The 226,891-nt window shown below is 43.0% G+C and overlaps 8 protein-coding genes, 2 non-coding genes and 6 pseudogenes across 27 annotated transcripts; 9 read left to right on the forward strand and 7 right to left on the reverse strand.

The window, feature by feature from the left end:
* Window positions 1–2,592: 2,592 nt before the first annotated feature.
* LOC118677841 lies at window positions 2,593–2,696 on the forward strand. Its single transcript, XR_004974567.1, has one exon. It is a non-coding gene; the product is annotated as a U6 spliceosomal RNA (small nuclear RNA).
* Window positions 2,697–29,018: 26,322 nt separating this feature from the next.
* PRDX1 (peroxiredoxin 1) lies at window positions 29,019–42,837 on the forward strand. The gene is made up of 6 exons (XM_036351603.1): window positions 29,019–29,116; window positions 31,478–31,594; window positions 33,337–33,490; window positions 33,857–33,979; window positions 35,707–35,837; window positions 42,524–42,837. The coding sequence occupies exons 2-6, from the start codon at window positions 31,489–31,491 to the stop codon at window positions 42,607–42,609; spliced, it is 600 nt and encodes a 199-aa protein (XP_036207496.1). The 5' UTR covers window positions 29,019–29,116; window positions 31,478–31,488; the 3' UTR covers window positions 42,610–42,837.
* Window positions 42,838–43,667: 830 nt separating this feature from the next.
* Window positions 43,668–50,259, reverse strand: MMACHC (metabolism of cobalamin associated C). Its single transcript, XM_036352978.1, has 4 exons — window positions 50,099–50,259; window positions 47,162–47,356; window positions 46,343–46,495; window positions 43,668–45,468 (listed from the first exon to the last, which is right to left on the reverse strand). Exons 1-4 carry the CDS (start codon window positions 50,177–50,179, stop codon window positions 45,052–45,054), a joined length of 846 nt encoding a protein of 281 aa, XP_036208871.1. The 5' UTR covers window positions 50,180–50,259; the 3' UTR covers window positions 43,668–45,051.
* On the reverse strand, window positions 46,124–46,263 carry LOC118678086 (annotated as a pseudogene).
* A 611-nt stretch (window positions 50,260–50,870) lies between the features above and the next one.
* Window positions 50,871–54,034, forward strand: CCDC163 (coiled-coil domain containing 163). The gene is given in 8 exon segments (XM_036352980.1): window positions 50,871–50,957; window positions 51,063–51,096; window positions 51,320–51,510; window positions 51,614–51,695; window positions 51,860–52,046; window positions 52,158–52,225; window positions 52,665–52,732; window positions 53,704–54,034. Coding segments are annotated over 8 exon segments (810 nt in total). The 5' UTR covers window positions 50,871–50,885; the 3' UTR covers window positions 53,812–54,034.
* Window positions 53,731–170,634, forward strand: TESK2 (testis associated actin remodelling kinase 2). Of its 7 annotated transcripts, XM_036352974.1 has the most exons (13): window positions 69,220–69,358; window positions 77,740–77,830; window positions 91,545–91,630; window positions 93,229–93,472; window positions 96,085–96,206; window positions 123,800–123,848; window positions 158,835–158,981; window positions 166,945–167,027; window positions 167,276–167,360; window positions 167,593–167,676; window positions 167,898–167,984; window positions 168,681–168,780; window positions 168,977–170,634. In XM_036352974.1, exons 5-13 carry the CDS (start codon window positions 96,112–96,114, stop codon window positions 169,693–169,695), a joined length of 1,449 nt encoding a protein of 482 aa, XP_036208867.1. In that variant the 5' UTR covers window positions 69,220–69,358; window positions 77,740–77,830; window positions 91,545–91,630; window positions 93,229–93,472; window positions 96,085–96,111; the 3' UTR covers window positions 169,696–170,634. The 7 variants fall into 7 exon arrangements, with proteins under 7 accessions (XP_036208863.1, XP_036208864.1, XP_036208865.1 ...); XM_036352975.1 differs by lacking the exon at window positions 93,229–93,472 and having other exon boundaries at window positions 77,740–77,832; XM_036352970.1 differs by lacking the exons at window positions 77,740–77,830; window positions 91,545–91,630; window positions 93,229–93,472 and adding an exon at window positions 53,731–53,828 and having other exon boundaries at window positions 69,049–69,358.
* Window positions 80,161–80,751, reverse strand: LOC118677676 (annotated as a pseudogene).
* On the forward strand, window positions 88,654–88,768 carry LOC118677970. The gene has a single exon (XR_004974669.1). It is a non-coding gene; the product is annotated as a small nucleolar RNA SNORA24 (small nucleolar RNA).
* Window positions 101,182–101,337, forward strand: LOC118677772 (annotated as a pseudogene).
* LOC118677678 (prefoldin subunit 3-like) lies at window positions 153,148–153,760 on the reverse strand. The gene has a single exon (XM_036352981.1). The coding sequence runs from the start codon at window positions 153,699–153,701 to the stop codon at window positions 153,222–153,224; it is 480 nt and encodes a 159-aa protein (XP_036208874.1). The 5' UTR covers window positions 153,702–153,760; the 3' UTR covers window positions 153,148–153,221.
* LOC118678060 lies at window positions 164,841–164,928 on the forward strand (annotated as a pseudogene).
* TOE1 (target of EGR1, exonuclease) lies at window positions 170,537–174,294 on the reverse strand. Its single transcript, XM_036352977.1, has 8 exons — window positions 174,168–174,294; window positions 173,252–173,394; window positions 173,124–173,164; window positions 172,878–172,974; window positions 172,404–172,562; window positions 171,889–172,148; window positions 171,544–171,703; window positions 170,537–171,462 (listed from the first exon to the last, which is right to left on the reverse strand). Exons 1-8 carry the CDS (start codon window positions 174,211–174,213, stop codon window positions 170,842–170,844), a joined length of 1,527 nt encoding a protein of 508 aa, XP_036208870.1. The 5' UTR covers window positions 174,214–174,294; the 3' UTR covers window positions 170,537–170,841.
* MUTYH (mutY DNA glycosylase) lies at window positions 174,181–183,199 on the forward strand. Of its 12 annotated transcripts, none has more exons than XM_036352956.1 (16): window positions 174,181–174,568; window positions 178,381–178,501; window positions 179,054–179,202; window positions 179,290–179,329; window positions 179,448–179,521; window positions 179,658–179,699; window positions 179,783–179,854; window positions 179,933–180,046; window positions 180,126–180,223; window positions 180,305–180,449; window positions 180,528–180,591; window positions 181,232–181,423; window positions 181,527–181,663; window positions 181,747–181,899; window positions 182,052–182,093; window positions 183,009–183,199. In XM_036352956.1, the coding sequence occupies exons 1-16, from the start codon at window positions 174,212–174,214 to the stop codon at window positions 183,138–183,140; spliced, it is 1,932 nt and encodes a 643-aa protein (XP_036208849.1). In that variant the 5' UTR covers window positions 174,181–174,211; the 3' UTR covers window positions 183,141–183,199. The 12 variants fall into 12 exon arrangements, with proteins under 12 accessions (XP_036208849.1, XP_036208850.1, XP_036208856.1 ...); XM_036352960.1 differs by having other exon boundaries at window positions 174,365–174,497; XM_036352958.1 differs by having other exon boundaries at window positions 174,380–174,509.
* An 847-nt stretch (window positions 183,200–184,046) lies between these two features.
* On the reverse strand, window positions 184,047–185,782 carry HPDL (4-hydroxyphenylpyruvate dioxygenase like). The gene is made up of 2 exons (XM_036352858.1): window positions 184,587–185,782; window positions 184,047–184,531 (listed from the first exon to the last, which is right to left on the reverse strand). Exons 1-2 carry the CDS (start codon window positions 185,452–185,454, stop codon window positions 184,284–184,286), a joined length of 1,116 nt encoding a protein of 371 aa, XP_036208751.1. The 5' UTR covers window positions 185,455–185,782; the 3' UTR covers window positions 184,047–184,283.
* Window positions 185,783–199,437: 13,655 nt separating this feature from the next.
* On the reverse strand, window positions 199,438–199,822 carry LOC118675104 (annotated as a pseudogene).
* An 11,613-nt stretch (window positions 199,823–211,435) lies between these two features.
* Window positions 211,436–218,094, forward strand: LOC118675105 (annotated as a pseudogene).
* Window positions 218,095–226,891: the final 8,797 nt, after the last annotated feature.

Consider the following 226,891-nt stretch of genomic DNA (forward strand, 5'->3'; position numbering starts at 1 on the left):
AACATTGATGAGGGAGAAACCTCGATTCAGCTGCCTCCTGCACACCCTCCACTAGGGATGTGCTTGCAACCAAGGTACATGCCCTTGACCGGAATCGAACCTGGGACCCTTCAGTCCGCAGGCCGACGCTCTATCCACTGAGCCAAACCGGTCAGGGCAAAAAAAAAAAAATACATTTTTTAATGATTTCAGAGAGGAAGGGAGAGGGAGAGAGACAGATAGAAACATCAATGATGAGAGGGAATCATTGATTGGCTGCCTCCTGCACACTCCTTACTGGGGATTGAGCTTGCAACCTGGGCATATGCCCTTGACTGGAATCGAACCTGGGACCCTTCAGTCCGCAGACTGACGCTCTATCCACTGAGCCAAACCAGCTAGGGCTAAAAGAAGCATTTTTATTTTTTTTTTATTTTTTTAATTAAATCTTTATTGTTCAGATTATTACATTTGTTCCTCTTTTTCCCCCCCCATAACTCCCCTCCTCCCAGTTCCCGCCCCACCCTCCGCCCTCACTCTCCATCCACTGTCCTCATCCATAGGTGCACGATTTTTGTCCAGTCTCTTCCCGCATCTCCCACACCCCTTTCCCCCCCAAGAATAGTCAGTCCATTCCCTTTCTATGTCCCTGATTCTATTATAATCACCAGTTCATTCTGTTCATCAGATTATTTATTCACTTGATTCTTAGATTCACTTGTTGATAGATGCATATTTGTTGTTCATAATTTGTATCTTTACCTTTTTCTTCTTCTTCCTCTTCTTAAAGGATACCTTTCAGCATTTCATATAATCCTGGTTTGGTGGTGATGAACTCCTTTAGCTTTTCCTTATCTGTGAAGCTCTTTATCTGACCTTCAATTCTGAATGATAGCTTTGCTGGATAAAGTAATCTTGGTTGTAGGTTCTTGGTATTCATCACTTTGAATATTTCTTGCCATTCCCTTCTGGCCTGCAAAGTTTCTGTTGAGAAATCAGCTGACAGTCGTATGGGTATTCCCTTGTAGGTAACTGAGTTTCTTTCTCTTGCTGTTTTTAAGATTCTCTCTTTATCTTTTGCTCTTGGCATTTTAATTATGATGTGTCTTGGTGTGGTCCTCTTTGGATTCCTTTTGTTTGGGGTTCTCCGCGCTTCTTGGACCTGTAAGTCCATTTCTTTCACCAAGTGGGGGAAGTTTTCTGTCATTATTTCTTCAAATAGGTTTTCAATATCTTGCTCTCTCTCATCTTCTGGCACCCCTATAATTCTGATGTTGGTACGCTTGAAGCTGTCCCAGAGGCTCCTTACACTATCCTCGCATTTTTGGATTCTTTTTTCATTTTGTTTTTCCGGTTGGGTGTTTTTTGCTTCCTCGCATTTCAAATCATTGACTTGATTCTTGCGCTCCTCTGGTCTGCTGTCGGGAGTCTGTATAATATTCGTTATTTCAGTCAGTGTATGCTTAATTTCTAGTTGGTTCCCCAATATAACATCGAGGGTCTCATTAGTTTTCTTGTAGATCTCATTAAGTTTATCGGCGGCGTCTAAACAATTCTTGAGAGACCTTAAAAGTGTGGTTCTGAACTCTATATCTTCCATTGACAATTTTGTCCTGTTTCTTTGTCTCCGCATTTTGTTATGCTTCCTTGGTGCACCCCCTAGTGGTCTTTGTGCGCAGTCCAATAAACCTTGATTGTTGTAGCTAATACCAGGGAGGGTTTGACCTCCAGGCCAAGTGGCTATGAGAATCAGCTGTGTCTGCAGTGAGAGAACTTCTGTCCTCTAGGGAGGTGCTAATCTGGCTATCCGGCAAATGCCTCTGTGCAGGGCTTGGGCGGGGCGGGTCGCACAGGTTCAACAGGGTGGGCCAGAGAGAGCAGTTATGGCGGCTCTCAGTCCTGTCCCCAGGGGCTCTGCCTCTCCGAGTCCCAGCACCCGCTGCAAACCTCGGAGAGAAAGCTGCACTCGCTCTGACCGAAGCCAGACAGTACCGCTTCTCCCCTTTGAGTCTGGGTCCCTAAAGACTCGCCTGTATCTGGAGCTCAGAGTCTGCGACTCCCTCCTGATTGAAAACGCCAACCGCGCCCTCCACCGCCAGCCCACTCCGCACCTCAGAATTTGACTTCAGCACTGCACCTCCTCTGAGTGTCCGTATGCGTTTCTCTTTCCTCCTAGTTGTAGGACTTCCACTCAGCCAGCGTTCCTGTGGTTCGGGGTGATGTCCGTTCCGTCTTTTAGTTTCACTTTTGAAGTAGTTGTTCAAGGCAGCAAACTCCGGCGTTAACCTATGCCGCCATCTTGGTTCTCCCCAAGAAGCATTTTTTTACAAATATATTTTTATTGATTTAAGAGAAGAAGGGAGAGGGAGAGAGAGATAGAAACATTAATGATGAGAGGTAGTTATTGACTGGCTGCATCCTGCAAGTCCCCCGGGATTGATCCCACAACCGGGCCATGTGCCCTTGACCGGAATTGAACCTGGGACCTTTCAGTTCGCAGGCCAACACTCTATCCACTGAGCCAAACCGGCTAGGGCTAAAGGAAGCATTTTAAGGAGAGAATGCGCAACCAACATAAATGCTGCTGAGAGGTCATTTAAGATGATGACTGAAGTGCTCCCTTCGGCAGCACATAGACTAAAATTGGAACAATACAGAGATTAGCATGGCCCCTGTGCAAGAATGACACACAAATTTGTGAAGCGTTCCATATTTTATTTTTTTTTAAAAAGATAATGGCTGAGGCTTGCTATGGATTTGGCATAATGGCAGCCATTAATGATCTTGACAATAGAGACTTCAGTAAAATGGTATAGATAAAAAATTATTAGAGTGGCCAAAACCGGTTTGGCTCAGTGGATAGAGCGTCGGCCTGCAGACTGAAAGGTCCCAGGTTCGATTCCAGTCAAGGGCATGTACCTGGGTTGCGGGCATATCCCCAGTAGGAGATGTGCAGGAGGCAGCTGATCGATGTTTCTCTCTCATCGATGTTTCTGACTCTCTATCTCTCTCCCTTCCTCTCTGTAAAAAATCAATAAAATATATTTTAAAAAAAATGATTAGAGTGAACTGAGAAAAGAATTGGATGTAAGGAAGTAGACAAAATGCATATAGGCAATCCTATTAAGAATTCTGCTATAGCAAAATGGGTGATAGTTGGAGGAGTAATTAAGGGATTTCCTGCTCCGTGAATTGGAATATACACGATTACAGTGGGTCATGTGCTGATCCAGCATAGTGAGAAAAATGGAAAATTTAGTAGAAAGAGAAATTAATTACAGGAGCAGTATCCTTGAGTAGGCAAGAGAATTCGTATATTTCAGACCTTAGAAGAGCAAACTAATAAATACTTTTTAAAGTCATTTGAGTCCTGATCTCAACAGTAACCCAGCACATTGGTATTTAATCCCCACAGTAACCCAGCACATTGGTATTTTCATCCTTATCTTAAAGTGGGGTAAATTGAGTATCAAAGAGGTTTAGTGACTTCCTTAAGATGACATAGTGGTAACCCTAGCCAGTTTGGCTCAGTGGATAGAGTGCTGACCTGTGGACTGAAAGGTCCCAGGTTTGATTCCCTTTAAGGGCACATGCCTGGGATGCGGGCTTGATCCCCAGTAGGGGGCATGCAGGAGGCAACCAATCATTGATTCTCTCTCATCGATGTTTCATGTTTCTCTCTCTCTTCCTCTCTGAAATCAATAAAAAATACAGATTTTTAAAAAAATGTTGCCACAGAAGTCCAAAATGGCCCCTTCCAACTTCCTCTTTTTGTCTATAAAAGCAAACCCAGCTTCTTTGTTCTTGGGACTTGCCTATGGTTCCACCATAGTTTGCCTGCCCGCAGTTGAAATTCCTCCGCTATTTCAGAAAAAAAAACACACACATTTTGCTGGTAAAATAACTGGCTCTTTGTCTTTTTTAAGGTCAACAGATTAAATGAAACAATGGGTGTAAAGTGCCTGGCAGTACATAGTAGGACTTGGTGAATGGCAGTGATTATTATCTGTATTCAGAATAAACTGTTGCAAGCTTGGCTGGGGGAGGGAGAACTATCCCCTCCTCACCCAGTGAAGCTGCTGAAACTCTTCCCCAGATTCAGGAGAGATAGCCGGACTTCTGAATGGAGGAGGATTCTGCAGAAGGATTGCCCCTCTCTCTCACACTCGCACATGTGTGTGCACACACATTTATGTAGCACTCCAGGTGTTGGTATAGAAACTAATGATATTAGGGCAGGAATCACAGTCACACAGAACAATGCTGCAGTGAAGTAGAGGAAAGGAGGCTGCAGCCAAATGAAACCATTAGTCTGGGGCTGGAAAGGGGAGGTGAAGAGGATGGAATGGTACGGGTGGGGCTGGCAAGGCAAGGCAAGGCAGAACCACAGCAGGAAGCTGACAGATTGTCATGTGGCAGTGTGGATTTCTCCTGTGTACTTCCCAGTTTTACATCTTTCCATTGCACATCACCCACAGAGGCCACTCTGTGCTAAAAGTGGGTAGAAATGATTGGTTTATTTATTTAATTGACAAACATTTAATCCTACCTACCATACGCCAGGAACTTTCTGGAAGGATAAACAGTTGTTGGATTTAATGGTAGCTGGGAGGGGTGGTGTGGGCAGAGGAACTAAACATGTCCCAAGCTGTGGTGGAATGAAGCCGGCAGGATGTTACTGTTATGCCCAGAATTCAAGATCCCCAAGAAACCATGCCAGGGAGTCAGTCCGATGCAAAAGCAGAGGGTCCTTTATTGAGTTAGCTAACCCGACCCGGACCTCCAGTCGACGCAGCAACCGGAAACCGAGTGCCCCCCGTGAGAATAGTGAGGGGAGAGGAGCCAGCTGTGGGCCCTGCCGATTGGCCAGGCGCAAGTCGGGTCTTGTTAAATCCTGGGCGTGGCCAGCAGGGGCCTGGGCTCGGGAAGAAGGCACTTTTCTGAGCAAATGGCCTCTGCCCCATCATTCCCCCCTTGTCTTGGAACTTCCGGCTAAATCATGAGACGGACTGCACTTCTATTTCACTGTTGCTAGGGGCCCGTAGTGAGTTCACAGAACTATCAACTGAACTATTTTATACACTTAACAAATGGTCCGGTGGAAGGGAAAGAAACCATTTTAGCTTTAACAACTTCTATTGAAATAGGATTTTTCTTCTTAAAATTCCTCCATGGCTATTAAAAAGCCAAATAAAGATTAATTTATTTACTGTCCTGATGTTTGCATAAACACAACAAGAATGGTAACTGACTACCTTTGCTGGAATTTCATGGTTGAACCTTAATGTGCCCCGTAGGGCCAGGAAGCCAAGCCATCCAGCTGCCATCAGGCCTGCCTGCAGTATCTGCTGAGTTAGGTGAATCTCTCACCTGTAGCAACTCCACCTGAGCCCATGCTCCAGGCTTTAAGGCCCATCTCAGTAGCCCTCCTACTCGTTGCGGCCCAGAGTGTGAGGGGGTTCTGCAGGGATGCAGAGGCATCTTTACTGCTCCCCTTCTACTCTTACCAACCGCCAGTGATGGTAGGGCATGGGCCTGACGCTCCAGCGCCAGCTGTCTTCAGGGCTCCCAGGCAGGATACCAGGCTTTCTTCGTGGCATTCTTAGTGGCTTCAAGTCTTTAGAGCTCAGATAGGGCTCTTTAAAACATGATACTCCAGTCAAAGTTTTCCGTTAATAAAACCACTACTAGGCACCAGTCTTACTGAATCTATGCAAAGAAACGTACTTACTTAGCATTGCCAGATTTTGGAGGAATTACATAAGGAGAAAAACATACTGATTTACTCTAAGATTTTCTGACTTTCCTTGCTAATTTCTTTTCATGGATTTAAAACAAAACAGTAATTGTTGGTCCATGCCTCGGACTTTCTAGTCTAAACAGGCTTCTTCCAGCTTTACTACCCCTGACATGGGCATGGTGACTCAGGCCTACAAGACAGTATTACAGGCTGTCAACTGTTAGCTGTCTCTCAACAGAGACCAAAACCTGATGGGCACCCTTCCCTGCCCAGTTGGGCACTTGTCCTCTTGGCAGCTAGACACCCTTTACTTTTGGGGGTCACCCCACACAGCTCCCTTCCAGGACAGCCAACATACATTCAAACCTGCCAAAGGTCAATATAACATATCAATACAATAAAACATGATACTAGACATGTGATCCTATGAATTGTCCTTGTCATTTTGGAGCCGTGTCCATGAAGGCGCAGGCATTATCTAAATCTATTTAATGTTACCAGCATCACGCAGGTCGAGAACGCCGTAGCTTGAGCTTGAGCGGGTTGCGTGGATCTCGATCGACGCTCTATTTGGTGATGAAGTCTTTCCGGATGGACCCAGGTCGTGACGCCGTCTACCTTGAGAGCGGTGGGGGTCTTCAGCACCACACCCTTCCAACGTGGCTCTAGGGTCTCCCAGCAGTACCTTCTGATGTAGACCCAATCTCCTGGTCTGTGCTGATGAGGAGTTGGGGTTGGGCTGGTCCCATAGATGGCGCGGAGGCGCGACCAAATGTCCTCGTGCGCCCTCTGGAGCCCTCTCAAGGAAAGAGTCCTCCTCTCTTGGAGAACTTCAAAGTCCTGATGGAACCCTGTTTATCAGTTACAGGGCTCTGCTTTCTTGTCTTTCTACCAGTTCCCTTTTTGGCAGAGCAGCAACCAGGCCTCTTTCAAGGGAGTGTGCTGGAAGTGGGTATCAGCCCCTCCTTTGCTAGCAGCAACAGGTACCAAACCCTTTCAGTACATTAGACCAGCTTCATTCCCGCCCACCTTTACAGATTCTAAGGCCCATTGTTTTCCTTTAACCAGCAAGCTAAATGACACTGGCCTGCATTATTTAATTCAGCACAGGCAGGGGGAAGGGCCCATGGAATCTCTGCCCTGAGGAACTGTGAGCCCCACCCTTAAATGTCCCAATCAGATTAGAAAAGCCACAAATACCTTTTAAATCTACCCCAGAATTCCAAAATCCCAACCTAGCACAGAATATACTTCCACATTTATATGAACAAATAATTATACCCAAGTAGACATACAAACATCAAATAAACATTTACACCCTTTTAGTGAACAAGTACCTTTACAGTCTTGGGATCTTGAGCAGACAGGAACAGATGTGGAGGCCTCCCTTTCTCACATCCTAGGACAGGACTTTTGACCTATGTCTCATCCAGATAGAAACCGTCCACATTTATACCACAAAATACCAACAAATCAGTTTCAGTTGTGTAGCCAGTTCGAGTTTTGACTTCTCTCTGGAAGTCTCAGAGATGGTGAATGCCATCTAGAAGCCATTAATCCATTCACACAATCCCCCAAAAGTTAAAGAGGAAGGAAAGAATCATTCAATGTCATTCAAGAGGATTTCGGCTAAACAACAAAATTGACAGATTAAACACATTGGAAAACCAAGGCCAGAAGTACCCTCTGACGTTTCAGGGGTACCAAGGAAAGAGAAGTTAGGCCACGTTCAGCCCTTCTCACAATTCACCATTAGTGACCAGTCCCAGCTCACTGGTCTACCATCCATTTAACATTTCTTTTTCCTCCTATCACACCAAGGCCATGCTTTCCAGGTAGCTAGAACTTTTAGCCTTAATTTTTAGGTGATTAGCACTAGTTAAACAATTTTAAACAACAAAGATACATATTTAAGTAAACACATTATCTAGAACCTAGGTTAAACTTAGGCATATCCTGGGTCTCCCAAACACTGAGTTGGCAAGGTAACTGGAGCCCTTTAAGATCAGTATGAAACCACAGTTTCTACCTGAAATCCTTTTAAAGACTTTGACATAACCTTTAATTGTCCTTAGTTTAAGGAAAGCAGGGTTTTCTAGATTTTTCATGAGGCAAATTACTTTTTACTTTCAAGCGGCTCTGGAGAACCACATTCGAGCCTTGCAAGACAGGTTTTTGGCCTCCCTGGTCTTTTCAGATGTAAATTGACGACATTCTTTAAGATTTTCCTGCAGGCAGGAGGCGACTATCTCCTCCCTCCATTAAGAAAAGCTTTCTTAATTAACAAAGGACCAGTTTTTGTGTTGTTTTTTTTTTCCCTCTTTGGAAAAACTGTTCTTTATTATGGGTTAGGCTTGGGATTTATCCTGCACATTTGAAAGGAGACGCTAGCCCAAAACCCTATCCAAAATCGGACGGTGCGCACATTAGTTTTAAGCCAGCTTTTCTCCTTACACGTGCATAGAAATCCCAGACGCATTTACTTGGGGAGGGGGTGACCTGTTTACACAGACCCTCACTCAGGCGGCCGCCCTACCGCCACACAAAGGAGGGGGGAGGGCAGTCCCCCTCCCTCCACACTCACACACTTTCACCAGACATTTATTCAGAGTTTAAACAATCCATTCAATTCCTAACAACTTCCCCATTCCTGAGGGAGCTCTAAAGCCTCCCCCAATCTCCTTGAAATTATTAATCCAGCAAGTCCACAAAATAAAACGTAAACACAAACAACTAAAGGGCCCCAAAAAGTACAGCCTTCCAACTCCATGGAAGCAAAAACCGAAAGCTAGACGATGGCTGCGCGCCAACCAGCAGGAGCGACCCGCCTTTTCTCAGATTGAGGGGTTCCTACAGACCTTCCGACTCCGCAGAAGCAAATTTTCCCCTCTTCAGATGGAGGATGGGGGGGCGCCCCCCGACTCTCCTCCTGCCTGTCTCAGATTAAGGGGTTTCCTACAGACCTTCCGACTCCGCGGAAGCAAAGCTATACCCCTTCAGATGGAGGACCAGGGCGTCCCCCGGCTCCTCCCGCCTATTGATCCTGTGCATCCACTCAGATCATTATTACAGGCATTTACAGGCATTTACAGATTTCAGAAGTGAGCTCACACCGGATAGATACAAAACAAAACACACGACACAAACAAAAGACCTACCGCGGTCAGTCAGGCCCTCCGGACTGGGGGTCCCTCATGGTGTTGGGGATCCCGGCGAGCCCCCAAAATGTTATGCCCAGAATTCAAGATCCCCAAGAAACCATGCCAGGGAGTCAGTCCGATGCAAAAGCAGAGGGTCCTTTATTGAGTTAGCTAACCCGACCCGGACCTCCAGTCGACGCAGCAACCGGAAACTGAGTGCCCCCCGTGAGAATAGTGAGGGGAGAGGAGCCAGCTGTGGGCCCTGCCGATTGGCCAGGCGCAAGTCGGGTCTTGTTAAATCCTGGGCGTGGCCAGCAGGGGCCTGGGCTCGGGAAGAAGGCACTTTTCTGAGCAAATGGCCTCTGCCCCATCAGTTACCTTCCAGGAACTATATGTGGTTTGTGTTAGGTTAGGTGGCTCAGGAGGCGGCGAAGGAAATGAAGAGAGAGTTGATCAGAAAAGGAAGGAAGAAAGGAAGGAAGGAAGGGAGGGAGGGAGGGAGGAGGGAGGGAGGGAGGGAGGGAGGGAGGGAAGGAAAGTTTATTCTGCGTCCCCGTCCCCGGGAGTACCCAAGGACAGGGCACGTGGATTCACACCAACAGGGAAGGGGGTGCTTTTTTTATACTGTGGTTGGGTGAGGGGCGGGGACATGAGGTATTCAGTTGAGGAAGTTTCAGCTGCAGGGGGTCAGCCAGGTATTCAGGAATGAGTCAGTATCTGTGTGGGGGTCGTTGTGGATTCAGGGAGAAGCCTGTATCTGTGTCTGGCACGCTAATCTGTTAGAAATGCCAGGGGGAGTCCATTATTTCGTCACATGTCTGCATGTATCCGATCCTGGGCTCTCTCTGACCTAACAGTTTGATAAGAAGGGAGCATAGGATTCCTGGGAGGAAAGTAGGAGATGAAACTGGAGAGGTAGGATGAGGGCCAGTTCATAAAGATCTGAGATGGCACATTAAATGTCTAGATAATTGACTAACCATTTTGGGCGGGGGGAGGGGGCAGGGGATTAAACTATTTCATACTAAACACAAAAGTAAATTTCAGAAAGTTTAAAGGTTTGATTATTAAAATACTAAAAGAAGAAATAGAGACTGTATAATCTTGGGGTGAAGAAGGCCTTTTTAAAAATTTATTTATTGATTTTATTGATTTATTTTTTAATACAAGGAAATAGGACTTTATTAGCAGTGTTAGAGGTGTTGCATTACATAGGAACTGATCCTTAGCATGTACAAAACCAGTTGAGCTTTGAGGAGATAAATCATAGGAGAAATAAAATCAACATCGAATTTCAAATAAAAGTTGCAAGTTCACCTTACAAAAAGATAAAAAGAAAACCCCTTTTTACATCTTAAGCAGCAGAACATTTCAAATATGAAAGTTTGCCCAATCACCTTCCCATCATGCTTGAGTCCTTGAGTACACTAGAGATTACTTGATGGGTTTTTTTTTAAAGCTTTAAGATTTGTGTAAGAAGCCGCTATAGGGTCAAGCCTCGGACTGACCTGTGGCAGGGCCACAAACAAGTCCCAGCTTGGAGGGCAGAGCCCTCCTAGCATAATTAAGCTTGATCTTAGAGTCTTCCCTAGTTCCTTCCTAGGTAGCTAATGGGCTGTGGGAGGTGCAGCAAGTGCTGCCAAAACAAGGTGAAATTCACAAGAACATTGTAAACATGTTGACCACTTCCCTTGTTTTACTTTGTGTGCTCTGACTATAAAATAAAGCTTCAGCTTGCAGGCTGGGTCTCTCTGTGTCAGAGATCCACCTAGCCCCAGCTGTATTCTCTTTGTCTTTTTTAATCCTTTACCGCCCCTTCTCTGGCTCACCAAACCTGGCTGTGCTGAGGTGGCACAATTTGTGTCTATCTTTTGTGGCGCTTTATGTTATAATTTTTTATTCTCTTGAATTTTGAGTTCTGTAAAGTGTTAGCAAAATAATTGTAAAAGCTAGTGCCTTACACACATAGAGATCGAGTGAGGCAGGACCCAGCTTCTATCCCACTGTCCTCTTGGAGCTGAGGATGGACTGTGTGACTGCAGCATTCACTTTGCCTCAGCCCTGTGGGGTCTTTATGAATTGGGCTGGCTCTGGTGAGGCGGGAAGTCTGGTCCAGCCTGGAGCCCCTTCTCACAGACATCCTGTAGAAGACACTCCCTGGCTGTTCCTCCCACCCAGAGAGGATGGCAGTAGCTCTGTTTTTTGGCTGTGGTTACAGATAGAATGGACAAGACAAGACTGACATAGGACTGAGGGCACCTCCCAAGTTGCAGACTCATGATGGTCTCTACCAGCTTAAGAGCCTTTCAAGGAAAGGTGGTGAGTGTGGGAGTGGGAGGGTGCCATGTGGGAGAGCTCTGGAGTCCTGGAGATGGCCTCTCAGTCCTCGCTCTGCTCCCCCTTTGCTCTTGAGTATAATGAAGGCCAGCGAGGGGGCAGCCTATCTTTGCTGGGGACCTGTGGCCAGTTAATGGTAGAGTTGGGACCGAGCCCAGGCCTCCTATTCCAACACACTGCTCTTCCTGTTTCATCAGGGATAGTTGGCCCAGTTCTTCCTGGTGCTGGGAGACCTGGGATCTGGGGAAACGTGGCTGCCCCAGTCTTCTGGGCAGGTCTCTGACCCCTAGGTCACACTAGCTGTCGTCACTAAACTGGTCCTTGTGGGCAGACATTTCCTCCCCATTTTCTTCTCATCACCTTCCACAGGGGTTTGTGATTCTAGGTTTCAGATGCAGGGTGGGGCTTCCCCCTCAGATGGAAGAGGTAGACCCTGGGGTGTGAGCTCCAGAGGCAAGGTCTCACTGTTTTATTCACAGTTCTAGCCCTTGTCCCTAGAATGTGGCCTGGCTACAGGACACTCACTACATTTAAAAAGTATTTTTATTGATTTTTAGAGAGAAAAGAAAGGATGGGGAGAGAGAGAGAGAGAGATATGGATGTTTCCCTCTCACATCTATTGGTTGCCTCCTACATACCCCCTTACTAGGGATTATACCTGAAACCGGGGCTTGTGCCCCAACCAGGAATCACACTAGCAACCCTTCAGTGAAGGGGGCAGTGAACACCCAACCAACTGAGCCACTCCAGCCAGGACAGACACTCACTACACTTTCAAAAAGTGAGTGAAGAAATGAGTAAATGACCGTCGCATTAGGGGCTGGCTCTGAGCAAAATTGCAAAGTGGACCAAGTTTGCTCTGAGGGGACTTCAAGTCCAATGTTGTTGTGTCTGTCCCTCCCAGGGTCACTTTCCTGCCCTGAGGCACCTGGTCACACAGGCTACATGTGACCCCCCCCCCCCCCCCATCTTAAGTTACTACCTCTGACTTAGATGATGACACTCAGAGAAAGAAAAAGGTATCTCAGGAGGGAGGGTCAGATGATGGTGAAGTCCTGTCAACATTTTTGGGTAGCAAAGAAGTCTGATTTCCCCTGAGTTTTAGGAAAGGGTGGCCTTGGTCTGAATGCATCAAATACTAAAGGTAAGAGAGTCCAGAGGGTGAGCTGTGAGGGGCCCTCAGGAACCTTGAGCTGTGTGGCCTGTGAGGAGGAAGATGGAGCAGCCAGCAGCAGTGGCTGCTGCTTCCTGCTTGGGGAGCAAAGGTCCCCCTTCTGATGGATGCAGGAGTCGTTTCTCTCCCTCCCCCGAGTTGGGCCTGGACTCACCTGGCACAGCTTTGACTCCTTATCAGAAGTGGGGATCCTCGACACGCTGGAGAGGACTGAACCTGGTCACACACACACCCCCTCCCCCAGGGCTTTGCAGACGGTGCCCGCATCCCAGCCCCTGGACATCAGGCTCTGCAGCTGCACCGAGTGTTTGTTATATTAGAAATCAGCGAGCTGAACAGAAGATGCCTTAGTAAGCCAAATTTGGAGTCTTTATTACGCCAGCAGTCTCAGAGGAGTAGCCTCCAGAGTCTGAGGCAAAGCAACATGGAGGAAGCTTTCCCTTTATACCCCTCCCCCCCATTTCTTTGTCTCCTAAATATGGGACTTCCGGACCTTTTGCAGGCTTTACAAAGAGCCCTATGTACTGGGAGATATTTTGCAGGAAGCTTGTAGGCTTGAGCACAGCATAACTCAGTAACCTTGAGCACAACACAATTCAGATAACTAAAAGACACCTGGCGCCAAAACCGGTTTGGCTCAGCGGATAGAGCGTTGGCCTGCGGACTGGGGGGTCCCGGGTTCGATTCCGGTCAAGGGCATGTATCTGGGTTGCGGGCACATCTCCAGTGGGGGATGTGCAGGAGGCGGCTGATCGATGTTTCTCTCTCATCGATGTTTCTAACTCTCTATATCTCTCCCTTCCTCTCTGTGAAAAATCAATAAAATATATTAAAAAAAAAAAAAAAGACACCTGGCATGGGAGTAACCAGGGACGGACCAGACCCTTATGTCAGCAGAACAGCTTGCAAGGCCAGATAATTGAGCTTATTTTCCCTATTATTCAAGCAAGCATGTTTACAGAAGCCAAGAATAGTAGAGTTAATTCACAGAACAAAGGGCCATCTATGTTTAGTGGAAAATTTCAAACAGTTTTTACAACATAGAGGTTACGGGAACAAGATGGAGTGCCTATGCTTCATGTTGTTCCATAAACGGCTCATGCTTTTGCTTGTCCAGCCTGAAGCTGAGGCAGGCCTGGTGCATTGCCTGTGGCACAGCCTGCTCACTTCTGTTCCCTGCCTGGGTGGTCATGAACACACAGACATGGCACGTGGGAGTCTTGAGGTAGCCATTCTCCAGGCAGGGACCCCAGAGCCATGAGGCCTAGACTAGAAACAGTTAAGTTCTCCCCGCAGAGGTGTTCAGTTCCTGGCCTCTCTGGACCAGTGCCATCCTCCCGGGAGCACCAAGGACAAGGCTGCAGACCAGCTGGGGCAGCTCTCGTGGGGCAATAACATGTCCAACAGCATGACAGTGTATCACTTGGCCCTATTGATTTGAGGGAGAGAGAAAGATCAATTCGTTGTTCCCCTTATTTATGCATTCATTAATTGATTCTTGTATGTGTCCTGTCTGGGGATCGAATCTGCAACCCTGGTGTATGGGGATGAGACTCTAACCAGTTGAGCTACCCGGTCAGGGCAAGAAAGCCTTTCTTAACTTTACAACCAAAGTTAGAAATTATAAAGGAAGATATTGACAGTTTTCACTAACTAAAAGTGAAAGTTGGTCAGCAAAAGTCAGCATAAGCAAGATTAAAAGACAAATGACAGCCGAAGCCGGTTTGGCTCAGTGGATAGAGCGTCGGCCTGCGGACTGAAGGGTCCCGGGTTCGGTTCCGGTCGAGGGCATGTGCCTGGGTTGCGGGCACATCCCCAGTAGGAGATGTGCGGGGGGCAGCTGATCGATGTTTCTCTCTCATCGATGTTTCTAACTCTCTGTCTCTCTCCCTTCCTCTCTGTAAAAAATCAATAAAATATATTTAAAAAAAAAAAAAAAAGACAAATGACAAAGTAGGAAAAGATTGCAATATTTAATGGTTGAAGTGTTCAAATCTTACTTTATAAAGAACTGATACAGCCCTAGCTGGTTTGGCTCCGTGGATAGAGCGTCGGCCTGTGGACTGAAGGGTCCCAGGTTCAATTCAGGTAAAGGGCACATGCTTCGGTTGCAGGCTTGATCCCCAGTAGGGGGCGTGCAGGAGGCAGCCAATCAAAGATTCTCTCTCATCATTGATGTTTCTATCTCTCTCTCCCTTCCTATCTGAAATCAATAAAAATATATTTTAAAAAATAAATGATATAAAATCAATAAGAGAAAGACAAATATTTTGGTAAAAAATAGTTTTTAACAGGTATTTCTCAAGAGAAGAAAAATGGCTATAAAAAGATTCTTGAAACACTAATGATGAAAGAATCATTACAAATCACTTTTCCCATTAGATTGATAAAATTAAAATATCAAACCCCAGTGTTTGGGACAGTATGAAAAAAAGGATCTATACACTGTTGATGGGAGTGCAAATGGTATATATTGTTGCATGTGTTTTTTTTCAAACTATAAGATAAAGTTTAGAAAATCACAGAGGTAGAAGAAATTTGGCTCAGGAAACAAGTTACAGAGGCAACAGAAGGGCCCTTGAAAAAAAAAAAAAAAAAAAAAAAAGAAGGGCCCTTGGAGCTTAGGAAAGAGAGAAGCAAGGAAAACATACCTGGGGGAAGGGAATAGAAAAAGGAGATGAGGGAAGGGAATGGGGGAGGGAGTGGAGAAAAGCCAGGGTGTGCTCCATAGAGAGAACTGCCTATAGTATATAATTTTTATAGGGTAATTGGGTAATATATATTAAAATTTTAAGTGTGTATTCCTTTTGATTCAGCAATTTAAAGGAATTTAGCCAAAGGAAATAATAAAATTGTGACAAGGATAGTTACTGTATTGTTTATAGGAAAGAAAAATTACCCAAATGCTCATAATAAATTAATTATTGTGCTTCTGTATCATAAAAACTATACAGTCACAAGGATAAAGTAGACATATAAGTGTTAGTGTCCATGATATGTTGTTAAATGGGAAAATTCAAAAAACAAGAAAGGTTACAAAAAGCAGGTTTGGTATTAGCTGTGTTCAGCTAATTCAGTTTCAAAGACCAAAGTCCTAAGGCTTCAGAAGGCCAGGGTGCCAGTTCCTGCCCCTGGACCTAGGTTGTGCAATCTGAGGGAGGAGGCTGGCCATGAGCCCACAGTAGGGGTGGGGATTGCTTCTCCAACGTCTGCAATCATTACAGAGCCCAAGAGCCAGATCCCTGCAACTGGAGCCTGGATTTCCTTCTCTGGGCAGAATGTGGGTGAGGGTTAAAGTCCTGTGTAGGTATTGGTGCCCTTCCCATTTCATTAGGGTAAGAAGGTGACATCCCTGAGTTCTGCTAGTGTTGGGCTTTGGGAATCCGATTTCCTTTTACTAGGAAATCTAGCAGATAAGCCTTTGCCATAAAGCTGCTCTTTCAGTCATACACCAACTATAGACAAGCGACTTGTCTTGATCATGTTCTAGTAGAGAAGAGACATTTGAGCCCATTTCTGAAAGGCAAGAGGATCATTAGATTTCAGAAGAAATTTGGCTCAGGAAACAAGTTACAGAGGCAAAAGAAGGGCCCTTGGAGCTTAGGAGAAAGAGAGAAGCAAGGAAAACATACCTGGGGGAAGGGAATTAGGAAAGGGAGATGAGGGAAGGGAGTGGGGGAAGAGGGTGGAGGAAAGCCAGGGTGTGCTCCATAGAACTGCCCAGGAATAAAATAGTAGGCTCTTGATAAAGACTGATTAAGCTTCACATAAGCCTGAGCTTCCGTGGAGATTCTAGGAAGCAAAATAGTTTCTTCATTATATGAAATATTTAGAAATCTGAACATTAGAAAGACCAAGCTATTATTACTTAAGTGGCCACTTAGTAACAAATTAGAGCTCTGGGACTCCCTGGCCAGGCCCTGTCTGGAAATATTCTTGGGACTGAGGTAGTAAATGCAGTTTATAACACTTACTGATCAAAAACATTCTCCAGCCCTAACCAGTTTTGCTCAGTGGAAAGAACTGTCAGCCTGTGGACTGAAGGGTCCCACGTTCGATTCTGGTCAAGGACATGTACCTCAGTTGCAGGCTCGATCCCCGGCCCTGGGTTGGCCTTGGTAGAGGTGCATGAGGGAGGCAAACAATCAATGTGTCCCTCTCACATCGAAGTTTCTATCTCTCCCTCTGCCTTTCACTCTCTCTAAAAATCAATGGAAAAATATCCTTGGCTGAGGATTAACAACAAAAAATACATTTTCCAGCTGGTTGGAGCAACGTCCCTTACAGCAAAGGTTGCAGGCTCAATTTACAGTTGGGGCGCATATCTAGGTTTTGGGTTTGATCCTGGTGGGGCACACATGGGAGGCAACTGATTGATGTTTCTCTCTCACATCAATGATTCTCTCCCCTTCCTCTCTCTAAAAAATTTAATAAAAAAATAATAATGATTTAAAAAAATATTCTCCAGTGAAAATCCTCATGCTGGTTTTTCCCACCTAAGGTACTAATGGCCCAATTCTTAAACACTGAAATAATGCCTGCAGCCCACTGGAGTGGCTCAGTTGGTTGGAGCGTCATCTCATGCTCTGAAAGGTTGCCAGTTAGATTTCAGGTCAAAGCACATACCTGGATTGTGGATTCGATCCTTGCTTGGGGTGTGTTAAGGAAGGCAACTAATCAATGTCTCTCTCTCTCTCTCTCTTTCTCTCCCTCCCTCTCTCTCTAAAAATCAATAAAACATATCTTTCGGTGAGGAATAAAAATATGATCACCAAAAGCGTGGCTAGTCCCCTGAGATCAATGCCTGACTCATTCATGTATTTATTCCACATTCATTGAGCACCAACTGCTTGCAGGCCAAATGCTGGAGATGTGGTGGTGAAGATGTGGCACTGTCCTCAAGGAATGTACAGTCTAACGCAATTGTTCTCAGTCTTTTTTCTCTTCAATGCTATGAAGTACTTACTACCGCCATAACTTGTTCTATCAAGGGTTCTTCTAGGAGGCAGAAAAAGAATCAGTAATTACAGAATGAAATGATACATGCTATCGTTGATAGAAATAAGCGTAAAGTATAGTGGGAATACAGAGGAAGGACTACTGAAAGTCAGATTGGGAATGGGGAGATTGTCAAGAAAGTTATTCCAGAATGGTGACAATTGAGCCCAGTTTTGAGAGATAAGCAAGAGTTAGGCAAAAGAGAGTAAGCAAATAGGATGTGGGAGATCTGTAGTATCATGATACACCCAGGGATAGTATGCAATGCTATATTGTTAGAGCAACATAAGGTATACGTGAGGGAATAAAGACAAGGCATCAGTTAATGGAAGGCCTGCGTGTCAAGATTATGCTGAACATTATGCTAAGCTAAATGCTATGGAGGTATATATCAGCAAAGGGTTTGGAAATCATGTCACATAAGGAACAGTTGTAGAAATGGAGCTATTTAAACAGTTGAAGAAGAGCCTTGGCCGGGTAGCTCAGTTGGCTAGAGCATTGTCCTATTACACCAAGGTTGCAGGTTTGAACCCCAGTCAGGCCACATACAAGAATCAACCAATGAGTGCATAAATAAGTGGAACAACAAATCAGTGTTTCTCTTTCTTTCCCTCCCTTTCTCTCTCTTTAAAATCAATCAATAAAAAAATTTAAAAAATGTTAAACAGTTAAAGAAAAGACTTAGAGGAGAAAAACCTTCTGGTTTATAACATTGCAGAGTTTTTTTATTTTGTGTTACTTCAGGATTAGAAAGGGCCAACTTTTCTCCTGGCTTGGCAAACCAAATATGATGAGCAGGTTAGGGGCAGGTACCAGACCTCTACCAACCTCTTTGATCAGGTGCCCAAACTGCAATCATATGGGATGGCCCCGGCCCCTATCCCACTCTGGTCAGAGTTTTCAAATGAGGGTCCACTTTTCAGCGGATGTTCCTCTGGAGAAGGTGAAATGAGAGAATGTAGAGAAGCCTCTAGTTGAAGAACTATGGCTTGCAGAGGGGCAAGGCAATATGACTAAGGGCACCATTTACAGGCATGTTCCCAGCTTGTGGTTATAGGTGTGGTTGAGGCTAGGAATGAATCAGTGAGGCCTTCTTGCACAGAGGTAAAGCTCTCTTTTTCCATCTGTAAGCTTTCTCAGAGCCTTTTGTCCTTTGTCTCCCATTCTCTCCCATCTGTCAGTGTCAGAAGAACAAGCCAGAGAGTCATTACAATGGGTGTGATTCTTTCTAGTTCCAACATCATCATTCTCCTAATTGCCATGGTTCTGACAAGCAAGGCACTCTTTTCTGGAAGCTTTGGCCAAAATGTCTAGTAATAAAGTATGAATTATGAGAGAATGAAATGAATCACCCCCCCAACCCCACCCCCGCTTCCAGGCAGAGAAGACCCTACCAACCAGGACAAATGAAATGGCAAATGGGCCAGAAGGTTAGACAGGCTAGAAGTCCTCAAGTCATTTATTTGACTTTCTCTAACTCAGAGGTTCTCAACCTGGGGCAATTTTGTCCTCCCAGGGGACATTTGGCCCTGTATGTGTGGGGTGCTACTGGCATCTAGAAGGCAGGATATTGCTAAACATCTTATTATGATCAATATAGCCCCCCTCCACACACCACATACACACACACACACACACACACACACACACACACACACACACACGCAGAATTATTAGATTCAAGATGTTCATAGGAGTGAGGTTGAGAAATAACTGATAAATTCTTATGTTTATAAGGATTTGGTTGTAGGAAGGGATTTGAGCATTAGTCCCTGAGGCATCAGGTGGCTATAAGTAAAAACCAACTTTAATTCTATAAACATAGACTGCAAGTCCCCTGAGAGTCTGGCTTATACCTATGCTATGATTGATCCAGTTTGGGCACTTCCCCTTTACTGCTCTGGTCTGGATTGTATATGTGCATTCATTCCAGCTCTCCTAAAATTGGAGGGGAAGGAAGATGAAGTAAAAGAAGAGAAATCAACACTTTTATTATATTTCTAGTTAGGTATGGGAGCATGTAAACTTGAGCCTAAAATCAAGAATTCAGTGTCCTAAATGCATGCCTCATTTAATTATGAACAGCAGCTCAGTATAAAACAGGACAGCTGGGCTGGGTATGGCTCAGCAATTGAACATCCACCCAGGAACCAAGAGGTCACTGGTTCGATTCCCAGTCGGGGCATATACCCGGGTTGTGGGCTCGATCTCCAGTGTGGGGCGTGCAGAAGGCAGCTGATCGATGATTCTCTCTCATCATTGATGTTTTTTATCTCTTTCTCCTTCACCCTTCCTCTCTGAAATAATTTTAAAAAATTAAAAATCTATATTAATAAAAGGGAAATATGCCAATTAGACAGGACATCTTCCAGATGTCCTTCCAGACAAAGCCATGGTAGCGGGGCAGAGGCCGAGGTGGTTAGAGGCGATCAGGTGATCAGGCTGGCAGGGGAGGGCATTTAGGGGTGATCAGGCCAGCAGGGGAGGGCAGTTATGGGCAATCAGGCTGGCAGGCAGAGGCAGTTAGGGGTGATCAGGCAAGCAGGCAAACGGTTAAGAGCCAGCGATCCCAAATTGCGAGAGGGATGTCCGAGGAGTCCTGGATTGGAGAGGGTGCAGGCCGGGCTGAGGGACCCTTCTCCTCTCCCCGCCACCCCTGTGCACAAATTTTGTGCACCAGTCCTCTAGTAAATAAATAAAACAGAACAATGACAGAAGATAACAGATACCAAATCATGCTTGAATTTAAGGTAAAAATTTGATTAAAAATGTAGAAATTGAGATGTTAGATTTGTAAAAATACAAACCATAAATAAGAAATAAGTTCAAGTAATGATTAAAAAGCTATGTTAAATACATTTCTTTTTTTTTCTTTTTATGATTTGAGGGAGAGAGAGAGAGAGAGAGAGAGAGAAAGATTGAGAAACATCAATTTGTTGTTCCACTTATTTATGTATTCACTGGTTGCTTCTTGCATGTGCCTTGACCAGGGATTGAACCTGCCATCAATTGAGCTACCTGACCAGGACCTAAATACATTTATCTGTTGATGGACTCAAATGATGGGGTGAAGTCAAACCAAAACAACAAACATTTTTAAAAGAATACTTTATTGATTTTTAGAGAGAGAGGAAGGGAGAGGGAGAGAGAAAAAAATGTTGATGTCAGAGCCCCCTGTACCTTCCCTACCCAGGATAGAGCATGCAACCCAGGCATCTGACCTTGACCAGAAATCGAACTAGCAACCTTTTGGTATATGGGATGATCCCCAACCAACTGAGCCTCACCAGCTAGGGCTCAAACCAACAAATTTTAACACAGATAATAACCATAAAAATGATGATGAAAATGATCATGTCTTAAGCACTTATAGTGTGTTTAAGATATAACTCTCATATCTTAAGATATGAGATAACTTAAGTGCTAGAGATAACTCTCATACTGTTTTTTCAAAATATTATTAGTGTTATTTTTTTCTTACTATTATTACTTTTTTAAAAATATAATTTTATTGATTTCAGAGAGGAAGGGGGGGGAGAGAGAGAGAGAGAGAGAGAGAGAGAGAGAGAGACATCAATGATGAGAGAGGATCATTGATTGGCTGCCTTTTGCATGCCCCCCACTGAGGATTGAGCCCACAACCTGGGCATGTACCGTTGAGTGGAATTGAACCTGGGACCCTTCAGTCCGCAGGCTGAATCTCTATCCACTGAGCCAAACCAGCCAGGGCTGTCATACTGTTTTAATGAGGAGAAAACTGAGGCTGAAGGGAACTACATGGGGTCTCAGTTATCCATGTTTGTGTAACAAATTACTTCAGAACTTGGTGGGCAGATCAAGGCAGGGGGTCAGTTCCACTGTGTTCTACATGGGCAGTACCGTAGTCTATTCCTTCCTTCCTTCCTTCCTTCCTTCCTTCCTTCCTTCCTTCCTTCCTTCCTTCCTTCCTTCCTTCTCTCTCTCTCTCTCTCTTCTCTTTCTTTTCTTATTTATTATAAAGAGAGAGAGGAAAGGAGAGAGAAGTATTGATTTGTTTTTCACCATTGGTTGATTCTGTATGTGCCCTAAGAATCAAACTGCAACCTTGGTGCATTGGGATGACACTCTAACCACCTGAGCTACTTGCCAAGGGCTAACACTGTAATCTTATACAACTGAATTGCTGCCCACTTTTATGAACACTTGGAGGAAGGTGATCCAGACAGAAAGGAGTTATCACTGAAGTGTTCAAACCAAGGCCCAGGGATTGTTAGGTCTATTAAAGAAGGGATTCTTGTAATGGGTAGAAAGTTGGATGTTAAGCTCTCTGTTCAGTGCAATGCACAAAGGGCAGGAGCTAGGATAGTACATAGCACATAGTGGGAACTTAATTGTTAAATTAGTTAACTGTGATTCTTTCCAACTCTGAGGGTCTAGGTCTTGATTTAAAAAAATTTTTTTTGGGGGGGGGCTTGATATTTTTTGAAGAGATAACAGTTCAATAAGAAAATATTTAATTGTTCAAGTAGCCAAGAGTTATATATCATTTCATGAAAGGTCTAAAGACCAAAAACATCACTACAAATAGGGTTGCTGTTACCTAATTATAGGGGCACTATTCACATAGAATATAATGTATAGATAACCCCCTGAAGTTGTGCAACACAGAGGCCCTTATTATAAATATAAAGCAATCTTTTTTTAAAATATATTTTATTGATTTTTCACAGAGAGGAAGGGAGAGAGATAGAGAGTTAGAAACATCGATGAGAGAGAAACATCGATCAGCTGCCTCCTGCACATCTGCCACTGGAGATGTGCCCGCAACCCAGGTACATGCCCTTGACCGGAATCGAACCTGGGACCTTTCAGTCCTCAGGCCGACGCTCTAGCCACTGAGCAAAACTGGTTTCGGCAAGCAATCTTTTTAAAAATATATTTTATTGCCGAAACCGGTTTGGCTCAGTGGATAGAGCGTCGGCCTGCGGACTGAAGGGTCCCAGGTTCGATTCCGGTCAAGGGCATGTACCTGGGTTGCGGGCACATCCCCAGTGGGAGATGTGCAGGAGGCGGCTGATCGATGTTTCTCTCTCATCGATGTTTCTAACTCTCTATCTCTCTCCCTTCCTCTCTGTGAAAAATCAATAAAATATATTTAAAAAAATATATATATTTTATTGATTTTTTTACAGAGAGGAAGGGAGAGGAATAGAGAGTTAGAAACATAGATGAGAAAGAAACATCGATCAGCTCCCTCCTGCACACCCCCTACTGGGCATGTGCCCACAACCAAGGTACATGCCCTTGACCGGAATCGAACCTGGGACGCTTCAGTCCGCAGGCAAACGCTCTATCCACTGAGCCAAACTGGTTAGGGCTAAAGCAATCTTAATAAAACAAACTACCACCTAGCAAGTTTAGAAAACACACACAAAACCATTAGAGTCTTTTAATATGCTTAGATGCTCCCAATCAGAATTCTAAGTTTCTCCTTTCAAATTTCATCAAGGTTAATCACTCTACTTGCCTATCCAATATCCTTCTCCCTTCCTAATGAAATCTTAATTATATTAGGAGTGGACGTATGCTGAACTAATAAAAACAATTCCCAGCCAGCACCGGTTTGGCTCAGTGGATAGAGCGTCGGCCTGTGGACTGAAGGGTCCCGGGTTCAATTCCGGTCAAGGGCATGTACTTTGGTTGCAGGCACATCCCCAGTGGGACATGTGCAGGAGGCAGCTGATTGATGTTTCTAACTCTCTATCCCTCTCCCTTCCTCTCTGTAAAAAATCAATAAAATATATTTAAAAAAAACAAAAAACAATTCCCAGCCTCCCTTACAGCTAGGAGAGGCCATGTGACATGGTTCTGGCATATGGTATGCAATCAGAGGGTTTCTGGGAATGCTTTGCTTCATCATTATAGTACCTAGTCACTTCTGGCTGCCTTTTACTGTCTCCCTGCCTGGAATATAGGTATAAATGGGAAGTAGAACAGACATTACCCTATATAATAAAAGCCCAGTGACCATAATGGTGTAACAACCAGAATGACCACTTGACCAGTCACTATGAGGTGCATTGACCACCTCTCGGTCCCTCCCCCTGCCAGCCCACAGCTTCGATTGCAGGATGGTGAATGGGGAACTGGGGTGGGTGGCAGTGGGGTGAGACTGGGGACTGGTGAGCGGGAGGAAGATGGCCCTGATTGCAGGCTAGACCTACGGACCCTACCCACGCATGATTTTGTGCGCTGGACTTCTAGTATAAGTTAATTATAAGAATGAAAGTGCATATGCTAGGGTTTTAGAACAGCCGGCAAAAGAAGTCTGAATCACTGACAGCAGCATGGAATCCCCATACCAGTCTTGGACTGCCCACTTGTTAAATAGGACAAAATTAATCCCTTATTTGGTTAAGCTTGTTATTTGAGTTTAATCTGTTTTTTGCAGCTGTATTAAACTCTAACAACCATATTATCCTTGATAATAGTATTTCTCAAAATGGTATCTGTTGTGTCCCAAATGTAATTTTATAAATTAAATTACTGTAGCCAAAACCGGTTTGGCTCAGTGGATGGAGCGTCGGCCTGCGGACTGAGGGGTCCCAGGTTCGATTCCGGTCGGGGGCATGTGCCTGGGTTGCGGGCATATCCCCAGTAGGAGATGTGCAGGAGGCAGATGATCGATGTTTCTCTCTCATCGATGTTTCTAACTCTCTGTCTCTCTCCCTTCCTCTCTGTAAAAAAATCAATAAAATATATTTAAAAAAAAAAATAAATAAATAAATAAATTACTGTAAATGTAAGGACTCAAGTGTTCTTTGAGAATTGTTAAATGTAATATTTTCTTTCTGTAATAATTTAAAAAATTAGCTTGGTCAGTGTGGCTCAGTGGTTGAGCTCGAGCCATGCACCAAGAGGTCACATCGCCCTATCTCAGCCGTGGGCAAACTATGGCCCTCGGGCCGGATCCGGCCCGTTTGAAATCAATAAAACTAAAAAAAAAAAAAGACCGTACCCTTTTATGTAATGATGTTTACTTTGAATTTATATTAGTTCACACAAACACTCCATCCATGCTTTTGTTCCGGCCCTCCGGTCCAGTTTAAGAACCCATTGTGGCCCTTGAGTCAAAAAGTTTGCCCACCCCTGCCCTAGCTGGTTTGGCTCAGTGGATAGAGTGTCAGCCTACTGACTGAAGGGTCCCAGGTTCAATTCCAGTCAAGGGCACATGCCCGGGTTGGGATTGCAGGATCGATCCTCAGCAGGAGGCATGCAAGAGGCAGCTGATGGATGTTGATGTTTCTCTCTCATTGATGTTTCTATCTCTCTTTCCCTCTCCCTTCTTCTCTCTAAAAATCAATTAAAAATATATTTAAAAAATTTAACATAAACATATTCTGAATCATCTGGATGTTCTCATACTGACTTCTGTCCTGTAATTTTGTTGTTACAATTATAGGAAAGCATTTAGCTTTAATGGTTTATAGGTTTAACTTTAACGGTTTACAGGTTTAACTCTAATGGTTTATAAGTATACACAAGTTGTGGTTAGCAAGTCCTAATGTTAAAATGATTACTGTTTTAGGACTTCTGCTTTAAACTCATATTGAATTGCCTTACCTGTTGTATCTAGTTAGCTATCAAGAGGGGAAATGGCTGTTGATGAGTCAGTTAACTGTCTACTACAGCAACTCAGTGCAGTGATTTAACTACTGCTTTGTTAAGTGAAGGCCAGATTCCAGGTCAGTAAACATGCTGGGGTTGTGGGTTCTCCCCCCAGTGGGGGGCTTGTGGGAGGTAGTGGAATGATTTTCATCATTCATATTTCTACCTCTCTCCTCTCTCCCTCCCTCCCCTTCCTTTACCTGAAATTAAAAAAAAAAAAAAAATTTAAGAAAAGGGGGTGTTGGGGACAGGTTCAGAGGGTTTGCCTGGGACCAACTGCTGCTGCCCATTGCTGCCCTAGTTGCAAGCCTCATGGGGTCCCTTAGAGTTTAGGAGATGCATGCCTGTGAGGGAAGAAGGGGGTGGGGTGGGAGGTGTAGGCATGCCCCCTGGAGGGAGAGAAGTAGGTGGGTCCTTTGTCTTGAGGCTTTTATCTCTCTCTTGCAGGCAGGCGGGAATCTTTGGGGAAGTCTCAGGGAAGGGTTTTAGCAGAATATTAGTCAGTTTTCTAAGTATGCTCCGTCAAGATCCTGGTCTCCACTGATTGGTCAGTGTCAGGGCACGGGGTACTTAGTCATTTCAGCTGGTCCTGGTGCTGCCCACCTGGTTTTGCTGCTTTTCTGGATCTGGAGCTGAAATACAACTGAGGCCTGGATGTTATTTCTAGGGAGGTGACCTGTGTGTGCTGTGAATTGCTCTGTCCGTTTGTTCAGCTATCTGTCTCAGTTTCCCTATTCCACTTGTCCTGGCTTTCTGGCCTGTCTCAATATCATGATGAACAAGGCAGATATCCCAAAGGCTTACCCTCAAGTTTACACATTTCCAGCTTCCTCTTAGCCATCTTCCCCTGGAATCCCAAATTCGACATGCCTCAAAGTGGGCTCTTAATAATCTGCTCCAAAACCTGTTTCACTGCATTTCTGTGAATTTCACCACTCTTCATCCAACTCACCCATTTAATGATTATTCAAAACACCTCAATAGATGGTGTCTCATTTGTCTTGCATGTCTGGTACCTAGCAGAGTATAGGACTCCGGTAAATGTAATTAAACCTCTGTGCTGCTGATTCTAAATGTACATCTCCAGCAGTGACCTCTGAACATCTCCACCGGGATGTCTTGAGGGTATTTCAATGTTGTTTGCCTCAAACCAAACTGATTATCTTCTCCTTTAAAAGAGAAATCAATAATAGGGTGGACTCCAGAGTTATACAACCTGGCCATAACACTGTAAGGCACAACTCCACTCCATGGGGCACCATTCATATTATAATCTCTATAATATCACATTACATATTGTCCAACATGATGGCTCTGCTGCCTGGGCTGGCAACAGGCTCCAATACCTGTTAGCTCTGACCTGGGACAACTTATTTAAATTCTTTGGTCATCAGATGCCTCAGCTATAAAATACATAGTATTCAATAAATGTTTGTTATTATCTTTAACCTCAAACCTGCTTCTCCTCCAGTTTCCTATGCCTCTGGTTAGCGACATCACTCTGTCACCAAGAATAAGACACCAAAAAATTAAACTAAACTTCCTCTTTCTTCTTACCCTAAATCCAATGAATCCCAAGGCCTATAGAAATATTCTTTCTTTCCTTCTTCCCATCCTGCTGTCAATGTCATATGATAGTCCTGAGACTTCTCTTGTCTGGACTATTGAAGTAGCCTTCCAATTGTTTTCTTTAGGTTCTGGTACTATAAAGATAAATAAAAGAGGTAAAATCCTTCCTAGACTACTGCTGAACAAATGAGGATAAAACAATGGCATTTTTGTAAAAATGGAGATAGAGATTTATACCAAGCCCTACAGAAGAATAAAGGAAGAAACCCCTCATTTCTGAAATTGTTACTGCTTTCTGAGGAAAGACTCCACAATCACTTAATTAAACAATAAATATTTAACAGATTTCTCTTTTTAGAACTCTGTTCTGCTGTTTAATTTTTTTTTATATTCCCATGGGGATAGGTTGTTGCCATTTTCCTGGGCCATGGTAACTCTTTTGGTTCTTAAATGAAGCAAGCCCAAGTGCCCAGTCCAGGACCTGGCACATGGGAGATACAATAAATGGTAATTTTCTTTTGGTTGAAGTAGGACAGTGTGTTGTTGGCTTAATCTGCTCAGACCATTAATCATCCATAGTTAAGCTCTGAAATCTAGGTCTCTCCTGCCTCCTCAAGAAGGAAATGAATAATGGCCGAATAACTGTTCAACCTCAGGCAGGGAAGGAAAAACAAATAAAAAAATCACTACTATTGCAAGGTAGGATGATAAATACTTAAAAAGAATTGAGATGCTCAGTCAGCATGACATAGCACTTCTCCATTTCCTACCCTGCTGTAAGGTCCAAAGGAATTGGGGGGGGTGGAGGCAGAGCTGGGGACATAACACTATGTATTAAATGCTCCTATTTTAACATCAGGTGCTCTATTGTCACCTGGGGGCATAGAGATGACAGGAAAATCAGCCTAGCAAGGAGAGGCAGACATGTAAACAAGTAAAATAGCTTAATTTTTTTTTTGGCTTTACAGGCTATTGTTTGGATACAAAGGCAAGAATGGTCAATACTGGGGATGAGCAAAATTCAGAACAACTTTAGAGGAATTCTGGGGATGAGCCAAGGCCAAGAACGGTTTCAAGTAAGCAATGCTTCAGCTGCATCTTTAAAGACTTTAGGCCAACTAGGAGGGAGCAGTTTCTGTGATAGCACAGGGACCAGGATCCCAAGGACACCGGGTAAGAAAAACCACAGAGCTGATGCTACTCCTGTCCCTGGCAGGGGATCCCAGAGTCAAAAGGCCAGAAAACACACACCTGGTAAGCCTACCACAAAAATGAAACCACTCCTCTTCCTAGGAAAAAAGTCTTATCTTCCTTCTAAGAACTTGCTCCTCATACACTGACAAGCAAAATTCCACAAGCCCGGTCTCCTGCCCCACCCCCGAAAAAAAGCTCACCTTTCACACAAGTCCGCTTTGCCTCCAGCTTATAAAAACAGCCAAGCAGAGCCAGTCCCCTAGCAGCTAGCTAGCTAGTTCAGAGGATCTTCTCCTCTATGCTGCCTCCCTTGTGCTCTTTTTAAGTTTAATAAAAATCTGTCTGGAAATTTCTCTGGGGGTTCCCCTTGATTTCTATCATAGGGAACCCAAGAACCCTAACAGTGGTAACATTTCTTCATGCTTGAACAAAAACCTGAAGGCTTGAAACAGCCACACACTGTTCTGGGTGTTACAATCGAGACGCAAAAGTTATAGTAATAATAGATAACATTTCTAATGTGTAGTAAGAACTGGGTACTGTGCTAAAAAAACTACATAGATGATCTCAATAAAGAATAGAGTTCCCATTTTACAAGTAAGAAAAGTAAAGCTAAAGGATTAAGACTCGTGCCTAAAGACCACACATAAAATGGCAGTGAGATGCTTGAATTCAGGAAATTGCCTCAGTTTTTTAAACCACAAATCAGAGGAGTGATACGGTCAGATTTCAAAAATATTCCCTCCAGACGTGGTGGAAGGGATGGATGGAGATGGAAGCAGCAATCTTGTAATTAGAACAACGAAGGGGGCTAAGCACTGAGGGGTACCGAGGATCAACACTAAGGCAGAGGATGTGGGGGCCCGAGGGGAACATTTGGATAGTTCGCAGGGCTCGTAGCGGTTAAATGTGGTGCAGCTTCGAGACCCTCTACCCAGGTTTGGGTTTTGAGCGCAAGGCACGCTCCCCCTTACCTCCCCTCCCCCCACCCCCCACCCCCGTTCCCGAAGAAATCCCGGGTAACGGAGGCGTCTGGAGTCGATCCGGAGTGTGTGTGCGCCTCACTCCGACCCCAACCACGGGCGGCAGGTACGGGGGATTGGTACTTTGGGCACCGAGCCCGCCCCTAGGGAAAGCGCTGAGTCATTCCGGCTGGGAGCGTTGGATCCGGACTGGGCTCCGGCCAGATCCCCCTCCCCTCTCCCCCTCCCGCACCCCGACCCGCTCTGACTCTCGCGAGAACCATACCGGCTATAAAAGCAGCGCAGCGAGGCCGCGCCCGCTTTTCGTGCGTCTCCTTCCTGCTTGGCTGGTTTTGCCATTTTTGCTTCAGTGCTGGTGAGTACGTGGGCCGCGCGGCCTCTGCAGGTGAAGCGCCCCGCATTCCGCAGGTCGCCTTTTATCCTCCTCCCAGCCGCCCCCCACCCCCCGGGCTCCACTGGGGGTGCTGTGACCGGGGAGGCGTCCGGGCGCGGCCTGCCGCCCGAGAGTGGCCAGGCGGTTTGCGCAGCTTCTCGTGGACACACCTGTGGGTCCTGTGGGTTGGGTGAACCCCGAGGCTAACGCAGGCTCGAGTCCCCTCCCATCCACCAGGGCACAGGGCACGGATTGGCTCGGAGGGGCGGGCTGGTGGTCGTGGCCCCTCGATTAGGGCGGTTCGAGAAGCTTCTGGAATGGACTCGGAAGCTGACCTGAGGGCACCCCTCTTTCAGGTGGTAGGTGTAAAATAGCTGTCCCCTGGCCTGGGCCGTTACTAGCTGTGAAGCTTCGGATATTACGGTTCCCTTCCCCGCCTTTCTTTTTCCATCTGCAGAATGGGGGTGGTGGTGATCCCCGATGCCTCGGTGAAGACTTTTTTCTGCGGGCGCTTCCCGAAGTGCTGGGGTGGGAGTGATGGCGGGAGGGTACCTTCGGTGCGGTTTGAGGGTGTGGTTTTTGGCTGGGAAGTTCTTGGGCTGATCTGACGAGTCCCACCCCGGCTGGAAGTCCAACGGGCTTTTCCCGATTGGTCCGGCTTTAGGGGGAGCCGCCTGGAAAAGCAGGCTCGGACGAGGCCACTTACGTTAGGGTCACACTCTGTATTTGGTCGCCAAGCTGCAACGTCCCTTACCGTTTTTTGTTTTTTAAATTGTTGTTATTAAAGGTATTAGGCAGTAAAAAGTTTGAGATAATCAATGCTCACAACGTTTCTTTCGGTTGTGGTAGTATGACCCCAAACCGTTGGTCCTAGAAAATGAGCTTCTTGAGGCTTTCAAACCCATGGCTTACCTGCATCTCATTCTTAACTCCTTGGAGTTGACCTGGGTGAGTCCAGTGCAGCATTCCTGTTTAGCAATAGATTGGCTCTTGTACTTACTGCCCCAGGATCTTGAACCTGAGGTCAGAAACCCATTTTGGAAAGGACTTGTAGGGCTTAAACACAAATACCTAAAGTTTTGAGATTGAGCAGATGCCAGAATTCTGGGCTTGCCTCTTAAAAGGCTGGATGGGCTTTAGGGTATGTGTTCTTGGCAAACTACCACGTGTGCTTGAATATCAAGTGTGCTTCCCACGCTATGAATACAGTGGAGGCGCAGCCCAGGGAAAGGGCAGTATTGCCCGCTTTTGGGAGTCAGGCACTCTGGCATTGTGCGTTTGGGTTCAGGTTTGAGAGTCTCCAATCCCCCACCCCTCTCTGCTCCTGTATGATGAAATTATAGAGGAAAATGCCATTGCACAAATGATGGTTCAGAAAAAGTAATGGAGGTTACTTCAATTATTAAAGAAATTGCTGTTTTTAAATGAAAACAAAAGTTGATATTCAGAGATGTGTAATATCTGGTTTTCTTTCAAAAACTGGAAAGCTTCTTACTAATCTATGGAAGTTAATGTAGGTGACAGGGGAAGATTTAACTTGTGGGCACACGGTGCAATATATAAAGATTTTGTAACAGAAACCCACACCTGAAACCTATGTGACCATGTTGACCAATGTCACCCCAGTAAAATTAATTTGTTTTTCTTTTTTTAATCTTTTTTTTTTTTTTTGCGACCTCCCGACTCCCCGCCCGCCCCCTAATTTTTAAAAAAGTTAATGTAGCCCTAGCTCAGTGATGGCGAACCTTTTGAGCTCGAGTGTCAGCATTTTGAAAAACCCTAACTTAACTCTGGTGCCGTGTCACATATAGAAATTTTTTGATATTGGCAACCATAGTAAAACAAAGACTTATATTTTTGATATTTATTTTATACATTTAAATGCCATTTAACAAGGAAAAATCAATCAAAAAAAGAGTTCACGTGTCACCTCTGACACGCGTGTCATAGGTTCGCCATCACTGCCCTAGCTGGTCTGGCTCAGTGGATAGAGCGTCGGCCTGCAGACTCAAGGGTCCTGGATTCGATTCCGGTCAAGGGCATGTACCTTGGTTGCAGGCACATCCCCAGTAGGGAGTGTGCAGGAGGCAGCTGATTGATGTTTCTAAATCTCTATCCCTCTCCCTTCCTCTCTGTAAAAAATCAATAAAGTACGTTTTAAAAAAAAGTTAATGTAAAAACAAAACAAAAAATAAAATAAAAAACTTAATGTATATATTCAGGGCCACCAGGTAAATCCTTTATTGTACTACAGTTAAGTCTACAGTTAAGTTGATGGAGGGTACTGGTTATCTAGAAAAAGAAGACTTGTTTCAAGTTCATTTCCTCTTTTATCCTTTCCAGCTGATAGCAAGATGTCTTCAGGAAATGCTAAAATCGGCCACCCTGCCCCCAACTTCAAAGCCACAGCTGTTATGCCTGATGGTCAGTTCAAAGATATCAGCCTATCTGACTACAAAGGTAAGCCTATTACATTAGGTTCATTGAAATGCAATTATTCTGCTATCTAGAGATGGCTTGTTCGATTTTTGTATTTCTGTATTTTTGATTGTAAAATAATTTATGTCTCCTAGATCAAGGTGTTCAGGGTGGTAGGCTGTTGCCTTTAGGTTGAAATGACATGGTGATTATCGATAGCTATCCTAGGTCCAGACTATTTTGGAGAAAGCACATGCTTCATTTTGCCTAAACTAATATATTAGCTCATTTATCTTCTCGGCACTCCTCAGTTGTATTATTGGAGACAATCTGATTATCTCAGTCTTACTATTTCATTATAAGAAGTCTTCAACAATTTAAAATCTCAGAGCTCATATTTGGAGCTGTGACACTGCTTGTTCAGTTTATGAAATATGTGTCATAGCTACTGTATTAGTAGAGGGTTTAGGCACATTCACTTGACTGTTTTGCCCCCAAGGGAGAGTTGATGTCATGGTTGGAATAGCTCTTTTCTGTTAGAGGTTCATGCAGACACTGGTCAAGTTCTAATAAGGTTCTCTTTTACCTCACAGTTGGGAGCAGCTGGGACAATTGAACGCAAATCTCAAACTCCTCTGGGAAGTATAGGTGTGAGAGGCTACCTGGCCTTTGAAGAGCTATTCAGTTGGTAATCTGAGTGACTTCAGTAAAAGTCCAACTGGAAGTCCTGTTAACTACCAGGATTTTTGGAATGTTTGCCATATAACATTTTTCTTGTCGGGCTGATTAGGAACATATTTGTGATTCAGGCGATCACTTAAACCTTACCCACTCCATTACTATGGTTCCTTGTCAAAGAAGTGCAAAGGCTCTGACTTCTTGTTGGTCTCTTACTACCCTGCAGCAGAGAATTCAGCATTTCAGCTTCTTATTGGGCACTGAGTGTAAGCATTGGCACTGGACTATCCAGTAGATAACTGCATTCTTGTTTTTGCTTTTCTTCACTGGAAAACTTGTTATCTGTGCTAATTTTTTTAAAAATATATTTTGTTGATTTTTTACAGAGAGGAAGGGAGAGGGATAGAGAGTTAGAAACACCAGTGAGAGAGAAACATCGATCAGCTGCCTCCTGTACACCTCCTACTGGGGATGTGCCCGCAACCAAGGTACATGCCCTTGACCGGAATTGAACTTGGGACCTTTCAGTCTGCAGGCTGATGCTCTAGCCACCGAGCCAAACCGGTTAGGGCCTGTGCTAATTTTAACTATCCAGAGAAGATAAAAATTAGACTGAACAGCCTGGCCGGTATGGCTCAATGGTTGAGTGTCCACCTAAGAAAAGGTTCGATTCCTGGTCAGGGCACATGCCCAGTTTGTGAACTTGATTCCCAGGAGGGTGGTACGTGCAGGAGGTAACCAATCAGTGATTCTCTCTCTCCATCATTGATGCTTTTGTCTCTCTCTTCCTCTCCCTTCCTCTCTGAAATCAATAAAAATATATTTTAAAAAAATTTAGTTCTGTATTTGGCAGCTAATATGGAGACAGAAAAATAAAGCATGGACTGGGAAGGAACTTTTCCATGCAAGTCCTCCTGCAAGAGGTTCTGAAAGTGGCTGCCAGGAGACATTTATGTTTGAGCACCTTGACATCTAGCAATTGTGTCTGGCATCAACTTAAAAAGGCCTCTTTTTCTGTTGGAATATGTGTTTTCTTGTCTATTCTCTATAAAGCATGGATGTCTGTTTCAAAGGCTAACTTGGGGTTCTTTTTTTCTTTTTTCCAGGAAAATATGTGGTGTTCTTTTTTTACCCTCTTGACTTTACCTTTGTGTGCCCCACGGAGATCATTGCTTTCAGTGATAGGGCAGAAGAATTTAAGAAAATCAACTGCCAAGTGATTGGTGCTTCTGTGGATTCTCACTTCTGTCACCTGGCATGGTAAATCTGTTGGTCCATTTGACATATGGACTTTTTAACTAAGCAGGAACTGAGATTAGGAGGCTTTGGCAATAGACTTTCTCAAGTATTGGCTTCTGGCTCCTCATGGAAGGAGTGCAAAGGCCCTGGCTTCCTCTTGTTGCTTTCTTATTACTTGGCAGCAGAGGAGAAGCAACTTGGGTTGCAGCTGAGTATACCCTGGTGACCTTAACTATCCTTAGCCATTCAGTTTACTGCTGGAAAAGTTTGAAATTTCTGGGAAGTAGGTTAGAAATGTTGGAAAGGGGGTGTGTGTAGATACAGTTAATGTATTTGCTACACAAGAGTTTGCGTGAATGTGATTTATATGTGTGCCCTTTGCTGTAGGATCAACACACCCAAGAAACAAGGAGGACTGGGTCCCATGAACATTCCTTTGGTGTCAGACCCCAAGCGCACCATTGCTCAGGACTACGGAGTCTTAAAGGCTGATGAAGGCATCTCATTCAGGTATATACTTGGGGGCGGGGAGGGTGTTGCTGACATTTATTGTAATAGATATGATTGACTGAGGCCCTTTTATTTGGAGAAAGGTAGAGCCCTGATCTGTACAGACTCCTTTCTCATTTCATTTTTTTAATCAGTTTTATTAAGAAACAATTGATATATCACCCTAGCTAGTTTGGCTCAGTGGATAGAATGTCAGTCTGCAGACTTAAGGGTCCCAGATTTGATTTCCAGTCAAGGGCACCTACCTTGGTTGCAGGCTCAATCCCTGGCCCTGGTCGGGGCATATATGTTAGGCAACCAACCCATGTCACTTTGATGTTTCTCTTTGTCTTTTCCTCTCCCTTCCACTCTAAAATCAGTGGAAAGATAGCCTCAGATGAGGATCAACAAAAAAATAAAATGAAATAATTGATATACATCACTGTATTAAATTTAAGGTGTACAGTGTGATGGTCTCATTTAAAAAATATATTTATTTTTATTGATTTCAGAGAGGAAGAGAGAGATTGAAACATCAATGATGAGAATCACTGATGGGCTGCCTTCTGCATGCCCCCCACAGGGAATTGAGCCCAAACCCGGGCATGTGCCCTGACTGGGAATTGAACTGTGACCTCATGGTTCATAGGTCGGCACTCAACCACTGAGCCATGCTGGCCAGGGATTGGTCTCATTCTTTTTTTTTTTTTTTTTTTAAATATATTTTATTGATTTTTTACAGAGAGGAAGGGAGAGAGATAGAGAGTTAGAAACATCGATGAGAGAGAAACATCAATCAGCTGCCTCCTGCACACCCCCCACTGGGGATGTGCCTGCAACCAAGGTACATGCCCTTGACCAGAATCGAACCTGGGACCTTTCAGTCCGCAGGCTGACGCTCTATCCACCAAGCCAAACCGGCTTGGGCTGGTCTCATTCTTTATGCAAGAGCATCCTCAATAAGGGCAAGGCCTATGCATGTCTGGGAGACCAGCCCATTTCCATTGCTTCTCTATTCTTGTTTTTTTTTTTTTAAATATATTTTATTGATTTTTTACAGAGAGAAAGGGAGAGAGATAGAGAGTTAGAAACATTGATCAGCTGCCTCCTGCACATCTCCCACTAGGGATGTGCTTGCAACCCAGGTACATGCCCTTGACCGGAATCGAACCTGGGACCTTTCAGTCCGCAGGCTGACGCTCTATCCACTGAGCCAAACTGGTTTCGGCCTGCTTCTCTATTCTAATAAACCAGTTTTTAATTCTTTTTTAAAATATATTTTATTGATTTTTTTTTTTTTTTACAGAGAGGAAGGGAGAGGGATAGAGAGTTAGAAACATCGATGAGAGAAACATCGATGAGCTGCCTCCTGCACACCCCCTACTGGGGGTGTGCCCGCAACCAAGGTACATGCCCTTTACCGGAATCGAACCTGGGACCTTTAAGTCGGCAGGCCAAGGCTCTATCCACTGAGCCAAACCGGTTAGGGCAAACCAGTTTTTAATTTTTAGAAATTTATTGATTAATTTTAGAGAGAGAGGAAGGAGAGAGAAACATCAATTTATTGTTCCGCTTATTTATGCATTTATTGGTTGCTTTTTGTATGTGCCCTGACCAGGAATCAAACCCGTAATTTTGGCGTATCAGGACAACACTAAGCTACTGAGTTACCCAGCCAGGGCTGCCTAACAAACCAGTTGTTAAATCTGTACTGCCTCTTTCTCAAACCTTCAATCTTTTCTTCCCAGGGGCCTCTTTATCATTGATGACAAAGGTATCCTTCGCCAGATCACTGTGAATGACCTTCCTGTTGGCCGCTCTGTGGATGAGACTCTGAGACTAGTTCAGGCTTTCCAGTTCACTGACAAACATGGGGAAGGTAATTCAGTCTGTTTGGTGACAAGACAACAAAATGGTGGATGGGTGGGAAAGATGTGGTAGGAACAAAGTCTACCAAACAAGGAGAGTGATTATGTTTCTTTAGGAAATTGAAGTTTCTGGATTATAGTGCGTTGTGGGGGTGGGGTAATAGAAAAGCTTGGGGAGAAGACTATAAAGCAGAAGTTCTCAACCTGTGGGTCGCGACCTCTTTGGGGATCGAACGACCCTTTCACAGGGGTCGTCTAAGACCATCGGCAAACACATATAATTACATGTTGTTTTTGTGATTAATCACTATGCTTTAATTATGTTCAATTTGTAACAATGAAAATACATCCTGCATATCAGATATTTATATTACAATTCATAACAGTAGCAAAATTACAGTTATGAAGTAGCAACGAAAATAATTTTATGGTTGGGGATCACCACAACATGAGGAACTGTATTAAAGGGTTGCAGCATTAGGAAGGTTGAGAACCACTGCTATAAAAAAATTTTTTTATTGATTTCAGAGAGGAATGGAGGGAGATAGACATAGAAACATCAATGATGAGAGAGAATCATTGATTGGCTGCCTTCTGCATGCCCCCTACTGTGGATTGAGCCTGCAACCGAGGCATGTGCCCTTGACCCTTCACAGCCCATAGTCCGATGCTCTATCCACTGAGCTAAACTGGCTAGGGCTACATAGGCTTTTTATTTTTTATTTTTTTATTTTAAATATATTTTATTGATTTTTTACAGAGAGGAAGGGAGAGAGAGAGTTAGAAACATTGATGAAAGAGAAACATCGATCAGCTGCCTCCAGCACATCTCCTACTGGCAATGTGCCCGCAACCCAGGTACATGTCCTTGATCGGAATTGAACCAGGGACCTCTCAGTCCGCAGGCCGACGCTCTATCCACTGAGCCAAACCGGTTTTGGCATATATAGGCTTTTTAAAAAAAAAAAAAAAAAAAAAAAAAAAAAAAATATATATATATATATATATATATATATACACATTTTATTGTTTTGTTTTTGTTTTGTTTTTTTACAGAGAGGAAGGGAGAGGGATAGAGAGTCAGAAACATCGATGAGAGAGAAACATCAATCAGCTGCCTCCTGCACACTCCCTACTGGGGATGTGCCCGCAACCAAGGTACATGCCCTTGACTGGAATTGAACCTGGGACCCTTCAGTCTGCAGGCTGACCTGACCCTCTATCCACTGAGCCAAACCGGTTAGGGTTATAAAGGGTTTTTATTCCAACTGTATAGGAATAACCAGCTAAGGCTTATTGTTATTATTTTAAAAATATATTATTATTGATTTTAGAGAGAGGAAGGGGGAGAGAGAAACATCAGTGAAGGAGAAACATCTATTGGCTGCCTCCTGTACAACCCCTACTGGGGATAGAGCCTGCAATGTGGGCATGTGCCCTGACGGAACCCAACCAGCATCCTCTTGGTGCATGGGATAATGCTCAACCAGTTGAGCCATACTGGTTAGGGCTGTTTTATTCGGGTTTTAAAAATAAAGGTAATAGCTCAGCTGGTGTGTCTCAGTGGTTGAGCATGGACCTAGGAACCAGGGGCTGAAGTTTGATTCCCGGTCAGGCATATGCCTGGGGTTGAGGGCTCCATTCCCAGTGTGGGGCATGCAGGAGGCAGCCAGTCAATGATTCTCTCTCATCATTGATGTTTCTATCTTTCCCCCTCTCCTTTCCTCTCTGAAATCAATTAAAAATAAATAAATAAAAGTACTATATGAACAGTTTTGACATTTGGAAAATAAAATAGGACTAAGACAACTTAACCAAAAACAATAGGCAGATACAACTAATACATTTTTATGATTTAAGAATATATTTGAGCCCAACTGGTATGGCTCAGTGGTTGAGTGTTGACCTTTGAGCCAGAAGGTCACAGTTTGATTTCTGGTCAGGGCAAGTTCCCAAGTTGCAATCCCAACTTGCTGTTCCATCCCCAGTGGAAGGCATGCAGAATGCAGTCAGTCAATGTTTCTCTTTTATCATTGATATTTCTGTCTCTCTCCTTGTCCAGTCTTCTCTGAAATCAATAAAAATATATTCTAAAATATATATTTTTTCAAACTTCCTTGTTTTATTTTTAGCATTTAAAAAATATGTGGTAAAATATACATAGCAAATTTAAAAAAAAATATATATATATTATTGATTTTTTACAGAGAGGAAGGGAGAGGGATAGAGATTTAGAAACATCGATCGCTGCCTCCTACCCACCTCCTACTAGGGATGTGCCCGCAATCAAGGTACATGCCCTTGACCAGAATTGAACCTGGGACCTTTCAGTCTGCAGGCCGACACTCTATCCACTGAGCCAAACCGGTTAGGGCAGTGATGGCGAACCTATGACATGTGTGTCAGACGTGACACGCGAACTCATTTTTTTGGTTGATTTTTCTTTGTTAAATGGCATTTAAATATATAAAATATCAAAAATATAAGTGTTTTACTATGGTTGCAAATATCAAAAAATTTCTGTATGTGACACGGCACCAGAGTTAAGCTAGGGTTTTTCAAAATGCTGACACGCCGAGCTCAAAAGGTTTGCCATCACTGGGTTAGGGCATACATAGCAAATTTACCATCTTAACCATCTTCAAGTGTACAATCCAGTGACATTTAAAAAATGAGCAGATTCAACATAAGGTTTTTAATCCAACATTTGCCAAGAGTGTAGGCCTTTTTTTATGGCTCCAGCACTAGTACTTCTCTCCTTAAATATTCTGATTGGAAGTACTGAACTACTTGATCCCATCTTTTGAGTTTGTAAGGCTATAGCTTTTTTTACTCCCAACCCAACTCTTCCTCCCCTCCCCCATGCAGTTGTTGCTGGAATGAAACAACCATATCCCAACTAAGAGTTAGTTAGTTTTGCCCTGAGTACTTTGGCTCAGTGGATAGAGCATCGGCCTGTGGACTCTAGGGTCCCAGGTTCGATTCCAGTCAAGGGCACCAAAAAAAAAAAAAAAAAAAAAGAGTTAGTTTTAAGGACTCAGTTCCTGAGGCTGCAGATAGAAGAGGATCTTGACCGCCCCCCCCCCCCCAACTTAATGTAATTGAGACCAAAATAGTTGTGATTAAGTGCTACTGATAGCAGATCAAGTGCACAGGTGGGCTTGGACAAATTTCTTGTCTTATTTCATTTTCCCTAGAAGTTAAGTATTTCAAACTAGCTTTCTAAGGCCAATTCAACTCTGATATTGTGACTTAAAGAAGACGGAAGTTGTTAGTCTGGATTAATGTCCTCATTTTGGGGGACCTATGACATGTGTGTCAGAGGTGACACGCAAACTCATTTTTTTGAAACTTGGCTGTAGTGGAAGGCTAATAGGGATCAGTGAACACTAATACCAGAAGGCACCATTTACAGAAGCTCCCTTGGGAGTTGATTGAAAGAGCAGACAGCTCCTGATACTGCCTCCTGGTGTGTGGTATGAGGTTCAGCACAAAGACTGGAGTGGCAAAATTAGCTGCAGAGAACAAAGCAGTATGAAAGCAAAGACCAGGCTATAGGCAGACAAAAGTTTGGCAGTAGGTGCTAATAAGCAACCAAAAAGATTGTTTTGTCTAGAAGAAAACATAAAGCTTTAGAACAACCCAATTATAACACAGAGAGGAAGAATAATGAACCAGGATAAAGAGACCTTGCCAACTTAATCTCCTTGGCCCTAATGTCATGGCACTTAAGACCATACCAGTAATTAGAAAGATCCACACTTAGATGTTTCACTCAAATTCAAGTGTTGGTTTTTAAAAAATATATTTTTATTGATTTCAGAGAGGAAGGGAAGAGTGTGATAGAAACATCAAGGATGAGAGAGAATCATTGATCGGCTGTCTCTTGCACGCCCCCTACTGGGGACCAAGCCTGCAACCTGGGCATGTGCCCTTGACTGGAATCGAACCTGGGACTCTTCAGTCCGTAGGCTGACACTCTATCCACTGAGCCAAACCAGCTGGGGCTGTTTTTACAATATTATTAACTATACTAGAGGCCCGGTGCACAGATTTGTGCACTGGTGGGGTTCCTCAGCCTGGCCTGCGGGGATCAGGCCTGAAGTTGGTTGATTCTTTTTTTTTTAAATATATTTTATTGATTTTTTACAGAGAGGAAGGGAGAGAGATAGAGAGTTGGAAACATCGATGAGAGAGAAACATTGATCAGCTGCCTCCTGCACATCCCCCGCTGGGGATGTGCCCGCAACCCAGGTACATGCCCTTGACCGGAATCGAACCTGGGACCCTTCAGTCCGCAGGCCGACGCTCTATCCACTGAGCCAAACCGGTTTCGGCGTTGGTTGATTCTTATATGTGCCCTGACGGGGGATGGAAAACAGGGACTCGAACCCACAACCGTGGCATATCAGGGAGATATGCCGCTCATGCTCTCACAAGTGGCAAGATTTCATTCTTTTTATGGCCAATATTCCATTGTAGATATGTATCTCAACTTTTTTTATCCACTCATGTATTGATGTTTTGCTCATTTTTGAATTTTTTTTGTGTGTGGTTGAATTGCAGGAATTCTTTTTGCATTTTGGATATTAATCCCTTATCAGATATATAATTCATAAATATTTTCTCCCATTCTTTGGGTTGCCTTCACTCTCTTTATAATGTTCTAAAAGTTGTTAATTTGGATCAAGTCCAACTTACCTGTTTTTTTATTGTTGCTTGTGCTTTTAGCAACATATCTAAGAATACATTTCCAAATCCAAGGTCATGAAGTTTATGCAGAAAGCATAGCCTTCAACATTTCCCTGCCATCCTGAACTAGCAGTGCTCCTTACACTAATCTGAGGAACGTGAGGCAAGGGATTAATCCTCATTTTCCACTTTGAAGAGTTTATGATTTTAGCCCTTATATTTACTTCATTAATCCATTTTTTAAAAATTGATTTCTAGACAGGGGAGAGAGAGAAATGTTGATCTGTAATCCCACTTATTTATGAATTCATTGGTTGGTTCTTTAAAAAAAGTTTTTACTTTTTTATATATATACTAGAGGCGCGGTGCACAAAAATTCATGCACTCGGGGGAGGGGGGTCCCTCAGCCCTGCCTATGCCCTCTTGCAGTCTGGGACCCCTCAGAGGATGTCCACTTGCTGGCTTAGGCCCGCTCCCTGGGGGATTGGGCCCAAGCTGGCAGTCAGACATCCCTCTGGCAGCCCGGCAGCCCTCGGGGGATGTCCAGTTACCAGTGGGGAGCAGACCTAAGCTGCAGTCGGACATCCTTAGTGCTGCTGAGGAGGTGGGAGAGGCTCCCACCACCACTGCTGTGCTGGCAGCCATCAGCCTGGCTTGTGGCTGAGCAGAGCTCCTCCTGTGGGAGTACACTGACCACCAGGGGACAGCTCCTGCATTGAGCGTCTGCCCCCTGGTGGTCAATGTGTGTCATAGTGACCAGTCATTCTGCTGTTAGGGTCAATTTGCATATTACCCTTTTATTATATAGGATTTAAATATATATTTTTATTTCAGAGGGGAAGGAAGTAATATGTTTTTATTTCAAGGGAGGAAGGGATAGGAAGATAGAAACATCAATGAAAATCATCCATTGGCTGTCTCCTGCACGCCCCCTACTGGGGATAAAGCCCACAACCTGCACATGTACTCTGGCAGTGGAACTGTGACCTGGCTCATAGGTTGACACTGAACCACTGAGCCACACCGGCCGGGCCATTGATCCATTTTTGAGTTATTTTTTTTTTTAAATTTGGAGTCTAGTGTTACTCTTTTGCACGTGGAAATCAGCTGTCCCAGCACCTTTTTTTTTTTTTAAATATATCTTTATTGATTTCAGAGAGGAAGGGAGAGGGAAAGAGCGATAGAAACATCAATGATGAGAGAGAATCACTGATTGGCTGCCTCCTGCACATTCCCTACTGGGGATCAAGGGATCAAGCCTGAAACCCAGGTATGTGCCCTTGACCAGAATCAAACCTGGGACCCTTCAGTCTGCAGGCTGATGCTCTTTCCACTTAGCCAAAGCAGTTAGGGCAGCACCACTTTTTTAAGAGCAGCATTTAAGCTTATTTTTTAAAAGATGCATTTGAAGCATACATAAAATTATAGAGAACATGAGTACCCCTTTATCTACTATCTACTGTTAACAAATCTTGCCTCATATGTTTTAGGTTTTTTTGAACAAAGCCTACAGTTGAAGCTATTGCTTTTTTAAAAATAAATGTCAGGTGCTGAATGAATAAACTAGGTATAATAGTAATGGGGCTATAGAGAGGATTAAATTGCATGTTTGTTGTTAGCCTTGCACTAAAAGGCTTTTATACTCATGATCTTAGACCAGCCGTGGGCAAACTACGGCCCGCGGCCGGATCCGGCCCGTTTGAAATGAATAAAACTAAAAAAAAAAAAGACCGTACCCTTTTATGTAATGATGTTTACTTTGAATTTATATTAGTTCACACAAACACTCCATCCATGCTTTTGTCCCGGCCCTCCGGTCCAGTTTAAGAACCCATTGTGGGCCTCGAGTCAAAAAGTTTGCCCACCCCTGATTTAGACTGTAGGTTAGGCTTCCTGGTGCTTATTACAGGCTCTTTAGGGCTCAGATTTAGTTTTGAGGAATCCATTTGTTCATGAGAGCTCACCACTGAGCAAATTACTAATTAGTGGTAACTTTGTCTTGCAGTGTGCCCAGCTGGCTGGAAACCTGGCAGTGATACCATCAAGCCTGATGTCCAGAAGAGCAAAGAATATTTCTCTAAGCAGAAGTGAGCACTGGGTCATTATAGGGTCATGCGGCAATGTACAGCCATGAGAACAGAACCTCTCTTTTACTATTGTCATACTTAAAACAAGATCTTAGACTTAGCCCAGATGTGGCCTTTCCTGTAGGGTTTGGGGAGGGTCAGCCATACTTCCTCTGGAGGAAATTGTCTAATGTAAACAGTAGTGGGACATCACCTTTGATCTTTTGTGGTTTCTATTAAACTTGAACTGACACCTGTTGTTTCTTCATTTTATTTTATTATTTTTTAAAATTTTGTTTTATTGCTTAAAGTATTACAAAGAGTAGTACATATGTCTCCTTTTTTTTTTTTCCCCACTTGACCTTCCCCCGGCCTCCCCTACCCCCGTTTCTCCATTGTAGGGGCATTAGCCTTTCATTCATTCTTTGCTTTCCTTATGGGGAAGTAAGTGAGAGCTGCTTCAGAAACAGGAAATTATAGCGGGGAAATGCAAGACACAGGGAATGGAACTGAACCAAGGTGTTAACTTTATTTATTTATTTTAATATATTTTATTGATTTTTTTACAGAGAGGAAGGGAGAGGGATAGAGAGTTAAAAACACTGACCAGCTGCCCCCTGCACACCTCCCACTGGGGATGTGCCCGCAACCAAGGCACATGCCCTGACCGGAATCGAACCTGGGACCCCTCAGTCCGCAGGCCGACACTCCATCCACTGAACTAAACTGGTCAGGGCAACTTTATATTTTTTTAAATTTTTTTATTGATTTCAGAGAGAGAGGTATAGAAACATTGATTGGCTGCTTCCTGCACGCTCCCTCTGGGGATTGCACTGGCAACCTGGGCTTGTGCCCACTGGGAATTGAACTGTGACCTTTTGCTTCATGGGTAAATGCTCAATCACTGAGCCACACCCACACCAGTTGAGCAAGGTGTTAACTTGTTTTTTTTTTTTTTTTTTTTTTTTTAAATATATTTTATTGATTTTTTACAGAGAGGAAGGGAGAGAGACAGAGAGCTAGAAACATCGATGAGAGAGAAACATCGATCAGCTGCCTCCTGCACATCTCCCACTGGGGATATGCCCGCAACCCAGGTACATGCCCTTGACCGGAATCGAACCTGGGACCTTTCAGTCCGCAGGCCGACGCTCTATCCACTGAGCCAAACCGGTTTTGGCTGTTAACTTGTTTTTTGTTATATCTGGGAAGAAGAGCAAGACCTGCTCTGGTGTTATCCAAGGTACTTAACGTTTATATTATAGGCTGCATTGTAAGTTAAGGCACCAATGATATTACTCGGGCATTTGTTCTTTATAGTTTAGGGAGGGCTGCATGAGAACCTGAAGATTGACTTCCTTTTTTTTTGTAAGTGTTTTTGTTTTTAAACCTTTACTCGATATGATTTCATTGGTTTTTAGAGAGAGGGGAATGGAGAGAGAGAATCATCAATGTGAGAAACATTGATCAGTTGTCTTCCACGTGTGCCCTGAATGGGCATTGAACCTGCAATCTCTATGTGCCCTGACTGGGAATGAAACCTGCAACCTTTTGGTGTACAGGACAGTTGTTCAACCAACTGAACCACCCGGCCCAGGGAAGATTAGCTTCTGATGAAAATCTGCTACTGGCTTTGTAAAAGATTAGAATTAGAGGCTCTGTAACTTTATAACTGAACAGGGGGAGAAGATAAGCACAGTGTTGGTATTTGTAGGATAGAACCTTGCAAATCAAAAGCATAAGGTTGAACACCTTTCACCTTCCCTGGGTTCTAACCTTGATTTGCGGTAGTCCTTTTTTTTGCCCTCATTCATATCATTGTCCTGAGGGAGGTATTGGTGGGGGTTGGGCTACCTCCTGGGCCCTTAAAGCTAGGGCAGATTCAGAACTGAGGATATATTATATGGTGACCTTCCATACACTTGTTTTTATCAGCTACCCCAGCCTACCAGACATCAAGACATAAGAACAGCTGATAATACTGCAGTAAGCTAGGCTGTTTCAGAAATGCTTTACATGTATTCAGTCCACACAACAACACTATGATATATTATTTATTTATATTATTGCTTAGAGGATTAGTTGTCCCTTAGGCCCTATATCAAGTAACATCTTGGAGCATGGCAGATAAATGGTAACAGGCAATAAATACCCCTTTGTCCTTGTAACATGTAGCACTGCAGACTAATGGTAACAGGCAATAATTCCATATGACAAGGCAGGTGGGAATTCAGAGTCTGCCTTCGTCTTTTTCCCTATTGAAATATTAACTAATATTGATTAGTCTTTGATTTCTGTCTTGACCAGACTTCTGAGCCTCATTATCTTCATTGAAGATTTCTACTATAATTCTTTTATCAAAAGTAATCATCTTTTAGCCAAAATAAAACCTTTGCCTTGCCAAAGCCAGGTTAAGTCTTAGCAAGTACCATTGGTATAAATAGGGATCCTACAGGGGAGGAGGGTATCAAGGGCCAGGGGATGCAGGTGGTGAGACCCTGGGGCTGAGCCACCCCCTGGTTCTGCTGAGATTCTGAGATTTGGGTATCAGTGTGGTAAAGAGAAGCTCGGGGGATGCAGAACTAGGCTCCTCTGAGGGTTGGGCCAAGCCCAGCAAGGCCAAGCGCTGGGCAGGTGGTGTGGAAAAGTAGGCCTTCTGCTCTTCTGAGTAGCGCTCCTGGGGTGTCACAGCATCCCGGTAAGCCCAGTCACGCCAATGAAAATTGAAGCTTTCAAGCAGGGCGATTCGGTCAGTTCTTGTTGGTACACAGTCGAGGGGTTTAGTGGGTGGCAGATCAGGCACTTCTATTCCTGGCAGCAGCAATACCCCTCGGATGGCGAACCAGCCCCCAAATCGGGGATGTATGCACACACCTGATATATGCTGGGGAGAGGGTCAAGAAAAGCAAGGTCATGGACATCCCCTTAACACAAAGTTCAACTGCTATCACTGCAACTAGGCGTTTTCACTTATTCACACTCAATGGACACTGATTCCACCTGTGAGCCTCATCTACTCTTGTAGATGAGCTCACCCTGGCCATGAGGAAGGGTTTCTAAGCTGAGCCTCAATTTCAAAGTCTCACCACTGACCCAATCACTGCTCTGCCCCCTCTATTTTGTAACAGTTTTATGAATAGACTAGGTCTACGGTCGCCAAACTGTGGCTCTTGAGCCACATGCGGCTTTTTGGCCCCTTGAGTGTGGCTTTTCCACAAAATACCACGTGCGGGTGCACGTACAGTGTGATTGAAACTTTGTGGCCCATGCGCAGAAGTCAGTTTTCGGCCTGGGCGAGTCTATTTTGAAGTACTGTTGATATTTGGCTCTGTTGACTAATGAGTTTGCCGACCTGGGTAGGGAATATCTTTATCCTGGATTGTGTCTACAAACTCCTTTACCCACGGGAGGTGGAAGAATGTGAGACCTGATATCTTGATGGCCTTCACCATTTTTTCAGTCTCTAGTCTAGTGGTTCTCAACCTTCCCTAATGCCGCGACCCTTTAATACAGTTCCTCATGCTGTGGTGACCCAACCATAAAATTATTTTCGTTGCTACTTCATAACTGTAATTTTGCTACTGTTATGAATCATAATGTAAATATCTGGTATGCTATATGTGTTTTCTGATAAGAACAGATACTACACTTGATCTTAGCCAAAAGGCCGAGAAGCGATTATATATATATGTGTTTTCTGATGGTCGCGACCCACAGGTTGAGAACTGCTGCCTAGTCATTCATACTTGCCCTCTGACCTGGGTTCCCCAGGGGTCAGCCTCTACATCCTGTCGTTGGTAGTAGTAAGCAGCCCCTGCCACATGGGCTGCTGTCTGGGCCAGAATCTTGGGACGCCGGTTGGGGTGTACCTCGTAGTCAGCGATAACTTCAATCTGCAGCTCTGGGAGGCTCTGGGATGGAGGACAAGATGGAGGCTTCTTTCAGCATGACAGGAATCATGACCTCTTCCTAGAGAGCCCTAATTTGTGTTTAAGGTCCTGTCCTCAGAAGTCATATTTGAAAGGAAAACCACCTCAAACGGGGTAAGGGAGGTCCAGTGTGAAGAAAATGATATTCTGTCCAGGAGGGCCCACGTCTGAAGGTCTTGCTCAAAAACCTCCATTATGAGAGGTAAGCTGGCTCTGCCCTCCAGAGTCCCAGTGTATGCATATATATGTAAATATGTACATGTGAGTGTGTGGTGGGGAAATACTATTTTGTCCTTAAAAGGCCCCAAAGACAGCATAAAACTTCCAGGTCTAGGGCAAAGACAGGTGAGAGATGCCTGGGAAATGTTACTCCTATTTCACTTGGAGGTCAAGGGAAATCTGGTCTGAGGTTCATTTAGTTGCCCATCAGTGTAGGGTGAGTGAGACTGATTTCAGGCCTGGGGGGCTGCTAGAAGAAGGTGGCCTGCCTTGGATTGAGAATGGAGAATGGGGAGAGATCACAACGTCAAGGCGGTATTTCATCCTATGGAAGTGGCTCCTAACCTTAGGTCTAGTCCTGCATTGAGCTTGGAGTAGCTATAAGCAGTTGCAGGTTTGAAGCTGGGAGAGGATATGAATGTTGCTCACCTTTCTAACACGGCCTAGGTGGTAGGCCACACATTGGTCCACAGGGTCAGTCAGTGGTTGGAGGTGGGCACTTTGCAGGAAGGGCTTGAGGGCCCGGTCAAACATGGCAGGTGTGCTGAGTACCAGGAAGGCCAGGGTAGGTCCTGGCAGGGGCAGGTGGAAGGCTGAAGGCAGGACTGCATTGTACCATGCCACCTGGAACAGAAAATACATATACATACCTTAATCTGGCATTCAAGGTCTCATATATCATGCCCCAGCCTCCATCTCATTCATTCAATCATTGAATTTCTAATGATGCTCTGTGATGAGTGTTTATGGGGGATTTGTCTGAATTTGACAGGAAGTTTAGAATAGAGAGGGAATTAATGAACAACTGAGAACAAAAAAGTTGCCCTAACCGTTTTGGCTCAGTGGATAGAGCGTCGGCCTGTAGACTGAAGGGTCCTGGGTTTGATTCCGATCAAGGGCATGTACCTTGGTTGCGGGCACACCCCCAGTAGGGGGTGTGCAGGAGGCAGCTGATCGATGTTTCTCTCTCATTGATATTTCTAACACTCTATCCCTCTCCCTTCCTCTCTGTAAAAAAAATCAATAAAATATATTTTTTAAAAAAGTTGACTGGTGCAACGACAGGGCCAGGTGACAGTCCTCTGAAATTAGAAAAGGCTTCTTGGAAACTGAGTCTTTAAGGCTGGGAGGGAAGTTAACAGGCTGATGTGGGGAGGGAGAAAGAATCTGGTATATATTCTAAAAGATGACAGCATAAACAATGTCAGGCAAAAAGTACAGGGCACATTTGGAGAACTGCAAATTGTTTAGTTTGATAGAAGTGGAGTTGAAGGGTCTGCAGAAGGGAGCAGAGGGAGAGAAGGCTGGAGATCAGTAGGAGTGAGATTGTGACTGGCCTTGGATACCAATTTAGGAATATGGATCTAATCTGGTAATAATGCAGGTCATTAAAGATTTAAGGAGTAAACTGACATGATCAGTTTTGGGAAAGATTAACGTAGCTGCAGTGTGCAGGATGGGTTAGACTCGAACTGTTAGAGGCAAAATGACAGCAAGGTTATTGCAGTAAATCCCAATGTGAAATGGCTTGGACTAGAGCATATATTGGATGGAAGAGAATGGATTTGGGAGATTCAGGAGACAGATTCCTAAAGGTCCTGGTGGCTGATTGGATGTGGGGTGGGGAAGTGAGAGTCGGAGCCTAGAATGACTGGCAGAGCTTCAGTGCAATAGCTCCAACTATCCAAGTCCACTTGACCCACCAGATAGGCATCCTTACTGTCCCCCCATATCTGCTACCCACCAACTCCTTTACTCAAGCTGTTCCTGATATTTGGCATGTGCATAACCCTCCTTCCTTCCAATCTATCTTTTAAAAATGTTTTTATTAACTTTTAGAGAAAGAGAGAGAGAAACATCGATCAGCCCCCTTTGGGGTTTGAGCCTGCAACCTGGGCATGTGCCTTGACTGGGAACTGAACTGATGACTTCTTGGTGCATGGGACGATGCTCAACCAACTCACCCACACTGGCTGGGACCAATCTATCTTTTCATATAAAGCTCAACTCCATTTTTTTTTTCTGGAAAGTCCTCTCTTTCAAACTAGACCCAACCTATCCCCTCTCTCTATACCCTCTCCCAGCACTGCTGTGGGCCACTCAGCGGAAGGGGTGAGAGTGGGCTGTCTCTTAAGTGTTGTAAAATGTTTCCCTTCCACGTCCCGCGTGGTTCAGGGTTCAGGATCTGAAAGAGGAGCCGCACACAAATGAAAGAGAAAAGACACGAGACATGAGATAATTTGGAAATATTGGGGAGCCAGGCGGGCAAAGTCCAACTCAAGGAGAAGGACTTCCACTGGTGCTCAGGCAGCACCAACCTTTTATTTGGTTTGGGATCCACCCATAGGATAGCCCTTAGGCAGGGAGGTTCCAGTGACACACAGACTATTCTTATCAATAAGGATTTACATGATTAAAGGTGGGGAGGTTGCTTCAGCTACCATTGTCTGGACTGACTGGGTGCACAGCTCTGACCTTTGCTAGGGCTTCAAGGGTACCCAGCCTTGGGGGGGGGGGGGGCGCTGTTTCTCTGTCTAGGCTTATCAGCTAGTGAAGACAATAGGTGGTCTTCCACATTTAAGCAACAAGCAAAGGGTTCAAGCTGAGCTGATTTAGCTTTCTGTCCAAGTATATAGGTCAATGGAGGGGGCACCGGATAAGGAGAAAATGAACTTATATAAACAAGGGAAGGTGGTGGTGCAAGACTTGTGTATCAGTCGGGGGCAGTTGCTATACCCAACCCAGTGGCTGGTTATTGGCAACACTATGACTTATTCTTCTGTTGGAAGGAACAAACCAGCCAGTTGTTTGCTTGTTCAACAGCAGGAATGCCCTTTCCTTTTCAAATGACCTAAATCCTAGCCATGCAAACCTTCCAAGACTTGCCCTCTTCTAATTCCTTCAGAAAGCTTCCAAAATGGGCCCTGACCGGTTTGGCTCAGTGGATAGGGCGTCGGCCTGCGGACTTGAAGAGTCCTGGGTTCGATCCCGGTCAAGGGCATGCACCTTGGTTGCGGCAGGAGGCAGCTGATCGATATTTCTAACTCTCTATCCCTCTCCCTTCCTCTCTGTAAAAAATCAATAAAACATTTTTTTTTTTTTTTTTTTTTTAAAGAAAGCTTCCCAATGACTCTGGCCCTAAGAGTGCCTTTCTTCCCGTCGATAATGTTAAGTGACAGCCACAAGGTTACTGGATCAGCGACAGCTCCTACCTACCCAAGCCCCCTTGCCGTTCTGTCCCGGGAGATCAGATGTACATGGGACCAGAGGAGCTCCGGAAAGACCAGGAGGTTTAAGGGCCTCACGCCAGTGGCACTGAGGCCAATCATATACCTCACCCTAGCACTGCAGGAGAGAGAAACGAACCTGGAAGGGGTAAACCTCGAAGCCAAAAGGGCACAACGTGTCCTCAATCTTCTGCTTCAGCTCAGCGACTTGCGGCTCCATGCTGTATGCTACACGCTGAGCTTGCTGGGGAATGGAGTCTCAGAATAACCGGGACCATTAATTTTCAGGGCAGCTTGGACTCCATTTCCCAAGAACGTGTGGGACCCGTAGCGGGACACAGTTGACTTTGCGCGATGCATCCTGGGATACGTAGTTCATTTGTTCTTTGGAAACAACCACTATAGAATCAGAAAGACTCAGTTTCCCGACAAGCTTCACGGTGGGGATGTACGTGCACGTATTGCCTCCAGGGAAACGTAGTTCGGTTGCCTCCATAGTGGGTTGTTTCCGCGAGACGAGAACTCAGTTTCCCAAATGGCGCTGCGGCAGCCAGCCCAAAGTCAGACTTTCTTGGCCTACTAGCTGTTTTGAACGCTGCGGCGGCAGTAGTAGCTGGCATAGGTTCGGCGTGATGGCGCCAGTATCCTGCCTCTGGGAAGGTCTTAACCAAGATTCGGCGCCTTAAACTCCCTCCTAATATGTGCATATGAGGGTATCCTGCTTTCCCCCCAGTTCCCCAAGTACACCTCTCCCCTGACTAGTCCCAGAGGTGTAGTTTTGTTCTGATATTGCATCCGTACCCCTATTATTCCCCCTTTCAATTTGACATTGTGGCTTTTCCTGGGTTGTGCTTCGGTTGTTCGGTGCTGGGAGAGCAAGGGCACAAGACGCCAGGGAGACAGACCCCTTGCCGTAGGCTGTGAGTATGAACCTGAGCTGGTCTGAGCAGCTTGAGGCACTTCTCAATGCTACTGACGGAAATGTGGCCAGGACTAAGGTAAGGGGAAGTGAGGCCCCCCCCCCCCCCCCCCCCCCCCGTTTGGGAGTGTGGGTTAAGGGACTCAGACAAATCTCATTGAACATGCACGTGTTTCTATTGTAGCAGCGGTTGTATCCCCTTGGCGTCTCTGCTGCAGGTAGGTATGGTCTCCTTTTCTACCCACTTTACGATCTCTTCCTTTCAGGAAGATCTCTTTCAGGATCTTCCTTTTCCAGTGCCTTTACCATCCATTATTCCTTCCGGTGTCCAACTATTTCCTTTCTTGAACAAACATCTGTCCCCTCTTATCCCCCTCAACACCCCCCCCCCCCCCCCCCCGCCCCCGCGCTAAGTCTTGCATTTGTCCTTTATTTCCTCAGCAGGAGATCTGACTGGGACCTGGATTCCCCCTAATCACTTGCTTCCCCAACCAGGAGCCCAAGCTCAACAGCCTTGAGCTCTAGAGACTCCTATTGCTCCAGAAAGGCTAAATTGTGCTGAGGTCCATAGGACATCTTCACTCTGGGATGAAGTTACTATTCTTAGTTCCCAGCCACGATCCCAGGGTCAGGTGAGGCTTGGAATCCTAGGTGTGTATATGTGGTGTTTGTGTGAAACAAGGATACCAGGAGTTGGGGTATCACAGTAGCTCATGTGGTTTTCTGCCTGGGTAGGTGACTGAGGCACTAAGACAAGCTGTGCAGGGCCTGCTGAAAGAGCAAGAGCAGCAGAAGTACCAAATCTGTGCCCTGGAAGGTATCTGGCCAGTTCTTTTCTTGATACACAAAGCCTCATACATATGCAAACAATCTTTTTGCACACCTGTTGTGTGTGCATTTGTATCTTGATTCACAGTGGAGTCTCTAGGCTCATGTGTGAAGTTCTTAGAGGGGTTGACCCCCCAACTTGTCCTATTATAGCATCACTAAAGTTGCTGCAGGGGGGCCCAGAGCGGAAGACTCTTCTCCTGGAGCAATGCCTGGACCTGCTGAGAAGGGAACTGAGGGGCCTTCGAAGCCAGGTGTAGGAACAGACTCAAGCCCAAATACAAGCAGGACCGCAAAAGTGCAGTGTTACCAGTGGCCTTCACCAAGAGCTGCAGAATGAGTAAGTGATAGCAAGACCTCTTCTTCAGGCCTTTGAACTCCAGGTCCTCTGGTAGCCTCCTCTGGGTTTCTTGATTGGCTTTTTAGAATGAACCTGCTGTCATCCCTGTAGGAGGCAACTGCTATGGGAGGAGTCAGAGGTTCTGAGGGAGGAACTGAAGTTGCTGCGGGATCAGCTGAGTGAGTAAAAGACGGAGGGAGGTTCACTTGTCCTCTTTTCTGGAAAGCCTTCTTATTCTCCCAGTAAATGGCTATAGCTCTAAATGCTTGAGCTACTCAGAAGTCTGACCAAGTATTTGTCTTGCCTCCAACTGTGTGATCCTACTCTCCCCAGTCAGCTTGGAAACTTGCTATCTGCTGGACCAGAATGCTTCTATCTCAGTTTTCAGCACCAGACTGGGAACAAGGCAGGGAGGAAGAAGTAAAGAAGTTGGGGAACAGCCTTCTTCTTAAGAAAAAAAAATTCTTTATTGATTTCAGAGAGGAAGGGAGAGGGAGATAGAAATATCACTGATGAGAGAGAATTATTGATCGGCTGCCTCCTGCATGCCCCACACGGGATTGAGCCCACAAGCTGGACATTAGAGAACAGCCTTCTTACATGTTCCTTCATCTGCAGCCCAGCATCAGGAGCTGATGCTGAAACAGATGGCTGACGGGCAGCAAGTTCAGGTCCGCAGCTGGAAGGTAGGACCAGGATTGAACTTATCCCTTCATAACTTCCTGTTGTGGCCCCTCCCTTCTCTGTATATCCTGTTCTGCAGGCAGGCCAGGATACTCTTTCCCATCCTTATCTCTTCCTCTTCCTGTGATGACTTCACCTCCCTTCAAAGCTCTTCTTCCTAAGCCCTCTCCTCCAATTATGGGGAGGGGTGTTTCTCCTGGAGAGGGAGAGGTTTGGTTCTACCTGGGACCATAATCTGGCAGATGTTGGAGCAGCAGCAGAGTGGCCAGGAGGGCAAGGAGGCTGCCAGGACAGAGGCTGAGGATGCCCGGCGGGAGCATGACCTCCTCAGGTCAGGGGGTGTGGGTACCTGTGTCAGTGGAAGGGATTTGTCTTACAGAGGCCAGGAATTGGGGACCAAAATTCAGCTATCCTATATTTGACATGGGCCAATAGGGTCAGCATAAGGATCTGGGTTACAGCCCAAAAGGGCAGTACTGGGTATTGTTTATTGGATATGGAGTCAGTGAGGTATCTATATGTTTGGAAGATAAATTGTGAGTTCTGGCCTCAGGAAGGAGGACACTTCCATGCTGGAAGGGCCCCTTTGACCCACCATCACCATTTCTTTCCCTTTCCAGGACCTCTGTTCATGTCCTTGAGTCGAAGCTACCCCTGGCTGGCACCTTTGCCATGTCTCTTTCTTCATCTAGCTCTGAAGTCAGTCATCAGGACAACAACAGTAGCTGGGAACTTTTAAAGAAGCTGGGTGAGGATAAGGGCAGGGATCCCAGCTGTGGGGAAGGCTGAATCTACATGATGCCTGAATGCCACCTGCCTAATTGTTAGGTAGTATGGAGTTTCTGCCTTTTTATTTGTGAATCCATCGACCTCTGTTGCTACTTCTCCCAAGTCAGGCCTATATGTACTTCTCCAACAGACAAGCCCAGTGCTTGCTGATGGTTTGTTCCGTCTTTCCTTTCTCTCCTCTTAGATCTCCAGAAGAGCACCCTTTCTAACCTGGGACCCAGAAACTTTCAGCTCCAGGTCCAGAGCCTTGAGCAGGAGGACCTATCCTTTAATGGCTCCAAGATACTCCTGAGTGACCTGTAAGGACATGTAAGAGTAGTAGGATAAAGTCTTTGCTCACCTTCCCCTCCAAGGCCCGGTTTTTAGGCTCCCTGCCCCTACCCTCTTGATCTAGCTGGTATCTGCCCTCCCTACTGAGGCTTGTCACTGCCTGCCTACCTGCCCACCAACTGCAGTAACATGGCTAACCCTCCCTGATGTGTTTTCTGTGAATCAGCACCCATATGGGATAGACTTAGCTGTACCTTTTCTTCCTCCTGTAACATGACCACTTTCTACCAACTCTCTCTTGGAAATCCATGTTCATAGACATTTAAATCTGTACCTTCTGAATTCAAACCCTGTGCTCAGTAGAACTTGGAAGGAGGTGGGAGCTCTCATTCTGATGGGAGAGGTCGGACAATGCTCTGGGGCAGTACTGCTGTGAGGATACAGAGGAGGACGAGACATTCCAGTGGGCCCTGGACTGTAATAGGAGGCTTTCTCTCCTCTCCACTTCTGCTCTTGAGGCTTACTCCAGCCCTTCCACACCTCTTCATCCTTAAGCAATCCAAGATACACTTCTGTAGCAGTCTACTCCCTGGTCTCCTTTCAATCTCTCTGCCTCTAATCCAATGGGTTTACAATTTTTTTGACTGTGACCTCCAGTAAGAAATAGCTTACATTATAGCTTAGTAAATATAAATGTACACTGAGTGGCCAGATTATTATGACCGGCCAGATTATTATGACCACCTCATCAGTACTTCATTGACACTTCCAAAAATACTGAATATTGAAAACTTCCTAAGCAAATGCTCTCAAGGTTTTATTATTGTTATTATTTGCATAACTAATTCACTTCATTGTACTGATGGGGTGGTCATAATAATCTGGCCGATCATAATAATCCGGCCACTCAGTCTATATATTTATTAACTGAGACAAATCTAATGATTCAATACTTATGCATACTAGGAGTGATGCCCTCTGATATTTTCTATTATATTAAAAAATGTTTTGTGGCTATTGGTTCTGATCCTTCCACCATTAGTTGCTCTCTGGAAAATATATTTTCCTAGGTAGACTATGGGTACATTACTTTCTCCTTACTTGGGCTTTGTATTTTAGACAATGCAGTTCAGGATTTCCTTAGTAGCAATAGCATCTCACTGAGGTCTCATAAGATCTCTTCCACTGCTAAATATAGCCAAACGATAGTGCCATTCATCCAAGTTGATGTTTATTGAGCATAATACATACCAGTTCTAGTGTGTATTTAGCCTGAGCTAAGATATACGGTGGGCTCATGTAAAAGTACCACTTCTTAGCTCAGTCCAGCTGGGAAGAGGAAACAGTTATCTGAAATAAAAGCATCATAAAAGACTGATGGCAGGAACTATTTCCTTTATGGGGTGCATTCAAGTTCCTGAAATAAGTAGCAGACAGGTCATGAAGAGTGGCCTTTGATATCCAAATAAGGCATTCCTTGGTTTTTACCCCACAGAATTAGGGAGATTGCTGAGAGTGGGATGGTAGAGATCAGGCCTGGGTCAAACAGAATCTGTTTAAAAAAACAAAACCAAAAAACTTCCATCAAGACTCACCTTCCTGCTAAACCAGGTATAAGGAATTCCTTATTGTTAAATCTTTTACTGGTCAGGTGATACATCTGGCATGGTGGCATTATTCAATTAGTTCTATTTACTACCAGTGCTCTACTTATTTATTAGCTACTTTACATTGGGCTCTGTGGAAGATACGTTTGCAAGGGTGCCAGAGCTCTTAACAGCAGAAACATTTAATAGCTATGTGGATCAATGGTATTTGAACCGTCACCAGGTGGCAGCATATGACCTGTTTCCAGAAGAATAATACAGAAAAGGTTTCTGGCCAAGAGGACTAGGCTACAGCGCTCTTCCTTCAGAGATCCTGTGAGCTAACAATTAATCTTTCTAAAACAGTGTCCTATTAAGGCTTCTTTCCTGCTCAGGAATCTTTTATACACAGCATAAAAAAAAAAAGAAAGGACAAATTTGGTATTGAAGTCCAACCCACATTTAAACCTCTTACTTTTCCATTCTTATCCTCTACCAAAAACTTTTATTGCTACAAGAATGCACATCACCTATACTCCAACTATAGTAATCTCTTCATACCCATGGGGAATATGTTCCAAGACCTTGAGTGGATGCCTGAAACCACAGAGTACCAAACCCTGTGTATACTATGTTTTTTTCCTGTACATAAATACCTATAACAAAGTTTAATTTATAAGTTAGGCACAGTAAGAGATTAACAACTAATAACATAGAACAATTATGACAATATACTGTCATTAAAGTTATGTGAATGTGGTCTCTTAAATATTGTACTGTACTCACCCTTTTTGTGATGTAAGATTATAAAATGCCTATGTGAAGAGATGAAATGAGGTGAATGAGACATTATTAAGGGTTACTTGAACGCAAGCACTGATCAGTCGACCTGATAACCTAGATGGCTGTTAAGTGGCTAGCCAGCAAGTGTGTAGCATATGCAGCATGGATATGCTGGACAAAGGGATGATTCACATTCCAGCAGGATGTAAGAGAACTACATGAGATTTCATAACACTATTCAAAATGGCTATAATTTAAAATTATGAATTGTTTATTTCTGGAATTTTCCATTTAATTTTTTCAGACCACAGTTGACCATGGGTAACTGAAACCACGGAAAGTGAAACAGGATTCTGCTGCATTCAAATTCCATTCATCTGTCAAGACTCTTGACAGCAGGTCTAGGAGACAAGTATAAATATGTAGGAAAGAAAGGTGATTTCTAAACCCCAGGCATGCTGATCAATGATTCTCTCTCATCATGGATGTTTCTGTCTCTCCCTCTAACTTCCTCTCTGAAATAAAAATCATTGATTGGCTACCCCCCCCCCCCCCCCCAAGGATTGAGCCCACAACCTAGGCACCTGGCCTGTCTGGGAATCAAACTGTGACCTCCTGGTTCATAGGTCCACACTCAACCACTGAGCCATGCCAGCGGGCTCAATAAAAAAAGGTTATAAGTGCCCAAGGTCCAGGCATATGGAAAGCATGAAGAAATGTGTGCCTGATGAACGGCTGAATAGAATTTTAGTCTCTACCCAGCTCTTTCAAAATCCTCGGTTTTCAAGCCAACTCAAGTGTTACCTCCTCTAAGTAGTCTTCACCAGAATTAATCTCTTAACCTAGATGAATTGCTCCCTCAGCATTTTGTTTAACCCTATCCATTGCTGTTACTATCTCTAGTCGTTATCACAGTAATTGTTTATGTAACAGTTTTCCCCCCTGCCGGCCCCTCCCACCCCCCTCCACTATGCTGAGATGCAGGAGGCTGTGTTCACAAGACTTTTCCTTAAACAGTCTTACTCAACTATACTTTCACCAACCCAAAAGCTGCGCCAATCGAATACATTTTCTTTGGGTTTGTTAATTAACACTCGTTGATGTGTTTGGAATTTCGATTGGTCTATTTTGTGTTTACTGTCCCGCCTTCAGCGAGGCTCTCGGCCTGGGGTTTCCCCCAGGTGCATTCCCTCCGCCCCGTTCCTCCTTTCCAGCACACTGCCTCTTCTGTTTTCACCTCCACTTCCTTCTTATTGGTTCCCTTCCTCCTCAGAGTTGGCGCCTAGGGCTGTTGATTGGCTTTTCTCGACGCCTATTGTGCCCACCCTCAGACCACGTGGCATTCCGGACACTAATTGGTCAGTTTCACCACCTCGTTGATTAAGGATTGACTACTGATTGGCTGCTATGAGGGAGGGCTTGAGGGGAGGGGCGTGGCCCACTGAAGCCACGCCCCCGACTCTGACCGGCTGGGCAGGCGTTTCAGTCGCTGGCGGCTGGGGAGCCCTGCGGGTCTTCCATCTGCCCTCTCTGGCTCCCCGGACGGATCATCCTGGTCCCGCCAAACCGGCGGGGGGAGCGGCCCTGACTGTGGGGCCATGGCAGTAGACTCCTCGTCCGCCGCCGCCAGCCCCGCGGAGTCGCCGGCTTCTGCGCGAGGGACCCCCACCGCCTCGGCAGGCTAAGAGCCGCCGCCGCCTCCGAGCTGCGAGGGCTACTATGCTCCCTCTTGGCCGCCGCTTCCCCCTCCCGCTCGCGCAGGCACCCCTCTGGCTGCTCAGTCCCGCCTCAGGTAACGCCAGCGGAGCACGTGAGGCTCCAATCCGGGGCCCGGGCCCGCGCGCGCGGCTGCTACGTCGCCTCGGCTCCGGAGCACAGGCGCTCGGGTGGCTTGACCCCGACAGGACCTCTTGGTTTCCCGGAGGTGTGCCTCTCAGCTCTCGGGGACAGTCCTCTCCTTCCCCTTCCCTTTTCACTTCCCTGAAGGTCCCGGGACCACCCCCGCCCCAGCCCCTCACCCTCACCCTCACCCTCGCAGCCTCGGAGGCCTGGAACCCATTACAAGTTCCTTCGTATCACGACCTAGTCCTCGACTCCTCTCAGGGACTTTCCTCACTTCAGAGACTCAAGAAATTTCATTTCTTCAGAGAACTGTTTCTGAGACCTCCAACTCCACACGGAGAGCCTCTTCCCCTCAGTGTACCCTCCTCCCTCACATCTGGTCTCCCGCACTTCGCTTCCCGCAGACAGACTTCCCTCGCCAACACCCACTTCCACCCTCGGAAAGTTCTTCCCCCTCAGACACCACTGCCTCTCTCTTCTCCCCTGTCATCCCCCTTCGCCGCCGCCGCCGCCTCTGCCTTTTACACTCACTTTGAAGACTCTGGGCTACGTCAGTGTTGTTTTATAAACCTTTCAATTTATACCTCCAAGTAAACCTTGCTGACGAACTTGGACTTTATTCTGCAGGCATGGGGAGCCATTGCAGGGCTTGTAAGGAGGAGTTCGGTATGATTGGTTATCTGATGAAAACGTGGAGGAAGAACTGAAAGTGAAGACAGTGTGGAGGCAGAAAGCCTAGGTAGGCAGGAAACGAGTGTGCTAACTGGAGTAATGTAGGAAAACGAAGAGAAGGGCATGCAGTTGTATGAAGTTTCAAAACAGAGTTGGCAGAATTCCCGGGAGGTTTCTGGCTTGGCTGATGGGGTGGATTGGTCGTGTTCATTGAAGTGGGGAACATAAGCAGTCTTGAGGAAAGGTAATGAATTTGGTTTTGGACAAGTTCAGTTTGAGGTGTTTTTCAGATATTACTGTGGGTAGCTGGAAATTTTGGTCTGAAAATTGGGAAAAAGGTTAGAACTGAATATATACATTTGAAGGATCAGCAGAGAATATATGGGTGATATTTGAAGCCTTAGTATGGATGGTAATACTGTAAGAAGAGAAGAAAAGGGCTTCGGACCACAAGGAAGATTATTGTTGGAAGGGTAATAGACACTGAGAAGGACAGGAATGGGACAGGAGCTGGAATAGAATGGCATTATAATAGAAGCCACAGGAGGAAAGAGTTCAAGAGGGAGCGGGTAACCATCAGCGTAAGGTGCTCCGGAGGTCGAGTAGAATGAGGATTAGGAAGAAGCCGCTGAACTTTGCAATTAGGAAAGCGCTTGTTTCCTTTGAAAGACACTTTAGAGACCATGATGATGGCAATAATAGCAGTAGTCCGATCATGGTGGATTGAGGAGTAAATGGGAGGCAGTGAGTAAAATTACTCTTTCAACAAGTGTGGTTTTGAAGGAGAGTTGATGGTAGTGAAATTTTATTTCGAATATATTATATTCTAGGCACCATGAAGATGCTTTGTAGATCACACAGCCTTGTGACTTAGGAATCAGTATCCCTCTTATAGTTGGGAAGACTATAGGCAAGAATTTCAACCAGGTCTGCCTAGCTTTGAAACCTGTGTTCTTTCCACTATGGCACATGTGTAGTTTTCTTTTTAGTATGGGTGAAACAGTATTGTAAGTTGAGGGGAAATTTACCTGGGAAATATGTTGGACATTTCATTCTTTGACACCAAAAAGATAGAAGTCAAGGTGGATAATGATGTGAAGGTAATGATAGATGGGAAAGAAAGTGAGTGGATTTGACAGATGGTCTTATTTTCTTGGTGTGATCAATTATCTGTGAAGTCAGTTTTCTCTGGAGATGGAATGAACTATGGTGAGTTTATGATTTGAGTGTTACAGTTATGGCCATGGAAATCTTTTGTGGAAAATGAAAGAGGAATGGATTAAGGAGTTTAAAAACAAAGATTGCTGACCACATTGAGGGCCCAGTTAAATTAGAAATAATAACCCAAGCCGGTTTGGCTCAGTGGACAGAGTGTCAGCCTGCGGACCAAAGGGTCCCGGGTTCTATTCGGGTCAAGGGCACATGCCTGAGTTGTGGACTTGGTCCCCAGTAGGGGGCCTGCAGGAGGCAGCCGATCAATGATTCTCTCATCATTGGTGTTTCTATCTCTCCCTCTCCCTTCCTCTCTGAAATCAATAAAAAAATATTTTTAAAAAATAAAATAAAATAAAATTAGAAATAATATATTTGTAATAGAGCACAGTAGCATGGATTTTACACTTGCTCCAGTAGCCTAAGAGTAGGAGGGCAAAAAAGATGGTTGGTTTAATCCAGAATTGGAATTTATAAGAAAAAAAAAAAAAAGTAACTTTACACTACTAGTGATAGTACAGGAGATATGATGGGCCTTGAGTGTCCGAGCTGGGATTATAAGAAGTAAAACCTTCAGAGGGGCTGGCGTTCTTAGAGAATAAGGACACAAACAAATGTGTTGAAGACGAGGTTTTCTATGAAATACAGAATGGGAAAGCTGAGAGTTCACTATTTCAAGGTAAAAACAAAAAAAGGTATAATTGTCTTAGCGCTGTTGAAGGGGAATGGAGGTATAGTTTATTGAAGTAGTGGGAGGTTAAGCTGCTAAGTATGTTGAACATGTCGTCAGTGTGAATGTCAATAGTGACCCAATATGATAGCAGCAAATGGATCAGAGTAGATACTGGGTCCTATAGGTGGGGCTGCTCAGAATGAGGAACGCAGAATTGCATTGGAGTTCCTTGGCACTTGTTAGAAAGTAGTTCTAGGTGGTACAGATGTTTGTATGTGAATTAATGTTGAGATCCTCAGATAGTTGGTGCCCTGGATGTATGCTGTATTATTCTCTTATACAGATGATCTCAAACACAAATCCTTTGCAAGTTGGCATATGATGGGCCTGTTTAATACTGTTTAGAAGTATATGTTTTGGAAGGCTAGGTTAGGGATTCACCACACAAGGATCCCGAATAACATTTTGTACTTACCTTAATTGTAAACAGAAAATTATGTATTTACATATGGACTCGTTCATTGTCTCATTTAGAGTAGAAAGCTGACTTACTTTAATGCTTTTTCCCTATATTAGAGTGTTTATAAATATGTTCTTAGTGTCATACACTTTATTGTTTGCCAGATGAATGTTGTGTTGGAATTTGAAACCTATGATAAGGGCTTTTATGAGAGTTTCGTCTCCTGTCAATGAATGAAGCCCAATCATCACATTGTATAGTGTAGGTGATAGTCAATGTTTTGGACCTACAATGAGTATTATACTTTTTTCCAAGTCATCTTATGGAGATGACTTCAGTGTGAACATACTAGTGTTATTTTTTGCTGAGCATTCAGTGGGAGTAGTTGTTTCAGAAAAAAAGCCTTGTGATAATTTTTAAGTCTTCCATTCCTGAAAATTTCAGAAAGGAAAAGCAATGGAAATCCTAATTATAATCAACCCTTGTTAGCTATATGGTTGTAGGCAAATTTCTTATCCTCTGTGAGCTTTAGTTGTTTTTTAAAAATTTAATCTTTGACTAGATAACACATTCAATTGGTTAATTAAATATTTGCATATTTATGTTTTATGTAAACAGTGAAAGTGTCACTCCTCTGCCTATTCCCCCATCTACCTAGTTCCATGCCCATTCCCAACCACTTTAACTAGTTTCTTTATATTCTTTAAAAGTATATATTTTATTAATTTTTTACAGAGAGGAAGGAAGAGGGATAGAGACTTAGAAACATCGATGAGAGAGAAACATCGATCAGCTGCCTCCTGCACGCCCCCTACTGGGGATGTGCCCGCAACCAAGGTACATGCCGTTGACCGGGAATCAAACCCGGGACCTTTGAGTACGCAGGCTGATGCTCTATCCACTGAGCAACACCGGTCAGGGCCTCTTTATATCCTTTTAGACTTTCTTTAGGCAAATGCTTATTATTTTCATATTTTTTCCATTTTTCATGCAAAAATTAACCCATGGTTCCCCATTGTTCTGTACCTTCTCTCTCCCTAACCCCCAAACTGCTTTTTTCACTTAATATATCTTAGAAACCTTTCAGATCAGTATATAGAGAGCTTCTGCTTTAAATAAACAAAAAAAACCCTGCATAGTATTCCATTGAGTGAATGTATCATAATTTAGCTATTTCTTTATTGTTGGACGTTTGTGTTGCTTCTAGCCTTTTGATATTCTAAGCAACTTTATAACGAAGACCCTTGAACAAATGTCATTTTACACATGTGCAGAAGTATTTGTGGGATACATTTGCAAAAAGTGGGACTTCTAAGTAAAAGGACATATATAATTATGAAAAATATTGCCAAGTTGCTTTTCTAGTGATTGTTCTAATATACATTGCCTGTTCACTCAACATTAGCTATATCACAGCTAATACTTATATGGTACTTACTATGGGCCATATACTATTCTAAGTGCTTGCTATACATAACCTCATTTAAACTTAGTAACATCCTTTTAGATAGGTACTATTATTATCTCCACTTTCAGATGAATAATTGAGGGGTATAGAGAATTTAAGTGACTTGCCCAAATCACACAGCTAATGTGGCAGAAATTCAAATTAAGCACTCTGGCTCCAGGATCAGTGTTGTTAATATTATGCTTTGCTATTATCAAACTTGAAGTTTTGCCAATCTGACAGAGAAAAATGATACCTCAGAGAAATTTTTTAAAATTACATTAACACATTGTATGCGGGAAACGTATTTATACGTTTTACATATTTATACGTTCTACCAGTGTAGTAGAGCGCGGGACACGTATTAATATGTTTTTTATAGACTAGCGGTAGAATGCGGGTAACGTATAAATACGTAAACTAAAGTTATCGTAATTTTACTGAACGTTGCCATTTGCGCAAAAAATTAGCAAAAATGGCCCGCCCCACCTGTTAGCGCGCGATAAAAACTACCTGCAAACAATGTTTAAGGTTAACCATCTTTTTATATTGTTTGAGTTACTCATTTTCCTTTTCTAAAAACTGTTTAAACTCTTTACCTATTTTTCTGTGGGGTTTAGGTCTCTTTCCTATTGATTTATATGCCTCTCTTTATGATATATAAATATCATACATATAAGATAATTTTTTGTCTGTGGGATTGCAAATATTTTTTCATCTTGATATTGTCTTCTGACTTATTTTATTTTATTCCCATGCAGAACTTTTAGATTTTTACGTAGGCAAACTTCTCAATCTTTTTCTTTATACCTTTTGGATTTTGAGTCATAGTTAGAAAGGCCTTCTCCATTTGAATCCTTAGTTTTTTTTATCTACCCAACAGGAGTGAGAAAATTGAATTATTGTGAAGGTCAAGGTGCTTTGTCAACTGTAAATCATGATACAGATATAATATGGTGTTATTTATTAATTTGTTTTCTGAACAAGCTGTATAGAGACTGTCATATCTTCTTCTACATTAAATGTAATAGAATGACATATATTTTTCCCCCACAATGTGGGAAACTAGGGTGGTATTGATCTTTTGGTCAGTGTTTTCATTGGATAATTTGCATGGGATCTTTTTCAAAAGTAGGGACTGTGGAAATCCTGAAGTATTTTTGCATACTTTAGGCTTGTTCTTTGTGTTAGGTATAATTAGAATCTGACTAAAAGTCCTGAAAAATTGTTTTGCTGTTACATTAGCCATGGTTCACTAGTTTTCACATTATTTACAATGTGCATCTCCAAATAAGTCTTATACAATCTTAATATTATCACACTTAACAAAATTAATACTTTTCTACTATCCTCTAATAGTAATCCTTGTTAAGATTTCCCCAGTTGTCTTTTCTTTTTTCTTTTTTCTTTTTAAAATATATTTTTATTGATTTTTTACAGAGAGGAAGGGAGAGGGATAGAGTCAGAAACATCGATGAGAGAGAAGCATTGATCAGCTGCCTCCTGCAACCAAGGTACATGCCCCTGACCGGAATCGAACCTGGGACTCTTCAGTCCCCAGGCCGACGCTCTATCCAGTGTGCCAAACCGGCTAGGGCTGTCTTTTCTTTTTATTGATTTTTTTTTTAAGGAAGAGAGAGAGAAAAACATCGACTTGTTATTTCACTTATTTATGCATTCATTAATTGATTCTTGTATGTACCCTGACCAGGGATCAAATCTCCAATCTTGGCTTATCAGGACAATGCTCGAACCAACTGAGCTACCTCCCAGAGCTTCCCACTTGTCCTTTATAACAATTTGTTCAAATTAGTATCCAATAAAATATCCTATTGTATTTAATTGTTATAACTCTTAGTTTTCCTTTAGAGTCAGACTTTAAACATAATATTGTGCTTTTCCTATGCTTTTCTTTCCTTGGAAAGAAGCAGCTTTGGCCAGGCCAGCATGGCTCAGTGGTTGAGCATTGATCTATGAACCAGGAGGTCACATTTCAATTCCCTGTCAGGGCACATGTCCAGGTGGTGGGCTCGATCCTCAGTGTGGGGTGTGCAGGAGGCAGCCAATCAATGATTCTCATCATTGATGTTTCTATTGTTCTCTCCCTCTTCCTTCTTCTCTGAAATAAATAAAAATGTATTAAAAAAAAGAAAAAGAAAAAAGAAGAAGCTTTGTAACATTCAAAACTTTCCAATAATAGAATGGCTGCTGCCCTGGCCATATGGCTTAGTTGGTTCAACGTCGAAAGGTTAGATTCCTGATTTGATTCCTGGTCAGGTGACATGCCCAGGTTGTGGGCTTCATCCCTGGTAGGGGGCATGCAGGAGGCAGCCAGTCGATTGATGTTCTGCTCTCACACTGATGTTTCTGTCTCTCTCTTGCTCTCCCTTCCTCTCTCTCTAAAAATCAATAAAAAATCTTAAAAAAACACAACAAGCTGCTACAGGAATTACTGTGCTCTTTGTAGTGTAGTAAGTGTAGTGGTATAGTAGGCTGAACTCTCTCTGAGTTCCATAGTGTCCAATCCAGTGATACTTTTCTTCACATTATTTGACTGCTTTGTGGCTTTTGATATAATTGTTGTTTTCATCTTTACTTTGTGTGACATACTTTTTCTTGGTTTATTCTTACCTCTGTTATTTCTTTTTTTGTCCTATGTATGTTGATATATTTCATTGGCCTCTTATCTGATTTCACCTAAGGACATCATGAAGGAGACTAGGTTTTGGCATATAGTAGCAACTCAGTATATATTACTTATTACTCATATTCTCTACTTTGGGGAACTCTTTAGAATATGTGTAAATGCTATTGACTTTCAAGTCTGCATCTCCAGTCTAGTCCTTTCTCCTGAGTTTTAGTGTGGCGTCTCCCAACTTCTTCTTACATGTTGTTACTTGATTTTTCTTCAGGCACCTCAAACTCAGAAGATCAGCAAAGAATTTACATCTCTTCACAAATCTTTTCCTTTTGGTCAATCCTAGTCATTTCCCCAATCAAACCAGAAACATGGGAAGGATTCTAAGTAAACTAGGAGTCATCCTAGATACTTCTTGCACCTACTACATCCATTTGCTCACCTCTTAAAAAAATATTTTTTTTATTGATTTCAGAGGAGGGGAGAGAATCTTTGATCAGCTGCCTCCTGCACATAGGGATCGAGCCTGCAATTCAGTCATATGCTCTAACCTGGACTCCAACTGTAGCCTCCTGGTTTATAGGTCCACGCTCAAGCACTGAGCCACACCGGCCAGGCCATTTGCTCACCTTTTTAAAGTCACTTACCCTGGTCAGTGTTGTGAAGTGGTTAGAATGTTGGCCTGCACAGCGAAGGTTCATGGGTTCCCCATGAATCTGGGTTGCTGTTTGCTCCCCACCTCCTGTAGGGGCATATGTAGGAGACAACCAATTGATGTGTCTCACATCAGTGTATCTTTCTCCCCTCCCTACCCTCCGACCCCCTTCCACTCTCTCTCTAAAAAGCAATGAAAAAAATATCCTCGGGTGAGAAGTAACAAAAATAAAAAAATAAAGTCACTTATCATCTTTCCCACTTCTCTGTCCTTACTGCCAGGGCCTTAATTAAGCTCTCCTTACTTTTAATGTGTCATTAGCAGTTATCACACAGAATTGTAGTCATAGAGGTACATGTTCTTCCTGTGAGACTAAGCTCCTGGAGGGGTGGAGTCATTTTTCATTCTGTTTTCTCTATCCTCCTCCCAGAGAGGCAGTACTGTATTAGTATAGTGATTAAGAGCACAGTGTTGGGCTATAGATGTTTTTCTTTCATTGATGTTTCTATTTTTCTCTCCCTCTCCCTTTCTCTCTCTTTCAAAAAAAAAAAAATCATTAAAAACATTAAAAAAAGCCCTAGCTGGTTTGGCTCAGTGAATAGAGCGTCATTCTGCAGACTGAAGGGTCCTGGGTTCGATTCTGATCAAGGGCACATACCTCGGTTGCAGACTTCTCCCTGGCCTGGGCCCTGGTCAGGCGCATGCAGGAAGCAACTAATCGATGTGTTTCTCTCACATAGGTATTTCTCTCTGTCCTTCCCTCTCTCTTCCACTCTCTCTAAAAGTTAATGAAAAAATATCCTTGCGTGAGGATTAAAAATAATAAAAAAAAATCAAAAAGAAAGTACAGTATCTAGATTTGAATTTTGGCCCTATCACTTCTTGACTGAGAGAGCTTGGACAAGTTAACTAATTCCTTCATATTTTTTTCTCACATTGGTAAAATTTTTAGTAATAGTATTATTTTATAGGGCTATTATGAATATTAAATATAAAGCATTTAGAAAAGTGTATGGATTATAGTAAATGCTCAGTATATATAGCACCTACCATAATGCTTTGTACCTAGGGGGAACCCAATTAACATTTGACTCCATTAATAGAAGGGATTTCTGAATTGGCCAAAAGATTGGACTAATTAACCTCCAAATGCCTTTACAGCTTTCAACATAAGTTTATGCCATGATCTAGGGCCTCATGGATTGTGATTATAACAGCAAATAAGATATTTATCTAAAAGAGATAACATGGTTTTAAGAACTGGCTTTTGATCTGTCACTAATATATGCCATTGTATATATTCATGGCTAATTAAATAAATAGGGATGTCAGTTTTTATGATAGATTGCCTTTGGTTTGAATGGAAACTGCAACTCATGATTTCACAGCAGGATGGTAAGTTCAGCAGTATTGCTTTTATTTTTAATTAGGCAGTCATCCTGAAATGTGCCTGTATTTGCTATATTGGTCCATAGAAAGGGTAGCAGCTGAGCAAACCTGTCATGTAGAGTTGCCATGTGGTTGGTCTTGATACACACAGCTAATGTACTTGTTAGTATTCCTATTGTGGGAAATGACCAGTTTTCTGGGCTATATCTTATTCATAACAAGCCTGTCAAATTGTTTAGTTAATTTAGCAGGCAACTATGTTTCATATATTGTTTTAACTTCAATATCTATATTTTATTTTCCTGAAATTAAGTTTCTTTTCCCTCCTGTTCTATCTCTGTTCAAATTACAATTAGCTTCCTCTGCACTAAGTCCTGGCCCTCCTTTCTACCCAGATGACTAACTTAACTCCTTACAACTCTCATAGTGGAAAAACACTGAACTAAGTAATAATGATGTGGGGAAAGCGTGAGCTTTTTTGGTGCTGGATGGGCCTTGCTTCCAATTCTGGTTCTACCAGCTATGTATCCTTAGGCAAGTTAACCTCCTGAGCCTACATTTCTTTTTCTGTAAAATGGGGATCATACTTTGGGGGTATGTTTTGAGGAATAAATGAGAAAATGCTTGTAAAATTTCTATTTTAAAAAAGCTATTAACATTTCCCCTTCCTAAGAATCACTGGGGAGCTTGGTAAAATTCCCAGGTCTCACTCCAAGAGATTCTGATTTAGGAGATCAAGGTTGAAACCCAAGAATCTGGGTTTTAAGATCCTTGGGTAATTTTGAAGTAGATAGATGATCAATTGGCTTTTTCATCCTTATAGGCTGCATGGCAGGAAATGGTCATGGCCAACACTCCTGAGTTGACAAGGCTTTCTTTTTAGAAAACAGTCAGACTGAGGCTGAAATATCTGAATTACAATTCCAATTGCTAGGAAAGGAACTGTAATTGGTTCATATTTTGTAGAGTGGCACCAACTTCTGACTATTGGTAGAGAGTCAGGGTCATATTGTAAGGATTGCCCTGGGAGCCCTGTCATTATTCTCCCTGGTTGGAGGTGGTAAAGGTAACCTGGGCTATATATTCATCACATTTTCACTAATTGAAAGCATTTCACTAATTGAAGAGTCACTTTGTTATACTTTGCATAAGACCCTTAAAATCAGTTCTCCTGGAAAAAAATAGATGTAGGGGGAGATAGGCTAAAAGAAAATGTAGGCTTTTGTTTTATTCTTTTATGTACCAGCTAGGGTTGAGCCTTCTACAGTCACTTCTGCTGGACTGTGCTGTTTAATCAACACTGAATTTTTAAGTTGCTTTTGGATATAGTTTTCTTCTTTTAAAATTATATAGTTTTATAGTATAAAATATTTGTCATCTTTGTTTTGTATATTTGGGCTTAATTTTTCAAATAAAGAGAAAATTATGTGAGGCTATGCAGGGCATTAGTAGGAGCACAGGCTTTTTAAAAAGACAGTCTTGCATTTTAATGTTATCTCTGCCATTTAGTGAGCTGTATGATTACTTGATTGCTCTGTGAAATGAACATAATAATCCTTATATCATAAATTATTTGAGAATCAAATGACATGACATATTTTGGGCTTCTATACTTGTTTCCTAGGTAGTGTGTGTTCATTGAATGAGAGATATTACCATTGTTACTTTGTTTTTTAGAATGTAATTGGTGATCTTCATTATATTCTACTCATGTTAAACACTGATTATATCGGAGCTTTAAATATATCAGTGTTTTTTGAAGGTAAAGGCATAAAGTATTTTTTAGGTCTGAAAATCAGGAACTAGAATGTGAAAGAAGAAATATTTTTATATTGCTAGTTCATTGGTTTGTATGTGTTTATTAATGGTTTTAATGAAGTATCTTTGTGATCTCTTATTTAGTGTCAAACCGGAAGAGAAGTAAAACTCAACAAAAATATATTATGTGTGGAGTCCCTTCTTAAAAGAAGAAAAAGTGATTATTACAACTATGGATCGGAGCAAACGGAATTCAATTGCAGGATTTCCTCCACGTGTGGAGCGTCTTGAAGATTTTGAAGGAGGTGTTGGAAACGATGGGAACATGACCCAGGTGGGAAGAGTTGGGACATCTTCATATCGAGCTCTTATAAGTGCCTTTTCCAGACTGACACGTTTAGATGACTTCACCTGTGAAAAAATAGGATCTGGCTTCTTTTCTGAAGTGTTCAAGGTGAGTGATGCCTCATCTTTCCTCATATTGTCTTGTTGATGGTCAGCTTCACTGAAGAATTGATAGTTGTGTTTAATTAATTAGTACATAGGCTTTGCCTAGTCAGTATACTGTGGATCTTGAACAGTGTTCTAAACCAGCGGTCGCCAACCGGTGGTCTGTGGACCACTGGTGGTCCGTGAGGTCTGAAAGGTTGGTAACCGCTGTCCTAAACTGTCCCCTCAGGTTATTTATTAACTTGTGAGATATCTTATTATTTTAATTATAAATAATACATGCTGATTAAAAAAAACACAAATAATATAGGAGACTCTTTCACTTTTCCCTCCATCTATATCTCTATATCTATACCTATATCTATATCTCCAATTATAAGCACTGTTAAAATTTGGTGTATATACTCTGGATCCTTTTTTAAGCTTATGCATATATTATACAAGCATCTTATATACACATATAAAATTTTATATGTACATAAAAAAACCACACACACATATATTTATACCTGCACATACAGTTTTTGTTTGCTTCAAAAAATATATATATAGTATACATTATACTTCATTTAAAGATTTTTCACTGATTTTTTAGAGAGAGAGGAAGAGAAAGGGGGAGAGAGAGAAGCATCAATGTGAGAGCAAAATACTGATTGGCATGCACCCTTACCAGGAGTTGAACCTACAACCAAGGCATGTGCCCTGATGGGGAATCAAACTGGTAATTTTTTGGTGCATGGGCTGACACCCAACCAACTTAGTCACACAGGCAAGGGTTTGTTTGCTTCCTTTTATTTATTTATTCACTAGAGGCCCGGTGCACAAAATTCGTGTACTTGCAGGGGGCAGGAGGAAGGGGGGTCCCTCAGCCCGGCCTGCACCCTCTCATAGTCCGGGAGCCCTCAGGGGATGTCCGACTGACAGCTTAGGTCCGCGCCCTCTGGCGGGCCTAAGCCATCAGTCAGATATCCTTAGCGCTGCCGTGGAGGCAGGAGAGGCTCCCACCACCACCACTGCGCTCTCCAGCTGTGAGCTGGCTTCTGGCTGAGCGATGCTCCCCCTGTGGGAGTGCACTTACCACCAGGGGGCAGCTCCTGCGTTGAGTGTCTGCCCCCTGGTGGTCAGTGTGCGTCATAGTGACTGGTAGTACTGCTGTTTGGTCGATTTGCATATTAGTCTTTTATTATATAGGATATAGGACTAGAGGCCCAGTGCATGAAATTTGTGCACTCAGGGGCCTGGAGGGGGGGGTCCCCTCAGCCCGGCCTGTGCCCTCTCACAGTCCGGAGCCCCGCAGTTGATTGCCCTTGCAGAGGGAGGCCCTGCCCACTCGGCCAGGGCTCTGCGATGGATCGCCCCCGCAGAGGGAGGCCCCGTCCATGCACCACAGCCTGCTGGTTGGTGACCTGGGCCTCCCTCTTTGGGCCGATCGTGGAGCCCCCCAATTGATTGCCCTGCGGCCGGTGGTCTGGGCCTCCCTCTGCTGGGCGATCATGGGGCATTGGCCGGACCCCCGACCAATCGCATTGCACCTGCCTTGGCTGGCCTGGTGCCAGTGGGTGTCATAGCATGGTTGTCCGGATGGTCGTTCCACTGTTTGGCTGTTCGGTCGATTTGCATATTACACTTTTATTATTATAGATTCTTTCTTTTTTTCTCACCCAAGGATATGATTTTATTTTATTTTATTTTATTAATTAATTGTTGTTGTTAATCCTCACCTGAGGATATTTTTCCATTGATTTTGAGAGAGAGAGAGAGAGAGAGAGAGAGAGAGAGAGAGAGAGAGAGAGAGGGAAACATTGATGTGAGAGAGACACATCGATTGGTTGCCTCCCACCAGAGCCTGGGGATCCAGTCTGCAACTGAGGTACATGCCCTTGACTGGAATCGAACCTGGGACCCTTCAGTTGCATAGGCTAATGCTCTATCCACTGAACCAAATCAGCTAGGGTTGTTTTTATTGATTTTAGTGAGAGAGGTAAGGGAGAGAGAGAGTGGGAGAGAGAGAGAGAGAGAAAGAGAGAGAGAGAGAGAGAAACAAATATCAATGTTAGAGAGAAACATCAGTTGGTTGCCTACCAGGGCCTCAACCAGGATTGAACCTGAAACCTAGGTATGTGCCCTAATGGAAATCAAACCTGATACCTTTTAGTATATGGAACGACATTCAACCAAGCCACGCTGGCCATGGTGTTTGCACACTTTTAATAAAACTGAGCCTTTAATTCTCCTAAGAATCATATTTCCCTACTTCATTTACACTCCCAGATTATTTCATACCTTTATTTCTCTGATCAAACTTCCAGAACTTCTCTAGGTCTCACTCTCAGTGGTGACCTTGCTTCCTAATTCACTGAGAAAACTGAAGCAAGCTGAAGAGAACTTCTATGGCCTTCCATCACCACATAAGGCTACTAACCCACATGTCTATCCACTTATTTGGCCTTTATATCTGTCATGATGGATGAACTATCATGCTCCAATGTAAGCCATATTTCCATTTGTATGGTATATCTTATTTCCATTTGCCTACTCAAAGCCATTACCTAAGAAATTTTCCCCTTTCCTACATCATATTTCACTCCCTATTAAATTATTTCCATCAGCATGTAAACATTGTTATTTCTCTCAACTTAAAAAAACAACTTTAGCCCTGACTGGTTTGGCTCAGTGGATAGAGTGTCGGCCTGAGGACTGAAGGGTCCCAGGTTCGATTCCAGTCAAGGGCATGTGCCTTGGTTGCGGGCACATCCCCAGTAGGAGGTGTACAGGAGGCAGCTGATTGATGTTTCTCTCTCATCAATGTTTCTAATTCTCTATCCCTCTCCCTTCCTCTCTGTAAAAAATCCATAAAATATATTAAAAAAAACCCACAACAACAACTTTAAAGGGAGAAAATCATCTCTTGTTGCTACACTCCCTCATGTCTTATTCTCTTTTGGACCAAAACACTTCCACAAAGTTATCTCCAATTCACTGTTTCACTGTTTCCTATTCCTTACCTTCTCTCTCTCTCTCTCTCTCTCTCTCTCTCTCTCTCTCTCTCTCTCTCTCTCTTCTTTTGTTAATCCTTACCAGAGGGTATTTTCTCCATTGATTTTTAGAGAGAGAATGAAAGGAAGGGGAAGAGACAGACAGAGAGAGAAACATCGATGTGACAGAGTCACACTGATTGATTGCCTCCTTCACTTGCCCTGATGGGGGCCAGTGATTGAGCCTGCAACTGAGGTACGTGCCCTTGACTGAATCGAAACCTAGACCCTTCAGTCCTTGGGCCGACGCTGTATCCACTGAGCCAAACCAGCTAGGGCTCTCTCTCTCTTTTTAACTTAAATTTATTATTTTAACCATGTGTATAGTTCAGTGGCATTAAGTACATTTACGGTGTTGTGTATTATCTGTTTCCAGAACTTTTTCATCATCCCAAACAGAAACTTTGTATCCATTAAACAATAACTCCCTATTTGTCCCTACCCCGAACCCCTGTTAACTCTATTCTACATTCACAGAATTTGCCTATTCTAGGTACCTCATATTAATGAAATCATACAATATCTGTCCTTTTGTGTCTGGCTTATTTCACTTAGCTGAATGTCAAGTTTCATTCCTTTTGTAGCATATGTCAGAACTTCATTCATTTTTAAAAAATATATATTTTATTGATTTTTTTACAGAGAGGAAGGGAGAGGGATAGAGAGTTAGAAACATTGGTGAGAGAGAAACATCGATCAGCTGCCTCTGCACACTCTCTACTGGGGAAGTGCCTGAAACCAAGGTACATGCCCTTGACTGGAATCAAACCTGGGACCTTTCAGTCCGAAGGCTGGTGCTCTATCCACTCAGCCAAACCAATTAGGGCAGAACTTAATTCCTTTTTATGGCTGAATATATCCCATTGCATGTACATATCTTATTTTGGGTTTCCATTCATCTGTTGATGGACATTTATGTTGTTTCCATCTTTTGATTATTGTGAATAATGCTGCTATGAACTTATTGTACAAATATTTGTTTGAATCCCTGTTTTCAATTCTTTTGGGTATTTACCTATAAGTGGAATTTTTGGCCATGTAGTAATTCTTTGTTTAACTTTTTAAAAAAATGTACTTTTATTGATTTCAGAGAGGAAGGGAGAGGGAGAGAGAGAAACATCAATGATGAAAGAGAATCATTGATGGGCTGCCTCCTGCACGTCACCCTACTGGAGATTGAGCCTGAAACCCGGGCATGTGCCCTGACTGGCAATCAAACCATGACCTCCTGGTTCATAGGTCAACGCTCAACCATTGAGCCACACTGCCCAGGTCGGTGTTTAATTATAAAAAAAGAAGGTAAAATACACACAACATAAAATTATTATTTTAACTATTTTTAAGTGTACAGTTAAGTAATGTTAAGTATATTCACATTGTTGTGTAACCAATCTCTAGAACTTTTTCATCTTGTGAAACTGAAACTCTATACCCATTAAACAACTCCCCCCACTTTTTCCTTACCCCCCCACATCCTGGCAACAACTCTTCTACTTTCTGTTTCTCTGAGTTTGTCTACTCGAGATACCTTATTTATTTATTTATTTGTTTGTTTGTTTATTTATTTATTTATTTATTTATTTGTTTGTTTGTTTTTAACATATATTTTATTGATTTTTTATAGAGAGGAAGGGAGAGAGATAGAGAGTTAGAAACATCGATGAGAGAGAAACATCGATCAGCTGCCTCCTGCACATCTCCTACTGGGGATGTGCCCGCAACCCAGGTACATGCCCTTGGCCGGAATCGAACCTGGGACCTCTCAGTCCGCAGGCCGACGCTCTATCCATTGAGCCAAACCGGTTTCGGCGAGATACCTTATTTAAATGAAATCATGTAGTATTTGTCTTTCTATGACTGCCTTATTTCACTTAGTCTATGCTTAACTTTTTAAGGCACCCCCACACTATTTTTCACTGTGGCTGTACCATTTTACATTCCCAGCAGCAATGCAAAAGGGTTCCAATGTCTCCACATTCTCACCAACACTTGTTATTTTTCTTTTTAAGAGTAGCAATCCTGGAGGGTATGAAGTGATATCTCCTTGTGGCTTTGATTTATATTTCTTTAATGATTAGTGATGGTGAACTAATTTTTATGTGCTTATAGCCTTTTGGTTATTTTATTTGAGAAATGTCTATTCAAGTCCTTTGCTCATTTTTTAATTAGGTTCTATGTAAGGGATATGTATATCTTATCTGATATAAGATTTAAAAATATTCTATAGGTTGTCTTCACTTTCTTGATTGTGTCCTTTGATGCACACAAGTTTTTAACTCTGATTAAGTTCAATATATCTATTTTTTCTTATGTTACTTATACTTTTGGTGTCATATCTAAGAAATATGCCAAATTCAACATCATGAAGATTTTTCTTGTGTTTGTCCTAAGAATTTTATAGTTTTAGCTCTTACATTTAGGACTTTGATCCATGTAAGTTAATTCTTTTGTATATGGTATAAAGTAAGGGTCTAACTTCATTCTTTTGCATGTGGATATACAATTTTCCCAGCAACATTTGTTGAAAAGACACTTCTTTCCCCATTGAATGGTCCTGGCACCCTGTCAAAAATCAATTAACCATATGTTCCAGGCTTATTAACTTATTTTAATTTGTATGCTCTGATTAATGAAATCCTTTTCTGTTGGTTATTTATATAATTTGCTTATATTTTTATTGTGTTGATTTTTTGGTAGTTCTTTATAAATCCTGATAATAATTCTTTATTACAAGTATTTTCTCTCTGCCTGTCTTTTGTCTTTCTAATTTTTATGTAGTTAGATCTATCAATCTTTTCATTTATAACTTGTGGATTTTATATTTTGCCAAAGAGAGCCTTCCCACTGCAAGGTTTTGAAAATATTATGCTAGCCCTAGCTGGTTTGGCTCAGTGGATAGAGCATTGGCCTACAGACTGAAGAGTCTCAGGCTTGATTCTGGCCAAGGGCATATGCCTGGGTTGCGGGCTTGATCCCCAGTAGGGAGCATGCAGGAGGCAGACAATCAATGATTCTCTCTCATCATTGATGTTTCTATCTCTCTCTCCCTCTCCCTTCCTCTCTGAAATCAATAAAAATGTTAAAGAAAATATTATGCTGTTTCATCTAATGTTTTTATGGCATATTTCATTTCATTTAATATACTGTTGATTATAAGATGTACATGTTGCTAATTAAATTGTAACAGTTCTTATTACTTAGATATACAATTTTTATTTAAAGGGGGACTCTTATAGACTTGATTAGGTAGGTATAGCTTATTATCATGTTACTAGAGGCCTGATGCATGAAATTCATGCGGGGGGGTGGGTGTCCCCCTCAGCCCAGCCTGTGCCCTCTCACAGTCCGGGACCCCTCACTCCTTACAGCCTGCCTTCAGCAGAGGCAGGAGAGGCTCCTGCCACCCCTGCTGCGCTTGCCAGCCGTGAGCCTGGCTTCTGGCTGAATGGTGCTCCCCCTATGGTCAGTGCACGTCATAGTGACCTGTCATTCCACCGGTCATTCTGCTTTTTGGTCGATTTGCACATTAGGGTTTTATTATATAGGATACTTTTGAAAAAGGGACGGTGTATTGAAATAAATTGGTTAAAGCTTTTTTTTCTTTGATTCCTTCCCCTAGTTAAGACATTTTAAAATCCTATTTATATTCAGAGTATAACTGTCTAGAATCTTTTTTCAACTCAGAGGGTTTAATGTCAGTTTCTAGACTTTTTTCTGTTGTATTGATTTGTCTATTCATATATCAGTACACACTGTTAATAATTTAATCATTGTGACTTTATTTTAATATCTAGTTAGACTAGTTACCCATCGTTATTCTTCCTTTTCAGAATTTTCTTGGTGTTTCTTCCTTATTTTTTTACGGGAGTTTTAGAATCAGTTTGCCAGTTTCCAAAAACATAACTGTTGCTATTTTTTATTGAGATTAGAGTAAACTTATAGATTAATTTAGGGAGAATTGATATCTTTATGATATTGAGTCTTTATATAATCACATGGCATGCCTTTATATCTGTTCAAGTATTTTGTGCTCCTTGGTAGACATTAAAAATTTAAAAAATATGTGTTTCTTGCAATGTTTATTCTTAGTTTGTTCTCCTGTTGCAGTTGTAAATGGGAACTCTCCTTCCATTTTATCTTTTGTTTGTTACTTGCATATGAAGGCTATTAATTTTTACATATTGATCTTTGATGCAGCTGGCATAATGAATTTTTAAAATATTTGCAATAGTTTTTCAGTTGATTTGTTTTTATGGTGTAAATTATATCAACTGTGAATGATGATAAATTTATTTCCCATTTTTATACCTCACATTCCTCTCAACAAACTGCTTGACTAATACTTCCTAAAATGTTAAATGATAGAGCTATTAGACATCTTTGTCATGTTCCTGACTGGAATACTTGGGGTGTTTCCTAATTAAACATTATATGATTTGGGGCTGAAATATATATCTTTTATTCTATTGGATATTCAAAATTTTAACAAAAACCCCCTGCTATTTTGTTAAGAATTGTTGTTACGAAGAATAGATGTTGCTTGGCCAGTGTGGTTGTCGTTGATCTATGAAATGGGAGGTCACAGTTCCATCCTGGTCAGGGCAAATGCCAAGTCGTGGACTTGATCTTCAGTAGGAGGCGAGCAGGAGGTGGCCAATCAATGATTCTCTCTCATCATTAATGTTTCTGTCTGTCTTTCCCTCTCCCTTTCTCTCTAAAATCAATAATATATATATATCTATATTTTTAAAAAAATGGGTGTTGAATTTTAACAAAAGTCTTTTCAGAATCTGTAGTATGATGGTTAATTTTATGTCATCATGACTGGGCCACAGAGTGCCTACATATTTGGTCAAACATTATTTTGAGATTAACATTTTTTAAAATATATTCTTGTTGATTTCAGAGAGGGAGAGAGAGAGAGATAGAAACATCAGTGATGAAAGAGAATCATTGATTGGCTGCCTGCTGCATGCCCCCTACTGGGGATCAAGCCCGAACCCAGGCATGTGCCCTTGATCGAAATCGAACCTGGGACCCTTCAGTCCGAAGGCCGACACTCTATCCCTTGAGCCAAACAGGCTAGGGCGAGATTAACATTTGAATCAGTAGACTGAGTAAAGCAGATTGCCCTCCCTAATGTGGTTTGTCCTCATCCAATTATTTGAAGGCCTGAGTAGAACAAAACGGCTGACCCTTCTGTGATTAAGAGGGAACTTCTGCCTAATAGCTTGAGATGGGACATCAGTCTTCTGCCTTTTGCTTGGAATTGAAATATTGGCTCTTCTTCGGCCTTGAGCCTGTCAACTTTTGGACTGGAACTTACACCATTGGCTCTCCTGGTTCTCAGGCCTTTGGACTCAGATTGGAACTTCACCTTTGGCTTCCTGGGTCTCCAGCTTGCTAACTGCAGATCTTGGGACTTCTCAGCATCCATAATCGTGTGAGCCATTTTCTAATAATAAATCTTTTTCTATCTGTATATATATCCTCTTGGTTCTTTTTCTCTGGGAACTCTTAATACATATTGTGATAAAAGTATTTTTCTTTTTTGATATTTTATTAAAGTGAATTATATTAGTAGGTATTCTTTTTTTTTTTTTTTTAAATATATTTTATTGATTTTTTACAGAGAGGAAGGGAGAGAGATAGAGAGTTAGAAACATCAATGAGAGAGAAACATCGATCAGCCGCCTCCTGCACATCTCCTACTGGGGATGTGCCCGCAACCCAGGTACATGCCCTTGACCGGAATCGAACCTGGGACCTTTCAGTCCGCAGGCTGACGCTCTATCCACTGAGCCAAACCGGTTTTGGCTATTAGTAGGTATTCTAATAATGAGCTATCCTTGCATTCCTGGTGTATTATTCTTTTTTGTTTTTTTTTAAATATATTTTTATTGATTTTTTACAGAGAGGAAGGGAGAGGGATAGAGAGTTAGAAACATCAATGAGAGAGAAACATCGATCACCTGCCTCCTGCACACCCCCCACTGGGGATGTGCCCGCAACCAAGGTACATGCCCCTGACTGGAATCGAACCTGGGACCCGTCAGGCCGCACGCCGATGCTCTATCTACTGATCCAAACCAGTTAGGGCAGTGTGTATTATTCTTTAATGTGCTGCTAACTTCATTTTGCTGGGGTGTTTTTGCCTTGATATTTGTGAGATTGGTGTGTGGTTTTCTTTTACTATTTTTTCTTTTTAACTTTATTTTTAAATTATTATTATTATTTTTTTTTTGTTAATCCTCACCCGAGGATATTTTTCCATTAATTTTTAGGAAGAGTGGAAGAGAGAGGGAAAGACAGAGAGAAACATCAATGTAAGAGAAGCACATCGATTGGTTGCCACCTGTATGAGCCCCAACCAGGGCCCGGGGGGGGGGGAAACGGAGGAGCCTGCAACCAAGGTACGTGCCCTTGACTAGAATTGAACCCAGGACCCTCTCGTCCACAGGCTGATGCTCTATCCACTGGACCATACCGGCTAGGGTTATTTTTTTTATTAAAAAAATGTTTTTATTGATTTCAGAGAGGAAGGGAGAGGGAGAGGGAATCAGTCAGCTATCTCCTGCACCCCCTCCAAACTGGGGATCAAGCCCACAACCCAGAATCAAACTGTGACCTACTGGTTCATGAGTCAATGTTCAACCACCAAGCCACATTGGCTGGGATTAACTTTATTTTTATTGTTGACATTATTATGGATTCCTCCACCACCGCCACCCCGCTTTGGCCACCCCCACCTAGCCCCTGCCCTCTCCTTCCCTCTGGCCATCACCACACTGTTGACTGTGTCTATAGGGAATGCATATATTTTCTTTGGTTAATTCCCTTCACCTTCTTTCATTCAGTCCCCCCTCAACCCTCCCCTCTGTCATTTGTCAGTCTGTTCCATGTATTCATACCTCTGGTTCTATTTTGTTGGCCAGTTTATTTTGTTCATCAGATTTCACATATAAGTGAGATCATATGGTATTTGTCTTTCTCTGACTAGCTTATTTCACTTAACATAATACTCTCCAGGTCCATCTATGCTGTGGTGTGTGGTTTTCTCTTTCATGCTTTTGTTGGTAAGCATGTTAGGTTTTGGTAACAATGTTACCTCATAAAAATAAGAGGTAACAATGTTGCCTCATAAAAATAATTTGGAAGATTTTTACCTCCCTGTGTCGTGGAAAAGTTTAAATAATATTGGAATAATTTATTCTTTAAATATTTGATAGAATTCCCCTGTGAAATGCTTGGCCAATTTCTTGAAAACTTTTCCTATTCTTCTAGGGTAATTGGCTTATTTAGATTTTTGTTTCTTCTGAGTCAATTTTGGTAAATTATTTTTACTAGAAAAATATTTCTTATAGGTTTCTAATATGCTTGTATAGAGATGAGTAAGTTTTGGCCATTAAAATTTTTTGTTTAAGTCCCTTTCAAATTACTTGTAACTCTTAGAGTTTGGATCCTGCTGCTGTTTGTTCTGCTGGTTCTTTTTCATGGTTTTTCATTTCTCCTGTGATTTATAATTTTTTATTGAAAGCCTATCATCAGTGGGAAATGTTTTTCCTTGGAGTTCTTATGTTCTAGATTGTGGATGATATGTGATATGTCCCAATACAATGGTCTCAGAGTTGCCTCTGCTGGGATCATGTAGATTCTGGATCTGAACTTAAAGCCTTTATTTTTATTTTTTGGCTCAGGTTTCTGAACAGTGTTTATAGTACAAAATCTTTTTTTTTTTTTAACTTACATTTAGATTTATTTTATGCTAAATTTACTCCTGGGCCATAAGTTTTTGTTTCTTCAGTTTCTTCTGAGGTAATCTTTTTCTTCTGTGCAACCTCCTCTTCTGGTTTAGGAACAACCTGCTCCTTTTCAGTAAGGATCATTTCAGTGTGGCAGGGAGAGCTCATGTATGGGTTAATCCGCCCAGGAGCTCTGTAGGTTCTATGCCGCATCTTGGGAGTTTTGTTCACCTGAATGTGCTCAATGACCAGACAGTCTACATCTAAACCCTTAAGTTCAGCATTGCTCTCTGCATTTTTAAGCATGTGCAACAAAAATTCAGGACTCTTTTTGGGTCACCGACCCTGTGTCCAGCCCCACTGTTTTGCCTGGGTACACCTACCAATTCCACCATTGTAACAATGGAATGACACACATTGCTTCTTTAAAGTGACATTCTTCAGATACTTGGTGGCTTTTCGAATATGCATACCCTTGATGGCCTGGGCAGTTTCACGAGTGTTCTTAAAGTGAACACGAAGATTTGAGCCTCTTGATATGCATGATTTTGTGGGGTTTTCTGTGTCTAGTGAATAGCGAACCATTTTCAGAGGTCACACAACTTCACAAGGGCTATAGTACAAATCTTAATCCTGAACTTGATTCTCATAGTTGGTTCTTATTCCTCATTTAAGGCAATAGAGTCTAGCATTATTCCACTGTGAATGTCCATTACAAAATAGGAGAAAGCTAGTTAATTGTATTTTGTAGTATTTTAGGAAGTAATTAGTATTATGGTCAGAACATTATCATTGGGAAAGAGAGGAATAGGTCTATTTATTTCTTCTCACATGTAATAGGTTGATTCAAGGTTTGGCAAACCATAGCCCTCGTACCAAATCCAGTCTGCCGCTTTTTTTGGTAAGGTTTTATTGGAACACGTCCACACCCATTTGTTAGTGTATGTTCTATGGCTGATTCTGTGTTACAATGACATAATTGAGTAGTTGCAACAGTGACTATAGGCTCTCATAGCCTAAGATATTTACTATCTAGCCCCTTTACAGAAAAAGTTAACCAACCTCTGGTCTAATAACTGACTATAGTGCATAGCTAGGTGATGGTTAGTTTTTATCTTTGATTACAAAGTACAGATGATTACAGAGCTTTAAAGGTCAGGTTAAATAAAAAGTATATTCGTGGCAATAAAAGGAAATAGTTGACTTCTCATGTGGGAGATTATGCAGATATCTTAGGGCCTTTTGGTTGCCTTAGATAGCAAAAGAAAGACTGCTTGATTGATGACTTCACATTGAGAAATGTGGATTTATGCTGCTGCTTATTTGTATTTCTTCAAAATAATTCACGTTAGAAATTAGGACCTTCTGGTCATTTATCTGTTCAATTTACACTATTCTTTATTTAGTTCTGAAGCCTGGCTTTACATAATTAACAAAGACTATTAGGCTGTACTTTATGAAGGATGAAAAACTACAACTTGAAAAATCCTCATGATCTTTGTTTTACACTGTGTGGGTCAGTAGCCCCGTGAATCACAATTAGGATAATTTGTTGTTTTCTTTACCAAAAATTATTTTTAAAAATTATTTTGTCTTAGTCTTTTTTTTTTATATATATATACATATATATATATATTTTACTGATTTTTTACAGAGAGGAAGGGAGAGAGATAGAGAGCTAGAAACATCGATGAGAGAGAAACATCGATCAGCTGCCTCCTGTACATCTCCTAGTGGGGATGTGCCCGCAACCAAGGTACATGCCCTTGACTGGAATCGAACCTGGGACCCTTGAGTCCGCAGGCCAACGCTCTATCCACTGAGCCGAACCAGTTTCGGCTAAAAATTATTTTGTCTTAAGTAACCTTATTTAGTTGTATAGCTGTAAAAATATCTGTTTGAGCAGTTGGTTTGGAAGGAACTGGGGCTCCTTCAGATTGTGACTGTCAGAGGTAGCGCACATTTTTATTTTATTTATTATTTTTTAAAATATTTAAAAAATATGTTTTATTGACTTTTTACAGAGAGGAAGAGAGAGGGATAGAGAGTTAGAAACATCGATCCGCTGCCTCCTGCACACCTCCTACTGGGGATGTGCCCACAACCAAGGTACATGCCCATGACCAGAATCGAACCTGGGACCTTTCAGTCCGCAGGCCAACACTCTATCCACTGAGCCAAACCAGTTAGGGCAGTAGCACACATTTTTAAATTAATCAACCTGGTAATTTTGTTGGTTAAACTTGGGCTATGTTTATGGATTGTAAATGTCTTAGAACCTCAAAAACAGTTAAATTGTTATTGGGTAACATGTATTTTAGGTTGCAATTAATTTATCATTGTTCTACAGATTAGCATGGTAGAAGTAGAAAGTTTTGAACATAAAGTTCTCTTTCAATGCCTGCATAATTATTATGAGTAGAGATTATTATTATTTTTTAAAAAAATATTTTTTAATTGATTTCAGAGAGGAAGGGAGAGGGAGAGAAAGCTAGAAACATCAATGATGAGAGAGAATCATTGATCGTCTGTCTCCTGCATGCCCCACACTGGGAATTGACCCTGCAACCCAGGCACGTGCCCTGACTGGGAATGGAACCCTGACCTCCTGGTTCATAGATTGATGCTCAACCACTGAACCACCTTGGCCGGACAATGAGTAGAGATTATTAATACTGATTATAAGAAGAGAAAAAGAGAGAGACAGAGATAGATAAGCTGGTACTTTTTTGTATTCTGGGAAAGGTATGTGTAGAAGAAAACCTAAATTCATTAGTTTTGAAGCATAGTTCTGTTTTTCCACACTGTATATTTGGGAATATACATTAATATTTTAAAAATGTAGCCAAAACCGGTTTGGCTCAGTGGATGGAGCGTCGGCCTGCGGACTGAAAGGTCCCAGGTTCGATTCCGGTCAAGGGCATGTACCTGGGTTGCGGGCATATCCCCAGTGGGAGATGTGCAGGAGGCAGCTGATCGATGTTTCTCTCTCATCGATGTTTCTAACTCTCTATCTCTCTCCCTTCCTCTCTGTAAAAAATCAATAAAATATATTTAAAAATAAATAAATAAATAAAAATGTATTTAAAAGATTGGTTTTATAGTCATTCCAGGTATTGATTTATTTAAAAACAACAACACAAAGAGATCTCCTCTTTTAGGTATATTCAGCTACTATATTTCACAAAAATATGTTTAGCTAATTTGCTCTGTCAGTAAATAATTAAGACTGATGAACTAGGGCAGTGGTTCTCAACCATGGGCAGTTTTCCCTGCAAGGGATATTTGGCAATGTCTGGAGATATTTTTGGATGTCACAATTGGGTAGTGGGTGTTACTGGCATCTAGTGCGTAGAGGCCAGAGTTGTTGCTAAATATTCTACAATGCACAGGAGAGTTCACAACAAAATATTATCTGGCCCAAACTATCAATAGTGCTAAGGTTATAAACTTCTGGAATATAAGCATTAGAGAAGTTGAAAGTATTTTATGACCTCTATTACTGAATTTGGGAAAATTTACTTTTATAAACAAAATGAGTTGGATTTATATACATGTAAAACTGTGAGCTTCATATATTTTCTTTTGATTATTAATTGTTTTCATTTTTTAAAAAACCATAAAACAGATTAATTTCATTGTTTCTAAGAAAATAACTTGGAATATTTTGGATGTTAGTGAAATCTACTTAGGGAAAAACCGAGTTGTGTGTAAATGGAGGTGGCGTGAGTGTCCATTTGCAGAGTAAGGGAAAAAACCTTAAAACCAAATGGCCCTAGTCTTTCATCCTCCGGTAAGTGGCAGATCTGTTCAGCACCAGGGTAGCAGTGGCCGACAAACAAACATTTGTTTAATGTTTCAAATTAAGAGTGCTTCTGTTGGAATATAGTAGAAAGCTCTTACTTTCTTTTTACATTAGTGCTTGTTATATTTGGTAGTATACTTGGAAGGAGACTTTCTAGGAAGATGATTGTTCCAGTCTATTGAGATAACTTAACTACCCTTTATTACCCCATAAGATAACTCTGTAGTTTAGTATGTAATGTGAAAACTATAAAACCTGGAATTGCATTCCAGAACAAAGTATCATTATATTTTTCTGAGAAATAATTCACATGTCATAAAAAATATAATCCATGATTTTTAGTATACAAGGCTCTGTATCTATCACCCTCTAATTTAAAAATATTTTTATCATCTTAAAAAGAAATCCTGTGCTTATTAATTTCTCTATAACCTCTCTAACACTCGTTACTTTCTTTCTCTCTTTTTCTTTATTAAGTCATTATAACCATACTAGTGGTGAAATAGTATCTCACTGTGGTTTTGATTTACATTTCCCTAATGACTAGTGATGTTGAGCATTTTTCAGTTGCTTATTGGCCATTTGTATATATCTTCTTTTGAGAAATGTCTATTCAAGTTCTTTGCCTATTTTTGAATTGGATTGTTTTTATTTTTAACTAGAGGCTCAGTGCACGACATTCGTGCTCTGGGGGGAGTCTCTCAGCCCGACCTGCACCCCCTCGCAGTTGGACATCTCCCGAGGGGTCCTTAGTGCTGCTGTGGAGGCGGGAGAGGCTCCGGCCACTGCCACCATCGCTGTGCTCGTTAGCTGTGAGCCTGGCTTCTGGCTGACAGCCAGGGGGCAGCTTCTGCGTTGAGCGTCTGCCCCCTGGTGGTCAGTGTGCATCATAGCAACTGGTAGTTCCACCATTTGGTCAATTTGCATATTAGGGTTGTATTATATAGGATTGTAGAAATTCTTTATGTAGTATCCTTTGATGCATAGAAGTTCTTAATTTTGATGAAGTCCAATTTATTTTTTTTCTGTTGTTTGTGTTTTTGGTGTCATATCCATGAAATCGTGGGCAAATTCATTGTTATGAAGATTTTTACCAACGTTTTCTTCTAAGAGTTCTATAGATTAGCTGTTAAGTTTTGATGCTATTGTAAATTGGATTTTTTTCTTTGTTCTCTTTTGTAGATGTTAAAAAAGGAAATTTTTATTAAAATGAAGGTGACTATAATTAAAGGGGTTGTACAAAAAAATTAAGAGAGTGATCTTTGGTTTGGGAGGATTCTTATATGTACTCGTACATATAAGGATTTTGGAATGAGGTCCTCAAGAATGAGGATTTTGGAATTTATCTTAAGAGATTTGCTTTTAAACAAGGATTTAATATGTTCTGTTATGCATTATAATAAAAAGTTTACCTTGACTACAGTTATCAAATGAATTGGAGAAGGTAAGAATAGATTGAGTTTGGCAATGTGATTTGTGGTGGAAGCGAGTGTGGTGGCAATGGGGATGGAGAAGAGTGAAATGATTTGAAGTGCTAAACATGCTTTTTATTTAAAAAAAAAAAAAATTTATTTTTGAATATATTTTTTGTTGATTTCAGAGAGGAAGGGAGAGGGAGAGAGAGATAGAAACATCAATGATGAGAGAGAATCATGCCTCCTGCATGCCCCACACTGGGGATTGAGCCTGCAACCCAGGCACATGCCCTGACCAGGAATCGAGCCATGACCTCCTGGTTCATAGGTTGATGCTCAACCACTGAGCCATGCCGGCTGGGCAAAATATTTCATTTTTTTAAGCCAGTGATTTATTGTACTTGACAGTATCTGGGACATTTTTTATTTTTTTGTTTTATTTGTTAATCCTCACCCGAGGATATTTTCCCATTGATTTTTAGAGAGAGTGGAGGGGAAAGGGAGAGACAGAGAGAGAAACATTGATGTGAGAGAGACAAGTTGATTGGTTGCCTCCCAAATGAGCCCCGACCAGGACCAGTGATTGAGCTTGCAACCTAGGCATGTGCCCTTGACCAGAATCGAACCCAGGACCCTTCAATCCGCAGGCTGACGCTCTATCCACTGAGCCAAACTGGATACGGTTCAATTGATGTTTCTTTCATTTCAGAGTTAACCTATTGGAATGAATAATTATTCAAAGTGTGTATATATTTTTTGGGACTGCCTATATGTTCCAAAAATACTTTCTTATAGAGTTTAACCTGATTCGGTTTGTGTGATAAGTATATAACTAATTATATAAGATAGAGGCTTAAGTTCCTACTTTTCCCCCCTGAAATATTTTCCTAAATTGACAGCACTATGTCTGGAAATGCCAAGCTATAAGAAAATAGTAAACTTACAAAACAAAGAACCACATATCTGCCATCTGCTTGGTCCTGAAAAATTGATTTATTTGCATTCATGGTTATACATTTATTATTTAGTGTCATGGAGTTTGTCATGCAAACTCTAAATCTGTATCATTATTAACAGTTGTGGTATAAAAGGAAAGTAAGGGGCACATTTCAGTATGAATGTTATTTTGTTCTGGGATGTTTTATTTTTGTGCTTGGGACGGTAAAGGCTTTGTGTTCTTCGGTAGCCTTGTCTGCTTTGAGAAGTAAGATCCTGGGTCTCAAAATGCTAGTGTTACTACAGTGATCTGTGTCCCAACTGACCATAATTTTTTAGCCTGTCAAACTGTAACTTGTGAAATTTGCAAGAGAGTGAATCTTTTCTCTTTTAAATGTGATCATGTTGCAGCCTGATTATACAGATAGCTCATAGATTTTTCTCAAATTGTCTGTTTTTACTTGATGGTTGGGTTTGTCCATCTTTATATGCTTCTTTGAGACCTTACTGTCAGAAGTGTTTTCATCAACACCAGGTGGTCCTCTTCTAACAAGATGTAATTAATGCCTACATTTTTAAAATAACTACTGTGTCAGAAAAGAGTTAAGCTCTATGTCTTGAGATGTATAAGGAAGCTTTTGTAAGATGACTAAGAATTGGACAGTGAGGATGATGTGAGGTAGTACATATTTTATTTGAGGATGAGGGTTACAGAAAGCCTATTAGACATTTCTGACATACAGTTTTCAGTTGTTGCTCTGACTAGAAGTCAGTTTATACCAAGGCCATTTGGGAAACAAAATAGTGAATTCTGGGAGTGATCTCAACCACCCCCAACTCTAAAACATCATGAGCTAGATGGGTGGTGTATGTGTGCCTGTCTGCTTGCCTTTCTCCTCACATCAAATCAACCATTTCAGAATTAAACTACCCCAGGTAGTCAGAGAATAAAGGTAACCTTCAAAATCAAGAATGCCATTAAGGAAAAATAAGTATAGAGAAAATCCTTAATTGTACAGAATTACTCTGGCATGAAAGCAGTGTTATGTAGGAACTGAGCATATTTTTAACCATCAGGGAAATGTTTTCATTGTCAGAAACAGTCAAGGAAAGAGCATGGGTAGAGAAGACTAGGGCAGCATGGATTGAGCCTTGAGAAGTAAGTACCTTTATTTGGGTAGAGAAGAAGAAAAAGAGAGACAAGCAGCAGAGATAGATAGGTTCCTAACGATCAGAGAAGCTGCCACATCTACCAAACACAAATTCCAAGGGGCTGACACCGTATTAGATTTACAAAAGAAAGAATAAAGAGGAAAAAGAACTTCCTTCCTCACTTCCCACCCCCTTTTTCAAGGAGTTTAGCATTGGAAAGGCTGGCAGAAAGAGAGTGATAGCAGTCCAGTGCTTAGAACTCTGCTTCTTGGAAATGGTCTTGGTTGTATATCCTTATTGTCTGTCAAAACAGTTTGTTGCTAAATTTCCTATTGGCTTTCTTGTTGCATTTATCTGGTTTTGCAAACTCTTTGAGTTACAGGGGGTTTCAGAGAAAAAACTCTCATGGAAGGTTCAATGTTTTGGGGTGAAAAATGTGTTTTAAAGGAGACTCTGTTTTATATGTCTACTTAAGGTTCACACACAACAGTGCATGATTGTAGCTTTTGGCCATGTTCAGGACATTTAATATTTCCTCTAGAGCTGATGTGGAAAGTTGGGCTGCTAATTAGTAAAATATTTTGCAGATGTCTCTGTGGGCTGAGCTCAGCCCTAGGTGACTTCAAGGGATAATTTATCAGGTAGCAATTGTTACTGTGTGTATATTGCTATGCAGAAATATCTCCCAAGATCCTTTACTTGAATTGATAATCCAGCTGGAAAAAAAAATAACTGAAAGCACACAAGTTGTATGGACAACTTGGATTCACTCAGTATGTAGAAGTATTTCTGTAAATATGATACATGTGAAGGCATGTGAAAGATATTACAAATAGCTGATTCTAGAGTGTATTATTTTGCAGTGAGGAGAGTAAGGGGGTTGGTTGCTTCCCCTTTGTGATCTCATAGCTCTCTGCTTTTATTCCAGCATGTAATAAACATTGGGACTACTTGCTATCTTATTCATTTATTTAATTACTCAACGGATATTTATTTAGTGAATGCTCATTAGGTGTAGGACTTGGAGCTAGATGCTAGGGATAGAGAAATAAATAAAATCCTGCCCTAAAAGAGCTTTTTGCTTAGGGCGGAAAATAGGAAATGTATTTAAAACACAGCATTTGCTAAAGTTGAGCCTTTTGCAAGAGCCTAAAATTGCTTAATACATAGCTACTAAATGTGTGAAAGTATGCATAAAGTGCTAAAGAATATAATACTGGGTCACTGTGGTAGTCTCCCTTCCTAGCCATGGAAGAGCATTTTCTTGTTTATTGGCAAAGCTGTCGCCATTTAATTGGTATCAGATTCTGACTTGCACAAGTGACATTCTTCACGTCTAAAGCCTGGGGAGTGCGGGGTTACTGCGCAAAGATGTATTTTTCAAATGTTTCTGCGAAGTTGACCTAATTGCTGCAATGGGTGATGGAAAACATACGATACAGTACGTTCCTTTTCATCCGTATTTCAGAGCTAGTCTTACCTGCGAAGGAACTGGGAGGCCAGAACTAGCCCGTTCGGCTGGCATTTTGTAATTCAGAAGAATAATTAGCCAGCTGAGTGAGGAGTAACTGAATGCCCTGCTGTGGTCTCTGCCCTGTGAGTTAGCTACACAGATGGGTTTTTATTTAAAAAAATAAAAAATAGAAAAAAAATGTAATACTGGGCACTAGTACAAACCTGTCAACGTAAGAAACATCCAAACCTGTAAGGATTTTTATGAGTTTTGTTTGAGCCAAATTGACAACAATTGCCAGGAAGCCAAATCTCAATGTGTTATTGGTGGAAGTGGGGGATTGATCCCTTTCCCCACTAGGTGTTAGGGGTCAGATTCTTACGATACCTTGAAAAAAAGATTTTTCTAAGACTTGTGTGGAAGGATGATTTTTTTTTTTTTTTTAATGTGGAATTACATCCAGTTCTGAAGATGTGCAGCTGAGGATTCAGCAGGACCAAAAACAAAGCCAGTGTCCAAAGTTTCCATTACATGTGGAGTTGTGTCCCGGACAACATTAGACTAGTTGCAGTCCATTAGTCCATCGTGTGTGGAGTCTACATGGCATGAGCCGTGTGGGCAACTGCTGGGGAGTCAGGATTCCAGTGTGCAAGACAGAGGGAACTCTTTTGTTTAGGAGCTTATGTATCTCAAATCTTCCCATGCTTGCAGTGGACACACCTATTCTGTCCAATGACCTATTCTCAGGTGTGACTGATGGACAAGTACCTTCCCTATTTCATCCATACTTTACTGGGCATGTATCTACTTGGCCTTCCCTTTACTCCTTTCTAGTTATTTTAACTAGTTAATTACAACAGTACCAAATGGATTGAGAAAATGCTCCAGAGAATGGCAGGTTTGCACCTTATTATATACATTACAATCATAAAGGGGTTACATGAAATTCATTGGTGATAGATTAGGGAGAGAGGAGAAAGCAAGCAAGGAAATTTCTGAGATTGGATACAAAGTAAAAAAGGAATAGACACACACTTCCTTTACACCTGTGGGTATGGGACCGTTAACAGTCAATAACATGATAATAACAATAAGAGGATTTGTGGTCTGCCCTAGCTGGTTTGGCTTAGTGGATAGAGCGTTGGCCTGTGGACTGAAGGGTCCAGGGTTTGATTCTGGTCAAGGGCACATGCCTGGGTTGCAGGCTTGATCCCCAGTAGGGGGTGTGCAGGAGGCGGCCAATCAATGTTTCTCTCTCATTATTGATGTTTCTCTCTCTCTCTCCCTCTCCCTTCCTTTCTGAAATCAATAAAAATATATTTTGTAAAAAAGAGGATTTCTGATCTATGTCCTGGTGGTTGTGCCTGGAAGGGTGTGGAAAAAGGGAAGTTACCTTGACATTCCAAAGGTATGCTATTTTAGATGCAAAAAGACAATAGACCAGCTCAGTTAAGGTAAACACTGACCTTTTGTCACGGGAGATACCAGTTTAGGACATGACTACCCACCATGACTCGATTTTAGTTTAAAAGTTTTAGTTTCAGACTATCCTATATGCTTACTTACAGTCTAGTCCAGGGGTCCTCAAACTTTTTAAACAGGGGGCCAGTTCACTGTCCCTCAGACCGTTGGAGGGCCGGACTATAGTTTAAAAAAAAAGTATGAACAAATTCCTATGCACACTGCACATATCTTATTTTGAAGTAAAAAAACAAAACGGGAACAAATACAATATTTATATTTGCATGTGGCCTGCGGGCCGTAGTTTGAGGACCCCTGGTCTAGTCTCTAAGTTTGTAAGGCTGCTATGCAGGCCTCCCCTGAGCTTCTCAGGTTTAGTATGTGACCCCTTCTTTGTCCACAAACCTTATTTGAAGGGGTCATAGAAGAAGGTCACTCTTGAGTTTTCTTGAAGGAGAGGAGAGCTTGTCTGGTGAACAAGCAGGGAAGGCATTTCAAGCAGGAGAAGCAGCATTTGTGGAGGCACAGAGGAATGTCAGCATGGAATATTATAGGAATGGTGAGAAATGGGGTTTGTTTCAAGTCTAGTGGGTACAGGTAAAGGAAAGGCAAGCCGGTGAAGACTAGAACGGTCGGCAGAGACCAGAAAATTAAACATTTTTTCTTGATCCAGAGTCACTGGAGCTTTGTTTCTTCATTTTATTAGGTTTTATTTTCCGCCTCCAAATCAGCTTTTGGTTTGTTGAACCTCTCTGTTGTTTCCTTGTTTTCCATTTCATTAATTTTTGTTTTTATCTTTATTACACTTTCTTGTTTTTTAGCATTTTTGGTTGAATTCTAGCTCATTTATGTTTTAATCTTTTGCAAATCAGATAGGATTGTCTTGGGCAGTATGTTACAGAAACCTGAAGACAGTGGCTTATTCAAATAAGAGATTAATTTTTCTCAAGAAATTTTGATAAATTTCTCTGTTGTGCATCTGCTTGAGGATGTCATCAACAATCCAGTCTTCTAGCTTCTTATATGTAGTGTGTAACTTTTGTTTTTTTGGTTACATGATAGCTGTTTTTGATGCAAGCACCACACATCTTTGCTCCAGTCTATAACAAGGGAGAAGGATAAAGGACAGTTTCACTAAGAAAACAGTAGCATTCTCAGAGGCCACCCGGCAATACTTAATCTCCTTACTAGGGCTCTGCCACCTGGCCCAACCCAGCTGCAAGGAAGATTGCCAGATTGAATGTGTCAACTGAGAACATTGTCATCTAAGATGTTGGGTAAATAATTAGTATTGTCCATTATTATTGTTTTTAACTATCTTTTTATTGTTGATTTCTAATTTTATTTTATTATTATTATTTTTTAAAGGGAATTCCACTCTTTTTTTTTTTTTAATATATTTTATTGATTTTTTACAGAGAGGAAGGGAGAGAGATAGAGAGTTAGAAACATCGATGAGAGAGAAACATCGATCAGCTGCCTCCTGCACATCTCCTACTGGGGATATGCCCGCAACCCAGGTACATGCCCTTGACTGGAATCGAACCTGGGACCTTTCAGTCTGCAGGCCGACGCTCTATCCACTGAGCCAAACCGGTTTTGGCTCTAATTTTATTTTATCATGGTCTAGGAATGTGGTTTTTGAGAATTGAAATTTTTGAAGAATTCATTTATGTGCATTTTGGTAAATGTTTTATGTATACTTGAAAAAACCCCCACACCTGTCTTGTTGGGACAGGATTAGATCAAGTATGTCAAATTTATTAATATGTATGTTATATCCATACTCATTTCTTGTCTGTTTGAGCTGTTACTGTCTAAGAAGTAGGTTAAAATATGCCATGAAGATTGTGGATTTGCCATTTTCCTTGTTTTTTTTTTGTCAGTTTTTATGTTGTATATTACTGTTACTGGACAGGAGACCTAGTCCTGAGCCTAGCACCGGCCGCCGGTAGTGTGTGGATTCTTGAATTCATGCAGGAAAGATTTCACATTATGGGTCCAAGTGAGTTTTAGAGGACAGCTATTAAATCTGGGGACAGTGAAACAAGGAAGGGCCTAGGATAGAAAAAGCAACAGGAGGGAGATTAGCTAAGAAGTCAGAGAGCCCTGGCATGTGTGGCTCAGTTGGTTGGGCATCATCCCATGCACCAAAGGGTCACTGGTTTGAGGTGTACAGGAGGCAACCAATCTTTCACTCTCACATCGATGGTCTCTCTCTCTGTCTCTCTCTCCCTCCCTTCCTCTTTCTCTAAAATCAATAAACTATTCTTAAAAAACACACAAAACAAAACAGAAAAAAGGAGGCCTTAGGGACAGGGTTAGGGGGTTAGCCCAGGATGAGCTGCTGCTGCCCATTGCTCCCAGGTTCCAAGTCTTGTGAGGGGTCCCTTAGATGGAGCTTTCATTTTGAGGGTTTTTTAAGGCTGGGGGGTGGGAGGGGTTAGGGGAGGTCTTAGGGGAGGACCTGAATAGAATATTCATCAGCTTTATGCTGATGTGCCAAAATGAGATTTATTCCCTCCTTGGGTGTGGTTGGCAAATGGCATTAATTGGATTTCTGCTATCTGTCTCCCTGAGCAGGGGATTTAAGCTGTAAAATAGGGGATGTTAATAATACCTACCTCATAGAATTATTTTGAGGATTCAATGAGTTAATATATATAAAGGAATTATATAGCAGAACCTAGTATGTAGCTAGTGCTATAAATGTTACCTATATTATTGCTATTATAACAATTTTTTTTATGGTGAAAACATCTTTATAGTTAGAATTAGCCAGCTGGACTCAGTTAGGTGACCCCAGTTTTGTTGACAACATCGAAAGTGTCATAGTCACAAGTCAGTTGAATATGTGCCTTCTTTTCTCCCTCAGGCCTGATCAGGTTTTGACCTTGGCAACGTCATTTTCTTAGTGCTTCGTCACAGCTTGTTTGATCTTGTGCTTGTTGGCCTTGACATCCACAAATGAACAGAACAAATGTGTTGTTGTTTTCTATCTTCTTCATGGCTGACTCAGTAGTTAGAAGTCATAGTGTTCAAGCTTACTTCACCTGGGGACACTCTTCCAAGGATATTTGGGCTGCTTTCAGAGCTGCTGTGTCTTGGGCTGTGGGAAGGTGGGTGATATGAATATCTTTTTTGTTGTGGCTGTGGACTCCTTTCAGCCCTGCTTTCTTGACCTTGAAAGCCTTTACTTTGGTTTCTGCTTTGGGAGGGGCAGGGACTTCTGTTGCTTTTGATGCCATCTTCATGAAAAGCAATGACAATTTTTTAAAAAAATAACTCTTAACTACTCTGAAATGAAATTAATAGGTAATTAAGGTTACTATTGCTGGTAAGTATAAAACATCACCATGATACCCTAAGTTTATGATAAAAGTAAAAGAAAATTAAATTAGTAAAAATAAAGATTTCAGTATGCAAATTTTGGGGCTGACCATTCTAGAAGAAATATTGAAGTAGTCAGATACTAGTTTTAGATTTTTTTGTTTTTAAATATATTTTATTGATTTTTTACAGAGAGGAAGGGAGAGAGATAGAGAGTTAGAAACATCGATGAGAGAGAAACATCGATCAGCTGCCTCCTGCACATCTCCTACTGGGGATGTGCCCACAACCAAGGTACATGCCCCGGACCGGAATCGAACCAGGGACCCTTCAGTCCGCAGGTGGATGCTCTATCCACTGAGCCAAACTAGCGTGGATTCAATGCTTATTTTTAAATTGCCAGTGTGCATCATATATACCGGCTGGTTGGTTGGTCAGATGGTTGGTTAGACGGACAGTTGGTCACTTAGCCTTTTATATATAGAAATTTATTTATTTATTTATTTATTTATTTAATTAATTAATTAATTAATTAATTAATTTATTTTAGAGCGGGAGATAGAAACATTAATGATGATCGGCCTCGCCCTACCGGGGATGGAGCCTGAAACCCAGGCATGTGCCCTGGCTGGGAATCGAACCATGACTTCCTGGTTCATAGGTCGATGCTCAACTACTGAGCACACCAGCCAGACACTCTATTCTATTCTTAAAAAAAAAAAAAATTTATCCAAATCTATGAATCCTTTGAGATTTCACTGAAGCCCCATGAAGTTTTTCCCTGAGTGCTCATTTCATCAACATCTATATAAATACCTCTGTGCTATATCCAAGGATATGTTTTTATTAAATTTAGAGAGAGAGGAAGGGGAGAAGAGAGAGACAGAGAGAGAAAGAAAGAGAAACATCAATCAGTTGCCTCCCATACATGCCCTGACCTGGGATTGAACCTGCAACCTTTTTGGTGTATTGGATGGATGATGCTCCAACCAGCTGATTCTTTATTCTCGTTCTTATCTGACTGGCCATATAGCTTATTGCTTGTCATTTTCTAGATGGTAAAATTGAGAAAAATCTGACCAAAACATATACTACTTTTCTATTTCCATTCTCCCCCCAACCTGTGCCACCAAAAAAGAAAAAGAAAGAAAAGCACTCTCTGCCTCACCACCCACCCCAAATAAATAAATAAATGGATAAATAAATGGTTTATTGGCCCTTAGAAATTATATTAAAAGTATAATTTAACTGTTGTTACTATTGTTTTCACTGTGCCCTTATGACGTGACAAGGCCTTCTAGGCACTGTAAGACAAGAATGAATATAATATACGTCCCAGTCTCAAGATGCTTTATAGCCTAGTGAGGAGATATGTAAATTTATAGACAGAACTGTATGATGAATGGAATACTGGTGTTATGAATGTTGTCCTGAGGTAGTATAAATAATTTCCAGAGAGAGTAAAGGAAGACTTCAGCAAGGATGGGATATTTGAGTATAGCTTGAAAGATAAATAAAATTTGAGGAGCTAGAAGAAAGGAGAATAATATTTGATGCAGATGAAAGACAAAATACAGTGAGTTATGAACATGTTCATCATCTTGTCCACTTGTTTAAGGAAGTAGGGTTCTTTATGATTAGTTTGAAACACAAGTTGTTTATCCCTGAATTTCACACATTGTTTTAATATCAGACTTTCTTAAAAGCAGACATTTTGTTAACAACTCAGTGTTAGTTTTCAGATGATGGAGGGAAAAAAAGAAGAGTGACTTTCAGAATGGAGAGCTCTTATCAAAACACAGATGTCTTCTGTAAATAGAGTTGGAAAAATACTGTCAGTGTGTTCTTTGTATATAAATGTCTCATTTAACTTATCCATGCAAGATCTGAAAAGGAAAGCTAGTTCTCTTTTATCAATCACGAGGTACATGACAACAGAATCATTGATGCACTAGGAAGAGAGTTGAATTCCAAATCTTACTAAGTGATCTAGAAGAGAGGAGAGATAGCCAGTGTTCTAAGTTTTTCTGATTAGGGTTCTTGTGGTTCTGAGTGTTTTCCTTCCTCCTCCCCCTTCTTCTGTCTGGCCACATTGTTCCTTTGAATTCTACCATAAGCTGTGATGTCTGTCCTATATTAATCGATATGCTAAACTTCTGGGCTATTGTCATTTCAATGAATTTCTGTGAAATAATTTTGGTCTTGGATGGAATAAATTCATCTTCATCAATGGACATGAGACCCTAATGTAATCACAGAGTTTACAGGAAAACATCCCCAACCGAGTCTATTTTATCTAAACTGCCACTAAAACACATTGGCATGTTCTACATGTGGAGATTTTGACTTCATATATTCCTGTTGTCCTTGAGCCTCTTTCTTGTCCTATTTTATTTTCCAGGTGCGCCACCGAGCTTCTGGTCAGGTGATGGCTCTTAAGATGAACACATTGAGTAGTAACCGGGCAAACATGCTGAAGGAAATCCAGCTTATGAATAGACTCTCCCACCCCAACATCCTTAGGTAATGGCTTTTTTTTTCCTTCCTAGGGGTCAGTGAAAAAGTTGAAACATTATTGGAAGCTTGTTAAATAGCATTAACAGCTAAAAAGAAGGATTCAAGATTTCTTGCTGAATCTGTCTTTCTGGGGTTTAGCTGTTGTGTAGGTCTTTTTCTACCTATTGAGACTTAATTTTTCTGGTAGTTAACTGCATTTACTAAAGCAACTTCATCTGTCTCTCAAATTGCTTTACTCTTAGTAGAAGCTCATTAGAACAATTGTTTCTTACTGCTGAATTAGTAATTTATCAAAGAAAAAAATATTTTTTTATTATTATTATTTTTAAAATATATATTTTATTGATTTTTTACAGAGAGGAAGGGAGAGGGATAGTTTGAAACATTGATGAGAGAGAAACATCGATCAGCTGCCTCCTGCACACTTCTCCTGGGGATATGCCCACAACCAAGGTACATGCCCTTGACGGGAATAGAACCTGGGACCCTTCGGTCCACAGGCCGACTCTATCCACTGAGCCAAAATAGTTAGGGCTATTATTATTTTTAAATATATTTTTATTGATTTCAGAGAGTAAGGGAGAGGGAGAGCGATAGAAACATCAATGATGAGAGAGAATCATTGATTGGCTGCTTCCTGCACGCCTCCTACTAGGGTTGGAGCCTGCAACCCAGGCATGTGCCCTTGACCGGAATCAAACCCAGGACCCTTCAGTCCACAGGCCGACACTCTATCCACTGAGCCAAACCAGCTAAGACATCACAGAAAAAAAGATTTTAGTCTTCATACAGTTATTTAATTTTCTTAATTGCTTTATGAGGAATTGTAATTAAGTCAATAAACGAAAATAAAAATTGTTATGCCCCAGACTATATTTTAGCATTCACTTGAGGTGACAGAGTTTACCTTTTTAAAGGAGAATTTTTTAAATAATAGGGTTATGTAATTATTACTTTCTGGTAACTACTATCTGAATCTTCCTTACTCTAATTATCTTGATTTTGTGTGTGTGTGTGTGTGAGGTGAGTATATTTCCAAATGAAACTATGGGGGCAGCCCTAACCAGTTTGGCTCAGTGGGTAGAGTATTGGCCTGAGGACTGAGGAGTCACGGGTTCGATTCCAGTCAAGGGCACATGCCTGAGTTGCAGGCTTGATCCTGCCAATCAGTGATTCTCTCTCATCATTGATGTTTCTATCTCTCTCTCCCTCTCCCTTCCTTTCTGAAATCAATAAAGATGTGTGTGTGTGTGTGTGTGTGTGTGTGTGTGTGTGTGTGTGTGTATAAACATGAGGAAGGAAGAAACTTTTCTTGCCCGGCCAGTGTGGTTTAGTGGTTGAGTGTCCACCTATGAACCAGGTCAAGGTTTGATTCCTGGTCAGGGCACATGCCGGGGTTGCAGGCTCGGTCCCCAGTGTGGGGCGTGCAGGAGGGAGCCGATCAATGATTCAATTTTCTCTCATCATTTGATCATTTGTTTCTCTCTCTTCCTCTCCCTCCCTCTCTGAAATCAATAAAAATATTTTTTTTTAAAAAAGAGAAACTTGCCCTAGCCGGTTTGGCTCAGGGGATGGAGCGTCGGCCTGCGGAATCAGGGATCCCGGGTTTGATTCCGGTCGGGGGCATGTACCTGGGTTGTGGGCACGTCCCCGGTAGGGGGTTTGCAGGAGGCAGCTGATCGATGTTTCTCTCTCATCGATGTTTCTGGCTCTCTGTCCCTCTCCCTTCCTCTCTGTAAGGAATCAATAAAATATATATTTAAAGAAAGAAAAAAAAGAGGAACTTTTCTTTACCTTCCCAGATTCTTTTGGCTGGTTTAATAATTAAATCCACATGAAACAGATTAATAAGAGAAAATAATTAAATTTAATTACATACATACTCATGGGAACTCCACATACCTGAGAGAGTCAAAGGTCCTCACATATACGAGAGCTTTAAAGACAGACAAGGAAAATGACATACATATATGACATTTTGAGTTAAGGATGAGATAAGGCACCTTGGGGCTTCAGAAATTCATTGCAGGGGCATAAGAAGAACAGATATTCAGTAATTAGTAGTTTGCCCTGCCATATAGATGGGTCAAAAAAAGTTATCTCTGATAATCTCTTATTATGAGCAAGGCCCCTAATTCAAATTCTTTTAGTTAATTAAAGGAGTGGGTGCAGGGGGGGAGCAGCAGAAGTTTCTCCTGAGCCTGCAGGGTCTAAATTGCCTTTAGCTCAAAATAATCTGCGTACCAAGAAATTATGTGTTAGCTAAGGGCTGTGACTCTGAGGACTGGACTCTTTTCATGCTTCTCTTAGAAGTATTGAGGATTTGGTAGGATAGTATTGGTAGATAAAGGTGGAAAGGTAGAATTAGGCCAAATTATTCAGAAGTATTTTGCATAAAGCCAAGATTATATTTTATGCTCTGTGTATTGGAGTCGGAGCAAGGACTAGCATGACAGAGGGTGACTGATGGCAAACTCAAAATGGTTGTTTAGTGTTGAGGAGACTAGTGGCCAAGAGATCAATTAGGGGGCCTCTTCAATATTTGAGAGTGAGATTTGATATTCTGCTTAGGAATTTTTAAACTAACCATATTTTCATCTTAAAAATAATATTTTTATGGTTTTTGCTCCTATTATAGAAGTGATACATCATCACTATGGAATATTTAAAAAATAAAGTTAGCAAAAACAAGAAAAAAGTTGCCCTTAATCTCAACATCTAGGGATCAAACTAGTATTAACATTTTGTATATTTCCTACCAATATTTTTTTTCCCACCACTTCTCTTTTTATTGTCTTCACTGTGAACTTGACTTGGGAATGTATGAGAAGACTAACTTTAAATAAATTTTATTACATCACAGCAAAACTTAAAAAGACATAATTATTATGCCCTGGCCAGTGAACTCAATGGTTAGCGCTTTGGCCTGCCCACCGAAGGATTGAGGGTTTGATTCCTGGGGGCACATACCTGGGTTGCAGGTTCAATCCTTGGCCTGGTTGGGGTGGCTGGTGGGAGGCAACCAATCGATGTGTCTTTCTCACATCAATGTTTCTCTCTCTCTCTCTCTCTCTCTCTCTCTCTCCCACACACACCCCTCCCTTCCTTCATTTCTTTCCTATATAATAAAAGGGTAATATACAAATCGACCCAATGGTAGAATGACCAGTTGCTATGACACGCACTGACCACCAGGGGGCAGACACTTAGGAGCTGCCCTTGGTGGTCAGTGCGCTCCCACAGGGGGAGCTCCGCTCAGCCAGAAGCCAGGCTCACAGCTGGTGAGCGCAGCAGTGGTGGCGGCAGAGGCGGCAGCACTAAGGATGTCCGACTGTGTAGGGAGCAGGCCTAAGCTGTCAGTAGGACATCCCCTGAGGGCTCCCTGACTGCGAGATGGCCCAGGCCTGGCTGAGGGGGGGACCCCCCCTCGCCCACAGTGCACGAATCTTGTGCACCAAGCCTCTTAGTATATATATAAATATGTTTGTTATACAATGGAAGTAGTATAGTATAATGATTAGAAATAAAGCCTCTAGCCCTAGCTGGTATGGCTCGGTTGGAGCATGATCCCGTGCACCCAAAGGGTCTTGGGTTCAATTCCTTGTTAGGGCATATGCCCAGGTTGTGAGTTCCATCCCTCTTCCTCTCCCTCTTCCTCCCCGTCCCCCTCAAAAAAAAAAAAAAAAAAAATATATATATATCCATCCTCGGGTGGCGAATAAAAAAATAGTTATAAAAGAAATGAAGGCTTTAGATTCTAGATCAGGGGTGGGCAACCTTTTTTGAGTGTGTGCCAAAACCAGCAAAATCTCTGACTCAAAATTCTTCTGCGTGCCAACCCTAATTTTTTGAGAACATGTTACGCCTACTTGATATCTCTTAAGGTGTATGTATGTGAAGAACCTTGAAGAAATAATAAAATTCATTCGAGCGACAAAAACACAGTATATAATGATGAAAAATACATTTATTTTTTAATGTATACATGTACACTGATAGTCTGACAGAAAACTTTATGACTCCGTTTGATATTATCAGTGGGACTTTTGCTTCTGCATCACTGATGACAGAGATTTTACATCTGGTTTATATTTCGTGACCTTCAGAGATATGCACGAGCTACTGCTTTCATCCGTCAGGCTACTCCTATGACGAACTTAACAAAATTCATCACTGAGAACAAAGATTCACAAGTGTATGTGGATGAAACCAAAACACTGGTCAGATCTAGGAAGGCAGGGAGAGTTAAGGCAGAGGCATAGAAATTGCTCTTCCCCTCTCTCATAAATCCATGTCTATTGGTCTTTAAGATAGCTTCTTATGTAAAATTATTTATTTATCTAAGATGCACCTACACTGAATTTATCTGAAAAATAAAAAAGTCAATATTAAGAAAAAAATTGTAAATGGAAGATTATAAGAGAGGGTTTTGCGTGCTAGCAAAAGTTACTGGCGTGCCATGTTTGGGACGCATGCCAGGGGTTGCCCACCCCTGTTCTAGATCAAGCTGCCTGGATTCAAATCCTGGATTTGGGAAAAATTACTCAACCTCTTGGATTCTTAGTTTTCCTATCTATAAAATGAGGGTAATGACAGTAAATATCTCATAGAGTTGTTATCAAGCATTCATTAAATTAGCACATATAAAGCACATGGGATAGTACCTGGCATGTGTTAAGTGCCTACTAAGTGTTAGTTATTATAATTAGCTTATTTTCCTGTGGCTAGTTCTTTAAGGCCTAATGAAGCCTGTCTGTCTTTTATCATTCATTCACTCACCAAACATTTGTTGTATATCTACTGCTGTTTTGAATACATTCAAGGGTTTTCTGCTAAGTGATGCTGTTGAATAGAACTTTCTGCTGTGATGGAAATATTTTTTATCATGTTGTCCAAAAAGCCACATATAGCTAATGAGCATTGAAATGTGGCTGGAGTGAACAGGCACTAAATTTTTTATTTTATTTAAATAACCACATGAAGCTTTGCGCAGTGGCAGTATGGTAGCCAATGAGGTTTATCCGAGACGTGATTGTTGCTAATTGGAAAAAAAAACTACCACATGAATCTAGTGGCTACTGTACTGGACAATACTGGGTTAGAGTCCATCTACATCTTTGCTATTGTTTTGCTAAATGTATATATGTTCCAGTCTAGAACCATAGTGGTATGATGAGACCAACGCTACTATTACTATTCTAATGTCTCCTTGATCTACTTTCTTAGCCTATCCATTTTTGGTTCCATTGCTCAAAAATGACACACCCTCTCTTTTAACTTACAGGAAGTTATATTCTTGTTCTCAGCTAAATTCTCTAATATAAAAACTAGTTTCCCTAACCGGTGTGGCTCAGTGTATAGTGCGCTGGCCTGTGGACTGAAGGGTTTCGGGTTCGATTCCGGTCAAGGGCATGTACATTGGTTGCGGGCACATCTCCAGGGGCGGGGGGCATGCAGGAGGCAGCTGATCGATGTTTCTCTCTCATCGATGTTTCTAACTCCCTCTCCCTCTCCCTTCCTCTCTGTAAAAAAATCAGTAAAATATATTTAAAAAAACCAAAAAAAAACCAAACTAGTGTTAACTCTGTCTTGATCTTCACAATAAGTCAACAAATGAGGTAATGTATATAAAGCCTATAGATCTGTGGTACAGTGAGTATATTATACATGAAAATTATTAAAATTAATAATTTATGTTTTTGAGTCTCCACTTTCTTTTTTTTTTTTTTTAGATATATTTTATTGATTTTTTACAGAGAGGAAGGGAGAGAGATAGAGAGTCAGAAACATCGATGAGAGAGAAACATCGATCAGCTGCCTCCTGCACATCCCCCACTGGGGATGTGCCCGCAACCCAGGTACATGCCCTTGACCGGAATCGAACCTGGGACCTTTCAGTCCACAGGCCAACGCTCTATCCACTGAGCCAAACCGGTTTTGGCGAGTCTCCACTTTCATAGAGTATTTTGAACACAATGAAAGGAGATTCTCCTACCAATGGCCTAAAGCAAGCAGAGACCTCTTGGCTTTTGTTACCCAGAGGAATACTATTTTAGTATATGTGCTGCCGAAGCAAGCACCAGAGGAATACTATAGCAGTGGAAACATCCTATATAATAAAAGAGAAACATGTAAATTTACTATCCCTCCGCTATACCCACCAGCCAATCAGGAGTGAGTATGCAAATTAACCCAACAAAGATGGCAGGTTAATTTGTATACACAGGCGCCAGGTGGAGAGCAGAGCGGGAGAGCTGGTGGAGTGTGGAGCGGCTTGGGGAAACTGACTCCCCAAGCCGCCAGATGGAGAGCAGAGAGGGAGAGCTGGCGGCTTGGAGGACTTGGCAGAAGGGGAGGCCATGGGACAGGGACAGAGCAGGAAGGGAAAACCAAGATCGTGGGGAGCACCAGGAATTCTGGGAATAAAGTTTTGGTGGCAGCCCCAGGGCCGGAAGCAGAAGCCCAGAGCGCGGGGAGCACCAGGAATGCTGGGAATCGTAGTTCTGGTGGCAGATGGATCTCCTAGACCAGGGGTGGGCAAACTTTTTGACTCAAGGGCCACAATGGGTTCTTAAACTGGACTCAGAAGACGGAGCTGCAGCCGTGTTTCTCGACATTGCCATGTTAACACTGCTGCTGGTGAAGGAGTGGAGGGGAGAGCAAGAGAACCCTCCGCTCTTTCAGCTCCGCGGGCCGGATAGAACAGCCGAATGGGCCGGATCCGGCCCGTGGGCCGTAGTTTGCCCACGGCTGTCCTAGACACTAGAGCAAAGTGAGCCTGGAACAAGTTACTATTGTGGTGGGGGATGGAGGGAAAGCAAAGGTGAGAGACATAAGTAAAATCAGAATGTCTAGCCGAAACTGGTTTGGCTCAGTGGATAGAGCGATGGCCTGCGGACTGAAAGGTCCCAGGTTCGATTCCGGGCAAGGGCATGTACCTGGGTTGCGGGCACATCCCCAGTAGGAGATGTGCGGAGGCAGCTGATCGATGTTTCTCTTTCATCGATGTTTCTAACTCTCTATCTCTCTCCCTTTCTCTCTGTAAAAAATCAATAAAATATACTTAAAAAAAAAATCAGAATGTCTAGGAAAAATTAAAGGGAAGATATCCTAAAACTTTCAGGAAATCTCCACCAATGAAGCAAAGAAAAAAAAAGGCCTCTATTATTCTGTGAGCAACAAACCAAACTGAGTTGGGGGTCTCAGACAATTTGCTCATATGATTGCAAAGACAGACAGAAACTTCCGGATTGGAGAGGGCTCCCCTGAGGGCACCCAGATCTGAGAGGGTCGGGCTGAGGGACCCCCACACCTCCCAGTGCATGAATGTCGTGCACCGGGCCTCTAGTTTATTATACTTCCCTAGGATGTTTTTTGAATTTATTTTTAAATTATTTATTGTTTAAAGTATTACATATAGTATTACACATGTCTCCATTTCCTCGCTTTTTCCCCAGCCACCCCCAACCCCCAGCACAAGCCCTCACTCCCCTAGTGTCTGTGTCCATTGGTTATGCTTATATGCATGCATACAAGTCCTTTGGTTGATCTCTTACCCCCCGCCTTCCCACTGAAGTTGGCAATCTGTTCGATGCTTCTCTGTCTCTATATCTATTTTTGTTCATCAATTTATGTTGTTCATTATATTTCACAAATTAGTGAGATCATGTGATACTTATCTTTCTCTGATTGGCTTATTTTGCTTAGCGTAATGTTCTCTAGGCCCATCCATGCTGTTGCAAATGGTAAGAGTTCTTTCTTTTTTACAGCAGCGTAATATCCCATTGTGTAGATACACCACAGTTTTTTAATCCATTCATCTGCTGATAGGCACTTAGCCTGTTTCCAAATCTTAGCTATGGTGAATTGTGCTGCTGTGAACATAGGGGTGCATATGTCCTTTCTGTTTGGTGTTTCTGGTTTCTTGGGATACATTCCTAGAAGTGGGATTACTGGGTGAAATGAGAGTTCCATTTTTAATTTTTTGAGGAAACTCCATACTGTTCTCCACAGTGGCTTCATTCCCACCAGCAGTGTACGAGAGTTCCTTTTTCTCCACATCCTCGCCAGCACTTGTCGTTTGTTGGCTTATTGATAATAGCCATCATTTTTTTTAATACATATTTTATTGATTTATTACAGAGAGGAAGGGAGAGAGATACATCGATGAGAGAGAAACATCGATCAGCTGCCTCCTGCCCACCTCCCACTGGGGATGTGCCCACAACCAAGGCACATGCCCTTGACTGGAATCGAATCTGGGACCTTTCAGTCCAAAGGCCGATGCTCTATCCACTGAACCAAACCGGTTACGGTGATAATAGCCATCTTGACAGGTGTGAGATGGTACCTCATTGTTGTTTTGATTTGCATCTCTTGGATGATTAGTGACTTTGAGCATGTTTTCATATATCTCTTGGCCTTCAGTATGTCACTTTTGAAAAGTGTCTGTTTCAGTCCTTTGCCCAATCTAAGCATGACTGTGTTCCATTCTCAAAATTCTGAGAATTTGCCTGGTCGGCATGGCCCAGTGGTTGAGCACTGATTTATGAACCAGGAGGTCCTGGTTGATTTCAGGTCAGGGCACATAAAAATATATTTTTTTAAAAAAATTCTTAGAATTTTAATTTTCTAAATGAATTTCTAGTTGTCTTAGAAATTTACTAAAACTATACTTTTTATAATTTAAAATTTTTGTGACTGTTAGTATGGCTCATAGTCTGTTTTCAAGCTGTAAATACTATGTTCTCTTTTAAAAAATATATATTTCATTTTTTAATTTTTCTTGATTTCAGAAAAGGGCGAGGGATAGAAAGATAGAAACATCAACGATGAGAGAGAATCATTGATCAGCTGCCTCTTGTACACCCCCTACTGGGGATTGAGCCCGCAACTCAGGCATGTGCCTGACCAGGAATCGAACCATGATCTTCTGGTTCATTGGTCGATGCTGAACCACTGAGCCACATTGGCCGGTCATAAGTTCTCTTTTTTTTTAAAAAATATATTTTATTGATTTTTTACAGAGAAGAAGGGAGAGGGATAGAGAGTTAGAAACATCGATGAGGCCGAAACTGGTTTGGCTCAGTGGATAGAGCGTCGGCCTGTGGACCGGGGTTCCCGGGTTCGATTCTGGTCAAGGGCATGTACCTGGGTTGCGGGCACATCCCCAGTAGGAGATGTGCAGGAGGCAGCTGATCGATGTTTCTCTCTCATCGATGTTTCTAACTCTCTATCTCTCTCCCTTCCTCTCTGTAAAAAATCAATAAAATATATTTAAAAAAAAAAAAAAAGAAAAAGAAAAGAAACATCGATGAGAGAGATCGATCAGTTGCCTCCTGCACGCCCCCTAGTGGGGATGTGCCCGCAACCCAGATACATGCCCTTGACCGGAATCGAACCTGGGACCTTTCAGTCCGCAGGCCGACGCTCTATCCACTGAGCCAAACCGGTTCGGCCATAAGTTCTCTTTTATATGCGCAGAAACTGAGGCAGAAGTATAAACCAAAGTTTTCCCTCAAATTGAGATTATTAGATTTAAATTGGGAAGAATCCATCTCATGGAACTCTAGGATTTTCACAAACACGCCTCCTCAGGGACAACCTCAGAAGGGAGGTTGCTGAGAAGCTGAGGCTTTCAGTGCCCTTCTCTGTTTCCAGCTAGAGCAGCTCTACTTTTTATCTGTTTTGTATTGAACTTCTGTATAAGAGTTTTGAAGGTAGGGTTTCCTGCTTAAAAACAGAACATATTGAAAATAACTGCATTAGTGATTTGGAAAATTCTGCTTGGGAAAGGAGGCTACCTGCATGATCTGCCAGATGCTAGGCATCTAATCTTCTGGGCATGTCTTGGTCCTCTGCTGACACAGCTATTTTGTGCCCAGTAGGAGTGAGTGAGCTGAACTTTCACAGTTTTATTTTTCTATTTTTCTTGACCCCCAACCTCACTACTTCCTCTTTTCCTTTCATCTTTCTCCCTCCTAAGATTTCTAGTTGGAAATAGAAGAGTGGGCCTGGTAAGTCATAAAAGCAGCAAGTTTACATATTTTGTTTGTGTGGGTATATATATATATATATATATATATATATATATTTTTAATACATGGATACAGTTAAGATTGGTTGTTTTATCATCAGTTGCTCTAAGTTATCAGTTAAAAAAACGGAACAATAAAGTACTTTGTTGAATGCAGAGACTGATTGTTTGGTCCTCTTGTGAATAAGGTTGTTTATGCCAAGAAGTCTTGTGCTCAAGATCTGTAACCCAATGCTATGCCCTACTCACTTCCGCTCCCCAATGGCCTTTCTGAGGACCTGTACCAAGATTTGTTCTTATACCTCTTTGTTATTCTTCATGCCATGAGAAATTTAATATTACTTTTAGACTCCTCATTCACATTCTCATGCTTACTTTTTTTAAGGCCACGTTGTAAATTTATTTTTCTGTTTATTAATTTTTGTTCAGAATTGTTTTATCTCAAAATTCATTTGTAACAATATGACTATCATTTTGTTAAAATGGAGAATATGCTTTCAATTTTCCAAATATTTATTTGGAACTACTTATACTCAGCCTAGCTCCATGCTAGGTAATAATATCATGGATAACACAAGAGAAGTAGAGAGCTGTTGTCTCCCAGTCTCCTTAGGAAACAAACTATACATCTAATGCTATGAAGATATGGCAGGATATTTTCCTAATCTCAGTTATTAAGATTGCTATCTTTCCAGTTACCTATTCTGAAAATCTCCAAATCATCATTAGTTATTCCTTTTATTTCTTGCTTCTAATCAGGAACTAAGCTCTTGATTCTAAATCTTCAAAGCTTTCTGCATCTTTTTCTTCCCTTATATTAATCTGTCAGTTTAGCCTTCTTCACTTTTGCCTGAAGTGAATTATTTTCCCTATCTCTTCCCCTCACCTCCTTCACTCAGAGAGGAAGGGAGAGGGAGAGAGAAAGAAACATCAATGGCCCTAGCTGGTTTGGCTCAGTGGACAGAGCGTCGGCCTGTGGACTGAAGGGTCCCGGGTTCGATTCAAGTCAAGGGCATGTACCTTGGTTGTGGGCACATCCTCAGTAGGGGGCGTGCAGGAGGCAGCTGATCGATGTTTCTTTCTCATCGATGTTTCTAACTCTCTATCCCTCTCCCTTCCTCTATGTAAAATCAATAAAATATTTTAAAACAAAAAGAAACATCAATGATGAGAGAGAATCATTGATTGGCTGCCTCCCGCAAACCCCCTATTGGGGGTTGAGCCCACAACGTGGGCACGTGCCTGACTGGGAATCTAACCGCGACCTGGTTCATAGGTTGACACTCAACCACTGAGCCACACCAGTCGGACTATTTATTTTTTAATTTAGATATTTTATTTCTGATATGGAGAGGATCTAGAAAACATCCCATTACATATTTTAGGGAATACAGGAATTGAGTGAAATATGCTCAACCTCGGCCACTTTTCAGCCTGGGAGTATGTGGTGCACATTTTATGGTGCCCACACCTCAGAGCTGGGAGAGAATAGTTGTGCTCAGGTGGTAGTATTTTAAGTCTATAGAGATATTCATCTGAATTCTGCCTCTATTTTATTTTTTGGTAATATATTTGATTTATTTTATTGAATTTATTGGGGTGGCATCCTATATAATAAAAGGCTAATATGCAAATTGTTCCCTCGACCGGGAGTTCCACTGGGAATTTGACCAGGAGCGGGGCCAGCTGGACCCCACTTGTGCATGAATTTCTGCACCGGGCCTCTCGTTGGTTAATAAAACCATACATGTTTCAAGTGTACAACTTAATAAAACACCTTCTGCATACTTCATCATGTGCTCACCATCCAAAGTCAGTCTCTTTCCGTCCCCATTTATCCCCACTTTGCCCTCTGGTGCTCACCATCCAAAGTCAGTCTCTTTCCATCCCCATTTATCCGCCCTTTGCCCTCTGGCTATCAGTGTACTGTTGTCTATGTCTATGTGTCAGGTATTATGTATAAATTTTTTTGCTTAATACCTTCACCTTTTTCACCCCATCTCCCAACTCTGCTCCCCTCTAACAGCTGTCTGTTCTATATATATATGCTTCTGTTTCTATTTTGTTTATAAAACTTATTTCTTAAAGAACTCACAGTTAAAGTCTGATCTGGTTTTCCAGCCCTGTCTTCCACTATTCCTCTTATGGGCTTAACACAGGTCCATAATTTACTAATTGTGTTCTCTTGGATAAGTTATTTGACCTCTGGGCTTTGGTTTCTTCTTTTTAACTAGGGAAATGGAGCAGATCAGTGGTTGGAAATCACACTGAATTAATGCTGAATAATTTTTAAATATAAGGTTAGAAAATATATTATCTCAGAGGTTTATGTGTGTTCCAGAATAAGTAGGAAGTGTTTAAAAATGATGGATTGCCCAGCCTGAGTGGCTCAGTGGTTGAGTGTTGACCTATGAACCAAGAGGTCATGGTTCGATTCCCAGTCAGGGCAAATGTCCTGGTTGCAGGCTCAGTTCCTGGTGAGGGGCAGGCAGGAGGCAGCCTACCAATGATTCTCTCTCATCATGGATGTTTCCATCTCTCCCTCTCCCTTTCCTTCTGAAATCAATAAAAATATTTTTAACATGATGGATTAAAGTGGATCTTTCTGATTTTATCATTGTAATCCTAGTGAGTAACTAGGTGAAAGTCTCATATAGCCCTCAACACAAGTTTTATAACACTAGTATAATTGGTAAGAGGTCTTAACATTTATTTCTCTTCTCTGTATGTACCAAGGTAGAAGGTCTAATGACTTAGGACTTGAGTCTAAGTTCCAATTTCATGTAACCAGAAAAATTATGTAAAGTAAAATATGGAATAAGCTTCAGTAATATTTATGTCATTGTCTGTGGGTAGTGAAGGCAGTACAACCTTAGGAGGTGATTTTCTAAAAAATTATTTTTAATTAAATATAATTGACATGTAATAGAAAATGATTTTTAATATAAACATTGCCAACCATTTGTTGAGTACCTGTTATGGACCACTGATAATCATTTTTCTTTCTCCCATCTCAGCAAATGGAATCATTGTTTATCTATTACTTAGATTAAAAACCTAAGAGTTGTCCTTAATGTCTTTTCTTCACTCTATTTCAAACCATCATGTGGTTTAACATTATGACCTGAGTCTGACTAGTACTTATCACCTTCATAGCCATGGTATAGGCCCATCCTTCTAATTGATCTCCTAGATTCCCTTCTTGCCCCATAATAGACAGATTGAACTTTAAGAAGGTAAATCAGATCATACCATCCCCCCTGCTGAATTTTCCTTCTTTGACTTTTTGTCTCCTTTCAAATAAAATACAAACTCTGGGCTTTGACAAATACAATGCTTTGACCTACCTGCCTCTCTGACTTAATTTCTGGTTACTCTTCCTTTATAGTATTATACCATTCTAACTTCCCTTACTGGCCTTTTTGTTTCTCAAACACACCAATCTCTTTTCCACTTTAGGATCTTTGTACTTACTTTTCTCAAAATGTCTTTATCCAGAATCATATGGTGTGCTTCTGCTGAGATATCCCCTCTTCAAAAAGACCTTTGTTGACTAGGCTGCCTAAAATAGCCATTCATATCACTATCCCTCCCCTCTGTTTTGTCTTCATAGCTCATATCATTTCTGAAAATATCTTGTTCATTTATTATCTTATTTATTGTTTGTAGCCTTCAGTATAGGTTGAGCTCCCTGAGGATAGAACTTGATCTTGTTCACTATTGTATTTCCAGTAACTATAAAACAGTATCTTATAGAAATGGATACTAATTAGAAGCAAGCCAGTTTGCATTACAGAAACCTACAAAAGCTCAGGAGCTGAAGGTGGGTATCAGGCTTAGGGTGAAAACAAGAGGACTATTGAAAGTCTCCCCCCAACCCCCCAACCCAAGGATATACTTTTAAAGAAAAAATTTGATTTTAGGGAGAGGAAGAGAGAAATATTGATGTGAGAGAGAAACATCGATTGGTTGCCTCCTGTATGTGCCCCAACTGGGGATCGAACCCACAACCCAGCTATGTTCCCTGACTAGGAATCAAACCTGCCACCTTTCAGTATATGAAATGATGCTTCGAGCAACTAAGCCACACCGGGCAGGGCTATTAAAAGTCTTTTAAGGGAGAAACTGGGCCTGCAAGTCACCATCCCCATTCACTGCAATTAATAAGTTAACTCTCATCCATACTGATACGATGAGTTACAATGAGTTTTAATTTTGGAGAAAAATTGAACCAGAAGGGCTTCATACTAGGTAAGCATCTAGCATGACAGAGATAGGGAAGAAGTGCTATACTGAGACGAGGGAAAGAAAGAGATAGTCTGCATACTGAATAGCGAAGCTTTTGCTATTTCTAGCCCTCATCTATCACTTAGCTCTCATGAAGGCAGGGATCATCTCCATCCCTCACTCCCACCTGCCAGGAAATTGGTGGATTTATTTATTTTTTTAAAAATATATTTTATTGATTTTTTACAGAGAGGAAGGGAGAGAGAGAGTTAGAAACATCAATGAGAGAGAAACATCGATCAGCTGCCTCCTGCACACTCCCTACTGGGTATGTGCCCGCAACCAAGGTATATGCCCTTGACCGGAATTGAACCTGGGACCCTTGAGTCCTCAGGCCGACGCTCTATCCATTGAGTCAGACAGGTTAGGGTGGAAATTGGTGGATTTAGAGGAGGCAGCCCATCTCTAAAAATCAATGGAAAAAATATCCTTGGGTGAGAATTAACAAAACAAAAGAAAGAAAGAAAAAAGAAAAAGAATTCTATATTCAGCCAAACTATCCAGTCCAGCACGAGGGTAAAGACATTTTCAAGTATGCAAAGTTTTGAAAATTTTGTTCTCATGTGCCTTTTTTGTTGTTAATCCTCATTGGAGGATACTTTTTCCATTGATTTTTTTAAATTTTTTATTTTATTTATTTATTTTTATTTTTTTTTAGAGAGAGAGAGAGAGTGGAAGGGAGGAGGAGGAGGGGAAGAGATACAAAGAGAGAAACATCAATGTGAGACACATCGGTTGGTTGCCTCCCACACACTCCCTGATGGAGGCCAGGGATTGAGCCTGTAACTGAGGTACATACCCTTGAATAGAATTGTACCCGAGACCCTTCAGTTCATGGGCTGATGCTCTAATTAGCTAGGGCTCATGTGCATTTTTTAATGAAGCTACTGGAGGAGGGGTTGCATCAAAACAAAGGGATAAATTAAACAACAAAATAAAAAGGAAGTCATAGGATCTAGAAAGAAGGGGGTAGAAAGATGGAAGCAAGTCCCAGGGCAACTGTTGGGCAACAGTCTATAAAATAAGCAGTCCAGATTGGAGCAGAAGGATCAAGAGCTCCAGGAGAGATGTTAGAAAGCATGGTTTTGAGGAAAGAATGTGTAGATGTACAGATGTGTTTGGGAGGGCCAAAATTCATATACAATAGAATTTTACAATTCTGTTGGAGGCTTTGGAAAGAGTTAGTGGTAGGCGTATAATAACTAAGCAAATGAAAAATTAGAGAAAATAAAAATTCGTGCAAGAAATAAAAATATAATCATAATACATTACTTGGGCTAATCTTATATAATAAAGAGCTAATATGCAAATGGTCATCACACCCTTGCGCCCTCACACCGGGGCAGGGGGACCGGAGGCTGGGCCAGGGGACCTGAGGCCATGCCCCCTGCCCTGGCGCTGGGGCCGGGGACCTGAGGCTGCACCCCCCGCCCTGTGGGGCCGGCCAAGTCTGGGTCTCGCGCGATTTCAAGGAGCATGCAGGTGGGCAGGGACTTGACTCTGGGTCCCATGGTGCACCCCAGACTCTGACAGGAGATTTTCATATACATTTTACTAATTTTCTTTCATCTCTGACATTTCTATTATAGAGAAAGGGCAAATAGCAATATTAAAATATTTCTTCTAATTCATTCCCTTTTAATGTGCACGAATTTCGTGCACTGGGCCACTAGTCTATATATATACATATACATAAAGCCTAAGCGACCGAACGACCGGTCAGCCAGTAACTATGATGCGCACTGACCACCAAGGGGCAGATGCTCAATACAGAAGCTGCCCCCTGGTGGTCAGTGTGCTCCCACAGCGGGAGCGCTGCTCAGCTGACAGTTGGGTGCCAGACGCCGCCAGGCTCACGGCTGGCAAGTGCAGCTGTGGCATCGGGCTCATGGCTGGCAAGTGCAGCTGTGGCAGTGGCAGCGCAAGCCTCTGCTGCCTCCACAGCAGTGCTACTGAGCAGGCACAGTGGGATGAGCGGGAGCTGCATGGCGGCTGCCCCGCCTCCTCCCTGGCCGCAGGCTCCTCCCCATCCGCTGCTTCTCGCACTACTACATCCCTCAGTGCATAGGATCAAGCTCCCTCCTGTCTGGATTGGGCCTGCAGGAATTGGGCTCCCTCCTGTCCCCACCTAATCTTAACCCTTTAAGTGTTCTGTTTATTTATGGAGAGCACAAACCTTGCACATAGTAATTTCTTGATACATGTTTGTTAGATTTAATTGTTCTTTTTCCTCAGTACATTTCTCCCACTTGGGTAGAGGGGGAAGAAATAAATCATTGTGAGAGTGTTGTTTCAGAAGTGTGCTCACATAAATTGAAGTTTGTGTTTACATTTTGCTATTTTGGTATGAGTTTATGAGTAACTTATAATACAAGATGAATGGTAAGGAGGAGGAAGCTTTTTCAGTGCTTGGGGACAATCTAGAGGTTTCTGGATAATAGTTCTCTTCTAAGCTTCCTGGATATTTTCTTTAAAAAGCATTTTGGAAACATTTAAAGTCACTGCATATCTGTATTAATAGCTCTGCCTTTATCTGGAGACTTAGTATTTTGCTGCTTGTGTGTCAGTTTTGAGCAATGAGATTTAAAATTTTCTGTGAAATAAATAAAATACAGAATTAACTCAGTCTCAGTTTACTTTCAGTTGTTATTCAAGAGAGAGAATATTTTTCTCTCAGAAATCTGTTTTTGTATTTATTAATAAACTGGTTTAATATTTATAAGCAAGCAGATCTACTTTTAACCTTTTAAAAATATTTTTTATTGATTTTAGAAAGGAAGAGGGAGAGAGAGAGAGAGAGAGATAGTGACATCAGTGATAAGAGAGAATTATTGATTGGCTGCCTCCTGCACGTCCCCCACTGGTGATCAAACCTATGACCTCCTGGTTCATAGGTCAATGCTCAACCACTAAGCCATTTCAACTTTTTAGATTTTTGTATTGTTTCATTTTAAAAAATATATTTTATTGATATTTTTACAGAGAGGAAGGGAGAGGGATAGAGAGTTAGAAACATCGATGAGAGAGAAACATTGATCAGCTGCCTCCTGCATGCCCCCGACTGGGGATGTGCCCGCAACCAAGGTACATGCCCTTGACTGGAATCGAACCTGCGACCCTTCAGTCCACAGGCTGACGCTCTATCCACTGAGCCAAACTGGTCAGGGCAATTGTTTCATTTTTTAAAAAAAATATTTTTATTGATTTCAGAGAAGAAGGGAAAGGAAGAGAGAGATAGAAACATCAGTGATGAGAGGGAATCATTGATCGGCTGCCTCCTGCACTGCCCCTACCAGGGACCGAGCCTGCAACCCAGGCATGTGCCCTTGACTGGAATTGACCACAGGACCCTTGAGTCCCCAGGTCGATGCTTTATCTACTGAGCCAAACAGGCCAGGGTGTACTGTTTCATTTTTAAAAAAGTAAAATTAGACCACGAGTTTGATTGGTCCTCTTTTTATTATATGTAGTGCTATTCACATGATCAGGTGATTGCTGAGCAATGTTTATTCTGCCTTTAGCTGTCTTAATTGGACCATAAAAACCAGGGACAGAAAAGAGAAAGCCAGACTGAACCAGTTCTGTTTAATGTCACCTGATGTGAGGCTCAGGTGGATAATGTCTGTTCAGCAGAGTTTTCCTTACAAGTCATCATATCTAGGACCTAGCACAACCAGTTTTCCATGATGTAATATCTCTAAAACATGTTTAATTGCACCAAACCTTAACCAAGGATATTATTTTTTTTCTTATGGGTCTAGATTTATAGCTCTTTGGGGGCTTGAGATCTGAGCCATTGCCTTCTCTTCTGCTTTTTAGTTATTGGTGATTTTTTTCTTGTCCAAGAGAGTGATGGTATCTTTGCTTTATTTGGAACTAAAATGCAAAGCACTTCCTTTTATTGCTGTATGTTAAAACTTAGTGGAATCTGGTAGAGTATGTTACTTGACGTATCCTTCCAAAATTATGGGAGGAAATCAGATAAAAATATACCATAACTTCTGGAAATACTTTTTTAAAGAAAAGTAAACCATTCTTAGTAGGTCTCAGATATAGGCCATTTAGAAAGCATATTAATATAAACATCATTCCGATATTTTAATATTTCGTTGTGGGTTTATTTCAGGCCTCTTAATTGTTTTTATCAGAACTTTGGAGTCAGACATTTTTTTTCCTGGAAAGACCAGTACAAGTCAAAAGAACTCTTACAATATGTATAGTGCTTATTGCTCAAAGTTGGCAGTAGGAAGGCTTATAAAGCAAACCAGTTAGATTTTCATTGGTTTGCAGATCAGATAGGCAGTTCTTTTTTTTTTTTTTTTTTTTAAATATATTTTATTGATTTTTTACAGAGAGGAAGAGAGAGAGATAGAGAGTTAGAAACATCGATGAGAAAGAAACATCGATCAGCTGCCTCCTGCACATCTCCCACTGGGGATGTGCCAGCAACCCTGGTACATGCCCTTGACCGGAATCGAACCTGGGACCTTTCAGTCTGCAGGCTGACGCTCTATCCACTGAGCCAAACCGGTTTCGGCTCTTTTTTTTTTTTAATAAAAAAAATGAAGGTATTTTTGAACCACTGGCCTTTTTTCTTCCATATCCATTGTCACAGAACAAAACATGGTCTCTGGAGCCAAACAGATCCAGATTCTAGTACTCTCTCCAAGTTGCTTAAATGCTCTGAACCTCATTTTCAATGATAAAATAGGGGTAATTTCATCTTAGGTAAACACTCAGCACAGTTTCCAGGTATATTATAGGTGAGCAATAAGTAGTAATTTTCTTGACAGCTTTGATATAATGACCACAGAACTCTTATTCGGTCCTGTTATACAGTATTGAGGAAGTCCAAGTCTAATAGTAGTGTCAGTGTGTGTGTTTTCCAGAATGAAATAGCTAGGTGTGTTTTAAACCGCTGTCATACCTCTCCCTCACTTTTCTGTTTAGGTAATAAACTTTTGAGGAGGGACAGCATTTAAACTCTTATGTTTAGCTCTGAGCTTTATACAGAACTGTGAGCTCAATACATATTTGACTGATGACACCAAGAAACATAATACTATTTTCCTTGTGCTTGTTTAGAAAACGTCAAAGCTCAAAGTCTATCCTAGATTTGTGAACATTATGATATAAAATAGTGACCCACACATTTTTGATCACGTATCTATTATTAGTTTTCTGTGGCTGCCATATCAAATTACCACAAACCTACTGGCTTAAAACAACACAAAATTATTATTTTACAATTCTGTAGGTCAGAAGTCTGACATGGGTCTTATTGGGCTAAAATCAAGGTTTAGGACGGCTGTATTCCTTTCTGGAGGCTCTAGGAGAGAATCTGTTTACTTTTTTTCAGCTTCTGGTGCTGCTTGCATTCCTTGGCTTGTAACCCTCTTCCATCTTCTTCAAAGCTAATAGTGACTAATTCAGTCTTTTTTGCATTGTATCTCTCTGACATTAACTCTTCTGCCTCTCTCTTCCACCTTGAGGACCATGTGATTACATTGTATCCACCTTGATAATCCAGGATAATCTCCCTATTTAAAGTCAGCCGAGCCAGAACCGGTTTGGCTCAGTGGATAGAGCGTCGGCCTGCGGACTGAAGGGTCCCAGGTTCGATTCCGGTCAAGGGCATGTACCTTGGTTGCGGGCACATCCCCAGTAGGGGGCGTGCAGGAGGCAGCTGATCGATGTTTCTCTCTCATCGATGTTTCTGGCTCTCTATCCTTCTCTCCCTTCCTCTCTGTAAAAAATCAATAAAATGTATTTAAAAGAAAAAAAAAAAAAAGAAAAAAAATAAAGTCAGCCGAACACCAAAACACACACACACACACACACACACACACACACACACCCCCCAAAACCTCCCCCAAACAATCCAATTAAAAAATGGCAAAGGACCTGAATATCCACCTCTCCAAAAAAGACATACAGATGGCCAATAAACATATGAAAAGATACTCAATATCACTAATCATTAGAGAATGCAAATTAAAATCACATTGAGATATCACCTCACACCTGTCAGAATGGTTATCATCAATAAATCATGTTGGTGAGGAAGTTGAGAAAAGGGAACCCTCATGCTCTGTTGATGAGAATGCAGACTGGTACATCCACTGTGGAAAGCAGTATAGAGTTACCTCAAAAAATTAAAGATGGGCCCTGGCTGGTTTGGCTCAGTGGATAGAGTGTTAGCCTGTGGACTAAAGGATCCCGGGTTTGATTCCAGTCAGGGGCATGTACCTCGGTTGCAGGCTCTATTAGGGGCATGCAGGAAGCAGCCGATTGATGATTCTCTCTCATCATTGATGTTTCTATCTGTCTCCTCTCTGAAATCAATAAAAATATTAAAAAAAAAATTAAAGATGGAACTCTCTATGATCTAGTGATTCTACTGGGAATTTATCAGAAAAAACCTGAAGCATTAATTTGAAAGAATATATGCACCGTATGTTCATTGCAGCATTATTTACAGCTAGAGGCCCGGTGCATGAATTGTGCACAGGTGGGGTCCCTCAGCCTGGCCAGCAATCGAGGCTGATGGGGTGGGGAGGGGCAGCCTGCTGTGGGGAGGGACTGTGGGAGGTTGGCCAGCCAGGGGAGGGACCACAGGAGGTTGGCTGGCTAGGGGGAGGGACCGAGGGAGGTTGGCCAGCTGCAGGGGAGGGACTGCGGGAGGTTGGCTGTGGGAATGCACTGACCACCAGGGGGCAGCTCCTGCATTGAGCATCTGCCCCCTGGTGGTCAGTGTGCATCATAGCAACCCATCGACCGGTCATTCGGTTGCTTAGGCTTTTATATATATATAGACCAGAGGTCCAGTGCACTAAATTCGTGCACTAGGTGGTGGGGGGCTCCCTCAGCCCGGCCTGCACCCTTTCACAGTCCAGGAGCCCCACAATCAATCGCCTTGCAGAGGGAGGCCCTGCCCACCTGCTGCAGCCTGCCGGTTGGTGGCCTGGGCCTCCCTCTTCGGGTGATCGCGGAGCCCCACTGATTGATCGCCCCACTGGCTGGTGGCCTGGGCCTCCCTCTGCAGGGCGATTGTGGGGTGATGGCAGGGCCCTCTGATCATTCGCATCGCACCTGCTTTGGCTGGCCTGGTGCCAGTGTGGTCATCTGGACGGTCGTTCTGCTGTCCGGCTGTTCAGTCGATTTGCATATTATGCTTTTATTATTATAGATAGCCAAGATGTAGAAGCAGACCAAGTGTCCATCAGTAGATGATTGGATAAAAAAGCTGTGGTACATTTACACAATGGAATACTATTGGGCCATAAAAAAGGAAATCTTACCTTTTGTGATAGCATAGTGGACCTGGAGAGCATTATGCTAAGTAAAATATGCCAGTGAGACAAAGATAAGTACCATATGATTTCACTCATATGTGGAATCTAATGAACAAATAAACTAACAAGCAAAATAGAGACAGACTTATAACTAGCGAGTAGGCTGACGGCTGTCAGAGGTAGGGACTATGGAGGAGGGGGAAGGGATCGAGCAAAAAAAGAAAAAAATTCATGAGCGTGGACAACAGTGTGGGGATTATGGGGATAAGGGGGACCGGTAAGAGGGTATGGGGGGATAAATGGTGATGGATGGAGACTGGACTTAGGGTGGTGAACATACAATACAGTGTATATAGATGATGTGTTATAGGATTGTGCACCTGAAATCTATAATTTTGTTAACCAGTGTCACCCCAATAAATTCAATAAAAAAGAAAAAAAATAAAGTCAGGTGATTAGCAGCCTTAATTCCATCTGCAATTTTAATTCATTCCTCTTGCAATAGAACATAACATACTCACAAATTCTGGGGATTAGGACACGGACATCTTTGGACATCTTCTGCCTACCATAGTGTCCCATTAGGAAAACATTTTTTAGCACATCCCCATGTGGTACTATTTTTAAAAAAAATATATTTTATTGATTTTTTACAGAGAGGAAGGGAGAGGGATAGAGAGTTAGAAACATCGATGAGAGAGAAACATCGATCAGCTGCCTCCTGCACACCCACTACTGGGGATGTGCCCGCAACCAAGGTACATGCCCTTGACCGGACTCGAACCCAGGACCCTTCAGTCCGCAGGCCGACGCTCTATCCACTGAGCCAAACTGGTTAGGGCCCCATGTGCTACTATTAATCCATATTAAATATTAGTAACACTATTTTTTATATATAAGTAATATAAGTAAAAATTCTAATTTTGTCCCATACTTTAATGGATAACCTGGCTCATTTCCCATTTTGGAGACTACTGGCTAGCAATAAGGCCTAGAAAAGATCCTGCCCTGGAGTAAGAATTTTAACTTTTAATTGAATTCAATAAATATTTACTAGGCACTAACTATGAACAAGGCAGTGTTTTAGGTATAAATAGAGACACAAAACTACAGGGTGTATTTAATCCAGGTGGGCTAACTACTGTAGTAAACAACTTAAAACCTTGTTGGCTTAAAAGCTTTTTTCTTATTCATGTTCCAGTCCAACCCATGTTGGGTGGTGGGGAAAGAGGAGCTCTTTCTTTTTTTACCAAGGACAGGGCCTTAGATTTCTCCTCTGGATCTTCTGCATCTGTTGGCGGATAAAAAAATAAACTGTGGAGAATAGTGTTGAGGGTTTTTATGGGACAGGCCTAGGAATGACATAATCATCTCTGCCCCTATACTACTGGCCAGAGCTCAGTGTTATGGTCTTAACCAATTGTTAATAGACATATAGTGTAGTTCAAGGAAATGTAGTATACTTTGGAAGAAAAAGAGGAGCAGTTTAGTAAAAAAAAAACATAAAAAATTAGACATTTCCTTCCACATGTAATAACATCTTTGTCCTCAAGAACTCTTTAATTTAGTGGAAGAAACAAATATAGATAAAACTTGATGTAGAAGGCAGGCCTTATAAGTGTTACAGCAGAGGTTTGTATGGAGTGATATGTGTGCAGAGGGAAGAGAAAGACTAATTTTAGTTAGGAAGATTAAGGAAATATTTGAAATTACTAGTATGTCTCTGAGATAGGAATTATTCTAATTATCCTCAAAGGGCCATTTTAAGATTTAAATGACTTAATATAAGGTGGTGCCTGGCTACTAAATGATATATAAGTGTTTGGTGCTATTGTTGTTGTTATTATTTGGAGATATTCTTGAACTGAGTTTTTAAGGATTGGTATAACTTTGAAAAAAAGGAATTCCAAACAGACTTATTCTAGCAACAGTATGGAATTCAGAACATATTTAGGAGTGGCAGATTATATAACCAAACCATAGAGAATGCAGGTGGATGTAATAGAAGATAAGGAAGAGAGGCTTGAGTCAGATCATTCAGACTCTTGAATAATATGCTAAGGAATTTGGACTTTGATCAGGAGCTGTGAGGTGCCACGAAAAGTTTTTGAATAACCAATAGGTAATTGTCAACAACACAGTGGTAAATATCAACATGAAGCAGATTATTATTGTAGATCATACTAGGAAAACATAGGGTAAAATATTTAACTGCAGCAGTGTTTGACTATATTCTGTGCAGTGAGAAAACCTGAAGTCATTTTCAAGATCCACCATTTCTTCTTTTCAGTTGGGTCAAGTTTCTAAGCTTTGTAAATCTTCATTTTCTGGCTAATGAAAGGAAAATAGAATTCCACCGAATCTCCTATCTACTCCAGGACTTCTGTGAGGATCAAATGAGATGAGGCATGGGAAAAATGCTTCATAGACATTTGGTTAAAGTGTAAAATGTTTCTACCTGGCTATAAAGCAAGTTGTGTTCCTGGGCTGAAGAAACTGCAAGGAAACTAGTCACGAGGGAGAGGAAGCCCGGCGTTGCTACCTGACGTCATTACCCGGACAGATACTTAGCATATTAGCCTTTTATATATATAGATTTTACAGAGAGGGAAACTAATGCTTGCCAAGTAAAGGGTGGAGGTGAGATTTGAAACCATACCCTCTAACTTCAGAGCCCTTTTAACCATTCTACTATTTTGCTTTCCATTTCTTACCAAGCCAGAGGTAAACTTCAGCTAGTTATTGGAGTCTACATTCTATTTTCAGTACTGCCTAAATCTTTCCTCAGGTTCTTCTTTTCTCAAATCCCACCAAGTCTCTGGATGCACTTAGAAAAAACCAGTGGTCACCTTTGGCTGGATGGCTCAGTTGGTTGGAGCACCATCCCATAAAACAGGAGGTTGCAGGTTCGATTCCCTATTGGGGCACATACCTAGGTTGCAGGTTCAATCCTTGGTTGGGACGCCTGCAGGAGGCCACAATTGATGTTTCTCTCTCTCTTTCTTCCTTCATCGCTCTTTATAATCAATAAAAAACTTATCAATAGGTGAGGATTTTAAAAGAAAGTAAAGAAAGAAAACATAAACACAGTGGTCCAGAAATCACATCCTAGAGAAACTCTGAAATTTCCACATATGTTAATTTTTTTAAAAAAATATATTTTATTGATTTTTTTACAGAGAGGAAAGGAGAGGGATAGAGAGTTAGAAACATCGATGAGAGAGAAACATCGATCAGCTGCCTCCTGCACACCTCCCACTGGGGATGTGCCTGCAACCAAGGTACATGCCCTTGACTGGAATCGAACCCAAGACCCTTGAGTCCACAGGCTGACACTCTATCCACTGAGCCAAACTAGTCAGGGCCACATATGTTAATTTTGGTTGAAGCAGCATGTCTGGTGCCCTAGCTGGTTTGGTCCATGGATAGAATGTCAGCCTGCGGACTGAAGGGTCTCAGGCTCTATTCCGGTCAAGGGCACATGCCTGGGTTGTGGGCTTGATCCCCAGTAGGAGGCATGCAGGAAGCAGCCAATCAATGATTCTCTCTCATCATTGATGTTTCTATTTCTCTCCCTCTCCCTTCCTTTCTGAAATCAATAAAAACATATTAAAAAAACAAACAAACAATAAAAACTCTGCTGTTATATCCAACCAGGCATTATTTCTCATTCAGTCCTTTCACTCAACGGTTGTTTACTGAATGTGCATACTATTTGGTAGGTGCTTTTAGGTGCTGTGATCACAGAGAAGAATATGACCTGGACTCTGCCTTCATGAAACTTTTATGGTCCTTTCCAGCACTGTCACTGCTGTGCCAACATTTTCACTTATAGGTAGTCCTCTTCCCTTTTCTTTGTTCTTCTAAACTAGAACTTATTTGAGGCTTGTGTGTATTATTAGTGAGACTTCCTTCTTGGCATCCCAAACCCCGATTGTCACAGGCTTTATGACATTTGACTTCTTCCACTTTATTTTTTATTTATTTATTTTTTACTTCCCCCATTTTATGATCATCAGTCATAATCATTGGTTTATATTTTTTATTTAAAAATTAAGTTACGCCATAAACGGTTTGGCTCAATGGATAGAGCATCAGCCTGCAGACTGAAAGGTCCTAGGTTCGATTCCGGTCAAGGGCATGTACCTTGGTTGAGGGCACATCCCCAGTGAGGAGTGTGCAGGAGGCAGCTAATCGATGTTTCTTTCTCATCGATGTTTATAACTTTCTATCACTCTTCCTTCCTCTCTGTAAAAAATCAATAAAATATATATATATTAAAAATAAAAAAAAAATAAAAATTAAGTTAGGCTCTGGCTGGGTAGCTCAGTTGGTTAGAGCGTCATCCCAATATGCCAAGGTTGCAGGTTCAGTCCCTGGTCAGAGCACATAAATAAGTGGAACAACAAATCGATGTTTCTCTCTCTCTCTCTCAAATCAATAAATTTTTAAAAATTAAAAAAAGGAGACAAATGTTCTACTCTTTGTAATATTTTAAGCAATAAAAAAAGCAAAAAAAATTTTTTATATGTAAGTATAACTTGCTGGCTGAAAAAAACTTCAAATATAATATGTGTGTACACTAAAAAATAAAGTCACTTTTTACCCCCTCACTTTTGTACCACTTATTACTGTTTCTAGACATTTTAAATTAATATGCAAACGTTTAAAAATGTGTTTTTATTGATTTCAGAGAGAGGGAGAGAGATAGAAACATTGATGAGAGAGAAGCATCCATCGGCTGCCTATATGCCTCCTATTGGGGATTGAGCCCACAACCCTAGCATGTTCCCTGACTGGGAATTGAACTGTGACCTCCTGGTTCATGAGTTGACACTCAACCACTAAGCCACACTGGCCAGACAGTATACAAACATTTTTACACAAATGGGATTTATAGCTCAGTGTTTTCATTTAACAGTATATTTTAGATATCTTCCCATATCAGTGCATAAAGGTCTATTTCATTTTTTTAAATGGCTGTATAATTTTCCAATCTAGGGATATACCACAAATATTTAACCAGTTTCTTATTGGAGGGTTTTAGATTCATACATACTGATGAAGTAGGTATATGTTTACATGTATTTTTGCTCACTCAAGCAGTATAATTGTAAGATAAATTACTAGAAATGAAATAGTTGCAGCAATTAAAATTTTTACTAGATATGATCAATTACCATTTGAAAAATTATGCCAAGTACTCAACAGTGTTTTCTGTTCATGTTTTCTCACCTTCTTTACATTATGAATTTTAATCTTTGTTCATTTGATAGATTTCAAAAGCAGTATATTGAGAAAAGCAATATCTCCTTGTTTTAATGTACATTTCTTTAATTATGAGTAAATTTGAGCATGTTTTGTTATTTTTATTAGTCATTTAAACTTATTTTTCTGTGAATTATGTACATACCATTTGCTTTTTAAAAAAAATTAGGTTCTTTTTTTATTACATATTTGGAAGAGTTTTTTATGTTAAGGAAGTTAGTTCTTTGTCATTCAGCAAATGTGGGCTACCCCTTCTCCCCCACCCCAGTTTGTTTGTAGAATATAGACCTTCAGATTGGGTAGACTATCCTGCTTATTTTCTAGATGAGGAAACCAAGCCCAAATAGGATTAGGGTTAGTGACTTTTTTTGGTGGTGGTGGGGTGAACGTGTAGTTAGATAGTGGTAGAGCTGAAATCAGCATTCAAGTTTTTTTACTTCCAGTTTGGTACTTTTTTCATTATACCATGCTATTTTTAAGGCTTACCCCTCTCTCTTGCACCATTGCATTTTACCATTAGGTCTTAACCCAACTAGAAGTTTCATGTAAACTTTTTTATAGCCTGGTATCAAAATTTGAGAAGCTATAGCAGCCCAGGAGACTTCACAGGTATTAGCTTATTTCTAAAGCATAAATAACTAAACTAGTTTCTTTATATGGCAGTTATGTTTATGTCCTTTTTGTTTGTTTAAAAAAACACTTTTGTTTTATAGGTTCATGGGTGTATGTGTACATCAAGGACAATTGCATGCACTTACAGAGGTAAGACAGACTTCAATAAACATGTTGAAGATGACTTCCTTGCCTTAGTTTCAGCAACTTATGGTTCCATAGTGATTGTTACTTGCATAAGTAAGCAAAATGTGTGTGCATTTATGTTCATGCAAGGTTAACAATGGCTGGGTTAACAATGCTTTCTTAACAATGGCAGGGTTAACAATGCTTTCTTCTGTTGCCTGGGGACAATGTCCATATCTCTTAATACTCTTGGATTTCCTCAAAATACTTGATAAATACTCTGATGCTATGAGGGCTCAAATATTAAATTGGTTCTTGCTGCCTGCAACAAATTCCCAGACTACCCAGAAATGTTTGGTGTCCTGATCTAGAATACCACTGTCACTGCTATAGTTTCCTGGTTGGTCATATTACTCCTTGGAATCAGTTTACACCTCCATTCTCATTTCATTTTCTGCCTCTTCAAGGCAGATAAATGTGTAATAGTGATTAATGAGCCTTTGAGGACAAGAGAATCCTCTCTAAAACAAAGGCTTCCCCAATTCAGGTACTGAGTTATCAGCTTCAGAATTTGCTTGGGTGCTTCTTAGAAACACAGATTCCTAGAATCTTCTAGGTTTAAAGGTCTGCATAAGACCCTTATGTATTAAAAACTCCCCAGGTTATGAGCATCTAGATTTTAGAATCTGTTCTAGAATATTTTCACATTCCTTCTTGAGAAGTAAGTACCAAAATACAAAGTGAATAAACTTAGGAAAGAAAATTGTTTAATAGAATTTGCAAGAGTACTGGTATCCTGCTGGCTTGGTGCCTGGTATTGGTCTTATGAAGGAGGGTCCCATGTGCCTCTCTCTATGTCTCTTTTCTTACTGAGGGCACCAGAATGTGGAATGTGTGTAGCTATGTGCTACCTTTTATATAGAAAGCTGAATAAGGTGGAATAGTGATGTGGTTAAGAGCATGGGCTCTGGCCTGGCCAGTGTGGCTCAGTGGTTAAGTGTCAACCTATGAACCAGGAGGTCATGGTTCGATTCCTGGTCAGGGCACATGCCTGGGTTGTGGGCTCGATCCTCAGTGTGGTGTGTGCAGGAGGCAGCTGGTCAGTGCTTCTCTCTCATCACTGATGTTTCTATCTCTCTTTCCCTCTCCCTTTCTCTCTGAAGTCAATAGAGATATATTAAAAAAAAAAAAAAAGAGCATGGAATGGACTCTGAAGTCTTTGATTATCTAGGTTTGAATTTCACTGTGCCTCAATGTTTTCATCTGTAAAACGGAAATAATAATAATACCTGCCTCAGGGAGTCTAGATAGAAAACAGGACCAGTAGCTAAGCCCTAGAGCAGGGGTGGGCAACCTTTTTGTGAGTGCGTGCCAAAACCAGCAAAATCTCTGAGTCAAAATTCTTCTGCGTGCCAACCCTAATTTTTTGAGAATATGTTACGCCTACTTGATATCTCTTAAGGTGTACGTATGTGAAGAACCTTGAAGAAATAATAAAATTCATTCGAGTGACAAAAACACAGTATATGATGATGAAAAATACATTTTTTAAATTAATAAATCTTTATTGTTCAGATTATTACAGATGTCCCTCTTTTCCCCCCCCATAGCTCCCCTCCACCTGGTTCCCACCCCATGCCATGCCCTTACCCCTGCCACTGTCCTCATCCATAGGTGTAAGATTTTTGTCCAGTCTTTTCCCACACCCCCCACACCTCCTTCCCCCCACGAATTGTCAGTCCACTCCCTTTCTATGCCCCTGCTTCTATTATATTCACCAGTTTATTCTGACTTAATTTTTAGGTTCACTTGTTGATAGATATTTATTTGTTGTAACTTTGTTGTTCATAATTTTTATCTTTACCTTTTTCTTCTTCTTCCTCTTCTTAAAGAATATCCTTCAGTATTTCATATAATCCTGGTTTGGTGGTGATGAACTCCTTTAGCTTTTTCTTGTCTGTGAAGCTCTTTATCTGACCTTCAATTCTACATGATAGCTTTGCTGGGTAAAGTAATCTTGGTTGTAGGTTCTTGCTATTCATCACTTTGAATATTTCTTGCCACTCCCTTCTGGCCTGCATGGTTTCTGTTGAGAAATCAGCTGACAGTTGTATGGGTACATCCTTGTAGGTAACTGACTGTTTTTCTCTTGCTGCTTTTAAGATTCTCTCTTTGTCTTTACCCCTTGGCATTTTAATTATGATGTGTCTTGGGGTGGTCCTCTTTGGATTACTCTTATTTGGGGTTCTCTTCGCTTCCTGGACTTGTAAGTCTATTTCTTTCATCAGGTAGGGGAAGTTTTCTGTCATGATTTCTTCTAATATGCTTTCAGTATCTTGCTCTCTCTCTTCTTCTGGCACCCCGATAATTTGGATGTTGGTACGTTTGAAGTTGTCCCAGAGGCTCCTTACACTATCTTCATATTTTTGGATTCTTTTTTCGTTTGCTTTTCCAGTTGGGTGTTTTTTGCTTCTTCATATTTCAAATCTTTGACTTGATTCTTGGGATCCTCTAATCTGCTGTTGGATCTCTGTATTTTATTTTTAATTTCAGTGTATGTTTAATTTCTGACTGGTCCTTTTCCATTTTTTTTGGCATCCTCATTAAGATCCTTGAAGGTCTCACTAAGTTCCTCGGAGGTTCGTAGAAGATTCTTGAGTAGCCTTATAACTGTGGTTTTGAACTCTATATGTCCTCCATTAGTTTGTTTCCCTCTATTTCTTTCATTTGTGACATGTTTCTTTGTCTCCACATTTTTGGCTGACTGTGAGGACCTGCTGTGTCTACAGTGGAAGAACTGCTGTGCTGGAGACACCCTTATTGGGTAGGACTTGCTTCAGTGGGGCTTTGGTGCTCACTGAGTCTGCTTCTTGAGTGTGTCCCTTATGGATGTGAGGAGTTGAAATCTGTTATCTGACCAGGGGTACCCTGGCTCCTGGATCCCCAAGTCAACCACTGTGTGAGTCCACCCAGCAGGAGCTACAGCGATATCAGCAGACTTCTCCTCTTTGTTTGGGGTTTGGAAGTTTTGGAGCTCTCTGACCCAGCTGCAGTTTGTTAGATTAGGCTGCAAAAGCGCAGGTGATTCCTTTGTGCCGCTGCGCACAGCTTGGGTGGGGATGTAAATTGAGTTGGCTGGGGTCTCAGAGAATCACCAGGGCGGAGCAAACAGCAATGGCTGTCGTCAGCTTCTCCGTGATTCCGCGCGACTCCGCGTCTCTGCGTCCCGAGTCCTTCTGCGTCCCCGAATCCCGCGCCCCCACAGCAACAATGATCCTTGTGAGCAGCTCTGCGAGAAAGCCACCCTCGCTTTCTGACCCGCTGCAAGACAGTCCAGTTTCTCCCCGTAGGAGTCTGGGACCCCAGAGTCTCGCCGTAAATGGGTTCAGTGCATTCAAGAGCTTGTATGCCCTTCCGATTGAAAAAAACCGCGCACCTTTGTACCTCTGTTCTTGGCGCCTCTGCACCTCCTACCCAGTCTCAATGTGCTTTTTTCTTTCCTTCTAGTTGTAGAACTTCCACTCGACCAGCTTTCCCGTGGTTCTAGATGATAGCTGCTTTGTCTTATAGTTGTAGTTTTAATGTTGTTGTGGGGGGCAGCATGTACAAGTTTATACCTTATGCCACCATCTTGGTTCTCCCCAATGGTCCATTTATTTTTTAATGTATACATGTACACTGATAGTCTGACAGAAAACTTTATGACTCCGTTTGATATTATCAGTGGGACTTTTGCTGCTGCATCACTGATGACAGAGATTTTACATCGGGTTTATATTTCATGACCTTCAGAGATATGCACGAGCTACTACTTTCATCCATCAGGCTACTCCTATGACGAGACTTTCATCACTGAGAACAAAGATTCACAAGCGTATGTGGATGAAAATATGGAGAGTAACGCTGTTGCGAAGTTTTTTAAACAGAAAAAATTTTCTGGAATGGCATTCCAAGTCCTCAATAGTTTGTTTTCGACACTTCTCTCTGGTACTCCTGTCTCTAATCGCTGTTTTTTTCAATGTTTTCCAAGTCAACTGTAAGGCCAATAAATTTCTGTTTCCAAATTGAGCTACTCTGAAATTCAGTCAACTGCATTTCAAAATCAGCCATGTCTATCCATGAAAACATTTGTAAGTTTAGTTCCTCCAGTTTCATGCTGTCTGGAAACCTCATGAATTTTGCTGTCTCTTCCAGTTCTCTGAATTTTGCAAATCTTGAGAAGAACTGCTCAATAGTTGACTCGATGTTTAAAAACAGCTTTTGAAGGCTTTGACAGTCTGTTCTGTCATCTTTTGGGAGGTCTTTGAGTGTGCCTCTTGAGGTTTGGGAAATATCTAAATCTCTCACCATCCACATCCCTCTTAAAGACTTCCAGTTTCTTTTAAAAAGCCTTTATTTAACCAAACATAACATCAAGTGTCTTGCCAGTTCCTTGTAATTTAACATTTAAGTCATTCAAATGTTCACAAAAATTGTAAATGGAAGGTTATAAGAGGGTTTTGCGTGCCAGCAAAAGTTACTGGCGTGCCATGTTTGGCACGCGTGCCAGGGGTTGCCCACCCCTACCCTAGGGTATTTCAATTTTAAAAGTCTGGGAGAAGGGCAGATTAAGGAGTGGCTAGTGAGGTAGAAAAAAAACCTGGAATGGAAAGGAAGAAGGAGTTTCAAGGAAGATAGAATATTAATTGTGGCAAATGCTGCCGCTGATAAGATGATGACGATCTTGCAGGGATGTTGTGAGGAGGAAATGTAAAATGTTTATTTAGCACAGTGCCTGGCATGTAGTAATTGCTAAATACATTTAACTATTAGAGCTTTATTAATAACAGTGACTAGTCCCTCTTGAACTCCTTGAAATGTCAGTATTTTTCATTTGATACTTAGATCTATGCTGTTGATAATGTCTTAAAATTTTTTAAATCTTTTATTGAAATAAAGCATAACAGATAAAACACACATATGAAAAGTGTACTGCTTACTAAACTTTTATAAATGAACACACCCATAACCAGCATCCCAGATCAAGAAACATTTTCTGTGTATTTCTTTTCTCAGAAGTGAGTCTATAAATTCTTCAAAGACAACTCTCTCCTTTCAAGCCTTCTATCCGGCCAGAGCTCTGACAGTAATAATTGTAAAAGTATTTATTATTCCCTGCTTATATCATTGTTCTCTGAAATGTGAGTTCATTGGAAGGAATTGTGTATTGGTTTTGCTGACATGCTTTAATATTTGTGATCATGTCGCAAATTTAGAAGTGGACTCTAATGGGAATGGTAGAAATTAATGACTTTAATACAACATTCCCTTGGCCATATTGCACTTAAATAATGTTTTCTGTTGCTTTTTAGCTTGTTTATAGATATAAACAACATGCAATGAGTATTTTGTGAAAGAGTGTTTTTCTAGTATCACTAATGAGATACTGACATAGCTTATGATATTAATACTTTTTATTATGATATTAATAGGCTGATGGTCATAAAGTCCAAATATCCAAATGGCCTTGGATATTTTCGGAAAGGGATCAACAAAGGTCATCATGGCATAGTTCTCTGGACTCTTACATTAAATTGCCTTATAATTTTGGCTTGGCAGCACAGCTATTGGTTTCACTAGAATCATAAAAATAAATTACTAATAACATCTATCACAGCACTTAGAACTTGGATGACATTTAGTAAATATTTCCTGATTGGTACTATGTCTGCTCTCCACAGTAATGTGAGTACCATTCCTTATTTCTCTTGGAATAGTTTGTCAATAATTACAGTAGACAAGCATACCTTTTATTAATGCCTGTGAAGTGATATTAGGAAGATATTTCCCACATCCAGTAGTAATCTGGACTCTTCTGGGCTTGAATCATTTCCACAAGTCTTTTTAAAATATGTTTTTTAAATTGATTTTAGAGAGAGAGAAGAAATGAGAGAGAGAGAGAGAGAAACATTGATGTGAGAAACACCTATTGGCTGCTTCCTGCACACCAATTGAATTAAGAATTCATTCCCTAGCTGGTTTGCTCAGTGGATAAAGCATCTGCCCGCAGATTGAAGGGTTGTGGGTTCATTTCCAGTCACTGGCACGTACCTTAGTTGCAGGCTCTGGTTGGGGAGCGTGCAGAAGGCTACCAATCGATGTGTCTCTCTCACATCGATGTTTCTCTCTCTCTGTCTCCCCTACTTCCTTCCACTCTCTCTAAAAATCAATGGAAAAATATCCTTGGGTGAAGATTAATAAAAGGATGCTGAGAAAATTGGTTACCCATATGAAAAAAAAAAAGAATTCATATTGTGTTGAGTAGGAATGCTCCTTAAGTATGTCTTTAACTCAGAAGAACTTGTCTTTTACGCATATCAAGGGAGTGGAAGTCTTTGTTTTTTATTTTTTTTAAATTATTTTGTTGCTTATGATTTAACCACTACCTCAAACCTATTTTACTTATTGATTTTTTTTTGAGAGAGCAAAATATCGATTTGTTGTTCCACTTATTTATGCATTTATTGGTTGCTTCTTGTGTGTGCCTTGACCAGAGATCGAACCTTGGCATATTGGGACGACACTTTAACCAGCTTAGCTACCCTGTATATCAGTTAGCTATTGCTATATAATATCCAACCACAAAACTCAAAAGCATACAGCAATAAACTTTTATTTCTCTTTAGTCTACAGGATTTAGCTGATTTGAGCTGGGCCCAGTTGGGCAGTCTGCTGGTCTCACTTGGACTCACTCACGCATCAGTGGGTCAGTGGTGGTCTTCTCTAGGCTGGGCTTTACTGGGGCAGCTTTGCTTCAGCTGCTTCTCATATTTCCTTCTGGGACTAGTAGGCTAGCCTGGGTATGTTCTTTTTAAGATGATACCAGAATAGCAAAAGTATGCCAGCCCATTTGCACAAGTGCTCTTCATGATTCTGCTCATGTTCAAATTTGCTTGGCCAACATCCCATTGGACAAAGCAAGTCACATGCCTGAGTCCACATTGGGGGCAAAGTTACATGTCAGAGGGCATGGATTTAGTAAGGGGTGAAGAATTGGAATAATTATTGCAATCTTCCATACCCTATAAATATCCCAATTATTAAATCATAATTATTTGTCCTTTTACACTACTTGAGGAGAAAAGCTTTCTCTCTCTTTTTAAAATGAACTTTCTTTTTTTATTTTTATTTTTTTTATTTTTATTTTTTATATATTTTATTGATTTTTTACAGAGAGGAATGGAGAGAGATAGAGAGTCAGAAACATCGATGAGAGAGAAACATCGATCAGCTGCCTCCTGCACATTTCCCACTGGGGATGTGCCCGCAACCAAGGTACATGCCCTTGACCGGAATCGAACCTGGGACCCTTCAGTCCGCAGGCCGACGCTCTATCCACTGAGCCAAACCGGTTTCGGCTGAACTTTCTTTTTTTTAAAAAAAAAATCATAACTACCAGTTATTAAACACCACTATGGGTTAAGTGTTATATTTGGTGCTTTTGTATATTAGCATAAGTATCAAAATTCTGTAGTCCAATTTCCACCATTTTATAGGTGAGAAAACTAAGGCTTAGAGCAGTGGTTCTCAACCTTCACAATGCCGCAACCCTTTAATACAGTTCCTCATGTTGTGGTGACCCCCAACCATAAAATTATTTTCGTTGCTACTTCATAACTATAATTTTGCTACTGTTATGAATCGTAATGTAAATATCTGATATGCAGGATGTATTTTCATTGTTACAAATTGAACATAATTAAAGCATAGTGATTAATCACAAAAACAATATGTAATTATATATGTGTTTTCCGATGGTCTTAGGCGACCCCTGTGAAAGGGTCGTTCAACCCCCAAAGGGGTCGCGACCCATAGGTTGGCGACCGACAGGTTGAGAACCGCTGGCTTAGAGAAATTAAGTAAGTTCCTCTAAGTAGGCTTTGGATCCAGGTTCATCTGACTTCGAAGGCTATACTCTTTCCATTGCAACATGCTGTCCTTCATTCATTTAAGTATTCCCCACATTGCTAACTGAGCACGGGTCCTTGTATGTGTAGAATGTGTGCATGATTCTTACTAATTTGATATACATGTTGGGTTATTTGGAAAAGATATTCCCTGGCTATTGGGTATATTATAATGTATTTGGGTGCAAGTAACAGAAAATAGTTAAAAGGATGTAAAAAAGAAGGCTCATATAATTGGAATTTCAGCAGTTTATCAGGTTAAGGATTGGTTTGATTCAGCAGCTAAGTAGATGCTATCCAGAGACCCCACTTCTTTTTGTCTCTGCTCCGTCTTTACATTGTTAGCTTCATCCTAAGGTTGACTGTCATTCATAATAAAAAAAGTAGCTGCCACCAATTTATATGCTATATGTTTTGTCTTCCATATACAAGATGGAGGGTGTGGGTCAAAGAAGGAAAGAAGAGAAAGGTACTTCTGGTCAGATTATGTGTCATTTCATAATGCTATTCTTTTTTAATCTTAAAGACACAGAGAGGGAAATATCTTTGTAATCAGTTTGGGAAACTTCTTTGTGTAGAACCTCTCAGTGCCTAGAAGACAGGGAATTTGGAGAATGAGTAGGATATAAGGTTGTGGGGTAGGAGTCCCAAGTAACAATACTTAAGTGAGAGGAGTCGGCAGAAATGCTTGGCAGGTAGGATTTTGGAGGTCTCTCTTGCTTTTTCTGCCATGGATAAACTATTGTTTTCCCTCACTGTGGCACTGAGAACCACGAAGGTATAAACAAGTGAGGTGATGTAGTCTCTTTACAGCAATGTCTCCTCAGTCTGGCAGATATTTGGTACAGAAAGAACTGCTTGTAGCTCATGAGGGAATGGATCAGCCCTGCAAGGTGACTAAAGATAATTTTTTATTCACATAGCCCTCATCCTCTTCTTACTCACTATTTCCACCCCCATTATACGCCTTCTTTCTTTATTAAAGAATAGTTGATACATACTGTTTCTGAGTTGTTTTTTGTCAGACCTGTAAGAAGCCTTATATAATTAGAGAGCTTACAATGAAAGGAAACTCTGTGGGTTCAGTGACCAAACTTATGCATTATTTATAAAACTGAGCAGCCAGACCCCGATTCCAGTTTCTTGATGTGCTGTGATATTGCCATTACTTGTGCCTGCTTCTTTTCTTGATTCTGTGTGACCCAGTACAGAGTATTCTTCTGGCCTTATTTACCTTGAAGCAGATGTGAAATCGTCTGGTGCTTGCCTTGGGTTAACTTTGGCAGCATAGCCATACTTATCTTTTAAGCAAGGGGTGGATTTGGGGAGGCCACACCAAAGGTACTAACAATGATTGCCTCTGTGATTTAGGACTTCCTAACAGAATGGTGAGGGTAGGGGAAATGACAAAGATGTGAATTAGCCTCTGCGAGAGAAGAAAGATTCACTTTATATATACCATGCCGCCTTAAGTGAATCTGCTGTAGGCTAGGCACTCTGCTAGGCTCTGGGCTTACCAGGATAAAAAAGAAGGCTGCTCCCCAATCTACTGCTGCATAACAAACTACCCTGAAACAGTGGCTTAAAGCAACCATTTTATTTTGCTTGTGATTTTGTAGGTCAGGAATTTGGAAGGGCTTTGTTGAATCTCTGATGCTCATGTGTCAGCCGGGAACGGGTGGGGGGGAGGCGGGGGCGGGGAGGCAGGCAGAAGGGGGGGCAGGGGATGGAGGCGGGGGGGGGGGGGCAGCGCTGAGCTGGTGGACCCATTTCTACTTCATTTACATGTCCGGTGCCATGGTGCTCCTGGGCCCCTCTCTTCCTTTCTTTCTTTCTTTTTTAAAAATATATTTTATTGATTTTTTACAGAGAGGAAGGGAGAGGGATAGAGAGTTAGAAACATCGATGAGAGAGAAACATTGATCAGCTGCTTCCCGCACACTCCCTACTGGGATGTGCCTGCAACCAAGGTACATGCCCTTGCCCGGAATCGAACCTGGGACCTTTCAGTCCGCAGGCCGACGCTCTATCCACTGAGCCAAACCAGTTAGGGCCCTTTCTTTCCTTTTAGTTGAATTTATTGAGTTACAGATTTCAAGTGTACAATTCAATAAAAGACCACCTGCACACTGCATTGCACGCCCATTGCCCCAAGCAAAGCCTGTTCCCATTTTGCCTCTCTTTGCCCACCTCCACCTATCCCCCAATCCTCTTTCCTTCTGACTGTCACCACACCGTTGTCTCTGTCTATGTGATATGTGTGTGTGTGTGTGTGTGTGTTCTTTTGCTTAATCCCTTCATCTTCTTTCATCCAGTTCTCCAACCCCCTCCCCTCTGACAGCTGTCCATGCCTCTGTTTCTATTTTGTTCATCTCTTTATTTTGTTCATTAGATTCCACATATAAATGAGATCATATGGTATTTGTCTTTCTCTCTCTGTGGGCCTCTTTTTCACTACATGGTGTCTCATTCTTTAGGTCATCTCCTCATGGCTTCAGCTCCCCACAGCTTAGTGATCTCAGGATAGTGTTAGACTTCTTATGGTGACTAACGAGAGGTACAAGTCACCCAAATGGAAGCAGCAAGAGCAAGACTTCTTATGACCTAACTTTGGAAGTTCGATAATGTCACTTAAGCTGCATTTTATTGGTAAGCTTTGATTCAAAGGAAGGTGAATTATTAGACTGTATATCTTAAAGACCATTTTTATCCCACTGTAGTGTCTTTCATGAATTCAGTGTTTAGTGACAGGGATAATAAAAAATTTCTTACTATGCCCTTCCTTAGAAACTGTTTTTCTTTAAATACATTTTTATTGATTTCAGAGAGGAAGGGAGAGGGAGAGATAGAAACATCAATGATGATGTTCCTGCATGCCCCCTACTGGGGATTGAGCCTGCAACCCGGGCGTGTGCCCTTGACTGGAATCAACTGCAGGACCCTTTAGTCTGCAGGCCAATGCTCTATCCACTGAGCCAAACTGGCTAGAGCTGTTTTCCACTATTTTAAATACAACTTAGCTCAGGTCACCCTTTTCAGTCTATTGTTAGGACCCTTGTCCAGCCAAATAAAAAGATATGATGTTAGTTTTGACTTTTTCCTCATCTCTTGAATTGAATCAGTTCCCAATCCTACCCTAATATTTTCTCTTTAATGTCTTTCTGGTTATTTTTTCTCTCCATTCTTGTCACAGTCTTATTCCATGGCTGAATTCCTGCAAATACTTTGTGGCTCGTTTTCCTGTCTCTAGTCTTTCTTTGCTTCAATTTGATATGCTACTACTTAGATAATCTTCATTAGACATACTTTGATAGTGTATGCTTCTGTTTAAAAACTTCTGTTTAGCATTCTAGACTCTCTCTAATCTGATTTCAGAATATGAATCCCTCCCTTTAGTTAGATGTGTCTTTTTGCTGTCTTCTATACATGCTGGCCATAGATATACCTTCCAGGGCCTAGAATGCTTTTACTTCTCTTCATTCTCCCACTTTCCAAGTTATGTCAAATCCCAGGTTTTCTAATGGAGTTCAGTCTTCTGAATTCCTGACCTACAAAATCACACAGGGCTGTAATAATGCACTGTATGGTTGTGCTGATAGTACAGTTGACCCTTGAACAACATGACTTGAACTGTGAGTCCACTTATACACATAATTTTTTCCTTTTTTCCCCCCCAGAATTTTTTCAATAAAATCTGTAAAATGTATTTTATTTCCCTTTAACATTTTACTTTCTTTAGCTTATCTTATATAATAAAAACCTAATATGCTAAGTGTCCGGTCATCCGGTCAGCCGTTCAAACAATCAAAGTGTAATATGCTAAGGCCTCTCAACCACTTGCTATGACATGCACTGACCACCAGGGGGCAGATGCTCCAACCAGTAGGTTAGCTTGCTGCTGGGGTCTGGCTGATCAGGACTGAGTGACACAGGCCGGACATGCCCTGGAACCCTCCCGAGGTCCTTCCCCAGCCGGCCAACCTCCTGCGTCCCTCCCCAGCCCTGATCGTGCACCAGTGGGGTCCCTCGGCCTGGCCTGCACCCTCTCACAATCCGGGACCCCTCGGGGGATGTCGGAAAGCCGGTTTCAGCCTGATCCCACAGATCAGATCAAAGGATTCCACTGGTGCACGAATCTGCGCAGTGGGCCTCTAGTTTTATTATAAGAATACAGTATGCAATATATGTTACATACAAAATATATGTTAATCAACAGTGTGTTATCTGTAAGACTTCTCATCAACAGTAGGCTACTAGTAGTTAAGTTTTTGGGGAATCAAAAGTTATATATGGATTTTCGACTGCACAGAGGGGTCGACTCCCATAACCTTACCTTGTTCAAGCATCAACTGTATAAGTGTAAGATGTTTATAGTTGATTGTGTAGTGTAGACCTAGTTTTAAGAAAACTGAATTAGCCCCAATGGAAAGAGCCAGAAGTCAAAAGTAGTGTGAAATGTCACATCAAGTCCCTTCATAAATTGGAAGTTTGCTTATTTCATTTATACTTGTAAAAATAGCTAAAAGTATCCTATAAATACATGTTGGCATCTTATTTACTTTTGAAAAAGCTTTAATTTTTTGATTTGGTCATTTAGCAATAAAAAACCTAAATAAATTGTACATGTTTTAGGCTCTTATTTTTAGTAACTCCTTATGACATTTAAGAAACAAGAATTTAAAGTTGGCAGTCTAACCCACAAGTAATAAAAGAGTTCATTTAGTTTACTTTATTCTTAAAGCAGTTTTTCCCTGACTTGCTAGTTTGCTTCTGGCTCATTTATTTATTAAAAAAAAAAAGATGTATTGGGCTCCTACAATGTGTCCAGCACTATTCCAGGTGCTGGGAATATAATAATGAACAAATAATAATGTCTGCCCTTTGGTAATTTACATTGTAATCAGCAGTGCGTGGGCAGAAGAGTTAGACTAACTAAGAAAACAAACAGTAATATATATGGTGTCAATGTTGTGGAGTTTGCAATTCAATTATATGGACAGGGAAGGTCTTATAGAAAAGGCAAAAGTTAAGAAGCTAGCAGTGGTTGGCAAACTCATTAGTCAACAGAGCCAAATATCAACAGTACAACGATTGAAATTTCTTTTGAGAGCCAATTTTTTTAAACTTAAACTATATAGGTAGGTACATTGTTAATAACTTAATTGGGGTACTCCTAAGGCTTAGGAAGAGCCACACTCAAGGGGCCAAAGAGCCGCATGTGGCTCGCTAGCTGCAGTTTGCCAACCACGGAAAGGGAACTAGCTGTGTGAATATCTGGAGAAAGAGTGTTCTAGGCTGTGGGAACAGCAAGTACAAAGACTTAGTGGCAGATATGTGCCTGGTGTGGTCAAAGAACTCCAATGAAGGTGATGTGGCAGGAGTGGTGAGAGTAAAAAGAATAGTCATACATGGCGGTCAGAGAGGAAACACAGGCCAGGTCACATAGAGTCTTATAGATCATTGTAAGAGCTTCAGGCTTTACTCAGGATGAATTATGAAATCTTTGGAGGTTTTTGAGTAGAGGTATGACATGATGTGACTTAACTTTTAAGAGGATCACCCTGGCTACTGTACAGTGAATTAGAACGAAAAGGAGGCAAGGGTGAAAGTAGGAAGATTAGTTAAGAGACTATTGCGATAGAGTCTGTGCAATAAATAACAACAGTGCAAAAAAGATGAGAGATATGCAAAGGTAACTTGGACCAGAGTGATCGCAGTGGAGTTGGTGGTTCTGCATCTACTTAGAAAGTAGAGAAAACAGGTTTTCCTGATGCATTCAGTTTGGGATGTAAGAAGATGAAAGAAGTCAAGGATAACTCTGAGATTTGAGGCCTGAACACCTGAAGGATAGAGTTGTTGATGGAGATGGATAAGACGATAAGAAATACATGATGGGAGATGATCAAGAAGTCAATTTTGAAATGAGCCAAAAGCAAACTAGCAAGGTTTAGTTTGAAATATTTATTGGACATCCAAGAGGAGATAACTTCATAGAGGATCAGCATTCTAAGAAATACTGAGTGATACCTTCGTTGTTCAGATCCTGTTTATTAGTTTTTTCACTAGGAAACATTTCACTGATTTGGAAGGAGCTGTTTTAAACTGCTGTATTACTTCCTGAGTAATAATAATGAAAAATAAGTTATTTTTCACCAAGCTGGCGTGGTTCAGTGGTTGAGCGTCAACCTATGAACCAGGAGGTCACAGTTTGATTCCCCGTCAGGGCACATGCCTGGATTGCAGGCTTGATCCCCAGTGAGAGGCGAGCAGGAGGCAGCCCATCAATGATTCTCTCTAATCATTGAGGTTTCTATCTCTTTCTTCCTCTCTGAAATCAATAAAAATATATTTTTAAAATAATAAGTTATTTTGCTTTCTAATGCTTTCTATATGCCAGAGCCTGCTAAACTTCACCTACCCCCATATGTTGTTTAATTATCACTCAATCCCATGAAATAGGTGGTATTTTTTCTGTCTTACAGATGAGAAATCTGAGGGCTGTGAAAGAAATGATCCAAAATCTCTTAGCTAAGTAGTGGAGCTGGGATTCGAATCAAGTTCTGGCTGGTTATAATTCTGTTTACTAGAGTTGAAGCTCTTTAGGCTTGGCTACTTTGTTACTGCCGAGGCTTCATAACTGGCACATAAAAGCATACAATAAATATTATGGGTATAAGTTGCATGGATGAATAAATGAATACTGCTTCCTAATACTTGAACTTCCGGCAGTTAAACTGTTAGCCACAAAGACATCTGATATACATATGGAGCTACCTTAAAATGGAGCCAGAAATGCAATTTGGAGCTGCCATCCCAAAGGAGCTGCCTTGTGCCTCTTAGGCCTCAAACTTTTGGTATGATGTGTGCATATATGCATAACCCATGGACATAGTAGGGTGGTGAAGGCCTGGGGTGGGGAGGAGGTGGGCTAGAATTGGTCAATGGGAGGAAAAGGGGACATATGTAATACTTTCAACAATAAAGATTTTAAAAAACAAACCTTTGGTATGTTAAAAGAGGGCAAAATAACCTTTGGACTAGGCCTAAAGCAACACTGTGTCCTGAAGAACTGTTTGCAAAGATAACAGGAAAGCAGATATTATGACTACCAACTGATGGCTACCAGACTGAAAATTAGCATTGTTTAGAATTTGCATCGCAATGCTAGCTTGTGTATATCAGTAGAATACTTTTTTAGCCCTAGCTGGTTTGGCTCAGTGGATAGAGCTTTGGCCTATGGTCTGAAGGGTCTCGGATTTGATTCCAGTCCAAGGCACATACCTTGGTTGCAGGCACCCGGCCCTCGTCAGGGACATGCGGGAGGCAACCAATTGATGTGGTCTCTCTCACATCAGTGTTTCTCTCTGTCTCTTCCTCTCCCATCTACCCTCTCTAAAAATCAATGGAAAAAATACCTTGGGAGGTGGCAGTTGAATTTACAGAACTCTTTTTAAGTTTAGGCTGATCCTGTTTCTAATACAAGTTTTGACAACTGACTTGAAAAGTGGTATATCATTCACAGGAATTGGGTTTGTGCTGACTCTTTTTTTAAAAAACTGTATTTTATTGATTTTAGACAGGAAGGGAGAAGGAGAGATAGAAAGATCACCTTGCTAGTTTGCTTCTGGCAAGTTAATAACTTGCAAAAGTATTTGTATAGTGCTTACTTTTTCTACAAATGACAATTAACTTTTTTTTTTTTTTTTTTTTTTTTTAACTTTAGAGAGGAAACGAGAGGAAGAGAGAGATAGCAACATCAATAGAGAGAAACATTATTGATTGGCTGCTTCCTGCATGCTCCCTTCTGGGGATCAAGCCTGCAACCTGGGCATGTGCCTTGACCAGGAATCAACCGGTGAACTCTTCGTTTTTAGGTCGATACTCAACCAATGAGCCACACCAGCCAGGCAGATAGTTCTCTTTTCCTTCATCCCTGACCTCTCCTTTTTTAAATCTCATCACTGTTACTGGGAAGGGAACCTGGCCCTGAGTGGGTCTACCTAGAGCTGGCTGGTAGCGTGTGGGTTCTTGACTTCATGAAGGAAAGGTTTCACAAAGCGAGTCCAGGCGATTTTGAGGGTACGTTTATTAAAGCTGGGATCTCTAACACAAAGAAGGGCTTAGGATAGAAAAAGCAACAGGAGAGCCTAGGCTGGGTTACTTTTCGGGGATAGCACCGTTTATTAAGAAAGATCAAGACAAAGACCATAGGAGGGTCCCTTCTGGACACAGAGGCCAGGCATCCTGACTCAACATCTGGGGAGCTACTGGTGGGGAGGGCGCTTGTCCCCAGTTGGGCCCTCAGGTTCCTGCAGATGGGGCAGGGCTGTCATAGCCCCTTCCTGTCCCTCCTTCATGAGTCCTGGCTTCTCCCACCCAAGGCACTCGCTCTTTCCAACCAACACCCTCCTCCCTCCATATCCTTTGGGCCTTCACTTCCAGAACAGTGGGGGTATGTAGCGGAGACCCTCTCATTGCTGGGCTCTGCCTGCACCGGAATAATATTATACACATTTTACTTATCCAGTCATCTGTTGATGGGCATTTGGGTTGAACACGGGTATGCATAGATCTCTTTGAGACCCTGCTTGCAATTCTTTTTATTTTATCTTATTTTTTAATTCTTTTTAGATATAAACCCAGAAGTGGGATTGCTGGATGATATAGTAGTTCTATTTTTAATTTTTTGAGTAACTGCCATACTGTTTTCTGTAGTAGTTTTACCATTTTACAATCCCACCAATAGTGTACAAGGGTTCCAGTTTCTCCACATCCTCATCAACTCTAGTTACTTTCTGTTTTGTTTTTTTCTATAGCAGTCAACCTAATGGGTGTGAGCTGATATCTCACTGTGGTTTTTATTTGCATTTCTCATTTGTTACAGAGACTGTCCTTTCCCCATTGATACATGAGGGTTTGTTTCTGGGCTTTCTATTCTATTCCATTGGCCTGTTTGTCTGTCTTATACCAACACCACAGTGTTTAATACAAATATAATTTTGTTTTACTCTGCAAAACCCTTTTATGACTCCTCATTGCCCTCAGGATAAAGTAAAAACATCTGATCCTGCTGCTTTTGATCTGTGTGGCTTCACTGCTTACCTCTCTGACCTCTTTGCTCCTGTCTCTGCTGTAGCACTATAGCTGTATTAAACCTCTTTCAGTTCCACAAATAGGACATGACTCTTTCTACCTTTGAGCCTCTACACCAACTCTTCCCTCTGTCTAAAACCCAACCTCTCCATCTCGCATTGGCTTAACCATCAGGACCCAGCTTAGTTATATGTCACTCTGGGGAGCCTCTTATGGTCTCCCAAGATTAGTTAGGTAAGTCTTCTGTATGCTCCCATAATACAATAGTATTTGTCATAATGTTTATTACTAGAGGCCCAGTGCACGAAATTTGTGCATGGGTAGGGTTCTTAGGCCTGGCTGGCGATCAGGGCCAATCTGTGGGGTGACCAGTGGGGCAATCGGGGGGGGGGGGGGCCCACTGGCATCTGCCTTGGCTGGCCTGGGGCCTAGGGCTGGAGGCAGCTCCTGCGTTGAGCGTCTGCCTCCTGGTGGTCAGTGTGCATCATAGTGACCAGTCATCCCGCTGGTCATTCCGCCATTTGGTTGATTTGCATATTAGGCTTTTATTATATAGGATTGATTTTAATTCATTCTTTCTTTTTTTTTTTTAAATATATTTTACTGATTTTTTACAGAGAGGAAGGGAGAGAGATAGAGAGTTAGAAACATCGATGAGAGAGAAACATCGATCAGCTCAATCAGCTGCCTCCTGCACATCTCCTACTGGGGATGTGCCCACAACCCAGGTATATGCCCTTGACCGGAATCGAACCTGGGACCTTTCAGTCCGCAAGCCGACGCTCTATCCACTGAGCCAAACCGGTTTCGGCCATTCTTTGTGTCTGTTATTCAGATTATAAATTCCTTGACTATTTTATTTATATTGATATCCATTGATTCCTAGTGCAGTGCCTGATAAATAATAGCTGCTTATTACATTTGTTGATTGAATAAACAGTGGCATTTTCTGGCTTAAAACGTTTAGTGATTTCCTCATTGATTACAGTGTAGTTTATAACCTTAATTGCATACCTTGGTTGCAGGTTCATCCTGGTCCCTTTTATGGCATGTCCAGGGAGGTAACCAATCGATGTGTCTCTTTCATGTTGATGTTTCTCTCACTTCCTTTCTCTCCCTCCCTTCCCCTCTCTCTAAAAAATTAATGGCACCGAAACCGGTTTGGCTCAGTGGATAGAGCGTCGGCCTGCGGACTGAAAGGTCCCAGGTTCGATTCCGGTCAAGGGCATGTACCTGGGTTGCGGGCACATCCCCAGTAGGAGATGTGCAGGAGGCGGCTGATTGATGTTTCTCTCCCATCGATGTTTCTAACTCTCTGTCTCTCCCCCTTCTTCTCTGTAAAAAATCAATAAAATATATTTTTAAAAAAATGGGAAAAATATCCTCGGTTGAGGATTAAAAAAAAAAAAGGATGACAAGAATGTCCCAAGATGCTACAAGGTTCAAAGAGGTTACTATGAAAGTGCTTTGTAAAACCAATTAGTTTCTGGTTTATACTAGAGGCCTGATGCACGAAGATTCGTGCAAGAATGGGCCTTCCTTCCCCTGGCTGCCAGCACTGCCTTCACTCTGACTGGAACCACCTTTCCGCCTTCCCATGCTGCCCAGAGGCCCAGAGCGGCTGGGGTGGTGCATCCTGCCTGCGTCATCACCATGGCAAAGATGCAAGTGTCCCGCCCCACCCACTTGGTCCCTGTGCATGCAAATTAACCCATATCTTTGTTGGGTTAATTTGCATACTCACTCCTGATTGGCTGGTGTGTGTTGCAAAGATATGGTCAATTTGCATCTTTCTCTTTTATTAGTGTAGATGACAGCAGGGATAGTATCTTACTCATTTGTGTACTTCTAATCTTTCAATAGTGCCCTGTGTTTGGAAGATACTTTATGGATATTGGCTGATGATTAAACAGGGAGGAAAGGAAGCAAACATTTTATGCCATCTAAAAAGTGAAGTTGAGGTGCCTCATTAGTGCAGTAGGTAGCACGTCAGTCTCATAAAAAGTGAAGTCAAGGTAAATTTTCTAACACATTTTAGCACCTGTAAATGGCTGGAACACTTGCCTCATGAATGGAATAATTTCTGAATGGCCTAATGGCCTTTTGCACTATTCAATTGTAAGACCTCTTGTGTAGTCATACTTTGTCTCTGTAACTAACTTGCTCAACAACTTATTTTCTATCCAGCTAGCCAGTCAAACATGTATTTCTGGTATACCCAGAAGGAACAGAACTGAGCACTAGACTTCTTTTTTTAAAAAAATATATTTTTATTGATTTCAGAGAGGAAGGAAGTGGGAGAGAGAGGTAGAAACATCAATAATGAGAGAGAATAATTGATTGGCTGCCTCCTGCATGCTCCACACTGGGGATCCAGCCCGCAACCTGGGCATGTGCCTTGACCAAGAATTGAACCATGACCTCCTGGTTTATAGCTTGATACTCAACCACTGAGCCATGCCGGCTGGGCAAAATATTTCTTTTTTTAAAAACCAATAATTTATTGTACTTGGCAGTATCAGGGACACTTTTTATTTTATTTTTATTTTTTGTTTTGTTTATTAATCCTCACCCGAGGCTATATTTTCCATTGATTTTAGAGAGAGTGGAAGGGGGTGGGGTGGAGAGAGAGAGTGAGAGAGAAACATTGATGTGCGAGAGACATATCGATTGGTTACCTCACGCACGTGCCCTGACCAGGGCTGGGTATTGAACCTGCAGCCCAGGTATGTGCCCTTGATGGTGAATTGAACCCATCACCCTTTGGTGTGTGGGCTGACACTCTAACCACTGAGCAACACTGACAGGGCAGGGACACTTTCTAAAAAACTTTTCTGATGATCAAATCATTACATACTCATTAAAGAAGTAGCTCATATTTTTAGAATGTTAATTGCATTTTCTTTTTTCATCCTTATGACAACCCTCTGAGATATAGCGATTATTATTGCTATTTTATGTAAGAAGAAACAGAGACTTAGAGAGATTAAATAATACTTGAAAAGCTGGCCTCCCACTTTTTACCTACTTAGTTCTTCAATTTTCAAATCTGAGTTTAAATTTTTACTTCATTGTAGTGGCTTTTCCTCATAACCTCCCCCCAACTAGGTCATGACTTCACTTATTATTCTCTTGGAAACCACCCTTTCCTTTTTCATTGTAGCACATTTCATAACATCTCAGAATTCTTCATTTATTTGAAGGTTTGTTTGTTTATGTCTCTTTCCATATATCAGTTCAGTGAGGACTGGGACCATTTTCTGTTTTGTTTGCCACTAGCACCAAATTGGTAGAGGTCACTGAAGAGGTAGGGGTGGGTAGAGGAAGTAGTCAGGCTTCTTCACGCACTGTTTTTCCATCATGCTAGAGAAGCTAAAGACCAAGTTCTTAAATGTTGGAAGGCTGGAGTGTTGACACAATTGAGGGCACCACAATTAAGGATAGTTATGGTGAGTGTGCTTCTTATTCTATTTACTAACTTGTTAACCTGATAAAGCTAAAATATGAATTGCTTTAACTGCTTGGCAAGGATGTTATAGAAGGAAAGTGTATGATATGGGCCTTATAATGGCTTGCCTTTCAGTTCTGCTCTTTCATATTATATTGTTATTTCATGCCCTTGGGCATTGTTTTCCCTATGAACATGTACTCTTGAAAAAAAATTTTATCTATCCATGGCAAGTGAGATAAATAAGGGTAATGTAATGTATGTTGATATCAACTAACTTATCCTATACATAAGATCATAGAAATCCTTTTCTGAGAATACCTAGAAGATAAGGAAACATTCATGGAGATAGAAGATTAAAATTTTGAAAGATGTCTTGATAAGCCCATCATAAGTTAAAAATATCAAGTTGAGCCGAACCGGTTTGGCTCAGTGGATAGAGCATCAGCCTGTGGACTGAAGGGTCCCAGGTTCGATTCCAGTCAAGGGCATGTGCCTTGGTTGCAGGCACATCCCCAGTGGGGGGTGTGCAGGAGGCAGCTGATTGATCTCTCTCATCGATGTTTCTGACACTCTATCCCTCTCCCTTCTCTGTAAAAAAAACCAAAAAAACAATAAAATATATATTTAAAAATATATATATCAAGTTGAAAATGCATTTAATACACCTAACCTGCTGAACATCATAGTTTAGCCTAGCCTGCCTTAAACTTGCTCAGAACACACTATTCAAAAACACTGGTGACACAGTACACTGTAGAGTACCAGTTGTTTGCCCTCATGACTGCATGCCTGACTGGGAGTTGTGGCTCACTGCTGCTGCCCAGCATCATGAGAGAGTATCGTACTGCATATCGATAGCCTGGGAAAATATCAAAATTCAAAGTGTGATTTCTACTGAATGCATATTGCTTTGACCCATCATTATGTCAAAAAAATTGTTAAGTCAAACCATTCTAAGTTGGGGATCATCTGTAGTCTCTTCACTATAGAAGACCAGACAGTCTTTGTCTGAGCCTTCTAAGAATAGCACACCACTGCATCTTTAAGGCCCTTCCTTGGACAAGACCTTAAGCTCTAAAGACTGAGTGAGTTATCTGATAAGAGCTGATTATGGAGAGTGGAGAAGGGATCCCTATATCTAAGTTAGGCACATACAATGATTAGGGACACTTTACTTAATTTATGTAACAACTATTTATTGAGGCCTATTTTGCCAGTCACTGATCTAAGCATGGCATCACACCTGCTCTCAATGAACTTATGAAATGAAATTGTGTGTCAGGACCATCTGAATTTGTTTGGAAAAGGGTTCAGAATTCTGTGCTATGGTTATTTTCTGCTTCTAGTCATTTAGAACATTTTTTTGTTTTTACCATTTAGAATCCCCAAAACCCTTCTGAGTGACATTATATCCAGATCTGCTGCTTTGCTTGAATTGGGAGTTGGCCATAGATCAGCATTAATTGCTTCCCAGAGTCCCAGTGGCTTGACAGAGGAAAGGTACTTTGAACAAGTTGGTAAAATAAATCTAGACTACTTCACTCAAGATTAACCATCTGAATTTTCTCGTTTACTCTCTCATTTAAGAGGGCACATCATTCTGACACTTGAGATGGTCTGAAACTAAGGAAAAGAAAAGGCTCTCTTTTTCCTTGAAGATGTAGTAGATACTTAATGTATACACCAGACCTCAAATCTGTTTTCTCTGCAATAGAAGCAGAACTGACTGGTTCCTCTTTCCCCACCCCTTCCTTTGATAGTGCCAAGAAATCTGTGAATTTCTAGGTATTTAGTTACCTATCTGACCCTTAGCCTTCAGAGGAGATTTTTGCCAGCAATTGGAGTGACTGTTGTGCCGGGAAGCTGTATTCTACATAGCAAATTGGAAAGCTCTAAAGCCTTTTCTCCCTTTCTACCCCCCTGCCAACCTTCTGCCACTAGAAGATACCATTTGAGCTTTTAGTTTGCCTTCTTTAACTTTTGCTTGACTTCTTCCTTATCCAGAGGTCAAGCCATGTTCTGATATTGGCAGAAGAGGTAAAAGAAATGATTGCTTCATTTGAGGACAGAGTTTCCTTTGATATAAATCACCCTAATTAGAAATCTAACCTCTTTTGGTTTCCACTTTTATTTTGTTACTGTGAAGCCCCTGCTCCTCAAATCTGGTGGGCAAGCAGGGTGCTCTGTCTTCCTTAACAGATTTCTCTGTGCTCCTTTCACTGAGCTCAATCACCAGGTGAATGTCAGAGATTCCTGTCTGGGTGTGGAGAGTGCCGGGTTGTAGCAGATGTAGGTAGCAAGTCGGAAGGAAGAATGCTTTTAAAACATGGCTCCAACAGCCATGTATTGGTAGAGTTATTATGAATTTTGGATAGGAAAGCAGGCTGGATGAATGGTCAGGAGCCCTGGCTTGATCTTAAATCACGTCTGAGACCATTGATTGCTAGCAGAGCTTCATGGGGTAAAGGGAACAGTTTTTTTATCTTAGTTTATTTCTTTGAGACAATTTGTTCTACAGATTTATCTTTTTAACGTTTATTTAAACAAATTTGAGTTTGATTATGAGTTGTTTGATTAAAAGTTAAAAATCTATGGGGAACGCTTAATCATACTTTTTTGAATCTGTGGGTAAACAATCATTTTAATGTTTATAGTAGCTTACATGCATAGAAAAACACTTGTACTACTTCAGGTATGTTAAACCTATGTTCTTTAAAGTGGTGAGTGGGTTTATAGTAAGTGTCTCTCTGTGGGAAACATGGAGGAAGTGAGGGAAGATATCTTTATGGCCTCTTCTACTTGGCTTTCAGGGGCTGATAAAAGAACTATCTTCTGTAATTTCCAAAAAAAGATATCAGTTCTATTTTTTTAAGTTCATGTGATTCTGACCACTTTAAGGAGTCTGCTGATTAGAGTGGTAAAAGGTTTCTCAGAATTTCATATCACTGAGTGGCCAAACACACTGTTTTGTATTACTCTTTATATTCAGTGCTACCATAGTATCTGCCATATAATAGGCATTATTAATATTTGTTTTGCATGGTATTTATCAGAAAATTGCTCTAAAAGCATATTTCTCTTTTTGATCTTAAATTACTATAATGACTAAATTGGGAGGGTTTCCAGTAAAAGAGGGAAGTTAAAACCTACCTCCATTTATTTAACTCTACTTATTCATTTGTTCATTCAACAATTTATTGTTCACTTTACTGGCCCCTGGGCTGACAAAGTTGAGAAACACCTGGTCTCTGCCATCAAGGTTTTAGTACAATGTGATAAACAATAGTAGAAATACATACAGGACGCTAAAATGGTACAAAGTATGGGATGGGGTATCAGGAAATGCTTTCTAAATTAAGAGACTCAGACTGGGTTTAGAAGGATGAATAAAAATTAGCAAAGCTATGAAGGGGAAGAAGAGTATTCTGGGCAGTAGATGAGCATATCTGAAAGCAGAAAGTGAAACATTAAATATTCTGAAACACATTTTGGGTTCCCTTTCTCTTTGAGTCAGTTTAGTACTACTGATTAAGTCAGACAGGCCCTGGTGCACTTCCTGGAGTGGAGGCTGAACCAGCACACACTTGGGCCTTGGCAGATGTACGGATGTGTACTTGCAGTGGCTTGGAACCTTGAGCTGAGAACAGGAGGCTCCTTTGGAGCACAACCCTCCCACAGGGTACTCTTGGGATGCCTGTCCTGGAATTACCCAGGGCAGTAACAAAGCTCTCTTTTCTTCTTTAAACCAAGCCAGCAGGATGGGATGTCTGCTAGCCTTTGTGTTTGGAGCCGACCAACAAACATACAGTGGCCAGCACAATGGCATTGTTGGACTTCAGTGAAAAGTAGGTCGAGGCCCAGTCCTTCCTCTGTCGAGGGCCCATCCAAAGAACAGAGGTTCAACAAGCCACTGATTGGCTGTTTGACATTGATACTGGTTTCTGACTTACTGATAGCACATAAGATTACAGGATCTCTTCCCACTGCTTCTCTGAACACCTCAATTTGGAATCGCTGAATTGCCTTTAACTCTTTTTTTCCTCAGTTTCATATCTACCACTCACTTGCTAAATTCTTTCTGCATATTCTAACTCTAGCCCACTTTTTCATGCCTAAAATAGCACTCTAAATCAGGCATTTGGTCATCTCTCATGTGGTCTGTTGCAGTGCCCTCCCTTCAGCCCTTCTCCTATACTTATACTTTATGCAGGGAAAAAAAGAATAACTACTAATCTCTGTACTTTATATTTGATTTCACGAAATGGAAATGAATCCTCAACAGTGAGTGATTAGCCAGGCCTCAGTGGGGGGAGGGTAATCCAGGTAGAGGGATCAGGAATGTGTACAAATGTGCTGGTAGGTAGGGACTGAAATCTTAATAAGCAGGAGTGAAAGGCTTTGTTTGCCATGCTGATTGTGGGTTTTATTCTAAGAGTAATAGGGCATCATTGAATAATTTTAAGAGGAGAGTGAATTCAGGTTGACATTTCAGAAGGTTTTGGCAGTATTATGTAAAATGGATGGGAATAAGGACTAAGCATGTTCAAGATATACAAAGGAAACCAGAAGACTAGTTAGAAAGCTAAACCCAGGGGAGGAATAATGATGATGAGATATTGATTGTGGGGGGAATGCGTTGTGTAGTATGAGGTAAGCATTGTGTTAGACATACTCTGTACACATTATATCTTTTAATTACCTGCCTTTGATTAAACATCGCATCCTGTTGATTCTACCTCAAAGATGTCTTCAGATATTAACCTTCTTTTCATTCTTTCTGCCATTGTCTTATTCAGGCCTTTATTGCCTCCCACCTGGATGATTCTAGAAACCTCATAACTATTCTCCAGGCCCTAATTCCTGACCTTTCCATACAGTTTTTTTGTTTTGTTTTTGGTCTTTAATCCTCACCCGAGGATATTTTTCCATTGACTTTTAGAGAGAGTGGAAGAGCCCTAGCTGGTTTGGCTCAGTGGATCGAGCATCAGTCTGCAGACTGAAAGGTCCCGGCTTCAATTCCGGTGAAGGGCACATGTCTGGGTTGTGGGCTCGATCCCCAGTGGGGGTGTGCAGGAGGCAGCCGATCCATGATTCTCTCTCGTTATTGATGTTTCTCTCTCTCTCCCTCTCCCTTCCTCTCTGAAGTAAATAAAAATATATTTAAAAGAGAGAGAGAGAGAGAGAGAGAGAGAGAGAGAGAGAGAGAGAGAAATATTGATGTGAGAGAGACACATCGATTGGTTGCCTCCTACCTGAACCCTGACTAGGGCCGGGGCCAGGGAGGAACCTGCAACCGAGGTATGTGCTTTTGACTGGAATTGAACCTGGGACCCTTTCGTCCGCAGGCTGACGCTCTGTTCACTGAGCCAAACTGGCTAGGGTTCCGTAAGTTTTTATATTACTTTTTAAAAAATATATATTTTATTGATTTTTTTACAAAGAGGAAGGGAGAAGGATAGAGAGTTAGAAACATCGATGAGAGAGAAACATCGATTAGCTGCCTCCTGCACACCTTCTACTGGGGATGTGCCAGCAACCAAGGTACATGCCCTTGACCGGAATCGAACCGGGACCCTTCAGTCCACAGGCCGATGCTCTATGCAGTGAGCCAAACCGGTTAGGGCTATATTACTTTTAAAATGATATTTCTAGGTAGCATATCTGATCATATTATTGTCCTGTGTGAAAAAACTTTTTAGTTGATTGTCCTCTTCTACTAGACTGTGAACTATGGGCAGAAACTGGCCCCACTTATCTTTGTTTCCATATAGTAGGTTTTTAATGTTTGGTGGATGGCTCTTCCTCAGGACAATCCTGCTAATTAGGTGGCAGCAAATGATCTCTGCTAGTTGGATAGCAGCACATTTATCTGCCTTGGGTAAATGCTCCAGCTTTAGTCCAGTCAGGTAGATTTTTCAAAAAGGAATATTACAGTTGAGATTTTCTTCAGAGCCTCTCAGAATATAGGTTTGAACCACTGTACAGAGATAAGCTTGTTTGGTTGCAGATCAATACATTGATAATTCAAAGTAAACTAAAATAAAAGCAAGCATTTTGTATTCTTCTTCTTACTGTTATGATCAGGTAAGGCTACTGTAGCTCACTAGAATCAGCAAGAATTGGGAACAGGAGCAATGGGTGGAGTGAGTGGTAGGTATTGCCTAGTGCTGCTCCAGAATATGCTCTGTGTGGACACGTTTATGTGTATCTGTGCCTGAGTTGGTATCATCAGAGCCAATAGGGGATATATGGAAAGAACCATACTTTCAGCCTAGACAACTCCTAACTATCTTTTCGGATCCAACTGAGATGTTACTTCCTCTCTGAAATTTTCCACACTCCTCAGGCAGAGTCAGTTTCTACTTTCATACCCTTAGTATTTATTTCTGTTAAAGGCCTATTGGTATTATTTTCTTGCCTGTGTGTCTTTCACTGAACTTCTTTAAAGTATAATCTGAGTGTTATTTTTATATGTTTACTATATGCTAAGCATTCTTCAGTCACTGGGGGATATAATGTTGATGTAAATGAACTGGTTCTTATTCTCATACTAGAGGCGCGGTGCACGAATTCGTGCACAGATGGGGTCCTGCTCCCAATCGGAGTGGGGGAGGCCAATTGGGGCCAGGCCAGCCGCAGGAGGTTGGCCAGCCACAGTGGGTGTCATAGCGATCAGTTGTTCTGGTTGCTTGGCTTTTTTTGTTTGTTTGTTTTGCTTTTCTTTTTGGACTTTTAATTTCTTTATTGATTAGGTATTACCTATGTATCCTTATTCCCCCATTAGCCCCCCACTCATGCCCTCACCCCCCTGTTGTCTGTGTCCTTGGTTAGGCTTATATGCATGCATACAAGTCCTTTGGTTGATCTCTTTCCCTTACCCCCACCTTCCCCTACCTTCCCTCTGAGGTTTGATGTTCTGATTGATGATTCTCTGTCTCTGGATCTGCTTTTGTTCATCAGTTTATGTTGTTCATTATATTCTATAAATGAGTAAGATCATGTGATATTTATCTTTCTCTGACTGGCTTATTTCACTTAGCATAATGCCCTCCCGTTCCATCCATCCTGTTGCAAATGGTAAGAACTTTTTTACCGCAGCGTAGTATTCCATTGTGTAGATGTACCACAGTTTTTTAATCCACTCATCTGCTGATGGGCACTTAGGCTGTTTCCAAATCTTAGGTATGGTGAATTGTGCTGCTATGAACATAGGGGTGCATATATCCTTTCTGATTGGTGTTTCTAATTTCTTGGGATATATTCCTAGAAGTGGGATCACTGGGTCAAATGGGAGATCCATTTTTAGTTTTTTGAGGAAACTTTTCAAGTCTTTTCAATCGTTGTTTTTAATCTTAATATTTTTGTTCAGCTGCTTTGGAGAACTATGAAGAAATACAAAATCACCTTACCCAAGAGTTTTGAATGGGTAATTTTGTTATTTCTTGTTGGCTGAAATCTCCCTTATGTTGACATTGCAAAGACACTGTGCACTGACAGAGGACAGGAAAAAGTGTTGTCTTCACAGCCCTTTAAAAACTTAGGAAGGCAAATGACCATTTCCTGTAAAGTACAGAATAGTAGAATAAATAACAGCAACAGAGGACCATAAAGCCCCACATGTGCTGAAAAAAAGCAAGTTTGCAAATATTTAAGTGAGAGTAACATCCTATATAATAAAGAGGGAATATGCAAATTGACCATCACTCCACCACGAAAGATGGCTGCGCCCACCGTGGAGACGGGGGAGGGCGTGTTTCCATAACACAAGATGGCTGCTCGTTTCTGTAACGAGCCTTAACGAGCAATCAGCAGGGACCTGAGGCTGTGCCCCCCCAAACCCTCCCCCTGCTTGGGGTTTGATGGGACCTCAGGCTGCGCCCCCCGCCCCGGCACCAGGCCAGGGGACCTGAGGCCGCACCCCCTGCCCGGCGGGGAGTGATGGGGGGCCTCAAGCTGCTCCCCCCGCCTCAGTGCTGGGCCAGGGGACCTCAGGCCATGCCCCCCGCCCCAGTGCCGGGCCAGGGGACCCCAGGCCGCACCCGCCGCCCAGCAGGACTTGATGAGGACCTCAAGGCGTGCCCCCTGCCCTGGTGCCAGGCTGGGGGCCCTGAGGATGCGCTTGGGGACCTGAGGCTGCGCCTGCCACCCGGTGGGGCTGATGGGGGACCTGACGCTGCACCCCCTCACCCTGCGGGGCTTGACGAGGGCCCTGAGGCTGCACCTCCTACCCGGTGGGGCTTGACAAGGGTTGGGTCGGCCGGGTCTGGATCTCGCCCAATGGGGGTGGGGCCAGCTGGGTCTGGGTCTCTCGCAATTTTGAGGCACTGTGGGTGTGTGGGGACTTGACTCTGGGTCCTGCAGCGTGCCCCAGACTCTGACAGGAGGAAGATTTTCATATACATTTTACTAATTTTCTTTCATCTCTGACACTTCTATTATAGAGAAAGGGCAAATAGTAATATTAAAATATTTTCTCTAATTAATCCCCCTTTAATGTGCATGAATTTCGTGCACCGGGCCACTAGTCATATAATAAAGAAAAAGTAAACTGCCTAAGTGTCCAGAATTCAGCCTCCACAGCATACATCCATTTTCAAGCCATTTCAATGAAGACTTTTCTTACAATAAACAAACAAACAAAAATGATGAAAGTTCTATTTACTATGTTGGAAATGCAAAATAAAGAAATAAAACTGCTAATTCCATAAAATATTTGGAACTAATTTTGTTTTCATAAATACATAAAATGGTGTTGGTGTTTATCTCTTTTTAAAGTTTCAATCGTCATTCATTCTTACTGTTTAAAAAAAAAAACACATTCAAACTAATGTCAACCTTTAAGAATAAACTTTGGAATATTTAAAAAAACATGTTTGGAAAAATGAGCCACATTTTTCATTGCCAGAATTATGCTTTGTCCTTGGTAGAATCATCTTTGTTCCTTCTTTTTACGTCCCAATGATAAACCCTGACCCTATTGACTTCAGTGGCAGTCAATGGATCTTGATGAAAGTCAAGGTCTTCCTTAAGAGAATCCAGATTCTTTGTGGTAGTGGGTAAATTCTTTTTCAATGATGCCTGAGCTTCATCAATATCATATTCAAGCATTACATTAGCTCCCAACCACAGACACACTTTATTGGTAGGAGGAACTGAAGCTTTGCCATACAGGTTATCTGCCAGTAAGAATCCGGTCTCCACTGAATTGGTGGACTCCTTCTTCTGCATGTATTTCCGAATTTCTAAAGTCTGCTGAATTTCAGGAATCTGACCCTTTAGCCTCCTTTTCTTTTGAGCAAGGTTGAGTTCCATAAACTTATACTTCTGGTACTGTTCATCCAACTTCTTTAGCACTGTATCCACAGTCTCATTCCCAGGCTGTTTCATGTAGGAATCCACATCTTCCACAAACACAGCCTCAGGAATCCCCAGGTGGAGCCACCGCCCGTTCCTGAATCGAGTTCTCCTAAACCACAGCCATCTCTAGCCTTGTTTGGCTTTTATATATGTAGATGGATGTGGTGGGAAGGGGAAGGGTGCTCAATAAATGTTTGTTAGAAATAACCTGAATTGGTAATTCTTATGTGGAGAACTGAGTATCCACTTATCTGTCCTTTTGGCAATTTTTTTAGGGTGTTGGCATATGATTTCTTGCATATGTAATGTTGTTTAGTAAACATACATTTATCTATTGAGCGCTTTCTAGGAAAAGGAGTCTTTTTAATGAAATCAAGTATCAAACACAAATGAAATGGCAGGAACTTTGTTCTAATATTTTATTAGATCATGTAGAGAAGAGGCAGGTTTTGGTGTAGGTGAAGTTGAGGGACAATCACTGAGGGGTACTGAAGTACTTAAAACGTGGCTGATATTATAGTTTTCTGAACTTGAAAGTTTAAAAGAACAATAAGAAATGGAAAGTGTAAAAACTTCTCTTTCTGGTAAGTTATGCAAATATATTGCCAATGCCCTAGGTTGTTTTGTAGGGCTGCCCAAGGGAGTGGTCTGGAAGAAAAAGACAGCGAAGCAGCTGTTATTCTCATCCGGGAAAGCTGAATGTGCTAGTGCAGTTGCTCTTGTCTCTGCTTCCCTGATTTGCTCAGAGGACATACCAGCTGAGTCTGCACTGGGAGTTGCTATGGGGAAGTAAACGTTCCAACTAATGGGCACACCGTGTGTAGCAACTTAGAAATCTTCCTTGTTGGCAGATCTCAAACTTCCTTTCCTCATAGATGCAAAAGGTCTTGAGACATTGAGAAGTTGTGGTTTCTGAGGCCCAGAGACTTATCAGCCCCACCAGAGTATTCACCAAAGGCCAGCAAGAGAGATTGGTTGTAACAATAAACTTCGTTTGGTTTCCGTCTCTGGTTTGTACTTTTTCCATTTTGCTTGGAAAATTCAGAGCCTAGCCAGTGTGATTCCTCACCTTGTCTCACCTTTCTTCTCTGCTCTCCATCCTCTGGCTTGGTCTGTGAATTTCTCAGGCCTTCAGAGACATGGCTGAAGAGAGTAAATGTGTTTCTCTGAACCAGAATCCAAAGTTCTGGCTTAGTCTGGCCTACAGATAGTGCAAATACAGACAGCCTTTACGTCAGCTTTTCTGCATGGCCTCAGACGGGAAACCTGAGTGACTCCTGAAGTCAGGCCTTCCATGTTACAGTGTCACCCTGCCAAACAAGTGAACCACCACCCCTTCAGATCTTTCTGACTCTCAGAGCTAAAGGAATTTGTCTGCATGATTAGGTATCAGCTTTATTGCTCCCATGCAGCTTGGAGTTTGCAGGTTCAGTTTCTTTTTAGCAAATGAGCACTTCATATGTGAACGACAGACAGATTCAACTGCAGTGAATAAATGAAGGAAGGCATTGTGCTAATGCCATCAGTATGCCTCATTTTGAGATTTCCAAAGATGGATTATCAAGCAGGATGAAGCAGATCGGCAGGTTTTCCTTTTGAGAAGTTAGGTGTATTTTTAGCCATTCTCCCTGCCTTGCCAAACCTGATCCGCCTCATTCAAGGATCTGAAGTGCTGCATCGTGCTGCCCCCAACTGGTTCTTTTGGTGCTTATGTTACCACATCAGAAAATCTCAGATTATGTGGCACTTAAAATTTTTTTAAATACATTTTTATTGATTTCAGAGAGGAAGGGAGAGGGAGAGAGAGATAGAAACATCAATGATGAGAGAATCATTAATCAGCTGCCTTCTGCAGGCCCCCTACTGGGGACAGAGCCCACAACCCAGGCATGTGCCCTTGACCAGAATCAAACTTGGGACCCTTTAGTCCACAGGCCGGCGCTCTATCCACTGAGCCAAACCGGCTAGGGCTTAAATTTTTTTTAAGCACTTTCATATATTTGTATTAGATTCTCATAATAACATTGTAAGTTATATGGATCAGAAATGATCATACCTACTTTATAGATGGGAAAACTGAAGGATATCTTTATTAGTTGACTTGTCCAAAGTTAAATGACTATTAAAAGGCAGAATTCGCCCTAGCCAGTTTGGCTCAGCGGATAGAGTGTCGGCCTGTGGACTGAAGGATCCCAAGTTCGATTCTGGCCAAGGGCACATGCCTGGGTTGCGGGCTCGATCCCCAGTGGGGGGCGTGCAGGAGGCAGCCAATCAATGATTCTCTCTCATCATTGATGTTTCTATTTCTCTCTCCCTCTTCCTTCCTCTCTGAAATCAATAAAACAAATATATTTTTTTAAAAAGGCAGAATTGGACTAAAATTCAGATCTCTTGCCCTCGATCCTATTAAGTTCCCTGGTCTTTTGTAAATTCAGTAATACCCCCCATAGTAGGTATTAAGAGCTTAATTTAGACTTGGAGGAATTTTCCCCCTTTTCTCCCTTGGAAGGAGGAGGGAGATAATACCAAATCATGTGAGGTTTGAATAAATTCACTTAACCTAATTGGCAAAAAAACTTTGAGCTCCTGTTTTGCATGAGGCTCTCTGATTTGGGTGCTCCGGTCTCCTACCTCTGAGGTGTAATGTAGTGGTAAAGTATATGGATGCTGGAGCGAGGCTGCCTGGGCTTGAACCCTGGCTCTGCTCCTTAATAACTGGGTAACCTTGAGCAAGTTTGTTAACGTGTAAATGCCTTTTGTCAAATGAGGATAATAGTATACTTTACCTCATAGGGTTATGTGCAGTGAATGAGATAATTTTAAGTTCTTAGAATAGTGCCTGGCACAAAGTAAGCACATATAAATAGCTATTAGCTGCTGTTATTATCATCATCTCCATATAAATGCTTATTTGCTCTTTTTTAAAATATTTTTATTGATTTCAGAGAGGAAAGGAGAAGGAGAGAGAGAGAGAGAAACATCAATGATGAGAGAGAATCATTGATCAGCTGCCTCCTGCACATCCTCCACTAGAGATCAAGCCTGCAACGTGGACATGTGCCCTGACCGGGAATCGAACTGTGACCTCCTGGTTTATAGGTCGACACTCAACCACTGAGCCACACGAGCCGGGCACTTATTTATTCTTTTAAAAAGAAAAAGCAAAACAGCCCTTCATGGGTATGTAGGAATGACAAACAGCCAGATTTCTTAAAAGAGTACATCTTCACAAACTCTCCATAGTTTTCTCTCCTACTCACTTGGGTCTTACTCTGGTCTTAATCACTTTACTGAAACTGCTCTGGCCATGGATGCCAGTGACTTAGTTATAAATTCTGTAGATACTTTTAATGCTCATCTTACTTGATACTTTTGGTCTTTTCCTCTTTGGAGTATTATCTTTCTTTGACTTCTGTGATGATATTCTTACTTGGTTCTTCTTTTCCTGCATGCTTCTGTAAATGTTCTTTTCTCACCTTACATGTTAACCCCTGGGAAATTTCATACATTCCTTGGCTTCAGTGATTACTTTAGCTCAATGATATTGCTTCTTAAATCTTAGTGTCTAGCCTAACTTTGTTCCTGAACTTTATTTATTTATTTATTTTTAAATATATTTTATTGATTTTAGAGAGGAAGAGAGAGAGAAAGATAGAAACATCAATGACGAGAGACAATCATTGATCTGCTGCCTCCTGCAGGCCCCCCCACTGGGGATCGAGCCCACAACTCAGGCACATGCCCTTGGCCGGAATCGAACCTGGGACCCTTCAGTCCGCAGGCCGATGCTCTATCCACTGAGCCAAACCAGCCAGGGCTGTTCCTGAACTTTAAACAACTCTCTATATGACACCTCCACTTTGGTTGTTCCACAAGCCTTTAAACTCAACATTGCCTTCAGAGAGGAAGGGAGAGGGAGAGAGAGAGATAGAAACATCAATGATGAGAGAGAATCATTGACTGGCTGACTCCTGCATGCCTCCTACTGGGGATCGAGCCTGAAACCCAGGCATGTGCCCTTGACTGGAATCTGAACCTTGGACCCTTCAGTCTGCAGGCCAATGCTTTATCCACTCAGCCAAACCGGCTGGGGCTCAAGTTTTGTTTTTTTACTCTGCCATCTAAGTACATCTTTTTTAAAAAAGTTTTTATTGATTTTAGAGAGAGAGGGAGAGAGGGAGAGAGAGAAGCATCAATGAGAGATAAACATCTGTTGACTGCCTCCTGCATGCCCCTTACCCACAACCCAGTCTCGATCCCCATTTACCCTGACTGGGAATTGAACCAGTGACCTCTTGGTACATGGGATGACACTCAACCAACAGCCACACTGGCCAGGGCTCTAAGTACATCTTGAATCTTGCTCTGTCCCATTGCCTCCACGATTGCCTTAACTCAGACACCCTTCTTTCACCAGGATTATCGCAATACTCTTCTATTTTTCCTTTTCGATATTCTCCACTCTATTCTATCATACCATTGCTAAAATAATATTTTCTTTAAAAGCAAATATAAATGTTATTTTGTCTAAAAGACTTTCTTTTGTTCCCTATAGACAAGGTGGTAAAGCCCATATATCAGTGGTTTTCAACCTTGGCTGCACATTAGAATCACCTGGGAATTTTTTTTAAATCCTAAGGTGATTCTAATGTGCAGCCAAGGTTGAGAACCACTGCCATATATCTTAGCAAAGCATATTAGCCTCACCTGCTTCTTTTGGCCATATTGAGTAAATTGGTTTTCTATGTGCATCATGCATTTAACCTATATCTTGCATATGCTACTCACTTTGTGTGGACTGTGTTTCTTTTATGTTCCCCCAGGTTATCCTTTTGACTCCTTATTTTCTTTGTGCAGCTTTCTCTGACATGTTCAGATTGAGTTAGTAACTTTATTCTGTTTGCTGCATAGCACTGTGGTGGTACATGTACAAAGCTATATTTTAGCATTTACCAAATGATGTTGTTTGTCTGTATCCCTTAATAGATTGTGATCTCCTTAAAGAAAGGTATCTTTGTGTATAGATGCAGAATAAGCCCTCAGTCACCTAAAAAACAATGAACAAAACATCCAGTCTCTATCTTCTAAGTGTTACTCTCTAGTGGTTTCACCACCAGCCTTATATTCCTGACAAATGGTAGCTGGGTTTTCCTTGTTTTACAGTATATCAACGCTGGAAACCTGGAACAGTTGCTAGACAGTAACCTGTACTTGCCCTGGACTGTGAGGGTGAAACTGGCCTATGACATAGCAGTGGGCCTCAGCTATCTTCACTTCAAAGGCATTTTCCATCGGGACCTCACATCTAAGGTATGAAGGCTTTCCTTGCACCACTCGACACTGTCCTCCATTACCAAGAAAGCGGTGTTAAGAAACCAGTCATTAATAAGCTTTGAAGTGATAGAGTTCTCTTATAGATTTAACATTTAATCACAGAGGATACAAATTAATACTCTATATAGCTATTCCTTAGAAAGCCAATCTCGGCTCACAGCAGGTACCTTTCAGTGTCGAGCCAGGCAACACATACATCTTGAAAACCTTCACGCTTTAATCTCCTGAATATGTGTGTTGCAGGAGCAGATGGCATGAGGAGGGTTAAGAGGTTCTTGCCCAATAGGATGACAGCAGTCAAGACAGTGTGGGAGCCTGTCTCTTATTGTTCTCGCTCATGGCCTCCAGGAAGTAGCTCTTAACTGAGAGCAGGAGTTCGGAGATTTTTAGTCACTTGAGTGCAGGTTTTGAGGGCCATAATGTACTGACCCATTTTCTATGTGTGTGATTGAGTTTCTGCCATTCTGCCAGTTTCTCTTTGGTGTTAGCTGGTCTCTGTAGTATTCTCTTGCTGTCCAAATTGCTGTGTGACCAGGTTAGAAAACAGTTGCTTTTAGAGGAAGTTGGCCATACTACAGGCAGGCACCACAGGGCCAAGTGGCCCAGGATACCACTGGACAAGACTTATATAAATAATACTGTTTGATCATTGATGTGGGAAATACAAGTCATCTAATATGACTTATGTCCAAGAGCTGGTTTAAAGTCTTCTAGGAAGGTATATGGGAGTTTTGTACCTGCCCAAGAATAGCAGTCATTTTATTCCCCATCCTCAACATATACACATGCACACATATACATGCATACACATTCCCACACCTCTTCTGTCATGGATGAGGGGTAATGGAGATTGTTATAAGAAAAAGTTTGCAAAGAGAACAAAAGCAGGCTGTACTCTCAGAGAAGTAAGTTTCTGACTATCTCACACTAGAATGATTCTGGTGTTCCAAATAGTAGTAATGTCCCTGAGGGACCCTGGCCATTGGTTGATAAACTATTACACAGAAAATAGCTTTAGGGAAGGTGATTGTAGGGCCCCTGGGTGTGGCAGAGCCATGTATAGTCAGCTGCACTGTTAATAAAGGAGCACTAAGACCAGCAAATGGAATGTGGTGACCAGCTGAGGCCTAATTGTGAGGTGGCCTTTGTCTTTCTCGGTACCTGCAAGGACTGGACAGTTGGACAACTGGGACCTGGAAGATGGTATCTTTTCCCCTCATCAGCCTTGTGTCATCCCCTAGAATGTTTTAGAAAGTCAATACTAGGGAAACTGTACTTGTTCCAGGCAAATGAGTGGGTTCATGTCAGCTTAGACCAGCCGTGGGCAAACTACGGCCCATGGGCCAGATCCGGCCCGTTTGAAATGAATAAAACTAAAAAAAAAAAAGACCGTACCCTTTTATGTAATGATGTTTACTTTGAATTTATATTAGTTCACACAAACACTCCATCCATGCTTTTGTTCCGGCCCTCCGGTCCAGTTTAAGAACCCATTGTGGCCCTCGAGTCAAAAAGTTTGCCCACCCCTGGCTTAGACACTGCCTTAAGTTGATAGCCTAGTCTCACATTGGGCATGCAGCCAAAATCAGATCTTTGCAGCATCATTTGCTCCAAGGTGGGGAGAGATCATGACGAGTTGTCCATCAGTCATACAGCTATTTCCCCCACACTTACATGAGTATATATATTTTTATTGAATTCAGAGAAGGGAGAGTGAGAGAGAGATAGAAACATCAATGATGAGAGAGAATCATTGATTGGCTGCCTCCTGCACGCCCCACACTAGGGACGTGCCCTGACCCAGAATTGAACCGTGACCTCCTGATTCATAGGTCGATGCTCAACCACTGAGCCACGCCGGCATGACTATAACCTTTTTGGAACTGTAGGGTAAGACCACTGTCCTTTGGTTTTCCTAATAGGGAGTAGGTATTCTCAGTGCCTGCCAGTGGCTTGAAACAAGAAGCTAGGAACTTAGGAGAAAGTACTGTATCTCTCTGAACTGTTTTCTGGGTCTGAACTTTAAGGAGGTATTGAGAGTACTTCCAGGTGGTAAGAACCAATGACTTTGCAAACTGGAGACAGGCTAGGAAGTGCATTTTAGGAAATCTCAAGTTGAAGAAAAACCAGGGAATTTTACAAACCAGACCATCCAATAGGAGAGACTGTCTGTGTTCGCTGCCCTTTTATCATTTCTGACCTTTTGTCTGAATGTTCCAGCCTCATTGTAACTGTGTTGCAGGGATTAGGAAGAAGGTTTGTCCACACTGAGGCCAGAGCAGCCCCACCCAGATCTGTATTGTAGCAATCATAATAGTGAGAAGTCTCAAGGGAGAAATAGGCTAAAGGGACAGAGTCGGGCTTTGAGGTTTCCAAATGATCTCCTCATTGCCAATGTTGGGTCTGAGTTTGATTTCTTTAAGTATAATGGGAGATTCACTTCATATTAGGTTATGGTATTGTGTCTCGCACCTAGTGTAGAACCTGTCATAGGGGCTTTCTGGCCCTCTTTTAGAAAATGTACTTGATAGCACAGAGGCCAAAACATCTGCTCGAGAGCTGAGATTGAATCCCAGACCCAGTTTTGTTCCATTTCTCCAAATGACTTCAGGGCCCTTGGGGCCTCAGGGTTCCCAGTCTGTAAAATAGATTCTGTCCTTGACCTCACAGGAGCAATCAGTCTGGACTTCTCAGACCAGAGCTCACAGGAGGGATTTAATGTAGTGGGAACACGTTCCAGGTGGGTAAAACAGGACAGAGAAGCAGGTCCCTTTTTTCCAGATGATCCTGAGCCTGTGATAGAAGCAAAGATCCCTAGTTCCTATCAGAGCACCTCCTGAAAGTAGTATTGCCTTTGCAAGGTTCACATCCCAGTGGGTACTGTAGTACTGCTTTCAAGAGTGAAATGTCTGTCAGAGGTAGCTGTTCAGTCTAATTTTGTAATTACTTCTAAGAAATCGTCTGATACAATTTTGTGCAGTGGTGATACTGATAGTTTACTTGAAGGAAGTGGGAGGCAATGTGGCTTTAAAACTATTCAGTTCCTGAGCCATCAAGAAGTGACAATAACCACACACCGGCTTTTACCTGTGGCTCTAAGAGAAGCCAGTACAATTGTGCACAAGTCTCGGCTCTCAGAGGCAGCTGAGAAAGCAGTTTGTTTCTGCTTATTACCATTACTGCCCTGAGTCGGGCAAGCACCACTGCATTTGGTTACCCCTAGGAGTATGAATTATGAATTGTAGCTCTATTCTTGGTTGTTAGATTTTGTATATATGTATTACTTCATTGACTCCATAGGAGCCACTCTGGTGAGTCCATCTGAGTGAAAAGCCTTTCCCACTATGGTCTTAGGCTGTACTATGCAACAGCTAGGAACAGAAAATGTCCATTTTCAGAGGCTGAAGAGAGCATGAATTAGGAACAAAGTTGAATGCTGGAGGGAGTAGTGTGTGTCTATCAGGGCACCCTATAGTCGTTTTTATAATGACTTTCATCAATAGCTTTTGAAAATCATTTATACTGTGCTATTATTAGAGAACATAGTATCGGGGACATAGAAATTACTGGAACACAATCTGTACCATCCTTGGGCTTTTATTTTATTTTTTTCATTCTTGGGCTTTTAGACTAGTTGAGGAGACATATGTGAGTAGATTAGTACATAAGAGCTATGGTAAATATATGGGATCCCATGGTGGGATGGAGGGCAAGAGATGGGACAGCAAACCAGATAATCTTCCGAGAGACTTAAACAGTCTCTGGGGCATTTAGGAGGGCAGTTTAGTCTCTGGCCTCCCTGTGCTGTGTTGATTTTATTCAGTGCCAATAGTGACTCTGCAGTTGCTCTTGGAGACCTCAGGAAGTGCTCTCAGGTGTCTACTCTGGCCCAGTTTTTTGTTTTTAAATAGATTTTTATTGATTTCAGAGAGGAAGGAAGAGGGAGAGAGAAATAGAAACATCAATGCTGAGAGGGAATCATTGATCAGTTGCCTCCTGCATGCCCCCTAGTGGGGATTGAGCCTGCAACCCGGACATGTGCCCTGACTGGGAATCAATCATGACCTCCTGGTTCATAGGTTGATGCTCAACCACTGAACTACACTGGCCCAGGCATTCAGTGGTTTTTAGTATATTCAACCAACACCACTATCTAATTTCAGAACTTTTCATCATTCCAAAAAGAAACCCCCCTTATCCTATTCCCCTCTCCCTTCAGCCTTTGGCAACCGCTAATCTATTTTTTAGTTTCTATGGCTTTCCTTATTTTGGACATTTCATATAAATGGAATCATGTAATTTGCTGGCTTTTAAATAGGGAGTATCACAGTTCGGTTTGCATTTTATGAAGATCTTGCTGGCAGGAATGAGGAAGGTGGGTTATGGAGATCAAGCCTGGACCAAGTTAGAAGAGTACTGCAGTATTCAGGGGAGGAGTGAAGAGGACCGGACCTAGAGCAATAGTAATAAGGATGAAGAGGGAGGGACTGACTTGAAAAACATTTCGAAAAGAAAATTAGTTGGAGTAAGAGTAAAAATCCCAGGTTTCTAGCTTAGCAAACTGAATGGAAAAAAGGCAGTGCCAGCTGACATAAAAAAAAAAATAGCTTGAGTTTTAGTTCTTGGGAGAAAAAGTTGAGTTCAGGTTTGCATGTGTGTAATTCAACATGGCAATCCAGAAGTTGTCCAGAAATAGACGGGCTGTCTAAATCTGCAGCTTGAGGATCAAGGTCAGGGTTGAGGACATACATTTGGGAGCCATGAGCACAAAGGTGGTAATTAGCAAAGAAATGTAGATAGCCTCCACAAAAGAGCACAAGAGCTATAGGCCTAAGATAAAACCCTGAAAGCAATCATCCTCATCGGATGGGAAGAAAAGGCTGCAGTGTAGTCTGCAGAATAGCCAAAGATAGACAAGGAAATCCAGAATTATAGTTATCATAGAAGCCAGGAGCGCCTGGCCAGTGTAGCTCAGCTGGTTGAGCGTTGGTTGGCCTGTGCACCAAAAGGTTGCTGGTTGCTAGGGCGATTCCCCATCAGGGTAAATGCTCAGGTTGGGGGCTTGATCCCCCCAGTCAGGGTGCATGCAGAAGGCAACTAATCAGTTTCTCTCTCTCTCTCCCTCTCTCTCTAAAACCAATAAAAACATTAAAAAAGAAAAAGCCAGAATAGAAAAATAAAAAAGGAATGGGAGCCTTAACCGGTTTGGCTCAGTGGATAGAGCATCGGCCTGCAGACTCAAGGGTCCCGGGTTCAATTCTGGTCAAGGGCATGTACCTTGTTTGAGGGCACATCCCCAGTGGGGAGTGTGCAGGAGGCAGCTGATCGATGTTTCTCTCTCATCGATGTTTCTAACTCTCTATCCCTCTCCCTTCCTCTCTGTGAAAAATCAATAAAATATATTTAAAAAAAAAAAAAAAGGAACGGGAGTGGCTCGGTGGTTGAGTGTCAACCTGTGAACCAGGAGGTCACAGTTCAATTCCTGGTCAGGGCACATGCCTGGGGTTTTGGGCTTAATCTGCAAGAGGCAGCCAATTGGTGATTCTCTCTCATCACTGACTTTTCTATCTCTCTCCCTCTCCCTCTCCCTCTCCCTCTCCCTTTCTCTCTGAAAAAAATGAATAAATTAAAACGAAAGGAATAGCCTCTAATAGCTAATCTCTTAGCTCCAGGACCACAACTGGTTATTCTCTACATGCCTAGTACTCACACAATTCCTGATTGATACCTAAAAACACTGATGGAAGTGACCAGCAGTGTCAACAGCAGGGAGATCAAGTAATAGAACTTATTGGGATCTTCCATAATAATATTTCTAGCAGAAATCAATGAAGAATTAAAGGGGGATTCATAGTCATGATAATTGTGTGAGATGTGCTTCTCACAAACCTTAGTATGACTTTGGCACATTACCCTTCTGATGTGAACTTAGGGAAAAAAAAGAATGAGAGATAAGGAAATAAAAACAGCAGGTGTTGCCAGACAAACCTCACTAGCCTGGGCCCTTTTAAGAGCAGGCCCAGGAGTTTGTTGGAAAACCCTAGGGGCTAATTCTGGTCAGAGTTCCTCCCCATTTTGCTTATCACCTCAGATTCAGACTCCTAAAATTTGGTTCTTTTGGTTTTCAGTATCCCATCTTTGTCTTTGGCTCTAATGCCTGGTTAGTGGCTGTGAATGAGCTTTAAGAGGGGCAGTGGTCACACTGCAGATCAGAGGCAGATGCCACCTTACCCCATTTTGTAAGGCTCTGATCATCCCTGCCTTAGCCATTTCTCAGCCGCTCAGAGAAGCTACTGTGAAGTCACTTACTCCTGAATGGGTGATTTGCAGTGAATGAGCAGGTCTCCATGAATGTGAAGATGGAGCAGAAACAGAACAGCTTTGACAAGGCAGTGCACTGTGGCCAAACTCTGTCCCTTATTTGCTGCTCCCAAGCTGTATTTAACTAGGTTGTTTTTGAGGGCTATAAAACAAATAGTAAAAAAGACTTTAGACTGAGCCTTGGAGAAAGGAGCCCGAGCTGTTAGTGAAATAGGAGGAGAAATAGGTGACAGATCTGACCTGCCACTGCCTCGGAGACCGGTGCCCCTAAGCCTGGGCTTTGGCTGTCTATTAGTCAAACTGGCTTAGGGCCCCAAAGACATTCAAAGTCAATGAGCCGAGGGATGCTGAGCCAGCAGGACTGATAGGAGGGCTAATACCAGAACAGGCATAAGGATGCTCCTACTTGAAAGCTAGAAATGATACATGTCTTCCTGGTATCCAGGGCAGGAGAGGATGTGATGAAATCACAAGCTTATTCTACTTCATGGAAAAAGAGAATATAGTGTAATTGCATCAAGGTCAGAGTAAGGAACTGATTTGTACCTAGATGCCAAGGCTGGTGAGGAGGAGGGAGGGCTGGTTTGGGTCAGATAGGGCCTTGCTGGCCCCAGAAATGTCCCTGTGAGCCAAGGATCCCTACTCTCTGCTGCCTCTGGAGAAAGTGGGGTAGAGCAGAGTGGTGTAGGACTATTTTGAATGCAACTATTTGAGGAGAGTTTGTTGCTTTGTATTTATTTACAAGCTGTTTGGGTTTATCCTTTTTTCTGGAGACAGTAGCAGTTGTTTAGTGAGCATGACCTGAGCCTCTCTTATGAGTTGAATACTGTGAGGAACCAGAACTTGCTCCTGAGGAGCTGATAGCCTGCTAGACTTTAAGAGGAAGGGCACAGAGGAGGAGTTAAAGGAGTTGAAATGAGAAAGAAACAAGGGTGAGAGCTGGAGAGGACGGGATTGGTAGGTATCTAGCCTTAAATCATAGAACATTTTGAGGTGAAAAGGAGAATTGGGAGAACACCAAATGGAACAGAACAGTATAAGCATGACCTTGCCACTGGCTGGTATAATGGGATATCTGAATAGGGCTTGAAGGCCCTGTTCAGGCTTCACAAGTCAAGCATGTCTATGAAAGTCTGGATGAAGATGTGTACAGTCGGGCATCAGGGGCAGACAGGAGCTGATGGGGAGGTAGGCAGTTGGTTTAGAGCCAGATCATAGACTTTTAATACCAGAGAGGAAGTTATTTGTGATCCTGTGGGCAGTGAAAGTTAGTTTATGTTTGGGTACTTGTTCTATGCTTATATTTCTTGGCAAGGTCAGGCCTGGCCTTTGGTCTGTACATTTTGAAGAGGGAAGCCAGGGGCCTGATTATCTTCCTCACTAGATTGTTAGCTCCAAGAGGACAGGGGTTTCTGTTTGTTGAGGTATCTCTGGCAGTTAGAACTTTGCCTGGCACATAGAAAGTAAAGATAAGTATTTGTGTTTGGAGCGTAATACGAATCCTAGGGCAACCACTCAAGATCCAGGCCTACCTCATCTCACATGGCTGTCATGGTAATTTTATGGATGGCTGGTCCCCACTTCTGAGCCACACTGTCTTCTTCTTTGGGAACCCTAGAACTGCCTGATAAAGAGGGATGAAAATGGTTACTCTGCGGTGGTAGGTGACTTTGGCCTGGCTGAGAAGATCCCTGATGTCAGGTGAGTAGCCCTAATGGGTACTGGGGTTACAAGAAGCGACTAAGGCAAAAAAACAAACAAAATAATACCCTAAAACACTCCTGCTTCCTCCCCAGAGGCCAGGACTTGGTCACAGCTCAACCTCAGCTCCCTAAATTTGGTCATTCCTCTTTTATACCCATCCTTGGGGGAGAAGAATTCCCAATATTCAGATATCCTATTATACCAGCCAGTGGCAAGCTCATTTTTTATATCATCTTACCCTACAGCATGGGGAGGGAGAAGCTGGCTGTGGTGGGCTCACCCTTCTGGATGGCACCTGAAGTTCTCCGAGATGAGCCCTACAATGAGAAGGTGAGTCTGGGGGTCCCAAGGCTTGGTTTTCCTTAGAATCCACTCTTAGCAGTGTCCAGGATCACCCTTTATGTTTAGGGGAGGATCTACAACCAAGAGCAGGGCTGGTACCTGGCAGCTACCCAGTGCATGAAATATGGGCAGTAGAGTCTAGGCCTGGGCTGTGGACATGAGGGGCAGAAACCTCTTCTCAGCCCACTGAAAGGGAAACTGAGGTCTCACTACCCATCAGGCGGACGTATTCTCCTATGGTATCATCCTCTGTGAGATCATCGCCCGTATCCAGGCTGATCCGGACTATCTTCCCCGCACAGAGGTAAGCTGCAGGCATGGGGATCAGTGCCACGGGGGTGGGGCTGCTTTTGAGGCTGTGGAACCATTTTGTTCTTGGGGTGGAGTTGTTGGAACTTAGTGTATGTGGCTACTTCTCAGGGGCAATTCCCAGCCTCTCCTTCTGAGCAAGCCAGGATGGATGGGAGGGATTAATAATCTGTCTACCCATGTCCTCTGTTCCCTCCCCCCCATACCCATTCACAGAACTTCGGGCTGGACTATGACGCTTTCCAGCACATGGTGGGAGACTGTCCCCCAGACTTTTTGCAGCTTACCTTCAACTGCTGTAATGTGAGTGTATCCTTCTGCCCCCAGCTTTGGTCAGGGGCTGGGTTCACCTGGTTAGAACTGTAGAAAGAGCCTAATTAGCCTAATGAGGGGCCTCATTTTCACTGATGAATGACAATGCTCATGGCTCCTCCTCTGGAGGCCTGCCAGACTCTCCAGAGCCCTGGACCAAATAAAGGAAAATTGCTTTGTAATATCTGCTCCTCAGCCTGCAGGGTAGACCCACCACCCCTTGCCTTGGGTGTTGGTGGAACTCTGGTCAGGTTTTATTTAGACTGTGGATCCAGCTGGTCCTAAGGCTGATGGGAAAAGCTCTTGTTAGCTTTCATTTTATACAGCTCTGAGGCTTGACTTACCTGTTATGACCAAGGAGTAGATGGGCTTTGTCTAGGTAACTTCGAGAAACACATTAGCAGCAGAACTCAAGAAAGAACAAACCAATGTGAGCATAACCTGTTGGAGGGTTCTGTGCCAAAAAAGGATAAGGCACAGAAATGTTACTGAGACAGGGGAGGGTATTAGACGATAGCATCTTCCTTGACCTTAGCTCTGGGAATCATCCTCAGGGTCTGCGGCCTTCAGAAAAGGTCTCTTAGCTGCACATCTGAGTCTTAAAAGATGCTAGAAACAGACTAAAATGCTATCCTTGTGGGTGGAAGGTAGGAGGGCAGGGCTAATCGCTGCTGTGGATAACTACAGATGGATCCCAAACTGCGCCCATCCTTTGTGGAGACTGGGAAGACCCTGGAGGAAATTCTGAACCACCTACAGGAGGAAGAGCTGCAGCCCACTGCTAAGGGTAAGAAATTAGGGTTGTGGGGTCTTCCCCTCTAGGGCTGTGAAGGCAGGATCCTATGTCCAAACTAAAGGTGCAGGGATGGGGGACAATGGGAAAAACAGTACCTACTTTGCTTTCCCAAGAAAAAACACTTAGTGTAGTGCTTGTATTTGTTATGACTAGTGCAGTAATCCTGACTTGATGTACTGTCCTTCAGGATTCCTGGAGAAAGGACCTGGAATGAAGCGACTGAGCTCACTAGATGAGAAGATCCCTCCCAAGTCCCCACGCCCAAGACGTACTATCTGGCTGTCTCGAAGCCAGTCAGACATCTTCTCCCATAAGCCCCCACATACAGTGAATGTCTTGGACCCCTACTACCAGCCACGAGGTGGTGCTGCCAGCACCCCCAAAATCAACCCTTTCAGTGCTCGCCAGGACCTCAAGGGTGGCAAGGTCAAGTTCTTTGACCTGCCCAGCAAGTCTGTTATTTCCCTGGTATTTGACCTGGATGCACCAGGGCCTGGAACTTTGCCGATGGCTGACTGGCAGGAACCCCTGGCCCCACCTGCTCGCCGGTGGCATTCTTTGCCTGGTTCACCAGAGTTCTTGCATCAAGAGGCCTGTCCATTTGTAGGCCGAGAAGAATCACTGTCTGATGGGCCCCCACCACGTCTCAGTAGTCTCAAGTACAAAGTAAGAGAGATCCCGCCATTCCGAGCATCTGCCCTACCAGCTGCTCCAACCCATGAAGCCATGGACTGCTCCAGTTCCCAGGAAGAAAATGGTTTTGGGCCCAGGCCTCAGGGGGCCAGTCCATGCCTTGCAGGTGCCTCTGAAGAGATGGAGGTAGAAGAAAGGCCAAGAGATTCGGCTCCAGTCTCCTTCTCTGTCTCAGGCAGAGGCTTGAAAACCCAGGGAGAGCAGGATGGTTGAGGGGTTAATCCCTGCCTCACCATGGGGATGGGCCTTCAGCTGAAGCCACAGGGCCCCCTTGGTGCACAGCCTTGACTCTTCCCTGGAGCCCACAGAGCAGGCAGGCTAGGCCAAGTCAGGCTCAACTTTGGGGCTCCAAGTGCCCAGTGACTGTGAGGGGAGGCAGCAGTGAGAAGCCTTCCTTGTTGGGGCCAACAGCTGATTCCAAGCCTCTGAAATCCTGCAAGGAGCTCTGGCTCCCAGCTGACCCACAATGCATTTCTGCAGACAAGACCAGAGGACTCCTAGTTCTAGTTTGAGCTGGCACACTATTACCCCAGGTTCTTCTTCCATCCCAGGTCTGTCTCTTGCCCTTCCCTGGGGCATATAAGCTACTGGATGGAACGTGGAGCTGACCAGGAGGCCGAAAAAGCATGGCTATTTCTCAGACCTAAAGACTGGGGTGCTTCTTGCCAGTATGTCTAAGACACTTGAATAATTGCTGTTTGCACTTACTGCACAGTCAGACCACGTCACTACATTTCTATGCAAGGGGAGGACAAGGCAGAGTGGTGGTCATGGCTCTTAGCTAACCTCTTCAAAGATCTTTTCCAGTTCATTAACCTATTTTCATATTTATGAAGGGAGTCTTAATGTTCTGCCCTCTAAGACTTTCAACCTTGTGGTTGGGAGTGGGGCTGGTTTTGTAGGCCCTAGGGCCTGCCCCATATATTTGTCAACATGTGATACACCCAATTGGTTAAACGGTTTATACATGGACTGATTTTCTTCCTTCCCTGCTATGGCCGGAGCTACGGGAACAGTCTGTCTTTATAGAGCCGCAATAAGAAATAACCAAAGATAAAGATGGTCAAACATTTTCATAACTTGTTTCTGCTGATTTTTTGGTAAAACTTTCCCAAGACACTCTCAGACTTAAAAATAAAGTTGGTTACTACAGGTGCTGGTCAGCCTTCTTTCTTGTACCATTGTTTCTCAGCCTCTGGGGTAAAGAAAGTCCAGAGCAATGCAGCAGTATCTCTGTCAGGAGCCCTCCTCCCCAACTCTGTAGTTGGGAGTAGGACATTCATAGGCTAGAGGGACCAGACCCCTCTGCTCTACCCTCAGCTTCTCTTCTTGGGCTCTGGGTGCTAAGCAGAAGTTAGGTCAGCTGCTGCCCCAAGCCAGCTTCATCTTCTGGTTGTGGGCTTTGGAGGAACGGGAGAACTGGCTCTTGGCCACCGTGAGGGGTACAGCTTTGCCACTCAGGTATACCTTGTTGTGGCATTCAGGTAGCCAGGGTCCAGAGCTACAGGGCTGAGGTTCTTGGCTTACTCGCATGTAGGCCATTACATAACCTGTCATAAAGGCATCAAAACCAGCCCGATGCAATCCATCCCCAGGCACTGGGTTAGGACTGGCTTGACTCCCTGGTGCTTCTAAGGCAGCCATGTCAGCTGTTTCAAGCCTTGTTGCTTTAAGTCCCATCTCCAAGTCATTTTTGTGATCTTGCTCAGAGCCAGGCTGGTTGCTAGTCTCATCCTGAGCCACCTCCTGCTCAGTGTCCTCAGCCTTGACACCATCCCCACAGACCTGCTTAGTGGGAGGACCATCCTCGGCTTCCCCAGAGCTCTGTTTCCCAGGCAGGCCCAACAAAGCCCTCCGTCGTTTTTCCTTACGTCGTCGCCGTCGCCGCTTATCCTTTGTGGCAGCTTCATCAGTGTCAATGATAAGATCAATATCATGGGACCGAGAACACTGTGATCCCAAGGGGCACCAGCCATAGGCCTAGAGGCAGGAAAGAGGCTTAGAGAGGGGTTCCAGGTATCAGAACCTTCCCTCCCCGATGAAATGGGTGGGAGTTCTCACCGAGAAGTTATCACAGATGATGGTGGAATGAGGACGGTGGGATGTAGGGGGCATACAGCAGCGGTAGTCTACATGGGCCCTCATGCTAGAAGGATAGTTGCAGAACTCCAGGATAAGGTGTGGGCTGCCAGCTGCCCGCTGCTTTCCATTTTCCCGCTCACTGAAATAGCACAAGAGGGTATTGGTCCACTAGCATATAAGCTCCATGCAAATAGAGGTTTTTATCTGTTTTGTTCACTGCTGAATCCCCAGCACTAAAACATTGCCTGGCACATGATAGGCACTCAATAAATACAAAATAGGTTTATACCAGGCCCCACCGCTTCCCCTCAACCAGTCCCTCACCATTTCCGGAAGGCATATTCTAGGTAGGAGGCCACAAAGCGGGCATGAAACTCAGCAGCATATTTGGTGTCATAAATGCCAGCTGGAAACATTTCACACAGGTCAGCAGTGAAGGTTCCCAAGCTCTCAGGCAGATGTGCATAGAAATTTTGGTACAGGAACACCAAGTCTATGAGACCATTATGCAGTATCAGGGGCCGGCGGGCCCGGATTAGCTCCAGGAACAGTGTCCTCACTGACTGGCTCTGGCTCTCATCGCCCTGGTTGGAAAGAAAGGGATCATCGGGAAGGGCAGTCCCATACGGAGCCTCTTTCACAATATATTTATCCCGAGCTCCCCCACCTGGAAAGCTCTTCCTCCGCACCTAACCCAATGCTCTTCACCCACATATTCGTCTTATTTCCCCAGCCCTGTCACTAGTGACTCCCTAAGAAGCAGATCCTCCTGCACATCCAGCCTGTGGTAGGAAGAAGATGAAATCACAGAAGAGGCAGTCTCAAGGCTGGGGACCTACCTTGTCGTTGCCCTTATGGTATGGGATACCCTGGGCATACTGCCTGTTGAAGTTGAAGCCATGCTGTACCAGGAACTGCACAGACTTTGGTTCTATGACATACTCTTCCACACACAGCAGGGTCAGATTGAACACCTGGGTCAGGTATGAGTGTTCACCCTGGGAGAGAAGGAGGGTTCGCTACATCAAAACCTCACATGTGTGGCTCAATGGTTGAGCATGGACCCATGAACCAAGGTTCATGGTTCAATCCCCGGTCACGGGCTTGATCCCCAGTAGGGGGTGTGCATGAGACAGCTGATCAATGATTCTCATCATTCATGTTTTGATCTCTCCCTCTCCCTTACTCTCTCTCAAATCAATAAAAAACATTTAGAAAACAACAAAAAAACCTTACACATAATGTTCCCAGGATCTCAACCCTCCTCTTTCCCCCAGCCACAAACCTGGGAAGGGAATGAAATCAGCACATACCTTGTCTGGCTGCTGCTTGAAGCAGGCGAGGCCCAGGGAGAGGATAGAACGGGTCCTGGCAGCATGACATACAGCCTTATAACGTTCTTCGATGCACCTTGGGGTTGGGTTTGGGGGTGGCTATAGCTAGGAGTTAGCCTCATGAAGGGCCCAAACCTCCCAGGGTGACTTCCACTCCAGGGCTAAGGTTTGCCCCCACTTCCCCTCATCAGGGTTGGAACTAAAGAGATCACAGATTATACTTACGGGTTCAGCAAACTCTTCCTATCCCCAAGCCCACTCAGTTCCTATGGGTGGTTAAAGGGAGAACTAAATTAGGTTCCCAACACCAGCCCTTTCACAATCACCTGCCCTCCCAGTTCCCCAACCCTCACCGTGTCTACAGCCACGAAGCTAGCTGTCTTTATGGCCAGCAGAAGGGATGGCCACATCTCCTTAAAGTTGTCACTTTGCACATCCAGCACTGGAACTTGTACTACCAGCTCTTCCCCAGGTTTTGTGCTTTTGCTGACACTATCTGGGGGCAAGGAGAACAGAAGAATGGAAGTTAATGATCAGGCAAGGGGGACGGGGAGTAGATACCAAGGTAGGCCATGGCTTGGGGGCATTTTCCATGATGGCAAGAAATGGCAGCTTTCCCCCTCAAGCCTTTGAATCAGCATGCTCTACACACAGACCTTGGAGTGAATAGTGCCCTGAATTTCTTATGTTAGACTTTGGGAAAATCACTTCTCCCTCAGCATCACTATCTGTAGAAGGTGAAGTTTGGACTAGAATAATTCTAGTCACTAGATGATCTGTGAGGTATCTTTTCCCCATGTCCTGCAGGAACTATTTGTTACGGCTCCAGGAGTTGAGTTCCTTTAATATCCCATCAGGCTCCATACGACTGTTCCCTTGGTGCCCTAGCAGCCACAGGTGGCAGTAGCCTGTATGGCCCGGAGCCCAATAATAATTAGGCCCCAGAGATAATGCCCTACACCTGGCTTCCCAAAACACCCCACTTCCTTTGGACCACAACTCCCAACCTGCCCCACTTAACAGAGAAATGAGTTCCAGACTACATTTCCCGACATGCCCTCTAACGATCCTAACTGTGCTCCTAACACTCCAGGCTTTTGCAGCCCGAGCCGCGGTGCACACTGGGACTTGTAGTCTCCTCGTGGCTAGTTAAAAAGGGAGAAGTTAGTCCTCTGAAACTTGAGGTCGGTTTCTAGAACTATTAGCCAGAGGCCTTCCCCTCCCCCAGGGCGCACAGGCTTTTAAGTCGGCCCCTGAAAAGCCACTCACTGTCAGAGATCGCTGGAGCTGCGCCATCGTCACTGTCGGCTGCCATGACACCGCGCGGCCCTTGCCTGACTAGTCGGTGGCAAGAAACGGCAGGACTTCCGCTTTGTCTCCTGGCGCGACTATTGAGTTCGGGGGTAGGGGCAGGCTCTCGCCTCCGGAAGTCACTGTGGGGCTGGAGTTCCGTTCAGACCTCCGGGGTCTGGCGCGCGAGGAGCGGGTTCGGAGCGTTCTGGGATCCTATTGGCTATCACGGTTCAGCTCGCCGCCCGGATTGGCCGGAGCCACGCCCCCTGGGAACGTGGGGTATTCGGACACGGGAAAACGTGGGAGGTAATTCGTCGTGTAAGTGCCGCGGGGACGTGGGAGTGAGCTTTACGCTGTCTTCAGGGACGCGACTCGCGGTAGGGTTGGGTGTCCGCAGAGGAGGTGGCGCTGCCAGAGCTAAGCTTAAAGCAGCCATAGGAGTTAGACAAAGACCGGGGAATGTGGGGGAAAGGTGTCTATTCTGGGAAAGGGCGAGTTCCCTGGGAGGATGGAACTCACTGCGTTCCAGAAAGTGAAAGGCGGGAGGAGGACTCCAGCCGAGGCTGCAGAGGGGTTAGAGAGCGATCCACTAGCAGGGAAGCTTTTGAAATAATCCAGGCAGGTGACAGGAATGACTTGCATTAGGCTCCAGCAGTAGAGACGAAGAGGAAGGGACACAGTGTAAGCAACTGGGAGGTACCGGTGATGTAGGTGATTGGACGGGACTCCTGCTACTGCGAGCGAGGCGTGCCCACCAGAGACCGCGCTTTCCCTGGAGCTGCGTTCCCATCCTCTCAGCCCAGCAAGGACTCAATGCTTTCTCCGTGGTTACTCACTGTTCCTTGTTAACTTTCAACCTTTCTACGGAGTCTTTTTCATCATTATTCAGAATTGTTTGGATTTCTCCTACTCTAAAAAAAAGGAAAATCCTTTCATCCCATGAATTAATGTAACAAGTATTTACTGTATACAAGTTACCTGGCACTGTGCTCAGCTCAGAGGATACAGCAGTCACCAAAACAGACCCAGTACTTGCTCTCATGGAGTTTTACAGTCAAGCTGGGGAAGTGGACGCTGATTAAAGAATCACCAAAAAAAAAAAAAAATGTGAAATTGTAATTGGGGTAAGAGCAACAATGGAGAAAAACACAAGAGGGTAGGACTGGGGGGGGGGGCGGGGGGGGTGCTAATGTGGACATTTAAGTCAAGACCTGAAGAATGAGTGGATGTTAGGTAAAGCATAGGAGAAGAGCTGTCCAAGTAGAGGAAATGGATTGGGTCAGGCCTCAAGGTAGACAGACACTTGGTGGATGGAAGCATCTATTTCAGCCAAACCTGGCTGGAGCGTAGTGATGAGGTGATGAGGCAAACGGGGCCCTGGAGCCTACAAGGCTTATATTAAGAGGATTAGCTTCTAAGAGCAATGGGTGTGACAGCCAACGTCCTCCAGTGGCCTACAAGGTATTTTGTGATCCTGTGCCCCCTTCTTTAGCTCTCTGACTTTATTTCCTATCCTTACCCCCTCCTCATTCTATTTTAACCACGCTGGCTTCCTTATTGTTCTACAAACACACCAGGCACCATCCTTAGGGCCTTTGCACTAGCTCCTTCTTAGTTAGTATGCCTTTCCCACAGGTATCCACGTGGCTAACTTCTTCAACTGCTTTAAGTCATTGGTCAAATAACACTTTAACAAGGCGTACCAGGACCACATTCTTTAAAACTGCAACATTCCACTCCCTCCCCATTTGTTATCCCCTTCACCTGCTCTATTTTTTCTCCTTATGCTTATATTTATCACCTAATATCCTATATAATTTACTTATGTACGTTATTTATTGTCTGCCTCCATTAGAATATAAACCCTGTGAGGGCAGGAACCTTTGATGTTTTATTTAGTGAAGTACCTAAACCTGCTTGACACATAGTAGGCACTCCATAAATATTTTTCAGTGAATTAATGGGAAGCTGTTGAAGGTTTTAAGTAGGAAAGTGCTGTTATTATGTCTTAAAATGTTGCTTTATGAAAAAAAATATTGCTTTATGGAGAATGGATTGTAGAATGAATTATGGAAGGAAGTTTGGCTATGAAGGAGAGGAAAGTGGGTCTTGTGGAAGGGATTGGAGGAGCAGGACCCTGAGCTCAGACAATTTAGGAAGAGGGACCTTTCTTTCATAGAAGGAAAGTGAAGATGGAGGTAAGTTTATTTCATTCATTTTTTTTTTTTCTCTCAAGAAGGAAGCAAGCTCTTTTGATGAAAATGAGGTGATAAAGTCAAGAGTTTGAGGAGAGAGTTTAAACCAGAGGTTCAGCAGGGACTGTGGTATAGCAGAGTGCAAGAATGTCGACTCTGGAAGCAAACCTTTTGGGTTGGAGTGAACAAGTTGCTTAATCTCTACAAGACTGCGGTATAGCAGAGTGCAAGAATGTAGACTCTGGCCCTGACCGGTTTAGCTCAGTGGAGAGAGCTTTGGCCTGCGGACTGAAGGGTCCCAGGTTCGATCCTGGTCAGGGGCATGTACCTTGGTTGCGGGCACAACTCCAGTAGGAGGTGTGCAGGAGGCGGCTGGTTGATGTTTCTCTCTCATCGATGTTTCTAGCTCTCTATCCCTCTCCCTTCCTCTCTGTAAAAAATCAATAAAATATATTTAAAAAAAAAAAAAAAAGGATGTAGACTCTGGAAGCAAACCTTTTGGGTTGGAGTGAACAAGTGGCTTAATCTCTATAAGCCTCAGTTTCCTCATAACTGAAATGGAAGTAATACTAGAACATACTTCATGGTATCATCAGAAGATTGAGAAATCTGGTAAAGCACTTAGGGTCTGGTGTATAGTAAGCACTTACTGTTAGCTACATTCAACTATTAGAAAAAGGCAGCTACAAGTACAGTAAGGGAGAAATGAAGATCAACCGGATGCATTTTCTCTTTGCTAATGGTCAGCTGGCTATGATTTTCTAGATCACAAAAGTTTAGGCATAAAAATAGCTCATCTCTCTCCCCCCACCCCGACTTGACATCTGCTTTCAGGCAAATCTTTTCCCCTTTCTGAGCCTTGGTTTTTCCTTTCTACAGAATGAAGGTTTGGGCTAGATGACTGTTAAAGACTGCTTCACTGTAAACGTGCTGCGTCTCTAAGCAGATAACCCTCCTACCCACACCCGTGCTCTTAGACCAGTGATGGCGAACCTTTTGAGCTCGGCGTGTCAGCATTTTGAAAAGCCCTAACTTAACTCTGGTGCCGTGTCACATATAGAAATGTTTTGTTATTTGCAACCATAGTAAAACAAAGACTTATATTTTTGATATTTATTTTATGTATTTAAATACCATTTAACAAAGAAAAATCAACCAAAAAAATGAGTTTGCATGTCACCTCTGACACGCGTGTCATAGGTTCACCATCACTGTCCTAGACACATCTAAAGAACCCTTGTTCACACACATAGTCACAATAAGCATCAGGTATACACAGGTGCTCCCACACAGGAAGCTTTTGGTCCTTGACCCAGCCCAGCCCTGGCCTCTTACTCTGTGTACGTCTCCAGGACTATACTAATGCTGGTCCCTCTTAGGCCATTTGGAGAAGCTCAGCCCTATTGGTCATACCTCAGGGCCACAGCCAGTCAAGAGCAAGCTCATGAGCATCTAGAGTAGTGGTTCTCAACCTTCCTAGTGCCGCGACCCTTTAATACAGGTCCTCATGTTGTGGTGACCCCAATTTCATTGTTACAAATTGAACATAATTAAAGCATAGTGATTAATCACAAAAACAATATGTAATTATATATGTGTTTTCCGATGGTCTTAGTCGACCCCTAAAGGGGTCGCGACCCACAGGTTGAGAACCGCTGATCTAGAGAGTTGTTTGTTTGTTTTAGAAAATATGTTTTTATTGATTTTTCAGAGACGAAGGGAGAGGGAGATAGAACCATTGAATGGCTGCCTCCTACTGGCTCCTGTAGACCCTTACTGAGGATAGAGCCCACAACCTAACCTGGGCACGTGACCTGACCAGGAATCAAGCCAGTGAGTTCAACCACTGAGCACACACTGGCCAGTCTAGAGAGTTATTGAGAAAAGCTAGGCACTGTGAATGGTGTAGGGATGGAGGTGGCTCCACCCCCTAAAGGGCCCCAAGATTCAGCCTAATTTTGACTGACTACTTTGGCTGGGCCTTTGTGTTCTAGATCGTCATGAAGAAGCCACGCGCAGCTGTGGGAAGCCGTCGCAGGAAGCAGACATCCAGTGGGGAGGAAAGGGAGAAACATGCCCTCAGCAGCAGCCAGGCCAGGCCTACTATCCCTGATGGTGAGGAACTCGGACCTAGTAAAAAACTCCTGGGCTGGTTTCACTGGCTATGAAAGGGGGCAGATTCAAGCCTGAAGGGACTAATGAAGGGTCTAATTCTGACTTTGCAATGTGATTTTGGGATAATTGCTCTGAACGGCTGCTTTCTTGCCAGTGACATGGAGAGTAGTCTGTGCAGTTTCTTCCTCAGTAGTACCTGGCCTGGGGTACTATTCTCGAGGTGGCTTTCATAGGATCAAATGAGTTGATCTGCCTGAAAGTATTTTGTAAATGGGAAATCCCTGCACAGGTATGTTATGCTTGACTGAAACTGTTGGATTTTCATTATAACCCAGAGACAAAGGAGCCAGCAGTGCCACTCTGGGAAGATTAAGGCTAGAAACTTGGCTAAGGCTACACACAGCTAGATAATTCTGGACTGACTCCAGGTCAAGGGGTCAGGGGTGGGGGGAGCCCTAAGTGGAAGCAGACTGCAACCAGGCTGTAGTGTCCCAGGTTCCTGGTGCACAGCCTGTGCAGGGACAACTCCTGAGTTTCCTGAGGCCCCAGCAGGCCAGGCCAGGCGTCAGGAGGAGGTGGTATTGCAGGCCTCTCTCTCCCCGTACCACCAATTCAGAGATACAGCTGAGGTCACCGTCTTCCGGGAGAGCCTGCTGAGCTGGTATGACCAAAAGAAGCGGGACCTGCCCTGGAGAAGGCGGGTAGGCAGGCGAGGGACAGGGACCGGGGTGGGAGGCTAGTGCCCAGCCCCCTCCACACTAACTCCCCATCTGGGATTGCGTTGGCAGGCAGAGGGTGAGGTGGACCTGGACAGGCGGGCATATGCTGGTGAGTACATCTGAAAACAGAGCTGCTTTCTGCCCGGACACCCTCAGATTGGAGTCAGGGCTATGGGCTAGGAGCAGGGCAGGTCAGCAGTGTCCTCATGCCAACCCCTCTTCCCCAGTATGGGTCTCAGAGGTCATGCTGCAGCAGACCCAGGTTGCCACGGTGATCGACTATTATACCAGATGGATGCAGGTGACTTCAGGGAAGGAAGGGGAGGGTGATGGGCTAGACCCCAGATGAGAGCCTGTCTTTGGACTGGGGGGAAAGAAGGCTTCTTTTTCCTCCCTCACCCTTGACCTCTCTATTTTTGCCTGTCTTCTGGCTATAGAAGTGGCCAACACTGCAGGATCTGGCCAGTGCTTCCCTGGAGGTGAGACCCACCCTAGGGGAGGGGGAAATGAGGACAACAGAGGACTGAGTGCTGATTTCTCTGACCTCTGACCCCACCCACAGGAAGTGAACCAGCTCTGGGCTGGCCTGGGGTACTATTCTCGAGGCCGGCGGCTGCAGGAGGGAGCCCGGAAGGTAAGGGGATAGCAGGGAGGGTGGGATCTCCAGGCCCTCAGATGTCTCCTAACCTTGAACCTCTCCCATCCCAATCAGGTGGTAGAGGAGCTCGGGGGCCATGTGCCACGCACAGCAGAGACCTTGCAGCGGCTCCTGCCTGGCGTGGGGCGGTACACAGCTGGAGCCATTGCTTCCATTGCCTTTGGCCAGGTGAGCCCATAGTCCACCCCCATTTTGTGCATGCCCACTTTCCTCCCAGACCAGGCTGACTCCTGGACTCCTCCGTTAGGTGACCGGTGTGGTAGATGGAAACGTAGTGCGGGTGCTATGCCGTGTCCGAGGCATTGGTGCCGATCCCAGCAACACCTTTGTCTCCCAGCAGCTCTGGTAGGATATTGGGGTAATGCAGGACATTGGGAGGGTGCCCCCAAAGGATCTTGGGCTCACAGGAATGTTCCTTTCTGGTAGGAGCCTAGCCCAGCAGCTGGTAGACCCAGCCCGGCCCGGAGACTTTAACCAAGCAGCCATGGAGCTGGGAGCCATAGTGTGCAGCCCACAACACCCACACTGCAGCCAGTGCCCTGTCCAGAGCCTGTGCCGGGCACACCAGAGGGTGAGCCATCTGGGGAAGGGACAGCGAGGTCCTAGGGAGTCCCCCGTGCACCGTGACTTCCTTCCCTATATCTGTCAGGTGGAGCGGGAGCGGCTTCCATCCTCACAGAGCCTGCCAGGCAGTCCTGACGTGGAGGAGTGTGGTGAGTGCTGGTTCTAGCCCCAGCCCTTCCCTGCACTGTCACTGAGCTGCCTGGGAAGCCTCATTCTAGTTCAGCCGTGGGCAAACTACGGCCCGTGGGCCAGATCCGGCCCGTTTGAAATGAATAAAACTAAAAAAAAAAAAAAGACCGTACCCTTTTATGTAATGATGTTTACTTTGAATTTATATTAGTTCACACAAACACTCCATCCATGCTTTTGTTCCAGCCCTCCGGTCCAGTTTAAGAACCCATTGTGGCCCTGACCGGTTTGGCTCAGTGGATAGAGCGTCGGCCTACGGACTGAAGGGTCCCGGGTTCGATTCCAGTCAAGGGCATGTACCTTGGTTGCGGGCACATCCCCACTGGGGGGTTGTGCAAGAGGCGGCTGATCGATGTTTCTCTCTCATCGATGTTTCAAACTCTCTATCCCTCTCCCTTCCTCTCTGTAAAAAATCAATAAAATATATTTAAAAAAAAAAAAAAGAACCCATTGTGGCCCTCGAGTCAAAAAGTTTGCCCACCCCTGTTCTAGTTCATCCTACAGCCTGTTAGATTCTGCACAGCTAGGCCAAGACCTGCTCTCTGGGCTTGGCACTTAAGCCCACTTGGCCTGAGTGGGGTTTGGGATCTCTGTTCCCAGCTCCCAACACTGGACAGTGCCAGCTGTGCGCACCTCCTACAGAGCCCTGGGACCAGACGCTGGGAGTGGCCAACTTTCCCAGAAAGGCCAGCCGTAAGCCCCCCAGGGAGGAGTGCTCTGCCACCTGTGTTCTGGAGCAGCCCAGAGCCCCTGGGGGTGCCCGGATTCTGCTGGTACAGAGGCCCAACTCAGGTACCTGGATCCTGGGAGTGGAGGGCAATGGTGTGAACAAAAGGGGAGGAATGGAGGAGTCAACAGCTAAGGCCTAACTCACACCTGCTGACCGCTGTCTCAGGTCTGCTGGCAGGACTGTGGGAGTTCCCATCTGTGACTGTGGACCCCTCAGGACAGCATCAGCGCAAGGCCCTGCTGCAGGAACTGCAGAATTGGGCTGGGCCCCTCCCAGCCACCCACCTGCATCACCTAGGGCAGGTAAGTGAGCAGTGAGGGGCCAAAAATGACGGCTTTTTCAGCCACATCCACGGGCCTGTTTCAGCCCCTTGGTCCTCCCCCAGGTGGTCCACACCTTCTCTCACATCAAGCTGACCTATCAAGTATATGGTCTGGCCCTGGAAGGGCAGGCCCCAGTGACAGTCACAGCACCTGGCGCTCGCTGGCTGACTCGGGAAGAGTTTCACACCGCAGCTGTCTCCACCGCCATGAAAAAGGCACTATCTTTGTTGTCTTTGTTATGCTTCCTACATGTTCTGCATGAACCTATTACCATATAAACAGGAAAAATAAAAATTAAAAAGGACAGGGTTCTGGCTCTTTGGAGGAAGATGCCAGCCCTGCACTCTCCCCCTCTCTTCTTGGCTAGGTGTTCCGCGTGTATGAAGGCCAACAGTCGGGGACCTGCAAGGTGAGTCCCCTGGCCCTCGCCAGCCATCTCTCTCCCTAGGCCTGAATCCACAGGTTTTCAGTGAGTTAAGGGACACATTTGGGTGAACATTGTCCACTCCGAGTTTCACCAGGGGGCGAGGAATCACCTAGGGTTTAGGTGGAGAGGGAACAGAGAAAATAGAGACAGTAGTGTCAGATGTGTGAAATGTTTTACTAGATTTTGTGGGATATGAGGTGGAGAGCTCTCAGGTCTGTCTGGGAGGAAAGGATCAGGGAAAGGCTGCTTGGAAGAAGTGGCTGGTAATGTGGGTCCTAGAAATGAATCATTTTCTCCAGGTTTGGGAAGGGAATCAGCAATAAGGATGTTCTTCCAGGCCCAAGAATAGTTTAAGCAGCCTTGGTCTGTGTGCTCAGTGGTTAGATCTTGACTTAAGCACTGAAGGATTCTGGTCAAGGGCACGTACCTGGGTTACAGGTTTGATCCCCGCCCCAGTCGGGCCTGCATGGAAGACAGCCATTCAATATTTTTTCTCTCTCTCTCTCTAAAAATCAATGGAAAAATATCCTCAGGTGAGGATTAAAAATCAATGGAAAAGGCCTCCTCGGTGAGGATTAACAAAAACAATAAGTAGTGTAAGTAATGATGGGCACAGTGCAGTCTGTGTGTGTGAGGAACTCTGAGCACCTAGCCGGAGCAATCGGCAGGGCCATGAACACCAGCCCACTGAAGCATTTTAGGTGGAGCGAGGAGTCAGATTTATATTTGAGGAAGATTACCTTGGACTGCTGTTTAGAGAGTTGATGGAAGAGGCAGATCCTGGAGATAGGTTGGAAGCTTTTTACATTCAGGCTAGAGTCTGAGCTAGAGCAGTGGAGTGGGGATAGGGGTGAAAGGAGAGTATTCTTCACTGCCCCCTTAATGCCTTCTAAGCAGAGTTCCAAAAGATCCCAGGTGTCTACTCCATCCAGCCGGAAAAAGCCCAGCCCAGGCCAGCAAGTCCTGGATCGTTTCTTTCGGCCCCATATCCCCACAGATGCACCTAGACCCAACAGTGCGGCCCAGTGACACATCTGGAAGCGCCCTCCTCTTGAGAATCCTGTTTTTTAATAAAGTACTTATTTTTATAGTCGTTTTGGAGACTTTCCATCCTCTGCCTAGCCCCCTTCCTCCTCACCTCTGAGGGTTCCAGGAAGTGGACAAGTCCTGCTTGGTCCTGACTTCCTCTGGCTGAGCTCCCAGCCAGCCCTGGGCAGATAGAGGAGCATGTTCTATCCAGAGTAATCTGCCCTCCCTCAGCCCCAGGAAAGAGGGAGAAGGCAGCCGCAGGAAGTCCCTACCAGTGGCTGATACCCACACCTTCACTCCAGGTCTCTGGTTAGTTCTGTAGCAGTGGTATCACTCTAGAGCAGCAGTTCTCAACCTGTGGGTCGCGACCCCTTTGGGGGTCAAACAACCCTTTCACAGGGGTTGCCTAAGACCATCGGAAAACACATATATAATTACATATCGTTTTTGTGATTAATCACTATGCTTTAATTATGTTCAATTTGTAACAATGAAAATACATCCTGCATATCAGATATTTACATTACGATTCATAACAGTAGCAAAATTACAGTTATGAAGTAGCAACGAAAACAATTTTATGGTTGGGGGTCACCACAACATGAGGAACTGTATTAAAGGGTCGTGGCATTAGGAAGGTTGAAAACCACTGCTCTAGAGCAAGTGGCTTGGCTCAGCCTTAACCTAACCCCTCCCCCTTCTGTGGCTGCTCCTGAGGGAGAAGGGAAGCACAGAGAAAGATTTATTCTGTCTTAAATTCCTACCTCAAATAAATCACTTATTTAGGGATAAATTACATACGTAGTGAATCAACACAGAAAAGCAAGGGGTTAATAATCCTAAAATTGGGAGTGGGTGAAGGGAAATGAGGTCAGAGAAGGACATAAAAGTCTTCAAGAGTATTGGTTGTGTTCCATTTCCTAAAGGAGTTATACTCCTTTATTCTTTATTTAGATATAGACTGTAAAAAGTGTTTTATAGTTAAAAACAAACTTCTTTGGACCCCAGTGAGAGATTCAACTTCTGGCAGGTACTGATGAAATGGGGGCCACACCTGGCCCCTAGGGACGAAGCCTTATTCCACCAGGCCCTGGGCTGAACTCCCCAGACCTCCAGGACAGGTGGCTGCCAGCTCTGGCCTCCTCAGGCTTCCTGACCCCTGGCAGCTTGCTCCTCCACGGACTGCCACAAGGCCCGGATGTTGCCCTGGCCAAAGCCTGTGGCCCCCTGCCTCTGAATCAGCTCCAGAAAGAAGGTGTCCTCTGCAAAGAGCGACTTGGTGAAGACCTGAAGCAAAAACTTGCCTTTCTCGCCATCTAGCAGAATTCCCTGCAGGGCCAGCTGGTTGGGCTCATGACCTGCAGCTCGGATCTGACGTTCCTTGCCCGGCTCCTGATTCCCCCAAAGGCCTACTACCAGCAGCCGGGCAAGGAACGTCAGATCCGAGCTGGTAGTAGGCCTTTGGGGGAATCAGGAGCCGGCCCCCCGCCAAAGTCACCCCTTCAGTGGCTTCTGTGATGTTCGGTGTGTACAGTCCCACGTGCTGCAGGCCGGGTCCTCTGTGCCGGGCCAGGAACTGCTGCACCTGGTCCGGTCCACTGGCGGCCCCCGGGAGGGACTCAGCCAGCACAAGGGTGGGGACAGCACTGCATGGCCGGGTCTGCAGGGCAGTGAGCCTCAGCCCTCCTTGTCCAGACCCCGCTGTCACCTCGAAGCCCAGCTCCGGATCCTCACCTGGGCTCAGTGGCAGGTGGTGAAAGCCTAGACAGTCGTGGAACCAGCGCATCAGTGTAGGGGAGCTGCCGCGGGTGCAGGCCAGGGTCAGGTGGTCCACGTGGCTGAACCATCCGGGGCCGGTTTTGGAGGACAGAGGGCGGAAACCGGGCAGGAAGGGTCCGCGGTAGCCGGTGCGCTCCAGCAGCGTCAGGCTAAGGTTGCCTGCCGGCGAGCTGACCACGGTGTAGGTGGCAGCACCCAGTGCATCCTGCACACGAACAGGAGGCACCAGCACGCAGCTGCCCTTTGCCGCCAGCGCCCGGGCGGCCGCACCCGCGTCCGCCACATCAAAGCACAGGTTGGTGGCGCTGGGCACCGCGTGACGCGGGTCCAGGCCGTAGAGCGGCTCCCGGGGCCCCGCGCCCTCATTCACCAAAAAGACCGCGTCGCCGCTGCGCAGGGCCAGCTGCCGCCAGCCGCCGGCCTCCCGCGCCGCCCAGGGCTGGAAGCCGAAGAGGCGCTGCAGATCCCTGGCCAGAGGCTGCCCTGTGGGCACGTGGAAGGCGACATGGCACAGTCGGCGGGCGGGCGCGGCCATGGCGGTCTGGTTGGTGACCCCGGACTGTCCTTCCCTTTGGTCCGCTCGCTCGTCCTCACCTGTCGTTCGGGACTCCGACTCTCCGTCGCAAGCTTGTCGTCGGAAGCCGGTGGAGTCCTGTTTTCCCCGCAGAGCGCGCTCCTTGCACGTTTCGGGGAGAAGTCACAGACCGACCCTCCTGGCTGCTTGCGGTTCTTTCTACCGCACCACCCCAACCTGGAGATCCCTTGGGACCACCAGGTCCTCGGTGCGAGTGGTGAAAACCACGTGGAGCCAGTGCAGGGCGGAGCGGGGGCGAGGGGCGGAGCCCGTGACTCCGGGACTGAAGGCTCCGCTCCGGCCCGAGGCTAACGCGGAGGTGCTGTGGCCGCCGGCCGCTCCTCCCAGAGCCTCTGGGACGCACCGAGCGTCCCCTCCCGGCCTCCCGAGATCACAATAGCTGCCTTCACTCGTTGCCCGGCGTTGGCTCTCATCCGGCAACCTCAGAGCAAAGGGAATCTGCCCCAGTTGGGAGAGGAGCCCAAACTCTCCCCCACAAGCAAGGGATATTTTATTTTATTTGCAATTTCATGTTTTAGCTTAAAAATTCTGGAGTATTTTGCTATTAACCTTAATATCCTGTTAAGACTTTCAAAATATTTTAGGATATTTAACTTAAAGCGTTTAACTTTAAAATGTTTTAGGTGAGACCCCTGGCGGGGTAGCTCAGTTTGTTTGAGCATCATCCCGATACACCAAGCCTGCAGGTTCCATACCTGGGTTAGGGCACATACAAGAGTCAACCAATGAGTGCATAAATAAGTGGGACAGCAAATTGATCTCTCTCTCTCTCTCTCTCTCTCTCTCTCTCTCAGCAATCAATAAAAGTTTTTAAAAAATGTTTTAGGTTACAGATTTTCATTCCCTGCCCAACATGGTCCAGAGAAATGGATATTATAGGAAGATGGGCCACCTACATGGCTTCCACACACATCTCCTTTCTCTTGGGCAATCTCTCAGCTCCACCTGCCTCTTTCTTCAGCCCTGTTTTTCTCCCAACATCATTTTACCTCCTTGTCCCAAGCAAGAAACAAACCAATGGTTCAGGACCTGAAAGAAACAGCTGCACCGGTGTCCTTTCTCCCCCTCTGAGCCCTACAGGACTAGAACTCTAGCCCTCCTCGTTCTTTGTAGCTTCCTGACTTTGTGTTGGGCCAGAGGAGCTTTCTGGGGGTGTTTCTGGCCTTGAGCCCCAGAATTGTGTGATGTAACTGGATTGAGGAATTAGGAGTCTTCCGGGACTTCAGCTGGTGCTCCTGAATGGCTTGGGAAGGGTATTCCAAGAAGGGCAAATGGAATAAGCAAAAGGTCAGTGAGGAATGTGAGCCAAATCCTCAAAGGAGCAACGGAGCATAAAGTTCGGGAAGCATTTGGGGTGGATGTCTTGGTTCCAGGCATTAAAAAGAGATTCATTGTGATGTGATGACTTACAGTTGAGTTTCATTGTCAAGAGTGAGAAGGATATGATCAGGGGATGGGTCTTAAAAAAGAAACAAACAAACAAACAAAGGTCTGCAGCCAGGAGGGCAGTACCCAGAAGCTGGTCGATGGTGGTGAAAAGCAAAAGGCAGTTGGTCTACTCTGCAGACCAGTGCATTTGAGGACATGGGTTCCAAAAGCCAGGCGGACCTTGGTTTGAAATCTACCTCCAATATTCACTAGCTGTATGATTTGGGCCAAGTTGCTTAACTTCTCTGAGCCTTAGTTTTCTCATCTGTAAAAATGGCAATAATAAATAGTACTTCATAGGGTTGCTGTGATTAAATGAAATAGTACATGCTTCAGCCTGGCAAGGGATTCAGGTTTTAGCCGTTGAAACTGGGCCTGACTATGATGGTTTAGGGGGTGGAGGGAGATATCACAAGGAGACCAGCTGTAGTAGGACCCAGAATAAAAGGCACAGTAGGGCTATTCCCTAGGCCTGAGCACTGGGAAGGCACTGGGAGGGCCCCAGCTTTGGTGATACATTCTGGGGGAAGAGACCCTGAAAATAGGGCTCTTTGAGAGCTGGGCAGAATAGGCTGTCATGACCAGGGTCTCAAGATAGAATAGTGCTTTCATGGTCAGGATCCTAAGTGAGCAGCTCTAATGCCTCCAGGCCTTTGCTCCAGCCAAAGGGGTTTCCACTCAAGGGTTCTAAACAGGGGGAGCAGAAACAGGACCCCTGACCCATCTTGGCTGGGATACAAGAGCACCGTTGTCCTGCTTAGGCACCGTGCTTGATCTTGACCCAGGTCTCAGACTGGCCTCTAAAGAGGTCATCTGGGGGTAGAAGTGGTCACGGATATTGGTCTCTCTCTGTCTCTCTGGGTCAGACTCAACTTCCTGCCTGGCTGGCATCTGGCAGTGACCAATATAGGACCTCTGTACCCTTGGGGTCAGGACTTTCCAAAGATGGGTCCTTTGAGCCTGGCCACAATTGCTTTCTTGCTGGGGCTATGGATACAGAGGGTGGGCATGCAGGTCGAGACCAAAACAAACTGTACAAAGCCACGGGAGGGCACGCAGGTGGAAGGCGCAAGGCAGTGATGCTGCGGGCCGTCCTGCTGTATCTGCTTCTACAGCGACTAGGTCAGCAGAGGTGGTGGCAGGGGCTGTGAAGGGCTAAGGAGCTGAACTAGGGGAACCACATCCTTCCTGCAGGTGTAGGCCCAGGCTAGCTCCTCCGAAATACTGACCCTTGCCTCTACTCAATCTCTCCTCTCCCAGAAAGCAAATCGCTCTGGGAACTCACGCCTGTCTGCTTCTGCACCTCCCAGATCCTGCCTTTTTGAAACCCCCTCCCTTTTCCCTTCTCCCAGAGGTGTCCCGGAAGTTCCCAGGTTCTGGCCCTGTCCCTGCCCTGCCAAACCAGGATTCCATCCCTCTTCCAGCCTGCCCAGCAGTTGACATTTTATAAAGGGTGGCTCAGAAGACTTCACGATGAAGGTGACTTTTTGTTGTTGTGGTAAAATATGCACAACAATATTTACCATGTTAACCATTTTTAAGTGTAGAGATCAGTGGTATTAAGTACATTGTTCTGCAACCAGCATCTTCATCCATCCACTGAACTCATCTTCCCCAAATGAAACTCCCTACTATCCCCTCCCCGAAGCCCCTAGCAACCTCTCTTATCCTTTCTGCCTCTAGGTACCTCATGTAAATGTCAAAGTAAGAAATATTCAAACCTATAGAGAATTTTTGTGAGTTTATTTGAGCCAAACTATTGGCAATTGCTGGGAAGCAGAATCTCAATGGATTGGGATAATGCTCCAGAGAATGGACGTTTGTTTTTGTTTTTAATATATACTTTATTGATTTTCTTTTTTACAGAGAGGAAGGGAGAGGGATAGAGAGTTAGAAACATCAATGAGAGAGAAACATCCATCAGCTGCCTCCTGCACACTCCCCACTGGGGATATGCCCGCAACCAAGGTACACGCCCTTGACTGGAATCGAACCTGGGACCCTTCAGGCCGCAGGCTGACGATGTTTTTAACCTATTTTTATAAATTAGTCAAAGGAGGAGATGTAGGTGTGTTAAATGAAATCCATTGGTGATAGATTAGAGAGGCGGGAGAAAGCAAAGGTGGGGGGACTTCTGGGATTGGATAAAAAGTGAAATGATAGACACATACTTCTTTTACTTAGGTGGTTACTGGTTAGTTAACAGTCAACAATTAACATGATGACAATAACAATGAAGGAATTTGTGGTATCTGTCCTGGCATCCAGGACATTTGGTTGTGCCCTGAGGGGTCTGGAAAAAGGGAAGTTACAAGTAACCTTGACATTTCTAGGATATGTTATCATAGATGCAAAAAGACTAAGGTAAAGATAAAGGTTAAGGTAAAGATTGACCTTGTGCCCTGACCGGTTTGGCTCAGTGGATGGAGCGTCGGCCTTTGGACTGAAGGGTCCCGGGTTCGAATCCGGTCAAGGGCATGTACCTTGGTTGCGGGCACATACCCAGTGGGGGGTGTGCAGGAGGCAGCTGATCGATGTTTCTCTCTCATCGATGTTTCTGGCTCTCTATCCCTCTCCCTTCCTCTCTGTAAAAAAATCAATAAAATATATATTTAAAAAAAAAAAAAAAAAAGATTAACCTTGTCAGGGAAGATACCAGCCTAGGAGGTGACTACCCACCATAACTGCTTTCAGTTAAAGTGTAATTTCAGACCATCCTTTGTGGTTACTTTAGGTCTTATGTAGGCCTTCCCTGAGCTTGTCAGGTTAGCATGTGGCCCCTTTCGTCCACACAGGCTTCTTTCACTTAGAATAATTCCTTCACGTTTCATCCATGTTGTAGCAGATGTCAGATTTCAAAAAGGTGACTTTTGAGTTAATTCCCGAAGGAAGTGAGGAAGCTAGAGAAATGCGAAAAGGCCCTGGGGTAGGAATGGAGCTGGTGTTAGATAAAAAGGCCAGTGCATCTGGAAGAAGATGGGGGGGGGGGGGGGAGGGAATAATAGTGATAAGGCAAATTTTAAATGAAAGTTAACAAAATAAAATTTATTTGCTTTGAAGATCTAATTGTCTTTTTTTTTTTTTTTAAATGTGCCCTTGACCAGAATTGAACCCAGGACCCTTTGATTCTAAGGCTGATGCTGTATCCACTGAGCCAAACCAGCCAGGGTGAGCTTATTGTCTTTATTAAGCGATTCATGAATTGATTGGGCAGCATCTCCTCTAGCAACTAAAAGGGCCACTCTGAGGGGTTGTACAAAATGGAAGGTTTTTTATAAGAAGAGGAGTAGGGCAAGGGGGCTATTAACAAAAGAAAAGATGATTTGGGGGTCAATATCTTTTCTTTTGGGGAAGGAAAAGGGGAAGGGTTTTATCATGCAAATTTCCTCTTTGTGTGTGTGTGTGTGTGTGTGTGTGTGTGTGTGTGTGTGTGTAGGGCTGGGATGGGGGTGGGGGTGGGGGTGGGGAGTTGGAGAAGGCCTCTATGACAAATTGCCTTTCTGGTGCTTGACCAGAAAATTCCAGACCAACTAGTTGATTAAGATTTTGTTACTGGGAGAAGTTGGAACTGTAATTAGATCAGGTATTAAATCTAGGTTTGGTATCATAAGCTTTTTAGCAGAAGTGATGCTACCCCGGTTCTGTGATTTTTATCTTTAACAACTGAGTGAGCTAGGAAGTCATTGGAGGGTCTAGAGCTAATTCTACTGAACATTTCTGGCTGCTGTGTTGGTAACAGAAGGACGGGAAGCAAGGGCAGAATAGGGAAGCCATTGAGGAGGCTGTTGCTTCTAACATTGGCTGGAAGATTTTCACTGGTACATGGGGCAACACTCAACAACTAAGCCACACCGGCCAGGGCTGAGGGGCACCTTTACGTGTTGGAGGATGGGAGTGGAGTAAAGTATTCCAGATGGAGGGCACAGCTTATCAAAGGCTCATAGATGAGAGGTGCCTTTTCATTTCCAAAGCCCCAGGGCAGGGCCCTCTACTGGCCCTTCCTAGCTGTAGAAGGAGAATTGGAACCATTTCTTATTATTGCAGTACCCCCCCCCCCACCCCCGCATCCCCTCATCTGTGGTTTTACTTTTCACTGTTTGATTTACCTGCTGTCCACTGAGGTTTGAAAATATTAAATAGAAAATTCTAGAAATAAACAACTCATATGTTTTAAATTGCATGCCGTTCTCAGTAGCATGATGAAATCTTGCACTGTTCCACTCTGCCCCACCCAGCACACGAATCATCCCTTTGTGGGGCGTATCCAGGCTGTGTGCATATAAGTTAGTCATTTTGCTGCCTTCTCCGTTATCAGATCCACCGTCGGTAACGCCACCTTAACAGGATGGCAGGTCACTAATGATTTCCACGTTGTCCAATGGGCAAGTCTCTGCCTCTCAGAAATGTTTTACGCAGTCAACTCTCTCTCCTTCCTGAAACACTCTCTCCTTGGGTTTCCTGACGCCGCATTTCCTCCGACGGTTAGCTTCTCTCCCCGCTTTGAAGTGTTGGTGCTGCTTTGCGCGTTGGTTGCTGTTTACATGCAGATGATCCCCATGTTTATGTCCCCCTCCTAATCCTTTTCTTTTCTTCTTTTTTCTTCCTCTTCCTAATCTTTATTCAACTGTTAACTTGCCATCTTGACTTGCATGCCCCATTGGAACCTCAGTTCAACATGCACACTGTCCTCCGTCTAGTGCTCCTATCTCACCAGTTGTCCCACTGTTCTGCAGTGGTCCCAGCTAGCAACCTGCAAGTCATTTTTCTTTTCTTTCTCATCGAACTTACTGGGGTAACACTGGTTAACAAAATTATATAGGTTTCAGGGGCGCAATTCCACAACACATCTGTGCAATGTGTTGTGTGTTCAGCACCCAAGTCAAGTCTCTTCCCATCACCATTTATCCCCCATACTCTCCTTGCAAGTAATTTTTGAACCTCCTTGTCCCTCAACCCTTACCTCCAGTCATTCACCCAATCATCATGCTTCTGCCCATTTCCATATCTCCCAAACTATCACATCTTGCTTCATTCCTCCTTCCCCCCTCTCCCCCCTCAAGTCCAGGTCCCTACTGTCTCTTCACCACCTAGGCACTGCAAAGACCTTCTAATTGCCTCCCTGGCTTCAGGTTTTCCTCCCCCCAAACCAGTCTCCATCCTGCGGCTAGAGTTAGCTTTGAGAAATGCAAATCTGATTATGTTACTGTCAGGCTTAAACCCTTCACTAAGCTCTGATTGCATTTGAGATAAAGAAAAAAAAAATTCCTGTGGCTGATTAGACCCTGCCAACATTTCCAGTTTTTTGGGTTTCTTTGGTTACACTATCCAACTCCCCTATACTATAATTAGTGTCTTGACAGTTTTATGCTCCCTCCCACCCAGAGCTTTTGTCTTTGCTGTTCCCTCCTGTCTTGACCTGGCTAACATCTTCTTCATCAGTAGGTCTCAGCATAACTTTAACTTGCTTCAGGATGCCTTCCAAGATCCCCCACCCCACCCCCGCCTGTCCCCACCCCAAGACTTATTATCAGTGCCTAACACAAGGGTTGGCACAAGTTGAGAGCTCAAAATACAGTAAACTTAATGAACCAATTCAGGCCTCCAGGGCCAGGTGGGTTATTACCAGACGGTGCAGTTTTTCACATTACCTCTAGGTGTCAACCTTGGCCTCAGCTTAACCAGGCCTTGTCTGAGAAGGGCCCTAGTAGGAGGTGCCCAACCAACAAGCTCTGGGAAGCTTTATGGAAACACAGCTTCTCCTCCACCTGCTCTGGCTCAGCTGCCTTGATAGGGTGACCAGTCATCCCAGTTTTCCCCAAACTGAACTTTCATGCTCCCAGGATGTGGAACTCTCAATCCTAAAACTGGGACAAGCCCAGGCTAATTGGGGTGGATGGTTACTCAACCATGGACAGAATGGCCAAACCCCCCATGTCTGCACCAGGTAAAGTCTAGGCCCAGCAGGACAGCTTAGTTCCAACCTAGACAAGCCCTTCAGAGCAACACCACTGGTGGGCTGGCCTGGTAGCCTGAAGATTGTAAGAATCTAGGAAGAGAAAGTATATATACTTTAAATGACTATAAAAAGACCTACCTCTGTGTGACAATAGCTACCATTTATTGAGTGCTACTGGGTATAACACACCTATTTACATTGTTTCTCGTCCTCACAGAAACCCTAACAGTACAGATTATTCCCTTTCCAGAGATAAGAAAAATGAGACTCAGAGAGGTTCAGTGACCAGCCCAAATCACACGGCTGTTAATAACATGGTAACATGGTGAAATTCCAACCCATGTCTGCCCAACTACAGAGCCCCTTTTATTTTCACTGAATCTGCGGCCTGGCCATTTCCCTCCTGCTCCAGTCTTCATTTGGGAGTCCCAGGGCTGTGAGTAAGAGGCAAGGAGCAGGTGTGGGTCGAAGCGATTGAGGAAGAAGGCCTGTGACCAGGGCCTGGGGGTGGGGTCCAATAGCATTGCCAGCTGGCCTGTCCACCCTTGAGTGGGCTCTGCCACCTTGAACTGGGACAGAGCCCGGGGACCTCCAGGAGGCCCTTCCATAGGCTTTTGTCGTGACACCAGGCTGTGCCCTCATGGCGAAGCCAGGGCTGTGTTTCCCAGCGCCCAAGATGACCCCAGCCAGCTCTTATCTGATTGCAAATGGACATCTGGACATGGGAGAGGCCCAGGGGAAGAGCCATCAGGAGCCAGCCATAAACTAGAGGGACACGTGAGGGGTGGGGGGATGGGTGGAGGCTGTGACAAGGGTCACCCTAGGCACAATGCCTTGCCTGAAGTTTGGTCTCGGTGAATGGGTGCAATGAATGATGCAGCCAGCTGCCTCTCTTTCACAGAGATATTTAAGACTGAGTTTTGTTTTTGCCCAGGTGGTTGTTTAGGAGCGGAGCTGCTTTTGAATATTAATCCAGAGTTGGTTGTATAGAAGTGTGAGCAGAGGACTGACTTTGGTTAGGCAGAGGCCTGCTGGGCCGGTCAGAGCCCTGCTGGGCACTCATTGGTCTGACAACCAGATGTTGGTTTCACAGGAGGAGGTATAATGACCCAGTCTCTGGGATCCTTTACATTAAGAAACAAAATGCAGACATCCCTCAAAAATTTCAAGTTCTCTGGCCGGAAGGTGCTTTGGGCCACGCAGTTTCACTTTATTTCCTTGGTGATATCCAAAGACTTTAAGGTACAAGGTCTGTCCTGGGCCATCTTGGCCTCAGACCTGCCCAGCCTCAGAACCTGGTGAGGCCTGGTGCCCTGAGGCCAGGTTCTGCCCTCTGGCCCTACTCTGCCAGCCAAGTAATCAGGGGGATAGAACTTGAGTGAGTCCTCACCGATCCGGGCCATGTTTCTGCTCCACCCTAGCTGGCCTTCCACCTGAGAACTGGGCTGTGACATTCTAGGGCAGGTTGAGGGCCTTGGCATACAGTTAGGAAGGAGAGGAGAGAAACCATTGATTATGCTGCCTTATATACAGGACTCTTCTGTCCTTCACTCTGAAAATACCTAGTGTGTTCCAATTGTGACTAAAGGGAGGAGGAACTTGTGAAGCAGTCACCAACAATGTACTGTCACAACTGATGTGGGACCTCTTGCCAGGAGCCCACGGAAGACAGTGAGCTGATGCAGTGAAAAGCACATGACTTTAGAGTCAGACAGAATCGGGTTCTGCTACTCTCGTGCTGTGTGACTGGGGAAAATTACTCAGCCTCTCTGAATCTTGATTTCCTCAACTGATAAATAAGGATAATACTAATAATGTCCATGTCACAGGTTTGAGGTCTAAATTTGCTGATCAATGTACACAAAGCCCTAAACAAGTATATAAAAATGATATTTATTGAGTGCTTATTATGGGGCAGACCATATTTAAATGCCTTATAAGCACAGTATGAACTGACATCAACCTATGAGTTGTGCACTTTCATTGTCTGTGATTTAGATGCAAAACTGAGACATGAGGAATTTGAGTAACTCGAGTGACTCGCTCAGTCCCAGGTCTGGTAACTAGCAGAGCCTGGATTTGGACCCAAGCAGTCAGTCTCCAGCTCACACCTACTTACTACCAAGCCCTGATGCCATCTGGAGTAAGGCTGAATAACGAATAGCTATTATGATCATAGCAATTTAGTATTAAGTGCTTTTTATATCCATGGTGCTAAGTGTTAATTATTAGCATATTTGGATGCAACGTTGATCCTTTTTGTTCCTATTTTTTTCCACAGCCATGGCAACAAAGGGCCTTGTACTCACTACAGCAGTGTCCTGCCTTTGTCTGATCCAGCCCTGTGCGTCACTCTCTGTAAACAACAAAAGATGTGTCCACCCAGCTGCCTGTCCCTGCCCCCACGAGAGCACCAAGGGAAGCTGAGGCTTCTCCGCCTGGAACCGAGCTAGGAGAGCAGCAGACAGGTACCGATCTGCAGGCGGGGAGCAGGGCTCACAAAAGAGAGGTCATACTTAATAAACCTGATTAATTTCTTTGAGTGGCAACAAAGCCAGCAGACAGGGGTGAAAGGAGGGACAGTAATTCATTCTGATTCCGAAGCACAGGAGTGTAGCTAAAACCAACAGAGATTTTATAGAGATGCTGCCGGCGTCTGGCCGGGTACTGCTCACGGTGACCCAGTGAAGGGGAAACCAGAGCAGGACGGACCCCAAGCTTTCTAATCAAGACCCAAGTCTGACCAGGACACTGGCCTATTAATTCCCTTCCAACGGCTTCCCACCAGCTAAATAGGATAACAATGTGGATGATAATCAAACAATGATAGCTTCGTCTATTTGATACTTACTGTGTATAGGGTACTTTACAGAGAGGAAACGGAGGCAGAGGATTTAAGTAACCTGCCCACTCACACAGTTATTAATGTACAACGGGGACTCCAACCCAGTCTGCTCTCAGAGGCCCTGCGCCGACCCCAGCTGTCGTTCCAGTTCATGGGTAACTGTTTAATGGTGAGCTCATCCATGCTTCAGTTCCTGCCTCCTGGAGGAGGACTGCTGGAGAAGGCGTTGTGGAGGACCCCAACCTCTGTCGTCCCCCCCCCCCCCCCAGGGGACTAGTCAGAGCCCATTGTATCAATTCCATGCTCCTTGCCAGTGATTGGTTTAGGAACGGAGATATGCTCTGGTCTTGCCCAGTGCGACTAAGGGGGCATTTGCTGGTGGGGGTGGGGGGGTGGGGGGGAGTTCTGGGAAAGGTTTTCTCACTCCTGTGGGAGAGCCCTGGGAGACAGTGCCTCTTCTTCCTGGGAATGTGGTCCTGCAACTGTTGCCACTTTTGTGCTGACAGCTGAGGATGGAGCCAACAGCAGTCTCTGCTACAGAGAGCGAAGTTAAAGATGCAGGAGATGGGGTGGGGCTGAGAGAAAAGGATAATGGGAAGAAATTCTCTATGAAAATTCCCTCTGTCCTCTGTGAGGCTAAATGGGTTTGGGGGCTTTTGTTGACAGAGGCAAAGACAAAGTAGTTGAATAGGTGACGACCTTTAAATTTGGCCTTTTTAACCTCAAAGGGCAAACATTTGGCCCGGCTGGTGTGGCTCAGTGGTTGAGCATTAACCTATGAACCAGGAGGTCATGGTTTGATTTCTGGACAGGGCACATGCCTGGGTTGCAGGCTCGATCCCCAGTAGAGGCCATGTAGAAGGCAGATGACTAATGATTCTTTCTCATCATTGATGTTTCTCTCTCTCTGAAAAAAATATATATATGTATTTTTAAAAGATAAACATTTTGTAAAAGCATGAAATGACATGTAAGTCAACTTTATTGGCTTAAAAACTGGGTAAAAATCTACATATAAGACTTAAAAAATAAAAACAAAACTTCTCTTGACCAAAATTTCACCATGAGTTGATGATCCTTAAGAGTTTTTGCCTTGCCTGCTTTACTTTTAAGGCAACGAATCCTTGGCCATGTGTAAAGAGCAAACATAATTAATCTTTCCTCCCACTGAAACCACTCGGCTGAACACACTCTCACAAGGGCTGGTAGGATGCCGCATCCATTGTTCCCTGTTGCAGCCTCAGCACAGAAGCAATGCCTGGCACATGCAAGTGTTCAGAAAGTGTTTGTTGAGTAAACAAATGAGTGAATAAATCATTTTACTCATTATAATAATTCAAATGTTAAAAGTTGTTCGAGTTGCCTAAGTAGAAATGAATACATAGCTAACACTATCTGCCAAAAAAACACCCCACAACAGAAATGTCTAAATTACGTAGTTATCAATCTGACAAATGATGTGAACTACTGTGTTATTGTTTGTTTGCTTATGTTTACATTTTCTTCACAAAAATATAATTTTTGTTTTACAACTGTGGGACCAATTAGAGGTGTGGCAGGTTCTGTGGGTTCACTCAACATCTGTTGGAGTCTCATTATGGTGTGTCTTCCTGGCATGCAGGCACTACAAAGTTTAAAATGACATTTTCCAGACTCCTTTGCTGCTAGGGTTCCGAAAGAGACTTAGGTTCCTGCAATCAAATGCATTCACCTGAGGCCTGAAAATGAACTGAGTTAAGAGAGGGAGAGCTTGAGGCATCTGTCTTGCTGGTCTTGATGATGGTTTAAGAGGGAAACAGTTTGGTCTGGACCTGAAGTAGAGGTAAGGCCTCCCTAATTTGGCAGGTAGCTTCCTGATGTGGAAGAGGTGGCCTGATTTCAGAGCTAGTGGCTCCTAGTAGTTACACACTGAATCAGCAGGTTGACAGACTCCCGTTCTTGGCAGGAGCAGTAGCCTCCTTCTCAGCCCGGCTCTGCAGTGTGGACTGGAGAGTTTTTCCTGGGAGATCAGCCTTGAGTCCATCTAAAAATATTGTGAGCCATTTAATGCCTTGCAATAAATCCCTTTCTGTCCAAAGGATTAGTTTTTTTCTCTGCCACTGACCCTAACCAAAGCAAGGGGCTGAAAATTACTATACAACTGACAAAATGATTTATGACTATGTAGATCATTAGAATACAGAGCACTTTAATATTTATGAAATATCACATACTCTATTGTCTGGGAGATCCAGTTTCAAACAAAAATATGTGCTCCTGCAACAATCTGTACATTGATTAAAAAAAAAATAATCCTACCAAATTTGGATTCTATTGAAGTATTCTTCTGTTGTTTGCTAATGCTATTAGGACTGTGGTTTGCACGCAACAGAATTCTACTAGATTTAATCAAAAGGAAAACGAATTTATATAAGAATACAGACCCTCTCAGAGAACCCAAGGGCAAGGATGCATCTGGACCTCAGGAATGGCCTGGGGCCAAGGACTATAGAGCCACTGAGAACCCAGGAAGCCCTCTCACCACTTCTCATCCTTGTTTCTCTCTGAATATATGCTTCATTCTTTCTCACTACTAATTTTCTCTGTATCCCAATTGGCAAAGTGAGGGGAAAAAAAAAGAAAGGGTGTCATTTCCACATACATATCCTCAGTTTAAAAGGACAGACAGACAGACTGAATCAGGAATTTCCTAGACTCAATTCCAGAGTCTTAAGGGAAGATATGAGTAGCCCATCTCAGTCAAAGTTGTGCAGCTCAAAGGATGCCGTTCCCTTGTTTTTTAAGCAAAGGGCATCCCTGAGTACAACATTCTGTAGAACAGAATGTGAATGATGCTTATTGGAGTCGTACCACCATCCTGAACCAATCAGCTGGAGCCTGGAGTCAGTGCCCTGACGTGGGAGCCTGGCAGTGGGTGCTCTGCTCCTGGAACCACTGTGGGTAGTGGGCGCTGACCCATAGGAAGGGGAAGTCACCATATCTGAAGGGATTTTTGGAAGCTCAGGAGACAATCTCATTGATGTCCATTACAAAAATTATATACTGATTTCATTTCATTTTATTATTTACATTTTTAAAATTGATTTGAGAGAGAGAAAGGAAGGGGGAAGGAGAGAGAGAGAGAGAGAAAGAGAGAGAGAGAAGAATTATATACTGATTTTAAATATAGTCAGCAAACTATAGCCCACAGGCCCAATCCAGTCTGCCCTGGTTTTTGTAAATACAGTTTTATTGGAACACAACCACACCCATTTGCTTGTGTTGTCTGTGACTGCTTTGTTCTATACTGGCAGAATCGAGCATAGAATTCATAAAGCCTACAATATTTGCTATCTGGCCCTTTACAAAAAAAGTCTGATGACCCCATATTAGACCCCTGCTACTCGAAATGAGGTCCTCAAGCTAGCTAGCAGACAGCATCACCTGGGAGCTTGTAGGGCCTCCACTCACAGGCCTTGGCAGAGCCATTTGGATATTTATAACATTATTCGTGGGCCATACAAAACTATCAACTTTAAAATTAGCCTGCCATATTTGGTCAAACATTTAACTAACTCACCCTTAATGCCTTGGCAGGGCCAGACCGAATGATTTCTCGGGCCAGACAAGGCTGGACGTTCCCCACCCCTGGTATAACTACTGAATCAGACCTGCATTTTTTGTTCCCTGGCAGCATTTTATTTGCATGTAGGTATTACTTCTCTAGAAAAAGAATCATAAGATTTTCTCTTCCTTTGTGTTTTTGTCTTGCTTCTTCATGGTCCATGATGCTAGCTGAAGCCATCAGTATAATGAAACCAAATGGATGAGAGAGGAGCAGGTTATTCTGCCATTTTTGTAGATCTTCAAGTTGCACATCAAATCTGGGGCTGATCACTGCACACCATGAGGTGCACAACAATTTTCCCAGCTCTGTGATCCATGACTTCAAATTCTCCAATGTAACTGCGCTCCATTACCACCGCTAGAAATTGGACAATGACTTTGGAGCAGGGCCTAATAAGATTCTAGTGTCCACCTCTCTCACTGGCATTGTTGATGCTCTTCAGAGCATCAGCCAGGACATTCGTGCATACCATATGGTGGCACGGAAAGATGGCAATGGAACCTGCTTTTGAACAAGGTCCCAGGTGACTGGGAGGCACACTAAGGTTTGAGAAGCACTATATTCAATTCCTCAATAGGGACAATCAATATTATTGAAACTTTTATTTCACACAAGCCTTTTTGGGGGGTGCAATTTCTCAGGCACATTAGACTAGTGTTTGCCCTGGGTTTGAAGTAGAGATTTTAGAGATTTTTTTTTTTTTTTTTTTTACCATGTCAGGACAGAGTATCATTACCATCAGCCAGAATCAGCCCAGACAACGGAATATGGGCTAATTTCTTAGGTGCCTATTTATTCATTCAATTGTCACACATACTTATTGAGGGAATACTCTGTGCCAAGCATTGGACTACAAATGGTGAACACATTGGCACAGCCTCAGCTCTCATAGTTTGTGGACCTTTCATATACCATCTCATTTAATTCTTCCTATAACCTATGAGGGGGGCACTTTAATCCACACCAGGAAACTGAGGCTCAAAATCATACACCAGTGAGTGGCAGAGCTGAAAAATCAAACCTTTGCCTATCACACCACCGTTTATGCTTTTTTCTATGCAGCACGGCCGGACATGATTCTAGGAGATTATCATCTAAATTAGGTTTACAGCCAGAGAGCCAGTGTTTCATAGATAAGAAACCAAGAATTCTTATCTCCTGCTTCCCAGGTACAGCCAAGATGCTGCTGCAGGACTGGGGTAGGCTGGAAACTAGAGGATCCGAGCTCCTCTCCTAAGACCTTCTCTTCAGAAGTGACAGACCTGCCACCTTCATGTGTGAGAGAGACAGATGATGACTCTGATTCAGTTATTCCTTCCAGACACTGGGGCGAGGGATTCACCGGAGGCCCTAGGATAAGATGTGAAAAGCGCTGCCCTGGGGAGAGAAGGGGTCAGGGCTGACGCTCCTTCCTCCACAGGACTCTCAGGATGAACCCCATCCCCTGGGTCACCCTGCCATTCTGGCCTTCTCCCCCACCTGTTCTGTGCATCTTCTCAACTGGCCAGCCCTCCTTCCTTGCCTTGATCCTCAATTATTCCATCTTAAACTTCCATTCTGCAACCTACTAATAGACCTCTTCTTTATATTTAGATCCTCAACTGGAGGAGAGAGAGGAGGTGGGGGAGACGGAAGTGTGAGAAATGGGAGGTCCAGGACACAAATTGCTTGATGGGGAGACATGTTGGGCTGGACTCCAGTAGAGAGGGTCGAGGATGAGGTTGAGGAAGTGGCTGGTTAGGGGAAGGAGGAAGGACGTGCAGAGATGAAAGGCCGGAGGAAGAAGATGGAAGGAATGAGCCAAAAACACACAAACATCAACACTATCACCCCCATTCCCATCTCAATAACAGCAACCTTAGGAGGTAGGTACTGTTATTATCTCCAATTTATATTTGAGGTAACTGAGAAATAGAGGGGTTGGGCTCATTGTTGCCGGTCACCTGGCTGTAAGTGGTGGAGCCAAGATCGAAGCAGGCAGGCTGGCTTCAAAGTCCATGAAGTCTCATAAGGGCATCTCACTGAAAACAATAAGACATGTTTCTCTTTAGAAACCTCTGGTCCTGGCTGGCCTGCTTTTGTTCATTCAAGCAATACATTTTCTTAATAAGCAGATATTAATAAACAATTATCTCAGTTCATCTATACAACCTAAATCAAAGCATCCAACATAAGCAGATTTTTATTTTAAAAGAAAAACTGTCAGAATTAATATCTAAATCTAATAAATTTCTGGATTTCTTTCCAGCTCATTTCTTTTTTTCTTTTTTTCTTTTTTTAAATATATATTTTATTGATTTTTTACAGAGAGGAAGGGAGAGAGATAGAGAGTTAGAAACATCGATGAGAGAGAAACATCGATCAGCCGCCTCCTGCACATCTCCCACTGGGGATGTGCCCGCAACCCAGGTACATGCCCTTGACCGGAATCGAACCTGGGACCTTTCAGTCCGCAGGCCGACGCTCTATCCACTGAGCCAAACCGGTTTTGGCTTTCCAGCTCATTTCTGATTGGAGCCGAGGAAGAATTTAGTCTGGATTTGTTACAGCCTCTGTGTGTTGGTTTTAGCACTTGTAAATAGTCCCAAACCTAAAGATAATACAGGCACTCCTCACTTTAGTGCACTTGGCTTTATTGCACTTCCCAGATGTTTCTTTTTTTATAAATAGAAGGTAAGACCCTTTCCCAGCAAAAAAGAGTACAACGGCCTTTATTGTGAGACTTGTTTTATTGTGAGACTCGCTTTATTGAGGTCAATGGTCACCTAAGCTGCAATATCTCCAAGGTATGCCTGTACAAGGTTTCTTGGGAGGCGGTGAGGATTAATCAATTAAAATGTAAGAAGGACTTGCAATAATTCAGCTCATTCAGCGACATTCAATGAGCAGGTCTGGTGTGTTGCAAGTAAGAAGGACAAAGAGCCCTAACCGGTTTGGCTCGGTGGATAGAGCATTGGCCTGCAGACTGAAAGGCCCCAGGTTTGATTCTGGTCAAGGGCATGTACCTTGGTTGTGGGCACATCCCCAGTGGGAGGTGTGCAGTAGGCGGCTGATTCTCTCTCATCGATGTTTCTGGCTCTCTATCTCTCTCCCTTCGTCTCTTTAAAAAATCAGTAAAATATATTTAAAAAAAGAAGGACAAAGAACAGGGCATTGACCCTGAACTCTTCAAAATAGGCTGGTCAGACCCGCAATTAGAAAGGCTCCAGGAGAATAATTATGCAGGGAGAAACCAAGATGGCGCCATAGGTTAACGCCGGAGATTGCTGCCTCGAACAACCACTTCAAAAAACAACTAAACGACGGAACGGACATCATCCAGAACCACAGGAAGGCTGGCTGAGTGGAAATTCTACAACTAGGAGGAAAGAGAATATCATACCCAGACTCAGAGGAGGCACAGTGCTGAAGTGAAATACTCAGGTGCGGAGTGCACGCAGAGTGGGCTGGTGGCGGAGGGCGCGGTTGTTGTTTTCAATCAGGAGGGAGTTTCAGACTCTGAGCTCCAGATCCGGGCGAGTCTCTAGGGACCCAGACTCAAACGGGAGAAGCGGGACTGTCTGGCTTCGGTTGGAACTCGAAGGCAGCTTTCTCTCCGAGGCTTGCAGCGGTTGCTGGGACTCTGTGAGGCAGAGCCCCTAGGGACGGAACTGAGAGCAGCCATAACTGCTTGCTCCGGCCAGCCCTGTAGATTCCCAGGGACCCGCCCCGCCCAAGCCCTGCGCAGAGACATTTGCCAGATAGCCCGAGGCAAACGCTAGATTAGCACCGCCCTAGAGATCCAGCACAGAAGCCCTCCCACTGCAGACACAGCGGACTCTCATAGCCAGTTAGCCTGGAGGTCAAATCACCCCCGGTATTGCTGACAACAATCAAGGCTTAACTACAACAAGACTGCGCACAAAGACCAGTAGGGGGTGCACCAAGAAAGCATAAAAAATGCGGAGACAAAGAAACAGGACAAAACTGTCAATGGAGGATATTGAGTTCAGAACCACACTTTTAAGGTCTCTTAAGAACTGTCTAGAAGCCGTCGATAAATGTAGTGAGATCCTCAAGAAATCTAATGAGACCCTCGATGTTATGATAAAGAACCAACTAGAAATTAAGCATACACGGACTGAAATAACGAATACCATACAGACTCCCAACAGCAGACCAGAGGAGCGCAAGAATCAAGGCAAAGATTTGAAATGCGAAGAAGCAAAAAACACCCAACCAGAAAAGCAAAATGAAAAAAGAATCCGAAAATACGAAGATAGTGTAAAGAGCCTCTGGGACAGCTTCAAGCGTACCAACATCAGAATTATAGGGGTGCCAGAAGATGAGAGAGAGCAAGATATTGAAAACCTATTTGAAGAAATAATGACAGAAAACTTCCCCCACCTGGTGAAAGAAATAGACTTACAGGTTCAGGAAGCGCAGAGAACCCGAAACAAAAGGAATCCAAAGAGGACCACACCAAGACACATCATAATTAAAATGCCAAGAGCAAAAGACAAAGAGAGAATCTTAAAAGCAGCAAGAGAAAGAAAGTCAGTTACCTACAAGGGAGTACCCATACGACTGTCAGCTGATTTCTCAACAGAAACCATGCAGGCCAGAAGGGAATGGCAAGAAATATTCAAAGTGATGAATACCAAGAACCTACAACCAAGATTACTTTATCCAGCAAAGCTATCATTCAGAACTGAAGGTCAGATAAAGAGCTTCACAGATAAGGAAAAGCTAAAGGAGTTTATCACCACCAAACCAGTATTATATGAAATGCTGAAAGGTATCCTTTAAGAAGAGGAAGAAGAAGAAGAAGGTAAAGATACAAATTATGAACAACAAATATGCATCTATCAACAAGTGAATCTAAGAATCAAGTGAATAAATAATCTGATGAACAGAATGAACTGGTGATTATAATAGAATCAGGGACATAGAAAGGGAATGGACTGATTATTCTTGGGGGGGGAAAAGGGTGTGGGAGATGTGGAAAGAGACTGGACAAAAATCGTGCACCTATGGATGAGGACAGTGGGTGGGGAGTGAGGGCGGAGGGTAGGGTGGGAACTGGGAGGATGGGAGTTATGGTGGGAAAAAAGAGGAACAAATGTAATAATCTGAACAATAAAGATTTAATTAAAAAAAAAGAAAGAAAGAAAAAAGAAAGGCTCCAGGAGAGAATGACAAAACGAAGGGGAAGCTGGAGCAAAGGGCGTGGCGAGGAGGGAGCATGGACGGTGCCTAGGCCCGAGGGAAGGCTTTGCAAAGCTGCACAAGGAGGGCCTCTGCCTTAGTTTGGGTCCCTACGTGGACTCTGAGGCTAGTGGGAGTAGTTCATTTGAGGGTGATCCCAGGAAGTTTGGTGAGGGAGTAGGAGAGTGAGACAGAAAAAGGAAGAAAGCCAGTAAAGGTTCATTAACGAGAGGGTTGTAGCTATGGGCAACTGGGCTCCATCCTGCGGGATGCCCTCTGAGGAAATGCGTAGAATGTTCCTCTGGATGAGGAAGCAGCTGCCACCCCATATTGGTTGAGGATTACTCCTGCAGGTGCCAATTCTCAAGCACCTCAGCCTGCCTCACCCATGGGCCAAGAGTCCTGCAGCCAGGTGAAGCCTTCAAGTCAAGAGATGCAGGTGTTTGAGGCATAAGCCATCCACAGGCTTCAGAAGCTGCAGGTGTCTCTAGGCTGGGCACCAATATTATCTGTTCTACCTTCAATAATTGTTTGCGTGAAAGAATAACCATGGGTCAGAAAATGAAGTGACATCTGAGGGCTGGGGAACTGAAGCGAGTGTGGCAGGGCCAGGGTGCCATAGGCAGGGCAGGCTGCTGTAGTGGAAAGACATTTTAGGGTCAGATGGACATGGATTCAGTATCAGCTCTATCATTTTCTGAGTGACCTTAAACATGACATTTACAAAAATATATATTTTTAAATTGATTTCAGAGAGGAAGGGAGAGGGAGAGAGGGAGAGAGAGAGAGAGAGAGAGAGAGAGAGAGAGAGTTGTCAAGGATGAGCCCTAGCCAGTTTGGCTCAGTGGATAGAGCATCGGCCTGTGGACTGAAGGGTCCCGGGTTCGATTCCAGTTAAGGGCACACGCCCAGGTTGTGGGCTCGATCCCCAGTAGGGGGTGTGCAGGATGCAGCTGATCAATAGTTCTCTCTCATCATTGATGTTTCTCTCTCTCTCTCTCTCCCTCTCTCTTCCTCTCTGAAATCAATTTTAAAAAGAAAGAAAGAAACATCAATGATGGGAATCATTGACCGGCTGCCTCCTCCATGCCCTCTACTGGGGATCGAGCCTGCAACCTGGGCATGTGCCCTGACCGGGAATTGAACAGTGACCTGGTTCATAGGTTGACACTCAACCACTAGCCAAGCTGAACATCACATTTAAGTTCAGTTTCCTCATTTGGAAAATGAGAATAACAAAATTTACTTCATAAGTCTGTTTTCAGGATTAAATAAAATAGTATCTGTGAAGTTCCTGGCACATGGTAGGTGTTTTATAGAGCCAAGATTGCAGCAGGCTGACGCAAAGTACCCTGTATATCTGTGGTTTCATTACAATCCATGGTTTTAGACATCCACTGGGGGTCTTGGACTGTATCCCCTATGGATAAGGAGGGACTACATTTATATCAAAATAATATATGGTATGTTTTACATATATTCAAACTCTATGTAAATGCTATCATATTATACTTATCCTCCGTAACTTGCTTTTTTCATTCAACATTCTAGTTTTAAGATTTATCTGTGTTGCCCAGCCAGTGTGGCTCAGTGGTTGAGCATTGACCTACGAACCAGAAGGTCATGGTTCGAATCCCAGTCAGGACATATGCCCGGATTGCGAGCTCAGTCCCCAGTAGGGGGCGTGCAGGAGGTAGCTGATCAATGATTCTCTCTCATCATTGATATTTCCATCTCTCTCTCCCTCTCCCTTTCTCTCTGAAATCAATAAAAATATTTTTAAAAAAATCTATCTGTGTTGATGTATGTTCCTCTAGCTTAGCCTTTTGTGTAGTACTCCAAATGTAAACAATACTTTGAAAAATCACAACATTTGGGAGGACATTTTTTTAAAATATATTTTTATTGATTAAGATATTACATATGTGTCCTTGTCCCCACGTTACCCTCTACCCCCCCCCCCACTCATGCCCTCACCCCCCGCCACCCCCCCCGTTGTCCGTGTCCATTGGTTAGGCCTATATGCCTGCATGTAAGTCCTTTGGTTGATCTTTCCCCCTTACCCCCACCCTCCCCTACCTTCCCTCCAAAGCCCGACAGTCCAATCAATGCCTCTCCGTCTCTGGATCAGTCCTTGTTCATCAGTTTATGTTGTTCATTATATTCCACAAATGAGTGAGATCATGTGGTATTTATCTGCTCTCCAGTTCCATCCATGCTGTGGCAAATGGTAAGAGTTCCTTTTTCTTCTTCCTCTTCTTAAAGAATACCTTTCAGCATTTCATATAATGCTGGTTTGGTGGTGATGAACTCCTTTAGCTTTTTCTTATCCGTGAAGCTCTTTCTCTGACCTTCTATTCTGAATGATAGCTTTGCTGGATAAAGTAATCTTGGTTGCAGGTTCATGCTATTCATCACTTTGAATATTTCTTGCCATTCCCTTCTGGCCTGCATGGTTTCTGTTGAGAAATCAGCTGACAGTCGTATGGGTACTCCCTTGTAGGTAACTGACTGTCTTTCTCTTGCTGCTTTTAAGATTCTCTCTTTGTCTTTTGCTCTTGGCATTTTAATTATGATGTGTCTTGGTGTGGTCCTCTTTGGATTCCTTTTGTTTGGGGTTCTCTGCGCTTCCTGGACTTGGAAGTCTATTTCTTTCACCAGGTGGGGGAAGTTTTCTGTCATTATTTCTTCAAATAGGTTTTCAATATCTTGCCCTCTCTCTTCTTCTGGCACCCCTATAATTCTGATGTTGGTACGCTTGAAGTTGTCCCAGAGGTTCCTTACACTATCTTCATATTTTTGGAATCTCTTTTCTTTTTTCTTTTTCAGTTGGGTATTTTTTGTTTCTTTGTATTTCAAATCTTTGACTTGATTTTTGGGATCCTCTTGTCTGCTGTTGGATCTCCGTAGATTATTCTTTATTTCAGTCAGTGTATGCTTAATTTCTAGTTGGTCCTTTTTCATGTCCTCCATGGTCTCACTATACTTATTGAGGGACTCATTAAATTTATCGGCGGTTTCCATAAAATTCTTGAAAAACCTTATAAACGTGGCCTTGAACTCTATATCCAGTCGTTTGCTTTCCTCCATTTCTGCCATTTGTGACCTGTTTCTTTGTCTCCGCATTTTGGCTGCTTCCCTGTGTTGATAGAGTGGCTTTGTGTGCTAGGTGTCCTGTAGGGCCCAGTGGCTCAGCCTCCCCAGTTACCTGAGGTGGACACTCTTGGTGCACCCCCTCGTGGGCTTTGTGCACAGTCTTGTTGTAGCTATGCCTTGGTTGTTGTAGGATCACTGGGAGGAATTGACCTCCAGGGCAATTGGCAGCGAGAATCAGCTGCCCTGATGATGCTCAGCTGTGTAGCAATGCAAGCCGCTGTGGGGCCTTGGGCCTTCTCCTGGAAGCTCTGGGTCTATCTGGCCCAGCTGCGGTTAGGTAATTACAGGTTGCAAATGGCCGGGGCATTCATATGCAAAAGCCTCTGCCACAGCCTGGGCGGGGCGGGGTCTCAAGAAATCCAAGGGCGGAGAAAGCAGCTATGGTGGAGCCTCAGCCCTGCCCTAAGGAGTCGCGAGTCCCAGTGTCCCGGCAATGGCTGCAAGCACCTCTGAGGGAAAGCCGCTCTCAAGCTCGCCCGCTGCTAGACAGTCCAGTATCTCCCTGTATGAGTCCTGGGTCCCCAGAGACTTCCCGGAACCGGATTTCAGAGCCGTCGGGAGCTTGTGTCTCCCTCCGGATTCAAAAAGACAGCCGCGTCCTCAGGTGCCAGACCCTTTCCGCGCGCGAGCCCCCGTACCTCTGCACTCCACCTCTGCAGCTCCTCCCGCTCGCAGTGTGCTTTTCTTTCCTTCTAGTTGTAGAATTTACACTCAGCCAGCCCTCCTGTAGTTCTGGATGGTGTCCACCTTGTGTTTTTGATGCATTTATCGATTGTTGTGGGAAGCAGCAATTTCCCGGTGTTTATCTATGTCGCCATCTTAGTTTCTCCTCTGGGAGGACATTTTAAAGCAGCATTATTTTTGTTTTCCACTGACCTCTTAAATTTATTCTTCAGAGTTAGCTCTTTTCCCCATATAGATAAAATTTTGTGTAGGCCCATAACTTTTCTGATTACTCTTAGTAAAATGTCTTCTGGTGTCTTTTTAAAAAATATATTTTTATTGATTTTAGAGAGGAAGGGAGAGGGAGAGATAGAAACATCAATGATGACAGATAATCATTGATTGCCCCCTGCATGCCCCCTACTGGGGGTCATGCCCAAGGGCCGATGCTCTATCCATTGAGCCAAACCAGCTAGGGCGCTTCTGGTGTCTTTAAATTACAAATATAGTCTCCACAGGCATTTGAATTTGACTTTCTATATCATGGGGTACTTTTGTGAGTTCTTTGGAGACTCTCTGTCATAATGGAGATCCCTCATGGGCACTTTTCTGATGTGGGTAAAAGCGTCTTGCCCAGCCAGACTCTAATGACTCCTGCCTTCTTCAGCCCTAGGCATCTGAGTTCTTTTACTCCTCTGGGGGTCCCTCTTGGGCAGACTTTACAATGGTCCCAAAGCAACTCTCTTTCATGTCTGTGGTTCACTCATGCATCCTTTGCTCTGACCAACTCAGAGAGCACAGGCCCATTCTAACAAGACTTCCATACCTCTCCCTTTTTGGAATAAATTTAAGAGGTTAGTGGAAAACAAAAATAATGCTGCTTTAAAATGTCCTCCCTCTCTCTCTCTCTCTCTCCCTCTCTCTTCCTCTCTGAAATCAATTTAAAAATATATATTTTTGTAAATGTCATGTTTAAGGTCACTCAGAAAATGATAGAGCTGATACTGAATCCATGTTCATCTGACCCTAAAATGTCTTTCCACTACAGCAGCCTGCCCTGCCTATGGCACCCTGGCCCTGCCACACTCGCTTCAGTTCCCCAGCCCTCAGATGTCACTTCATTTTCTGACCCATGGTTATTCTTTCACGCAATACAGTTTGTGACCGAACTGTATTTCCATTGTGTTCCCATGACACTTAGAGTGGTCATTACCTCTTACCATAATTATTAGTTCACCCAATGTGGTGTGAACTAAAATCTGTGGACTAGTATTAAAAAATCTCATTTGTAAGTCCTGCATGGTAATTTTCCATCTGAATTTGGAATGAAACTAAAATGCAATAGTTCAATTTTAACATCTTTCTCACATTCATAAATATACTATAGCTTATTTATCCTGTTCCCTGATAATGGATATTTAGATTGTTTCCAATTTTCTACTGTCATGAATAATGCTTCAAGGAATAGTATTATCTTCTTTTATTCGTATCTCCTCATGCACATGTACATATATTGCAATTTTATTTTGCATATGTATCTAAAAGTATAATTGCTTCACCAGAGGATGTGTCTTTATTTTTACCAGATACAGTGGGGCCTTGACTTACGAGTGTCCTGACTAATGAGTTTTTCGAGATACGAGCTTTGAGTTGCGAGCTAAAATTCGGGTTACGAGCCACCTGCAGATACCCCACCGCTAGTTGGCGCAGCGAACGTCACAGTGAATGCCACAACATCAGCCCAGCATCACGCGTCTCACTTGTTCACTTTATGATTTGACATACGAGTAATTTGAGTTACGAGCTCCATCACGGAACAAATTAAATTCATAAGTCAAGGCCCCACTGTATTGTCAAATTGCTCTCCTAGATGGTTTTATGAGATTTTACTCTCTGCAGCAATGTATGAGAGTTCCAATTTCTCCACATCTCTAAAACTTGTTATTGCTAGACTTTCACATTTTAGCTCATTTGATTTGCATTTTAAAAAATGTCTATTGATTTCAGAGAGGGAGAGAGAGATAGAAACACCAATGATGAGAGAGAATCATTGATCGGCTGCCTCCTGCACGCCCCACACTGGAGATTGAGCCTACAGCTGGGCACGTGCCCTTGACCGGAATCGAACCCAGGACCCTTCAGTCCACTGAGGGGTCTACCACTGAGCAAAACTGGCTAGGGCTGATTTGCATTTTGATTTTCAAATTTATTAACCTTTTATTTTATGTTTATAACCTTTGGAGTCTTGTTTAAGAACTCCAAGCACCATTCTGAGGTCAAATATATTCTCCTATATTGTCTTCTAAAAGATTTATATGCTTTTTTGCATATCAAGTCTTTGATCTCCGTGGGGCTGAGTTTTGTAAGTGACATGAATAGGGATCTATTTTCCCCCCATATGGGTAACTTATTGCCCCCAAACTAAATATTGAATAATCTATCATTTCCCCCACTGATTTGTAAGGCTACCTTGCTACATATCAAGTTTCCATTTAGGTGTAGATCTGTTTCGGGGCTTTTTATTCTATTTCCTTGTGGACATTTAAGTCCTTACCTTACTAGACTCCTTGGCATTGGATCCTGCTGACTCTCTCCTAAATATTATACTCTTCCCCACTGGATTGTGTGTTCCTGAGGGTGGGACCATATATGATTCAACTTTGCAGCACCCTTCTCCTGCCACTCAACATGGTGCCTGCCAGTCAGACTGAAGTTGCTGAGAAAATGTTTGTGACCGAATTGTATTTCCATTGTGTTCCCATGACACTGAGAGCGGTCATTACCTCTTACCATAATTATTAGTGAAAATGCCTGGCACGCCACTGGGGAGGTGAGCTCCAGGAAGACAGTCTGGGTCTGATCACCCCACAGGCCCAGCGTTTGGAATACAATAGATGCTTAATAACTAATGATTGGGTGGATGTTCAGCGCAGGAACATTTAAAACGGAATTGCTTTTTTCATGACTCTTCAGCCAAATATCAGCCAAACCGTTCTAAGGGAAGTTTGGTCTTTGTCAGGAAGGTGTTACCCAATCTACTCAAGTCCAGAAAAAATACATGGCTGATAATGGCACAAAAATGACTAAAGAGGTAATGTGAACATCACTGGATGAAAAACTTAAAGCTAACTTATTTCTCATAAATATTACAAAATAGGCATAACTTTCCCTTAGCCAGCCACAATAACACACAATTGGATAGTATTCATCCTATGCTAAAGCATCGCCACTCAGGAAGAGAAAGACAGGTAACTGAGACGTTGCAAAATCCAGCAACTGGAATCAGGAGAGCTCCAAGAATCAGGACTAAAGGAGACTGAGGGCCCAGCACCAAGAGAAGGAGAGGCGGGGCATGAATGGGGAGAGAGGAGGAGAGGGGTGATGTAAGATTAAGGAAAAGAAAGTCTGGCAATTAGGAGAGAAAGGAAGTATTTTGACATTGGAAAGTGCCTGGCAAGGAAGATGAGAACCTGGCAAGGAAAGGACAGGTGACGAATCAATTACAACAGATCTTGCCTGCTGTTGTCTGGGCTTTGGAAACAAGTTGATGAGGTTTGGATTTAATAAATATTAAAATTCTGAGAACACTTAAGAACTGCCAAGGGAGGCTGTGCAGCAATCATCACAGGAGTAGATTTCTAAGGCTAGACTAGGCATCCATCTATTATGGATGGTTTGAGACTAACACATCCATCCTTCTATCACAGAGAAAATTTAATGACCCTTGGGCCTTCCTTCCAAACTTCAGAAAGGCTGGGGTAGGTGGGAAGTGAGGTTAAATGGTGCTAACTTTCATTCTGCTATTTCATCATAGACTCCTTGCTGTTAATTCAGGTGTAATTGACAAACATTTTCTCTAAACAAAAGAAGAGATTTTATTATCTTTTTATGTACATCGCCGTCCAATCTTTATCCACCCTTATATACTAGATATAGTTAATGCTTTACATTTACATACCTCTAAACACAGTAAAATTCCATTTAATAAGTTGTTTTGAAATTTGCAATAAGTTGAACAGTGGCAACTCTCCACTTCATCTTGGGGAACGTGTCTTTACATGCCTCAGACCACTAGACCTCTGGAAAATTCATCAATGCGACAGTCTCCTTAACTTTTACGACGTTTTCCACCCTTAGCGTGTGTGTGTCTTACAAAGGCATCTAGGATATTTGCTAAGTAACTTCTTGTTCATAACTTCTTGTTAGGTACAGTCATCAAGATGTCGTCAGGAGTGAATCAGCTATCTTTGGAAGCTGATTAGGTCATGCGGAAAGGTGATATGACCGAGTCCTCTACAGTCTGGATTGCAACAGCGTTAAAGAGCTGACACAGACTTGAGGCAAGATGTGAAGGTGTACCTGCAAGTAAAAGTGCACTGCTCTGGTAGTCTGTGCACATGTGCACACACATGTACCCCCCCCCCCACACACACACATACATGCTCACAGAGACAGAGATAGAGAGCGGGTTTATGAGCTTTTAGGAAGAATATCAGAGGAGAAGTGTCCTTCTCAGGGTAAATGTGACATTATGATGATGTGACGTTCATCACTTGGTTAAGGTTGTGTTTGCCAGACTTTGCCTCTGTAAATTACTAGTTTTCCCTTCCCCTGCTCTAGTTTTACATAGAGAGTTAGTTAGTTAGTTAGTTAGTTAGTCTAGCCTACCCTCAGAGGGGAGAGGGCAGGATTTAAGCTACATGTCCTAAATGTGGGAAGTAATTCTACATACATTATCAGGAATTCTTCTGAGAGAAAGATGTACTACTGTTTTAACTATATTTTTAACACACAAAGTTTCTGTGAAGGGCTGATCTTCACTCATTTTTTATTTTATATTCTTCCAGAAGATATTCGAGTGACCTTTAAATCATGTTTCAATTAAAAAATTAACTTGGTAACTGCTTAGAATTTCACTTAACAGTACATTAATTGGGGAAGAACTGACATCTAGGTGTATGGTACTTGGTTCCATTTAGTCAAATCTTCCTTTATATTGCTAGGAATTCTTATGTGCTGATAACTAAATTCTGGAAGCACAGAAACAGATATGCAAGGGTCTGTTTTGTAGTCAGACACTGCAGTCCTGTGGCCTGACTCTAATCTGAAGAAGATTGAAATAACATCTGGGTCGCCCCGGGGAAGACACTTGTCAGAGATAAGCTTGAGGTTGCTACGGAATGTTGCTACATCAAAGTAAAATATATAGAAAACAAGATTACGAAACCCAGAATGAGGTTTGGGGAAAGGCTGACAAAAACCACGCATTCCTTGAGGTCAGGGCCCAGGTTTGATTCCTTTTTGTGTCTCCACTAGTAGCACACACTGGCACATATGAGCACTTGTTGAATAAATGAATAAATCAGTGCCTAAATATTCACAAAGTCTTGGCCTGAAACACTTGACCACACCAACATGCATTCTGATCATCATTATGATTCACCTGCCTCCATGGATGATTCATTATACATGCTGATTATTTGAATGACTTGCCACTAGATTTTTTATTAGTGTCAAGATTTCACATTCAAGTTGAGATGATGACAGAATCACTAAAGGTGACAAATACAACAACATAAAATACGTGCTTAGGATTAGTCAAACACAATGAAATATAACTCTATAGGATATTATGTTTAAAAAGCAGGATATAAAGCAACATCCGGGTCATGATTATAGTAATAAAACAAATAAAGTTTGCACCTGATAGCAGGCATATATTGCTTATGCTGCTTAGCATCTCTTCTCTTTTTTTCCTAAGAGACACATATTTTGTTTTGAAGGAAACCTCTCCTCACCAGTGCTCCGCCAGGTGTGTGGGTCCTGATAATTCAGGTCAATCTGAACTTTATCTCCATGGCCCTGGTGGTTGGTTCAGGGATAGGCAAGTAACCACAGCGTTTTGCTAGGGCTTGATGAGGTGTGAGGATGTGGAATCTAGAACTTCTGCAGCTGCTTTGCTACCACACTGATAAGGTTGCCATGTGGAGCCTGAAGATAAAGCAACACAGCGAGGAAGAATAGAGTAGATGAAAAAGACTTGGTATTTACTTGGTGATTTAGTTTGGGCTGTTGGGTCAAGCCTCATCTAAAGCTAGGCTTTTCAGTAATTTCTTTATCATTTAGTTATTTGCAAGTAAAACGCCTAATGAATACACAGGCAAGGACCTGAAGGGAAGGGGGAGAAATGAAAAGAGTTTTGATTTGTTGTGGTGGTGAGTTAGAGTAATTTTTTCTTTCTTTGATTTCTACTAACGTTTACATGATTCATAGCTGGCGAGGATTTCTGGATGTTGAAAATACCTCAAAAGACTAAAGGCCTCAATAGGCATAGTATTATAAATGATGTGTATTTACAGCACAGCATCCACTGTAAATATTATGACAGTTCTCTAATTCTCTTCTGTATTAAGCATGAACCAGTAGAAGGCTCAGTGGTAGACCACATGCTCTCAGAATGGAAGCAAGGCCACAATTCACATATATTCATATATAAATATACAGCTACTAGTGGTCTAGTATGCAGCACTTTTCAAATCTTACTAGAAAATGTAAGAATTAAATCTGGGTTGATCCCTTTTATCTAGTGGCAGTACCCTGGAAGAACAGAATGAGACTGCACAACAGCCAGCTCATCAGTAACCCTACTTCTTTCTTCATTTTCCTCTCAGATCCCTGTGCCACTGCCGCCTCTACTGAACACCAACCCCAGCCGTGAGGAGGCAAGAGCTGAGCCTCCCTCTCTGGCGTCCTTCTTCATAAAGTAGCATGCTAGGTGGTCCCTTATCGCCATCAGTTGTCAGAGAGCTGCATTTCAAAGCTCCTTTGGTGTCTGACCTCATAGGAGAAGAGGGAGAATGCACTCCAGGGACAGAAAGAGGACTGAAAGGTGTCAAGAGCCTCTTTAAGTAGAAAAGCTTAAAGTCAAGGAGACTAGAAAATGACAAGAACACTTGAAGTCTTCCCAAAGACTAAACAGTTTATAAAGGTACCACAAACATCTTTGAAATGTTATTGGATTTTGTTAACACTGTCCCCAAAGTGCAGTATACCAGTAAGTAAATTCAACTAACAGAAGTAAACTTAGGAGTGAAGAAAAGACAGGACCTTGTACTTTCAACCACTCACTTTGTGTGTGGGCATTAGCGTGCCTTTGGAGAGCTGGGAGCAGAGACACTCACGGCGTCTAAGGGCTACGTGTCCCTCTCATTGGTGGCCATCATGCTGAGCATTGTGAGGTTACATCTTTGAGTTTGACCCTATCAGTTTGATTCCAGCAACAAAGCCTTTATCATTGCTCAGTGAATCAAAATTTCTATTATTATTTGTGTTTAAAACTGTTAAATAATTAGGCTCTAAACAGAAACCACACAGCAAAACCCTGCACTCTATTTGAACTAAAACCTGACTAAAATAGTGAATAGTTTTAATCATAGAATTTGGAGGAATCTGAAAATGTGAGGTTTCTTCTGGTTGTTTATAAAATTTAATGTTTAAAATTTTTTTAAAAATTGATTTATAGAGAGAATGAGGAAGGGAGAGGGAGAGAGAGAGAAACATCAATGTGAGAAACGTTGATCGGCTGCCTCCTACAGACCCCCTACCAGGGATTGAGCCTGCAACCTGGGCATATGCCCTGTCAACCTTTCAGTGCACAGGATGACCAACTGAGCTACACCAGCCAGAGCTGAAGTTTTATTTATTATTATTATTATTATTTACCTTTAGCTGTTTATTTTTTCCCCTTTATTGATCAAGGTATTACACATGTGTCCTTATTCCCCCATTAACCCCCTGAAGTTTTATGTTTTTTTTTTTTTTTTTTTAAATATATTTTATTGATTTTTTTACAGAGAGAAAGGGAGAGAGATAGAGAGCTAGAAACATCGATGAGAGAGAAACATCGATCAGCCGCCTCCTGCACATCCCCCACTGGGGATGTGCACGCAACCCAGGTACATGCCCTTGACCGGAATCGAACCCAGGACCTTTCAGTCCGCAGGCTGACGCTCTATCCACTGAGCCAAACCGGTTTCGGCAAGTTTTATGTTTTTAACAGCATAATCATATCACATAGATTATGCCTCCCCTCCATTCCTTCAGCATCCAGATTTCCCCCCTCAAAATTGCACATAACAGCACTTTAGATTTTACTTAGGTATTTGACAAGCTTTTTTGAGGGCTCATTTTTTTAAAAAAAGTATTTTTATTGATTTTAGAGAAGGGAGAGGTAGAAAGAGAGAAACATCAATGATGAGAGAGTCATTGATCGGCTGCCTCTTGCACCCCCCCCACTGGGGATCAAGCCCACAACCTGGGCATGTGCCTTCACAGGGAATTGAACCCATGACCTCCTGGTTTATAGATTGACGCTCAACCACTCAGCCATGCCGGCTGGGCGAGTGCTCATTTTGTCCAATCCTTGACTTCTGAGTATTCGGCCTGCTGAGAGATATGGTATATGTCCATACAAAGCGACAGAGATAAGAACCCTATGCTGTCTTAGCCCAGGAGAGGGAAGGCTTCCTAGACCAGGATAGAATAAATGGGAATTACTCATGTAAGAAAGGGAAGAAAGGGCTTTTTGAGACAGAGGAAGCAGCATGTACAAGACTTGTGAATAAAGTTCACAGAACTCCTGGGGACTTGTTGCTCATGTAGCAAAGCCAGATCACAGCTGGGGGAGTGGGGGCAGCGTGAGTCAAGGGGTAGTGTCAAGAATAGCATTTTAGCCGAAACCGGTTTGGCTCAGTGGATAGAGCGTCGGTCTGCAGACTGAAAGGTCCCAGGTTCGATTCTGGTCAAGGGCATGTACCTTGGTTGCGGGCACATCCCCCAGTAGGGATGTGCAGGAGGCAGCTGATCGATGTTTCTAACTCTCTATCTCTCCCTTCCTCTCTGTAAAAAATCAATAAAATATATTTTAAAAAAAAAAGAATAGCATTTTACTTATTGTTTTTAAACTGTACAAAATCCATTAATTGGTCATTAAAACAATATTTTTTTTTGTTGAAAAAGGAATGGAATAGAAAATACCAGAATGCTTTATATGCAGTAAGGGCATGTATTGGTATGTGAATGTGCTACTTTATAGTTATATATGTATGTGTATATGTGTATACCAGGTCATGATATAAAATGTATTTCTTACTGTGGGACATGGTCCAAAAAGTTTGAAAGTCACTGTTTATAGTATAGAACATTTTATTTACAGTCTACAAGGTGAATAGTCTTTAAGTATTCCATTTTTATTATAATACCCTCTCTCTGTTTTTTATTTGTCATTTACTCATTACTCAGATTTTTATCCAGTGCATATTTTATGCCCAGTGCTAAGAAACTCCCTGAAAGGAATGTACAGTCTATGGGAGGCAGACAAGTAAAGAGATGATAATAGCTACTGTTCATAACAGTCCTCATAGTATGTTTTGTGAACCACCTGCTTTTGAATTCCCAGGGGGAAATGCTTATTAAAACACAGGTAAGAGTCGCTCTTCCTTAGGCGGAGGCCGTGGCAGGACAAGAGGATCCTGTGCAGCGGGAAATTCACCAGGACTGGGCGAACCGGGAGTACACTGAAGTCATCACCAGCAGCATCAAGAAAATTGCGGACTTTCTCAACTCGTTCGATATGTCTTGTCGTGCAAGACTCACAACACTAAATGAGAAATTGGCAGCCCTGGAACGGGGAATAGAGTACATGAAGCACAGGTGACAAAAGGTGAGACCCTCACCTAGAGCTGTGCTAGGCTGCTGCTGGGATGTTGCTTTACAGAACACAGGCCTATGTGGGAACGGTCCCAGTAGCCTTCCCTCTTTTGTGTGTTTTTTGTTAATCCCCACCAGAGGGCATTTTCCCATTGATTTTTAGGGAGAGTGGAAGAGAGAGGGGAAGAGAGAGAAACATCAACGTGACAGAAACACACTGATTGGTTGCCTCCTGCAAGAGCCCTGGCCAGGGCCCAGGCCAGGGAGGAGCCAGCAACCAAGGTACGTGCTCTTAACCCCCGAATCAAAATCGGGACCCTTTGAGCCAAAGGCCCAGCTCTATCCACTGAGCCAAACCCACTAGGGTGCCTTTGACTTTTTAAAGAGCAACAGGGCTTATTCTTGTTTTTCTTTCTTAAAAAATGTGGCCTTGCCCTAACCGGTTTGGCTCAGTGAATAGAGCGTCAGCCTGCGGACTCAAGGGTCCCAGGTTCGAGTCCGGTCAAGGGCATGTACCTTGGTTGCGGGCACATCCCCAGTAGGGGGTGTGCAGGAGGCAGCTGATCGATGTTTCTCTCTCATCAATGTTTCTAACTCTCTATCCCTCTCCCTTCCTCTCTGTAAAAAAATCAATAAAATATATATTTAAAAAAAAATGTGGCCTTTGGGCTCTGCCACGTTCATCTGGCAGTGTGATATGGCATGTGGGGAGAAGTCCAGGGGAACTCTTGCAAATATTAGGCATTTTGCCTTTTCTGTAACATTTTGTAGAGCTACTTGCCAATGTATTTGAGGTGCTCAGCTCCAAAAGCCTGGGGCTCTGTTACGGTCCTCCCCACCTCTCTCTTCCCTTCTCTCTCTCAGACTCTCCTTACAGCTCTCATGGCCTCTGTATCGATTCTATAAACAGTCTTTTCTTCGCCCTACCTCTGTTGGAAGGTGGCAGACAGTCCTGGCTGAGAGACTCATGCCCTGGCAAGTGGCTGCCAGAGAATGTTGTTAATCCACCGGTTTTTTTGTCCTTCTGGGGAGGTCAAGGCCAGGCCCCTATTTGGCTTGAAGGGACATTTTCAGATTTTTCTTCCTGTCACTTGGGGTGTTTACCTCAGATTTTTCCCTAATAAACTCCTAAACGTTATCTGACTGCTGTGATTGTGGTGGGAGGAGAGCTAGAGATGGGACTCCGGTATTCCACAGAAATCTGCTGTGTGGAATAATTATTCTCACAAAACTTTCAGGTGTAGCTGCTTGATAAAAACCTAGGTGGCTTACCAGGCCAAGCCCTCGTATTTGGACTTTGAGCTGACTAATTTATCCTGGGAATCATTTGGTCACCCAGCAGGCATTTGCCTAGTGCTTACTTTGTAGATATGTTATGTTCCAATAAAAGATACAGCGTTGAGGAAAAAAAAAAACAAACCCCACTACAACACAGGTAATGAATGGGCTTTGCACTAGACATAGTGAGTCAGAATCTCTGGGTGGAGCCCAGGATCTGCATGTTTAATTAGAGCTCCTCAAAAAAGTCTTACATTCAGTTTGAAAGAGATTCATTTATTTTTTAAAATTATTTTTAAAAATTAAGTTTATTGGGGTAACATTGGTTAACAACATTTTATAAATTTTAAGATTCATTTCTTGAGTTCACGCTGGAATCAACATTGTGTCCAACTCTGTGCTCAGCCACAGGGTCTGTTTTCAGTTCCTTCAAGGGTCCAACACTCTTGCTTTAGATCAGCGGTTCTCAACCTGTGGGTCACGACCCCTTTGAGGGTCGAACGACCCTTTCACGGGGGTCGCCTAAGACCATCGGAAAACACATATATAATTACATATTGTTTTTGTGATTAATCACTATGCGTTAATTATGTTCAATTTGTAACAATGAAAATACATCCTGCATATCAGATATTTACATGACGATTCATAACAGTAGCAAAATTACAGTTATGAAGTAGCAACAAAAATAATTTTATGGTTGGGGGTCACCACAACATGAGGAACTGTATTAAAGGGTCGCGGCATTAGGAAGGTTGAGAACCACTGCTTTAGAGCCTTCCCACATACTATTCCTTGGGCTGGAGTATTCTCACGCTTCCCTGGCCAATTTTAATCCGTTCCACAGGCCTTAATTCAAATGTCATTTCTTTAGGAAGTGTTCCCTAATCCCCTAGGCTTCAGTAGGCGCTTTTGTTATATGCCCCCTTGTGGCAGATATGCAATGGCTGCTCCTTCAACAAAAAGTACCCGTCAAGGAATAAGGTCAACTGTTCAAGGAATAAGGCTCCGGCTGTTAACTCCTTCGGTTCCACCTCAGCTTAGTCATGGCCCCCGCTGACCGGCAAAGGTGTTTTTCACTTTCTCTCAGAAATGTTTTGTAGCTTTTAGTGTACAGGTGTTGCACATACTTGTAAAATTTATACATACATATTTCATGGGTTTTTTATGCTACTGAAAATGGAATTATTTTAATATCATTTTCTAATTATTTACTTTCATCTCATGTACAGAGTTGATCTGATATTCTGAGGAACTGTGGGATTCATACTATGGGTTTGTTTCAGGATCCCATGACTGTCCCAGTTTTAGGAAGTGATTGGCTGTCTCCTGCACGCCCCCTATTGGGAATCGAGCTGGCAACCTGGGCATGTGCCCTTGACCAAAATCGAACCTGGGACCCTTCGGTCTGCAGGCCGATGCTCTATCCACAGAGCCAAACCAGATAGGGCAGTAGGTGTTCTTTTATCGATTGCACGAAATTGGGTCGTCAGAATGGTGCTGGCATGATGATTTGGGGTGAATAAAATTGTTTATATTGCCAGAGGCCCTGTAAAAAACTGTGTCCAGTACCCTGAAGCTTTTAGGGGCAGCCCTGATGAGGGGCATGGTTGGCCCCCTTAGAGGAGAGAAACAGCCTATCAGGGGAGCTCTCCCCTCTGGTATATGCTATCACTTATTCTGGCAAGAAGTACTACTTTCTGTATCTCGCTGAGACCTGAGGGAAGGGTAGGTCACTATTGTCCCCCACCACTACCACCAGCAAAGCCTCTGGAATGGGTCATTGTTGTAAAATCATTTATTTCAAGGTCACACTGCACCCCTGGTCAAAAATTTACCCTTTACTTCTACTTCAGTACACCTGATAGTGTGCAAAAGGCATGTCAAGGAAACTGATTCCTTACCCCTACAGCATGTCTATTGCACAAAAATGAGTTATTTATATATCTGACGTGTGGCTGGGCCCAGGTGAGTCTTGTTGTTACGTCCCATCTCACTGAACTTTGGAGACTTTGAAGTCTGTGAAGTTGAGATAGGAACCATTATGAAAAGTTAATGTGAATGTTCTGTTTACTCGCGGCTTTTATATAATTTATTCATGCTGTTTTAGGCTAGCAAAACTATTCCAATGTTATTTTAATATTTCTAATTAAGCAAAGGGATCATCCTTCATGACTGGCAAGGCCTCTCAAATGAAGGTTGTCTTTATGCTGAAATCAGCACCACTCTGTCAGCAAAGGAAAAATTTAAGCCTGTTCTTCTGCACTGATGAGTCGTTTTCTGGATTCTTACCTGCTTTTGTTCCCAGGAGGAATGAGACAGTGATTTTCTTGTTCTAGGTCTGAATATGTCTTCAACCTATACTTTATTCTATTTTTTAGAGAGAGTGGAAGAGAGAGGGAAAGACAGAGAGAAATATCGAAGTGAGAGAAACACATCAATTGGTTTCCTCCTGCATGCGCCCAGATATCAATATCAGTATTAGTTTCAAGCTTACAGCATAGTGGTTAGATACTATATAACTTACGAAGTGATCCCCCCAACAAGTCTAGTATCCACGTGACGCCATACATAGTAATTACAATCCGATTGACTATATTCCCTACTTCAAACTGTATTTTAAAATGTTGATTCTCATAGAACTAGTGGCCTAAAAAGCGAGTGTATTTGATATAGCTACAAAGTAATTAGCTGGCTAGATATTTTCTAGTAAGGAATCCTGATGTACTCATGGCCAGTATTCCACTAGCCATATGGGGAACAAGTTGAAAGGACAGCTGAGTGGGTAAAAATGAGAGAGTTATGGTTTGAACTTAAGAAGGATAACTAATTCATAATTTAATTATATATACCGTAGATGTGGGAAGCTGAATAACATGGTTTAAGGGCCCAAAAGATGCATCCTCTAAGAATGTAACACAAGCCAAAAAGAAAGTCTGAACATATGCAATTCACAGATTCCAGATGCACTTTTTATTGTAAAAGTTTTTAATGTATTCTTTGATGACTGTTACTTGTCCATTTTTCCTTCTTCAGACCTCTCACTTTAGCCCAAGAAGAATGAGAAGCTCACTGTAAATACATGATCATTCCTAGAAATTTCACATGATTTATGTGAATTGATTATGCTTCTAATGCTGATTTCCCATAGCACTATTTCCTCACCTCCATTTGGACCTAAAGCACCTGCTGTTTATCACTAAGAATGATTATCAGAGAATCTTAATAGTCGTCTTTTCTTTAAACCCTTTCCCCCAAAATTTAGCCATTAGTTCAAAATTAGAGTGTTCTTCCTAAACGGGGCAATGGAGACAAACTAAAACCATTAGGTTCCCTCTTCCCAAATAAACTCCACGTCCCCTTATATTTTCAGCATAAAAAAATGTCATAGTGGGAGCAGCATCTTCTTTCTTTCTTTCTTTCTTAGGATGTTATCTCCCTCCTATGAGATATAATACATCTCTCAACTTGAGCATTAAAAAAAAAGTCATATTGACTTGGGAGTGTGTGACCTAACACCATGGACAACTGGTGAGAGTGAGTACCATGTGTTAGTGACAGCGAGAGACTGCTTTATGCTGCTGACGGCAGCAGCCCAGAGGAAGGACCAGAGAGGAGATCTTTCTGAGCAGAGATAAACCTCCCTTTTCCTCTGGTAGAGGGTGGGCAAAGCCTAAGGCCATGAAATGTTTATTTTAAATTTATTTCTTTTTTAAAACCACTTTGTTGAGTTCAATAAGTGGTTGACATGCAAAAAGTGGTACCTATTTAATGTGTACAATTTGATGAGTTTAGAGATAAGTATGCATCCACAAAACCATCACCACAATTTATGCCATAAACATATCCATCACTTCCACAGGCAGGAGTCTGTGGAAACTAGCCTTGTTTTGCTTGAAAACCTTGCAATATTTTGACTGGAGACAGATACTTTGCAAGGAGGTCCTTAAGAACCACCACAATCACTCTTGCTTGCCACTAGAACCATAAGTAGGGTTAAATCTCTGTTTGCTCTAGGGAGTTTGGTATACATATGACCTAGAAAGGAATAGCTATTGCATTAAATGAATTATTATAAGGTTTAACTAATATATAGTATCAGCAGAAATATGTGTCAGAATAGATTCTAAGGTAAAATAGAGCTAGAAGAGGAAGAATTCACTGATATGAACTTGCTTCCTGGAGATTCCAGATTTACTGTGTTAATTTGTGCAGATGGAAGTGTCTCTAACAGCTTAATGGGTTGGCTGAAAAAAATTTTGACTTATTGGTGGCCTGTGCTTAATGAGGATAAGATACCAGAGCTTCACTGGCATCAAGTAAAGAAGGGAATCCAAAGACCTAAGGAGACAGGAAGGTGGAGTGGGTTTATCGTGTGCAGACTGCACACCCACTATAATTCCTGAGGAGGCCTGGAAGGCACCCCTGTCACTCACTAAGGCACTGAGAAATACATTAGTGAGAAAGGAATACTAAGGCATTGAACAATACATCAGAGAGGTCTGTGGTTGCTTCCCTTTGTGGGAAATGTATGACCATGCAAGATGCTGCCATTGAGACAAACTCCCTGATTTTACTTGCAGTAATGGGATCCCAAGTAGCAGAGGTCAAGTGGCAGCACTTACCCATGAGAGACAAGGTATGTGTGTTTACTGTAAAGGGCAGCAGGGTTTTATCAGGAGTAAGAATGCTTTGACGCACAGGGGCCTTTGGTTGTGGCTAATTGATCGCGATATCCCTTGCAGTGAAATAAATGAACGGCCTGGTCTGTGTCTGGTGGCCAAAACCCTGACTTGAGTTACCACAATAGAGTCATGCCTCCTGCTCACTTTCCAGGCTCAAGCCTGTTTGCAGATGTGGAGTCCTTGATTGAATGGGAGGCTTCTTTCCCTTGAGGAATGATCCTGCAGCATTGCCACGAGAGCACATCATCAATCTTCCTCCAGGCCTGGTTCAAAGGTACCCTCACCCATTTGCTAAAGTGGCTGTGCACTGGGAAAAAATGGATTACCCATACCTTCCAGGTATTAATCCACACTCCTCTGAATTGAGGCTAATTACTGGGGATCCAAAATGACATTGTGTCTCACAATGTGACTATTGGTAGGTGATACATGCAGTCTTAGCCTAAATTAAGGTGACCAAGTTGGTCCACAGACACACTCTGTGCTTGTTTCCCTAGTTTCTGAATGTAAAATATAAATAATCTTGTTTATGAGAGGCATTGTGGTAGAAGGGCTAACCCTCAAAATAGTAATACTGCATCCCTGTAGGAACTGCAGATGTTAGTGCCACCACCTGAACCCTGCTGGCATACTGATTCCTATCACATCTGTATTTAACACACCTGTCTGGCCTCTCCAGAAGGTGAATGGACTTGGAGAATGACTGTGGATTATCAGGTTAGGAGACAACACCATGAACCGATGAGGCTCTGTCTTACAGCAGGCAGCATATGCTCTGAATTATTATATGGTGCAGACCATTATATGGTGCTGTCTCCTCCATAACCAGAATCTGGAAATCAAGGGGTGAAAGTGGGAGTGGCTTCTCTCACATTAATACCTAGTAACTCACTCACAGGGTTTTTGCTTCCTCCTTCAGCTACTTCGAGGTCTGCAGATTTGGTGATCTTTGTTTCTAACTGGGAATACAACAATGGTTTCCTTGTATTAGAAGATGAAACTTTATTTGGCTATATGGGCTTCTTAAGTCACTGAACCATCAGGCAGATAAAAGAATTATTCTTCTGGATGATTATTCACTGATTACCATGGGCACATAAAGTTGTTGCTTTTACACAATAGAGCAAACAGAATGATTCTGGAACCAGGGGATTCCCTGGTTTACTCTTAATACTTCCACAACCAAAGTAAAGGTCATGGAAAACTACAGGGGGAAAAAAAAAAAAAAAGGCAGGACTATCAAGAAAGAACCCTTCCAGAATAAAGTTCAGGTCATCCTTCTACTTAAAAGACCAAAATGGTTAGTGTGATTAGTGGAAGAAGGAAGTCATAGATATGAACTATGGTGACATGACCAATTACTAAAATGAGAAAATGAAGACTGTAGTAGCTTTGCCTACTTCCTCTTCACTATGTATATATTCCCCCCAAATGTATAGCCACACTTTGAATAATTATAAAGGCAACATTTATTAAAATACATTTCATTTTCAAAATTGGGCTATCAGCTGTTAAAGTATGTATATATTTTTTGGGGGACACCCTGTATTTATTTGTATATTTAGCTATTTTATTCTCCTTACTCCATCTTCTCATTATTTTTCTATACATGTTGCTGGAGGTTAACTTTACAATTGTATCTTTAGGTAGCAGAATATTCCGTGAGATGGTAACTGAATTTGAGGGGTAATTAATACAGCCAATAATGGATATAACGACTGTTTAGACTATGTTTCTCCTCATTTGGGGGAGAGGGGGAGAATTTCACTTTTATGAGGAATAACTGTGTTTCATTGGGTGTAAGCATAGGGTTGTTTTATTGCTGTATGGAAGTTTGTGTGCAGAAGGATGCATATGAAAGCCAAAGGGGTGAACTAGACCAGTGATTAATTTATTGCTTCTCAGATATAAATCATTCTTCTTTGTCCTGATTTTGATACTGGGCCCTGTAAACCTTTCTATTGTTCAGTTGGCTCAAAATTAGATTTTATTAATAAAGAGTTCTGGAGGGACAGGACATTGCAAGGCCATAGGATAAAGTAACTATTTTTGTACCTGTGACTTGTGTACCCCTTAAGTCTTCTTTTATCATTTTACTTTTTAAAAAGTTTATTGATGCCGAAACCGGTTTGGCTCAGTGGATAGAGCGTCGGCCTGCGGACTGAAAGGTCCCAGGTTCGATTCCGGTCAAGGGCATGTACCTGGGTTGTGGGCATATCCCCAGTAGGAGATGTGCAGGAGGCAGCTGATCGATGTTTCTCTCTCATCGATGTTTCTGACTCTCTATCTCTCTCCCTTCCTCTCTGTAAAAAATCAATAAAATATATTTTTTAAAAAAAGTTTATTGGTGAGAGAGAAAGAGAGAGAAACATCAATTTGTTGTTGTGCTTATGTATGCTTTCATTGGTCGCTTCTTGTATGTGTCCTGACGGAAGATTGAACCTGCAACCTTGGCATATCAAGTCAAAGCTCTAACAAACTTAGCTACCCAACCAGGCCCTTAACTTCTAAATCAGTTTCCTCACCTGTAAAATACAGTTAAAGAATTTAGCACAGTGTCTGACGCCCAGTAAGTGCTCATTTTATGTTAGTTATTACTATTTTCCTCCATATTTCCCATCTGTCTCCAGTCTCTTATCTGCCGGGGGATATTTGAGGACATTGAAAAATGTTTCGACGGAAACTAAGATGGCGGCATAGGTAAACACCGGGAAATTGCCGCCTCACACAACAATTGAAAATTACCGCAAAGGACAGAGCAAACATCATCCAGAACAACAGGAATGCTGGCTGAGTGTAAATTCTACAACTAGAAGGAAAGAAAAGCACGCTGAGAGCCAGAGGCGCTGCGGAGGTGAAGTGCA

The sequence above is a fragment of the Myotis myotis genome, unplaced genomic scaffold (assembly GCF_014108235.1).
Source record: "Myotis myotis isolate mMyoMyo1 unplaced genomic scaffold, mMyoMyo1.p scaffold_m19_p_2, whole genome shotgun sequence".
In the NCBI taxonomy this organism is placed as follows: Eukaryota; Metazoa; Chordata; class Mammalia; order Chiroptera; family Vespertilionidae; genus Myotis; species Myotis myotis.

Excerpts from the sequence above, each read along its gene's own strand:
- PRDX1 (XM_036351603.1), top strand. The coding sequence starts at position 31,489 with ATGTCTTCAGGAAATGCTAAAATCGGCCACCCTGCCCCCAACTTCAAA. Across the intron at positions 33,491-33,856 it reads CACTTCTGTCACCTGGCATG|GATCAACACACCCAAGAAAC; the intron begins GTAAATCTGTTG and ends CCTTTGCTGTAG. Across the intron at positions 33,980-35,706 it reads GATGAAGGCATCTCATTCAG|GGGCCTCTTTATCATTGATG; the intron begins GTATATACTTGG and ends TTTTCTTCCCAG.
- MMACHC (XM_036352978.1), bottom strand. The coding sequence starts at position 50,179 with ATGGAGCCGCAAGTCGCTGAGCTGAAGCAGAAGATTGAGGACACGTTG. Across the intron at positions 47,357-50,098 it reads TCGAGGTTTACCCCTTCCAG|GTGGCATGGTACAATGCAGT; the intron begins GTTCGTTTCTCT and ends TTTCTGTTCCAG. Across the intron at positions 45,469-46,342 it reads CTGACCCCTGGGGAACCCAG|CATATATCAGGTGTGTGCAT; the intron begins GTCAGAGGGCAA and ends CCCTCTCCCCAG.
- TESK2 (XM_036352970.1), top strand. The coding sequence starts at position 69,137 with ATGGATCGGAGCAAACGGAATTCAATTGCAGGATTTCCTCCACGTGTG. Across the intron at positions 69,359-96,084 it reads TCTTTTCTGAAGTGTTCAAG|GTGCGCCACCGAGCTTCTGG; the intron begins GTGAGTGATGCC and ends TTTATTTTCCAG. Across the intron at positions 167,361-167,592 it reads ATGAGCCCTACAATGAGAAG|GCGGACGTATTCTCCTATGG; the intron begins GTGAGTCTGGGG and ends ACTACCCATCAG.
- LOC118677678 (XM_036352981.1), bottom strand. The coding sequence starts at position 153,701 with ATGAAACAGCCTGGGAATGAGACTGTGGATACAGTGCTAAAGAAGTTG.
- MUTYH (XM_036352956.1), top strand. The coding sequence starts at position 174,212 with ATGACACCGCGCGGCCCTTGCCTGACTAGTCGGTGGCAAGAAACGGCA. Across the intron at positions 179,203-179,289 it reads ACCTGCCCTGGAGAAGGCGG|GCAGAGGGTGAGGTGGACCT; the intron begins GTAGGCAGGCGA and ends TTGCGTTGGCAG. Across the intron at positions 179,700-179,782 it reads TGGCCAGTGCTTCCCTGGAG|GAAGTGAACCAGCTCTGGGC; the intron begins GTGAGACCCACC and ends CCCCACCCACAG.
- TOE1 (XM_036352977.1), bottom strand. The coding sequence starts at position 174,213 with ATGGCAGCCGACAGTGACGATGGCGCAGCTCCAGCGATCTCTGACA. Across the intron at positions 172,149-172,403 it reads ACCATAAGGGCAACGACAAG|GGCGATGAGAGCCAGAGCCA; the intron begins GTAGGTCCCCAG and ends CTTTCCAACCAG. Across the intron at positions 171,463-171,543 it reads TCATCTGTGATAACTTCTCG|GCCTATGGCTGGTGCCCCTT; the intron begins GTGAGAACTCCC and ends TCCTGCCTCTAG.
- HPDL (XM_036352858.1), bottom strand. The coding sequence starts at position 185,454 with ATGGCCGCGCCCGCCCGCCGACTGTGCCATGTCGCCTTCCACGTGCCC. Across the intron at positions 184,532-184,586 it reads CCCAAAGGCCTACTACCAGC|AGCCGGGCAAGGAACGTCAG; the intron begins TCGGATCTGACG and ends GGGGGAATCAGG.